The sequence below is a fragment of the Lemur catta genome, chromosome 17 (genome assembly GCF_020740605.2).
Source record: "Lemur catta isolate mLemCat1 chromosome 17, mLemCat1.pri, whole genome shotgun sequence".
Lineage (NCBI taxonomy): Eukaryota > Metazoa > Chordata > Mammalia > Primates > Lemuridae > Lemur > Lemur catta.
This window is the reverse complement of record NC_059144.1, coordinates 12072174-12303198: the sequence shown is the minus strand read 5'-3', so window position 1 is coordinate 12303198 and position 231025 is coordinate 12072174. Positions and strand designations below refer to the sequence as shown.

General features: G+C 40.9%; 1 protein-coding gene across 1 annotated transcript; it reads right to left on the bottom strand.

The window, feature by feature from the left end:
• Nucleotides 1-36847: 36847 nt before the first annotated feature.
• KIZ (kizuna centrosomal protein) lies at nucleotides 36848-146864 on the bottom strand. Its single transcript, XM_045528231.1, has 13 exons — nucleotides 146673-146864; nucleotides 140999-141061; nucleotides 137193-137355; nucleotides 130778-130870; nucleotides 112172-112811; nucleotides 111518-111833; nucleotides 75304-75397; nucleotides 67079-67244; nucleotides 66086-66151; nucleotides 52988-53092; nucleotides 50148-50244; nucleotides 39067-39110; nucleotides 36848-36997 (listed from the first exon to the last, which is right to left on the bottom strand). Exons 1-13 carry the CDS (start codon nucleotides 146747-146749, stop codon nucleotides 36891-36893), a joined length of 2031 nt encoding a protein of 676 aa, XP_045384187.1. The 5' UTR covers nucleotides 146750-146864; the 3' UTR covers nucleotides 36848-36890.
• Nucleotides 146865-231025: the final 84161 nt, after the last annotated feature.

Here is a 231025-nt window from a genome sequence, read left to right as displayed (position 1 = left end):
CACTTGTTAGTCCCACTTCCTAGTTTCTCCCGGTTTTGTGCCGTAGAATGTACCCGGACTATCAAACAGAGGATTTCAAAGTATTTTACAGGAACAACGGCTGGTTTGCATTAAAAACTCACTTGAAATATTTACCGAATGCAATCTAGCCTACATTTAGCATTCAATATAACCTTCTGGCTAAATTTAAGAGTATGAAATAATTGCTAATATTCTCCATTTACTGAGTGCTTATAATATGCTTGGGCGTTGACGAGGGGATTGTCTCATTTAATAATCACTTGAGCCTTCTGAGGGTACTGTTACCATTTTTGTGTAGTAGACTAGAGAGCCAAATTGTAGAGGGGTTAAATGGCTTATTCAGAAAGCTTGTGTTTCAGTTCAAGCAAAGATCATTTAATCTGTCCTTGTTTTAACATGATACTTTATCCTTTGTTTTCTGATGGTTTCAAATGCATTTTTTTTTCCAGCATATGAAAGAAGTCTGGAAGAGGAGGTATTTATGGCCATTTGCTCAAGCCTGGAAGTCTCTCTCCCTGGAATCCCCTCTTGGCTTGACAAATCACACTCAATCCTAAAGGCTCACCTCAAGAGGCCTCTATGAAAGTATTTCTCCCTGCTATCAGGCAGGCAATATTTATTGCCCCCTCCTCTGTGGTCTGATGACATTTGGTTTAAACTGCTGGTGTGCAAATTAGGGAAATAGTTATCCCATATTTTACTTAAGGATAGCCAAAACTATTCCAGAGTATTATGTCTATGGTGAAATTCCTGCTTTTACTTGGAAATTGCCACTCCCTCCTCATTAAGTATTTGGTTCCCTTGGAAAGTGCTGTGTTCTTACAGGAACATACACACTATAAGCAGGGGGTGCAAGGATAGGCCGCTGGCTGAGTTGAGCCATTCAGAATCCTTACCCAGCATTTTTTAACTTTGAGCAATAAGGAATGTAAGACTGCCCTTCCCAGATAGGTGAAAGCTGAAAGATAAGAATTAGGACTTGTTGCCAGACTGCAATGAGAGAAGCAAGTGTAAGTCCCTGGTTCTAGCTAAATCCCTCTCTTCCTGCAGTTTGATTGGAAGTCTGTCCTTTGATTCAATGAGCAAAAAAAATTTCCTTTTGCCCTAAACTGGCTTGGGCTAAATTTCTATCCCTTACAAAGGAAAGGGAGTCCCAACAAACCTGTAACAAAATTTGGGGAATGCACAGCTAACTTACCTGGGTGGTGAAATTGGTTTGCATAGAATAAGTACAAAAATTGGAGTTTTTGGCACTTAGAAAAGGGGAGGATGAAAGGTAGAGAGGAGAAGGAACTTGAAAGGTGGCAGTAGCATATAGACTAAGTATTGTGACACCTTCCCCAGCCCAGTGTGTCCAGTAAAGTCTGTTAAGACTCAGTCTTGATATGGATTTCTCTTGTAGAAATTGAAGAAGAGAATTAGTCTCATGTTGGGGTCACTGTGGTCTGGAATCATAGGGCTGAGCAATGTAACAGAACTCAAGAAGCAGAAGAGGTGAAGAGAGTTTATTAGTGTTGGAAATTAGCAGGAATATGAACCAGACTTTGGACTTCTGCAAGCTGAGAACTCAGGTTTTGAAACATTTTTGCCTAGATCTCAAGGGGCCAGAAGAAGGCTTTCAGCTGATATCTGGATTACAATGAAGAATGACATGAAAAATATACAATATATAGATACTAGATTGTCTGTAAATATTAATTCATTTTTAAGCCCCCTTAACATTGTAATTGTCATAGAAAAAAATCTTTGAATTTTTTTGCCTATAATTTTTTTGTCTCTGGATTATCAAGTGCTTCCTTTCTCTGTTATTTATCCTTACAAAGTTTATTGTGAATAACCTGATGTATTTATAATAGTAGTTGTGATGGTTAATTTTATGTGTCAACTTGACTGGGCCATGGAGTGCCCAGATATTTTGTCAAACATTCTACATGTTTCTGTGAGGGCATTTTTGGATGAGATTAACATTTTTAATCAGTAGAGTAAAGGAGATTGCCCTACATAATGTTGGTGGGCCTAATCTAATGAGATGAATGTCTGAATAGAACAAAAAGACCGATCCCCAACCAAGAGTGAATTCTCCAGCCCACTGCCTTTGGATTTTATCTGCCCTCCTGAGTCTTGAATCTGCTGGCCCACACTGAAGATTTGGATTTGCCAGTCTCTATATATGAGCCAAAATCCTTATAATAGATTTCTTTCTCTCTGTCTCTTTATATATACACATCCTGTTGATTCTATTTCTCTGGAGAACCCTGACAACTATAGATTCTGATACTAGGGGTGGTGTGGAATAGAATCTCAAGGATGAATTTTCTCAATTGGTTCTGGGGTTTCTGAAAATGACTCTCTAATATGATTAAAGAGATGAATGACTCTGTTTCCAGTAGTTAACAAAGCAGTAATAGTCCATGGCATGATCAGGTAATAGAAATACACAAAATATCACCATTAAATACTCCTAAGCAGACACTTTTAAAAAGCATATATGGTACTTTCTAACATATTTGTAAAACTAATGAGTATAATGAGATTGGCTGGTTGGTCCTAATGTTGCTGGACAAATTGGGAAAAGAAAAGGATGAACTCAGGGATTCCCAGCTCAAGTACAATATAAGGGGACCTGAAAGCTTCTGTCTGCCTTATCTCCTAGAACTACAGGGCTGAGGTTGCTGAAGATCAAACTCAGAATCTCATCCAGTAAGTGGGTGAATTATAACGCAAATTAAACTCTTGGCCTTGGAGGGTGTCTGCTCTTCAAGTGGGAGCACTGATTGGGAAAGAAGAGGATCACAAAAGTTGGAGTGGGGAAGTGTGGGAAGACCTTGATAGTACTGGGAATATTGAGCCCCTGAATTCTGATGAGTTTCTTTGCCAGTAGAAGCAGCCTCTCTGCCCCCAGTGGAAGTGGCCTCTCCGTTCCTGCCTAGGGGCTTAATCTTTCATTGCCTGAGCAATCAGTAATGACCTCTCCTGAGGCAGTTGCCTTGCAAGACAATGTTGATTCTCCTGAGGACCCATCCCCATCACTCCTCTTGATTTCTAGAACTATAACTAGACTCAAATCCTAGTAGTCCCTAAAGGTTAGGTAGAAAATGTGATCCATGAAGTGCACTATACTCCAAAAGAACTACTTGAGCTTTCCAATTTATACAGCCAGAAATCCAGGGAATATGTGTGAGAATAAATATTAAAAGTGTGAGATCAAGGTGGAAGAAACATAAAATTGGATCAGGCTGAATGTATTGATACGGGCCCATTGAGCAGAATTTCTGCATTTAATGTTGTTACTCAGGTAGTAAGGGCTGTAACTGGTTGGTTGGTTGGCTAACACATGGACCGAAAGGTAGGCCACAGTAAGTTAGAAACGACAGACCTACTTTGCTTTACTGTAGTGAAAGAGAAAATTCAGGCCTGGTTTACAGATAGTTCTGCATGATATGCAGGCACCATCTAAAAGAAGAGAGCTATAACACTAAAGCTCCTTTCTGGGATATCCCTGAAGGACAGTGGTGAAGGAAAAGCCTCCCAGTGGGCAAAACTTTGTGCAGTGTACCTGGTTATTCATTTGCACTGGAAGGAGAAATGGCTACATGTGTAATTATATACTGATTCATAGGCTGTGGCCAGTGGTTTGGCTGGATGGTCAGGGCCTTGGAAGGAACATAATTGGAAAATTGGCAAAAAGGAAGTCTGGGGAATAGGCATGTGGATAGACTTCTCTGAATGGGCGAAAAAGTAAACATTTGTGTCCCATGTCAATCCCACAAAAGGGTGACCTCAGCACAGGAGGATTTTAATAACTGGATAAGGTGACCCATTTTGTGGATAACAATTAACCTCTTTCCCTAGCCACACCTGTCATTGCCCAATAGTCTCGTTAACGAAGTGGCCATGGTGGCAGGGATAGAGGTTAAGCATGGACTCAGCAACATGGACTTCCACTCAGCAAGGCTGACCTGGCTGTAGCCACTGCTGAGTACCCAATCTGCCAATAGCAGAGACCAATGCTGAGCCCCCAGTATGGCACCATTCCCTGGAGTGATGAGCCAGCTACCTGATGGCAGGTTGATTACATTGAACTGCTTCCATCGTGAAAGAGGCATCTTTTTGTTCTTATGGAATAGACATTTTGGATATGGATTTGCCTTCTCTGCATGAAGTGCTTCTGCCGAACTACCAGCCATGAACTTACAGAATGCTTTATCCACCACCATCTATCCACTCTTGTGAGAGCTGTATTCCATACAGCATTGCTTCTAATAAAGGAACTCATTTCACAGCAACGAAGTATGGCAGTGGGTCCATGCTCATAGAATTTATTGGTCTTACCATGTTCCTTACCATCCTAAAGCAGCTGGCTCGATAGAACAGTGGAATGGCGTTTTGAAGACTCAGTTAAAATGCCAGCTAAGTGGTAATACCTTGCAAAGTTCTCTAGGAAGCTGTATATCTTCTGAATCAGAATCTGATATATGGTGTTTTCTCCTATAGCTGGGATTCACAGGTATAAAATCCTATGAGTAGAAACCACTTACTATTACCTCTAGTGTATATTTGACCCTCCAAACTTTGTGTTGAGTTCTCACTCTATCAGTTCTCATGAAAACTGATTGTTAAAAAAGAGTCTGGTACCTTCCTCCTCTCTCACCTCCTCTCTTGCCATGTGATCTTTGTACATGCCAGCTTCTCTTCCCCTTTATCATGAATGAAAACAGACTGAGGTCCTCACCAGAGGTAAACGCTGGTACCATGCTTCTTATACAGCCTGCAGAACCATAAGCCAAATAAACAACTTTAAAAAAAAATTACCCATCCTGAAGTATTACTATAGCAACACAAAAGGACTAAGATATCCACTAGTAAGATATCATAGACAAGCCATATATTTATTGTGTAAATTGAGGACCTGCAGGTTTGTCTTGTATAGTCTTAGGCCTATTAATGAGTTGCAAAGGGTATCTCCAAGAAGGGAGGGGGGCATGGTGAGGTATGTCTGACCTGCCTTCTCAAGGCTGGCAACTCAGTTTTAGAGTATCCCCTTGGCCAAAAGGGGGTCCATTCAGTTGGGGCTGGGGGAGCCTTAAAATTTTATTTTAGTTTGGGGGAGCCTTAAAATTTTATTTTAGTTAACATCTTTATGACATTGCCTTCCATTGAAGTTGAGGGATTTGCTGACATGGACTCAGTTCAAATCTAAAGGTTCATTGCTTTAGAACCAGAGAAACTCAGGGTCTAGTCCTGGGGTCTTGGGTGCGGTGGTTAATTTTATATGTCAATCTGGTTGGGCCATGGTACCCAGATATTTGTTCAAACATTATTCCAGATATTTCTGTGAAGGTGTTTTTTGGATGTTATTAACATTTAAATTGGTGGACTTTGAATAGATTACCCTCCATCATGTGGGTGACCTCATCTAATCAGTTGAAGGCCTTAGTAGAACAAAGACTGACCTCCCCTGAAGAAGAATGGATTCTGCCAGCAGATACTACTCTTCCCTAGGCCTCCAGCCTGCCCGGCCTACCACATCAGATTTTAGACTTACCAAGCCTCCATGATTGTGAGCCAATTTCTTAAAATAAATCTCTCTCTCACATTCTGTTGGTTTTGTTTCTCGGGAAACTGACTAATACATTGGCAAGATGCTCAACCTATCTAAGCTTCAGTTTCTTTATCTGTAAAATGGAGATCATAAGACTTCATAGGATTTCTGTGATGATTCCATGATACAATGCTCAGGGCACAATCCAAAACATGCTAAGCACCAGAAAGCATTAGCCATTGTATGGTTATCCGTTGTGTTCCACACTGTTTCCTTAAAGAGGGCTGCTGCCCACTCTCACCTTCCAGATCACTCCTTGACTCATCTGCACGTGGTATTATGTCTCACATTATTTCCTATTTCCTATGTGAACATTCTTTTGCCTCTAATACATCGGGAAAAGGTAGGCTTTGCTACAGTAACAAGTAATCCCTGAAATCTCATTAGCTTACTATGGGCGGTGTCAGGCTACTCTCCAGGGCTGTCTTCCCTGTGGTGACTCAGGGAGCCTGCTGCTTTCATGCTATGGTTCTGCCAGCTCAACACATGACCACCATGGTCACTACCAAAAGGGAAAACAGAGCAGGAGGGCTGTACAGGATGTTTTAAGGGCCAGACTTGGTGGTGGCTTATATTACTTCTACTCACATCCACTTGGCCCAAACCCAGTCACGTGGGTTTGGCCCCAGCCCAACTACAGAGGAGACTGGTAAAATACAGTCTTCCAGAGTGCTCAAGAATTGGAAAAGGAAATAGGATTGGTGAGCACATGGCATTGTTCTGCCACACTCCATTAGTTGCAAATCAAATAACTAAATATCGAGCTAAGATCCATAACCTTTGCTATGTATTTCGGGCACCATAAGCAAAATAAGTTATTGCCCTCAAAGAGCCCATCAGGAGCAAGAACAAGATATAATCACAAAATATGAAATATTAATAATTAAGTCGCTGTTTAACCAACAGTAAGTCTCCCACTGCAGCGTATCATTAAAATTCCAAGTGGATTGCATAGATAATAATTGCTACCGACATTTAGAAAAAGTAGAGATCTTTTTATCTAATGGAATCATCAAAGATGACAGGGAGGAAGTAGAATGACACTGAGTCCTGAATATTACTAAGATTTGGTTGGAAATAAAGAGGTGTGGAAGGAGACACTGTGAGTGCCTTGGAGGCAGGGATGTGTCTTTATTTATCTTGTGGTGGGTGTCTAGTAGATTCTCAATAAACATTTTTATTGAATTGAATTCTTACAGCATAGCTCTTAAAATGTGGTCCAGAGACCCTGGGTCTCAGAGACATTTAGGGTGTCCATGAGATCAAAACAATTTTCATAATAATATTAGGATGTTATTTACCCTTTTCAGTCTCATAAGTGTATAGTGAAATTTTTCAAAGCCTCAGTGGCATGAGATACCACAACAGCTTGAATCAGAAGCAGGTGTGACAATCCAATTGTTTGCTATCAAGCTATATATTGAAAAGATTTCCAAAAATGTAAAATAATGCCAGTCTGCTCACTAATTTTATTTTTGTTTGGGAAAATATAGTTTTTTTTCATTTCTATATACACAACTAAAATATAGTTATTTTTACAAAAATGTTACCTATGGTAGCATGTTATGAGTTTCTTATTGTTAAGTGAATCAATGAATTAGTATTTTAAATTTTCTCAGGTTTGTTATCTAACATAGTAAATATTGGTAGATATAATCTACTGAAACAAAAGCTCCTTGGAGTCCTCAATGATTTTTAAGAGTATAAAGGAGTCCTAAGACCAAAATATTTGAGAACCTCTGTCTTAGAACATAAAGCTAGAAAAGGAATCTACAAGTTTCTCCTCCTAGAACCCATCCAAAGCTAAATTTATAGGGTTTTTCAAATTTATAGGGTTTTGATATATTCAGATTTTGTCTCAAATGCTCCTTGTTTCCTAAAACAATCTGCAATCATTATCACCAAGTGTAATTCACAGGTACAAATGAGCATGACATTGGTGAGCAAATACACAAAACATGTTTGTTTATATGCAGTCCTATCCTCTTTGTGCTTCAGAACGTTGCTCAGAAACATTGGTACAGAAATGTAATACAGAAACGTAGATAATGTGAAGTATCCCAAAAATGGAAAAATAAGCACCACATGTACTCACCAGCAAATTGGTTTCCCTGATCATCACCTAAGTGCACAATTGGGAATAACACCAATTGGGTATCGGACAGAGGTGGGGGCTGGGGGGAAGGGATGGGTGTATACCTACTTGATGAGTGCGATACACACTGTCTGGGGAATGGACACGCTTGAAGTTCTGACTGGGGGGGATGGAGGGGAGGGGACGGGTGTATACCTACGTGATGAGTGCGATGAGCACTGTCTAGGGAATGGACACGCTTGAAGCTCAGACTCGGGGGATGGGGGGGCATGGGCAATATATATAACCTGAACTTTTGTACCCCCATAATGAGCTGAAAAAAAAAAAGAAAAGAAAGAAATGTAGATAATGGAAAGATGCATTTTTAAGGCCTCAATAAGTGTACATTGATAGAGTCAGAAAGCGTATTTAATTCTCAACTTTCTCAATCTATGCTCATTCCTTAAGTCAACAAAAAACATAATAATGAATAGTGTATCCCAAAGTATGTGAGAAAGAGGTTCTGTGGTCAAGTAACTTTGGGAACTCTGGGTTAAATTGAACTTAGCAGGCTGCATTTATGCAATCATCTTAGAGCGTTTTTGATCACCCCATTTCTAAATTTCTCAAACCATGAAAATCCTTTTTTTTTTTTTTTTGGCAAAGCATTTAGTGGGCCTTGCATCCCTCTGATACTGTGGGAGATGATGCAATAGGTGTATAAATATACACAAGCTGCTACTGACATGTTTAGCCACTTTGGCTGTATGTACCTAGGTTTCAGATAACAGGATGTGATGAAAACCATAAATCTAAATCCATACTTGCTATTACATGGATTTAGGTGACAAATCCCATGCTCTAAAACATAACCCCAAGTGATCAAAGCCTGCTAGAACACGATTCGCTTATAAAGCAGGTACAAGACATCCTAGATCCAGCACTATGAAAGGATCTTCCTACATTTCATTTTCTAATGTGACATTTGAGAAAATTCTGGCAGATTTCTGTTTAAGGCCACAGATTGTATTGTCTCTTAAAGGAAAAGACAGGAAGTTGACAGAAGCCATATGTTTCAAAGAGTTGAACAGTAATAATTCCCTCTAGGGGTATAAATGGAAGAAGCTGGATGGAAAAGACCTCGTTTAAAGGATAATAAAGCGTAAAGCACTCTGAGAAGTGTTGAAGGTAAGACCTCAACCCTACAAGCTGATAAGCAGGCCCAGACTTTTATTTATAGTGACATGAGTGACATTTATCTGCCTTGCACTAGAACCTGTAATCCGCATGTCAAGGTGTGTCTTAAATGGAGACCTGATTTCTGGTCAGAGTTGGCAGGCTTCGAATACAAATGTGACTGCCCTGGCTCAAGTTCCTGATTGGAAAAAAAAAAATCCTTGAGATGTGAAATCACCAGGTAACTATATCAACTCAATTTCAATTTGCCTCAGAGAGGACATTGCCTGAAGAGGGTCTTGGCTTTGTCATAGAAGTTATAATCTGTCAATTAAAGTAGGCATGGAATGAATTACAGAGGAGTTCACAAACCTCAACATCTCCCTACTTATTAATAGTTTCTCAGTACAATCATGATAGAATTGTAGATGTCGCTTCAGTACCCCAATTGTTAACCCAGTCCAGTTTTAGGAACTGAAAATCAAGATGAATCAAGGACAGCTAGCTATGGAAACTGCCTGGCTGCTATAGTTAAAGGACTAAGGGAGATCAGGGTGTAGTAAGTATTCTCTTAAGGAGCTTGTCTTCTAGATAATGAGATAAGGCATAAACACATTTAAAATTAAATAGCTATAAGCAATTCGAATAGCAGTTCAAAGGGGGAAGAAAGCCATAATTATTTACAAATAACAAAACTTACTAGAATAGTTCAAAAGAGGGAAAGAAGAAAAGGTTGCTGTGAGTGAGGAGTCAAGCAAGAATTTGGGGCCAGGCGCGGTGGCTCACGCCTGTAATCCTAGCCCTCTGGGAGGCTGAGGCGGGTGGATTGTTTGAGCTCAGGAGTTCGAGACCAGCCTGAGCAAGAGTGAGACCCCGTCTCTACTAAAAAATAGAAAGAAATGATCTGGCCAACTAAAATATACATATACAAAAAATTAGCCGGGCATGGTGGTGCATGCCTGTGGTCCCAGCTACTCGGGAGGCTGAGGCAGTAGGATCACCTGAGCCCAGGAGTTTGAGGTTGCTGTGAGCTAGGCTGACACCACGGCACTCACTCTAGCCTGGGCAACAAAGCGAGACTCTGTCTCAAAAAAAAAAAAAAGAAAGAATTTGGGAAGGCAGTGGGATTTGAAACCAGTCTTGATGGAAGAGGGAGATAAATAAGACTTTCATTATGTTGATATATCATTCATTAACTGCAGGCCCTGGTGGTCCCACTCTTCGGCCTCTCTCTGTCTCTTTCGCCCTCCCTCCCTCTCCTCTACTTATTGTCCACATGCTTCTTTGGACGCTTGATTCATTCTCCCATCCATTGTTCTTACATTCAGGGCCTTATGTCATAGATCTGCACCTCAGCTTCATCCTAGGCCATAAACACCTTAAGGGAGTCTCTTTTGTTTCCTCCTCTTTGCCTTGTGTAAAGCTGTGCCCAAATATAGTTCTCTTTTTTTAACCAATCAACTTTATTTTGGTATAATTTATATACATTGAATTGCATCTATATGGTTCAATGAGTTTTAACAAATGTATACACTTGGGCAACCACCATTACAATCAAGATGTAGAATTAATTTCATCACCCCAGAAAGGTCCCTTGTGTTCCTTTGAAGTGGAAACTCCTTCCCTGTCTCTGGCGTCAGGTAACCATTGATCTGGTTTTTGTCCCTACAGATTAGTATCTTAGAGTTTCAGACCACTTGTAGTCTTTTGTCTAGCTTCTTTTACTTTAGTATAATGTTTTTGAAATTCTTTCATGTTGTGTGCATCAGTTTTTTTTTTCATTGCTGTGTGGTATCTCATATAGATGTCCCGCAATTTGTTTACCCATTGATTCTTGATGCCTATTTGGGCTATTTCTAGTTTGAATAAAGCTGCAATGAACATTCATGTATAATACAAGTCTTTTTGTGGAAACACATGTTTATTTCTTTGGACCAAATACATAGGAATAAGGGTTGCATGGTAGGTGTATGTAAGAAACTACTGAACTGTTTTCCAAAGTACTTGTACTGTTTTATCTAAATATATGCTTATTGATTATAGGAATGTCCTCCATGAACATTACTGCCATTGTCAAAAACTGTGGAAGCCTCTCTTGGAATTCATGCTTGTGGGTCTAGCTTCCCTGGCTCGCTACCGTCTGCCCTGATTTTACTTTTCATGCTTTGCCTTCCACTGATCTGGTGAGGGCTTACTTCCCTCACTCACCGTTGAACTGCTTGCCTGTCCACACCTGAGCCATATGTAAGTGTCAGTGCTTCTGGGACTGCAGATGGACTTACGCTAGCCCAGCTCTTCTTTTTGCCTGACTGTGCACGTGTTCTATGATGTACAATTACCAGCCAAAAGCTCAGGTTAGGGCTTAACGGGATCAGGGTTAGGCACACCAGTGTAGATGTGTGACTCCCCACATTCTTAAGGCAAACTTCACAGACATTATTAATCTTGGAATTTTATTTGTCTCTAAGGAAAGCCATTCCAAACATGTTTTCTAGGATTTTAGTATCCTTTTTTTTGAAGGGAAGGGAGTACAGGGGACATTTTGTCTTCACAGATTCAGTCAACAAACATTTAGTGAGCATCTGCTTTAAGCAAAGCTTTGTGGGAGACACAAATATGTAGTTTTTCTCTGTAGGGTGGACAAGAGTCACTGCAGCAGTAAAAAAAAAAAAAAAAAGGAGGAAATTAGCAGAGGCTTTCAGAGAACCTAAAGTAACTGAGTGGACTGATGCGATTTTAACTGAAGCACAGACCGGAAAATTGGAATGTACTGTAGTTCATGACAATTACAAAGAGGAAGAAAAAAAAATGCAACCCACCCTGTCTCATCATTCATTCATTGCTTAAGTGAATAACTTGCATCATCCATTTGGGGATGATGAATTTGAATGAAGCCTGTGCCTATTAGGAGCACCGTCATATGCGAGATTTGGTTCCATAAGGTCTCCTGGGCTCAGCTTGTGGTTTCTTCAAGGTTTTTCCATGAGGAAGATGGAAACAAGGATAGGAGGGGGCATGGGGGAAAAGGCATTATGCATTTTTAAAATCATTAATAGCCAATTTTGCTTAGTAAGACAACGATATCAATTTGAAGGAGAAAATACCTTAGTAATTTAGTGTACAAAGTATGCAAGCATCGTTTCTCATTTCTTCTGTTTTTTTTTAATCCTGATTTGCACTGTTCTGCGAATCCCCATATTCTTTTCTGAAATGAATCTTCCACCTGGACTAGTGTGTTTCTTTGTCCGAACACATGTTTCTTAAATAGAGTCGTTCAAGAAACTTGAATAAGAACTAAAACATGGAATTGGACACTTGTGTTATGCAAAAATGAGTCATTATCTGGCATCTGGCTGGCAATGTGGAAGCTACTCATACTCCAGAATTTAGTACTGCACAATAGGACAATGCCTTAAATTAATTAGTGCTCTCAGAAATGTAACAAATGCAAGGATCAAAAAGCTTTTCTTCAAGTGAATGACAAGAACATGTTTCTATCTTTCTATCACGGAATCAGTTGTTTAAAGAAAACTGGCTTAGAAATCTCCACCTTTTATAGAGAGTACTTTAGCCTAGGATTAGGAAAAAAGGAGATATTATGACACCAGAAGACCAGGAAGATTTTTTTATGTGGCTGACCCCACCACCATAGGTAAATCAAATGACCTAAAACTCCGAAGAAAATGCATTTCCCTTCTGTCTAGTGCAAAGAGAACTCAGAAAGTGTGAGCCTTTCATTGTCCAATTCATAGAGTCAGTATCATTTCTGACATTTCATTTGTTTCTATCCAACAGCACTGCCAGGCTAGGAACACTCCTTTCCCAAAAGATGCTGCACTGGAGGGAGGAGGCAGCCCTTCTGCAGAGGGCTAAGAGCCTCGAGCTGTAGCTAGTGACCCAAGTCACGTGGCCTGGCTTCGAAACCTACTGCTGTGTGGCCACGAATGAGCCTGTCATCCCCTTTTGATCCCACTGCCCTCACTCAGAAACAAGGAGCTAAACCAAATCACCTCTAAAGACTCTTCTGGCTCTAATGGTTCAGGTTAGATGCTCTCTTCCTTGTCTGAATGGCTGTGACATTTCTGGTCTGCATTTAACACATTGATATAAACTGTCTGTCTGATCACCCCTCGTGTCAGCTGTGTGGACTCCACTTGTCTTCCCGGAGTCATTCAATTCATTTACTAACTTTCAACAAGTACTGACTGAGCAGCCTTGCGCCAGACTCAGTTGTAGGTGCTGGGTCTTCAGCACAACGTGCCTGCTGTCCTAGAGTTGACAGCCTTGTTGGGTGAGGGTGAGGGTGACGGAGAGAGACAGCAAATAAGTGGACGGGCCAGTCTGTCAGGCTGTGACAGGCTGTGATAGGTGCTATGAAGTGAACGAAAACAAGGCAAAGGGAGTGACCCTGGAGTGGGGACTCTAATTTCAGGCCAGGGAAGGCCATTTTTCCATTTCTTAAATGGAGGTATAACTGGTATACCATAAGATGCACAGTTCTTTAAGTGTTCAGTCACTGAGCTGTGCCAATTGTACAGACCTGCGTTGGTTCTAAAACATGTCTGACAGTTCTGTGACATTGTTCCCATCATTCTCACTGTTCCCATCCCTTCCCTTCAATGTGGAGTGGCCTTAGTGATTTGATTCCAATGCATGGACTGTGGCAGAAGGGACATGATGTGATTTCTGAGACTAGGTTGTATGAGGCAATACCGCTCCTGCCTGGCTCAATCTCTCTCTCCCTCCCCACCCCCCTTCCCTGTGCCTATCCTCAAAACCAATTCACCAAGCTGTGAGGAGGCCACGTGTAGGTGTTCTGGCCAACAGCCCCTGCTGAGGTCCCAGCTGATGAGTGAATAAGCCTTTGAATGATCCTAGCCCCAAGCTTTTAAGTTTTCTAGCTGAGGCCCTTGACATTACAGAACACACTGTCCCTACTGTGCCCTGTCCAAGTTCCTGTCCTGCCGAAATCTTGAGAGATAATAAATAGTTGTTTTGTGCAAGTAAGTTTGGGGGCAATTTGTTATGCAGCAATAGATAAGAGAAACAACATCCATGTAATTACTATTCAAAATATTGAACATTTTATCACCCCAGAAAGTTTCCCTGGGCCTCTTCCAAGCAATTCCTTCCACTGCTCAGAGACACCTGTTTCTTATTCTACTGGCATTAATTGTTTTTGCTTATTCAAGAGAGGGAAGGCCTTTTGGAAAAAATGCTTTTTGATTAGACACCTGAAGGGAGTAAAAAGTGATTCATCCATGCAAAGATCCGTGGGACCTAGGCAGAGGGAACATCCGATGAAAGGCCCCCGGACAGGGATGTGACCGGCGAGCCTGAGAAACAGCAGAGACTAACGTGGCCTGAATGCAGTGAGTAGGAGAGAGAAGCTGGGGGAGGGAGCAAGGGTCAGATTAGGTTGTCTTGACAACCACGGTGAGGAATGTAATTTTTATTCTGGATGAGAGGAGAAGCTACTGGAGAATTTTTAGAACTTATGTTTTAAAAGGAAGTCTCTGGAAGTTACGTGGGGAATTATGGGCTGGTAAAGGTGGAAACAGACTTGTGTGGTGAACTAAAGATGACCAAAAATTCTTTGCCACTGTTGCCATCGAAAGGTGGATTCTATTTCTCACTACTTGAATCTGGGCAGGTGCTGTGACTAGTTGACTAAAAGCATGAGACTCTCAAGGTTGTGATTTAAGAAATCTGCAGCTTCCCTTTCAGTACCTGGAATGCTCCTGCTCACAACCAGCCCCCATGCTCTGAGGAAGCCTAAGCAGTTACGTGGAGAGGTGAGGCCCAGGTAGAGGAAAACCAAGGTCCCTGGCTAACAGCTCTAGCTGAGTTCCCACTGGGTAGCCATCGCCAACTCCCAGCCAGGGAAATAATAAATAAACTGATGTAGCTTTAAGCCATTAAAATTTGGGACCATTACACAGAAATAGATAACTGAAACAACCTGTTAGGAGACTGTTATTCTGGGTGGGAGATAATGGTGGCTTGACCTAGGATAGTAGGAGTGGAGACAGTGAGGAGAAAGGTGACAGAATTTGTAATTGTGAAGTAAGAGAGAAAGAAAACACAAGGATGACACCAAGAATTTAGGCCCTTAGTACTTGAGGAGTAGAGTTGTCATTTACTAAGACAGGAAGAATAACAGAGGAACAGGTTTGGGGAGAAATCAAGGATTCAGATTTGAACATGCTAAGTCTGATATTCCAATTAGACTTCTAAATGGAGATGTTGACTAGGCAGGTGGATCTGCGAGTCTGAAATCCAAAGGAAGAATTTGGGCTGGAGACTTAATTGGGAAATCAGTAGCATATAAATGGTATTTAATGCTACAAATATGGACACAGTTACTTTAGGTTAGTGTTAAAAAGGAAGAGGAGTTCTGAGGACTGAGCCCCAAGATACTCAATATTTCAAACTCAAAAAGATGAGAAGAAATCTCAAAGGAGAATGAAAAGGAGCCACCAGTGAGATGGGAGGGAAGTTAAGAGCATGCCCTGTGAGGCCAAAGAATAACATGCTTCAAGAAGGGAGTAAACAATTCCATCCTATACAGCCAGTGCACTCCTTGAGTGCCAATGTGAAGGCCACTATTTATACCAATCATTTGATATTTGTTGAAACTTTTTTGTGGCTGAGTGTTCAACTGATATTTATTAATGTGTATTCTGTAGCAGAGAGGTACAGCATTCTATACATTGACATATATAGCATATATATTATATATGTAATACATATATCAGGTAAAGTCTGCTAATTGTGTTCATATCCTCTATATCTTTCATGGTTTCTTTGGTCTATTTGATCTATCCACTACTGAAAATCATGAGTTAAAATTACCCATCATAAGGCTAGGCACAGTGGCACACACCTATAGTGCCTGCTACTCTGGAGGCTGAGGTGGGAGACTCCCTTGAGCCTAGGACTACAAGTCCAGCCTGAACAACATAGCAAGACCCCATCTCTTACAAAAATGCCTACTATATTGATGATTTTGTGTATTTCTCTTTGTAGTTTTGTCAATTTTTTTCTTTATGAGTTTTGAAGCTTAGGAGCATTCAGTTTTAGAATTGCTATGTCTACAGGAAGTGACTCACTTTATCTTGAGACATTCTTTTTTGTCATAAAAATTTATTTTCTGTGACATTAATATAGCTATACTAGCTTTCTTTTGCTACTTGCCAGATATGTTAATATCATTTTTTATCCCTTTTCCTTAACCCATTCTGTATTCTGATTTCTGGTTTTGTTTTTGTTTTTGAGACAGAGTCTTGCTCTGTCACCCCTACTAGAGTGCAGTGGCATCATCAGAGCTCACTGCAACCTCAAACTCCTGGGCTCAAGAGATCCTCCTGCCTCAGCCTCCCAAGTAGCTGGGACTACAAGCATGTGCTACTACACCGGGCTAATTTTTTCCATTTTTGGTAGAGATGGGGTCTTGCTCTTGTTCAGGCTGGTCTCAAACTCCTGAGCTCAGGTGATCCTCCTGCCTTGGCCTCCCAGAGCGCTAGGATTACAGGCCTGTACCACCATACCCGGCGTAGTCTCATGTTTTTAATATGTTTCTTTCAAATGGAAAATGGCCATTTTTTTCTTTCTTCTTCTTCTTTTTTTGTATTCAGCCTGTTCCAGCTATCTCAGCCCAGATGCCACACAGGAGACTCAAGAAGTCATCTTAGACATCGAGCCCAGTCTAGCATTGAGGTAACTCCAACTGCAGCCACAGGTTATCACATGCAAGACCCCAGGCAAGCACCACTAAGTCCAGTCAACTCACAGAACTATGAGAAATACTAATAAATCATTGTTTCGAGCCATTAAGTTTTGGAGCAGTTTGTTAGAGGCCAATAAGTAATGTTTACCCAATGCCTGTACCATCATTGTATCTTCGAAGTAAATAACTTGATTTTACAGCCTCATAGCTGGAAGAAACTTCCCTTGAGTCTCACATGAGATTTTGGACTTCTGAGTTGATGCTGAAATGAGTTAATACTTTGGGAACTGTTGGGAAGGGATGATTGTATTTTGCAATATGAGAAGGACATGAGCTTTGAAGGGCCAGGGGCAGAATGCTATAGTTTGAATGTTTGTCCCCTCTAAATCTCATTTTGAAATTTGATGCCCAATGTTGGAGGTGGGGCCTAATGGGAGGTGTTTTTTCATGGGGTTAGATTCCTCATGAATAGATTAATGCCCTGGGGGAGGGTAGTGTGGGGGTTCCCTCTCTATTAGTTCCCATGAGAGCTGGTTGTTAAAAAGAGCCTGGTACCTTCCCTCTAGCTTGCTCGTGCTTCCTCTCTCAACATGTGATCTCTGCACACACCAGCTCCCCTTCACCTTCCCCCATGAGTGGAAGCAGCCTGAGACCCTCACCAGAAGCTGATGCTGGCACCATGCCTCTTGTACAGCCTGCAGAACTGTGAGCCAAGTAAACCTCTTTTTCTTTTTCTGTTTCTTTGTTTGTTTATTTAAGAGCTGGGTCTCTCTGTCACCCAGGCTGGGGTGCAGTGCTGTGATCATAGCTCACTGCAGCCTCAAACTTCTGGGCTCAAGCGCTCTCTCCAAGTAGCTGGGATTATAGGTATGAGCCACCACATCCAGCTAAACCTCTTTTTTTTTTATAAATTACCCAGCTTCAGATATTCCTTTATAGCAACACTGAATGGACTAAGACAGAGATATCATGCTCCTTTACTCCTGAATATCTGATTGCATTTTCTAAGAACAAAGAAATTCACTTACACACAACTCCTGTTCAATGATCAAAATCGGGAAAATTATTGACACAATGTCATTACTAAACATTCTATATTCAAATATTGCCCCTTTTCCCAGTAATATCCTCTATAGCAGTTTTTCCAGTCTAGGAGCCACCCAGGACCACACATGTACACTGAGTTGTTGTGACTCTTTAGCCTCCTTCACTCAGCGACTGTGCCTAATTCTTTCTTTGTCTTTCTTGACCTTAACATTTTTTAAAAGTACAGGTCAATTCTTTTATAGGATGTCCCTCAACATGAGCTTCTCTGATATTTTATTGTGACTAGTTTTAGATTGCATATTTTTGGGAGGAATATCACAGAAACAATGAGGCTCTCTTCTTAGTGCATTGTAGGTAGATGATGTCTCATCACCAGTGATGCTAACATTGATCTCTTGGTTAGGGTGGTGTCTGCAATGTTTTTCCACTGGAAAGTTACTGTTTTTCTCTTTGTAATTAATGAATAATTTGGGAGTGAATATTTTGAGAATATGTGACTATCCTGTTCTTAATCAAATGTTCATGCACTGGTTTTAGCATCCATTGATGATTCTTGCCTGACTCGATACCATGACAGTTGCAAAATGGTGATGTTTCTCACTCCGTCATTCCTTCTGCATTTATTAGTTAAATGTGGAAGAAGGGAAAGCTCTTCTTCACTGTAGAATGCCAACTAATAAGGTATAACTACTATATACAAATATACACATATATTATATATAATATACTAATAAGCTATATGTATACAAAGGCTGTCCAGAAAGTATCCAGCCATAATTTTCATAATTTTTCATATTACATGGCTGGATACTTTCCAGACAGCCCTAGTATATACTCTCTCTATATAGTAAACATTATACAAATAGTATAATGTCATTACTAATGTATACTAATATATAGACACACATGATGTATAATATATTAATAACGCATATGTACATAAACTTTATATAAATTATTCATTATTAGTTGGCATATATGTAAACACATAGTACATGTGCATGTAATAACCATGGACAGATGGATTCTTTCATTTATGGGTGATAATCCATTACTGTAATTATTTACTTTGATTTATTTTGGTGCTCAAATTGTCTCAAATTTGGTCAGTGAGAGCCCTTCAAGTTAGCTCCTGCATCCTTTTGATATGTTTCCAACAGTTTTAGAGTATGTCCTTTCTTTCTGACACAATAAGATGTTCCAGACTCATCTTGAACTTTCCCTGCCCCAGCACTGGAATCAGCCATTTCTCCAAGTCCTGGAAGTCTCTATGCTCAGAAATAAAATTAGTCCCTTTATAAAGTTCCCAAGTGCCCTGCCTGCTCCAGTGGGATATCCATTAAGCTCCCCATCTTGTTATAGTAAAATCTTTCCTTCAGCACTAACATTCCATATAAAATTAAACTTTAGCCGGGCGCGGTGGCTCACGCCTGTAATCCTAGCACTCTGGGAGGCTGAGGTGGGTGGATAGCTCGAGGTCAGGAGTTCGAGACCAGACTGAGCAAGAGCGAGACCCCGTCTCTACTAAAAATAGAATGAAATTATCTGGTCAACTAAAACCACATATATAAAAAATTAGCCGGGCGTGGTGGCGCGTGCCTGTAGACCCAGCTATTCGGGATTCTGAGGCAGGAGGATAGCTTAAGCCCAGGAGTCTGAGGTTGCTGTGAGCTAGGCTGACGCCACGGCACTCACTCTAGCCCGGGCAACAGAACGAGACTCTGTCTCAAAAAAAAAAAATTAAACTTTATCTCATTTAATTTTATTTTCTCTTAATTTTTTGTAATATAACACATTATAAAATGATTATCTATTATAAAGAGATATTTTTGGCCAGGCGTGATGGCTCACGCCTGTAATCGTAGCACTCTGGGAAACTGAGGTGGGAGGATTGCTTGAGGCCAGGAGTTTGAGGTTGCAGTGAGCTATGATGACACCACTGCACTGTGGCCTGGGCAACAAAGTGAGACAGTGTCTCTAAATAAATAAATATTATAAATGAGTGAATGAACTAATGACTTTTGATGTGTGCCATATGTTTAAACATCTTATGAAATTTAGAATAAAATATAATATGGTTTCCTACCTTTTGTTTTTGTGCAAAATGGATAATTACAGCCAAATTATGGGGTAAGTAATGTAGAGTACTGATTGGACTTGAAAATGCATTCCGAGGGTAAAACAACCAATTTGTAAGTGGACTTTGGAAGATAGGATATTTATAAGATGGGTTCAAAGGTAGTTGAATGAGTTGGTGAAGTTTAAATCCTCCTTTGCTCCTAAAATTCTTTTGCTTCTATTCAGCTATGATTACCTTTAATTGGAAACCAACTCAAAGCTCAACTCTCACAGTTGGTGTCAAGTGTCATTTAGGCACATGACTCAGCATTTGTATCCCTTTCCATGTTCTACCAGGAGTCAGTTCAGAAAATACTTGTCAAATGAACCCCAGAGAGAAAAGGGTTTCCTAACAAGTCATATGGTTTGGTGTTATAGTTTGCCCACATGTAAGGATGCGCTCAGAAAACAAGGTGAGGCGGGGTAATTACTTGAACTGTAGAGATACAAGGCAGTGGTTCTCCAAGTGTGGTCCCTGGAGCAGCAGCAACAGTATCTCCTGGGAATGTTTAAGAAATGTACACACTCTCAGGCCCCACCCCAAATTTTTGGATTTGAATTTCTGGGATGGGTTCCAGGAATCTAGGGTTTAACATGCCCTCCAGGGGATCCTTATGCCACTTAAGTTTGGGAACTGCTGCTCAAGGGTGGTGGGGTCAGTGCTGCACCCTCTAACAAGCCAGGTGGCGTCCCAGCAACCAGCCAGCCAGGGAACAGGAAAGGGAAGCTCCCTTACACTGTGGGGACGGGGGCTGTTTGCTGCCTCAGGTCTGGATAAACACTGCCAGGTGTTCAGATGAACCAGAACCTGCAGGAAAAAGCACCACGCGGAGAGTCCCCTACATTCACAGAAAAATCACAGTGGACAGTGAGAGCCAAGTTGTGTTGATATTTGCTGTCTCTGGTGGTTCCCCACTGGACACCTGATTCTGTTTTCAGAGCAGTCTTCTTGGGATGTTGATTTTCTCCTGGTTGAGTCTCATCCGACAGGTGAGGATGTGGGAAATTTAAAGCAAACAGCTGTGAGAAGCCCTGCAGAACATTCTCACGGGGAGAGGGTCAAGGGACAGGGGCATAGGGCTGGTGGGTAGGCGCCAAGGGAGGATGAACCTCTCCCCAACCTTGACCCACAGTGGGAATATGGCCACCTCAGGGTTTATGTTTCTAACCACTAGGATGGGGGAAAATGACCGTGATTCCAACCTGCCGCTATAATAAATTTGACATCTATTTTATTATTTATTTATTTGTTTGTTTTGAGATAGAGTCTCACTCTGTTGCCTGGGCTAGAGTGCCGTGGTGTCAGCCTAGCTCACAGCAACCTTGAACTCCTGGGCTCAAGCAATCCTACTGCCCCAGCCTCCCGAGTAGCTGGGACTACAGGCATGCGCCACCATGCCCGGCTAATTTTTTCTATATATTTTTAGTTGTCCAGATAATTTGTTTTTAGTTTTTAGTAGAGACAGTGTCTCGCTCTTGCTCAGGCTGATCTTGAACTCCTGACCTCGAGTGATCTTCCTGCCTCGGCCTCCCAGAGTGCTAGAATTACAGGCGTGAGCCACCGCGCCCGGGCTTGACATCTATTTTAAAATCTCAGAGCAAAGCTTTTGCTGCCCCAGAAAAGGGACTGGTTGTATTTAGCAGATGGATGCAAAGTTAGAAAGGAGGGGTCAGGAACAGTCATGGACGAGCCTCGTGAATGAGCCGTGCAAACAGGGACCCGCCGTGCTATTCTGGCTTCAGGGACAAACGTCATCTCCCATTTTCTGAAAAGAGAGGCTTGGAGTGAGTGACTCCCACCTTAGCCTCTTTAGGAAATTATAAAGCTGGGAGCTGTGACGAATGCTGTTGTGATCAGGGCAGCATGGGCAGCCTGAAGATCCACACGCTGCTTATATAATGATGGGCTCAGGCCAAGATGAGCCTTCAAGGGGAAAGTGCCGCGTCTCTTTTCTGCTCACTCCAGAGCAGGGCTTGAGAGTCCTACTGGGCTGAGAGGCTCTTCAAGGATCTCAAGTTTGCCCAGCAGAGATGATATTGACCTTCCGTTTTTAATCAATGGTTTGTCCCCTGAGGCCACGCAGAAGACCGAGACTGCAATCTGTCCTTTTGCCTTCTTTTCGCTCTCTCTCAAGTCCTTCCCCAGGTCTGGCAGCACTCTTTCCTTGGGAAGAAATCGGCAAACATTTGCATCTGACTCCCAAGGTCCTCGTTATAGCCAGTGGGGTCCTACAGCTTTCTGCTTTCTCACAGTTTCCTGGGGGAGAGAGTGGCGGGGCTGGGGGCGGGGAGCTGCATCTAAACCAAGGGTCATGGTCCCTTTCTCCACTCAGAGGACTTGCAGGAAGGGGCTCCCAGCCTCAAAGGATTAAGATCACTGGTCCATCTTTGAAAATCTTTGCAAACAGTTTCACATTTATTTCAATAAAATAATGACTCCCCTGCGTGATATAAAGGCAGTGTAAGCTCACTAGGAACCTTCAGCATCCTTCCGTGCAATGTCAATAAGAAGCTTGGGAATTTACTAGGCTCTGAAGGAGATAATGCCCGCACCAACATGAATTAGTGCGTGTATGTCTGGCTCTTCAAGTCAAAAAGAATTGGCTTAAATGCCATGACTAGCATTTCTAGGCTCCCATATCCTGGACTCCTCTCTGGCTCTGGAAGTGTCCCACCTCCTCAGCCACGAACAGGGGCAGGGAAGCCCTGGGTTTACTTACTTTCTCTCTTTTGATACCACACTGCAAAAACTTTTTTACTTTCCTCTTCTTTTCCCCCGTCCCCCGATCTCATTCTTTCTAAGTGCCCCCATCCAGAGTGATGCATCTCTACTCAGAAACGTACACTGAAGGAGCGAGATGATTCCATAGGGGAAATGCACAGCTTGGAATTACTACACAGAAAAATAAATGATCTATCAAGACATAAAGTAAAAACACTGATAAGGCCCATGAAGAAGCTGGTATGCCAAACAGCAAGTACGCTGGGTACTTATATATGAGCGGAAATGAAAATAATACATGTGAAAGCACTTTATAACCTAGAAGGGACCAGTTAGAATAGTGTTCAGCACAAACAAATGATGGCTCTTACTGAACCTCATAACCTGTGACTAAGTATTGCTCCCAATTCAGAGAGGAGCAAAGAGTCACCCAGGTAATAACCACACAGTGACTTCTAGCTATAATCTTTTCCTTCAGTGAAATGCCTTTCAAGAATTCTTCATGTCCATAAAAACCAAATGCAATGAGTAAGCCCTAAGTGGCTCCTTGAGTTAAAAACAATATACTATAAGAGAAGATTTATGTACAAATAGGGAAATTTGAATATGGACTGTATAGTGGATGGCATTATTGAATTCATGTTATCAGTCTTCAATGTGATAATAATGTTGTGACTGGGTAGGAGATGCTGGCTGGAGGATTTAGGCCAGCAGGAAAGAAAAAACCACAGAGGAAAGGAGACTGAAGGTATCAGAGGGCCCAGCTGGTCTGCTCAGGACTGTGCCCAGTGGATGGAAAACACTGTTTTGAGTATCTACTGCTGCATAATAGACTGGTCCAAAACACAAAGGCTTAAAACAAGAGCAATTGCTTACTTGCCCCTAGTCTGTACTTTGGGCAGGTGCTCATCTCTGCTTCATGTGGCATCACCTGTGGTGCTCAAAAGGTTGGGGGTGAAAGGAGTAACTTGCTGTGGGCTGGGTTCCTTGGCTCTCCTCCATATGTCCTCTCCATGTGGTTAGCTTGGGCTTCCTTACGGCATGGTGGTCTCAGAGTAGTTGGACTTCTTACATAACCACTGGCTTCCCCTGAAGTGCAAAAGTAGAAGCTGCCAGACCTTCACAGGGCTTAGACCTGGAACTGGCACTGTGTCAATTCTGCCAGGGGTCACAGGACTTATATGCCAGAAGGAGCAGAAGGAGAGGCTCATGGCCTGAGGTGTGTGTGTGGAGGGGCACTAAACAGACATTTTACCACACATAGGGTTGAGGAACTGTGGCCAGTGAAAATTTCCTGTAGGCCAGCAGCCACAGGAACAGGATCCTCAAGAGGAGATTGTATTTCAAAGTTCTTCGGCTCCTTGGCCATATCAAAGTGCCTCAGTTGAAAAGCAGTGATCAAACTACTCCATGAAAAAAGGGAAAACAGGAATTTCCTTATTGAAGGATTTCTCCAAGAATTTAAGAAGCTCATATGCATTGGGGGTATAATATTAATATAAAGCGTTTCCCAAACCTATCTGACTACAGTGCATAGTTTTATTTTTTAAAGACCGTCCTTTAGGACACTAAAACTGTAAAGACTCCAGTTTGGATTCTTATCCTCCAAGACATGGAGGATGAGTTTCTCATTGGATCATAGTCCTGGCTTTTCCGCTGTCTGTCCTCAGTGCCACTGTGACGCCTATTCACTAATCTCATAACGCACATTGGTAGTCTCTCTTCTCCCACAGCCTCCCAAGGGAATTTGCTGAGGTTCAATGTCATGACAGGGTCAGAATGTGAGTCTCAGGAGCCTAATGTGAGCTCTCTTGGTATGAGAAAATTCTAACTGCTCGCAGGTAAAAATGATAGGGTCACACACTTCCCTTAGCACACATGCACAGAATAACTGGATCCCCAGCTGTCCACTTGTGACTGCCTATAGGTCCTTTGAAATTCAGGTCAAAGGTTACCTACCACCTTATCGAAGCCTAACAGGACCCACTCACATGCAGTCTATCTAATCCTTTAAGTCCATTTCCAAGGAATAGCAAATAATGTGCTGTCAGCTAATATTTATAGGATACTTACTACGTGTAAGACGCTGTGTTAAGTACTGGTAGTCTAAGAGAGGCTTGTCCTGAACCTGACTGTTTAACCATTGCATGGTTTGGCTTCTCCAGGGATGTTCCTCTATTCATATTTAGCACATAGCATTGTGTGGCAAAGACTGCGAGTTTTCCACCCAAATTCACTTTCCTCTTCTTCCTGGGAATATGGCTGTCCAGCTGATGGTTGTTTCCCAACCTACCCTATGGCTTGGTGTGACCAAGTAGCTAGGTACTCACAAATGGAGTGTGAGAAATCCCACGGCACTCCTTAAAAGGACATTTTTCCTAGAACTTCTATTCTTTCCCTCCTGCAAATGCTTGCACCCACCTTGGCCATGTAGACCTGGATGATACACTGGGGATGATGGTAGAGGAAGAAAATGGAAGGGACCTGAGTTTCTGAACATGTGGAGCAGGGCCACCTGCCAAACTTCAGTCTGTTAATGAGAGTGAAATAAACTTCTGTATTCTCTAAGTCACTGTATTTGGGGGCCTATTGGTCACAGCAGCTGAGAGATCACCCTAAACAATTCACCTTGAGATGATCTGGTTTTTCCTGATGAGACAGAGGAGTCCTTGAGGGCAGGGACCATGCCAAACTCATCTCTCTGTACATCTGGCCTGCTATAGTGCCTGGGCATAGCAAGTACTCAGAATGAATGCTCCTGTTAAGCCAGTGATTGAATAAAGTGCTACTTCTTGTATTGTTGCAAAAATGCCTATGAGAACTGTTTGTGCTTTGAGACTGGATGCAGGAAAATCTGAAAAGGCAGAAAAACTGGTCCTGAGAAAGAGCTGGGACCAGAATGCAGGACTGACAGCATTCTCATGGGACTGGAGGGAGGATGCAATCTGATTTGGGTTGATTTCATACAGTGGCCATGAGTGTGTTTGGTAGTGCCAGGAAGGCCTGTCTGACTAGACCCTACGAATACCATTTAGTGAACTACCATGGTGATTAAACCACAGGATGCCGCAGAATGGCTTCTAGCTCTTTTCTCTGGCACATTCTCTCACTCGAGTAGCACCCAGCTTTAAATTTGGGAAGGCAGGAGACAGCAGTTGGGCTGTCCATCAGGGTCATCTGTTGTCATCTTTGAGCTGCCAGCAGGACAGCTGGGGAAGAGGAGGACCAAGTTGAATGGCAGAGTGTTTTACATCTAATGAGTTTGTGCACAATAATAGTACAATAAATAAGGCTCCAGGGGAACTCGGTTATCACTAGCATTCCAAAAGTGAGATACGGCCTTACCAGAAGCTCACAGAGCCATCTGTCACTAAATATTAGTTTTTGTGTCAATGGCTGGACTGGCCTGAGGAAATGGAAAACATCAGTGGATCAAGGCAAATGATAGACACCGTGTTGTTCACAAAGATTTAAAGGGAGCTGCCTTGAGGAGCCAGATATTTCCAGATGATTTTGAAATAAATATATAACATCACTACCAAAAGCAGTTAGACTTGAAATCTGGGCTGCTGAATGCTAAAGAGTCTTTCTTTTGGATGAGTTCAGTTTCTGTCACTTGGGGTAAGTTCTTGGGTAATATCATCCTTATCTGCTTGGATTTGGGGCTGGAATTATTGCAATCTTCTTTAATATGTTTTTGCCAGTTTGATCCATCAAAATCTGATTGTCACCAAAGCACTCTGCTGATGACACAGCAGACAGTGACAGGAATAGCAAAAGTGGACAAAAGCTTGAGAATTGGATAAAAGCTGTTAGGATTAGTAGTTGTTTGGTTTCTTCATTTTATTATTGAGGAAATGGAGGAAAAAGCTCACAAGCTGTCACAAATAGACAACTGGGGCCTGAATAAATCTCATCAATCAATAACACAAGTAAACACTGAGTGCATCAAGTCACATAGTAATGGGGGAAGTCAGGGAGGACACAGTGGCATGTTGACCATTTAAAAAGGATGCAAAATTAGAAAAACAATCCACTGAAATGAAAAGTTCAAGTATAGCCAAGTCCAAGTAGCAGCAAACACGGGAGATTTTATGGGCTTTATATGTCTGTGTAAGGTCCACAGCCAAGACTTGCTTTGGTGGGTTTTGCCTGGAGAAAGTACGATTTTTCAGTATTGATGGGAGACCCTGGATTGGCCTCTGTTGGGGAGTAACAGGGATAGGTCCCTACGGACAGGATTCAGTGAGGTAGATTTTAGTGGTTTAACTCACAGAATTCACCATTGGATTTGGTTTCCCCTGTTGAGAACAACCCTCAAATGTATTCCAGGAGTAGTACTGGTAGATATTTGCAGTGGATATGGTAGAATGGTACTAAAGCATCCATTCTAGCCCCTTCTCGTATATCTCGCTACACTGCAGAGCCTGGAAAGCTAAACACTACATTTTTTAGACTCCCTTGCAGCTAGAGTTCTGTTGTGATTTAGGTAGGTCCTACCAATCAGATGTGCTTGTAGGAGACTTGGAGAATGGGAAGCAGGCATGGCAGTGTTGCTGCTGCTGGGGCTCAAGCTTGCTCACGGTGGTGTCAGCAGAGGTCCCAGAGCATCGAGGCACAGCACCTGACATCCATTTTGCTGGGGGAGATGGTAGAAGGGTAGCTTCGTCCAGTAACTGGCAGCTCTAATGGGGATTTCTGATCATGGTGGTTTCCTGATTGTGACTGCTTTCTGAACACTGTAATATCCTGATTGTGGCAAATGGCATGTTTCTGGAGCTGGCAGCTGTAGAGTAGCTTCCCAGTTTGGCATGTGGTGTCCTCTTCGAACAAAAGGCAACAGATACTTTGATGTCCAGTTCTGTGATATGTAGCTACATCTGTTTTCTTTAGCCTTCTCAATGATTCTTGAAGCCATTAATGGTCTGTTGTGGTAGAGAGTCTTCAAAGACAGCCCCTGTCAATTGTTTCCCTTCTTGTGTACACATGTAACAACACCCATTAAGAGGTGGAGCCTGATTCCTCTTCCCTGGCAGGCCCCATGGACTTGCGTGAGCAGTGGAATGCAGCAGGAGTGACATTGTGGGGCTTTTGAGGCTAGGTCCTAAGAAGCATTGCAGCTTCTGCATGGGGCTCTTGGAATGCTCACTCTGCCATATAAGAACTCAACTGCCTTGAAACTGCCATGCTGGTGTGTTCCTCTTCACTGAACCTAATATCCATGACAATTGAATCTATTTTATGTACTGGCTGGGAAACTGGAGGAGACACATTACAAATATTTGCTCTATGGGCTCCCCTTCCTAAGAGCTCATGTTCCCTATTCATAATTGTGGCAGTGATCACATGAGTGTATCCATTTATCAAAACCGTATACTTAACATGGAAGCATTTTATTACATATAAATTATACCTCAATAAAGTTAACAAAGTTGTTAGCTATCTCTCTGGAAGCCAAGTCATGTGACAGGTCTGAAAGGTGGATGTGAGGTGACTTCTACAGATGTCTTTGATACCTGGCTTCATGGAGCCCAAACATTGTAAATTATCAGAGATCCTCAGGACAAAATCTTTCCAGCCAATATATCCATTGTAATACAATCATATACTGTAATCATTCAATGAATCCTTTGGTAATGAAGTCAATGTACAAATAAGTCTTTTCCCTTCAAAACAAAGAGAAAACCTTCTGTAATGCAGACTCAGCAGAGCTACATTTGAAAATGATGAGAACTCTTGTTTGTCCTATCTTGTTAACCAGGCCTTCCTAGTCATAAGTGATGAACTGGAGTTTTTGTCTACTCCAGTCTCAGTTTACTGCCTTGCCTGGTTTCTTTCCTTCCTCTGAGAATGTGTTCTCATATGCCCTCCTTGACTTCAGATGCCCAAGGAAGCCCCAGTCTCTTCTGGGGACCTTAACTATTTATACTTATTGATTCATTGCTTATATTTCATTTTAAGTTTCAGTCCAGGGGTTCGGCAGCTACTGTCAAATTTGCCAACCCAACCCACATTCCCTATGTCAACCCCTTTTATTTGCCTTCTTATGTCATAGAGATGAGAATGTGGAAAATGACCTTTTCTAGACTCCTTTGCAGCTATGCTGCAGGCATATGACCTAGAACCTCCCAATCAAACATCCCCCTGCACCACCTGGATGTAGAAGTGAACTACAGAATGATCCCTCTGTAGAACTGGGCCTTCCAGCAAGCACAGTGGCAGAGGGGTCAGGTTCCCCCAAGCAGGTTCCCTGCCACAAAGTCAAGGCAGACTTTGTGATATCACAGTTGGCAGGCAATGGACAGTAACCAGGCATTTTTCCTGGTTTCATTGTAGTGGCTGTACGCACATACAAGCCTAGTTAGCTGGTTCTCCTGGAGATTCTGTAGCTATCAAATATTCCTCGATAAATCCCTTTCTGCCTAATCTAAGCTAGGGTAGGCACTGTTGTCTACAAGTAAGGACTCTGACCATTACAAGTGATTACTGCAATCAGGCAATCGTATTTTAAGTGTTATCTCATTGTGAATTAAGAGACTTTTTTATTCAGTGAAAGGAATTTCAGGCATCAGGGACAAAGGAGTAGAAAAGATAGAAGGGTCAGTTCAGTCTAAGGAGTTTCTGCAATAATAACAGTTGTACTCATGAGGTCAGTTCTGCTAGATCTAATTTGATGCTTTTGGGTGAGAAGTGGAAAATGATTGGGACTGTATATGATCTCCTTTCACCAAGGAGATGGTGTTCCCCTCCCCCCACCTGCCAGTTTTTTTCCCTGTGAAGCATGGGTGTTTTTTTTTTTGTTTTTAAACAACCTGAAAACAAATGCATACTGGTATACTGTCTTCTTTTCTTTTCAGTTTTTGGTATTATCCCAGATTCCTACTTGCTAAAGTAAAATTATGACTTGCTACTCAAAATTCAACTATTTTAATTCATTTACTACCACATTTGGATTCCAAATAATCCCCTATTTAAGTATATTTTAAGTCTTATGTTCTTATGTGTTCAACATTTATTTATAGAAGTATTTTAAAATTATTTCAGTCCATTTGACAACAGTTCGTTAAATCATCCTCTCATTACATATTAATTATTTAATTGAACCTAAAATGTCATCAATTATAAAGTCCAATGTTATTTTATCTACCACTAAGAAGAAAAAAACAGCTTCACTTAATCTATGATATATTGCTTCTTTTTCACTTAGAATATTTGTTTTATATTTTTTGAAAGAGCTTTCAGACTTAAACATGGGTATAAAAGTCATTCCACAAAAAACCGAACATCTCAATTAAAAAATGGGCAAAAGACTCGAATAAACATTTCTTTACAGAAGATATACAAATGATCACTCAGCACATTAAAAGATGCTCAGCATCGCTAAGCATTAGGGAAATGCAAATCAAAACCACAATTAAATTTCACCTCATATCCATTAAGATGGATACTATTAATATTAGAAAAAAAGAAAATAACAATTATTGGTGAGTATATGGAGAAATTGAAATCTGTGCACTGTTGGTGGGAGTGTAAAATAGCACAGCCATGAGGGAAAACACAATGACAGTTTCTCAAAAAATTAAAAATAGAATGACCATATGATCCCACAATCTCACCTCTGGGTATATACCCAAAAGAATTGAAAGCAAGGTCTCAAAGAGATATCTGTACATGCGTGTTCATAGCAGCATTATTCACAATATCCAAAAGGCAGAAGCAACCCAAGGTGTTTATCCGTGGATACATGGATAAACAAAATGTGGTATGTACATGCAATGGAATATTCTTCAGCTTTAGAAAGGAAATTTTGACACATGCTACAATGTGGGTGAAACTTGAGGATGTTACGTTGAGTGAAAAAAGCCAAACAGAAGGAAAAAAATGTATGATTCTGCTTATGTGAGGTGTTTTGATTCCTAGAGATAGAAAGTTAGAATGTGGGCCAGGCACCATGGCTCACGTCTACAATCCCAGTGCTTTGTGAGGCCAGGGTGGGAGGATTGCTCAGGGCCAGGAGTTTGAGACCAGCCTGAGCAACGTAGCGAGACCCCATCTCTACAATAATAAAAAAAATTAGCTGGGCATGGTGGCTTGTGGCTGTAGTCCCAGCTACTTCAGAGGCTGAGGTGGGAGGATCACTTGAGCCCAAGGAGTTCAAGGTTACAGTGAGCTATGATTGTGTCACTGCACTCCAGCCTGGGCAACAGAACAAGACCCTATCTCTAAAAAAAATAAAAATAATAATAAAAAGACACTGCTGCTGACCCAGTTAAAAAAGAAACAAAGAAAGAATGTGGTTGCCAGAGACCAGAGGAAGAGTGGAATGGGGAGTTATTGTTTAATGGGTATAGAGTCTTGGTTTTACAAGATGAAAAGTTCTGGAGCTGGATGGTGGTGACAGCTGCACAACAATATGACTGTACTTAGTGCCACTGAACTGTATGCTTAGTAATGGTTAAGATGGTAAATTTTATGTTATATGCATTTTTACCACAATTTTTTTTTTCTTTTGAGACAGAATGTCACTCTGTCATCTGGGCTAGAGTGCAGTGGCACCAGCCTAAGCTCACAGCAACCTCAAACTCCTGGACTCAAGTGATCCTCCTGCCTCAGCCTCCTGAGTAGCTGGGACCACAGGTGCGCATCATGATGCCTGGCTAATTTTTTCCGTTTTTATTAGAGATGGGTCTCGCTCTTGTTCAGGCTTGTCTCAAACTCCTGAGCTCAAGTGATCCTCCTGCCTTGGCCTCCCAGAGTGCTAGGATTACAGGCGTGATCCACCATACCAGGCCAAAAAATTTTTTTAAAGAAAAAAATAATTTCATTCTTGTGCATATGTAAAAAAGAAAATACAGGCCAACTAAATAAATGAATGCATTTCCCAAACTCTTACACATAGAGAACACGCCTCTTCCAAATCACTTTTTGATTTCAAGTGGCTGATGTCACTGTTTTCCGCATGATGTCATCCTTGGTGCCGTGGAGCATATTGGCAACACAGCATTTCAGAGTGCTCCACTATTGTCTCCAGGACTTCCAACCAAGCAGCTGACTTTCTGCAATGACAACTATGCCGTGACTATTGTCTAGCTAACAAGACACATCCCAATTTCAGAGTTGTTAAAATACGAAGGAAAAAAGTGTGCCAGAAGCAATGAAATATGGCAATTTTTGTTCCTGACTTTTATTAGCTGGTGGGCTGAATGAGCCTAAATGAGACTGCTAAAACACAAATGCGCTCTCGAAATGGAACTCTCATCCCCTGTTTAAAATTCTTCAATGGCTTCCAAACATTCACCAACAGAATAAAGTCCAAATTCCTTAGTATCGATCTAAAACTCTTCGTAACCTGTTTCTTTTTAAAATTATGAACTATTTTAAACACACAAAAATATAGAGAACAACATAACAAATACCATGTAGCCACCACCCATATTTGACAAATATTTGGTAAATACTGACATTTTGCCATCTTTGCCTAGATTATATGTGTGTTGTATGTGGTGCTACTATAAGCATAAATAACACTGATAACTCTAGGTTTTCAAAAGAGTAAATTAGGATCCAACACAGGCCCCCACACTGTATTTAGTTGTCATGTCTCCATCTTCACCGATATGTGACTTTCTTCGTCTTGCTTTTCATGTTGACAGTTTTGAGGAACAATGGCTAGTGTTTTGTCAAATGTCCCTCAATTTAAGTTTACCTAATTTTTTTTTCATGAGTAGACTGTGGTTATGATTTTTCAGAAAGAACACTGCAGGTGAAGTGTCTTTCTCATCGCAGCGTATCAGGGGTACCTGTTACCCACACGAATTATCACTGGTGATGTTAACCTTCATCACTCAAAGTGTTGTGAGGCAGGTTTCTCCACTGTAACATTACTATTTTTCCCTTTCCTACTCTATTCTGTGGAAGCCAGTCACTGAATCCAGCCCGCACTAAAGGTGGGGAGAGGAAGGAAGAATTAAGTTCCACCCCCTGGGTCAGAGCGTTGGAGTCCAGTTTATGTGCCGTTTTCCAGATGAGCTTTATGCAGAGATGCTCCAGGAGCTGTGCCTGCCACCCTGAGACCCTAGTGGGCTTCCCAGTGGGTGGGGTTCCTGGGGGATTTCCCTGCCAACTGGCTCCCATTGTTCAGTTATATAAGGGTCTTCCCCACCCCCTGCCCCAAAGTTGGTACTTTCCCCCTACATTCTGCAACTGTTAGTAATTGTAACCACTTCATTTAGAAATAGTCCAACCACAGGTACTTGAGGTTCTCAACTGGGAAAAAATTTTTCTTTATTCAGGATCTAATTTGCTTTTTTTTTTTTTTTTTTTGTTTTGAGACAGAGTCTCACTTTGTTGCCCGGGCTAGAGTGAGTGCCGTGGCGTCAGCCTAGCTCACAGCAACCTCAAACTCCTGGGCTTAAGCGATCCTACTGCCTCAGCCTCCCGAGTAGCTGGGAGTACAGGCATGCGCCACCACGCCCAGCTAATTTTTTCTATATATATTTTTAGTTGTCCAGATAATTTATTTCTATTTTTAGTAGAGACGGGGTCTCGCTCAGGCTGGTCTCGAACTCCTGACCTCAAGCAATCCACCTGCCTCGGCCTCCCAGAGGGCTAGGATTACAGGCGTGAGCCACCTCGCCCGGCCTAATTTGCTTTTTTAAACAAATTTTCAAAGGTGTAATGTTTCTTCAATGAGCATTTGGGAAACCTTACAAGTCTCACTACTCCAAAATTAAATTATATGTGGCCTAATTAGAATATATCTAAATGGAAAAGTAGTATATTGGTCAGGATGGGCCAGAATTTTCCTATAGTAACAAATTCCCAATTCCAGTGACTTAAACACACATCAACAGGGGAAGTCTGTTCATCCTAGTCACTTAGGGGCCCAGGTTGATGGAGGCTTCATTTTGTCACATGCTTCCATAATTGCTCACCCAGGAAAAGAGTACATAGAGAATGAAACATGGTACTAAAGCTTTGACTAAAAGTGGCATAAATTACTTCTGTTCACATTCCATTGGCCAAAGTAAGTCATATTTTTACCTTTTTTTTTTATTTTTAGAGATGAGGTCTTGCTCTGTCACCCAGGCCTACAACTCCTGGGCTCAAGTGATCCTCCTGCCTCAGCCTCCCAAGTAGCTGGGACTCCAGGCATATACCATCACACCCGGATAATTTTTTTATTTTTTGTAGAGACAAGGTCTTGCTATGTTGCATAGGTTGGTCTCAAACTCCTGGGCTCAAGTGATCCTTCCACCTTGGCCTCCCAAAGTGCTGGGATTACAGGTGTGAGCCACCGCGCCTGGCCACATTTTTTCATTTAACTTCAATCCTTGCCAGGCACACTACTACCCCTTCCTTGTCTTTTTAGTGCCTATTGACAATTTAGTATCTATATTGCTCTTCACTTGGCTGCCTATCATATTTATATATCACTTAATTTTAATTTTTTTTTTTTTTTTTTAGAGATGGAGTCTCACTATGTTGCCCAGGCTGGTCTCAAACTCCTGGGCTCAATCGGTCCTCCTGCCTCAGCCTCTCAAGTTGCTGGGATTATGGATGTGAGTCACCACATTCAGCTCATGTATCATTTTTGACCAACTTTTCTAAAGTGAGAAGGTTTGATGAATAATGTCCCTTTTGACTCTAAAATTCTAAGACCTTGTGATCTCTAAAAGCTTTTCCAGTCCTAAAGTAGTTTGATTCTAAATCTTTCCACTGTGTGCTTCAGGCCATAATGTACTCCCTTATTTACCTGCAGAGTTGACTATTAGCGTCAACTCCAATTTTTAAATAATGGCTAGGGAAGAAGGAATATTGAAAAACAATGCTGGAGTACATAAAGCTAAAGAGTTTTAAAAACCAAAGAATAAAATAAAATATTTCTTATTAGAACAAACAAGCCAGAAAAATATAAATAATGCAAAAACAAAAATAAAACCACCCATAACATTCCTTGCCCCCCCCCATCAAGTAGACAAAACCATGGATTTCAGAATTGGATTTATTTTCCCATAGGAAACTTTCTAGAAGAGTGATTCCCACTGGGGTGCTTGCTAAAAATGCAGATTCCTAGTCGCTGTATCAGATCTGAACTGGTCTCCATGCTGGGTTAGCAAAGTGTCTGGGACATATTAGCTATTTTTATTATTAGCAGGTAGAACTATTAAACAAATTATACCTTTTAAAAAAGAAAGGAAGAAAAAGGAAACCCATGGCAGGATTTTTCCTAGTTGTCAAAGGCACTATCAAGGCAGGTGTAGCAGAAACTCAGGTGTGAAGGCTCATGTAAGGGTGGTGGTGATGAGAAGAGAGAGAGGAAGGGCCTTGGTAATTTGAGTGAAAAGAAAAAAGAGCACACGAGTGAGTCAAAGACAACACCAAGTTCTGGAGCCAGGGTGAGTGACAAGCAGGAAGTGATTAAAAAAATATATTCACAATGCTCTCTCAATCATTACAATTTCAGAGAATTGGAGGGCTCGAAGGAAGCCACAGTAGTCACAAGACCCACTAGGACCCCAGACTCCTGGGATACACAGCTAACATTTTTTTTTTTCTCTTTTGAGACAGGGTCTCATTCTGTTGCCTGGGCTGGAGTGCAGTGTTGTCATCATAGCTTACTGTAGCCTCTAACTCCTGGCCTCAAGTGATCCTCCTACCTCAGTCTCCTGGCTAAGGCACTATAGGCATTGAGTCACCACGCCTGGCTAATTTTTTCTATTTTTAGTAGAGATGGGTTCTTGCTCTTGCTCAGCCTGGTCTCAAACTTCTGACCTCAAGGGATCCTTCTGCCTTGGCCTCCCAGAGTGCTAGGATTACAGGTGTAAGCCACTGTGTCAGACCTACCATTCCTTTTTATTGAGCATTGATATTCTATTGTGTGGCTATTGTTTATCCACCACGTGATGGACATTTGGGTTGTTTCCATTTTTCGACTATTATGAATAATACCTCTATGAACATTCCTGTGCAAGTTTTTGTATAGATATGGTCTCATTTCTCTTGGAGTGGAATTGTTAGGCCATATGGTAACTCTATGTTTAACCTTTTGAGGAGCTGTTTTCCGAAGTTGCTACACCATTTCACACCCCTCTCCACAGCATATGAGATGATTTCTCCACGTGCTCCATGACACTTGTATTACGTGTTTTTGATTCTAGCCATCCTAGAGGGCATGAACTAGTGTCTCACTTGACTTTGATTTGCATTTCCCCGAACACTAATGATGCTAAGCATCTTTTCATGTGCTTATTGGTCATTTGTGTATCTTCTTTGGAGAAATATCTAGTCATATCCTTCACCCATTTTTAAATTGGGTTGTCTTTTTATTATTGAGTTGTAAGTGTTCCTTATATATTCTGGATACAAGTCCCTTTTTAAATATATATATATATATATATATATATATATATATATTTAGTAGAGACAGGGTCTCGCTCTTGCTCAAGACTGGCTGGTCTTGAACTCCTGACCTAAAGGGATCCTCCTGCCTCAGCCTCCCAGAGTGCTAGGATTACAGGTGTGAGCCACCGTGCCTGGCCTCTTTTTAAATATTTGATTTGCAAATATTTTCTCCCATTTTGTAGACTGTCTTTTCACTTTCTTGATGGTGTCTTTTGTAGCACAAAAGTTTTAATTTTTGTGAAGGCCAATCTATTTTTCTCTTGTTGTTAGTGCTTTTGCAGTCATATCTAAGAAATCATTGCCTAATCCAAGGTCATAAAGATTTACACCTATGTTTTCTTCTAAGAGTTTTATAGTTACAGCTCTTACATTTAGGTTCTTGATCCATTTTGAGTTAATTTTTGCATATAATGTGAGAACCAACTTCATTATTTTGCTATTCAGTTGTCCCAGCATCACTTGTTCAAAAGACTGTCCCCCATTGGTCTTGGCCACTTGTGGAAAATTATTTGACCATAAAAGTGAGGGTTTGTTTCTGGATTCTCAATTCTAGATTATATATATCGATTCCATTGATCTATTTGTCTGTCCAGTACTGTACTATTATACTGGAAACTTACTATAGCTTTTTAGTTAAGTTTCAAAATCAGGAAATATGAATATTCTGACTCTGTTATTTATTTTCCAAGATTGTTTTGGCTAATCTGGGTCTCCTGAATTTCCATATGAATTTTAGGATCAGCTTGTAAATTTCTACATAGAAATCAACTTTTGTTTTGACGGGGATTGCATTGATCACTTTGCTTCCTGATGACACTTAAAAATGAATATGCTAGGTTTATATTTATATCATGAAGTTTTACTTGAATAGCAATGTGGTCCCAAATTTTCCTATTAAACAATTAGAAAACTCAAAGGACATGTTTATTTTGAATATCACACATGAACACAGGGTTTCAGTTTGTTTAAAGACTTTATTTCCAACAGATGTTATAGTTTATGAATCATAAAAATCATCAAAATCATCGATGGATGTGTTAGGGTTTCTAGGACGCAAAGCAGCTTCAATTTCTGAGTTACTGTCATCAGACTCACCCCAGAAGGCTGGAAGACAAAACCAGACAGCCATCTAATATTTCTGCACTCTGATTAAGAGTTTAGAAAACAGCACAGCAGGACTACTGTTAACTGGAGCACGGGCCTGCAAAAGGCCTGCTAGGATGCTACATGATGTATCTGACCAGACACACCTGGAATGCATGTCAACAGTGTACAATGTATACAGTGTGTTGAAAACACGCAGGATACTTCCTTTCCCCTTCTGTTGTGCTCAACTCTTTGCTATACCATAGGGATTTCAAATCAGGGTTAACCCGGAAGCAAGGTGACCTGGGGTGTTCTAACAGGCCTGGCCCCCCTTCACCTCTGCTGCTCCTCCACTTCCTTTCCCTCCATTCTGTACAAGAGCAGAGAGGAGAAGGGAAAGGCATGGCAGGGGAATAAGCAGTGATGTTTAGCCTGAGACAAGACTTGGGTCCACATCCTTTATTTGGGAGGTGATCCCAGGAACCACGGGGGGAATGACGCAGGGAAGAGAGGAAGCCAATGAAGGGCATGTTGACCAGCAGGTGCTGGCAGTGGATGGGAGGCTCAGTCCTGCTGGGGACCCTTCTGAGAGACTGTAGCACTCTCCTCAGATCGTCCCAGTGAAGAGTGAGGAAGCCAGGTAACTGGTTCACCAATGCCCCTCTCTTGTTTGAGGGCTGTTCTCAGCCCAGGGCATCAGCTCCCTGGCCCTGTGGGCTGCCCTGTGGGGGCTGAGCACCACCCTGTGGGCAGAGGGAGTCCCCGGACACAGATACACAGCTGCCTGGTGTGAAAGGCTGCAGGCACAGCTGTGAACTGGAGCTGAGGGGACCTCCAGGTGGTCTGACGGGATGTGGAGGGGCACAGACAGCATCTACTACATTGAAAACTCCCCTGATCACACTGACATCCATGTGGCAGGACCTGCCAGCTCTGTGCTGGCTCCTTATACACGACTCCATTTAATCCTCGCACCAGCCTGGTAAGGTAAGTATTTCTGTCTCCATTTTACTGAGCAAACTGACGCTGGGAGAGGTTAAGGAACTGGCCACAATCTTGTGGGTGGTCAAGCTGGGAGTCCCACCCAGGTCATCTGACCCATGCTCTCCATCACAGTCCACTGGAGTTGGGGCTTAAAGAGATAGGAGCAGAGCGAGCCCTAGCTCAGCAGGGGACATGGCACAGTGTCATGGTGGAAAGACGGTTACATTCTCCCCATGTGCTGGGCATTGAAGGATGAATCAGAGCCCACTGGGCTAAGGGGAAGGGAAAGGAACTTCACACAGAAGGAATGGTGTGAGCACAGGTACAAGGCATAGGTATGGCGTATCTGGAGAAAGCTGACTGTGGCTAGACCCAAAGGAGGCAGATCCTGGGAGGAACAAGCTGGAAAGCAGACGGGGCCAGACCACAAATGGAGAAAGTTTAGGCTCTGTCCTGCAGGCAGTGGGGAGGTATTGGCAGTTGTTAAGCAGGAAGGTAAGAAGGGTAAATCAGGTTTTGGATGCTGGTGGCTAGGTGGACAAGTCAGGGGCTGGGAGGGTATGGATATGAGGAGGCCAGTTAGAGTTACTCCAAGAGCCCTGCCACGTCATAAGCAATGGAGACTTGTGGGGCACAGGCAGTGAGGGTGGGGAGAGAGGCAAGAAACCTTCCGTGGACTATACGGGTGTTGGCAATCAATGAGATGTGGTGACCAGGAACCCCTGCACATCACACTTGCAAATGAGACTGCTCTGCCACTGTGCTCCACAGCACCTGGGTGGCCCTGTCTTTGAAGAACTGTGCCCCAAGACCCCCTCAGACTCCAGCCCAGGGACAGCTGCGAGGGATCACAGACACGCCTCAGGCCTCACATGAGGGTGTAGAAAACGAATACATGTCACACACAACTTTTTCATTCAAACACAAAATGAAAATCTGGTGTCCTATGGCTTAAAAATCTACCTTTTGACATGATTTACTTTTTTTTTCAGTAAAAAAAGCTCCACTAAGGTATAATTTTCTAGGCTAAATATCTGTCAGTGTTCCCTTTAAATTTAGTGCCCACTTCCTTATTTGCCATGACTAAGAGTTATTTCTCTTACCTTTAGACTTTAAATGGGTCATCAGTTTCGTTTTGTTTTCATGCCTGTAAAATAAAGAAATAGCCTAAGTCCTGAAAAAAGACAACCAGACTAATATTTTTACAATGAGCACATTGAGGAAGAAGCATTGTTATTCACTGAAAGGCCAGAACTTTACATTTATTTCCCAGATTTTCTAAGCAAAAAGAAAATGTTGGGACCCACTATGCCTTGGTGGGAGGGTCACTGCTGCGAAGGCATCACCCCGCCCATATGTCCCCCTTGGTCCTGCCCCACCCCGGCTGTGCCGTGTGTGCCAGGGCCCATGTTCTTCCTGGAGGATGGTCATGTGGCGGCCGAGGCAGAGGACCCATTTCCCTGCAACAGTCCTTGGAAAACACTGACGTGTAAAGGTTTAGCACTTTTAGGCACGCGAAGAGCAAAATAACCTGAAGTAGGAAATTGACGATGTTAGAATTCTTGAATGCTGGTTTGGTTGACAAGGTTGGTGGCAGTGTGTAGGGAAATGGGGAGGACCATGGGAAGCATTGGAGGGTAACTTGGCAAGACCTAGGGGCTGATCAAGTTGGTGAGGAAGTTAAAATACTTACCTCAGTCGAGCCAATCGCAGCAATACTAACAGTTTAACAAAGGAGTTCAAAGTAGACGTGTGGTAGAGAAAAACACAAGTATCATGCACATCTGCGCTTAGGATTCTGTGTATCAAATACATAAACATGCTGGTGTCTGGAGCACCTAGTACCTAGTGACTTGTCGACTAAGGCCAATATGACAAGCAAACTGGCCCAATGGGACATGATTTCTCCATGTGCCTTTTCAGGAGCTGTTGCAATTTTAATGAATTTAAAAGTCCCCTCTGAGAGCATCATTTGAATTTTTTATTATACTTAGATTCTTTAAGGCTTGTACTGAATGGTCAAAGGAGATATTAGACAAGAAACCATGACCCTGCGCTGGGTGTTTTGCTTCACACCACGAGCCGCCACTGCTCTCCTCCTGGCCAGGCCCTGCTCCTCTGGATGCAGGCAACACTGTGAATTCATCTTTTCCTCCTCTCTGGGCCAAGTCTGGTTTAACCTATGACTTAAAAATCTGCCTTTTGCCTTAATTTACTTTTGTTTTTCTAGTAAACATAGCTCCACTAAGGTATAATTTTCTAAGCTAAATATCTGTCAGTGTTCCCTTTAAATTTAGTGCCTGTTTCCTTATTTGCCATGACCATGTAGTGCCCACGCCATTGCTCCATGAAGAGCAGAAGACCCCTACAGCCATCTGGAAGCTGACAGCCATGGTGCTGCCAGGAATGTGGGGAGCTGCCAGGAAGGTGAAACTACAAGAATCCATCTCACAGAAAGCGCACACACCTGTGCACACGTACAACAAATGCAGCTGTGGGCTGTACCTACTATTTCCCCACCTCCCATTCCTGAGGACATGGAGCTAGGTGCTGGAAGGGAGGCAGATTATAAAAATGCCGGTAGGGGTGCAAAGAGGGGCTGATTTGCCAGCCACGGGCAGAACAGATCACTGACAGCTGGGAGAACTGAGGCAGTGGGCAATGCTTCACACCTGAGCAAGCAAGGCGTGTCCTGGATGCTGCTGTGAAAGACAGAGAGGACTTCCCAGGCCTGGATGAGGGACAGGATGTGGTGGGTAGGGCATCAGGGATCCCCTGACACAGGAGAGCAAGGGTACAGAGTCAGGCAAGTTTAGGCCAGGTCTCCATGGCCCCAGGTCATGTCTCTGAGCTCCAGAAACATACAGTGCCCACCTGGTGGCTCCACTTGGCTCCTCCAAAGTGCCTCATGGTCAACACTCCCATCTATGACCAAACTCATCATCCTCCAGCATGGTCCTCTCTACCCTCAAAACCCAGCCCTTCCTCCTGTCTCAGCAAATGGCACCCCCAACCTACTAGTGCCTCCCAAACCCCTCTCCACTCCTTTGCCCTCCACACCTAGTCAGCCCCTAGGGTCCTGCCAAGTTACCCTCGAATACTTCCCGTGGCCCTCACCATTTTCTCTATGCACTGTCACCAACACTGGTCAACAAAACCAGCATCTCTTGTTGCATCCCTCCAACAGCCTCCTAACTGGTGACACCACACCCATCTTGTCCCCTTATGATCCATTTTCCACTAAGCAGCAAGAATGGGCTTTTCTTTTCTTTCTTTTTTTTTGAGAGACAGGGTCTCACTTTGTTGCCCAGGCCAGAGTACAGTGACATCATCATAGCTCACTGTAGCCTCCATGGAACTCCTGGGCTCAGGGACCCTCCTGCCTCAGCCTCTGGAGTAGCTGGGACTGCAGGTGTGAGCCACCACGCCTGCCAAGAGTGAGCTTTTCAAAGTGAAAATCTGATCACTTCACTTTCTTGCTTAAAACTCTTCAATGCCTTCCTTCCCACTGGTTTTGGCACAAAGAGCGAAATCTTCAACAGTGCCTCCAAGGCGGATGCCCCAGATGGTCGGTCCCCCGAGGCAGCCTTCCCCATTACCCACCCCCACCCCCCACCCTTAATGCCAAGTCCTCATCAAAGTTGCTGTTTCATACCCATTTGTGCAGCTAACTGATGTGCCCCCCCGCCCCTAGGCTGCAAGCTCCATGAGGGCAGTGACCATAACTGCTTCAGCATGCCTGGGTAGCTCAGTGCTTAGCACTTTACAGGGGCTCAGTTCATATGTGTAGAATGAACACGTGAACCTCACTAAGCACATGGCCCACCTTAAAGGCACTTGATCAATATTCAACAGTACAATATTTGATTTGCATGTTTCTACTTAGTATGTGACTTCAGAATCACATTGTTCAAGTTTCTTTAGCTTCTCTGCTGGCAAAGAAAAAAAATAAAAACCCAGAAAAGCCAAAGGAGGAAAAAAGAGACGGAAAAAGTCATGAATAATGCTGCAGACATGGCCATGTGAAAACCATCTATGCACACGAGGGTCAGTGGTCACTTAACTCATCAAAAGCAAGTCAACCAGCAACGCTGAGTCCCACTGCGGAGATGATCCACCGAGCATTTCGGGGACCCTCACTTGTGCACCGGGCATTCTAGGCAAAAATGAATTCCAGAAGCCGTGTCTCCACAAGGCCGCTTGAACTTGCTTTTTCTGTTTGTCCTGTGGTTACACAGTGTGGCTCTGAGAACACTTAAGCCACAGGAAGCCAGTAAATGTCCCAGTGAAACGTGAATTAATTGCGTAATGGTTGTTAATTGTCTGTTTTATTAGTTTTCTCACAAGAAACATGTCAGAACTAAGTGTGTATAGTCTACCCACTGAGAAGAGCAGAGCTTTCCAGTGTCTTCTACTTCCCCCTCACGACTAAGGGGCAATTAGTTTTCCTTTTGGGAACTCATCTCTGAAAGTCGATGTGACACTGCAATTCAAGGTTGATTTTTATTACACACGATTCTTAGGGCCAACATTTCTTTCTCTGGGTCATTACCAGTGTGTAAAGCTAAGGCAAGGCTGACAGGGAAAGTATGGGAACTTTCTCTGGAGTGCTGGATGTAGCCAACTTGTTTACTACAGTAAATAAAAGAAAAACAAAAATAAATTCATTTAAGAAAGCATAAGAAAGGAAAGTCAAAGTCATAGGCCATGGGATCTGGTCACCATGCTCCATGAAATGTGCTTGGAATCCAAGCGCCTAGTCTCTGAGTGTGTGGAAGTGATGTTTCTATCTGATAAGGCAGAGGGTGGCAAAGGTTTTCTGTAGAGAGCCACATAGTAAACCGTTCAGGCTTTGTGGGCCACAGGGCCCCCAACTCAACCCTGTGGCTGTAGCACAAAAACAGCCATAGACAATTTGCAAACTAATGTATGTGGCTGTATTTCAATTAAACTTCATTAATAGACACTGAAATTTGAATTTCATATAACTTTCAGGTGTCATGAAACATTATTCTTCTTTGACTTTTTTCTCCAACCATTTAAAAATGTAAAAACCACTCTTAGCTTGCAGGCTGTGGTCTGGGCTTGGCCCAAGAGCCATAACTTGCATGTTGTAAAAAACTGCCAACACGAGATGCCTGTGCAGCAAACCAAGGAGCCCGCTTTCCCCCTCCACGGTCTCTCGTGGGTAACTCTTGGGAGCCCCAGGCACAGACTTGGATTTTTTTCCCTAGAAGTTTACAATTAGATGGGAGGTCCTAATTCAAAATAAACCATTTTCAGGTAAGACATCATAGATAATTGAGTAAATTCAAATACAACCATGTTCCGCTGGTCTCATTATAATGGGACAATTATCTGCAGGTTTTTCCAGTAGGTTTGGTAATTTTTTCTCCCAGCTGTACTGTGAACACCAAGTACCCCATCAGAGAGATACTTAATTGTTACCATCTTGCTATATTGGCTTTATCACATATCTTCCCTCTGTCTATTCATTACGCCATCTTATTTTTGGATGCATTTTGGTAATTGCTTATAAATTCCCCTGCTATGGATAAAACATATTAGGATAATTCTAATCAAAGTCACTTTTGTTCTTGTCCTTGTTGAGCTTAAGAAGTTAAGGTCAGCCAGGACCTTAACAGAACAGGGCTTATCTAAGAGCAGCCATGGCACCGAGTAAACACCCTATATCTGTAATCACGATGACACAGTGCATTAACAAAAATAGCAAAAATTATGTGTGTTGGCTGCTCATTTTATAGGAGTAAGAGGTTAACACAGCTAGAAATGGTCTACATAGTCAACATAAATACAAAATTAGATGGCAAGGATTACTGTAAGCATTAAGTTTTGCTTTGTGGAGCCAGCAAGTAGAGAAAAAAAAATAAGACAAAGACTATCTAAGACTAAGAAACCCACTATTAAGTTAGGGCAGAGAATTTACGGATTATCAACCCAGAGCCTTCACTGTATGGGTAGCTGAGCCCAGAGAGGCTGAGAGATGTGTCCTAAGACACACAGAGCCAGCTGGTGGTGGTGGAGAAGTGCAATAACCGAATGCACACATTGCAAACACCCGTCTCCACAGGGCCTCCTGAGAAGCGGTGAAACGCCAGAGCAGGGAGAACCATGTCGCAGTGTGTGACTGGTTGTGTGAGCGGCTTTCAGGAGCTGAGATAGTGTCAGCTCTGGGGCCAGACAGACTCGGCTCCCAGTGCTGAGCTCTGCTCACTGTGTAGTCCTGGGCAACTTCCCTTCCCTTCTGAGCACCAGTTTTCTTGTCTGTAAAATAAGAAATTGTAATGCCTTCCTGGCAGTGTTCTGATAAATTGAGAGATAATCCCGTGTGGGAGCCGCACACTCAGCCTTCAGTAAGTGCTGGTGCTACGCTGTCACCGCATTTGGGTGAACAAAAGCATGTGCTTGGCTTGGTGATGTGCAGCCCTGGGTTCTCAGCGGAGGTGGTGAGTACTCAGGCAAGGGGCAAGGAATGGTGAGGTTTGGAAACAGACTGACAGGAGACAGGATGGAGATGCATGCAGTTTCGTTCTTGAGGGGCATGATGGGCTGGGGCACTCAGGACGGGGACGAGACAAGGAAACTGCCTCAGCCAGGCCTTCCACAGGCAGGGGCAGAGCAGCTAGTCTGCAGTTCGTTCACTTATTTGTTTGTCCATCTACCCACCTGCCCATCAGCCATCCTCCCAGCAAATACAATAATAAATTAACGGTGACACCATGCATCAGGCTCCGTGTTAGGACTGTGGCAGAGAACAAGACAGAACTCAATCTCTGTCCTTGCGGTGCTCACGTCCTAGTGGGGGAGGCTAACAGCAAAACAGTAACTGTGACACAGGCCAGAAAGGGCAACTGAGGGGTTGGCTGAGAATTGATGGCAGCGAAACTGGATGCTCCAGGCCCCCCAAAATGTACCAAGAACCGCCATGCCCCTGTCAGGGTCAGGGCCATAAGCCAGACGCTCTTCTATCAGCAGATAAGATGGCCATCAGGAAAGGACCCCAATAAGGCTCTCTGTAAGTATGTGCACCCAGGTTCTGCCCCCTGAAACTGTAAATGCAGAGTCCATGAGCAGAGAGGTCACAATCAAAGTGGATTGCCAGAGTCCCCTTGAAAATGTGAGTCAACACACACATACACACACTCGTGCAGCTGAAGTATGTGATGCCATACAGCGGTGAGGACGCTTGTGCAACTGACTTTTATAAAGAGGAACACTGGAGTGAACAGGGGAGCTTTATATATTGATGTTCACTCACTCAGTAAGTTCCACGGTTATCTAGCACGGGTGACTGAGAAACTGCCCAACCCAACGAGGAGCTCACACTGGGTGGAGTGCAGGTACCAGCAAGCGGCTCCCACCCCTGCACTACAGGTGATAACAGAAATAGCCACGGGTGCCACAGGGTGTGCTGTGCGTGTCCTGTACAGCCAGGACCTCTGCTTAGGAAACTTTCAGAAGCGTGAGTTAAGCCTTGAAACATCTAAAAGGCATCAACCGGCCAGGTGTGGTGGCTCACACCTGTAATCACAGCACTGTGGGAGGATCACTTTAGGCCAGGAGTTTGAGACCAGCCTGGGCAATATAGAGAGATCCTGTCTCTACAAAATAAAAATAATTAGCCAGGCATGGTGGTGTGTGCCTGTGGTCCTAGCTACTTGGGAGGCTGAGGTGGGAGGATTACTTTAGCCCAAGAGTTTGAGGTTACAGTGAGCTATGATTGCACCATTGCACTTCAGCCTGGGTGACAGAGCAAGGCTCTGTCTCAAAAAGAAATAAAATAAAATAAATAAAATAAAATAAAATAAATAAAAGGTATCAACCAAGTGAAAGAGTGGGGCAGGGCATTCCAGCAAAAGAGCAGGAATAAAGCCAGGGACATGAAATAGTATGTTGTTATGAGGGTGTGACACACAGCCTAGTGCTGTTAAGAATGTTCATGATATAGCAAAATTGCACTGTACCCCATGAATAGATACAAATAAAAAATAAATGCATCAAAAACAATTGTTCACGAGCAGGAAGGCATGGGGGAGCCGGCTGGCAAGGGTGGGCAGGCCAGCCATGCTTAAGGGGATGCTGGCAAGCAGGGCCCCTTGAGAGATTTGTAGCAGCAGAGGTAGGTATTGGATATTCATTCCTGGCCCTAAGTGGGGAGGAATTTGGAGAACAGAGTGGGTGATGTCCTAATATTTGTAACACACTGACTTTCAACTTCATGGTCAATATCAGTTTTTTTTTTTTTAAAGAAAATTATCCACAGCCCATTACCAAACATACCCAAGTTATTGTGACTTTGAGGCGATGTCTGTGGAGTTTGGCAGTGAACTCTGAGGGCCCTGCCAAGAGCAGTCTATGGTGTCCAGGATAACAAGGAATGGCTCCCAGCAGGAAGTGTTCTTGCAGTTCTAAGGTCTTATTATAAGGCTGAAAATAACTACTTTTATTAAAAGACATGGTCTCTAGATTGTGAATTCTAAAATTTTTAATGATTCTGACTGCTAGCTGAAATCAGTCTTAAAATTTCTCAAGTAGCATCATCAGCCAGAATTTTCCTCAAAACACACGTTTCTGAAAAATAGAAGGCAAAAAAAAAAAAAAAAAAAAAGGCAGAAAGAAAAAACTCCCAATGACCGTGCCAACAAATCTCTGTAAATACTGTTTTAAAGGCCCACCAGGCTGAGACGCTTTTAATTTGACAAAGTCTGAGCGCCCCCTGATGGTTAATCAGGGGTCCTACAACAGATACCATTTTTAGCTGCTTGGGGTCAACTTGTTAACTTTGTCCCTCCAAATAATCAAGCAAGTGATCGTCCTTATGTGCTCTGTGCAGAAAAAGCAAACTATGTGGGCTTATGAAAAGAAATATGGAATATTTAGGAAGCTGCTAATTCAGTAGAATTTAAGGAGAATGTAGTTTTGCCAAGCCAATGACAAAGAAGGGTACTTTTGAGAACCTAAAGGACTTTCAGGAAAAATTCATTTTTATTTCACTGGACTATTGGTTCCTTGTGATCTTTATGTTACCCCAGGGAAAATGGCACAGTGATCAGGCAAGAAGAGACAATGCCATGGCCCCCATTAGAGACTCAGCTGCAGGCTGGCGCCTTCCACTGGCTACTCATGTCACTGCAGGGCTGGCATGGAATGCCACCCACGGTGGCCCTGCCAGGGTGCAGTGGCTGGGTGACTTCTGCTACCTTTACCCCAGGCAATTATGTTGCAAGCACATACCCTTTTCTTTTGGCTAAACATTATCTCGATCCAACCAGTAAACTGAATTTACAAGGCAGGAACCAGTAAGCTTAAGTTACAAGGCAGGCTGTTAAAATATACTCTCCATTGAATAAATGGATCCGGGAGAGTGAAAACCGCTTCCTAGGGAAGGTAAAGCAAGACAATGTCTGCAGAGGAGAGGAAGCTCTGGCATGCACCCCTGAACAAAAGGGAACAAGTGGTCTTTACTAGGAGAACGGCTTCCTATTAGGACTCACTCCTTCGTACATTATGCCTTTCATCCCCACTCAACCACAAAATGATTTTGCTGAAGCAAATACAATGGTAGAAAAAGATTTACACTGAAAGAATCTTTAATAATAAACTGTTGCCGATCTGCCTACTTGCCCGTGATTTATAATACAATAAACATCGGATTCTATTACGGCTCATGCACTGAAGCTGCTGCTCTGAAAAACGGAATATGAAAGCACCCGGACCCCACCACCATCACCATGAAATGAGCATGTATAAATGTGCTAAGAGTATCTCTTTGCATCTTTTATAGCTTGTGTGTATTAATCTGTAACGCTTATTAAGAAAGTCATTGCTATGCAAAGCAGCACCCAATCCCTTTCTCTGGCTTTTCAACAGGAGTGCACTGTTTAGCCAATAGGACGGACCCTCTGGCCCTCATTCTGCATTCATCACAGGCAACATTTGCACAATGTATCTCTCAAAGGCGGCTGAAAAGAAGGCCTTAATACTCATGTAAACAACTGCAAACCAATTACTTAATGAATCAGGCCCACACATAATGAGGTGCAGACAAAGAGCTATAAATGCATTTTTGCACCCAAGCCGCTGCTTTAAAGTAAAATCCCTCAGCTGTAGTTTGGGCTTAACTAGCACATCATAATTATTGTCTCTAGGACATCAGAGGAAGCCTTTTTTTTTTTTTAAGGTCCAGCGGGTCTTTTTTTTTTTTTTTTTTTTTTTTTGAGGTTGCTCATCAGCTCACTGACAAAATAGAGCAAAGAAGAATTTTTAAAAGTGCTACAGCAGCACTGCACTGTTATGTTTATTCTCAAGTACTGGGTTTCGAGACCACTTGTAAAAGCAATAAAGCACAAGGAGTGACTGCAGTAAGTGGGATCCTTAAATGTAAGCCTCTAAGAAATTTCAGTGAATCCAGGCACAAATAGCAAAACCGGAGCTCTCCAAAGCCCAGGGTGGCATATTAACAACACCAAACCCAGCACAAGAACCAAACCGCGACAAACAGCACACCAAACCCACGCACTCGACGCCCAGACCTTTACGTCACTGGATTATTATCAAGTGTCTAGAACTAAGGGTTCCTTGAAGACCTTTTTGTGGTGGTGTTTTTCTTTTTAAAGGGGGCAATGAGATTACTTGTAACTTATTAGGAAATTAATTTTATGCAGAAACAATAGTAATAACAAAAGGCCTCTGTATCGATTTTGAAGGGGAAAAAAGTTTAGTAAAATATCAATATTTAGTGAAATATAGAAATATTTCACAAAATGTGAAATTACCAGGCTGAGAAATGTTCTACAAAATCCAATTGCTTTCTGAATGCATTTAAAAATTGCCCAAAAGAATATACACAAAGAAAGTTTAAGAAGAATTGGGGTTTTTAGTGCCTCTAAAATATAATGGAGACAAACACTTCTAACAATCTTTAAAAACTAAAGGGATGTATTATTAAGCCAGACAGTAACATTAAACCCTGAAAACTATCCGTAGAATTTACTGTCCTTTAAAATTTCTTTTAGTGTACCTAGAACTTGAATTTATAATATAATCATAAAAATATAATACTTTACCACTCTTCCTGTCCCACTTATCTCCCACTTCCTTAAAAAATACAGATGAAAACCCAGGCATTAAAGACAATAGTTTTTGATAATTAAATGAGTATTTCCCTAAAATCGAACTTTTCAAGTTTCTAAAAGCAAGAATTTTAGAAAATCAATCTCAGTTTAATATATTCCAGGACCCATAATGTTTTTACAAAATATAAATGAAAATAGAATTTTTTCATTTTAAAAATGAAAAGTTTTGGATCAAATTATTTTATCTTATGGGACATTATGTGCTACATTAGAAGTGCAAATTTCCTCTTTCAAAATTTCATCGGGGTAAGTAGTTAATCCACATGTAATGCAATCGGTCTAAAGGACACCTTTTAATGAGCAATGCAATTATGAAAAGAAACTTGCTATACTGTTTTAAATGATATTTAGCCCAAAGCCAAAGGGTAGATATTTCATCAGATGATTGCTTATACTCCCATCTATAAATTCTTTCTAAGTGATCTAAAGCCACTGCATGATTAGTATTTTATGTTAATGACAAATTCAACACACTTATCATTGCTCAAGCAACTTACAAGAAGTGCTACAGTGTAACAAATGTGAAAAGATAAAATATGTTCTTTATGGAAAATAAAGCATCAGAAAAGGAAAGAATAATCTAGCCTAAATACTTGGTAAAAAAGAGGAATATAAAAATGAATATCCAGCAATAGCTTGTTTATATATCAGCCATCTCAGAAAGAAGAAACATGCCACTTTATTTCTTTTAAGGCCTTATGTTTTCTCTCTGCCCTTTTTCTGACAACCTCCATTGTGTGGTCTCTAAGCAGTCCTACTGAGAGCAGCTGTAGACGCTAATTTGTGGTTCACTGAGGTGTCAATTGAGTCTTAAACCAAGGAAACAACAGCTGCAAAACAATACTTGGCTCTGGTGCAAATATTTTCAAAGGTAGACTAAAGTTTCAACTGTTATTTTAGATAAACAAAAACCCAAACCATAACCCTCCAAGTCACAAAACAAAATAATATGCAGCCAGAGTTTATTCATCATGTAGTGACATTTCTCATCTTGTTGCTGTTATTCAGAAAGGCTTTCATGACTTTACCTTGACAAAGGACTTCCTTCCCTAGATAAAAAACTAGCTTCCGAAGTGATTTTGTTAGTTGTCTTTGTCTTCAAGGTACTGCTGCCAAAATTCAAACCTGTAATGAGCACAAACACGGAGAGTGTGTGTTAGATGCCATGCAACAACGAAACAAAATGAAGAAGTGGCCTCATAATAACTTTGGTGAAACAAATGCCAACACAGGAAGATGCTGTTCAAGCCCCAGAAGGCAAGGGCGCTTCTGAGGCAAGGAGCAAAATGTTGGTAGAATTCTGAAAGGAGTGTGTGTGGGGGGGGGGGGGGCAGTGTTCCTGTGATACTGAAACAGAAGCCCCAAAAAGTAAAAAATAAAATCACCCAAAGAGCTCAATTTTAAATCCCAAGATGCACATGTAAACACATAAGTCTCTATTATGGCACAAAGCACAGGATAATTCTCATTGTTATGATGCATCAGCAACAAGCCAGGTCTCAGAAATACCCGACACCCTGGATGACAGTTATACACCCTACTCACCCTTAAGCCTCTCTTCCAAATCCTCTATTTTTCATTCCACAGAGGACAATGAATGTCTATCGAAAACCACCACGGCTACTCTTTAACCAGCCTACAAAGGTTGAGGAGGATGCACAATCCACCTCTTTCCCTGAACTGGACTATCCCCACAATGCGCCCACCTGCAGGGGAATCCCTGAATCCCTGATCTCTGCCTCCTGGGAGTTCTCAGTCTTGGATGTTTCTGCTATAGGTCTGCTTCTCAACTGTCAGTCACCCGAGATCACAGATCGTGCATGGGCATCTTTGCAAAAGGCATCCGCTGACTTTCTAACCTGTAACTTGCCTGCCTGAATGTAACCTCTGCAGCAAAGTGAGTCTCTTAACAATGTATCCACATTCAGCCCGAAGAGGGTTTCAACATGCTTAACAGGACATGGTCTTTTAAGACTTGAAAACTATGGTTCAAGGTTTAAGTGGCTTTCCTTAGTGACAGGTCTAGAAACAGAGACCTAAAATAGCTCACTCTGAAAGTAACTGAAACATGCACTACTTCTTTGCTAGTTAGGTTTGGGGGTGGCTCGTTGAGTTGAGTGCACATCCCCACCATTACCTGTAACAACGCTGTGAAGTTTCCCTCCGCTCTCCCAACCCACTTTCTGCTTCTCTTTGGAGCTCCAAGAAGTCCCCAGGATCAGAGAGAGAATAGGGGTGAAAAGGCAATGCATGGCCAAAGGTAAAAGGAATCCCAGGGGCAGTATCTAACTATAATCACAGCAAACACCAGCAGAAGCACTTCTGTGATTCTAATGCCAGAAAACCTGGAATCTTACAAAGCACACAGTGTAATTTTGCATATGGAGTGAAGTAATTGAACCTAGGGGTTCTTGACTATACAACCCACAGGTGTTATTTCCCTTACAAGTAAATTAATAAAAATGCATTAATTATTAGTATATTAATAGTTCCATAATTTTTTATACACATCCAAGGGACTACAACTTATGTCAAATTTACTCATCCTTTGCACTTGTCCAATTAACTATCCAAAATATACTTACCAAAAACAGATTTGTAGAGTTGCCTTCCAAACTATATGTGTCTGCTAACCAGCTATCATATTCCGAGGAAGGCATCAGTCCCCTGGGGCCTCATGTGTAAAAGGACAGGGAGGGATAAATACCTTCTAAGATCCCTCTGCATTCTAAGTCTGACTCAAATGCTGAAGAAGGTGATGAAAAGCAAATAGTTAAGAGTTTGCAAGCTATATCTATCCAAAGTGATGATGCCTTCCATCCGGACAGAGACTCTGTTTTATTCCCGCATACACTACAATGTCTTATGTTTGCAGAGTTCAAGTAACCACTACTACCACCATGGCTGGCTCTTCCCAGGGGCTTTTTGCTACCAGGCACTATGCTGTATATTTAACGTGCAGTAGCTCACCAAATCCCTCAAAACAATCAGAATAACTGAATTCTGCAACAACCGACCCTACTACTAATTTTATCTAGGAAATAGCTCTCCAAACAGAGATAGCTAAGTATGATGCACCGTAAGTATGTCCCTAGAAAAATGTCTGTCTGAAGAAGACATCTTTGAGGCAACTGGGAAATCTGAATATGGACTGAGAATTATATAATATTTAAAAATCATTGTTCATTCTGATAGGTAAAATTATGGCATGGTGGTTATGTAAAAATAAGAAAGCCATTAACGTGTATTTCCTTCTATATTAATCCATTTTACTTTCACAAAGGGGGTTGAGGTGACTTATAGCTTAAAAAATGGTATAAGAAAGGAAAACCACAGAAAATAATAAATGCACAAGATAGTATAAAAACACAAAGAAAATTACAATTAAAACAAAACTTTAAATTGAAGGAACTATAATTAAGCTTAAAATGTAGCTTTCCTTGGATTTATAGTCTTTTCATTAAAAGAACTCAAAATCTCCCAGCATTCTGGTGAGGGAAGGCAGCCCAGCACAACACTGCCCTTTGGATGATTAGGAAGCTGGGAGACTGGGGAAGAGAGGGAATTTGGGGCACCTCCTGTGGTGGTTAGTGACAAGCTACTTTCATGACATGTCAGACAGAATCCAAGGGCCTGTAAGGGCCTTCGCCATGCTGGGGCAGCATGTACCCAGGATAAAGGGCTCTTCCAAACATCCATTCGCTAAGGATGAGAAAGTACTCACTTATTCTGACCTGGTGACAGCTTGTCACAAAGCAAATTCCAGAAACCTTCAAGGAATGAATGACTCCCCTTCCCTGAACACAGCACTGGCTGCTGCCCTTGGCCCCTGGACACTGGCTTTGAATGTGACTCTGCCCTTACTCACCTGACAATTGTGATACAGAAGCACTGGCCTTTTGAAATTTGTCTTCAGTTACATTTGTATTATCCTGAAGGGTAGACTTCTTCAGCAACTGGTAGGCTTTTGTTTCTATAGATTTAAAAAAAAGCACAGAAATACTGAATTTTCTATGGCCCAGAGCAAAGTTGCTTAAATTCTGAGATTAACACTTTTCAAATGCATGCAAATTATTTTTTTGAAATTCTGAAAACAAACAAAATATAATTTAGCTGAACCCACGTTTCAAGATTGAAAGACAAGCTGCATGAGTTTGTTTGAAGTGGCTGAATTCCAGTCATTATTTTGAGTGTGTCTGTGGATAGGTTTAACATCATAGCAAAATAGTTTCTCTTCCCTCTAGGCCTTACAGAAGCAGCTACAGGAATGAACCAGAAGAGACAGCACTAACTTCCTAGGTGGTCAGGTCCCTCAGGTGCTTCCTGACCTGGCTCTTGGGCTCTCCCACTCAAGTGTGGGGGCTCTGGGAGAGGGCCGGGGGTGTGGGGAGGTCAGGAGGGGCAGGGGTAGCAGGATGAGCTCAGAGTCCCACAGCGGAGGAAAGCTCACCAAGGCTTGCTATGGGGGAGGAGAGAGTGGATCTGCAGGGAGCAGCAGCAGCCTGGACTTGGCCTGTGTTCACAGGCTGCCCTCGGCCATGCAGGGCTTTTAGCAGCATTTGCAGTAAGCTAAATTGGGGAAGACTGTTGGGAAAAACAGCAAACAAAATTTACACAAAGAACCCAACTGACACAACCTTCCTCATCACTTTAAGTCTTGAGGGAGGGCACCTGGATAAAATGGCAGATAGGAAATTAGAGTTTTAGCATAGACGTAACAAAACAGCATCCATGTCCACATTTCCAATGTGGCAACAAAAGGATTCCTGCTGTCAGTGCCAGCAATTGGCACTGGCAATCACATGCATTCCTGCTTTTGTTGGCTCAGTTTAAGAACTTAACCACGAGCCCCTTATTACTGGTTTAAAACTACCATCACACTGAAAAATAAAAATATAACATATCTTGCTCTACTGAAAACCAATCAAGATAAAAATGAGTATTTAAAATGAGCATCATACTTTGGAATATTAAATACTATATAACTAAAATATGTACAGATCAGGGATTCTTAACTCAGAAGATAATAAATTCTAAGGCAGTCCTTTTTAACATTGTTGGGTTGTGAAATCAGTTTGGAATACTGAAACTAGTATTTTGAAAAATGTAATAAATACCAGATGCAGTGCATGCAGAAGGGAAAGTACTGTTTCCTGTAATGTGCAGGTATGTGTGTGTATGAGTATGACCTGGGGTAGAAAGTGTTTCCTGGTGAGGTTGGTCCCATTGTCCCAGGATGGCTCCAACAGGATGGCGTCGTAACACCTTCCAGCTAATCCTAACGTCTGTGTTACCTCACATGTGATGTAAGGTAATTTTGGGAGAAGGAAGATATTAATAAAATCAAAGACAGTGTCTGAACTATAAAGAATCACTATCAAAAAGGTGAAAATGCCCTGCTTTTATTATATAAAAATCACCCAGGCCAGGCGCGGTGGCTCACGCCTGTAATCCTAACACTCTGGGAAGCCGAGGTGGGAGGATTGCTTGAGCTCAGGAATTCAAGACCAGTGTGAGCAAGAGTGAGACTCCATCTTTATTAAAAATAGAAAAATTAGTCAGGAGTGGTGGTGCATGCTTGTAGTACCAGCCACTTGAGAGGCTGAGGCAGGAGGATCGCTTGAGTCCAGGAGTTTGAGGTTGCTGTGAGCTAAGCTGACGCCACAGCACTCGTCCAGGTAACAGAGTAAGACTCTGCCTCAAAAAATAAATAAATAAAAATAAAAATGAGCCAAAAAGTTTTTCAGCTTTTAGGATACAAGTCCAGATCTTCATGAAACTTATTTGGCCAAGGAAAAGATAGCAAAGACAGAAACTTAAAAAGAAAAAAGAAAAGGAGCAGCTTCTTGATTAAACAAAGGCTCCCGACTGCTGGAGGCTGGAGCTGTGTTCGCAGGTCCTCTTGTCGATTATCTTAAGGAAAATCATTTAGCTCCAGTGAGATGGCTCTCCTGCTTCTCAGAAGCTAGGAGAACATGTGTCATTGACGTTCAAGAGAGGACTTCTGTGAGAAACATTGAGCTAGTAGTCCTGAGGTAATTTTAGATTTGTGGGGATTAAGCATTCTGCCCAAATACAAGACACTACTGATATTATTGCTGGTCTGAGTCTACTAGCAAGGGAGGAAATTACCAATGTGAAGTGAATTCACTTTTAGCAACAAGGGACCATTTTAATACTCTGAAAATGATAAGCCCTTTCCACGTTCTGCACACTGGTCTCCTTCCTTTCCTTCTTGATGAACGTGGGCTCTATAATTGGGCTTTCCCTTCAAGACTCCGAGTCTGCTGTCAGCTGATCAACAGTCTTGGAGATGGCTCACTCTTCTGCCCCACTCAACCAGAGCCCAATCCCTTTCCATCCATGCTCCTCACTGGTGTTTCATACTCAAATCTCTGCAGCCCTTCTCCAAGCAGAGTCACTGAAGCCCACTGGGCAAGTTTTATCTGGGAATCAGCTGCCCTGGCCTCAGTAATGAAGGGCTGGCAAAATCAGGCTGAGGACTGCTGGGCACATTGCCTACCCCCAACCTCAGTGCGTACCTCCTTCAATGGTTTAAGGGCAAAGTGAAGTTTAAAAGGTACAAGGATTAAGTGCATTCACTTGGAGAACAGACACTAACTGAGGCAGGACCAGAGACATTGAACCAGCTGGAGAGGATGGCGCTGCCAGCACTGCTGCCATCTGACGGCAGGACGCCTGTACTGAGGATCATGTGCAGCAGAACTGGAGTTGTTCTCCCCGGGGCATGTATCATCCCCTTGCTTTAGTCAGAACTGCTGCACAGAACAACATATGAAGGACTGGGAGATGATCTACATAGGAAAAACAAAATTAATAAGATTTAGTTAAAAAAAACCTAGGGGAGATTGAAGGATATACAGCCTGCATAGAAACAAGGCTGGAGAAAGGAAGGAGGGTTCAAGGACATAGACACTGCACGTAGACTGGACAAGGTGGGGACTGTGAATGCAGATGCCTCTGGGGCCAAGTAGGTACCACAAATAAGTGACTCTCACCAGTGGGAACTGTGGCCAGCCCTGTGGCAAGCTAGAAAGCACATGCCCTGTCCATAGGGGACAGCTGTTCCTTCGCTACAGCCAATTGCTACCGGATGGGAAAGTGGGCCTGCTCTTGCAAGACTTCTGCCTTTTCTTTCTTTCTTCTTCTTTAAATAAAACACTGCACAGGCCAAACAGAACATATCTGTAACCTTGAAACTAGACAGTAGGTGAGCAATTTTTTGTGTTCCCTGAAAGTGGTACAAGAACACGTAGGGAAAACCTGCAGCCCGAGGATATAAGCTAGATGTTAGGGAAAGATTTCTCTTTGAAAAGCTTGAAACCCTGGAATATGTTACCCAAGGAGGCTGCGACAGGTATATGAAGATTGTTAAGTAGCTGTCTGTATCATCAAATGGACTAGGTTTCAGACTCTTTAGAGGCAATAGAGTACTTTTTGCTAGGAGTTCTCAAACAATTTAGGCATCCTCCTTAAACAGCCTAGAAGACTTGACCAGGATGCCAATTTCATGAAGCAAAAGGGTAAATCTACGGATGTTTGTGGCAACTCAAGCTCAAGTTTTTTTAGAAAGAAGACAGTGAAGAATCAAGGGGTTAAAAGCTACACTGTGCTGCCTTGCAAATTCAAAGTTATTATGAATGAAAAAACAAAGGAACAAAAGTAACAAATCTAGAAGTTCAAGTTAGCCTGCTATAAATGATGAAGGAACAAGGTTCACATATTTCCAAGGGGAAAAGAATTTACTTTTCTCAACTGCAAGTAAACTCTAAGTCTGGAAATTTGAGAACTGGGTGGTCAGTTAAGGCTTCGCTTTCTATGATAGCCTGACTTAATACTCGGGGAAACACTTCCTCCCATTGGTAAAGTTAAACTCTCTGAAAATATTGAGTAGTGAAAATGAATAGATAAAACAAACATTTCTAAAGAATAATTTTCAGCTGGAATGTTCTGGTATACACAGAAACAAATACACATGCACGCTGAAGCTTTCAGTTCTGAATTTCTCAAACATCTATTATATACTCAAACCTGTGTCAAGATTTAGTTTAAAAAGTAGAAAATATTGCAGTTTAAAACATAAAACAAGGCAAGGGGTTCCATCCCATGCAGTATCCAGCTCCAGGAGGTTAAAATCTATCCTGCCTATTAATTCCAGACTGATGATGTAATGAGATAAATATACTTTTCTCTACTTTGTTACATAAGCTGCCTGAACCCAATCATCTATCTTCCTGCAAAGTGCTAAAGGATCAGTGAGACTGTTTTTTTTCTTTTTGATATGCATTTTCTGTCTAGAAAATAGAAACAGCTAGAAAAAGAAAGTGAAAACATGCTGAATAAAGGGAGGTAGGAGAGAGATGATGTTGAAGAGAGGAGAATGAAAAAGCCTCAACTTCTTATCTTTTATTCTCTTTTATATGCAAATGTACACCTGCTATAATACTTCTAAATCTACAAATAAAAAGAAAAAGAAAATATCTGATGAACAAGTGCTTTTAACAACCCATTACAAGAGCCAGATAAACACGTGGTTCACCAGCCTCTAAGGAGTGTCTCAGAGGCAGGGAATCTGCCCATTGCTTTTGCAGAAATCTTTAATGAAAAGAAGAGTTGGGCCCAGAAAAGGAAACACAAAGGGAGATGCAAACAATACTATCACTACAGCTAGGAGAAACCGACCTTGAACCGACAAAGAACTGGGTATCTTCGAGTATGGAAGGATAATTACTATTCCTATATGAAGTGTGCAGAAATTTAAAAAAATGAATTTGAAAAATATTTTCTGTCCACTGAGTTTCCCAGCACCATTACTTTTCATGTATCTCAACACCCATTGGAGTTTTTTTCACATTATATAGATGTGTTGCTGACATTGCAAACTCATTTTTGAAAAATAAAATAAAAATTGTGAGGTATATTTCTTAAATTAATTGATAAGATATATATTATCACTGAAAATCCAGAAATCATTTGCCCAATAATCTGCTTAAATAAAAATGAGAAAATAGGATGTGGGTGCTTTTGCAATTCTGAAAATACAAAAAAGTCATCTATAAAGAGGCAGTAAGTCTATGCAAATATGAGATATACAAGTTTGGATGCGTAACCAGAAGCTCTTTTCATGTTCAGACTTTCTGCAATAAACTCCACCCCACCAGTAGACATAGGCCTGTAAATCCACGGTCAAGGTTGCCCTCCGCAATCTCAGGAAGAGGGCTGACGCATCAGAAGAGACACGAGCCACCTGGGACTGCTTAAGAAAATACAGATTTACATTATAGTCTTAATTTCTGTGGGGCAGCTCAACAATGAAAGGCTTGTAACTGACCTTTAACAAATGTTTCCAAAATGAAATGAAACAGTTTGCTGGTATTACTTCCTACATAAATTTATAACCACAATGCTTGTCACTTAACAGCGTTCAATCTTGGGAGGTAAATTTTCAATTCTCAAACTCATGGAAACTTTGACTTTTCAAAGCTTAAGCAATCTTGATCAGAAAGCTGTATTTTATTGGTATAATTAAATAGTTTTTTAAAAAACAGTATTTTTAGCAATTTTAACTCAATTATTTATATAATGAGAGGAATCAGGAATAATGTCTTAGTCCGGACACAGTGGCTCACACCTGTAATCCTAGCACTATGGGAGGCCAAGGTAGGAAGATTGCTTGAGCTCAGGAGTTCGAGACCAGCCTGAGCAACAGTGAGACCCCATCTCCACAAAAAACAGAAAAATTAGGTGAGTGTGGTGGTGTCCCAGGTACTTGGGAGGCTGAGAGGCAGGAGGATCGCTTGAGCCCAGGAGTTTGAGGTTACAGTGAGCTATGATAACGCCACTGCACTCTAGCCAGGGTGACAGAGTGAGACTCTGTCTCAAAAAAAAAAGAAGAAAAAGAAAGAAAAAGAAAAAGAAAGAAAGAATGTCTTCATCATCAAGTAGTAGTAGGACTATATAGTAGGACCAGGAATAATTACTGTATAAGATGCTAAAAATGTAAAATATGAAAAAAGTCCTGCTCACCCCTGTAGTAGTCTGAATAATGTTACTGTGTCTGCCTCTCCCACCACTATTTGGAAATAGGTTCTTTGCAGATGCGTTAGTTAAATCTCTCAAGATGAAATCATTTTGCATCTACCGTGGCCCTAAATCCAATGGCTGGTATCCTGACAAGGAGAAGGGTACACACAGAGATGCAGAAAAGCAGGCAATGTGAAGATGGAGGCAGAGACCACAGTGATGCTACCACATGCCAGGAGCCACCAGAGGCTGGAAAAGGCAAGGAAGGATTCTCCCCTAGAGCCTTCAGAGGAAGTACAACCCTGGTGACACCTTGATTTCAGACTTCTAGCACCCAGAACTGTGAGAGAATAAACCTCTGTTGTTTTATGATACTTTGTTACAATAGCCCTAGAAAAATAATACAATCTTGACTACCAATTTGATTAAAGTATCTAAAGGCTGACCTCTTCTTTCTCTCAATTTGAGTTTCCAGTGTAAAATAAGGTGCTATACACCATGATCTACAAGCGCTCTTTTAGCTTTGAGACCCCTGTTCTGTAGTTCTCAAGCCTAAGAAGTCACCTGCATGTGTTATAAAATAGTTATCCCTGGGTCCCACCCTCCCAGAGGTTCTGATATAATTGATCAAGTCTGTGGCTGGGGCATGGATATGTTTTAAAACTGCACATGAGATTCTTCCATACATACCCCTGGAGAATTCCTCTCAGCCCTCCAATGAAGAGCGCCTTTTCCAGAAAGGTGCCTTTTATTCTTTCATGGCCACATTAAATAAATACCCCCACCACCCCCCCGTAACATAATGAGGAATACTTTGCTACTGCAAGCAGCAGGCTGCAGGCTGCAGGCCCCATGGGTTAAGCCCCAGCAGGCTGGCCCCTGCCACAAAGACAGGGCAATGTGGACCGCAACGGACAATCCAACAGCATATGGTGGTTCCTTTGGTTTTGCACAAGTTGGAGGTTCCCTGTCCCAGGCTCAGCAGGTAACATGTCCTTACTGATTATTGTCAGGAAGGCCCTTCCAGAACAGGACAGGTGAAGCATGTTCCTAGTAAAGTCTCAGTACTGGAGGTGTTATGACACTATATTTTGGTGGCCCAAAGTTGTCACGGCAGTTCTTTCTCCCAGCATAAATCTTGTCCCCAATGACAACCTAGCCACTGTATGTTTCTAGCCCTTTTCCAATTTGACGTAAAACTCAAACAATATTTTGGGAAGCACTGCCCAGAACTCCAAGTGGCACCCTCCACATCTTTGCTGACCTCCTGGAAAAGATTTTAAATGGACGTTTTAGTATGACCTTGAATATTTCAGCTTGCCAAAGAGTATCAGTGAGGAATGGCACAGTCAGGCAACCACTTTCAACACAGCTTGACCAAGAGAATTGGTGTCAAAAGAATGAGAGGCTGAATGGACATTCTTAGAGGCTTAATCCTCTTGAGATAAAAGCTGAGAGCCCTTTTCACATGGAGCTTAAGGAGACTAGTTTTGCCAGGATGGGCACGTGGGGTGGGAAAAGTATTGGTGGAGTGAATGACTGAAAGAGATAGTATTCTGGCCTGAATCAATAAGCATTTAAGGAAATCCCTTAATATTCCCATTTTTATTCATTCGTTTGACAAATTAAGTGCCCACCGTGTGCCAGATACTGTGTGAGGTGCTGGATTTTTATGATATTTAGCACAAGCTGCCCCATTTGCTAGAACTAAAGCTCACTTAATGCTGAAAGGTAAATTTAGTGTGAAAACAAATAAAATTGCCAATGTGGGGAATTTCATTTTGGGGATATGTGTTCAAAGGGAGACTTTCTCTCACAATCTAGATAAGCATCACTTTCCTCCTGGCCTAAGTGTTTCAGGGAAACACTGACCTGAATAGTCTATTTAAACATGGTCTCAGCGGCCTAAGTATGCTCTGGCTTGCTCCACTTTATAAAGGCCAAACCTTTTGGTACAATCCACACTCGGAAATCCTTGCAAGCTACCCACCTCTCCAGGCCTTGCCCAATAGAAAGGAAAAGTATGGCTTTGTTCATCATTGTTCTCAAAATCATCCTAGCAAAGTTCATCTCTTGTTATGATATACATTAATGTTTAATTGACCCAGACATCCTGATGCAGCTGACTTTCTGATAAAATAAAAGAGGCAGTGGTGGAATAGAAAAAGTTCAGGACTTAAATCCTGACGTTTGTGTTCAATTTAAGATCCAACTCATGAGCTACATGGCCTTGAGCAGGATACCACCTTTCTAATTTTCTGTTTGACCATTATATAATGAGTTACTAATATTTACCCTAAAGAACTGTTGTGAAGCTTAGAGATGATAGGGCTTAGTGAGGGAAGGGATCTGGTATTTTGAAGACCCTGGCATTCCAGTATTCAGCCCAAGTAAAGGTGTAATATACATGTAAACTATATACTACTCATTATACACAGAAAACCACATATTCATAGATATCAAAACTAATGTTTGATTTCTAACTGGGTTCTCTTTAGTGAGAACTAGACTAATAAAAGGGGTAGATTGTGTTAACAACAACAGATCATACAGGCTGTGAAATACTTACTCTGTTTGTGTGTGTAGGGGTATAGGTACGTGAGGGTTTCTATGTAAATCTTAGCATAGAAAACTCACACACTCCATAATGATGATTAACAAAGCAGATGCCTTCAAAGTGAGGGCAAACTCTTTTAGGGGGGAGCCCTCAGCCAAGAAGAACTTTGTTTTGAGATGATAAGCAAATGAGAAAGGGAAATAAAGATATGAGACTGTTAGCACATTTGATTCCATTAGCACAGAGTGAGAATCACAGTCTCTTAGCATTAGAAGCAATGTCAGGGGTCCCAGAAACAAGAATTCCTTCCACTGTGCCCCTATAAGAGAGTCATAGTTCCCACCATGGTTCAAGCACACATCACAGAATCTCACACCTGGAAGACACTGAACTTGGTTTCGCTGAAATGAAGAGCTAGAAAGTTCTTTTGTTACTGAGCTACACTCTATAATTAAGCTCGATAAAGGTTCTGCCTTGTACCGGCAGCCCCACAAATATTTAAAGAGATATTGTGCCCTTCTCGGGTAAAACATCCCCAGGACGCTCATCATTCTGAAAATGGTGTAACTTTAGAGCTCCCATCCCCAGCTTCCTGTGCCTGCCTGGATTTCACTTCAGCCTCTTTCTCTACTACATCTCTTCTGAAATGGCTGTAAAGCAAATAAAGACACACACAAGGACCCCACACTGAAGAACACTTCTGGACTGCTGGAAGTTACTACTGTAACCTTCTGGTCAATTCCAGGAACAGCTTTAACAAGTAGTTTTCAATCATAACATGTGGGTATAGTTACAGTAAAGTAACCCAAAGTCTCATTATAAAACAATCTCATTGACAAGGGAGCTTTCCATAAAATGGAACTACAGGAAAATGTTGAAGATAATTTTAGTGTATTGAGAAAACTGGTTCCCCCATTAGATTCATTGTTTTAAAAACCATTCCACACATATGGGTGTATATTTTCCAAAGCATGTTCCACAGAACATTAATTCTGTTGGTTGTTAATAGGAAGTATTCCATTTTCAAATAGATAAATTATTTGAAGCTCTAGGTTTGCACTTTTAACAATTCCTTTACTGAAAGTCTTCTAAAAGTTTTCAATATGCTCTTGTGTATTATGCAAACTGCAGAGGGACAGAGAAGAATCACCCAGGGTTTGGCCACAAAATATGTATTCGTTGAAGTATTTTCTGGGTGGAGCATTGCCCAGAACACATTTTGGGAAATGCTGCATCAGCACATCAACATGCGTGAGGCAGCACATCAGCCACCTGGTGATCAGGTGCCCTGCGCTGTCTTCCACCGTGAGCACGTGAGGGTCACTGAGGGTATATAGGCACTCACAGGCAGAGATGTCTGGGCCTTGACCAATCAGTCCCCAGGAGCCACTTTATCACCTGTTTGAGATTATTCTCTAAGGGTGTCCTACAGGACTAACTTGAAGTTCCAAATGTATCATGAAACTCTCTTCAAGATTCCTTTTTGATAAGATAAGCAAATCATCAGTTCTGGGTTGTTGTGTTCTCAAGTGGCAATTCCTTGCGGAAGCTAACTTAGTGGTACTGTGGGGAGCACGGTCTCTGGGGAATCCCAGCAGCACCGTGATTGTTGGGTGGGTCTTGGTCCCAACTAGCTCTTGCAACTCAAGGAAGGTGAGCAGCTGCCAAAGTAACAGGCTGGAGATGTCCAGACTCTATTCTGGGTGCTTGTCACAGAATGACTCTGTGACACTGCATTCCCGCTTCCCCTGCTTCTTTTCCCCTTTGAGTTTGCTTTGTGAGGTTCCTTATAACTAGACATCACTGGCTTGGAAATGTAAAGGATTGTGGGGGCCAGCACATAAGACCAATAACACTATTAATGTTCACATGAATATTACAATTATACATTGCAGATAATATGTATTGAGCAACTAGTATCTGCTTAGGACTTTTTACCCACATGATTTCTTTTAGTTTTTTATTTTTTATTTTTTTTCACCCACATGATTTCACTTAAACTTTAGGACAACCCTGTCAGGTAGTACATCTGCCTTCTCAGTCCAGAGGCTCAGTAGGGATAGAGAAACAGAGCAAGGAGTGAAAGAGCTGACACTGATGGCTGTTTCCAAAGCCCCGGCTCAACTACTACATCTCCTCAAACCCTAGGGGACAGCCTCTGGAATATTCCTTTTCTTTGGAATATTCTAGAAAGAATGCAGCCTATACAAACACAACCAGCACACACCTACGCAAACAGGAAACCCCAACAGAACTATTATAAAGGGGCAAGCAGACGTTATCTAAACTATAAACTTGCCTTACTCTACTACAAGCCAAATCTCCAAATAATTATGCCAAAGATGCAAACATTTAATAAAGGGATGATGGTCAAGAACTTAGAGATCAAAGTATCTGCAATGACAGGCACAGCAACAGTATCCAGTGGAGCCAAGGTTAGAAGGCCATGAGGCCCTCAAGCATGAACTTCATGGGAGGTCTGTGGGTGGGGAGCAGTGGAGGGCAAGAGAGAGTGTGCTGGTAAGAACACAACAGCAATGCTCCTACAACATATGTGACTTTGCTAAGTTTTTTTCATATCTACTGAGGTTTTTTTTTTATGTCTAATATTTTGGCATACGACAGGTACAAAGCATTTTTTTTTAAACTATTCAACTATTGGTCCAGTAGGAAGTTGCTGGAATTATGATTTCTTTTAAAATCTTAATGGCAAATAGCCCTGATTACTTCTAACACATTGTACTTCTTTCTGCATGAAGAAATATTTGAAACCCCAGTATTTCTCTTATAATGAAAGTCTATGAGAAAATAACATTTGCGTTAATTTTGGGGAGAGTCAGCTACTCCCAGCAAGGGATGAATGGAAAGAATACTGAACAGAGAATAAGCAACTAGGTCATTTCCTGGTTTCTCCTCAATAAACCTTCATAATTTTAACAGAAATAAATTCAGGGGCCATTGGATACTTCTGCATTCTTAATGGCTACAAATACACAGTTTGATAGAAGAAACAGGACCTAGTGTTTGATAGATTAGTAGGGTGACATAGTTTACAATAATCTATTGTATATTTCAAAATATTTAATAGCTATAAGAGAATAATTCAAATGTTTCTAGCATTAATAAAAGATAAATATTTAAGGTGATGGATAGCCCAGTCACACTAATTTGATCTTTACAAAATATGTGATTGTATTAAATTATCATACGTACCCTGATAATATAATTATTATTACATATCAATAAAAAAATTAATTTAAAGAAAGTAAATGCAGGGAAAAAGCACCCAAATGACTTCTTGGTTATCTGCAGTTTGGAGTCATCTATATTTCCATTAATAAAAATAATCAACAGGGGACCATACCAGTGTCTTCTCAAAATGAAGAATAAAAACAAAATATACTTATTACTGGGAAAAAATGTTCAAAAGAAAAGAAAACCTCTGCATTTTGGAGTGAAATATTATCTGATGTGATAATATATACAATAATTGCTGTACTATAAACTCCTGTTTCTAGGACTTCATCCCAGAAACATGAGTTTAAAAAATTAATCATTGTGCCATGAATTGCATTGCCGTAACAGCAAGCCATTCTTTTCTGCTTATAAACAACAACAAAACTACCACATATGCAGATGCATGCCTCAGTACCTCGGTGCAATGGTGTATTTACTTGTATAAATATTTAAAGCCAAACCTTTGAATTTATAATGAAGTAGTACACCACTTTACAAAATAAGGTACTAGTAAATTTAGGTATATGACAAATAGAACTCTGTTCAACATACTAATTGCTTCTGTTGCTATTTTAAAACTAAAAAAAAAATGGTATCATTGAGATTCCATTTAAACAAGCTTAATCCATGTGCACAAATCTTAATATGTCTTGACGAAGCCTGATTGGTAATGTTTTTAAATTATCAGGCTTTGTAACTGGGGCACAAACAGGCCTCCTGTTTGGCACTTTTTTCCCCTGCTCTTATTTTAATGATGCACATTCAATTACTAAAGAAAAGAATAAAATCAGAAATATCCACAGTTTGCCATATAATGACTGGGCATTCTCCATGGAGATGGACATTTTTCACAGATAGAGGTGCTGAAAGGGTACATGATGGAGGATGCTTACAGGTGTGAATGTGTAACACAATGATGAAGAATTCAATAGATATGGTTATTTTCCACCTTAGTTTATGTTAACATAAGCATGTATGTTCTGTTTTTATGATTAATCTCCTGATCCAGCATGTAGTAGTTGAATACACTTGCTCTTAGCGGGGTCCACAAACCACTGACCTAGAATGTTCTGATTATATAATAAGGCTGAATCCTTGTTTGAAACTCTTAGGCAACCATAGCTTTACCTGTGATTGGGATCTTTGCTGTCACGCTTTCTTCCTTGCTCTCATCTCCACAGCCGTTTGAAACTTCTAAAAATTCAACACATAATAATAAAAATGTTATTTCAAAGTTAAGGAACGCTCATTCAGGTTGCTTGATTCCAGAAAAAAAGAAGAAAAGAAAAAACAAAGTTAAGGAACAGATCTTTGAGTTTTTAACTGTCATTGCTTTTATTTTCATTGCTTTCCCACCTTATTTTTTGGCTTAGTTTATTTCTTGTCTGAAATAATATTGTTCCTAAAAGGAAACCTTTTCTAAAATTAAGCTATCTCTATGTTGCTTTCATGCAAAATAATTTAGCCTGACATCTATCAAATTTGGGTGGGACTTAAAACCAGTGAGCCTCAAATCCTGCACTGACTTCTAAATACTTGCTGAGCTACTCATAGCTGTTCTGGAAATACCATTAAAGCAGTTTACTGGCATGTCTTAGCAGTAATGCTAAAATAATCACAATGTCTGCGTTCTAAAAATTGGTTATTAAATTTTGAGGGCATAAATTCATTGATTCTTAATCATCTGTTTGGACTTTGATACGGTTCTATTATAGTTAAAAGGCATATTTAAAATTATAAGTAAATTCTATTAAATGTAATAAAAAAACTTCACAGTACTTTATGGAATCATTTTAATAGAATCATCTTCATCTTTGTGGGATGAAAATTATCTACTGCCAGGTGATTACTTTTGTTAAGATTTCATAACTTAGAAACACTTATTTTGTTAGAAATTCAATATAACTACAGACCTACAATTAGGTCTCCCATTCCTACTGTACTGACAGAGAACATATATATTAATTAGAAGGCTGTATAAAACAAATAACATATTATGTATATTAAAATCAAAGGTATTCTCTAGTCAGTGTTATTTTATAGGTATACCTTGAGAAAGAGGATGTCGCATTGACTCTGAATGCCTTTTTGCTGTGGAAAGACCCTTTTGACAATAGTTACCTTGTTCCCTTGTACGAACACTGTTGAGCCATAGAGCGGGTTTTGCTTCCTTTATTTCACTATTGTCATTGAGAATAGACGGCAGGCTGCAAGATGATTCATTACTGTGAATAGACGACCTATCTTCACACTCTTCAGTAAGGGCTTTTTTCAATAATGCTGTTGCCTACAGTGTTTCAAAGAGAGCACAAAGAAATCAAAACAAACTGTAGCCATATTTCCCTTGGTCTCAAAGACCCAGCCTTCAAATGTAATTTTAGGTTAAGCTTTATGTGATTTAATTTGCTTCCTAATATTTAACTGAAATCAAAATGCTGTCAAGATAAAATAACATCTGGTTATTTTCCAGCATAATTTAATTATTTCCAACAATTTACCCTGACAATAATATATTTTTTGAGGACTGAATCGTTTGCAATGCACAAGTGTTGTTCTCCTGCGAAGTATGTATATGAGATGTGGCCACCTCTGTTAATCTGCTCTGATTTATCCTCCCTTCGATATATATAAAAGTCAGAGCCCCACATCTCCTTTCTGAAGGAAAAATTAACTCTTTCATTGCATGAATCCTGTTTTCCAGGCATGTAAGACAGTTGGTTTGGACTGAGAAAGAGATCTACAAAAATGTGACCTTACATTATCCCCATCCTCCTGGAAATGATCCCTGAACTTCCCTCAGATGGGAAGACTGCAGAAAAATTTGTGGCCGAGGAAGATGCATTGAGCAAGAAGATAACTTTTCTTAACCTAAATCCTAATCTTCAATCAAGGATAAAGATGGACTGCATTTTGCCTTTCAGTCTGCTGGGGAGCTGGGGAAATTCACACCCCACATTGCCTATTTTTTCCCAAAGGGCACTAGATTGTCTTACCTATATTACCTCATGTGTCCTGGGCAAGGAGGAGGACACAGATTTTTATTGCAGCCAACTTGAGAGGTGGAGAAAAAGTGGCAGTTCACAGGACCTGGATTAGTAGTCGTGACTCTTAATTTTGAGGTCAGCACTTTTCACTCCCAAAATAAAAATAAGCTAGTAACAAGAGTTAAACTTTTAGTAGACAACCTTTGCTCACACCTTTCTTCTGACAGAGTATACGTTTCTCTTTCACATCCTACTAAGAAGCAGAGATTTGCCCAGGTAGTTGGAGAGGAAACCTTGGTGGTGGTGATGACCTTTTACTGCTATGTGACAATGACAGTAAAACAGGGCAGTGTCCAACCCAACCTGTGGGAGATGAACATGAGATTTTACAAATTAATATGAAGAGAAGAACTGGACAAAGCCTCACAGGTCATCTTTAGTCTAAGAGCACAGTGGTGACAATGTAACTACCCAGTGAACAAGAGGGGAAAGAATAACCTGTTCTAATGGGGAAGAAGTGAAGAAGCTGGGACAGCGAGAATCACTGAAGCACTGCATGGAAGATCTAGCCTTGTACATTTGGCTTTGGCACTGACATCCCTGCAGGGTTCTTGCCCTTTGCCCTTTGCCCTCTTCCCTCCCTAGGACTGGCTGGCCTTCTGGACCCATGGCCTATCCTAGGAGATGGAACAGCTGATTTGGGGGGATTTAAGGAATTCTAGTCTCCTTGGCCAAAGAACTTGGTGTCCAGTTAGGTGTGTAGCCAGGACCTTTCTGTGGTCCAGTTCTATGACCAGGGGCTTTTCTCTAAACCAGTCCCTGGATTTTACTACAGTTGTGATAAAGTCTCTGTTGGGATGACCTGCTCAGTACCCATTTCCGCAGACTGGGGTTCTGGCATAGAGTCCTACCCTCAGAGCTGAGGCCATGGTTGGTTCTTGTCACTGGCCACCACACTGCTCCCATGCATTGGTATCACACTGTTGCCTAACCACCGCACTGCACCTGCTTCTGGAATTTGGTCAGGAAAAGTGGGTTGAAATGTAAACACCACCTCCTTGAACTGCTATCTCTCAACTGTCATTGTGTTCTCTGGACTGTTCTGGGGTGTTTCTACCTATCCTGACCTGGCCTGTCTGTACTCAATAATCCTGGATGTATGAAAAGCATTTTAAATTATGAACCAAAAGAATTGGCTCAAATCCCTGTACTGAAAGCTATAATCTTCTTTTTCTGAGATTTACAATACTGCATACCTTCTGAAAGCACTTCAAGTATGTATATCTACATTATAGTACCTTATGCAATAGCTATAACTAATAATTTCTTGACATGATCTCCCAATAGCCACTGTCTTAACACACATTTTAAAAATAAAATTATTAAAGAATAAAGTTTTCTACACTTTTTACTATAGAATTTGCAGACATGGAAAGAGCCATAGGTTTTTAGCAATTTAAAATAATCAACTTTATCATTCCTTTCCTCCCCTGAACGCTGGGACTGTTTTAGAATGCCAATGACTCACTAACTTCTCACTAGTCCCGCAATGATGACACAATTGATCTCACTGTTTTGCCCTTTCATATCTGACTCTCTTTTGCTTTAGCTGGGTTCCAACTGGGCTTCAAAAGTACACCGAATAAAATGTAATAATAATATTGAAAACTGAGGAGGATGAGAGCCTGCAGCGTCTAAGGTCATGGAGGACTAGAAGCCCCCATGGGCTCATGTGGCCCACAGGTGGGCCAGGGTGGAGGGGCTGCAGCGCCTGTGGACTGACCTCACCCTCCCCCCACCAGCCTCACCTCGAATGCTCCCTTCAGTGACCTTTGCACATTTGAGCTGCCCCTGCACCTGTCACCTGGACTCCAGCCTCAGCTGTCGGTGGGACTTTCTGTCACCCCAGACTGTCTGCCACACATCAAATGTTCCTCTTTACCACCACCACAACAAAGTTGTATATAAAGATGTTTCAATAAAGCATAGTTTAATAAATTGCACTTGAAGAAAAAATAATACTGTAAACGCTTTGTCTGCTTGATAAGAATACCCCCACTGTCACCAATTCTGTGCTGGCCCCTCTTTTCCAAGGTGAGGCAGGTAATGTGGTGAGCACACCGAACACCAGTTTAATTTGCTTCATATACAGATGCTCCTTGACTTACAATGGGGCTACTTCCCAATAAACCCATTGTAAGTTAAAAATATTCTAAGTTGAAAATGCATTCAATACACCTAACCTACTGAATATCATAGCTTAGCCTAGGCAAACTGAAACTGCTCAGGACACTTGTATTAGCTTACAGTTGGGCAAAATCATCTAACACAAAGTGTATTTCATAATAAAGTGTTGAATACCTCATGTAACTTATTGAATAGTGTACTTAAAGTGAAAAACAGAATGACTGTATGGGTACTCGAAATATGGTTTCTTCACCATCATAAAGCCAAAAAATCATAAGTTGAACCATCCTAAGTTGGGGACCATCTGTATTTTATCCCATTTTTCTCCACTACTCAATTCTCACCTCCAGGGTTTCTTACTTTTTTTTTAAAATAGAAATGTTTATAAAAGGACTCATCTTTTAATATAATTCTATAGATAATTTCTCAAAGGTGAGTATTTTGTGGATGGTCAAATTACAACATGAGAATGGTTGTCTTGACTCTACTGAACCACGGAGACAAGAGAGAGAGCAGCAGACCTTCCCAATGAGTCACCTGTGAAGAAATCCACACTGTCAAATTCTTATCCCTAACAAGCAGGGGAAAATGATGAACAGGGAAAGTCAGCCTCAGACAGGGACTGGTCCTAGATTTCTAGCCAAAAACAACTTCTGCAGAGTCAGGAAAAAACTGTGTAACACATTCTGAAGATGTACTGTTTGCAGATGTCCCAGAAAGGTGTATTTCCAGGGAAACCCCCAATGTGAAGGAGCTTGCAGCCTGAGACTAACAACACTAACCTATACCTGCAACGAGATAAAAGCCCAGAGAAGAGTTAATAGGTTGCCTCATACATCTCATGCTGGGGCTGATGGGCTCCGCAAATTTGAGCTTATTCTCTGAAAATGTCACCAACAATTTTACCATGAGCCTTCTGATAGTGCTTATGAATGGACTATGCATGGGATTTAACTTATCTGTTACTAATAAAGGCTCTCTTTGAATTATATACATTTATATATAACCCAGGAGGGAAAACTAGAGATCCTTTCACTGTTCTCAGCAGTCTGAAGCCTAAGTCAATACCAACAAACTAGTCCCTCACTTTTCAACCTTCCCAGGAGCCAGGAGAAAGAGCTTAACAATTAAATGCCAGGGGACACACTATTTGCAGAATGACTGATGTTGATAACTTCATATTTCAGATCTTATAGCACAGAAATCATTCTATGAATTACACTTAGTACTATTCTCAATTCTATTAGAATTTTCCTCAAAGTTCAGATTAAATGTGAATCCTACGATGTCTAGAACCCTAAGAGTCATCTAGGCTAACTCTTGATTTATATCCAGAAACTCATCAATTGTTTTATTCAAATGCATAAATATGTAGATGAAGATATTAATGGAAAAAACAGGCCGGGCGCCGTGGCTCACGCCTGTAATCCTAGCCCTCTGGGAGGCTGAGGCAGGTGGATCACTCGAGGTCAGGAGTTCGAGACCAGCCTGAGCGAGACCCCGTCTCTACTAAAAATAGAAATAAATTATCTGGACAACTAAAAGTATATATAGAAAAAATTAGCCGGGTATGGTGGCGCATGCCTGTAGTCCCAGCTACTCGGGAGGCTGAGGCAGTAGGATCACTTAAGCCCAAGAGTTTGAGGTTGCTGTGAGCTAGGCTGACGCCATGGCACTCACTCTAGCCTGGGCAACAAAGTGAGACTCTGTCTCAAAAAAAAAAAAGAAAAAAGAAAAAACATTGTGCCCACAACACCATTAAGAAAAACAAAAGGCAAAAATCAAACTGCTAAAAATATTGCAACAAAATGTACAAATTTATATAAAAAGAGTTCTTGCAAGTCAATAAGAAAAAATGTTACTAACCTAATAAAAAAATGAGCAAAGAACATGAACCAGGAAATTATAAAAGAAGAAATACAAATGGCTAACAAATAGGAAGGGAAAAAGTTTGACCTCAGTTGTAATAAAAAGGTCAAATGAACAATGAAAAAAAATTGGATGTCATTTTCACCTCTCAAATTGGTAACAAAAAAAAGTTGATAGTATCTAGTTTCAAAAAGAACTCAGAGAGATGATATTTTCATCCATTACTGGTAACTCATATGACCCTTCCAGGGTGAGATTTGGTGATGCATAGCAAAAGCCTGAAAGATGTGCACACCTTTTGACCTAATAATTCTACATGTAGAAATTCATTCTAACGAAATATCATGGATATCTGTAAAAATTGAATTGCACAGATGTTCTTTGAAACATTTTTACTAGAGGAAAAATTAGAAACAACTTAAATGTTCAACAACAGACAACTGGTAAAGTGGACAAGATGCTGAAGAATATGAAATGGTACAAAAGGAAGGTTATATATACACATAACACAACTCATGTTTGTCCATATATTAAATATTAAAAACCATACACACCACAATGTTAATAGGGTTATGTATAAATGATAATGGCTAGGTTTTTTTGGTTTGTTTATCTTAACATTCCAAGGTTTTTTCCTATTTGTTTTTAAAACATGCTAGCTCTAAAGGAATCTAATTTCTGCTATGGCTGGTACAAATACAAAGAGAAGTGAATGCAAAAGCATTTGATAAAATTAAGTTCCCTTCTATATATAAACAAGTGCTACTAATACAGACACAGAAAATCAAGAGCATTAAAAAACACCATGGATATAGACAGTGGGTGACATTTTCCCCTAATGCACAGGTTTAACAGACTCTCCCTCAAGAATCTTCCTTTTGGACAGAAGTAATTTTTTAGTGTTTAAAGAGAAATGCAAGCATTATAACTCAAGTTATATCTAAGTTAAAGGAGAAGAAGGGATTTTATCTATGTAGTAGTAAATAAAAGAAATGGGAAAATATTCATATGAGCCAGCAAATAAATATTCACAAGAACAAGAAAATAGTCCATCATTTAGGGAAAGAATCTTCCTGGTGAATAAAATTGGTGTGTGTATGGTGGGGACAGGACCTGACCTACTCTATGAGTGTCACCAGCAAGTTGCTCTGCTGTGACAAAGTTCTCCTCGGTAGAAACAGATATCACTTGGGAGAAAAGGAATATTAAAGCACTCTGTATTTTAATGAAGCACCCAACTCATTTTTTTTCACATAAAGTAATTACAAATTTTTCTGATTTTAAAAGCATGCAGCTCAATTATGTAATTGCCTAATAGGCTATGCAGGAGCTGCAGACCTTATCTGGTCTCAAGGGGACATAATTTGAGTTTCTGTGGCTTTCATGATGTATTTACTCAAGAGAAGGGATTGACTCCAGCTGACAGCACAGGGATCCACAGGTAAACATCATTTACATGTGGCTGTTTAATTAGCCATTTACCCAAGAGATCAAAGTAAATATTTCTGAGCTTCATTAGACTCTTAACCAAGTAATTTCTAGTACAGCTTTCTTAAATTTTGAAAATCACTTACTTTTAAGATTTTATCTTATAAGAGAGATATTTAACCCAAAGTATTTACTAAATGTGTGTACTGTTTCAATACACAGAAAAAACTCAAAGACACTTTATTTTGCTAATTGTAAAAGGATGACAGGTAGACCAAAACAGTTTTAGGACCCACAAAAGCATTTTGTCTTGAAGTTCACAAAGCTTGCCTTACCTGTGTCATTCTGGTACCACTGTTCTTTGGGGCTGTGTATTTCTTCAGTTACAACCTAACCATTTGAGAAACTGCCTGTTTATTTCCATTTTAAGGATAGATTTTGTCATTAATTTTATTGGTAATTTTTATGATTGTCACTAAAATGAGATCACGATGATTTAAAAACAAACAAAGACCTACTGGGGGAGGCAAAATATCATTTAATTCAATAGTTATTAGTTAGACAGGCCCCTCACCCTGATTATTTGAAAAATTATGAGTGGATTGGTTGCTTGGGACTTGGAACACATTTTCTAATATAAACAGTATGTTTTTTTAAAAAAAATATTAGATAGCAAAGGGCAGCCAACCAACACTTATTTCATCCTTGACATGGCTGAGATGTGCTGTACTTGCAGTGAACAAGCATGGCAATGGACATACTCTAAACCTGGCCTTCTGGTTCCTCCCCTCGTGTTTTCCTTGGGAATTTGCTCGAACTCTTTCCATTTGCTGTTCAGCATCTTCAAACTCACTCTCAGCAACAGCTCCTAAATCAGGCCACACCAGGGCTCCCTCCTCCACCTTCTCGGTCCCAAACCAAAAATGAAATTTCCTTAGTTGCTGCAGAAATCCTATCTTAGCCCAGCTCAAAAAGCTCCAGGGGCTTTCCAAAATCTACTAAACTAAACTAAACACTATCTCTCTAGTCCAGGGCCAGACCTGCACAACACGGCCCTCAACTACCTCTTGGGGTTTCCTTCTCACCATCCCCAGCCTAGAGCCCACACTTCAGCCACAAGGACAGCTCCATTGCCTGAATATGTGTTGGGTTTCTGGTGCATTCTTTGGCTCAAAATAGTCCTTCCTTGTTATCCCTGTCCCCCTCCTCCATTCTTACCCTGTCAAAAAGCCTGTCTGTCTTTTAACGGTCACACACCCCTGTACTCACACACCCCTGTACTCCCTCCAACATGAAGTCTGCCCTTATTGCTTCTCCAGGTGGCTTGGCTCCCTCTCCTGAAGGCCTATGTTCTTTGCCATTGTCTTACTGCATGCATCCCCCTATGGCATACCCCAGAAGGATAGGGCCATAGCTTATTTATCTCTTTCTCTCCAATGGATCTGGGCTGGTATCTGTGTACAGTAAGGGATCAATATATATTTGCTGAATTGACATGAATGACTGTACAGTATTTTTAAAGTGTATGGAGTGGAGACAGAAAACCAGAATATTAAAAAATGCTTCTAAACTCCTTGGAAAATGTTGTGGTAGATGTTTAGGTCCTAGATGCTACCTCTAGGACTTACATCGACATTATGTCAGGAGTTGAGATTCCTACACAAAACATTATACAAAAGGCCTCACAAACTAACCAACCACTTAACTACTTTTCTAATCATTATTTTTTTCAAATATTTTAAATCATTCTTAAGAGCATAACTATTTCTACAAATGAATAACTTACACGTCTTGAAACTTTTTTTTTTTTTAATTACTAACCTTGCCCTCTGGTCCATGTTTTTGACTGAGACAACTTCAGACAGCTTAGCTACCTACCTCTTCTTTGAGAGAATTATCCTTTTTTTCTGAGGTGGCGACACGCTGACTCAAGTGTTCCCTCATTAAGTCTGAGTCTGGTGCTTGTTCAAATCTGTAACACAGAAACAGGAGATACTATGGGTTTGTAGTACTGAGTTATTTATAAAAGACTGCCACATTAAAAAAAATTTTTTATTTATTTACTTATTTATTTTGAGACAGGGTCTTTCTCTGCTACCCAGGCTGGAGTGCAGTGGTATAATCATAGCTTTGGAGCCTCAAACTCCTGGACTCAAGTGATTCTCCTGCCTTAGCCTCCCAAGTAGCTGGGACTACAGGTACCCACCACTATACTCAGCTAAGTTTTTTTCCTATTTTTTGTAGAGATGGGATCTTTATGTTGCCTAGATTGGTCTCAAACTCCTGGCCCCAAGTGATCCTCCTGCCTGGGCCTCCCAAAGTATAGGAATTATAGGTGTGAGCCACCATGCCCAGCCATTTCCCACATTTTTAAAGGCCTCAATCAAGTTAGTAGAAAGTTTATCCAGAAAAGTCTAGAACTTAACATATTGTGGACTAAGAGAATTTTGAATGCAAGTATCTTTTTTTTTAACTTTAAAAAAATTTTGGTTAGGATTTCATTGCTAAGCGAGCATGCTCACTTCTGCTGCACACAGAGCTGCCTGGGGAGCAGCAAAATCCGGGTGCCCAGGGCCAGTCCTACAGACTCCAGCGAGATTGGTCTGGGGTGTGGCCTGGCCAGTGGCATTTTTTAAGGCTCACGGAGTTATTCTAAAGTGCAGCCATGGTTTTGGATCATTGCATGGATAGTCAGTCTCCTAAATGTGGTTAAGAGAAATGGACCACATTTTCATTTCAACAATAGTTTTTTTATTTTACTTCTACTATGGTCTATTTACAAACAAACAAAAAAATTAAGACATTGTTAGGAAAGAGTTAAAAAGTAAGCCTATATTGCTGCCCAGACTGCAGTAGTTATATACTAAAAGAAACCAGGGTTCTTTAACAAAATGCCCTTTTCCAGGTCTTGAGCAAGAAATGTATAAGCCTGGAACATCTTGTTGCACCAGAAAGTAAGGAAGCTTTCAAAGACTACTGAGTGGTAAAAGGACTTGGGGAAGGGGGTATCCTGAAGGAGCTCTCACTGGTCAAAGATGGGACAATTGAGCACCAAAAGGAAAAATAACTGCAATGGGCTGAAACACAGCAAATACCTAAAAATCTACAAGTTCACTTAAAAATAATTAAAATTTTAAAAAATAATAAAAACCTTTGGATTCATCCTTGAAAAGGAAGTAAATCCTGTCACATGCTACAACATAGATGAATTTTGAGGACGTTATGCTAACTGAAAAAAGCCTGTCACAAAAGGACAAATACTGTCTGATTCCACTTACATGAAGTACCTATTGTCAAATTCATAGAGACAGAAAGCAGAATGGTGGTTGCCAGGGCCTGAAGGGAAGCAGAAATGGGGAATTGTTTAATGGGCATAGCCAGGGCTTCAGTTTTATAAGATAAAAAATTCTGGAGATCTGTTGAACCACAAAGTGAATATGTTTAACACTACTGAACTGTACAGTTCTAAATGGTTAAGACAGTTAATTTTATCTTATTTATTTATTTTACCACAATTAAGACAAAGTAAAAAAATAAAAAACCTTCAAGGGCTGCTAAAGAAACAATTCAATATTCTGCAAATTGGTAAATAAAGGGACAGAATCAAGTATTTATCCTGTTTTTGTGGTCAAAAAATGCATTTCAGAGTTACTGAGTAGTTGATGAGGGAAGGTTTTTCCAATAAATGGAGAAGAAATGAGCAAATTAGAAAAGTCATCATTTTGTAAGTCCAAATTAATGAATGTATCTAGGAAATGATCATCATTCTGTGAAAACTGCATAATGGTAAACTTTTACACTGGAGTCATCAATCTTCCAACATTTGAACCCACAGAGCAGTCTTAATATCACTAACAATGGGAAAACTAGCATTATGTGCTGTTTGAGGGTATGTAATAAGAAGTACCTGCACCACCTATGACAGCTTCCAGCAAAAATAACTGGCCTGGAACGTAATCACATATTTAGATCTCACCACCAGTTTACAGGTAATAAAGGGGAGAGAGGAAGTGGTTAAACAATACCATGAGGCTACAACCAGCCAAATTGAGCATGTGAATTCTCCAGGACAAATGACCCAATTCCTTTAACAAATCAGTGGTATGAGAAAACAGAGAAACGGAATATTATAAAATTAAGAGAGACTTAAGAGACATAACCAATTGTTATATGTAGACCTTATTTGGATCCTTCAAATGAAACAAAGGAAGAAAGACATTTCTTGAGATAATCAGGGCAAACTGACAAGGACTAGGTATAAGATAAATTAAAAATTTTGTTGATTTTTGTTAAATGGAATATATTAAATCCTTAGATGTAAGAGATAAAATTATTTGTGAGCAAAATGATATGCTGTTTGTTTTAAACTACTCAAGAAAAAAAGAGTGACTGAGGGAAAGAGATAAAACAAACAATACTGGCAGAATGTGGGCAGTTGGATCTGAGTACATGGGGTTTCAAATGTTTAAAAAATTTCAAAGTGAAAAGTTAAAAAAAGTATACTAATGTCTGCAACTTACTTTTACATGCATAAAAATAAGAGATGGATGGATGATGGACGGAGGGACTGATCAGCAGACAACTATGGAAATGCAATAGAATGTTAATGGTAAAATCTGGGTGGTGGCATATGGATGTTCACTACATGGTTCCTTTTACTTTTCTGTATATTTGAAAATTTTCATAACAAACTGTTTGGGAAAACAAGTCAGCCTAGGTACAATTCAGAACCTTCTTTAATAAATCTTAATTGTTATAACTTTTGCCTGACCTAACCTTAGTTTTTCCCAAGACTTGAATAAAGTGGGACAAGTCATTGGAATCCTTTAACTTATTTAAAAGCTTCCAAGAATAATTCTAAGGCTTCTGACCAGTTTGACAGAAAGATCCTTCAACAACTTGCCTTTCTTGATTACTGCTGTACCTCAATGATATCATAAAACCACCCAATTTTTTTGTTCTGACCTTTGCATCTCTATTCGGTTTCTCAATAGATTTCTTTACTGGGAAAATGCACTGGCCAGTCATCAGTAAATTCTAGCCCATTCAGCAGGTATAATTCTTATGATAAGTAACTCAGTTGTGTTTCTGGCTTGAAAATTTAAGTAGGATGAATTAAATTAGCTAAATAGTTGGGTAAATCAAATTATCAGAGAACTGTTCCCCTGGTGACTATTATGCACGATTTTCTGTAGAGGCAAAGCCAAGGTGAGACTCTGTTTATTAACACATCAGCCAACTGCAACTATCTTTTGGGTCCTGGCAGGAAAGAACTAGCTAAGGTTTCCTATAATTATTATACTAATTTCCCACAAAAGGACAAAACTGATTAACTGACTTGCACAAGGTCAAATAGCAAATGAGCTGTTGAAGGAGGCACAGCATCTAGGATTTGTGACTTCTAAAGAGCTAAGCCAACCCTTAAAGTACAAAATCAAACTTTCTTGAAGGTTTCTCGCAAGAGTCATGGCTGTCCTTGAATGGAGTCTTGCCCATGGATCTACATAAACATATCATTATCAGAAAACCTGAAAAGTGGTACAAAGGATTAAAAATTTTTTTCTCTTTTATCTACTTCGCATTGGAAAATTTATAACATTGATGCCACACAGAAAAAACAAAGTTTGATGTCAGTTAATTTATGTACTCCTTTAATTAAAAAGGTAATAAAAGAATATACTTTATATTGTCTATAATTAATTTCATATGCTTGAAATGGCTTCCAGTCAGAAAACTGCAATTTAAACAAATGTGTCAGCTTTCCTAACTTTAAATACAAATTAATAAACACCCTGAATTTTACTCTGAACATGGGCAGAATAAAATAGAGACTTTTACATACTGTAATCCAAACAATATAAAGCTGACTTAATTTTTCAGCACGAGTTTGAGAACACAATTGAGTAATCTGAATATAGCCACTAATAAGAGATGACTAGTTGTACTTATTTTTTTCATATAAAACTATTAAGTAATCATTTTTATGTTAAAATGTTTTCCAGAATAATGAACAAAATTTTTAATCACTTATGCTAAATGACATGAATCATATTTTAATAATTCATAACCATATAAAATAATTTGGTCCTCCACCTTTCATATGAAGGTCTTTGAACACTTAATTTTTGGCATAACATAAATCAACGATGACAGGAGTGGTTTTGTTCTTTTATTTTCCCCTGAAGATGCTTCATTTTGTGAGCAGGAATTCAGAACTCTTGATATTATCTCTAGAGTATGCTATGGGGCAGGTGTCCCATTTTATAGATCAGATTAAAAAAATAGATGTGACTGCCATGGCTTGGTCAGAGGCATAGGCAGGGCTGCTGCCACACCAAACATGGCTCTGTTTAGCAGGCTTTAAGGATTTCATAACCTGTTAGAGCCTTTCTACCCTGCCTGGCTTAGAATTCTAAGTAATGACATCAAAGTCATTACTATTAAAGAATATGAGTAGATAATTCTCTCCAAATCAGTGTTTCTGGAATGATTTATCAGATTGGCGAGGTGACTGCTTGGGTCCAGGGCAAGATCACACAGCAGACAGGAATATTTCACTTAGAGGAGTTCCCAGCAAAAACTCCTAGGTGTTGAGGGGCGAGGCAGGTAGCCAGAGCAAGGAGGGTAGTGGGGAGCCTGGTGATTAAAATCCGCTAGAAACAATCAGGTCTTTAAAGACCTGATCACTTGTCTCTAAAAGACTGCAAACACTTGGCACTGTTTCCAAGGCTAGCGAGTAAAGCAGTGACAATCAGTGTGCATTCGACAGCAACCCCAGTCACAACATACATGACAATTCCAACTGTAACAATGTGACACTGATAGTACAAAACCTTCCTGACAACTTTATCTGGCTTTAAAATATGATTGTGTTAAAGAAACAGTCTTGAAGCCTCTAGATATTAATTTTAAAATTTATGTTGGTCATAAAGAAGGATCATTTCTTATGGAAGGCTGATTTACATATAACTGTAGATCAATAGTCATGCAAAACATAATCTTTCATAATGGAAATGCACTATTATGAATGTTGAGAAACTCTAACAATGCTTACTCTAGTAGATGCAGACAACATAGCTTATTACCCATAATCACAATTTGGCAGCCTATGTTAAGAGAGTCACACAATGAATCATTTAGTCTAACAAGCCAGTATGCACAGAAAACTATAAATGCATACATGCTTTCCATGCCACATATCACATCTGTGGTTTATGCTAAATAGCATATAAATACATATAAAAGGCAGTGAGAAAGAAACAGAAAATTGGTTAAAGAGCCTTGCAACACGTAATCACCAAACGACCTATAGAGCTCAGGAAGACTCCTCCCAAGCCAGCTTTTTCTACCACCTTGTAAAGGAGTATTTTAAGACTGTGGTTTTTATCTTGCATAATAAAAAACATGAAAGAGAGTTTTCTTGCATTGCCCTTTACTGCCTTAGGTTGAAAAGCTACTGACTGGGAAGGTCATTTCCAGCATTTTCCATAGCTGGAGATCACTACTGCAGAAGGTAACATAAAACGGAACCACTTAATCTGGTGAAGTTTTCTTGTGACAAAGTCCATTTAAAAACTATTGTCCTGATTTCTACCCATCCCTTGACCTTGATGGAATCCAGTATGTACTAGATTTAGGCTGAATTCTACTCTAAAGAAAATGTTATGCTCCTTATTTATATCATTAACAAAAGACAGCCTAAGGGCACATGAAATGTCGGGAAGAGGGCCTGAAATGTAAGCTAAGGAGACCCAAAGTCACCCGCTCAGCCTGACAAGGTCCTCTCAGATGGGCTTTCACTGCCACGTATCTACTGACCACTCCTGATGTATTTTAATAAGAGGATTGCAACTTTGTGATCCTTTTGATTTTGAAGCATTTGGGAACAAGAATGGCCATCCCACCACAAGAGCAATTTCATACCAGTAATACCTAACTTGCTTTTGATTGTTGCGGCCCCCAGGTAAGTGTCTTGGGAGCTGGTTGAAGGACAGCTGCTCTGCAAGCTTCAAGGTCTTCTTTTAGAATGTCACTGTGATTACAGAGCCTATAAAATAAAACAGGTGCTGCAGGAGGTGCTTATTTAAGCACAGACCGTCAGCTTCTAGAATCTATGGTGGTTCCTTGTGGTTTACTGAAATATATCTGTAATATAATCTAGACATTAAAATGCAGCAACTATACTCTCTCGACAAAGATAAAATGGGGCAGTTTGAAAAACTTGTTTGTGTGTATGTAGCAGTTTTAAATCTATCAGAGGAAGTAACTTTTAACCCTTTGTAGACTTTAATGATGTTCAAATCCACAGCTGGGCAATCTCATTCCACATTCCACCTGACTGATAGGTATGCTAGATAATCTTAACAGCAGAAAAGGCTAATTTTATATTGTCAATCATAACACAGTTAGATCTCTACAATTCATATGAAATTTACTTAAATCGTCACTGCTAAGAAATTGAAAACTTCTGGCCTAAGTATAGGTTATGTCCCTTATTTCTGAATGTAGAAAAATGACTATTATTTTTCCATTCAGATCCCATTGCATTAAAATTTTCTTTATTCTTAGTAAGAACAGGAAGGCAGAAAAAGAGGGATTTATTCCTCATTATCTATTTCTAGTCTATTGAGTAAGTGGTAGAGTCTAACACTTTGGCCACTGTTTTAGGTTAGGTCTGTCATTGTATTACAGTATCCTCCAAACAGATTGGTTAGTTACTACTTTTTAAAAAATGTCTATTTTAGGGAAACATGATTCTAAAAGCTATGGAAGAAAATATCAAAGACAAAACATTGCTTCTATTTTAAAGGAGCTGATCACATTTGAAGTTGGGAATATTCAACACATATCTCAAAAACAACAAGGAAGATTTACAAAGCAACTTATAAAGCAACATGTTAATTTGCAAAGTATTACTAATTTGCAATTAGACTACAGTTGGTTAAATTACTGGACCTATTTGATGGCCATGTACCTGATATCACAAGGCTGAAGGAGACGTGGTCTGTCTACTAGAGGCTGAGTGACAAGTGCAGGCTCAGGCCCACCCCTACTCTGAAACAGATCTTTATGCTGGGAAGGAAATATTAATGGTCCCACTAGATTCAAGTGCTATTCTTGAAGTGCTTACTCTTATCCACACTGTTGGTGCTCCAGCTTGGTGCCAAGTCCCAAGCTTCTGTCTGAACTGTAACCCTGGATTCTTAGTCCTTGTGGGCCAGACCCAGTGTTGGGTCTTCACTCCTGATCTCCGCTGCCCCAAACCTTCCTGACTCCATGCCTATCTGACTTATAGTATCTATGAATACTAGGCATTTGTTGCCTAAGCAAAATCTGGATCCTAATTCTTCCTGGAAGCCTTTATCTTGTGGCCACTCAATTCCCAGAATAACACCCTCCCTTAAGAGGTCCCACCAGTGGTGAGCCAGTCTCAGAGCAGTAAAAGGCGGCATCTAATCAATGGTAGGATGTACAGGACAGGTCAGCAGACGGTCAGGAATGATGAAGCAGTAAAGAGACAAAGAGATCACTGGGGTCCCAGGGGTTTGACTAAGGAGGAGGAACTTCAGGCAGGTTTTGGGGGGTGGGGGAAAATGACATTTAAAGCTGAAGAATGGCACAGGCAAAGGTGATAGGGAACGGCAGGGTAAGAGGGGTGTGTAGACCAGCAAGGGAGACAAGTCTGGCTGGATGGGGGTCGCTGCTAGTGATGACAGGATAATAACTGGGAATCATATTACTATGAAACTTTGGAAAGAATGGAGCAATAAACCCATAGATTTCTAAGCCATCGCTGGTTTCTTGAAAGCAGTGTTTTCGAGAAGGTTAGCCTGGCAGTTCCTGCAAAGGAGTTGGTGAAGAGAGAGACCTGAGGCCCTGAGACCAGCCAGGAGACTGACCTTGTGCTCTAGGGGGCAGAGGAAGAGCAGGGGAGGAAGAAACAATCCCTCACCACTCAGCTGGGAGGCACTCAAGTGCCTACAGGGAAGGTAACCGAGACCTTCCCTGGCTGCTGGTGGGGTAGGGCTGCAAAACAGCTCGGGCCAGTCTCCCTCAGTTCCCACTGTGGAATATGTGTCCCAGTCAGGCTAGACCGTCCCAGTTTTTAAGAAATGCTGGCAATTCACAATTGCAAATTTTATTTTTATGTGACAACTCCCAATTTTTAAACTGTGGTGACTAATTCAAAAGAGGATTACACACTGCACTGGACAGACAGAACCCATCTGCAGCCTACAGCTGGGCTTCAGGCCACTAGCTTGTGATCTCCAACTCAGACCGCCTTTAGTCTCACTTTCCGAACCACATTGTAAGCCCAGAGCAAGGACCATGGCTTAATGATTCTGTACCTCCTCTAAAATGCCAGTACTGTGCAACAGTGAAAACTGGCTGACACTCGATAATGCCAGTAGGGTGCGGGTTGGGAGTGTTGTAGTGGAAGCAGCCTGCCTCCTCCATGGGGAGGCATATTTTATCTCTGCCATCCTCAAGAATGGTAATAAGAGAAGGCAGACTTACTTTTAGTGATCTGATTACTGTTTTAAAATTCTCTACAGAAAATGTACCCTCTTATTACCTGCATCTGCATTCCCCCTACACCCCTGCACTATCGCTATGGCATGCCAGTGCTCAGTAACACTTGAATGTCCAGCCAGGACAAATGCCAGGTAACCTTTGTGCTTTGCCAAGCTGATCAATCCAAATGTCAGGCTTACTTAGACTAGCTCATCTCATCTCCTCTAGATGCTTCCCCAACTACCCCACTGATAGGGATCTTTCTTATCCTTGAATTCCTTTGGCACAACACAAAGGACAGCCTACCTTGTACTGTTCTGTAGTTACGCCATGTCTGTCTAGTCTTCTCAACAAGACCAAAAGCTTGGTGAGAAAAGCAACTGAACTTCTGAATTTTCATTTTACTTTAAATTTCTCACCGCTCTCCTCACAATGCTGAACACATAATTTAATGATACTATGCGCTGAATGATAGGCCAAGATTTAAATCCAGATAACAAATTCATATGACATAGCTATTTTCACAGTATTTTTTTATGGTGGTTGTTATACCTGTCCAGGACGTCCTATACCTTTGGCATTGGGTGATCAATGAGATGGTCACAAGCACTGTCTGCATAGTTTATCATCTACTCCAGAATAACTCCCAACTTTCTCTTGCTAAAGGATGAGCTGGTCTGTGCTGAGGATTTCTAACGGTACCCTTCCCACACGATATCAGACTTTAGTTTATAAAATACTCATCAGTTCTTTTGCTGAAAATAATTTTACTAAAGAATTCAAACACTGTATGGAGTTAAATATTAAAGACTGTGTTATAAAAATACTGTAATTATTTTAGAACTCAAGACCTCAATTTCTTTCATCTTTTTTTTTTTATACTTTTTTTTTTTTTTTGAGACAGAGTCTTATTCTGTTCCATGGGTGGGCGAGTGCCGTGGCATCAGGCTAGCTCCCAGCAACCTCAAACTCCTGGGCTCAAGCGATCGTCTTGCCTCAGCCTCCCGAGTAGCTGGGACTACAGGTGCACACCATGACACCCAGCTAATTTTTCTATTTTTAGTAGAGACAGGGTCTTACTCTTGCTCTGGTCTTGAACTCCAGACCTCAAGGGATCCTCCCACCTAGGCCTCCCTGAATGTTAGGATTACAGGCCTGAGCCACCACACCCAGCCCTTTTTTTAAATACTTTTTTTAAAAAAGTATTTTTTTTTTTTGCTTACTCAGTTATCTATTCTTTCATCTTCTATGTATATTTCTACCAAAATAATTCCTGCTGTAAGGGCAGTGACCTGAGGAACCTGTGTCCAGTCTTTCCTGGGAATGTGTGGACCAGCCTGGTACCAACACACTAGCCCTACCACCACCCTGTTATTTGTCAGGTCTGTAAAGTAGTCAAACCTGTCAAATGACAAGTAACCCCTAGAAACATTAATGGCACTTTAAAGAGGATTTTTTTTGTTTGTGTTTTTTACCCAACAACAGTTAAAGCATATAATAAATTTTAAAAATTTTTGGCCAAATTTAAAATAATTGCTTTCTGGCTTCATTTTCATCTTTCAGTCACACAGATTTTAGGAGATAATTTATAAGAAAACAACTCCACTCCAGGCTATTATGAACACCCAAATTAAAGTACAGCTTTTTTTAAAAGTAAGGAAGAGAGAAAAGGAGCTATGCTTTTTCTTTTAGTATTGTAAACTGAGAATTACTTCTTAGCAAAAACAACCTCGTATGAGGGCTACAGGAAATAAACTTCTTTTCCTTAACCGTACCAGATAACTTTTACATATTCCTGGGAGTCTTAACTTTTTGGGGGACTAAATGTATATTTCAGTTGTAGCATAACAGGCTTGACTTGCAGGTTTTATTTTCTCTAGGGAACAGCCATCTCAAAATGGTGTGGTGATCACTTATCAGAAACTGATACCCCAAAATATGGCACTTTGAAATGTTGGACTGACAAAGCAGCCTCAAGGTCTCTCTGGCCTTCCCTCTACCTCACCCCTAAACCTCTGTCTCTCCCAAAGCACAGGATGTACTTCTCTGAAGTTCCCTTATCTGCCTAAAGTCTGGACCTGTCAAAGAAGAAAACAATTCCCTCTGGTTCCTTCCCTGATTTTCACTAACTTAACTTATACTGCAGGAAGAAAGACTGAAGTCTGTCAACACACATGGAGAGACTTTTGTCACAAACAATAGTCTGCTCTGCAGGCCCAAAAGACTTTGCCCTAGGCCACTGTATGTTCTCCAAGTCCATTCATTTTCCCCTAAAAATCATTTACTATCTGCAATTCCCCTGTGCTATATATGTTAAAAATAAATTTTGTTTGTCTTTTCTCCTATTAATCTATCTTTCCTCAGTTGATTTTTCAGCAAATCTTCAGAGGGCAAAGGGAAGTTTTCCCTTCGTCTCTACACTTACAATTTACATAATATGATGTTACTTTAAAAATGTTTTAGAAAATATTTTTACTGTATTTTTAATGAGACTGACGAATCACAGAACACTGTAATTGGTCACATCCAGAACAAAGTTTTAGAGAAGGAAATGGTATTTCAAAATGAGCAACAACAAAAGGCACCGTTTGGAGAGGTGGTCCACAAGTGATGAACGTGTAATTTAGGAATAACTCATACCCATAAAAGTGAGAAAGTGGCAAGGTGACCAATCTTTGTTTCCGATTCCAGTGCCACAGAAAAAATGGCTGGGAAACTCAGCTTGCACCTGCTCATGCGTTTGGCCCTACCTTCCTTCCTGGTCTTGCTCCTTGGAGCCCTGGCTTCCCTTACTCCTATCCCCGTGTTCTCCCCACATCCCAGTCCTGCCCCCCAGCAGAAGCTAGGGTTGGTCTCAACAAGAAGGGAAGGTTTGGAGGTGGAAAAAAAAACTAGAATATTCTTCAAATGGGAGCTCCAGTTTTCTCACACAAAATTCCTTTTACTTGTAGCAGTCTGTGGCGTGTGCTCTCTCTCTCTCTCTCTCTCTGTTTTTTGATAAATGAAAAAAACAAAGAAACAAGACAAACTTTTTGGTCAAACTCATATACTAAAAATTTTTTTGCAAGTGCAAATCAACTAAGCTAAGTTCTTTTCTGAATGCTTTTTCCCCTTTGTTCTCTTTTGGCACATGTACACAGACACATAGAATCAAAATGAGCAAGCTTCCTTATTTCATATTAATTTTTAAATCATAATGATTTCTTTAGTCTCTGTGAGGTTGAACTAACAGATCTAGTCACTGTCTCAAAATTATTGAAAGTAAAAAAGAAAAAAAAATCTAGTTGTGGTTGCTTTCTTGGAACCCCAAAGAGTGCCTTGGCCCACCTCCCCTAGAATGCCCCGCCATTGTGCTTTACCCCCAGAGGTTCAAAACAACAAGATGCTGTTATTATTTCCTGGGGAGCCCCTGAAATACCCTTCAGTCCAATGCATTCAATTCCCTTAACATTTCTTAAAAGGGTGATATTTATTCATAAACAGTTGTGTCTACCTTCTTTTTGCCTGGCTTGCTAATTATATGGAAAACTTGTAGACTGAAGAGTCCTTTCAAATGATATTTACCATCCTGACCACTCTCAGCAACCAATATAATTCTTTTTACTCCACATATAATAAATATCACTAATTTCAGTGGCTGGCATAGTGCCTGGTAGGGATACTTAATAAATATTTGTTGAATAAATGAACAAATGCTTTATGATAGAAAAACTGGTAGAATTAATTGGTGATGAGGTGGTCATTAAAATGCCCCAAACTTTCTGTTTCCATTCCAACCTCTGTCAATTTCCATCCATTTAATACAGTGTAATACCCTCTCTCTCTTCCCCCACATTCCTGACCAGCTAGTTTCCCTCCCTGTCCCTCACCCCTACCCCAGGCTCACTATCTTATAATTAGAACTCACTCAGGCCAAGCTGGGCATCTGAAACTCTGACATGTAGTTCCAGCTTTACACTAGTGAAAAGACAATTTCATCTATTGTCTATAGGTAGGGCAATTCTGAACATAAAAAGGCTTTGATCTTTAAACTAAGAACATATAGTCTGGAGAGAAAAGATTACTTTTAAAACTATCACTTTATCAAGTTCTGGTCTGGTATTTTACATTTAATTCCCAAGGAAATTTGCTGATTAAAATCAACATTTAAAATCCTCCTAAGACCCATGAAGGTTCTTGCTTCTACGTACCAAACAGAATGCATCTACGTACCAAACACTTAAGGACCACAACTGCTACAAAATATAACTAATGAACCAAAGCAGACTGTTGTTGACAGTCAAAATCAGTTATCCTGAAGCAATTTAGCACCTTCACCAATAAGAGAAAAACTTCTAGTGACTCTCCCACCCACAGGTACATAAATAGTACTGAGAACCACAGAGAGGTCTGTAGAAGCTCTACCTCCATAAGGATGCAAATTAAGATTTAAACAGTGTAACAATGGGCTAGAGCTAATCCTTTTACAGAGGTGTAAATGGCTATTCAGAACTGAATTCCGGGCTGCTAGCTTTTGTTAAGTAGCATTACAGACAAATTTCACCCAAGAGCAATGCCCAGACACCAACTCTGAGGACTACTGATGTATTTAATAAAGCCAGTGCAATTTGATATCAAATTTCCTGGCCATAAATCCAAGCATGTAATTATAAAACACATCAAGAATTAGTGTCCTGGGAAAATAAACTGGAAGCGACTATCTCAAGCCGGACATCCAATGGCTGGAACAGCTGTCTGTGAGGCCACAGTGAAGTTTGTATATGGGGTTTTGTTTACCACACAAAAGTTGTAGAAAGGACAAACACATACATAGTTAAACAGTATTTTTCTTTTAAAGGGCTGTCTTACAAAACCTATGTTTTGGTGGCTACCTCAGTCTCCATTGTGCAGCCCCCTGGGTGGTCCCTTCCAGGGGGCCACTTGAAGGGAGCACAATGCCAAAAAGGAGGGAAGGAGGGGACAGCGACACAAAGGGCAACAGAGCGAGGCAGGCTGCGGACCAGGGGTCAGCAAACAACGCTCCTTCTCTTTACTCAGGGAACAAGGGCTCCTTCTCTTTACCTGGAAACAGTGTGATTAAGCTGACAGCTTGAATTATGGGCTACATTTTGTAGGGTACCGTCCGTCTGCACTAAGGTCCTCTTTATTGTAGCCCAGCCTGCACAAGCAAAATCCCTGCCTTCCCTCTTCCTCCCCCCGCCCCCGCCCCCTGACTTTGCCCTCCAAACAGACCTCATCATTCTGTTCCACTTTAATTCTCAGAACTAACCCCTCCCGTACCACTTTTTTTTTTTTAAGTTTCTTAATGAGGAGCTAGCAGGCCTGGGAGAATTTATAATAGGTGTTTCCCTCTACCTTTAAACAGAGATAACCAGCCTGAACCCATCACTCATTTTTAGCAGTCAAGAATCATTAGTGATGGCTGCGGACGTCTTTTTTGAAATGAGTAAGTGTTCTCAGTCCACTCTCTCTGATAACTCTATGGATCTCAAACTTAACACATAGGTTGACAAAAATCCTCCTGACTGGATGGTTGAAGATGGGAAAAATTTACTCTTGCTTCCCTCAGTTTCTTTTAAACCAGCACTGATAGAGGGATGTAGTCTTTAGGGTGCTGGCTGAGCTCTCCAATCTGAGATGTATAAATGGATCTCTAGGACTTACAGAGCCAGTCACCTAATGTGACCTTGCTTTAAAAAAAGAATGTGGAGGGTGTAGGGCGGAAAGCGGCTGATCCCTTTCCTCCCCATCTAAGAGTCATGGCCGACACCCTCAACAGGTTAATGAGAGAAAAGCATAATGAATTTATTTAGACATAGTTTTCCATGATGTGGGAGCCTTTAGATTGAACACTCAAAGACACAGGGAAAACTACCCATTTTTATGCTTAGGTTCAGTGAAGAACGGACAGCCACATAGAACTGTGACTGGACTAAAAGGGTATGACCTAATGCTAATAGATTGAATGGGGAGACTCAGCAAGGCCTGTCCACATTCTTCTCGGCCTCTCTGTGCAACATTCCTTCCTCCCTGGTATAGGGCAAGATCCTTTCTGGAATGGCGGGTCTTATGACCTGCAATCAAACAAGACAGTTTAGAGAATTTCTCTATGGCCAGTTCTTATACAGAAATGCAGAGGAAAGTTAGACTAATATGTTTAGGTTTTATGGCTGCCTTTGGGGAAAAGGGATTCTGTTTCATGCCCTGCTTAGGAAAGAGGAATTCTAGTTTCAACGGCTTGCCTCAGGGAAGAATGAGGTTGAAAGACAGGAGGGCAGGAGAAGATCAGAGAGAAACTTTAATTCTGAGGTCTCCACTTTGGGACATCATTTTCTGAGCCCCAACAATGGTCTTATTATCATACAATTTATGCCTTCCCCAAACTTAATACAATCAAGCCCTGTATTATGGAAAAGTTTTAAAATACTATGAACATATTAATTTTTTATTTATTAGATATTACTATAATCAATTCTATAATTAAACTCTAAAGGGTGCTTATGGTAAAAAGGCACCCAATATTGTCAATAAAGAATTACTGCTGGGCTTAATGGCTGATATAGGATCATAAAACAAAACATCAGACTTTGCTGTGTTGTTAACATGTCTGTCTCTCTCTGTACAAACACACACATATATGTGGGTATGTAACAGAGGAGACAAGGGGACTCAGACTGGGCTGGTAAGGGTTATACTACGTGAGCATATCCAGGGAGAAGGGAAAACAGAGGGCATGACAGGATGGTGGACAGGCTTACTGAGGGCTCAGGCAACATTCAGATCCTGAAATAAGTTGCCGTGTCACTTCTCCAGGATAAGTGAGACTCCACAGAGGGCGATTAAGGCTCATGAATGGGAATGGGGTCCAGTGCAGAGTCATCCTCCACTGACCAGGTGCTCAGATGAGGAGGACAGTTTCCTTCCTGGGCTCTGACTCTGTTCCAGGTCTACCTCCATGATAACATTGAAATAGGAGTAGCAATACCCTGGGAAGGCTGAATGCTTGGTTATTAACATTTGCCCCCTGTTGTATGTACAGGTCCACGGCCGGTTAGGAACAGGGTTGCACAGCAGGAGGTGAGTGCAGGGTGAGCAAGCAAAGCTTCATCTGTACTTACAGCTGCTCCTCATCACTTGCATCACCACCTGAGCACCATCCTTCTTCCCTGGTCCCTGGAAAAACTGTCTTCTATAAAATCAGTCCCTAATGCCAAAAAGGTTGGGGACCGCTGCTTTAGAGGATCAATACAGGTTGAGTATCCCTTATCCAAAATGCTGCTTGGGGCCAGAAGAGTTTTGGGATTCTAATTTTTTTGGATTTTGGAATATGAGCATCCCAAATTCAAAAACCCAAAATCTGAAATGCTCCAATCAGCATTTCTTTTGAGGGTCACGTTGGCACTCAGAAAGTTTCAGGTTTTGGAGCATTTTGGATTTTTACATTTGGGATGCTTAACCTGTAGTGTATCAAATTGAAGAAGCTGAATCAATTTATTATTCAAATGCTCATTCAACTACGAAGCTAAGCATAAGCCAAAGACAAAAAGAAGAAATAAGAAACAACAAACAAGAAAGTGAATAAGAACAAATTATCATTATGAATGAATAAATGGATTAATTGTAGAAGGAGAGTAGGCAGGATGCCAGCAAGAAAACAACAAAAGCTAACTGGCTCTCCTAGGTAGACCCTGGGAACCAGGTGAAAAGCCTTCTCATGTCAGTGTCAAGAGTTCAGGGGATGTCAGATAAGTGTATCCCAATTCTGGGTAGGTACACTTTTCAAAACAATAGAAACCAATTCCAAGTGTGTTTACGATTACAGATGAAATAATGCTCCTGCAACAACCATGCCCAGTACACATCCACGTGATGTGTAACACAGCGGACCATCAGTCCCATGGAACAATACTGGAAATTCTGTTAGGGTTTCAGTTGTCCTGGAAAGCAGTGCTTTTCAATGTTTAAGGTGGCAGAACACCTGAAATTCACAGAACTTTTTGCCATGAAGTATTTTATATATTCCATTCAGACAATGAATGTATGTACACAATACAACAGTCAAACCACGAGCACATTTGCCCACGATTAAAAAAATCTGTGAAAGCTAACAAGATCAGCTGTTTTCACACTTTTCATTATTTTTCATTTGGTACTCTCATTCATTTTATTTTCCTCTAGTAGACAAGCTACAGCAGGTACCAAAGTTTTAGTAAAACAATTTTCAGAAAATTCTCAAAATCACAAAGATTCATTTTCCTATGAACTTGGAAAAGACTACTTAACTGTAGAATAATTCTACTGAAATATATCTGAGAATCACTGCAGTAAACAAACCCAAATCTAGCATTGTTTTCAGCAGATTCACACACATTTCAAGTCCATCAAAATGACAAGCAAATGAAAATAAATTTACTCTGACAAAGGAAAATGGTCAGAAAAAAAGTCAGAAAACTAGCTGAAAGCCATAAAAGATGGGATTCCGAATTACTCCTCACATGTCACTTGTAGGTTAAGGTAATACTCTAAGTCTCCCAACCCAAACTCAAAATAGTGAGATTCAGTAGAAAAGTATAGAAAACATACTAAGGTCTCCCTTTTTGCTTAACTTTTGAGTGTCAGATTGTTTTATTCGCTTGGCCTATCTGCACACCTGTCCCCCTCACTCAAGGGAAGTTTTCCCACTCAGTCATCAAGCTTGAATGTTCTTCAAATCATACTTTAAAATGAATTTGATTTTTCCAGAAGCCAGTCACCAGTAGCTCAAAGACTGTTTTTCACAGGTGAGAACTATGCGTTAAAGAGCATTAAAGGGAAGATATGCCATGAGGAACTGAAGCAGGAGGAATAAAATGAACAACAAAAGGGAGCAGTGAAGGCAGGGATGCAGAGGATGTTTGGGGATTTGCCGACTGGCAACAAGGAACAGATTCCAATTTGTTCTGATAAACCACACTCCCCTATCCTAACCCATACACCTTGGGTGGAGCTGAAGGTGAAGCATGGAGTCCAGGTATAAGCTAATGGTACTCTCCCCTTGCTACAGTCATTATGCAGGGGGTTAGCACATGATATGGTCAGAACCAGTGAGAGATTTTGATTCAGCAAGCCAGGACAAAGGCCTCTAGCTGCTGGGCCCAAGAACTGAGCCAAGCCAGAGGGAATGGAGCCAATGGAAAGAGAGGAGTCAGGGCCCACTGGCACCAACTGAGCCCCAGGGAAGCTAGCCTGAAGACTGTCCACCTCTGGGCTACACTGACATGCGCCACTAAAGTCCCCTTTGACTTAAATCAGTTTAAATTGGATCCTCCGTTACTTACAACAGAAAGAGTCCTAATGGATTCAAAGAGAAAATAAATTTTAAAAAGAGGTGACATGGTCAATAATATCCAGTAATTTACTGCTTCAGTATCAGTTTTATTTTTATTGTAAGCATGTTAAGCCTTTGACTATAAAATATAAAATACTTTGTACAGATGAAGAATATTTACTGTATATGTAAAAAAGAATGGTCATTAAAAGCATCCCCATAATAGAAAATTTCCAAGGCCATCCATGAAAGCTATGGAGCTAGCCATGCAACCAAAGGTGCCCTTGCCTCCACAAGGCAAACACCAGAGAGCTGTAGTACATGGTTTTTAAGCTTTGGCATTCAGGAGATTTAAAAAAAAAAAAAACAGCTTTATCGAGATATAATTCACATATACAAGTCACCAATTTGAAGTGTACACTTCAATGCAACCATCACACAACCTAATTTTAGAACATTTCCAAAAGACAGTTTGAGGGCTTGTTTTACTTTGATTTTTTTTTTTCTGCTTATAAAGGTAATACTTACTCATCATAGAAAACTTGTATGTGGCATTCTCATTTTAAGCCACCAGGGTCACAGGTCAAAAATCTTGCTAGGGTAGAGTCTGCCTCTAGACCCGGGTCCTTTGGCTGTTCCCTGCATCTACAAACTCTTCTTTTGACCAAATCCAGCAACACTGTGGTTGCCTAGTTATATGTCCATCTCCCTTCTTCCTTCTTGTGGAATTCCAATTTTGTTCAGTAATCAAACTCTCCCTCATGTGATTCTGGGGAGATAACCCCTTGTCTGATTCTGGAGTAGATCATGATTAGTCTAAGCCAGGGGTGACCAAATTCAGCCACAGTCTGTTTTTGTAAGCCCTTGAACTAAGATTTAAAGAGAGAAAGAAGGTAGGGCATGGGGAAGAAGAGAGAAGCCTAAAATATTTACTATTTGGCCTTTTATAGAAAAGGTTTTCCTACTCTAAGCTAATTAAAATAACTCCTGCAAATAATTAGCTTAGGAATGGACCTATGACCAAATTTTAGTCAATGAGATGTAGGGGAGTCTAAAGAAGACTTTCCTTGCTCCTAACAGAGACCTAAGAAGAGAGGGTCTTTTTTATCTTTGGAAGATGTACTGTCTAGATGAGGCCGTTGGCACTTATATTAGTCTGCCTGAGGGCACTAAAACAAAATACCATAGACTAGGTGGCTTAAAAAACCAAAATTTATGTCTCACAGTTTTGGAGCCTGGGAAGTTTAGGACCAAGGTGCTGGCCCACATGGTTCCTGGTGAGGGCTCACTTCCTGGCTTGCAAACAGCCACCTTCTCAGTGTCCTCACATAGTGGGAGAGAGGAAGAGATCTCTTGTGTCTCTTCTTCTAAGGGCATTTAATTCCATCATGAGGGTCCCACCCTCACGACCTCATCTAACCTGAATTACCTCCCAAAGGTTCCATCTCCAAATACCATCACACTGTAAGTTAAGGCTTAAATATATGCATTTGGGGGGGAGAGACACAAACATTCAGTTCATAATAGCATCGTTATTGCTAATTTGCTCCTGGCCTCAGGAAGATGTCCATATTGAGGATGTCAAAACAGGGAAATGGAAAGGATCTGGGTCTTAGATGAAAAAAGTGGAGGGAAGTACCAACCAATCCAGGGCCTACTCTACTTCTGGACTCCAGAAATGAGATATAACAACAAATGTGCTTCAGGCAATAAGTATTCCTGTTATTTGTACCCAACAGCATCCTGATACATCAAGAAAATTAATACTTAAATGTTCAACAAGGCCCAAAAACTAAGTCTGAAAAAAGAACTCTGAGGCTGGGTGCAGTGGCTCATGCCTGTAATCCTAGTACTTTGGGAGGCCGAGACAGGAGGATCGCTTGAGGACAGGAATTCAAGACCACCCTGGGCAACAAAGAGACATCCCATCTCTACAGAAGATAAAAAAATTATCCAGGTGTAGTGGTGCATACCTGTAGTCCCAGCTACTTGGGAGGCTGAGGCGGGATGATCACTTGAGCCCAGGAGTTTGAGGTTGCAGTGAGCTATGATGATGCCACTGCACTCTAGCTGGGGCAACACAGTGAGATCATGTCTCAAACAAGAAAAAGAAAAAAGAGAAAAGAACTCTGTTTGATGGCTTTTCTGTAATTCCAATGTATGTTTCACTGCAAAGAATTTAAAGAGGTTTCTTAAAACAACAAATGTGCATCCTGCCCTGTCCCCCTCTCCGCCTAACATGTTTTCTCTTTGTCTTTTTTAAAAATATGAGCTAACAGCAACATCCTTGCCCTTGGTGTAGCAGGGCCAGGATGAAGCAGAACCAGGTGGCGGCTTATGTGCTAGGACTGAAGAGATGAGGAAAAGACCCGTGCAGACCCTGAATGTATCCCCTTGGCCTGTAGTGATGCTATACACTGACATGTGAGCCACTCCTTTGGTTGCAGTAACCAACAGTTCCCAGACATGGGCCATGCTGGCTTGTCTCCAGGCCTTTGGTCATACTGCAGCCCTCCCCCAAAATCTAGAATGGCTAATCTTCAAACAGCCAAACCAACCATCACGGCTACTCTGGTTATCTACTGTTGTGTAACAAAATAACCCAAATTCAGTGGTATAAATCAACAACTTTTTATTATGCTCCTGGTTTCTGTGGGCCAGGAATTTGGACATGGGCAGGGGAGTATGAGGGGTAGAGTACCTTAACATTCCATTGGGAGATCTACCTAAAATGTTATAATTTACTTTTATATGAAATAGTGAGAGGAATTATAGGAAAACAGTTACATAGTCATCATTGTCATCATCTTTTTTTAAATCTCCCTGAATTTCCTTATTAACACATTAACTGCCATGTGAGTTGTATTTAACTCATGGTAGTTTTGAGCCTGGGGCCTTGTGAAGCATATGTAACTCACACATCTCTTTACCTTGGTGGCCTCTTGAACTATTTTTCAAGTTGCATATAACTCACGCACAGAAAACAATAAAAAAATAACAAATTTTTCATTAAATTAGAAAGGACTGTTTTGTTTTCAAAGTTTTTATTCCATTTTTGTAATAAAACACTGTGGCCCCACAGTGTTTCTTTCTAGTGTGACAATGTGTTTTTTAAAAAAAGAAGAAGAAGAGTGCCACTAGGAGAACAAACCAAAACTCATGGATTTTTCATGAGTTTAAAAATTAAGTTACAACAGACAGCAATACAATATTAGCAGAAGACTTCAATATCCCACTTTCAATAATGGATAGAAAAACCAGACAGAAAATCAACAAATAATGAACTTGAACAATGAGACAGACCAAATGGACCTAACAGACATATACAGAATCTTCCATCCAACAGCAACAGAATATACATTCTTTTTAAGCACTCACAGAACATTCTCCAGAATAGACCATATGTTAGGTGACAAAACAAGTCTTAACAAATTTAAAAAGACTGAAATCATACCAAGTATCTTTTCTGACCAAATGGAGTGAAATTAGAAATCAATAGCAAAAGGAAAACTGAAAAATTCACAAACATGGAAATTAAACAACACACTTTTGAATAACCAATGGATCACAAAAGAAATCAAAAGGGAAGGAAATTAGAAAATATCTTTTTTTTTTTTTTGAAAGGGTAAGTAAAGAGGCTTTATTGGAGCACTCCTAGGTGAGGGTAATGGGTCCCGAGAGAGGGGGGCACAGGTGAGGTTCTTGGGTCCTGGGGGAGAGAGAGAGACCCGAGAAGTTGCCTAGAAAATATCTTTACACAAATGAAAATAAAAATACAAGCAATCTTAAGCAAAAAGAACAAATTGTGAGGCATCAATTTACCAAACTTCAAGCTATACTATAAGGCTATAGTAACTAAAACAGCATGGTACTAGCACAAGAACAGAGACATAGACTAATGGAACAGAACTGAGAACCCAGATATAAAACCATCCTCATATAGCCATCTAATCTTTGACAAAGCAGACAAAAATATACACTGGGGAAAAGAATCCTCATTCAATAAATGGTTTTGGGAAAACTGGATAGCCACATGTAGAAGACTGAAACAGGATCCACACCTTTCACCTCTCACAAAAATCAACTCATGGTGGATAACAGACTTAAACCTAAGGCATGAAACTAAGAATTCTAGAAGAAAATGTTGGAAAAACTCTTATAGACATTGGCCAAGGCAAAGAATTTATGAAGAAGACTCCAAAGGCAATCATAGAAACAACAAAAATAAATAAAAGGGACCTGATCAAATTAAAAAGCTTCTGCATAGCCAAGGAAACTATCATGAGAGCAAACAGACAACCTAAGAATGGGAGAAAATATTCGCATGTTACACATCCGATAAAGGGCCGATAACTAGAATCTATATAGAACTCAGGAAAATCAGTAAGAAAAACTCAAACAACCCTATCAAAAAGTGGACAAAGGACATGAACAGAAACTTTTCAAAAGAAGATAGACTAATGGCTAACAAACATATGAAAAAATGCTCAACAACTCTAATCATCAGGGAAATGCAAATCAAAACCACAATGAGATACCACGTATCCCCAGTGAGAATGGCCTTTATGAAAAAGTCCCAAAACAATAAATGTTGACATGGATGCGGAAAGATAGGAACACTCATACACTGCTGGTGGGACTGTAAACTAGTATAACCTCTGTGGAAAGCAATATGGAGATACCTTAAACAGATACAAGTAGACCTACCATTTGATCCAGTAATCCCATTACTGGGCATCTACTCAAAAGAACAAAAGACATTCTATAAAAAAGACATCTGCACTCAAATGTTTATAGCAGCACAATTCACAATTGCAAAGATGTGGAAACAACCCAAGTGCCCATCAATACATGAGTAGATTAATAAAATGTGGTATGTGTATACCATGGAGTTCTACTCAGCCACAAAAAACAATGGTGATATAGCACCTCTTGTATTATTCTGGATAGAGCTGGAACCCATTCTACTAAGTGAAGTATCCCAAGAATGGAAAAACAAGCACTACATATACTCACCATCAAATTGGTATTAACTGATCAACACTTAAGTGCACGTATAGTAATAACATTCACTGGGTGTTGGGCAAGTGGTGGTGGGGGAGGAGGGGATGGGTATATACACATAATGGGTGCAGTGTGCACCATCTGGGGGATTCACATGCTTGAAGCTCTGACTTGGGTGGGGCAAGGGCAATACATGTAACCTAAACATTTGTACCCCTGTAATATACTGAAATTTAAAAAATTAAAAAAATAAATTAATTAAAAAATTAAAAAAAACACAAAAATACAACATATCAAAACTTATGCGATGCACTAAAAGCAGTACTAAGAGGGATGTTTACAGCAATAAACATTTGCATTAAAAAAGAAGAAAAGCTCAAATCAACCAACCTAACTTTATACCTCAAAGAAACATAAAAAAAAACTAAGGGCAAAGTTAGAAGACAGAGGAAATAATAAAGATTATGGCACAAATAAATGAAATAGAAAATATAAAAACAATAGCAAAAAAATCAATAAAACTAAAAGCTGGTTTTTTGAAAAAATAAAATTGACAATTAAAATAGCCCATTAACCATTAACTAGACTACCCAAGAAAAAAGAGAGAAAGCTCAAGTAAATAAAATCAGAAGTGAAAGAGAAAATATTGCAACTGATACTACAAAATTTAAGGTATTATAAGAAATTATGAATAATTATACACTAACAAACTAGAAGAAATAAACAAATTCCTAAAAACATACAAACTACCAAGACTGAATCATGAAGAAACAGAAAGTCTGAACAGACCTAAATCTAGTAAGAAGATTGAATCCATAATCAAAACCCTTTCATCAAAGAAAAGCCTAGGACCAGATTCCTTCACTGGTAAATTCTATGAAACATTTAAAGAAGAATTAATACCAATCCTTTTCAAACTACTCAAAAAAATTGAAGAGGGAAGAATATTTCCAAAGTCACTTTACTAGGCTAGCAATTACCCTGATGCAAAAGCCAGAGAAAGATACCAAAAAAAAAAAAAAAAGACAACTACAGGCCAATATCCCTAATTAGTATAGATGCAAAACTTGTCAACAGAATACTAACAAACCTAATTCAACAGCACATTAAAAGAATCATACCCCATGACCAAATGAGATTTATCTCTGGATGCAAGGACGAATCAACATACAAAAATCAATTAATGTGATACCTCATTAACAGAATGAAGGATAAAAATCACATGACCATCTCAATAGACACAGAAAAAACGTTTGACAAAATGCAACACCCTTTCATGATAAAGACTCTCAATAAACTAGAAATAGAAGGAAATTACCTTGACATAATAAAGGTCATATATGGAAACTTCACAGCTTATATTATACTCAATGGTGAAAAACTGAAAGCTTTTCCTTTGAGATCAGTAATAAAGTAAGAAAGTCCACTCTTGCCACTTCTATTCACTACAGTAATGAAAGTCCTAGTCAGAGTAAGTAGAGAATAAAAAGAACTAAAAGCCATCTAAATCAGAAGTAAAATTGTCCCTGTTTGCAGATGACATGGTCCTATACATAGAAAACTCTGAACACTCCAGGAGAAAAAAACTGTTAGAACTAATAAATGAATTCAGTAAAGTTGTAGCATATAAAATTAACATACACAAAATCAGTTGTGTTTCTGTACACTAAAAACAAACTATCTGAATAGGAAATTAGAAAAATAATCCTATTTATAATAACACCAAAAAGAAAAAAATGCTAAGAAATAAACTTAATTAAGGAAGTAAAGACTTGTACGCTTAAAACTATCAAACATTGATGAAAGAAATTAAAGAAGACACAAGCAAATGGGAAGACATCCATGTTTACAGATTAGAAGATTTAATATTAATAAAATGTCCATACTACCCAAAGTGATCTCCAGATTCAATGAAATCCCTATCAAAATCTCACTGGTATTTTTTTCTAAAAGAGAAAAACAATACTAAAATTCACATGGAACCACAAAAACCCCCTAATAGCCAAAATGATCTTGAGAAAAAAGAACAAGGATGCAGGCATCATACTTCCTGATTTCAAAATATATTACAAAGCTACAGTAACAAAAACAGTACCATAAAGAGGGATATAATGACAAATGGAACAGAATAGAGAGCCCAGAAATCACTCTATGAATATACATGCACCTGATTTATGACAAGGGTGAGAATAATACACAACAGAGAAAAGATAGTCTCTTTAACAAATGGTGTTGGGAAATCTGGAAATCCACATGTAAAAGAATAAAGCTGGACCCTTATCTTACACCATGTAATAAAATCAACTTGAAATGAATTAAAGATTTAAATGTAATACCAGAAAATATCAAACTCCTAGAAGAAAAGAGAAAAAGCTTCATGACTGTGGTCTTGGCAATGATTTCATAGATATAATACCAAAAGCACAGGCAACAAAAGTAAAAACAGACAAGTGGAACTATGTCAAGCTAAAAAACTTCTTCACAGCAAAGGAAAAAATTAAGAGAGTGAAAAGGCAACCTACTGAATGGAAGAAAATATTTGCAAACCATATTACATAAGAGTTTAATTACTAAAATATATAAGGAACTCATTCAACTCAAGAGCAAAAAAGCCCCTAATAACTCAATTAAAAGATGGGCTAAGACTTGAATAGATATTTCTCCAATGTCTCCCTAAAACATAGAAATGGCCAACAAGTATATGAAAAGATGCTCAATGTCCCTAATCATCAGGAAAATGCAAATCAAAACCACAACGAGATATCATTTCATACCTGTTAGGATGGCTATTATCAAGAAGAACAAAAGATAGTAAGTGTTGGCAAAGAGGTGGAGAAACTGGAACTCTTGAACACTGTTGATAGGAATGAAAAATGATACAGATGCTGTGGAAAACAATACAGAGATTTCCCTAAAAATTAAAAATAAAACTACCATATGATCTAACAACCCCACTTCTAGCTATTTACCCAAAAGAATTGAAATTATATTTCAAAGAGATATTACCACTATGATGTTTATTGTAGCAATAGCCAAGATGTGGAAACAACCTAAATGTTCATCAGTGGATGAATGGATAAAGAAAATATCTTTATGATATATACATAAACGATGGAATATTATTCTGTCTTTAAAAGGAAGGAAATTCTTACACATGCTATAACACAGATGAACTCTGAAGACATTACGCCAAGTGAAATAAACTAGACATAGAAGTTTTTGCTTACGTATCTTCAAGCTCACTGATTCATTTCTCTACCATGTCCAATCTACTGATAAGCCCATTGCAGTCTTTCTTCATTTCTGTTACAGTGTTTTTTACTTCTAGCATTTCCTTTTGATTCTTTATTACAGTTTCCATCTTTCTGCTTACATTACCCATCTGTTTTTGCAGATTATCCTCTTTTCCATTAGAGCCCTAGCTTACTAATCACAGTTATTTTAAATTCACAGTCTGAGAAATCCAACATATGCCATATGAAAGTCTGGTTCTAATGCTTTCTCTAATGTGATTTTTGCCTTCTAGTATGCCTTGTAAATTATTTGTTGAAAATGAATATGAGGTACTTGGTAAATAGCCCTTTATAGTGAACAGGGTGAGGTTTTATGTTCATCTGGCTAGAAGTGAGGTGGTTTTTACTGTTTATTGTGGCTATAAATGTAGGTATCAGAAGCTAAAATTTCTTTGGGTGCCCTTGTTTTTGTCTCCCTGTTATCTTTGGGTTTCCCTAGAGATGACTTCTTAACTAAGGTCTGAGCCATACGGTTCATTCAGTGTATCTCCCTATTGATGTGGTGATAAGGTATGAGGGAGAGGAAACATTCTATAGTCCTAGGATTAGGTCTCAATCTTTTAGTGACCTGTGCTTGTGGGCTGTGACTTTTACAAGTGCTTTTCAGTCCCAACTCAGTCCTTTGCTCCATGTCATCCATGTTCTTCTGAGGGAGGCCAGCAGCCCATGGTGAGATGGCTGGCAAAAGCTAGGGAATTGAGTTCATTCAGGTCGGCCCATGGAGATTTTTTTAACATCTATACAGACACCAAGTGACAATTGACTGTGATTACTGCCCACCTTGCTGACAATCAGGTCTCAGGACTACTGCATTCTTAGAAACCTAGCTTGGACTTTTGAAAATTTAAATCAAAATAAGGATAGGGAAGTCTTAGATTTTTCAGAACAAAATAAGTAACCTAACAAGAGAGGCACAGGCGATACTGGGGAATGAAGTGCCAAGCAGAAAACAAACGGGATACCCTGATGGCCACATCTAATAGCACTGGGTTATTTTTCCAGAAGTATAATGCACAACCTTACTTTGGGAACAAAGGCCAGAATCTATGTAGTGGCAAGAAAAGGATTGGGGCTACCTGTGTTGAGGGGGTAGGGGTCATGTCCAGAAAAAACAAGTGACTGTGCTGATGTAAACAAACATGAAAGCCTAACAGCATCTGAAGCAATGCTGAATTTTTAAATAGGCTTCCAGTTCCTCATAAAGTGACCTTAGGGTAAATTCTAAAAGAATACAGTTAGAACCCATTGTTCCAGGCATATGATCTCCAGCAGAAAGTCTTTCTCAGATGCAATAACTTCTTTCCTATATTTTAACTTTGAAGAGGAGCTAAATTAAAATCACTGGATGGGATTCAATCTATGTGATCACATTTTTATGACCTTGAGAAACCAAGGCTTTCATCTGACTTAGTTTAAAAGGCAGCATTACATTCTGTTTTCAGTCACACCCCAGAGGAAGAGAGAACAACGCAACTTTGCAAGTAGTTTGTTCAAGCCTGAAGAAAGACACATAGCACTTTATTGGCCTATTTGAGGCTAGAAGGCCAAAAATCAATATAGATGGAGGGAAAGGTCAAATTGCCACTGCTTAGTTTTCTGTTTGCTTTTTCTAATTAAAGAATCTAATTTGCTTCTTGAGCTTCCTTTTTAACCTTATGAAATATTATCCGCTAGCTTTCTAGAGTTACTGGGAGACAGCACAGGGGACCAGTTAACAACACCGACTCTGGACCCAGGGGGCCAGTTCAAAGTGCACTGAGCCACTTTATGACTTGGAACAAGTTATTTAACTCTCTGTACCTCAGTTTCCTCATCTGTAAAATGGTGATGATAACAGGATTAAATGATTATAAATAAAGTTCTTACAACAGTGCCTGGCATGGAGTCAGTACTATCGAAGGCTATATCACCATTATGATTGTGATTTGGGAGGTAGAACACAGAAATTAAGAGCATGAGTTCTGGCACCAGGCTGTCAGTTGGACCCTAGCTGCATCTCTGACCAGACTGGTGACCTGGGAAGGTTATTTAATCTTTCTAACCTCTAATTGAAACATTCTATTTGGCATCTACAGAACAACTCTTCCTGGTTCTCCTCATTCTTTCTTGAAGCTTCTTCTTAGACTCCTTTACTGATTCTTTCTGATTTTCCTGAGCCTGAAGGTGGAGTCAAGCCTTAGACTGTTTTCCTATTTATGTTCACTCCCTAGCAATCTTCTCAGAGCTTACGGCTTAAACATACATTTATACGCCGATAATTTGCAAATTTATTTCTCCAGCCCTGACGTTTTTCTGAATTCCAGATTCATAAAATCCATTTGTCTACTCAACATCTCCACTTGAATATCAAAAAGGCATTTCAAATGTAACATATCCAAAACTCCCATCTTGATATTCTTTCCCTCAAACATGTGCTTCCTATATGCTCCTTATCTCAGTAAATGAGTCAACGGCTACACTCCTAGTTACTGTGCCTCCAAACCTTGGAGTCACCCTTCTGCCCCCTTTCTCTTATAACCCACATCCAGTAATGAACCCTCCTGGTTCTTCTTAAAGATATATCCAGAATCTGACCATTTTTCACCACCCCACTGCTGCCACCTCTCCCCCGGATCACTGCGATATTCTTCAAACAAGTCTCCTTGCTCCCACCCTTTCTCCCAGTTTATTTTTCATTAAACAGCAAGAGTGATTCTCCATTTCCCTTGAAGTACAATCCAAAGTTCTTCCTACACCTTACACGACCCTTCAGGATGTGGCCCACTGATACTTCTCAATCCATCTCCTCCCTCCTCCCTGTCACCTCTTCTGATCCGGCTGCACTGGCCTCTTCGCTGTTGCAAAAACACCAAGTGTGCTCCCAATACATGGCCTCTGTACTGTGGCTCCCTCTGCCTGGTATGCTCTTTCTCCAGATATATCCCATTCCTCTCCCAGATGTGGAAGAAGAGAGAAGAAATATAAACTGAGAAATAAATAAATATGCCAGGGTAAAAAGTAAGATGACAGAAAACAGAGCAGGTTAAGTGAATAGGAGAGGGCATGATTTAACATGGCTTACCCACTCACTTACTTCAGGTGTCTACTCAGTACTGTCTTACTGGAGAGACCTTCCCTGACTATCTTATATTAAATTGCACCCATGCCTTCTTTATCAACTTAACCTGCTTATTCTTCGTCATAACACTTTTCACACAGATGGCTTATCCATTTTTGTTTCCTTCCTGCCCTCCACAGGAAGGAAACATAAGTGCCATAAGAGCAAGAACAGTGCCTGGCACAGAGTAGGCATGGAATATTTAATGTTAAAAGAATATATTCTTTTTCTAGTTATCTTTAGAATTATAACAAACTACCCTAAAACTTAGTAGCTTAAAACAAGAACCAATTTATTTTATCTCCTGCTTTTGTGGATTAGGAAATCAGGCAGAGATTGGCTGGATGATTCTTCTGGTTCATATATTACTGAGAGAGGTCATATGGTGATATCTAACTGTGGATGGACTTGTCTGTACAGTCCTAGAGGCTTCACTTACAGATATGGCACTTTGGTGGGGACAACTGGAAGGACAAGGCTCAGCTGAGACTAGCGACTAGAGCACCTACAAGTCATTTCTTCAGCACAGCAGGCTCAGCATGGTTAGACTTCCTACATGGTGGCTCATGGTTCCAAGAGTGAGGGTTCCAGCACGCAAGGTAGAAACTGCATAGCCTTTTTAAACTCAATTTTAGAAGTCATACAGCATCAATTCCACCATGCTCTATTTGGCTGAAGCAGTCACAGCCCACCCAGATTCAAAGGAAAAGGACAGAGACCCCATCTTTTGATAAAAGAAATATTGAAGAATTTGCAGTCATATTTAATTTAAATTGCCACAACCTCATAACTCACAGAACAGAGCCTTAGGCCCAGTAGATGTTCAGGAAATTTTGGTTGAATGAAAATGAAATTACTGAATGGGATTTTCAATTAGGGTACTGTGACTAGAAGGGAGAATAATTTGATTCTTTTTTTTAAGATTAGTGAAGTACAGTAGTGAGAAGGGGGAAAGAGTAGAACAAGCAGTTTGATCTGTAACTGACTTTAGTTTGATTCTTTAATACAGGGGCTTAGAAAGAATAATTAATTTTAAATTGTCTATGTTTTCAATACAAAAAATAGTAAACATCAAACTCAATACAGAATGCCTGTGGTGATTTTACCAGTAGAATGGACATAGTTAAGGAAAGTATCAGTCAGTTTGAAGATATGTCAATATAAATCTCCAAAGCTGAAGTGTAAAGAGAAAGAAGAATGAAAAAATTGGAACAGAATATCCAAGAACTGTGAGACAATTACAAAAGGCATAAATACATGTAATGGGAAAACCAGAAGAAGAAGAAGACAGAAAGAAAAAATGAAAAGAGTAGAAGAAATATTTGAAGTAATAATAGCTGAGAAATTTCCCAAATTAATGACAGATCCCAAACCACTGATCCAGGAAGCTCAGAGAATACCAAGCAGGATAAGTACCCAAAAATCTAAACCTAGGAATATCATTAAAGTCCTTAATGTGAATGTCCCTAGCAAAGGAGTATCAAAGTACAAAGACACAAACTGGTAGAACTGTAAGGAGAAATAGATACATTCATTATAGTTGGAGACTTGAACACACCTCTGACAGTTCCAGGAGGCAGACTGTAAAGGCATAGTCAAACTGAATAGCACCATCAGTCAACTAGATCTAATTGACACTTTTAAAACTTCATCTAACAACAATAAAATACACATTCTTCTCAAACTCAAATGAAACATTCACCACGACAGACCACATTCTGGACCATAAAACACACTTCAACAAATTTAAAAGGATAAACTCACAGAAAGTTTGCTTTCAGAGCAAACACAATACAAAATACCATAGACGAGGTGGCTTAAACAAACAAAATTTATTTCTCACAGTTATGGAGGCTGGCAGTCCAAGATCAAGGTGCCAGCCACTTCAGTTCCTGGTGAGGCCTGCAAGTGGCTGCTTTCTTGTTGTGCCCTCACATGGTGGAGGAAAGAGAATTCTGGTGTCCCTTCCTCCTCTTACAAGGGCATGAGCCCTGTTGGATTAGGGCCTCACTTTTATGACCTCATTTAATCTTTATCACCTGAATTGTGTTTTGGAAGGCAAGGGGGCACAAATATTCAGTTGATAATACCAGGCTAGCCAAAAAAAAAAAAGACAAACATCAGAACATATAAATATGGTAGAGTCTATGAACTCTATGCCCCAAAATTTGATAATTCAGACAAATGAACCAACTCCTTAAAGGACACAATCTACCAAAACTCACACAAGAAGGAACAGATAATCTGAATAGGCCTATATCTATTAAAGAAATTGAATCACTATTTAACCTTCCCAAACCAGGCCCAGACGGGTTCAAATTCTATCAAATATTTAAGAAAAAATTATACCAATTCTCTATAGTCACTTCCAGAAAACAGAAGCAGAGGGAACACTTCCTAACTCATTCCATAAAGCCAGCATTACCTAACACCAAAACCAGATAGACATTACAAGAAAGAAAACTACTGATCAGTCTCTCATGAACAAAGAGTCAAAAGTCCTTAACAAAATATTAGCAAATTGAATCCAATAATGTATATAAAAATTATATGCCATGATCAAGTGAGATTTATCTAAATACACAAGGCTGATTCAGCATTTGAAAATTAATAAATGTAATCTATCAAAACAACAAGCTAAGGAAGAAAAACCATATGATCATATCATTAAGTACAGAAAAAACGTGACAGAATCCAACACCTGTTCATTATAAAAAGTCAGCAAAATAGAAATAGAGGGGAACTTCCTCAACTTGATAAAGAACATCTATTAATACAAAAAACCTATAGCTAATATCATACCTAATGGTGAGGAACAAAATCCTTTCCCCATAAAATTGAGAACAAGACAAGGATGTCCCCTGTCACCACTCCTATTCAACATTGTACTGTAAATCATAGCTAATGCAATAAGACAAGAAAAGGAAATAAAAGGCATACAGCTTGAGAACAAAGAAATAAAACTTTGTTCACAGAGGATAATATGTTTTTATATGTAGAAAATCCCAAAGAATTGATCTAAAAACTCTTGGACCTCAGAAGCAATTACAGCAAGGTTGCAGGATATAAGGTCACTTGTTTTCCTATATACCAGCAATAAACAATTGGAATTTGAAATTAAAAGCACAATACCTTTTACATTAGCACCTCCCAAAAAATTTAAGAATAAATCAACAATATATGTACAAGAGCCACATGAAGAAAATGATACAACTCTGATGATGAAAGAAATCAAAGAAGATCTAAATAAATAAAGAAATATTTCACATTCATGGATAGCAAGACTCAATATTGTTAAGATGTCAGTTCTTTCCAATTTGATCTGTGGATTCAATACAATCCCAATCAAAATCCCAGAAAGTTAAACTTTTTTGGATATTAAAAAACCGATTCTAAAGTTTATATGAAAGGCAAAAGATCCAGAGGAGTCAACAAATTTAATTCAAATTTAGTTCTGAATTAAAACAAAATCAGAGGACTGACACTACATGACTTTAAGACTTGCTATAAAGCTACAGTAATCAAGAGTTTGTAGTTTTGGCCAGGCGAGGTGGCTCACGCCTGTAATCCTAGCACTCTGGGAGGCCGAGGCAGGTGGATCGCTTGAGGTCAGGAGTTCGAGACCAGCCTGAGCATGAGCGAGACCCCGTCTCTACTAAAAATAGAAAGAAGTTATATGAACATCTAAAAATATATATAGAAAAAAATTAGCCGGGCATGGTGGCACATGCCTGTAGTCCCAGCTACTCGGGAGGCTGAGGCAGAAGGATTGCTTGAGCCCAGGAGTTTGAGATTGCCGTGAGCTACGCTGACGCCACGGCACTCTGGCCAGGGTGACAGAGCAAGACTCTGTCTAAAAAAAAAAAAGAGAAAAAGAGTTTGTAGTTTTGGTGAAAGAATAGACAAATAGATCAATGGAACAAAACAGTGAACCTGGAAATAGACTCACACAAATATAGTTAACTGATCTTTTACAAAGGAGCAAAGATAATTCAATGGAGAAAAGATAGTCTTTTCATGAAATGGTACTGGAAAAAAAGGAAATCTACATGTAAAAAAAAAAATGGGAATCTAGACACTGACCTTACACCATTCACCAAAATTAAATCAAAATGAATCATAGATCAAAATGCAAAACTATATATAAAACCTCTGGAAGATAACATACGAGAAAATCCAGGTGACCTTGGGTTTGGTGATAAGTTTTTAAGATACAACACCAAAAGCATAATCAATGAAAGGAAAAATTTTTAAGTCTGACTTTATTAAAATTAAAAATTTCTGCTCTGTGAAAGACACTGTTAGGAGAAGGAAAAGACAAGCCACAGATTAGGAGAAAATATTTACAAATATAAAGCTGCATTAAAAAATTAAAAAAAAAAAAGCAACATCAAAAATGACACTTGGCTTTACTTTTCTCCTTACATGGGAACTATTCAGCATACTCTACTTCTCTTTTCACCTTCACTGGTAGGAAATTGAAGACCAAGTTTTATGTTCAAGCACAACTCAGCTGGCACAAAGATTTTCTAAAACATAATAGCTACTATCATCATTGTTCTCATCTTTATCATCAAATCAGAGATTCTAGATTCCTGTTCATATCCTATTTATGTGTCTTCCTTTGTCCCACCTCTTCATCTTTGTTAACTAAAATTCATTGAAGTGATTTTTCTCCAGGTCCCCAACAGACTCTAAAATAAACTGAGATACTGAACTTTTGAGGTTATAGTGTTAGCTCTATAAATATGATGCTACAGTCTCAGACTAATACTTAACCCTTAGAGCAAAAAGGAAGAGCTCATGCTAAACAGTAAATTAAGAGAATGTGGGGCCTCAAAAGCAGTGGAGATGTCAGCAAGTTAACCAGCATCATTTAAAACCACCTTCAACCTACTCCTTGGAGAGTACTTTTACCACAGAAAATCAACAGGCTCAAATTTGAAAACACAGACACAGAAACAACCATTGCTGACTGATCTTTTCATTCTGGGGGCATTTTACTAAGAGAAATACTCAAAAATTCTCCAAATGCCCATATTTTCCAATAAATATTGGAAAACTACATCCCAAAATTCCAACATTCTTGACTTCTAGAGAAATGTTAAGCAGTAATTCTATATACATATGCAACTTTTTTCCCCTCAGAAAAAGACTGAGTCCTGGGTAAGTACACTAGTTCCCCAGTTAGCCTACTGAAGTACTAACTTGTCCAATGTGCTATAAAAATAAGCCCATAAACACAAAATTAGAGGTAGATACATTCTATGTCTGGTAATACAATTTCTGATGACATAATAATGTAATATGTGTTACCTATACCTCTTTAATGAGAGAAGTATCATTACTAGAAAAATCCATTTGCTTGCCTTTCTGATCAGTCAGATTTCCCATTGACAGGAACCATGTTGGTTCTTCCATCCATAGTGCAAGTACTTTGTACTAGGACATGCTCTTAATAAGTATTTCCTGAGCATCCGTTTGGACACAGACCGTAAATTAAACTTTTCACCATAAATAAATAATTAATGGTAAGAGGCAATCTGTTAGAAGGTATAAGGGTGCTCTAAAACAAAACATGTGCCCTTATATATAAGAATGCCCACTTGGCTTTTCACTGCTACCAGGACTGTTGGGACAAAATATGGCCAGCATTACTGTGTAACTGGAAGTTTGGCGGGGGGGGGGGGGGGGGGGGTGGCGGTCAGGAAAACAGGGTGTATGTAGGGTTCTGCCCTAGTGGCCTATGTGGCCCTACTATGCCCTTGGCCTTAGTTTCCTCATTTGTAAAAGGTGAGAGCTACCTTAGGTTTTTTACTTAGGTTTCTTCTGTCCCTAAAAGAGATTTGATGCTATTAGTGCTACTTTTTATCACAGACTCAGTTTTCAACAGTTAACAAGTTTTCTACACAATAAATACATAAAAAATTTCTACAAAGTTTCCTTCCACTTAGTATCTCCAATCAATAGTAAAAAAGTATGTAAGAGCTTTTATGAGTTAGGTAAGTGCTCAAAATGTAGAACCCTGATATTCCTATTTAACATTAGAGATTCCAACGTTCTCCTATTTACATTCAGTAAAGGAAATCTGGTTTAGATATAAAATTAGAAGGACTTATTAACTCATTTAATCAGATGGCAAAAATGACACTATGGGAAGGAATATAAGGATTAAGCAAATTAATTAGATATAAACTTCTTAGTCTTAAAAGCTGAATTACTAGTAAGTTTAACAATTTGTCACCTTCTACGGTACCAAAACTTCAAAACAGATTTATTTTCTAAAAGGTTGGAGAGCAGGGGCTGTGGGAAATGACTTATAAATTAACCAAGGATTGTCTGGATATAATTATAAACTGCCAATCACCATGATTCAATGATATTCAGACTTTTCTTTTCTGAGACGAGGGTCTCACTCTGTCAACCAGCCTAGAGAGCAGTGGCATCATCATAGCTTACTGCAACCTCAAATTCCTGGGCTCAAGCAATTCTCCTGCCCCAGCCTCCTGAGTAGCTGGGACTACAGGCATGCACTACCACACCTGGCTAATTTTTCTACTTTTTGTAGAGATGGGGGTCTCGCTCTTGCTCAGGCTGGTTTTGAACTCCTGGTCTCAAGAGATCCTCCCACTTCAGCCTCCCAAAGTGCTAGATTACAGGTTTGAGCCACCACGCCTGGCCAATATTCAGACTTTTAAAGCTATTTTGTTAAAGACAGACAAACAGAAAGAAAATTAGGTCTTATCTAAAAGACTACTTACGAGACTTAAGGAACTTACACAATAATAGCTGAGTTTTCAATAACACATTTCCAGTGAAAGTCTCTTAAAATGTCTACAATTAAAACAACAGTAAACAAAAAATTGAATGGCTTACTCTCTTGTTGGTGAGTTAGTGGAGGATTCCTTTTCTGAAATAGCAGAGCTTAGGGTTTTCAAAATACAATTATTTTTTCCAGTGGATAAGGCATCTCTTTCTTGCTCAGTGTGGATTAATTTTAAGGCCTCCATTCCATCTTCTCCCTCCATTTTGTCACCTGGATTTGGCTGCGGTTCTGGACTCTTTAAAATCAGATCATCTTCACTTATAGAAACTGTGAGGTCATTGCTGCTGCATGAACTTTCCTCCTCCTCCTCTTCCTGCATTTCTCTGAAGGGTTTTTGTGAATTTGGGTCCTCATGAGCAAGATGATCTGTAAGAGAGGATATGAATAGATTACCAATTGCTAGGAGGTAACACAGAGCAGAATTACTCATCAGTTAAAAATGTGTACAAACAATTACAGTATTTAAAAACTTGAAAATATTTTAAATTATCACAGTAGGTTTTAAAATCAGCAAATTCACATGCAAAAATATTTCTACATACATATTTCAGAACTCATTAGAATGGAATTTGTTGGCAAAGTCACTATATTTTTTTTGACAGAGATAAAATTAGAGAGAATATAATCCTTATATAAGACCACTACCACCCAGAAAAACTAAATATCAACAAAAACCAGCAAACAAACTCAGCCTCTCATCCCACCTGAGACACCTTCCCCAGCAGAATACTTCTCTTGAGACCACTTATTTTCAGATGCACAGTATTCTGAAACTGATATCGCAGAGACTGGCAGGCTGGCTCTTTCTTCCTCGACTTCAATATGTTTCTGTGTCAGTATTTCTCCCTCTGATCCCTCTGATCTGCAGGAACTGTCACACTTTAAATCAGTGGTTCTGTTCTCAGGACTTAATCTTTCCCATAACGGGGAATGGAGTTCAGCAGACTTTTTGCCTTCAGATAAATTACTCTTGCCGTGACGTGTGTTGCTGCCTATCTCCAAGCAATGAGTTTGTTCCTCCTCAGACAATACACCGGCTGTGACTGGCGTTTTCTCACCAATCTGAAGAGATGTCTTTCCATTTATTTTGTCAGACTTATTTAAGCACTGTGTGTCACTACTAGTTTGTACTACACAGCTGTCTGTCACATTACTGCTCTGGGCTGTCTGTTGGTGTGAATGTGGGTCAGGAATTGAAAAGTTCTTTGTGGGTTGGGGAGATTTCTGCTCTGTACTGAAATCTCCAATGCTTGAGACAGCTGACATTTGGCGGCCCATAAAGATTGTTGCTGGTTGATACAATCCTCTTGACATGGCTGTTCCTGAGTCCGCCTGCACTGCAACCTGCAACACCAAAAGAGATGTGAGTTACACATCTTATGTATGAACAACTAGGTTTTTTCAGAAATAAAAGGAGGTAAAGGAAGCATGACTACTGAAGTCAACACCTACAATGTTTTATAAAACTCAAGGCTTCCTACATAATGAGTGAGCAAAAAACAGTACAGTTAATACTATTTAATTTTATAACAGTGATATTTGATAAAACAAATATAATGAAGCAATTAAAGAATGTACATTTTTGAAAAAAGAAATGCATGTTTCACATAACATCATCAGGAATGTAAAATGATAACCCAAAGAAGGGAGAAAATATTTGTAAATGATATATCTGATAAAGGTCTAGTATCCAGAATATCTATAGAAGTCATACAACTAAGCAATAAAAAGACAACCCAATTAAAAATAGGAAAAGGATTTGATATACAAATGGCCAATAAACACATAAAATGATGCTTAATATCATTGCTCATCAGGGAAATGTAATTCAAAAGCACAATAAGATACCACTTTATCTCCTATGATGGCTGTCTTAGTCCATTCAGACTGCTGTAACAAAATACCATACACCGGGTAGCTTATAAATAACAGAAATTTGTTTCTCACAGTTCTGGAGGCTAGGAAGTCTAAGATCAAGGCACTAGCAGATTTGTGGTCTGGTAAAGGCCTGCTTTCTCATGGGTGGTACCCTGTCGATGTGTCCTCACATGGTAGAAGGGTCAAACTCACTCCCTCAAGCCTCTTGTACAAGGGCACTAATCCCATTCATGAGGGCTCTACCCCATGATCTAATCAACTCCCAAAGGCCCCCACCTCTTAATGCTATCACCTTAGGGGTTAGAGATTCAATATATGAATTTTGGGGGGACACAAATATTCAGACCATAGCAATGGCTATAAAAAGGTGTTTTAATTTAGGATCTTTAAGATAGAAAGCAACCCTCTAATAATTAGGCAAGAAACAGATGGAAATAAAGATTTTTAGGACTTACAGGTCCTGGGGGCCACATGGCATGCCTGAAGGCCACACACATGGAACAGAGGTCAGGGAGTGCAGCAAGGAGAGAGAAAATGACCTGTACCTTCACATGGTAGAAAGGGGGGTGGGGAAGAAGAAAAGGAAAGGAAAGGAAAAGAACGAAAGGAAAAAGGAAAGGAAAGGAAAGGAAAGGAGGAAGGAAGAAAGAAAAACTGACCCATGGTCCAATACCTTTATTGGGTCCAAGGTGTTATTCAAACAGGTTTCCATAGGAAGCCCAGGAAGTTGGAATTGGTGGGTCTAACGCAAGCAGGCACGAGTTTTAGAAGGTCACCAGTGACTGAGAGGTGGTCGTTGTAGCACATCTGCATAGTCCATGCAGGGTGTGAGGGTCAGCAGGGCCAGTGAAGCAGGCTGCGTCTAGCTGTCCCACAGGGAAGTGGTCACCAGGGACCAGGTATGTAGGACAGATACTTATATCAACCACATTGAGGAAGTAGAGGTGGGGAGGGGGAGTGGAACTGTAAACTGTGCCAAGGGTGACTTAGCCCTGCTTCTGGTATGAGCAAGTCCAATTTATATTTAAAATGGATGCTGCTACAACATAAAATCGCAAGAATTCACTACAAAGGGCAATAACAAATGTTGTCAAGGATGTGGAGACATTAGAAACACCATATATTGCTGCTGGGAATGTAAAATGGTATAGTCACTTTAAAAACCAGTTTGGCAGTTCCTGAAAAAGTTAAATACAGAGTTATCATATGATTCAGCAATCCCATACCTAGGCATATACTCAAGAGAAGTGTAAATATTATATCCACGCAAAGTCTTGTACAAGAATGTTCACAGCAATGCCAAAAAGTGGAAACAACTCAAATATCTATCATCCAGTGACTACAAATTTTGTCACATTTTGTCACAAAATGGAATATTACTCAGTCATGAAAAGGAATGAAGTACTAATACCTATTACAGCATGGATGAATTTTGAAAACATTATGCTAAATGAAAGAAGGCAGTCACAAAAGACCACATATTTTAGGATTCCATTCGTAGGAAATGTCTAGAATAGGCAATTTTTTAGAGACAGAAAGTATATAAATGTTTGCCTAAGGCTAGGGGCTGGATGGCAGGGTGGGAAAACTGAGGGGTGGAAGGAGTTGGTGGAGACAGGAAACGATTGCTAAAGGGTGTAGGGTTTATTTTTAAGCAATGAAAATATTCTCAAATTAACTGTGATGATTGCTGCACAACTCTGTGAATATAATGAAAACCATAAAATTGTCACACATAAAAAAGAACAAATGAACAAAAAAATCTTTACAAAATAAATTAAGTTACATGGCTAATTTAAGATTAGATAAAGTACATCTGTGCCCATAGAGGGGGAAAGGAAGGGGTATGAAGATCCAGTAGGATAAAAAAGAATAGAGGAAAAAGGAAATTTTCCCTCTCTGATCCTTTAGTCCTCCAGCTGTTCTCCCCAGAGATAGTAACTCTGATAAATTTCTTGCAGAAAAGATCTACATAGACTAGTAAGTATTTGTGTGTATACAGGGTGGCAGACTGTGCTTTCTAAGCTTAACAGAACATTATCCTATTCTATAGATGTACCATAATTTATTTAACCAGTCTGTTATCAAGGGACATTGGTTTGTTTCCCACCATCTACCACTCCAAACCACACCGCAGTAAGTTTTTTTTGTTTTTGAGACAGAGTCTTGCTCTGTTGCCCAGGCTAGAGTGTCATGGCGTCAGCATCGCTCACAGCAACCTCAAACTCCTGGGCTCAAGCAATCCTCCTCCTGCCTCAGTCTCTCAAGTAGCTGGGACTATGGTACAGGCATGTGCCACCACATCCGGTTAATTTTTTTTTTTTTTATTTTTAGTTGCCTGGCTAATTTCTTTCTATTTTTAGCAGAGACGGGGGTCTCACTCTTGCTGAGGCTGGTCTCGAACTCCTGACCTCAAGCGACCCTCCTGCCTTGGCCTCCCAGAGTGCTAGAATTACAGGCGTGAGCCACCACACCTGGCCCGTAGTGATGATTCTTGATTGTTTATCTCTCGGAACACAGGTGAGTATATTAGTAGGAAATCTTACTGGAACTGAAATTGTTGGGTTAAGCCTGCCTTATAGGATACTGTCATTTTGCCATCCAAAGAGGCCATTATGTCATTTTTGAGAATTTTCCATTATACCATATGGTTTAAGTAGCAATATGAATATGTGTTCGTAAATAGTATTAGTGATACAATAGGTCTTCTTTCCTTTTGTAATCAAAAGCTGATTTAATAACAAAGACAAATTTTAAAACAGGCAAAACCCAGCTATTACCACTACCCTAATCTAGCAACTACTATCATTTTTTCTGCTCTAAAAATAAAATTTAAAAAAGCTGCTTAAATAGATGGTTCCAAGGGATGAGTTACTGTGGACTGTGTGGAACTGTGGCTGGCTGAGTGCTGAGGCCTCAGAGTGCATGTGCAATAGTGGTCATTTGGTGAAGACTTGAGGCAAATCAGTGATCAGACTTGTAAGTATAGGACGCCTTTGATTTTTCACTTTCAAGATCATCTTAGAAAGTGTTAATGAACCAATACCAGAGCAATTGCTAACCCAGCACAGGGAGGACACAGCAGTCCTAAGCACCTCCCTCTTTTTTGATCTGCTAAAGACCAAGACACAAAGCAAAAAAGTAGGCACACCTCAGAAATAAGAAAGTCACCTAGGGAGGACCAAAGGAAGTGCCCAGGAGTTACTCCTTTCAACCAGTAATTCTCAAACATCTCTGACCCCTAAGAGAGACAAAACTGAGCAAAGAATCCAGAGAGCAAAGAGCTGGAGAGAAACAACAATTAAAATGGTAAACTGTACAATCAAGAAAAGTAGCACAGAATCATGATTTAACTTAAGAGTAAATGCTTCCAGAACCACAGACAGTGAAAACAATGACCAATTCAAGAAATGACACTGTTAACAGACGTTTACTTCTTAAAAGAGAATTTACAACTCTCTGTGATAGCAAGCAGTTATCAAGTTGCTCTGTAATTTTGCCAAGCATTGTCAGGCTTCTTGGAATACCTCTGGGTCCTCAACAAACTCAAGCAATACATAATTTAATGAGAATATTACATTTTAGTGGCCTGCAATAGATCAGGAATAACGAAAATGTGGTCCTTAGTTATGCGTAAAAACGAAAGCCTACGGGCTGGGGCATTATTCACTCATCAGGACCAAAAGCGGCAACTTGCATTTGAGGATTTGCTGAAACCCAACAGGAAGTTTTTCCTGCTACATATATTTCTAGTTGCTGCTGGGTTTATTTTTAGGGACTGGTGACTTTTTATTTTGATATAATTTTAAACTTACAGAAAAGTTACAATAATCACACAAAACATTCCTCTGATACTCTTTAAATGGATTTACCAATTATTTACATTTTGCCCCATTTGTTTTATCATTCTCCGTCTACATATATATGTTTGTATAGATATCTGTGTATGTATATTTATATATATATATATATACATACTATTTTTTTCTGAATCATGTGAGAGTAAATCAAGATACCCTGCCTCTCTACCAGTAAATACTTCAGTGTATATTTCCAAAGCTCAGGGACATTCTCTTTCATGAACAAAGTTCATGATCAAAATTAGGAAACTTAACATTGATATAATCTTATTGTTTATTCCACAGTCCATATTCAAATTTTGTTACTTGGCCCAATAATGTCCTTTATAGCTAGCTACCTTTGTTCTAGCTTCAGGATCCAATCTAGAGTCATGTATCTTGAGTCTCTATTAATCTGGAGCAGATCCTCAGACTATGTCATTCCTGACCATGACATTTTTAAGAATATAGCCTGGATACTTTGCAGACTGTCTCTCAAAGTATGTTTGACTAATGTTTCCTTATGATTACATTTAGGTTATACATTTTTGGCAGGAAGCCACAGAAGAATGTTTCTAGTTTTTAAGTAACAAGAATAATACTTTGATAAAGTAAGTTTACTCAGGAGGGGATTAGTTCCCAATCTTCCCACTATCAAACAAAATACAAAAAATACACTCGTGTCACATAGTGACAGGGATACACTCTGCGAAATGCGTCATCAGGCAATTGTGTCATTATGTGAATGCCACAGAGTGCACTTACACAAACCTAGATGGTACAGCCTTCTACACACCTAGACTATATGGTACAGTCCAAGGGTGGGGAACTTGTGCCTTCTAAGTCCTTAATTGTGGCCTTTTGACTGAATCCAAATTTTACAGAACAAATCCTTTTATTTTTATTAATACAGTTTTCTTCATCTTTTACATTTTTATTTTATTTTCAAAATGAACATATTTAAAATACCAAAGAATAAAGTAAGTTTCAACGATATAATCCTCCCAGATTGACTGGCACAATTAGAACATCAGTAAGGCATAAGGGCTAAATTGACGGCTGCTATGATCATGATTTAGTTCTATCTTCCCCTGCCTGACTTGGCACCACTGCCACATGAGGCTGGTTGGTGACAGTTTATGGGGATTCAGTATGCCAGTCTGTCATCAGCTTTTGACAACAGTGCACTGTGTTTCTGTTTGAAGTGGAATTTGTGAATAGTTTTAGACAGTATTTTTAAATTCTGTCTGCTTAACAGCCCATCATGTCAAAGAAGACCAACAGAATGCTGAGAAAGAAAACAGATTTTTTAATGAGGATTGGGAATTGCAATATTATCTTGTTTCTGCTAAAGATAAGATGATTTGCTTGCTTTGTGATACTGCAATATCAACATTAAAGAAATTCAGTGTTCATCAGCATTATAACACTCATAAGGATCACAAATATTTTAAATTAGACGGAGAGGTGTGAAAGGCTGTACTATAGAAGGAGAACCATAACTGACTAGCAGCATGAATTAGCCTTCAACTTAACAGAACAACTTCATGCAATAGTTCAAAAGGAAAATGTATATTATTCAATCACTTTGGATGAATCAACTGATATTACTGACTTGGTACAGGTTTTATACCTCATTCAGGTCATAACAGAAGATTTTCTTTGCTATGAAGAGTTACTTGCTTTGCGCACTCTTGTGAACAGAACATGAGGAATAGATATCTTCAACAATTTTCAAGATAAATGTAGTGAAGTTAGACTGAATTTGGTAAATTTAGTAAGTGTATGTACAGATGGTGTACCTTCCATGTCAGGAAAACATGAAGGGTATACTGCACAGATAAAAAAAAAGTATTAACAGATCTAGATGCTCTCATTTCTTTTCATTACATCTTACATCAGCAAAATCTCTGTGCTAAAGCTATTAATACTATTTTAAGTGACACTTTGCAACAAATTATAAGAATTGTTAACTATATTCATGCAAATGCAACAAGACATTGTCAGTTTTGTAACATGCTAAAGTTGAAGGATGAAGTATTCAGTGTGGATTTGCCATATCAATCTAAACTGCGCTGGCTATCACAGGGACAGGTGTTAACCAAAATTTTATTAATGTCTCTGCAAGAACAGATGGTTAAATTTCATGAAGAACAGAATCAGCAATGTGAATTATTGAAAGAAGATTTCTACAGGAATGCAGCATTTCTGTGTGATAGCATGTCAAATCAAAATGACTTGGATATTTCTTTGCAAGGTAAAACTAAGTCTAAATATGATACAGACTTATATCATATAAAAAAAATCCAAGAATTTCAAAAAAAGCTAACTTTTTTCAAAACACTTCTTCAAAAGGAAATTTTGGATGAACATTTTCCCCAGTTAGCAAAGGTCATTGATGAGCAGGATGATATATGTGAATGATTTGAAGAATATGCAGCTATTATAGACCTATTAATTAGAGTATACAATGAAAGGTTCACTGACTTTGAGAATCATGACATCATACTCAAATCAGCATTTCAGCTTCACCTATTTGATATCACCAAGGTATCTAAAGAACTACAGATGGAATTGATTGAGCTCTTAGTAGATGACATTTTAAAGTCATTGTTTGATGCTAAGAAAGATCCAATTGAAATATGGAAAATACAGTAGAATAACCACACCTTTGGCAATATGTCCCCCAAATGCTTTCTTGCTTTTCAGTCACATATTGCTGCGAATCTACATTCTCCTACCTAACCCAAATCACGATGTCCTAAGGTCACAAATGACTGATACCTATCTAGAGGATCAACTGAAACTGCGGACCTCCATGCTGCAACCAAATATCCAAATGCTTTCCAACAAAAAGCAGACAGAACAAAGTCATTAAAAGGTTAGTCAACTTTAAAATTAACAAATAGTTTTCATTTTTTGAAATTATTAAATATATGGTAGTTAGATTTTTACAAAATAGTATACATTTTTAAGTATATCTAATTGAAGTTTCTTGAAGGCAGCCTTACTTGATTACAGCTAAATTAATGCGATCTTGCAACATGAAAATGTCCCCCACCCCTGGTATAGTCTATTGCTGTTAAGACTACAATCTTGTACAGCACATTACTGTACTGAATACTGTGAGTAACTGTAACACAATAGTAAGTAGCTATGTATCTAAACATAGAAAAGATATAGTAAAAATATGGTGTAAAACATAAAAGATGATACACTTGTATAGGGTACTTAACCATGAATGGAGGTTGCAGGACTAGAAGTTGCTCTGGGTGAGTGAGTGGTAAGTGAATATGAAGGCCCAGGACACTACTGTACACTACTGCAGACTTTATAAACTTTATACACTTAGGCTACACTAAATTTATTTAAAAATTTTTTCTTTCTTCAATAATAAATTAAACTTAGCTTACCGTAATGTTTTTCCTTTATAAACTTTTAAATTATTTTTAAACGTTTGACTCTTTTATAATAACACTTAGCTTAAAACACAAACACATCGTACAGCTTTACAAATGTATTTTCTTTACTTATACCCTTTTTTATAAGCTTTTTTCTATTTAAACTTTAAAATCTTTTTTTTTTACTTTTTAAACTTTTTTGTTAAAAACTAAGATGCAAACACACACATGAGCCTAGGCCTACCCAGGATCAGGATCATCAATGTCAATGTCTTCTGCCTCCACATCTTGTCACACTGGAAGGTCTTCAGAGGCAGTAACACACATGGAGCTGTCATCTCCTGTGACAATAATACTTTCTTCTAGAATATGTCCTGAAGGACCTTCCTGAAGCTGTTTTACAGTTAACTTTTTTTTATATAAATAGAAGGAGTACACTCTAAAATAACAATAAAATTATAGTATAGCAAATATACAAACCAGTAACATATTTATTATCATTATCAAGTATTATGCACTATACATAATTGTATGTGCTATACTTTTATACAACTGGCAGTGCAGTAGCTTTGCTTATGACAGCATCGCCACAAACACAAGTAATGTGTTATGCTATGATGTTATGGTATCACTAAGAGATAGGAATTTTTGAGCTCCATTATAATCTTATGGGACCACTGTTGTATATGTGGTATGCTGTCCACAGAAATGTTGTTATGTGGCATATGACTATAACTAAATATTCTCTCAAAAGCTTGGCTTCTTAAAAAAACAAAAAAACAAGACTGACAACTATGTAATATCAAGTTATACTTATTACAATAAATATATATGTATTTTTTTTTCTTTGAGACAGTCTCTGTTGCCTGGGCTATAGTGCAGTGGCATCATCATAGCTCACTGCAACCTCAAACTCCTGGGCTCAAGCGATCCCCCTGCTTCAGTCTCCCGAGTAGCTGGGACTACAGGTGCACATCACCACACCCAGCTAATTTTTCTAGTTTTTGTAGAGACAGGGTCTCATTTTTGCTCAGGCTGATCTCAAACTCCTGGCCTCAAGCAATCCTCCCACCTCAGCCTTCCAAAGTGCTAGGATTACAGACATGAGCCACTGTGCCCAGCCCCATTACACTCAATTTTTCAAAATTAAAATTACAATACTCAATCTTGTGTTGGGTCCTGGAATGGAAAAAGGATATTAATGGAAAAACTGGTAAAATGAATAAAATCTTGAGTTTAGTTAATAGTAACGTATCTGTGTTGGTTTCTCAGATTTGACAAGTGTAGCGTGGTAACATGATATGTTAACAATGGTGGAAACTGGGTGAGGGATGCAAGGGAATTCTTTTTACTATCTCTGCAACTTTCCTCCAAATCTAAAATTATTCTAAAATAAAAGTTTATTAAAAAAATGAAAACCCCCAGTACTGAGGAAAGTTAGGTGAAATAGAAGTTCTCACTTACATTGTTGGTAGCAGAATAAATGGGCAGAATCCTTTTGGAAAAGAATATGGCACAAAAAGTCCTAAACATATTTGTTGCCTTTTATTCAGTAATTCTACATGGAAATCCATCTTAAGGAAATAACAGGGAAAAAAAGCTATGTGGACAAACAAGTCCATTTATAGCATTACTTAAATCATGAAAAGTTGGAAGCAACCTGTACAACTATAAAATAGGGCAAGATTATGAAGTCATAAAAATGACGCAAATGAAGACTATCTCATAATAAGGAAAATGCTTAGATATGGCAAATTAAAAAATTATATACTCAGCATTACCTATATAACGATAAATTTAAACAGGAAAAAAATTCACTTAAAGATTTGTATAGGATTATGTCAGGAATACAAACATCATTGTTCCCATCTTTTCTTTTTTCCAATTTGACAAATTCAACCTTATTTAAGCTTTTAAAAACAGTTTTATTGAGATATTATCCAGATGCCATAAAATTCATCCTTTTAAAGTATACAACTCAGTTGTTTTTAGTATATTCATCACCCCAGAAAGAAACTCCATAGCTTTTAGCAATAACTCCCTATGCTCCCTGACCACTAATATACATTCTAAAAATTTGTCTACTCTGGACATTTTATATAAATGGAATCATATAATATGTTGTCTTTTTTAACCAATTTCTTTCATTTAGCATAATGTTTTCCAGGTTTATCCATGTTGTAGTATGTATTAGTATTTCATTCCTTTTCATGGCTGAATAACACTCTGTTCTAGGGATATGCCATATTTTGTTTATCCATTCATCAGATGAACATTTGAGTTGTTTCATTCATAGCTATTATGAATAATGATGCTATGGACATTTGTGTACAAGATTTTATATGGACATATATCTCCATTTCTCTTGGGATATATACCTATGAATGAAATTGTTGGGTCAAATGATAATTATATGTTTAACTTTTTCAGGAACTGCCAAACTGTTTTCCAAAGCGGTTGTACCATTTTGCATTCCCATAGACAATTATTTAAACTTTTATAACAAACAGTGTATGAGAAACTTGCAAAACTTAACTGCTGCTCGCTATAAGGTAATGCTACATTTGAATTAGCTCAATGTTTGCACAGTAAAATACTGGCTCCAGGAAAATACAAGTTGAGCTTCTGTAGGTTGGCAGCTTTCCCATTTGCTGAGAGATCAGGCCCTAACACAGGTGTCTCTTTTCTTTTTAAAAAGAATCTGTCATTTTGTTGGCTTAGCAACAGGAAATAGGGTGTACTTTAATCTTAAATTCTGAACATTATTATGTGTCTTCTCAAAGCAGTTTCTGAGCCAGGGAAGCTGAAAAGAGAATGCCATGTTTCACATTATTGTTGACACAGGAATATTACAAATTCAAAAGTTTTTGAGAGACAGGTGTTACTGCCAAAAGAAGCAGCATGTATCAGTATTTAAGGATCTGATATAATGACCAACTTTTCCACACCTTCCTATTACTTTCTGCAGTTGAGTGCTAGAGATAAATCTGTAATCCAAGATTTTAGTTCAGTTCTTACTTTTCCTGTCATAGTTATCCATCTGCAGTCTTAAAAAAATGTTGGAAGTTGGGGAAAGCAAATGAACATCATTGAAAATATTTACTGTGAGCAGAAGGTAACTTTTTAAATCAGGAATTCATCCTTACTGGGGGAAAGAGGAGGACCAGACAAGGAGATATCAGCAAGTTTAGAATTATTGTAATGATGTCTTAATCATCTTGAACTATAGTATTCAAAGCAAGTAGATCTTGACTGATATTGGACTTTGAAAAAAATATATTTATGTTATACTTCATGTTTGGCAAAATACTAAGGAAATCTTTGTTTTTTTCTTAATATTTTTTTCACAGACAAGAGAATGAGAAGTGAGAGCATGTTGTATGCAACCCTCTGCAACTTGCTTTTCTCAATTAACGATATACCCTGGAAAGCCCCAGATCATGAGGAATACACTCAATTTTGCACGATATATGCCAGATTATGAGGCTGCTCCCTCTTCCCTAGTTCAACCATCCCTCTACACTGGTCATTCTGATTGCTTCCATGTTTTTGCTACTAAAAATAATGCTGCTATGGACAGACTATATTTTTGCAATTTTGAACCAAAGCTTTTATTTCTAGGGGACAGATAACCAAAAGTGGGACTGTGGGGACAAAGCATACGTGTATACTAATTGTGATAGTCATTGCCAGATTCCTTTCCAAGAAAGTTCTAGGCACTAACACTTTTTTTTTTCAAGCTGCATAAAGAATATCTTTTTCTAATAATATAGTATTTCATGGAATATAAGCACATGAAATTTGGAAAGCCTCCTAAAAAACAAGAAATCAATATTTGTTCTCCTGTGGAGCTTTTGTAATCCTTTGTACAAAAGAAACAGTGAAAAGAAACAGTGTTTTCCACAAAATTTATCTTCCCCTTGTTAAAATGACTTATGTTTCTTTTCCCCTTCCCATTCACGGTCTCCCTCTTCCCCATCACTCCACTGCAAGAGATGCATGCACCTGTGTTTATGAATACACTTTTCTAACTTATAAGAGCCTGTGTCACATAACACACTTGTCACATAATTCCACTGCAGAGGAGAGCAAAGGAAGATAGCTGGCTAGCCAAATGTCCCCACAAAAGTTTTAAAAATGTTGTTTTTCTTTGTTTCTTGACTATGAGAGAGAACCTAAATCCCTTAAAGAAAGGCCCTCTCCCATTATTTTTCTAAGTAAATCTTTCCTTCCAGTACCTGAAAAGCAGGCTGATGTATTTATTTATTAGTTAAGACTCTGAACCAGTCTGCTAGGATCTGAATCCTAGTTCCGCCACTTACCAGTTGTGTGACCGAGGGGCAAGTTATTTAACTTTTTTGAGGCCCCATTTTCTAATCAGTAATATGGATATAACAATAGTTCTTATTTTGTAAGGTTGTTGTAACAAATCTGTATGTGTGTGTTCTTATATGAATATATATATAAAGTCCTTAGAACAGTGCCTGAAAGACCAACGTGTTAGCTATTAACTCAAGCCACACTCCCCACTGGCCACTTGGAAGGTATCCCCAAAAGGAAACAGGATGTGGAAAGTCCAAACTTCATCTGCCTTCTAACTCCACCTGGAATGGAATGTATGCCTCACTCAGAAAACAGCTCTCCCCTCTTCCTCCTCTCGGGTCAGCAGGGCATGGTCACTCACAGGTGCAGAGGGGAAGGGCCTGGGCCTCTCCTGTAGAAGCTCATGGTCTGTGAGCTGGGAGAGAAGAATATTTTCTACCCTCTCCTGAAAAAAAAAGGTCTACAAATCTAGTCTTATGGCCATGACTATTTATGTCATGAAGGTAAATTTCTAATTGTTTTCTGAATAGAAACATGTATAAATAAGAAGCAATTTAATATAAAAGAGGCCCTACTGAACACAGATAGACTATCTTTTGACTTGTCATAGCTCTAAGTCAAATACAGCCACAACTCTGAGGATGGCAGAGCTGAGGGTCACCATCTTGGTGAAGGCAACTGCTCAGAGCCCCACTCTAGGGAGACTTTTGTTTTGTTTATAGTTCAGCAGAGATTCAAGGAGGCTGCTGGAGAAGGCGGCACCATGGCTAGTAAGGGTAAGAAATCAGGCTTATACAGATAACAGGTAGTCACCCAACCCTCTCCCTCCTTGAGCTGTGGTTCTTTCCCTGAGCAGGTGTGAGAGAACCAGGCCCATATCCCTGGGCCCTCCCACTCCCAGTACACGTCCTGTGTCCTCCTGAAAGCACCTGTGCCTCTTGGCCTGCACGTTTCTCTCCACTGATGTGCAGTACCAGAAGAGGAGCCAGGCACGACACGCAGTCAGTGGCTGAGCTGGAGGGGAAACACCCCTTTTTCCTACGCCTTCGGTGAAATACTCCTGAGCCATATTGTACAACATACTCCCAGCAGTAACTCACTCAATCGCACACTCTTACAAACTACTTTCTCTTCCCCCCATCACTTTCCTCCCTCTCCTATCTGTCCTTCCTGGGACCACTTCCCAAATAAAGTATTTATACTCAAACCCTTGTTTTAGGATCTGCTTCCAGGAGATTCCAACCTAAGTCACTTGCTGTTTAAATGGGGACATTTCAGCATAGTTTTAGGACTCCTTTCCCTCTTGCTGCAGTATTTATTTCAGTCAGGTTTCCCTTTCACAAGATCTTTCCCTTTCATTCCTTGGGGATGATCCAGGCCCTAAAGCCTTAGTCTTATGAATACTGCTCATATCCTGGAAGCAGCAGTCTGTCCCATCAGGAATGGAAGAACCCTTCCCACCATCTAACACTGGGGGGTCATCTTCTCTGTCTGGTGCCTCTCCTACAGTGGAGCTGCTCCTGGTCGCAGCTCAGCCATCTCTCCTGACCCACTCAAATCCATGGCTAAAGCCACTGCACGGCTTATCCCTGCACACCAGGCACAGCTGTCTCCTGTGGCTGTGCAGGCTTTCTGCCTTCAAGTTCTTCTTCAGTAGAGCTGTAAGGTATTTCTTCTGCCCCACAAAGCCAACTGAAACAGATGCTCCTTTTATTGCAAACGTGAGCAGCTTAGAGGTAGGCACTCTGCTTGCTATGGCTCACCTGATTCAGCTGAAATATTATAGCACCAAGAAAGACCATTTCACTCCTTCCCAAGGTTAGGTAAAAACACAGCACTCAAAGCTGTTTTTATTTCACCAGGAATTTCTCCTAATTTTTGAACAGCATTTATGCATACTACCTTAGAAGGTAGTGTAACAAGGTGATTAATAGCATGGATGCTGAAGCCAGATAGTCTGGGTTTGAATTTTGGCTCTGCCTAATCCTAGCTGTGTAGTATTGGGCACTTAACTAACTTTTCTGAGCCTCACTATAAAGTGGGGCCAACAACTGGGTCTCCTTCCAGAGTTGTTGAGAAGATTAAATGAGTTGATGCATATAAAGTGTTAACGCAGCACCTGGCACAGAGCAAGAGTGCAGTGATCACTACCCACCACTACTATTAGTAATAGGAGTGGGAGTAACAACCTGCATAACCATTCTCCACGTGACTCTTGTAGGGAGGATTATAACACTGGAAGTGACACTCTCCAACCAGCCTTTAGCCCTGGGATGAAATGTTCTGGTCCTCCACAGTTCTCCAGCCGTGATAGACTGTAATCATTTCATTTCTACTGCTAGTAGAATATATTTCACAGCACAATAATTCAAAAAAACTTGAAAACCCCATTCCAAAATTTATACTATCATTCGCAAATGCCATCGCCATCTCCCTAGAGTACAAACGTTTTGATGTGTTTTTATGTATATTCTGTAATTACTGCTCATATCAAAAAAATTGAGCAACCAGAAGAACATGCCTAGAGACAAAAAGAGTTTATCCCAAAATAAAAAATGACAATAGGCTGGACATGGCGACTCATGCCTGTAATCTAGCACTCTGGGAGGCTGAGGCAGGAGGATTTGCTGGAGGTCAGGAGTTCGAGACCAGCCTCAGCAAGAGTAAGACCCCCATCTCTACCAAAAATAGAAAAAATTAGCCAGTCCTCATGGCGTGCATCTGCAGTCCCAGCTACTCAGGAGGCTGAGGCAGGAGAATCACTTGAGCCCAGGAGTTTGAGGCTGCAGTGAACTATGATGACGCCACTGCACTCTACCCAGGGTGACAGAATGAGGCCCTGTTTCAAGAAAAAAAAAAAGACAATATATAATAGAGGGGAAGAATTATTATAGTAAAATTTGTGAGGATTCAAATGGGGCCTAAACTTTGTCTTTTTACTATATCAATTTTTGTTCAGTTTATTAAGTAAATTAATAGTGGAAACAAGCTTGAGGGATGAATAGACTTAATCCTTTTAAGAGAATACGTGATTCTAAAGAGCAGCCACTGGATGCATGCAAACAATGGATGTCATATACCAAAACTGAGCCAGGAGTTTTACATTTTAAAAAGGGACACTCACTACTTGATGACTTTTCTTGGCATCCAAGTTACTGCTTGTGGTTGAAAGTTGTGCAATCACTTTTTAAAAATATCTTTTTATAATTCAGAATCATTGCCAATTTGATAGATCCTATTCCCTTCATTAGTATTTTCCAAGTCAATAGCCACCCCCGATATAGGCCCTCAGCTAATTCTCCCTGTCTGAACTGACCTTGATTTCCTCAACTCCACTTACTCCTTCCCCAGGTTCATCTTGTACAGCCTTGCCAGCCTCATCTTCCTACAACTGCATACCTGTGGTAACTGCTCTGCTCACATGTCCTTCCTTCTTCTGCTTAAACACACACCCACACACATATGCACACGTGATAATTCGAGGAGGAAATCTCAGTTTTTGAGCATGGTACCATAATTTCAGGTATCACATCCCATGATGTACCTTTCTGAACTCATTTTCTACCACTTCCCTATGAGAATTTTAGACTTCAGCCGGACTAGACAACTACCCACTGGGCTTTTCTGCTCCTGCTCCTTCATTTATAACATCTCCTACCCCTACAATGTCCACCATATCCCCACGAACATCTGCCCATCCTTCAACACCAGCTCACATACCACCTCCTCCACCAAGGCTTGGGTTACTAATTTCAGAGGAAGTAGTACTTTCTTTCTTCTGTAGCTCATGCCTGTCCCATGTAAGTAGCACTTATCACACACTAGCCTGTGCCTCAGAAAGAACATTGCTTGGTAAGAAGCACCTTGACGGCAAGAACTGTGGCATTCATAGAGGGGTCCACTGTGGCTTCTCAAACAGAACAGTTGCTCGACAACTATTTACTAAATTCAACCAGTGAGACTATACTGTGCATTAGGAAAGTCCCTGGAGACCAATGGCTCTGGGCATGGAGACTGCCCAAAAAAGAGAAACTCAGATTTCCACTAAAAAATAAAACATCATTCATATAATAAGAAATTATTCAGGAATTAGAATGTAGTAAGGATTAACTAATCACGATTTTGCTGAAATATATTTACCTTTTAATTGATCAAATATCAATGGAAAATTGGAAAAGGCAAGATATAAATTTCTCAGAATGTTACCTTATTGAATCTTACATAGTGAACAGTTAAAGCTTTTGAGGAGATGACATTTTTTGGTATAAAGGAAAAGACTTCTCCTCTAATTATTATATGTAGCATTTTAAGGGGTCATCGACTATCTCTTGCCCTAATTTTAAATATGACTTAAAAGGAGACTCCATAACAATATGTAAGCAATCAGTGGAGCAAATAGAGAAAAAAAAGTCTCCCATTTTACTTAAGTACCATTGACACTGCCGTACTAAGAATGCGTCTATTAGGAATGGCATAGAAAGAACAAACCAACCTATAGATTAAAAACTCATCAATTATTTCATGACCAAATGTCAAACAGAAAAACTGCCTAAATGGTTTAGAAGTCTATCACATCGTACCACATTTGGCCTACATCGAATGGCATATACATCATTTATCATTAAAGGCCTTTTTATATAGGTCAAGGTTGCTGGGTGTTTCGTATCTTACAGTTTAAAGAATGCTCTAAATTCTAGGTTTTTTAACTTTTTAATCTATGGGGAAAGAAAACTAAAACTTCCTATAAACTCAGATTAATGCCTGCTAATGCACAGAAGAAAGAAAAACTAAAACCTTCCCCCTACTATAAAAACAAAATAGTGTGGCCTCTGTTTCTTTTCTGATAAGAGTCTTAAATACCAAACAGTTAACTGCATAATAACATTTACTGGCAGCCAGGCAGCCTGCTTAGCAGATATATAAAGCAGGTAAAAGGAGAAAAAGTTAATTTCTTGGCTGAATGATTCCATCGGTAGCTATAGGGCAAACCTGAAAGTCTTTTAGTAAAGTAGCAGTTGATTCTTCTATCAATCTGTAGCACACATACTCTTCCAAGGAAAGCATTAAATATGAAAATCATATCCCGTTATCATCTGTTTCCAGCTTTCAGCCCAGTAAGCTTTTCTTAATGAATGCTGCAGCCTAAGGAACAAGCACGCTGTTGGCTTTTCTGAATAATGGAGTGATGCTACCATTTTTGCTTATTACAATATCGACTGGCTGAGGGGGTTTCACACATAGTCACAAGTGACTACTCTTGCCAGCATGCTCCAAGTTATTACAAGATGTTTTTAGACATTTCATCTAAAAGAGCTTTACTGCTTTTAGTGAAGAAAACATCTATGGTCTTGAACAGAATCATTTATATGGAGATAGGCAGGAGGATTAGAAGCCTGCATTACAGCAGATACATAGCAGAATTTATTTAAGTATTCCTTGCCGATCTTTTTGTCTATTGCTTAGATATGCAATCTTTTCTTTCCACTTTCTCTTTGAAAAGGTTAAAATGTACAAAATCACATATACAAAGGAAAGAATCAAAATGCCACATTTGGTTACTTTTCATTTAAAACATTTCTCAAACTAAGAAAAAAGCATCTACAAAGCATGTTTTACAGAAACACAATTTTACCTACTAACACCACTAAGGTTTTCTTTGGAGTTCATCTCTTAACCCCAAAGTGATGCCTTTCAGCAAATTTAATTAAATTAGATACTAAAGCAATATTCTATCAGCAAAAATCTTTAAATAATCATTTAAGGTTTAATCAAAAAGACCTTTGTAATAAGATAATCTTATTTAAAACAATATCTTAAAATATGAACACTCCAGAAATCTAATAGAAAGTTTATCATTTTAACTTATTACCTTTTCTCTGTCTTCATCTTTCAGTTCACTTTTTATTCCCAGGCTATCTTTTGAAGGTAAGTACATCTTCTTAGTTTGAGTCTCATATTCAATCTAAATATAAACAAAGTTTGATTTTGTGATGAATATTATTACAACTAGCTCCTGTCTATATCTTGCAGTCTTTACAACATAAAATTAACAGTGAAGTAGAAAGGAAAAGCCGATGTTGTCAAGAAATTCGATTTATATAGAAAATAGACAAGTTTACAAATAACACATATCCAAAGTTGAATTCTATAAAATCCTATAAATTTTTAAATAAAATAAGGCTTGATGGACTTTTACTTAGTCTTTCATCAATTTAGAGAATAAAACCTTAAGAGATATATACATAATAACGGCTTGACATTTCATTACACTATCATGAAAATCCAGTTACTTTATTATGAAAATAACACATTAGACAGTGTTTCCCTTGAAAAGTTTTGTCCCAAAGGGAAAAAAAAAATCAACCCTACTGATTTCCTATCTATCTTATATCTACATAATATCATGGTCCTGATAGTCATGGCAATTGAGTATATTATTTGCTAGATCATCACCTTAAAACAAATTCCATTTTCTATGAATAAAAATACACTATAGACATCAATGATGAGTACCATACGAATCAAGTTTGCTGTGGCACTAATAAGTATATAAAGATGTTTGCATCGTTACCACACTATAATTGGTGAAAGTGATTCAATCATAAAATGGCTTTTTCTTAAAAGGTATAAAAAAGCACTTTGATTAAGTACATTAGTAATTAAAGCCTTAAAAAAGTCACTGATTGTGGTCCATCAAAGATAAGTATCAGAACATTTTCTAAATTAGGCAGTTATGAATTGCAATTAGAAACACACCTATTAGATAATGAAATCAGAAAGCTGTTTCTTTAGTTCTCAGTCTGAACATAAAATAGGCCTGAGCTTTGTTTTGACACACAAAAACTAAACAGGCAATAATAACCAAAACTGATTTGTTTCTCTCAAAATATTTTAAAAGGTCTTATTTGCTGTCCTATTTTTAATAACAGGTAAAGATTTTTTTTCTCTAGCAGAATGCTATTAACATGATAGATGGCAGTAATGATCTAAATGGATACCTAATTAAGTAAAAATTTTACTGATAAAAATGATAAAATAATAAACTAAGAAAAGATAAAGAAATAAGACAATCATGAAGATAAAATTTACATTTCTCTATTCTATATCTACTCCTTTGAACTTAAAGATGTTAAATTTTTAACCCCAAGAGCTTTAAACAGGAATACTTGATAGATTCTCGGGGAAAGTATCTTTAAAAATGGATGGGGGATAGTTTACAATATAAACATATAATTACAGGTTAGTTAAAAATTCTTTTTTCCTGTGACTACAAATGTTTTCTTATGCTCTTTGAGATCAGTGGGCATTGTACTTTATTTCCTCATTATGGGATCATTTCAGAGCCACGCCTTCCAAAGGTAGAGCACTTTCTTATGGAAACATGAGAGTTTTATTCGATTCATTTTGCTGAAGGAAAAAGGAAGTGATAACTACATAAAGGTTTCCTAAAGAACAGTAAGAAAAGTATCTTCAAGAGCTCAATTTAGATTGTTCTCAATACACTTGAAAAATTTAATGAACTGTACTCTTTTTATAAATTAATGATGCAAATAGAAACTGAACAATGTACTTTGAAATCAGGGAGATACTATGATAAATTGATTATTGATACAAACTGTAACTTTGCATTCCCTAGGACAATGCATTTCCTTCTATCTAAAAATGTTTTGTTTTCTTCTTTTGCCTTTTATTTTTACATAAAACACTTGGTTATTATCCATCAAATCCACCTCCTGAACACTGTGGAACAGGAGTTTTCCACAGTGCTCCGTGGGGTCTACTCGTGCCACAGTAACCTCTCCTGCTCTGAAACCCCTCTAAGGATAATCCCCTTATCCTCCCCCTTTCGCCCCTGGGAAACCTGCTTTTAGAAACCAAAGAACATGAAATTAATCCGTCAGGGAACTTGTTCTGTCTGTTACTATATTGCTTCATGGCACTGGCTTGATGCTGCCCACCTAAATTTAGGAGGACCTTCCCATTCACTTCCTCACTAAGCACAAGCAATTTATTTCAGCTAAGGTACTGGAATCTGTTAACAATGATCTGGGGTCATGGGAAGAGGAGACGGAGGTTCTGGCAGATGTTTCAGGTCTCTGGGATGTCTCTCCATGCTCACAACACATCCCATTTTCCATTATGCTTCCTCCTTCTGTGTTCACACATTCACCCTGTCAATTTTCCCTCCATCACATTGCCTGAAAGTGCCACCACTACCTTTTTTTCCACAGGCTTCCTTTTTTCATTCATCTTCAGGATTGCACAGTTAATTCTCAAGTTACAGAATAAATGAATAATTGAACTGAATAGACACTGAAGATCGGCTGGCCCTGCCTCCTCAAACTAGAGTTGAGGAAATGGGTACAGAGAGTTACATACATTGGCTGATTTGATTCTCGGGTAAATATGAGAGATGGCCCCAGATTCACAGTCTTTTTTGTTTTCTCTTCCCCATTTTTTCCCAATATATGTGCTTCCTCTCAGATGGTGAACTTTTACCAAAAGATATGAGGAACATTTATTCATTCAACTAATACATATTAATAAGCAAGACACTCTGGTTGATAAAAAATGGAATTTGCTACAGACTTTGTCCTCCAGCGGCATGAAGGCTGTGCCCTGCCCACAGTGTCTGTCACAATGTCTAGTAGGAATAAAACAAGAGCTCAAAAGATTTGTTCTCAAATTTTATCCCCTTGGGCACATATAACCTAATGACTGCATTTTCAAAGAGAATCACATCTTTAAATAATGACATTGTATCTTCAGAATGCCTCTGCTATTAAACGCAAATGCCTCCTGGGAGAGTATAACATAGGGTATAATCAATACCACATTAGTTCTCACATACATGTTCATGGTCCATAAGAGAAAGAGACAAAAAATATGGAAGAATGAATTTTCAGTCAAACGGGAAGTTTCAATGCTAACTGAGTGCTTGCACTCAAGGAGGGGTGGTCTCAATGCTTACTGAGTGCTTGTTATGTGCCACATTCTGGGTCAGATACTGAGAGCACTGAAGTAAGGAGCTCACAGTGAAGTGGGAAAACAGACGCGAAAACAATTACAATACCATGAAGGAAGTGCTTACTGAGATAATTATGACACAGACCTAAGGCAGGGCAGAGGGAGAAAGGCCTTCTAATTGAAGGTAGTATGAGATAATGTGGTGCTTTCAAGGAAATGCAAATTGTTCAGCACGTTTAAAGTACTGTGGGTGCACGTGAGTGTGAGTGTGTGTGTGTGACACAGCGCATGTGGGCAGAAGATAAAGATGTAGAGAGACAGTGGGAAGATATAGGGGTGGAGGAATTAGAGAATCTGGAGGAGATGGGTGGGGAGATTTAAGGGTAGGGAGAGACAGGAACAGGGAGGGGAGCAATAGGAGGGAGAGATGGGGATAGAGGGAGAAGGTGGAGGGGGACAGATCAGGAAGAGATGGGGAGAGAATGTGCACATGGCTGTATTTGTGTGTGTGTGTGTGACAAAGAGAGAGAGAATCTGCCCTTCCCTGCATCAGGGGAGTCACAGGCTGAGGCTGGGCAGTGGTGTGAAAGAGACCAGTGTCTGGGCTTTGTCCTGAAAAGCATGGGCCTACACTCTGCACTTCAGGCCAAGGAGAGATGTAACCCAATGATGACTCTCACCCAGCACAAGGACCCTCCCTGAATGCCTTGACACACCAGCCCCACGCCTAGCTCTGCTGCCATGAGGAGGCTAAAGCAGATGCTTGCAATGCTCTACACATGTCTTTAGGACCTTTCTGGATGTTCCTAAGTTCTAGTGTCCAGGGCTCTATACTTAAGGCTTTTCAGAAGCCTGGGGAGGCTGCTCTGCCCACAGGAGCACACGGTTAAGTCCCTACCACCTGCACCCTCACCTATCAGTGCTCAATCAGTGCTGCTCAGGAGCTGCTGTATACATATCCCAAATACTTCAAACTACTTGCCAGAGACTCCTATAGAATTAGGCTCCAGTGGCTGACTGTGGCAGTTGTCTTAATAATACACCCTATGCCCTCCCCTCCCCTCCCATCTAGCCTACTGATGTTCCTACATCCCAAAAAACCACTTATAGTTGGATCCTCATCTCAGGAGTCTGCTCTGGGGAGAATCCAACTTGACACAAGGACAATGGGCACCTGAGGAAAACTGTTCTAAGTTAGGACCAACTGGGGCCCTCTCTGCAAAAGCAGCTAATGCAAGGAGTAGGGGGGCAGAATGAGGGAGAGAAGGAACCCAATCCTCACAGCACTAATACTAATATTTACATTCTTGAGCTGAGTTTATTCTGCCTCTTTATCCAACTGACAAGTAGCAATATAGATGCAACACTGTATTTTCAAAACTACATAATAAATCAAAATCCTTAAAAGCCCTAAAATTATTATAGGCCCCCAAATAAAGTATTATGAGTCATAAAATAAGCTGAGAGTGTTTTCAGCATTTAGCTCGTTTTAAAAGATTTTAATATTATATAATAAGGTGGGCCCAGCCCACCTCTACAAAGAAGGAGAGATTCACTTGGTATAATTTGGGCAAAATTCCCACTTTCCCACACTGTTTCACTTTGTTTCACTTTCTGGAATTCTACCCCATTTTGAAGTTCATTTGCATTAATTGTACTCCGCTGGAGCAGAAATACCCCTGGCATTTTGGGGTGTGTGGGCAATGCACTAGACTTGCTCTTAGACTTAATGCAAGGTCAGTCAACAAAGGAGATCTGGTACCTGAATGGGCAGCACTAAGAGGAGACAGGTGATTCTGGCATACCTAAGGCCACCATTAGACACTGGCACAAAAGGGAGAAGCAGAAAGAAATGGAAAACACCAGAGACAACCATCCCCCACGCTGAACCTCGGCTTCCCGCACACCCTGCTGAGGTAAGTGGGATCACTGGTTGGGTTTCTGACATCGCTGTCTGGGTTTGTGGGCACAGAACAAGCACTGGCTTTGGACTTACAGTGACTGCCATAGTACAGTTCTCCATGGAACTCATATCCTTTCCCACTATAGCTACAGGATCTGCTCTTTTATGTCATCAGCAGAATTTTCTTAAAAAGGCATTCTGTAGCCAAAATTCAAAAAATGAACATCTACATAATTTTTGAGTCATGTTTATAGAGAAGGGTTTTCATATTCCTAGTTTGTTATTCTTTTCTTTAACATGGTCCCCTAAGCTGATATTTTCTAGTAGCTCATCATACAAGTTTTTTTTTAACATAGCCTGTTACATACAACTAATGCTCTCAATATAAAAATATTTACAAAAGATGATTCTTCCTTTCAAACTCTTTCCTCCCATATTTGGTTATAATAAGAAATCAATAATTAAATAAAGTCTCAATATGAAAATAAGAGGGCATTTTCTATTATTTTCTTTATTCTATTGGGAAGGCAAAATTCTCTACTTTGTCCATCACTTTAGTTTTCTCCATGAAATCTTTGAAAAGTGGTTAACAATGTTGACAATGACAGCTTTTTGTGGACTTGAAGCATTTTACTTGAATACTAAGAAAAATTGGGAGTGCTGAAACTTGCTATTGCTTGAGCATATCAAACCTCAGATCTTGGTCTCTAAATATCCTTCACCATTAAAAGGAACTATAGCTTCTTGGATAAAAGGCTAATTACATGACTGAGCAGTTGCTTTGGGTCACACAGTCCAGGAGCATGAATGCAAACTCCTCAGGGACAGTTTTACCCCTCACTGCTATCCCAATGCACTGCTTGACCAAAGAGAGGAGCCCATACCACAGAAAAAGAATCTTTTAAAGAGGGAAGCAGTTTCTAGAGTGAACCCTAATGCTGCTCAAATTCAATCATTCAGCCAACAAATACCATGTGTCAGACACTGTGCCAGGCAATGGTGCGTGATTTTGCCTGTGTTACAGATATTCCATTAAGTATGGATCTTAGAAAACGCAATTTCAAATGCTCTGATCAAATTTAGCCATACGGTAATTCACAGAGAAAGATGATACTTAATCTTATGTATGAACAACTAAACATTAGTGACTATCATTGATCTGATCAATGAACTTACTGCTCATTATTTCCAATTTTAGCAAAAAAAGTTTAAAAATAAAACATAAGCCAGACATAGTAGCATGCACCTACAGTCCCAGCTACTTGAAAGGCTGAGGCAGGAGGACTGCTTGAGCCTAGGAGTTCAAGTTTAGCCTGGGCAACATAATGAGACCCCATCTCAAAAAAAAAAAAAACAAAAAAAACACCAAACTAACAAAAAATAAAATAAAATATAATACAGAACAAGATATCACCTTCAGTTTTTGAAGCTTCTCTGTATTTGTGGTAAATTGTCCAACATGAGCTTGGAAACGCTCAAATTGCTTTAAATATTCTTGGTTTCGAATATGAGCCTTCTTTTTGGATTCACATATTTCCTCTAGGTATTTCTTTAGTTTCACATATTTCAGCTTAACTCTAGAAAAATAAAAGATTTTTAAACAATGGAATTAGACTTTGACAAAGCTAAAGAGAAGGATCTTCTTTAAAAAAAAACTGTTAATGAGACAATGCAGTCTAATATATTTTACCCAAAGCACTGAAACCCAAAGGACAGAATGTATACACATTTTTAGAATGAGAAAATTAATGTAGTATCACTGAGGTATCACGCTGGTTACCTCTAGGCATAATTCCTGAGAAATGTATACAAAGCCACATAACATTCATACAGTAAAGATTTATATGGATTTATTTCTCACAATTAAATGTGACTTCAAGAACAGTGTCTACGTGGCCATGTTCAGACAAATAGCCCATCAACATTCTTATATATGACAATTTCAAAACTACTTGCTCATATGGAAATTGAATCAAACTATAAATCACAAGCCATAAAAATTAAGAAAGTTTAAAATTTAAAGTACCAAAAAAGCTCTCATTGAGATTATGCAAAAATTATTTGTTAAACAGGACAGTAACTCTACTCAAACTGTTAAACACCTTTAGAGACTCTTATCCAAAGAGCAATATCAAATAACATACTGGATAGTTAAAGTTGTACAGACTACTCTTCTCACGGTACCAACACTACTAATTCTAAGTCTTTCTTTACAAGTATTTAAATTATAAAACAGTACCTGTTACGCAGTATTTCTATTGTTGACTCAATAAATTGTTCAACATTCTTTCATCAAGCAAAAATAGGTTTAAAAAAACCCACAAAAATATTCACCCTCAAAACACAGATTTGCAAAGATGCTGGAGATGTGCAAAACTGCTCAACAACGGGCTTTAAACTTCTAACCCAACAATTTTCAAGGAAGTCTTTATCTTGTTAATAATGCTTTGTCCAGGGTTGGCTGTCTCCATTTTTCTTTCTTTCTTTCTTTTTTTTTTTTTGAGACAGAGTCTCGCTTTGTTGCCTGGGCTAGAGTGAGTGTCGTGGCATCAGCCTAGCTCACAGCAACCTCAAACTCCTGGGCTTAACCCATTTTTCTTTCTGAACAAAAAACTTAAGACTGGTTTTACTGCTGTCCATGTCTGCATTTTTGACACAGGCGATAATAATGGAGGTAGAACCTAACATACCGTCTTTTACACTCAGGCACTTAATAAAGCTGCTTGTGATGTCCTATGTCTACCTGGAATAGGTACAACAGTTACCATGCCTTCTCCATTCAAATTCTAGTCCCATTCCTGCCACCACATTAACCTTCAAAGCTGACCACACAAGTAAGTCATTCATCTATCCATACAATCATTCATATATTCAGCACTCTGAATATGAAAGCCTTTCACCTGAGGTCAACAGTGAAAACAAACAATTAAATAAATACAATGTGATGAATGCTATGAGAGAAACTAAAAAGAACTTCTACACACTAGGCAATTTGACCTAGTTGAAGGGGTTAGGGAGGCCTTCCCAGTGGAAATAATTTTTTAGCTGAGACCTGAAAGATGAATAAGAGTTAACCAAAATTGGGGAAAGCAAGAATGAAAGATGTGGGAAAAATACTCCAGACTGGGGAAACAGCATGTCAGAAAACTCAAAAGGCAATAAATAGACCAACAATATTGATAAAAATAGTAATAAGTAATAATTGACTCTTACTCTAGGTCAGATACTGCTTTAAGGATCTGTATGTATTAACTCATGGAGTTCTTATAATTATCCTTATTCCCACTTGACAGATGAAGAAACGGAGGCACAGAATTTTGAAGTAATTGCCCCAAAGTCACAGGAATAGGAGTGGTGAGGCTCAGAGTGAACTGAGGCACCTGACAACAGAGTCTACATGCTTATATCATCCTACAAAAGATTTTGTCATGCTTAGGAAACCAAAGTGTCAGTCAGTGTAGAATTTTAGGGCGAGGCTGAGCTGAAAAGAGACAGTGATGATGAAAATTAAACAGGGAGCAGAAGATGAAGAGTCTGGTGGGCCACTGTATCAGACACTTCTTGTGCCACCTTACATCCTCCTGGCCCTTTTTTTCTACCAGCCATAGCTGCAGCAACCTGCTGTATGTGGTGAACGTGAACTCTGAGAACATCTGCTGCTGCCTGAGCTGCACTTGGTGTCTTGCTTTCTCAGGGCTGCTCTTCTCAGTTTGCAGCACGGAAAGCCTGGATGTGAGAAGCAGTTAACTCCCAGTGGGGCTGCCTCTACTCCTTCTGGGGGTCAGAAGCCAGCAGGAATACAGCTCCGTCTTCCTTCACTTACATGGACACTTGTGTGGAGCAGAAGGGTAGTCTACACGGCTCCTCTGAAGGCTCTTCTGCAGGTCTGCAGGGATCGAGCCCCAGGTGCCCACAGCAGTGAATAACTCCTATTTCATTCTTCCCAGCCCTTAAATAAACCACCACCTACATACAGGCCCCATCTCAGACTCTGCCTCCTCGGGGATACCAGGTTAAGGCAGCCATGTTAGACAGTTTGGAATGTATGCTACAGGCAGTCTGAGAGAGGCTATTTTTGGCAAATCATATTCTCTGTGTTCCAGGAAACAACAAGAGGCTGAGAGAGAACAAACTCAGCAAACTTGGTAAAGGTACCCATTCTTCTCTCACACTCACCCCTCCCACCAGCACTATGCCAGGAAGCTGTCCAAGAATAAGGTGCATGAGAATACTATACCCTGTCCTCTGCCCCTTTACCCATGGGCTACAAAAATATTAATAGCAGCTGCCATGGATACTCTCCGACTTGGGCCCACTCTGGATGCCATGGAATCCACAATGCTACTATTTCTTCCAGAGACAAAACAAGCTATTTCCTACCTCTTTCAGAGCTTCAATAGACTATGTCTGTCTTGACTGGAAACTTTGGAAGTACCCTAAATTTTAAAACCAAAGAATAATTTTGAAGATGAGGAAATAAATGGACCTAATAGGTGATTTGGTTTTAAAGTCTTCTTCGCCTCTCTCTTTTCTGGATGAGAGCTTTACATTTCTCACTCATAGTGTAACATGGATAAATCACAAATTTAATGCTATCAAAGCCAGAAATTCTTCATATGAATAACATTTAAAGGTAATACCATATATTTGGCTTAAGGATAAAGTTCAGTTTTTATAAAATAGAAATTAAGACATTAAAAGTCTGCTCTTAATAGCAGGGTAAGTAACCTAAAAAGGATAACATGTACTATATATTATCCACTGCTTACATATAATAATTTTAACAGTCATTTCCATCTATCCATGAAAAAAATGAGGCACCAGCTAACCCTGCCTACAGAAATTTGTTGAAAGGTCAGCTATAGTAATTATGACTTGTCACACTAGCTCAATGTGTTCAAATTGTGACCAAAAAGATAAGACTATAATGTGTCTTATTTTAAGATATTTAAGCAAAACAGATTATTGAAATAACACAAATATCAAATAATGAAAATAAGATAATTTCAATCTTGTACTAATTTTAACCAAATTTATTCTTTGATAGTGATTACATTAAATGGCAGGTTTTTTTTTTTTTTACTTCAAAGTGTTACACACTAAAAATAACAGAATGGTAAAAGTATTCCAACAATGGTATTTATGATATAATATTTGGGTTAAATTTTTGTTTAATATATGGAAATTGGCTTGAAAACTGTCACCATTGTCATCTTTTACCTGTATGTATCAGACTGATGATATTCATAAAGCTTCTGTTCCAGGTCCAATCTCTTCTTTTCACTATAATACAGAAAGAAAACATTTTATAAGTAATTACATTAATATGTAATAGGCAGTTTTATTTAGACCATGCCCTCCTTCAAAATCATGCCTTTGTGAGAATGCTTTCTGGTCTCTCTAAGGAGCAGAAAATGCCAAATGCATTTGAAACAAAGACACAAAAATACTTACCTGTCACCAGGGAACCCTAAAAAACAAAACAGACACCAATATGAGGCAAAAGAATCTTTTCCCAAAGTAAATGGGAAATGCAATAGGAAAAGGCTGGGAAGCAGGTTCATTCAATCAGAGAGTGTTTCTTGAGGGCCTGTCATGAGCCAGGCACTGTTCTAGGCCTAGAGACTAATCTAGTGAACAAGCCAGCCAAGACTCCTGCTCTCAGACAGTGACATTCTCAGTGGAAGGACAGACAATAAACAAGCATATAAAATGTAATATGGCCAAATTTCTCTGGGTCACTGACATTTGAGCATTGGGGGTCCCACTAGGTGTGGACACAATGCTTCCACAGATTCATCTTGGATTAAAGACTGGTAGCTTGCTCTGCTCCCAACCAAACAAGCCTAGACATAGCCAAGTGGGTAAGAAGGGACCTCTAAAAAGTAAACCTGGCCTCACTTACATTTGATGAAGACCAGCTCTCCTAACACTATCACTTCAAATATGGGGTAATTTGTTTTTATGACTTTACAGTGTTGCCATAATTTGTCACTGACTACGGTTTCCCTGAAGCTACTACCAGTAAAGACTTACTTAACCTGTGAAATTCAGGTGAGTGCTGGCAGTGAGCTAGAGGAGAAAGCCTTTCTTATCCCACACCCAGCCTTGCCAGAGGTAGGGAACACTGGGCAGCAGAGGCGGTGGCCACAGCCAAAGCCAAAGGGCTGTGGGGTAAACATGCCGAATGGGAAGTCATTCCATCTCAAGAGGAGTCCTTGGGAGGTTTAGCCACGGAGGGTTCCATCTGACCACCACCATTTGCTTCAATCCCACCTAACTGAAAGCCAAATTGCTAATCTAAGTTAATATTAAGCAAAGTATGAAAAAGAAACCACAGAATATCCAAGAGAAGAATACTAAACAAAAAACTGTGAAACAAAGATAAGACTTCAACAGAAGGTGATCTCAGGCTGGCCTCTGAGGGAAAAAGGCTGGCCTCACATTCCATGTTTCTGTTATTAGTTTCTGTCTTCCTTCAGATAACTTTTTAAAAATTATTCCAAAAGTTACTGTTAGCTACATTATAAGTTAAGTAAGTTTTCTTTCCTTAGCATAATGTTAAATGGAAACTATCATTTAACCAAAATACTTGTAATGGAAAAATGGGGTCCAAAATCCAAATACAGAACCTGCTTGGGGAACATGACCTATTCCTTAGTGGGGTTATGTCTGTGTTAAAAATGAAAAAAATTATAAACATACACATTTTTAACCAATACTGTCACATAGATCTTTACTTTATCATTAATAAGACTGAACTTAGAAGTGAAGAAAATATGGTATAATTGCTTCCAGGTTAGAAACTTTAATTAGTTACTTTTTTCAATCGCTTCTCGGCCTTTTGCTAAGATCAAGTGTGTAGTTACTTTTTCCCCTTCTAAGGTTTAATGACCAATTGGGTAACTAGTTCATCAAGAATGAATGACTAGATAGTGTGGGCAATTTGTCATTAAATTATGAGGACAGAAAGACCTTTAACTATGACCCTGTACTCCAATGTAATGTTTCACTTCTGTGGTATTCCTGACAACAAAGCAAGACTGGAGTTTGGGCATGAGGAACCATCAGACGGACTCAGCTTGAGGGTCACCCTCTAGAATGAAAGCTGTACCATGAAATTGTCAGGAACATTAAAGACCAGGAAAGACTGAGGAATTGTTCTAAGCCAGGCAAGACTGAAGAGACATAGCAACCAAATGCAACCTGAGTTCCAGATGACACCTTGGACCAGAAAGAAAAAAAGACATTGATAAGACAGTTGGAGAAATCTGATGGGGGTCTGTGCACTGATATATCAAGGTTGAATTCTGGACAGGGAGGGGTTGTATGGTGATATGTACAAGAACATCCTTTTTTTTTTTTTTTAAATACACACTGGAGGTTTTGGGGAGTGATGGGGCATCATATCTGTAGCTCTTGAATGGTTCAGGAAAAACTAATGATTTTAGATAGACAGAAAGGGAGAATGGAAGTATAATATGAATACAATGTTAAGAGTTGAGGAATCTGGGTGAAAGGAGTATTGGAGGTCACTGTCCTGCATTTGCAACTTTTCTACAAGCTGGAACTTAATTTAAAATAATTTTTAAAATTCTTCTATGATCTCCAATGAAAAATGACCACAGTCTCTTTGGAAGTCCATCACCTCCAAGCAGCAAGTTCTTTTTAGTAATGAATGTAAAACATCTTTGTTCCTGTTCTGTCTTTGGTAGATGCAGACATCTGTTGCTCATACTTCTCTATTATGACGCTTTATACACTGAAATAACCACAGTCAAACACCTCTTGGCCTTCTCTTCCAGGAAAATGGTGCTAATCTTGTTAACTCTCCATCACAGGCCCATTTCCTAATTCTCATCCATGTTACAGCGCCTCTGAATACTAAGTCCTGCATAACTTTTAAATTTAAGACTTAAAACCAAATATTTACCCCCAATGAAAAGCCAGGGAAAGGCTTATTGCAAGGAATCACCTCGCAATTCCTACAGGTCTCTGTTTCAGAATCCCAGAAATGCCCAGCTCAGTCACCTGCACCTTTCAAAGTTTTACACCATTAAGTGGTCCTTATGTGACTGAATTTTCTCCTTTTAAGCCAATTATTTTTCTGTTTTTGACTCAATACCACACTTCTCTACCATCTTCAGCTTTATCCAACTAATATCACAGTGTCAATTTCTGGACTATTATGATATCTCACCCTGAATCAATATTGGCATTGAAAAAACTGGGCCTTGTTAATGGCCCTTTTAAAGGGATGTTTTTATATAATTGTAAGAGTCAATTCCACTTACATGTTTCTACCATACATGTAGGCACTTTACACACTGTAACAAGTCACTCCGTTAACTTTCACCACAAAGCATAGAAAATCCTGTATTCACATAGGAAAACATTCAGACTATAAAATTACATCTATGTGTGATTACAGGTAAGATGACTTAGGTTAGAAATACACCAGTTACAAGGGAAAGGCCCAGATATTTGACCAGCTAATATTGCAGTGACTACTTCTAAAAAGGCTGAGAAATAGTGAGTTTTTTAAAAATCTCCCACTTTCCAGAAGTTGTAAATTGATAAAGCAGCTGTGACTACTTGGGGTTGCAACCTCTGAAATGACTCTGGAATTTTAGGAGACAGTGTCCTGTGGTCACTGGGATTATTTTTGTTTTGTTTTGTTTTTTTAGAAAGGTATATCCAAACATTCAAATTGGATACAGACAATAATATTCCTTACACATTGCTTAGCAAAACTGTAGCTTTCAATTTTTTTACCTTAAGGCCCATTACTCTAGTAGAGAGAAAAAAAAAAATTTGTGGCCTTACTTTACATATTAGCCAAGCTGCCTCATTTCTGGTGAAAAATCAGAGAGCCCAAACAACCTGCCCAAGGTCACTTAACTGTTCATGGACTAGAAAAATCCAGGTTTCCATGTTCCTACTGCAGCTTTCTCTGTAGCTAAAGTTATTTGCCTCTATAATTGTGTGTAATACGCATTAATTAGAGTTAGTTATGGATTCTTAAAATGAAAAATGAATATACACAGCAACAGATTTGTACTGACTTAAAAAGAAAACAAATCTCCAAATGCAGAACCATGAATAGGCTATAAAATTTGACTTGAATTCCTTATATAATTTCAACAGCCTCACCTTGTTTAATAATTAAAGCAATAAGTGTTAATCATAAAGTGTGTAATCATTACACAGTTATTGTACCATAAGGACTATAAACAGCCAGGTGTTCCTAGCACAGGAAGAAAAAGTGATAACTCACAATTAACCTGGTTCAAAAAGAATGTCATTTAAACCAGAAACATTTTAAAATCAGGACTTGGGCAAAGAGACACTAATAACTAAAGGCCTGGAGTAACTAAGCCAGTCTTCTACCTCAACAAAAACTGAGCCAAAAGCATTTTAAGTATACTGAAACACAGAGCAATGTCTTGTCTTTTTAATTATCATGTATTTGCAGACACTGAATAAGATCTTGAAAACATCACATGATTCACTTTCCTGTTTGACTGGAAAGTGGTCATTATTTAGTGACAAAGTGTGGCTATTGGATTCTATATTAGACATTCAGAACTCCTAGACACTAGCTGAGTTGACTTTGGGATTTCTTCCAATCAACAAAGATTTATCAAGTACCTCCTTCACCACAGATACTCTATTTCGAGCTAAAGATCCAGTTATAATAGATATGGTTTCTGCCCTCCATAAATGGCAAGTCACTTAAGCCATCATCTAGAGTGCTGTAAGAATGCTGAGGGTCACAAAAGTTAGGGAATGGGTTGGAACAGAAAAGGCTCTGCATGAAGTGATTTTTATTTAAAGTTGGAGATGAAGAAGTCACTGACATAGTGAGTGTTGGTATGTCAGAAAGAAAACAGAATGTAGAAAAGGAGTAAGAGGTAAAATATGGTGAGGACAATTAAGGAAGCCTGTTGTAGGTACTCTATAAATATTTGACAAAAATTAAATCTAACTAAGATTAATGTAATTCCTTTTCAAAATTACTTCTGCCTTTACCTTCCATGTAATTATTGTTATCATTTTAGAATTGTCACACATACACACAGCACTCCTGTTCACTAGAATGATTTTGTAACTTTTAACAGTCATTAAACGTTTTGTTTATCAAGGGATCCAAAAATCTATTTCCTTTCTTGTCAACTAATGAGATTTCCAACTCCAATTAATTTATTATAGCTGCTAAATAAGAGGTCCAACAACTTATCTTTCATGTGAATTGCTTTATAATTTTCTTTTTTTATACACTCTTAGATCTAGCTGCTTTCAGTGGTTCCCATCTTTCATATCTTAATCAAAAGCATCATGAACCCTCTGGAAGTTGGACTTCTGTCGCTGGAAATCTAGCCAGCCCCCGCTTCCCAAAAAAGTCTCCTGCATTTAAATAGGGCATATGTTTGACAAACACACACACACTCTCTCCCGCTTGCGTTCTAAGACCTGTCATCATTGACGCAGTGCAGCTGTCAAGGCAGGATGACAATTTGAAGAGAGAGTGGGGAGGGGAGGTGTAGAAAGGGACTAGAGAAATTCACAGGCTTGATGGAGAGTGACAGGCAGGAGAACTAGCACTTTCACTTCTGAGCAAATTCAGTGACGCGGCCTCATCCTCCAACTGGAGAACGGGCTTTAGTTGCTGTTGGGGGCAGGGGTCTCACCTCTCTCCACGCCCACCCCCAACACAGGGGGCATCTCTAGCAAACTTTGTCCTCTAGGCCCCACCGGGAGCTTGGAGGGCGTCCCGGGAGGGCAGTGGCCCCAGGCGGACCACAGGCAGGGAGAGTAGGAGGGAACAGGGGGCAGGGCCCCAAAAGGCCCTTCGCTCCGGCCGACTCCCCGCCCCCTCCCCTGGTGGTCGTACCAGTCCCGCAGCCCGGCCTGGAGGTGGCCCAGCCTCTCGTAGTAGTCGGGGCTCGACAAGGAAGGGGTCCGGCGCATGCTGCAGCCTCTAACGCCGCAGCCCTCCGCACCGCCTCAGAGCACAGGTTGGGCCAGGGTTGTCCTAGGAGACGGCCCCACCATGCACCGCGGGTAAACACACGCCCGGCCTCCTGCAGGGGGCGTGGCGGAGGCGGGGCGCCGTGGCGGAGGCGGGGCGCCAGCCGTGCAGGGGGTGGGACCTAGCAGGTTGTCATTGGTGGGAGGGTCGTAGGCGGGGCGCCGTGGATGAGGGGACAGAACACCTCGGAGGGGGCGGGCAGAGGCCACTTGCAAGTGGCGGGGCAGGAGACCTTGAGCGCTCGGTGTCTTTGCCTCTTTTCCTGCACACCGACGTTTCCTTTCCCCTCCTCCTTCAGAATTCGCACAAACTGCATTGATTTTACAAGGGGCGTTCTGTCTTTCCCTCCTGCCTCCCTCGCTTCCTTCTTTCCCTCCCTCCTTTCTTGGGAGGATTTGCTCAGTGCCAGGAACCGTGCTAAGCTTGTTCTCCTACCAGCACTCAAAAACAACACAAAACACCACAAAAAAGACAAAACCCCAAATACTAAATAGCTGTGCTCTGCCCTGGCGGTAGAACAACCCCGTACTTGAAAATCCATGCGGAACCTAAGGATGTGTTTAATGCTCCAGGTGCCATTACTGTTGGCACAGAGGGAAAAATTTTGCGAAGCAGCTATTTGTGCAGAGGTAGGTAGAATGGACAATGCTACAAACGTATTGTAGAATCCTCTAGCAGGAACTCTGGAGCCAGACTGCCTGGGCTGAAATGCCCTCCTGCACTGCACACGTGTGTGACCATGTGCAAGTCACCCTCTTGAAGCCTAGGTTTCCTCATGTGTAAAATGAAGGCTGTTAACACGGGATTAGTTTAGGATTAGGTTAGTTAATATGTGTTAGTGTTTAGAAGAGGGCCCAGCACATAGAAAACATCTGTTTTTATCACCATCATCATCAACAACATGGGGTAAAGGTTTCCTAAAGGAAGTCAACCATATTCTAAAACCCACAGGGCAGGAAAAAAATAAAAACAAAAACAAAACTATGGAGTTTCTTTAGTCTTTTATTTGTCACTTCTTTTGGTTTCTTTTCTAAGTCATTAATTTCACTTATTATATGCAAGGTGTTGCAAACTGAAATTGGCCATGAGTAAGAGAGATGGAACATTTAAAGGTCAACAATATAAAATTATGAGACTCAGCCTTTTATTCACATTTGCCAGGTCCAGGACAAGAGTACGAATGGAGGCCCCCATACTATCTGCTTAAATATTAGTAAGTTATAACTCAAGGTAAGCTGTAGATAAAATGTGTGCTCTCCTCCCTACCTTGACCAATGTGCCTTTCGTAAGAACCTGGAAAGCCAGAGTGGAATTTAGTTCTATGACTCCTTCCCTAGTCCACCCTCTTATTTCCCACCCCAGGCTCAGTCTTGCACTGGGAGAACCCTCATATTCAGGCATGGATGTGTGTGCCCTGCCTCTTCCCCTCCCACTCCAGCCCACATGTCTAGCTCTTTCCACATCCCCACTTCACCCTCCTCTTGGCCTAATAGTGAGCATACCAGCGATGGCCACCTTTGGAGGAAAGACCCAGGAAAGAGGTCTTTGAAGGCATTGGAAAGCCTTCAAAGCCCAGAATGTCAGGGTGTGGGGTATCTGGGAAGAATTCTAGAAGGATGGGGATGTGTGTGAGCTCCAGGTGGGCATGTCTTCTGCCCATGGGGCCTTCTTACCTTTTGTGGAGTGGCATGGCCACAGAAGGGCCAAACCAGGCCCTATAAAATACAGAAGCCAGGACAGGGGCCCTCTTGCCATGGTCTAAGGGTAGCAGTGATATAACTTTTATTTGGTTGTTATATCAAATCATTATATCAAATTGATTCAGTGGTAGTATAGAAAGGTTTATTTTATTGATTTTAGCGTAACCGATATTCTACTAGAATCCTCGTCAAAAAAAACCCAAAAAAGAAAAAAACCCGCATTTCAATTTTTAGGATATTTAATTTAGGCCCACCTCTACCCAGATTAGTTTTATTAAGGGAAAAAAATTCACAAACAATATAACTAATTATTTTCAGCAAATTGCACAGAGTAAGCAGATGAAGCAGTCATTTAGTATCCCAAATTTTTATTAGGCCAATTTAGAAGAGTCTAAAATTAAATGTAATTAAACATTAAATAGATAATTCAAAATAATTATAATTTGCATTCTGTGGTTGATTCATTAATGACATATGACAAATCTAGATGTAGGACTTGTTTATTAAAAATAACACATAGCAAACCAAAAGGATATTTCTAGAGTATTTATGCTAAAATTATGCATTTTAAATGGTGACAGTCTTTTAGTAAATACAGAATTCTTTACTCAGAATATTTAATTTGCTGGAACACTCTCTTTTAATATTTTTCTTCAATCTCTTTATATTAGCAGAGATGATTTCTGTAAGCAGCCCTGCTTTTAGCTTACTGGACCATGGGTCACTGAGTCTTTCTAGATAGTCAAGGCTTCCTGTAAGTTCCAGAATTATAGGAGGCCTTAGCTGGAAGTTAGAGGGAGTCTAGCCTCACCCCCTTATTTTACAAAGGAGGAAAAAGTTTCACAGCAGTTAAAGGGCTTGGCCAGGTCACACAGTTGGTAATCTCTATAATATTAATGAGTCTAGTTCAAAATATAGGCCCCTAATAATAGCCCCAGTAAGCAAATAGCAAGGGAAGCTAGTGTCTCAACACAGTAATTGTATTCGTCTTAGGGTGAACCATATGAAATTGCTGTTTTTGTAGCTCAAAAACAGTTGAGTTAATGAATGGAAAATTGATTTGGGTAAATATGTTGAAATTAGAATTTTACATTTTAAAATATAAACACTATGTAATTTTCTATTAAATTATATATATCTGAGACAACAACTGCTTGGATATTGTATTAGTTTGCTAGAGCTGCCATAACAAAGTACCACAAACTGGCTGGCTTCAACAAGAGGATTTATTGTGTCACAGTTCTGAGGCATAGAGGTTCAAAAATCAAGGCATCTGCAGGTAGTTCCTTCTGAGGGCTGCGAGAAAAAAATCTGCTCCGTACATCTCTCATAGCTTCTGATAATTTGCAGGCAATGTTTGGTGTGACTTGTCTTGTGGACACATCACCCTTACCTCTGCCTTGATGTTCATATAGCATTCTCTCTGTGTATGTCTCCAAATTTCCTCTTTTTATAAGGGCATCTATCATATTGGATTTGGGGCCCACCCTCTTCCAGTATGAGCTCATCTTAACTAATTACATCTGCAACAACGCTCTTTCCAAATAAGGTCACATTATGAGGTACTGGGAATTAGGACTTCAATGTATGTATTTTGGGGGACACAATTCAACTCACAATAGATGTGAACATGGGTAAATATTTCCTTTTGCAATCACTATGCAGAAATATTAGACATTGTATCCTATGCCATTAGACAATTTGATTTGGAAGTACACATGAATCAAATGTAGGAGGGAGGAGAAAGGCTGTGAGGTCACATGTATGTGAATGTGTAACCCCTCCCACCATTGAACATTTACACCAGTGTGAGCATTTATTGCCTCATTTAAACCCATAATAGTCCTTTAAGGTCACCACAAATTTAAGCAACTTGCCCAAAATCACATAGTCAGTGTGTTCTTTTCAAACAGATAGTAGTGGTAGAATTTGAACATAGGCCTGTTCCAATTCCAAAGTCCATCCTTTTATGGCCTTGAAACTCAGCATTCGACAGCTACTGATAATTTTTTATCTTCCTTGTACAAGACATATAAAATATATACTATGCAACCTATAAGGGTTTTTACATTTACATGGTTCATTGTTTGGGGGATAGTATGCATTCACCTAGAATGCATTTTTCTACATGCTGTTATACAGCATGATATGTTCACCATTCTGTTTAGTTTTCCTCCTTGGCACTCAGAAAGACTACATTTACATCCTTTTACATCCTTTCTAGAAGTTAGGTGGGTCTACATCACCAATCTGATCCATGAAATGTGAGAAGAAGTGATGTAGCCACTTCCAGGCCTGGTCTCAAAACATCTTGCACAATCTTCCCCAGTTTTCATTAGTTGGCCAGTTATATGCAAAGGATCCAGTGGAAAACTCTGAGGCCCTAGAAGAAGAGTGAATCACTACAAAGATCACAGGACAATGACCTGAGCAAGAAATAAATCTTTGCTATGTGGAGCCACTAATATTTTGAGGTTCTTTTAACAGCTGGCATTGCTTATCCTGACTAATACATAAACATTCCATGCACAAATCAGACAAATACATCAACATATATTTCCCCAAAATTCTCAGTGAGGATTTAAGTGACTATCCAGATGGTAAGGGGGACTGCAAACCTGGAACCATAAGATTAAGAGTCAATGTCCAAGGAAAGAATCCTAGATAATGAAGGCAAGGCTATAGAGAACCATCTAGAGCAGCTCTGTCCAATGGGACTTTCTGCAATGATGGAATGTTCCATTCTGCACTATGCAATATGGTAACCACTAGCCACATGTGGCCATTGAGCAATTGAATGTGGCTAGTGCAACTGAGGAATTGAATTTTTAACTTATTTTAATTTTAATAATTAAAATTTAAAATTTAAGAGGCCACATGTAGCTAGTAGCTAACGTGTTAGAGTAGGGAAGCACAGTAGGGAAAGAGGGGGAACGCTTGTCACCAGGAAGTGAAAAGGCAGGAGCTAGAAAGTGAGATGCCACTCTGGATGGGAGCTGATGGTGGTCAAGAGGAGAGGTGTGATGGTGAATTTTATGTGTTGTCTTGGCTAGGCCATGGGGGCTAGTTGCTTGATCAAACACTAGTCTAGATGTTGCTGTAATGATGTTTTCTGAATGTGTGTAATGTTCAAATCAGTAGACTTTGAGTGAAGCAGATTATCCTCTATAACGTTTGTGGGCCTCATCCAGTCATTTGAAGTCCTTAGGAGCCAATTTCTAAACATCTTTCTCTTTATACACATATGCACACACACACACACACACACACACACACACACACACACACACACACACGCCCCCTACTGGTTCTGTTTCTCTGAAGAACCCTCACAAATACAGAAAGACATGAGGTTACTAAGAGCATTTTGCTTAAAGACAATTATAATAGTTAATTTAAAACAATAAGTATTGGGTGCAGATTCCAATAAATAAAATTAAATCAGATTTCCTCATTTTATTTTATATCATATAAACCAACAACTAACATATGGGTCTCTAAAATATCCAAGTTTTATGAAAGCTAAATAACAGCCAAAAAATAGAATAATAGGGTAGAATAATAAATGCCTCCAGCTAGAGACTCACTACTTAAATAAGACGGGCTCATGCTGTCTCACAGCTCTTGTATGCTTATGATTTTCTCTGATGGCCTTGAATTTGTGCTTCCATGAGGTCTCCAGGATTATCCCTTTATAAACAAAGAAGAGTCCTTAGAGATGACAGACTTGAAGCACCAAATCCTTGTACCCTTTTTCCTCCCTGCAGGACTGAACCAAGGCTTGGTGTGCCAAGCAGGGGCCGCTCGGAAGCCCTGCAGCCCTGAAGCCGTGGGTGCATGTGCAGCAGGCTGTAGGTACTGACGTCACACAGGAACAATTTTTGAATGCCAAGATTCTCTTCAAATATCATTTGGTGGATTTCATAATTGTTTGCCACTTGGATGCACTTCTCATCAGGGTTCAACAAGTACTCCTAACTACAAGGGCTGGAAACAAAGGGATGCTGTAGGCCTGTTCTTACAATTCGCAGTCAGGTTAAAACCAAAGGGTTTTGCATAATAAATACCATTTATTTGACAGCTATGTATTTATGTTTACAAGGTAACAGGGCACCAGGTGTAGAATATTCCACTTCTTATTGTCTGCAATTACCCACAGTCTTTGTAGAAATGTCGGCTTCATTCATTACTAGGGACCCTCGATGGTGAAGGCCACACAGAACACCCTCCATATACTTGATCAACAAACGCTTGCTGTTACATCCTTGAGAAGGTGTTGAATACAGGGATTTAGGATTTTGGCTCAGGTACCCCCTCTGCATGGTATACTACCTCTTCCTCTCACAAGCTATGTGACCTTGGGCAAATTACTTACCCTTGCTGTGCCTAAATTCCTTACCTGTAAAATGGTGATAGTAACAGTGCCTTCTTCTCAGGGTTGCTGAGCAAATTAAATGTGATCTGTGTGATGCACCTGGTAGTTAGCCCTCAATCAACACAAGCTAGCATTGTTTCTGCCGGGGGCAAGAAGAATATCCCTTTGCGAGATGCAGAGAGTCATCAAAGATAAGGGCCCCTCTCAAAAGCATTTCCTGAGGTTCCTCTCTATCCTTCTCTATCAACCCTGCTGACCCTGCACTCACCTGCCCTCTCAGGGTCAGGTTCTTGTCACCTAAACTCATTGCTGGTGACTCAGAAGCTCACGTGAATGAATCTCAGAAGTTGCCATTCTGTTGGGAACCTCAATCCAGAATTTGGTTTCACTTCTTTTGTGTCAATCCTGACAGTTGGAGAGATCCCAGCCCATCAACCCTGAGGGATAGAAATCAACCACCCAAGGGCAGCACTATGTTGTCTAAAAATCATGTGCTTCAGAATCAGTAGAACTGAGTTCAAATCCTGACTCTGCCTCCTATCAGCCGTGTGGCTTTGAGCACATCTCTTAACATCTTGAATACCTTATTTTGCTCATTTCTAAAATGAAGGTAATGATATTTTTATTACCAAGTTATTATGAGGAGTAAATAAGGTAACATTTAAGATGTTCTTAGCACAGAACTGGCCCATAGAAAATACTCAATGACCAAATGGTTCCAATTTCTCCCTGAAAACAAGGAACCATTTCTAATTTCCTAGGACTTCTAAATGTAACCAGAGAGGAATGGCAACTTGTGTGTGTTCACATGCTCATGTATGCCAATAAACATCATCCAGTAGCGAGTGGGATAGAGCCTTACCTTGTGCCTAGCTTTTTACACACATTATCTCCATTTTCCAGATGAGGAATTTAGAGCACATCAGGGTTAAGCAACCCAACCAAGGCCACACAGTTTGTAAAAGGAGGAGTGGCCTTATAACCCACACGATGTGGCACCAGAGCCAAAATTCTCAACCGCGATATCCTACTGCTTCTCACAGTGGGGAGTGTTTGTTGGAGCAGGGAAGCTGAGGCATGAGAGGCTGTGTCATGTCCAAGCTGGGTCACTGCCACTGGAGTGACAGTCGGGGTAGGTAGAACTGTGGAGGTGTTATGAAGGCATTGCTTCTCCCCAGTGGTAGGTGTTTTGGGGTTGGATCACTTTGGAATCTTTTTGTTACTTTGATAATGCATTGTGAGTATTTCAAAGCCATGTTGCAATACCACACTTGATTATAGGCCTTCTGGAGGGAGGAAGACCACCATATATTTCTTTGGTATTCCTCAGTCCAGTTCTGGGACAAGAACCCAGGCCAGAAGACCACCCAAAAATACTGCGTGATGGTCAGGATGCTCAGCATGATGGTAGCAGTAAGAAGTTATTTTTTAAAATTGTGATATAGTTCACATATGATAAAAGTCACCCTTTTAATGAGTACAATTCAGTGGCTTTTAGTATATTCCCAAAGTTGTGTAACCATCACCACTATTAATTCAAGAACATTTCATCACTCCAAAGAGAAACTCCATACCCATTAATAGTCATTCCCCATTCCCCTGTGCCCCTAGCCCCTGGCTACCACTAATCTATTTTCAGTCTCTATGGACTTGCCTATTCTGGAAATTGCATATAAATAGAATGATATAATATGTGGCTTTGTATCCAAAGAAGCCATTATATTTAATGCAATAAAGTGGTCTGTATAGAAACCAGCTTCCACAGTGGCCCCTGTGTTAATTTGCTAGGTCTGCCATAAAAGAGTACCACAAACTGGGTAGCTTAAACAACAGAAATTTATTTTCTCATGGTTCTGGAGGCTAGAAGTCCAAGTTCAAGGTGTCAGCAGGATTGATTTCTTCTGAGGCTTCTGTCCTTGGCTTGCAGATAGCAGTCTTCTCCCTATGTCTTCACATGGTCTTCCCTCTGTGTGCCTGTGTCCTAATCTCCTCTTATAAGGACACTGTCATATTGGATTAGGGCCCACCCTAATGACCTCATTTCAACTTAATTATCACTGTAGAGATCCTATCTCCAAATATAGTCACACTCTGAGGTACTGGGGATTAGGATTTCAACATATGAATTTTAAGGGCATACAACTCAGCCCCTAACAGCCCCCCAATGTTCCTTTCCCCTGGAATCCATGCCTTTGTGTAGTGCCTTCCCACATTATACCAGTGCCAACTTCTGTAATGATATGTGACTTCTAAGGATGGCTCACTTGGTGGTACATCAGCCGCCAGATTGTGAGGACACCTGAGCAGTCCTGAGGGAAGGGCCATTGGGAGAGTAACTGAGGCTTCCTGCTAACAGCCAATACCAACTTACCAGCCATGTGACTGCATGGAAGTGGACCCCCCAGCCCTAACTTTCAGATGGCTACAGCGTTAGCCAACTTCTGACTGCACCGTCACAATGGACCTCAAGAGAGAAGGGACCAGCCAAGCTGCTCTTGAATTCTGACCCATAGAAACCATGAGATAATAAATGAGCATTGGTTTTTTAAGCCATAAGTTTGGGGATGATTTGTTATGTGTCATTAGATAACTGATATGGTTCAGTTGAAAAAAATCAATAATTATTGTATACCCACTCTCTTTCAGCCATAGAATCATCTGTGGGAATCATCTTCTTCAAGCCTCACTAGGGCTCTGCAAAATATGTGTTAGTCTCCCTGTTTCATTGAGGCTCAGGAGGTTAAGGAATTTGCTGATGGTTTAAATCTAGCTTAGTCTTTCTCCAAGGTCTTTGTGCTTTCTACTATATCATTGGGTCCCTATTATAGGATGCCACCACCCAGGATTGGTGGGTGTTGAGTATGCAGTTAACTACTTCCTATCACCTAGCAGCAACAAGAGTGACCCAAAATCTGTCTCATACTTATCTTAGAATTTTACTTTGGAAAAGTTGCCATTTTGCATTCAATTTTTCATTCTCTCTTTTGCTCACATTTCTTTCCCTTGTGTGTGTGTGTATATGTGTTTTAATGTCTTTAAACAAAAATGACTTATTATTTCTCATGAAGTTGTGGGTTGGCCAGACTCACTTGGATGACCTGGGTTACATATGAAGCACATTCAACTAAGAGGCTGGGACATCCATTACGCCTTCACTCTTTTATCTGGACCTCGATATAGCTATTGTCTGGGCCTTTCTTTACACATGGTTCTGCATCATTCAGTAGTCTAGCCTCTTTCCATGGTGGCTGGCTTCCAAGAGAGCTCTCGTCTATTTCTTCGTTATTATTTTTGAAACAATCATCATGCAAAATTCAATTGTGAAAAAGATAACAGTGGAAAAATATCCCTCTCATTGCTGCCACCAGGCCTTCAGTTTCCTTTTCCAGAGGCAATCAGTTACCAATTTCTTATGTGGCCTTCCTGAGTTATAAGAGGCATATATTTATATCTATGTCTATATGTATATGTATATCTCTACATTTCTATATGTAGCTATTATATCATTCAAAATATAAATGGTAGCATTCTTTACACGTTGTTTGCATCTTGTGTTTTTTGCTTAACATATCTTGGAGATCTTTCTTTATCTGTATATGGAAAGCTATAGATCTACCTGAGGCTCATGCAATCTCCTGCCTCAGCCTCCCAAGTAGGTAGGACTACAGGCATATGCCACCAGGCCTGGCTAATTTTTCTTACTTTTTGTAGAGATGGGGTCTCTCTATGTTGTCCAGCTGGTTTCAAACTCCTGGCCTCTAGTGATCCTCCTGCCTTGGCCTCCCAAAGTGCTGGGATTATAGATGAGAGCCACCACATCCAGCCTACCTCATTCTTTTTTACAGCTATATAGAGTTTCATTTTATGGATATTACATGAAGCAATTTGTCTACTCAGTCTTCTTTTGATGAGCATGTTTTTATTTCATATACTGTGATATTGACAGTGGTGGCATTTAATGCAATAAATTCTATTTAATTCTTTAAATTCAACTTCAAAATGTCACAGAGGTAGGAAGCTTTCTGGTACAATACAGCACCGCCCCACTGTAGCACCACTGATGAGTCATTTGTCAAATGTGTACATGTGCTGTGGTCCAACAAATGCTGCTGATCAATACTTCTGGGATTTTTAAAGCTTGCATCGTTAAGTCATGCTTATAGATGCATGTTTACAGATGTGCTCCAGTGCTATAACCTCCTCCCCCTAGTTGCCATGAGATTTTTTAAAAATCCCATATCATTACAACTTTATTATATTAAAGAAATTATCCCCACTTAACTGCAGCGACCTTCACCTCAGTCCCCCCTTCAATCATTAGCTGCTTGAACCCACTTAGAGTCAGATCTGTAATTCCTAATACCAGTCTTAGGAGACTAGTGTGGCATGTAGGGTCAGTACTGCACTGTTAGTGTTCAGTTGTATACGGCTGGATATTTTGTTGTTATTATTATTGCTTGAAGCATATTACTCCCACATCTGGTAAGACTAAAGAATGCTGTAATATACTGCCTTCATCAAAAGGGAACGGTTCAACTCTCCATGTCCAAGATTTAGGTTGAAGAATTCAGTGGCTCACTCAGAAGCTGGAAGGTAGAGAGCATTAAGCATGAGTAGGAGGTCTCATCCTGAGCCTAAGTCTTGGGCCAGTTGGTTGCCAGTGACATTAGCACTCCGGTGCCTTCAAGAGCAGACATATACTTGATTTTCTGGCATTTGTTGTTATAAGATTGAGAGCAATGCTCTTTCTAGCTCTCTTTATCCCCAAGCAGTAACTGAAGTTGATGGAATGAATTTTAAATAGAAAGTATGATTAATTTAGTAAGCAAATAAGTGCATAAATCCTGACCCCATGGTTATATTTTATCACAGAATATCATTGATAATATTAAATGTGTCCAAGACCATTCATGAGATATTTTCTCTCCTATTAATCTGTTGTCTGCATTTTTCTACCCTGCTCACTAACACACAAAGAGATAGGTATCAAAACTCAACACACACAGTGTGTTTCCCCTTTAAAAGTAGAGGGGATGAAATGATTCAGTGGTCTAGAAGTGACTACTTGAAATGAAATGAGAGCCTCAGGCCAACTGATATGAAAAGGTGAGTAGAGCAACTAAGATAGCAATAAGTCAAAGTTCTCTATCACTTCCCCATTTTCAACATTCCATGGGATTCCTTCTCCAACATTCTGTACATTGCTTCCCTTTCTTAAGCTTCTTTGAATATTTCAGAACTGAATTTCTATATAGGAATAAATTTCTAATGAACATGTTGAAAATTGTGACATCATCATCTCTGAGCAATAAAAGGACAGAAAGGGAAAGAGTTATCTGCAATGGGAGTGGAAAAGAAATACAAAGGTCAGTGTCATTGTGTTTCACAAAATCATCGATAAAAGCTCCCTCATATAAAACCACAGAAATATTTTAAGGTTTATTTAAGCAACTTTATAGAAAAAGCAGAATAAATCCTTTTTCACCTTAACCTACCAATTATTAATATTTAATTAATTCTATAACTTCTTCAGGTCCTACAATTTTTATAATTTAATAATTGGTCCACATTATCTTATTTAATTTTTTATTCATTATTTCACATTTTGCTTGCCTTGATACATTAATAAAATATGCATTATCAATTTGATGACAGCAAAATGGTCCATTTCATTAAGGAGTCTTGGGAATTTGAGAACAAGAAAGTTTGAAAAGACCTAAAATGTCAATCTAGGACAAGATACTCACTATAGAGATGATGAAAATGAGGCACAGAGAAGCAGAGTATAGTAGACAATGTCACTTCCCGTTCTGATTATTCCCATTATCTATTGCTGCATGATAACAATTTTTTATTACTTTTTATGGTTTACTGGGCTCAGCTGGGTGGTTCTTAGCTTGGGTCCGTTATCAGCCAGAGTTCTCCAGAGAAATAGAACTAATTAAAAATATATATTTTGTATATGTGTGTGTACTATATATATGTAATTTTAAAAGGGAGTTGGCTCTCTCTCTCTCTCTCTCTCTCTCTCTCTCCCCATATATATACATATTATTTATTTATTTAAAGGAGTTGGCTCATGTTATTACACGGGTTGGCAAATCTGAAATCTGTAGGACAGACTGGCAGGCTGGAAATTCAGGCAGGAGTTGATGCTTAAGTCTTGAAGCAGAATTTCCTCTCTAGGAAACTTCAGTTTTTGCTTTTAAGGCCTTCAACTGATTGGATAAAGCCCACCCACATTATCAAGGATCATCTCCTTTACTTAAAGTCAACTGATTTTAGATGTTAACTACATCTATAAATTGCCTTCACAGTAACACCTAGATTAGTGTTTCATTAAATAATTGGGTATTATAGTGTAGTCAAATTGACACATAAAACTAACCATTGCAGGATCCCTCCTGTGGTTACTGTCAGATAGGGGCTGAGCCACAACTTCTGAAGGCTCCACTGAGCTGGACCTCCACAATGACTCACTCCCATGGTGGCTGCTCACTCCATGCTGGTGGATGATGCTGGCAGTCAGCTGTGACCTCAGTCGGGACTGTTGAATTGCATGCCTATTGGATCCCTTTCCAGATGGCTTGAAATTCTCTCAGCATGGTGTCTGGGTTCTGAGAGGGCATGTCCCAAAGAGTTAGCATTCCAGGAAACAGGAAATGAAAGCTGCTTGGGCACTTAAGGCCTATAACTAGAGTTAGTACAAAGTCATTTTCACTGTGTTCTATTGTTCGCAACAGTCACAGGCCCTCTCACATTCAAAGGGTGGAGAAATAGGTCCTACCTCTTGATGGGAGAGTAGTAAGGCCACATTACAAAAGAGCGTGTGGACTGGGAGGTACAGATGTGGCCATTTTTGGAAAATGCAATGGTACTCACCATTTATTTCCATGCACACTGGCCCACCACCCAACTGCCAGCACCTGGGACTCTGCCTAAGGGCTTTCTTTGGGCAGAGTCTGCTCTGCTTCCTGTAGGGCAAGTCCACAGCATGGACAATTAATGCTCACCCCCAGCAGTCCAAAACCAAGGCCTGACAAGAGTTGGATACTACAATTCCCTTGCCCCTCAAGTGGTTGTCTAACACTGCCTCCCGGAGTTTCTCTAGCAGTATTAAGTTTCACTTGCATAAAATGGTAACTTGCTTGATAATTCACTATGCATTGCTGCCTTCCCTTCCCTGTTTCTTTGCCCTACTCTCCCTACTATATTGCTCCCTGAGATCACCTCTGAAAAATCTACTAGCAGTCACCTTTGGCTCAGGGCTGGCTTCTGAGGAACCCAACTCATGTTAGAGAGAAACTTATCCAAGTTCATAGAGCTGTAACTAAGGGCTGAGCTGACCCCCAGGCAAGAGTACTTTCCACATTTATTACAACCTTTAGAGAGGTTCAGAAAATTAAAGTGTTTAACTTTATTGAGTGATGGAGGAGGCCTTACAAAAAAGAACAAATTAGAAGTTCATATGTTAGGTATCTGAAGTAGATGTTGCTGGGAAAGAGCACTGGCCTAGGAGTCAAGAAATGTGGGTTCTCGCTTTTGCTCTGAGTCATGAGCAAGTTCCATAACTTTCCCAAGCCTCAGTAGGGGAGATTATAGTCTCATCCTGTACTCAGACCTCCAGCATTCCAGTGAGAGTCAAATGGGGTGACGTGTGCAAAAGAAGTGTGATGAAGAAAATAGGCAAATGAGTGGAAGGAAGTAATTTCCCCGATTTTTGGTGGCTCCATTCAACAAACCTTTATGTTTTACATTTGTTTTGAAAGCTTCTCATCTAGTCTTGGTCCTCATTCTACATTTCAGAAGTAGACAATTGCGAGGTCCACCAACCCGTGTTGTCTGGATAATTCAGGTTATGTCCAAAGTCTCTAGTTTTAAAACAAAGCCTTCAGCTATGACTTTTTAGCAGGCAGTTGCCAATGGCCCACTTTAACTAGAAAGAGCTCCTGGGGTAAAAGCGGTCTTTCAGTCCCTGACAACAAATGTCCCTGTCATTGTAAAACATACGTAGGCATGAACTGACTGGATAAAGATAGTCAAGATATTTTTCTCCACTGGCTTATGAAAAAAAATCACATTATATTATAGCTTTTCCTGCCTCTGTACTAGCTTCTTTAGGATTTATGAATTTCACCTTGCACTGTGTGTGTTGAGTTTTGATACCTATCTCTTTGTGTGTTAGTGAGCAGGGTAGAAAAATGCAGACAACAGATTAATAGGAGAGAAAATATCTCATGAATGGTCTTGGACACATTTAATATTATCAATGATATTCTGTGATAAAATATAACCATGGGGTCAGGATTTATGCACTTATTTGCTTACTAAATTAATCATACTTTCTGGTAGAAAAGTTATACTCAATTTAGCTGCTAAGGATTTTATACATGCCCTGAGTTGATATGTGTTTTTATTTTATATGTTAGAAAGAGAAAACAACTTGATTTGATCTGCTGTTTGTTTAGAAATCTTGACTTGCCCACTTAGTGAAATTCATAGCAGTTTCCTGTAGGAATTGGTCTTCTTTTGATACATACTACCTTTGGTTTATGCTAAGGTGGGAAGAGACTTAATTTGGGCACTACATTTTTTCCAGAGACTAATGTCAAACTTGATATTTAAAAACATTTGTTGGTTGACAGATTTCATATCTACAACACTCCTTCCAGAGGCGGAAGATGCTTTCCCTCTTGTTTATTGTTCGACTGTCCTGTTATAACCCAAATGCTGAGAACTAATTACTCACCTTTGTGCCACTAAGACAACTTTTTATGAGCACTTGCTTCTTCTGTTGCATGGAATGAAATCATAAGAACTTTCATTTAGTTGGTTTATTCATTTGAAAAGATCCCTCTAATACCGAAAGAAGAAAAAAAAAAAACACCCTAGAAAATAAACCAGCTTCCAAGCACTTTAGAGTGAAACGTTTGGGTTATTTTTTAAAAGAAAACCCCAAATTAATAACGTAATTTTAAAATTCTTTATTTTTCTTTCTTCACATTTATAGTATGTGAAACGCAACAGAGTCCTTTTGGGTTAGGGAAAAGTTATCCTTTGAAATGACTTCAGTGATCTGGCTCCATCTGTATTTCAAACATTAACTTCATACTGCCCACAGTGGGTAATGAAGATGCACAGATTCGGGTCAAATTCACCCTCCTGAAAAACTGCAAATTAAGATGCTGTTGATTATACGCCCTCGGCTGTCTTAATCATCAGGATCAAAATCCAAATACTAAGGAAAGGGGCCCGGGAAGAATGCATTTGGGCTTCTGACAAACCCTCGTGCAAACTCTGAAGCCCAGCCTGTGCTTTTCCAAATCTTTTTCTAGGCAAGAGGCCCCCATCAGCCCCCGTGGGGCTCGCGGTGTTTCTCAAGAGTGGTTAGACATTCCCCCCACCCTCAAACCAGACACACCCCGACCCCCGCGAACGGTTCTGGGCTGTCAAAACATGAGGCGGCGTGTTCGGTCCCAATAACTCGCGTGATGATTAACGAGAGGCTTGATAATTTAATATCGCGTGTGATTAAATTATAAGGCGTGGGGGAGGGGAGCGCTGCGCTCTCCCGGCCGCCGGGGCCGACGCCGACCAGCCGGCGGGTCTGGGCTGCGCGCGAAGCCGCGCTCCTCTGCACAGCGCCCGGCGAGGCTCGGCGAGCGGCGAGTCCGCGCCTTCCCAAGGTCAGCGGGTCTGGGAAAGGAAGGGCGGCGGGGTTGTGGGTGGGGGACGGGGTAGCTTGCCGAGGGGAGGAGAGGTGTGGGCACCGGACAGCTTGGCTCTGAACCGACGAGCGGGGAGAGCCGCCGGCTTTTCCCCCAGCAAAGGCGCGGAGGGAGCTTTGGAAGATCTGTTTTACAAATCCCCTTCTCTCCGGCTCAGGGGCTTAGAGAGTTCCTGGGATCCTAAAACCCCGGGGAAGAGGAGGCGCCGGGCAGGGCCCACTGGGTAGCCTCCTGGCCTCCCCACTCCCTGCCCCCCGACTTTGAGAGGGTTTCCCTGCAGGCGGGGCCGAGGTGGCGGTCGGGTTGGGCTACCCGAAGCCACTTCTCTTCCCCAGCCCGCAGACCCCGGCCCTGTCTAGTGCCTGGCGGGGTTCACGTCAGCCCAGGGTTCAGGCATGTCCAGAGGAAGAGAGGGTGTATAAAGCCTGCGAGAGCCCAAAGCTGCGGGAAGACGGAGAAACGCCTGCAAAACTCTAGGCGCAGTCTCCGGGGTTTCCAGCTTCGCTCCTTGGGGAGGGGGCGCGGGAATCGGATCTAAACTGAGGTTACAGAGGGACTCCTAGCTGTCACTCTTCTCCTGAAGGGGCTGAGTAGAGACTCGGGCGTGGCCACCCCTTCCCCTGGGAGAACTGGGAACGCAGGGCTCCCGCCCGGTAAAGGGGCTGGCCGCCCTCACACGGTCCCCGCCGCCAGGCGCAGTTCCGCCCTGAGCGAGGTAGGTGGCTGCTTTTGCTGCTGTGCAGAGCGCCGGGACTCCACGGGGGACAGCAGCCTCAGAGGGGGACCCCGAGAGGCCACTTGCGGGTCACAGGGAGCATCGCCTCTTATTTCATGACCGCATCGGAGGACTGAACATTTGGCCAGGGGAGGGCAGGCCCTTGAGGGGAAGGGATGTCCCCAGAAGACCCTAGGAAAGAGTACCCCCACGGTTTGTTCAGATCCGAAGCGGGAGGGTGAAAATTAAAGCGCCACGACTAGGACTTCAGAGGGCCCTGCGTCCAGGCCGTGCCCCGGGCCTGGGGGGAGAATCTCTGCTAGCTGGATTTTCAGCCGGTAGATGACATCCAGAAGGAGATGCCGCGGGCTGTGCCCGCCTTCCTTCTGCCTAACAGGCCCGAGAGTGCCAGGAACGGGCCCGGTGTCTGGTGCCTTGGGCTCCAGATGCAGCGACCGAACCTCCCTAGAGAAAGAGCTGGAAGCTTCCTAGGCTGAGCTCCTTGCATATGCAGGAATGAATATTTCTTCCCCAGCTTCTCCAGATATTTGGAAGTAGCTCCAAGGAAAGGGGAATATCATGAACCACCAAATGGGGTTGTAAACAGAGGTTACGGTATGGGAATACATACATGCATGTATATGTGTATGTGTGTGTGTATATATAATATATATAATATACTCCCCAAACACCCACACAGAATATAAAAACAAAGCCTGCCTAGCTAGAGCAGAAAAAAGCCACAAGTTGGTTCTAGGAGGCTCTGCCTGGAATGCCCCAAATTGACAGAGGAGGTAGGTTTTGACTACCATTCCAGAATATTGAGAACATCAAAACCCTTCTTAGGAAAAGAAAAAGGGAGGAGGGGAAAGGGAGTACGGAGTGGGGAGGAAAGTGCCGGGGAAGCCGCGTCGCGTCCTTGGCCTGCTGCGGCTGAAAAGCTAGCTGCACCACTATCCTGCCGATGCACCCCCTCTGACACCCCCTCTGCCCTAGCCCTCAGGCTCTAAAGAGGAGGCCACGCCCCTCAAGGTGCGTTAGTAATAGTTAAAGAGGGTTTATGGGCAAGGCTGTTGCTTGCGGTCGTCTCTGCAGCCAGGAATAATTTTGAAGAGAGACAAAATTATTTGATGCTCTTCACGGCTATCATCCATGTGCGCGCTGGCGCTCGACCCCTGGGTACTGACACGCCCGAAGGCCGAAACGCATGTTCCAGCGTGTCGCTTTTGTCTCTGGCATTAAAATTATTCCTTAAATTTGCTCCTCGTCCGTGCTTCTCTAAGACACAAGCTGACCCCCTGTATCTGGTTCCACCAACAATAGTGGCAGGGCCCATGGAGGACAATTTAAAAACTCAGGGCCAACCCTTTCCTCCCAAAGGCACCACATATTACAGCGTAAATAGCGTGCGCCTGGCGGGGACAATATCTTTCCCAGGAATTAAATTTGGGGTTCCGGAAGCCGAACTGGAAAGGTGCTAGGCAGAAGTGTGTCCTTGGAAGAAAGGACGCAGCGTCTCGGTATTAACGTGGGGTGAGGAGGGAGGGATGAGGGGCGCCTGGGCTTTCCTTCTCAGATTTCCTTCCCAGATTATCGTCAATCTGCTGTCCGACTAGACTATGCCAGGACGGTGATTCTCAAAGTTGCGAAAGGAGGAAGAGTTAGGTTTATTCTCCTATCCACAAGATCACTCAAGTCTAATGATTTCGGACACCTGCAAGATGACGTCGCAATCAGCGGCGCGTTGGGTGGCATTGTTCGTTCGACGTGCCTGGACGCGAGCCGAGCTGCCTTTTTCTGCCTCCCGAGCGCGAGATGGCGCGCATTGATTTCACCCCTCGCTCCCCGCCTCGCCGCCGAACACCATTTAGGCCAAGATCGGGCATAATGGGAAACACCATCAGCAGACAATTACCCTTTCAGAGGATTCACTTCTCCTCACAGACACTGTTATTTGAGAAATAGGATCATTTGATTTCATATTGCACTAAATAACACCCAGCCGGTTCAAATTGCCAGCTTCTTAAAAACCGCCCATTGGAATAAATTGCAGCGGCCTCTTTTGCCTTTCAGGGCGATATGATGGGCACTGGGGAGAACTTGTAAAAATAACTACAAAGCCAGTCCTGAGCGGTCGCTATTGGTGGGAACAGCTCTGCCGCCCCGCAGGCAAAGGCATCCAGCTACCCGGTTCCCTGCCACCGCCCCCTCTGCCCGCCAACTTTGAGATGGTTCAATCACTTGGCTTTGGAATGGAAATGCACAGCCACAGCCACCTCGAGGAAGCGCTTCTAGCCAAAGGCGCTAGTGTTGAGTGGAAAGATGGGCGGGTGCTCGAGACACCGATTTCCGTGTGTCCTGCCACATCGCCTGCGGGGCTGGCGCACTAGGCGACCGCCGAGGGTCCGGGGCTCTGCGGCAGGGGCGTGCGTCCTTCAGGTTCGGGGGTCTAGGGTTCCTAGTGCCGAGTGTGCGGGGCCGCGCGGGTCCAGCCGCCGCGCCCTACATACCCAAGCGCCCTCCTAGTCTGCTGGTCGTGGCGTCCCTCCCAGCTCTTAGCACCGGCGCCAAGCGGAGAGCCGTGGCTTCCGGGCTCCGGCTAAGGGCAGGAGAAGTCGAGAAGAAGAGAGGGGAGAGGGGTGAACGGTGAGCAGCGAGCTGGAGTTGGCTGCACATCCACCACCGGAGACATTTCAGAAAGAATTAAGCTTTTTGAAGTTGGCCATGAGCTGTGGTTAATTGACACAGTTCAACTGAGTGGCAATTGTTCAGCCCGATGGGGGCGATCCACCCTCCCCCTTTTTTTTTTTAATAAAATAAGGTTCGACTCCTTGGTTCTTGGTTCTTTTGTGCCAAGGGGCAAGGTGTATTTGAGACAGCCAGGGCTTTGGGGCTTTTGTCCGTTGCAGTCGTTATTACATTTGTGCGAATGAACTTAAGGAAGGCCGGGTTAGATTCTCTCTCTCTCTCTCCTAGATAAACTGAAGGCAGGATCCGGACGCTCACCCGTGCACCCCTATTCGGGGCGTGAGCTGGAAAGACCCTTTTAGTGGGTCGCGAGACCTGGAGCAAGTTAGTCTGAGCCTTTGGGGACAGGAGCCTTTCCCCTTCCTTGGCACTAGGAGGAGCCAGGGAGCAGGGGGTCGTGGGTGTGCGCCCAGAGGGAAGGTTCCAGACACGTCGAGAATGAGAAACTTAAGTTGCCTTCCCTGGGGTGGGCGCAGGCTTTAGCTCCGGGGTCAGGTCGAGGGTTGCGGGGAAGGTGTGGATGCCCGTTTCAGACGGGCTGATGGGGAGCGGGCGGCCTCGGCATGCCCTCATTCTCCATTTGGCCTTGTTCTGCGGACCCTGAGCCGCGCCGCTCCTTCGGGTTACACCAGATCACTCTTCTTCCCAGCAAATAAAAGCCCCAGCCACGAGGCCCGAGTGTGCCCAAACCAAAACCTGGGCCGCGGGCCTTCCGCGCTGCCCAACTTCCCACGCCGCCAGATGTGGCCCTGCATAACCAGATCCAAGGATTCAAAGCAGGCCTGGGGCTGCCCAACCGAACCCAGGGAGAGCCCCGGAGCCTGCTCCATCCTGGTCCCCACTCCAGGGTCGTCGTCCCCTCACCGCGCGCCGCTCCTACCCCCCCCGGGTGCCCCTGCTAGCCTCCAGCCCCCTGCCCGCTGTCAGGGCGCTCCCTTCCAACTCCCCAACTCCTCCCCGTGAGGGCCCAGCGGAAGGCCCCTTTCTGGCCAAACTGCAAGCCCAAAGGCGGCGGCTTTTCCAGGAGGCAGGGCCAGGGCGGTTAAATTCGGAGGAGCGGAAAAACACATCTTGCTCGGCTCCAAAATTCGCTGACTGTGCGAACCGAATTGCAGAGCTACCAGTGCAACCGCCGCGCCGACCGCGTTGGGACTCTAACGTGGGGCCGGAGCCCTAGGGCCGGCCGAGGCTGCGGCGGCAGCGGACTGCGCCCCTGGGGGCACGGAAGAGGACTCCAGGGACAGCGTGGGTGGCCCTTTCCCTCCGCACGCGTCTCTTTCCCTCTCTTTTGGGGCCAGCGCTGGGGCAGCGCGTTACATTGAGGTCGACCTCCAGCAAAGGGTGGGGGAGTCTTGTGTCCGCCTCCTTCTGGCCTGGGAGCCCTAGGTGAGGGCAGTAAGAGCCAGTTGTCCCGGCTCCCGTCGGCTCTGGCCTCGGGCTTTGGCGGTGGCTAGCAGGTCAGCCCTTGCCCAGTCTTCCTGCCCCCAAGCCCGATCACGTCCTGGTGCCGGCCCCCGCGCTCCCCTCCCTCGCCCGCGCTCCCTCCACGTCGCCGCGTTTACCAGCGCGTTTTGTTCCCCGGTCGGATTCCGGGCCGAGGGGCTGTAACCGTGCTCTCCTCCGACGGACGCTAATCAAGTAATTTCCCCATCCCAGCCCCATCAAATTGCTCTTTAGCTGTTGAACCGCGGAGTTTTGCTCGCCTTTTCACATGCTAATCACGCCCATTCAGCGGCTCTCGGTGGGGCTGTTTGTCGCGGGATAAATCTTCTTGTTTGCCCGCTGCATGATTAATTGATATTGTTGTCTGGCTTTTGTGGGGACCGCGAGGAGCTGAAAGGCGGCGCGTCGTGGCTGCGCCGCGGGCCGCTGGCGACACCATAGGGCTCCCGAGGTCCTAGCGAGGTCGGGCCCAGGCTGATGACATTATGCGCCCGATTTGGTTCTCCTTATTAGAAAGATGATGAAAGACTTGGAGACTCCAGTCTTACAACCCACCACCGGAGCGCAGAAACCGCACAGCGTTTAAGCGACAAGTGCAGACAAAGCCTGGGTACTTGCTCAATTCAGGGAACACAGTGTCACTTCTCCACGCAGGAGACAAATAAATCTTATTTCGGGCCACCCGGGATTTCAGTGGGGATGAACAAGAGCGCGGAGCGTAGCGGTTTGGAGGTTGAAAAGACTTAAACACCCTTAGAAGATAAATAAACCGAAGCCGGAACTCCGAGACCCTGTAGGCAGCGGTCAAGGAAAGTCGCAAAGGCGTTTCTATGCCAGACCCCGAGCGTTTGGCGCAGTGCTTAGACCGAATCCCCGGCCACTGTGAAGCCGGTGCTAACACCTAGCTCGCGCGATCACTGAGGCCAGCGTCCGCCTACAAGCTAATGTTTTATTTGTCATCACTAGTCCCAGCCCGTTGCTATATTTTCCTGCTGGCCGCAGGTGTACGGTCAAACCAACAAATTCCTCCGCCCCCTGCGCCCCTTCCGCCTTCTCCCCTGCGCCCTGGGGTTTTATCCTCCACGGACATCCCTAAAAATTTGGACATTCAATTAAATAATTCCAGTTACGCAGTGCTTCTACCGCCTGCTTATTGCAAATATTTCCTTTTTCAGGTTCTTAAAAAAAAAAAGCAAAGAGAAGAAAAGAAAGTGTCGCCTTCGCTTTCACTGCGCGCGGGGTAATTGATAGGCGCCATCGGAGGTCAAAATTTGCATAAGAATTAAGAGCAGTAAATTAATTTAATATTCCGTGCACATCTCCAATTATTCCTAGAGACCTTTGTCTTCGCGGCTGCCAGAGAGGGGATTCAGCTGCTCTTCAGCCAAACAACATCTGTGCGGTTAATAATTTGATAAACAGCTCATACAAATAGTTTCTGAATTATCTGGCACCCCAATGACTATTCAGTTTGGAAGCGTTTTGGCAGGGTCTCCCGGAGTCCTCCGAGGGCCTCAGGCGCCCGGCGAGACAAATGTCTTCTTATCTTTTAAACATCAGCAGACGACAATGTGTAAAATAAGTCATTATTATTAAGTAATAACTCCAATCCTTAAAAAAATACACACACAACAAAAGTACCGCCTGGGTCATCAGAGTGTCAGCAGGTCGTCTATTAGACACCCCCAGAGATCAAAAAAACACTGGGAGTGGGGCTGAATGGAGGGCAACCTGAAAGGGGAAGGGAAGACTGGGGTGTTGGGGAGGGACTGCATAGCGGAAGGGAGGCTGTTTTTTCTTTTTTAAAGGTCCTGGGTTGAAATTGAGTGACCGGACTTGTGCGTGGAAATATCTGCAAGGAAGGTTCACGTTTGTTACGGGAAGGGAACCAAGGTAGGTGGGCTACAGCAGACGAGCTGCCCACTGTGCCGCTTCTTGTATCTTTCACTTTTCTCCTCACAGGCAAGTATTATTTATTCCAAAAATAAATTCATAAAAAAAGAAAGTAGGGGTGCATTATTTTGGCAGGGTATAGTCCTTACATCGTTTGTCCCTATCCTCCTCCTGACCACTATCCCTCCTTCCTACCTTCACCCCCAGCAAATGCATCCTCATCCTGACAGTGCAAAGCACAGGCTTATATGGGAAGACATGTGGAGAGAGCACACATCCTCCCACAGTTGGCCCAAACTGGGAAGGAGGTCCTTGTAAAATGAAGCATCCTGTTGTTAAAACGGGCCCAGATTTAAACACTTACCTCTTGCTATCCCTGTTTGTGATTCTGCTCGTTTATCTTTCTGCCACCTATAGCAGAGCTTGTTCCTGATATAATGTCTAGAAAGGAACCATTTGATCTTGAACGAGACTCAGACCGCTCTAATTCTTACAACCTGCACATTGCAGCTGTTTACTATGAGCCTGTGTTTACCCTGGAATTGTCCTGCACCAACTCCAATATAACAGGATGTTTGACAAGGATCTTTATCTGTCTATACATTCTCACATGTTGGATGCCTACACCTCAGCCATTCAATATTCTACTTTCTATTTCCTATACTGCTGACAATCTAAGTACTTGAAGCCACTGAAAACTACCTAGAAGTTCTGAGTAGTGTCAAAGCAGTAATATGCTAGAGCTTTGTCCTGGTACTCTAATGAGCCCCGAGTAGCACTGGGCTTTAAATACAGGCAAACCCTTCAGACTACAGGTTTAAATATACAACTTTACAATGAATACACTGCTTGCCTGGGCTCAATGGAAGAATTACTTTTCCCGAAAACAAGTCATTGTGTCACGAGAATACCACAATGGTATTTCTACCAGGCACATTCATTTCTATTTTTAACATTTTCTTCTTGCATTTCATTAGATTTTTTCCCATAGAACTATAGACACCACTGGACCTCGCAGGCTTTTATACCCATAAAGTCATCTCTGTTATTTATGATTGGTGGTTTCTGTCTGCATCCTGTTATTAATTTCTGACTTTGATTCAGACTTCTCTAGTCAGTGGAGTGATTTGAAAACATTTCTTTTCTTAAATGGAACATTATCAATTCTTTTGGGAACCATTTTAATTTTAAACACCAGCATATTCAGTTTCTTAATCTGCAGCACTGGTGTTACTCATTTTTATGCACACAGCCCCATCCCCTTTGGTGGTAGTTCATTTATGCGTGATATTTATCTTCTTTACATTTGCTTGACTATTTTTCAAAGCAGTATATGGGCAGAAAATGGCTATTAAATGAGAAGGCAAGGAACTCTGATTATATTTTTTACCATATAAGTAAAGCCACATAACATGGAAATTTTGAGAATTTTTTAATTTTACTAATGAGCTCTCTCCAGAAAAGCCGTCTGGATACCATTAAAGTTGATGAGTTTGGAAAGATTATCCTGATAAATGCTTGGCTTTTTGGTGATTAGACACATATTTTCAACATAGACTACTAATGGAGACTGAGGTTTGCATTTGGAGGGAGGTTTGTTCAGCATAACTGGAAATTGTTGGGAGAAAAAGTCCCGAGTACCATCTTACTGTGTGGAGTTTGAATCAGAGGTAGCTGCTACTCATGTTCACTTGCACCAAAAATACTAGAAATAGGCCAGGCACAGTGGCTCATGCCTGTAATCCTAGCACTTTGGGAGGCGGAGGAAGGAGGATTGCTTGTGACCAGGAGTTCGAGACCAGCCTGAGCAAGAGCAAGACTGTGTTTCTACAAAAAACAGAAAAAATTAGCCGGGTGTGGTGGTGCATGCCTGTAGTCGTAGCTCCCCGGGAGGCTGAGGCAGGAGGATCGCTTGAGCCCAGGAGTTTGAGGTTGCAGTGAGCTATGATGACGCCACTGCATCTAGCTGGTTGATAGAGCGAGACCCTGTGTCCTAAATAAATAAATAGTAATGGGTAATGTTCAATAACACAAACCTTGGTAATTTCCAACCCAACTGCAAAAGATATATATTTTCTATCTTGGGAAAAGTTAAAGAATGGCCAAGGCAGAATAATGATTTAAAAATTGAGTACAATCTCTATTGAGGATAAAAGATTTGTTTAAACAATTTTGAGATATAAGAACAATGCAGAGCTATTAAACAAATTCTTCCAATAAACAAATTCTTCCAATTAATTTGCTTTCACTGCCCTTTAAACAACAACAACAAAAAAGACAATTTTTACATATATGGGCAGCTTAAACTGAAATCTAGTCGAAAACTGAATTTGAAAAATACATGTTAGCATATAAAAGTTCGGAATAGGATCCACTTAGATAAACCTATCTGCTCTCATTTTCTTCTATTTTAATATGTAAATGAGCTGTGCTGGGTGAGCTTAACCTTCTAGCATCACCATCCATGATACTGGGTTCAAAAAGAAACAGCTTTGTCTGTCTGTGGATAATTGGAAGCCATAGAAACAAGTTCAGGTTCTTCAGAGATGACTGTAAAAAGTCTGATCTCCATGGATGTCAGCCAGCCCGCTGGTTCTCTCCTCTCCCTCTCCAGGCCAAGATTCCAATCAGATAGGTTGAGCTTCACATAACTTCAGGGATGCTCTTTACATAGCTGTGGATTATCTGGTTTGTATGTTTTTTTTTGTTGTTGTTGTTGTTGTTGTTGTTTGAGATAGAATCACTCTGTTGCCTGGGCTAGAGTGCAGTGGCATCCATCATAGCTCAGTGCAACCTCAAACTCCTGGGCTCAAGTGATTCTCCTACCTCCCAAATAGCTGGGACTACAGGCCAGCATGCCCAGCTAACTTTTCTATTTTTGGTAGAGATGGGGTCTCACTCTTGCTCAGGCTGGTCTCAAACTCTTGGCCTCAAGCTATCCTCCTGCCTGGGTGGTATGTGTGGTTTTTAAAGCATTGCTCTGGTGTTTGGCAATAGAGTTCCTTGGAGAAGGGGTGCAGTTTTTTAAAAATCTGTACCATGGGGGCAACGTGGGCTAGGAGTGACCTGTCTGGCTCTGCTTAAAAGGGAGAGTCATGGGCAATGGTGATCATGGACCACCTATGCTATTTACTTTGGCCAGAAAGTCCAATCCAGCATTCTTGTGTAGACTGAACCTGCGAGAGGCTCCAAGGGCTTATTTCCTGTGCTGCTTCTGTGATAAGAGGAGATGTACCCTGCAGAATATCAGACTCTTCAACGTGACATTGGAGACCTGCTGTAGTCTGGCTGGAATCAAAGTGAGAACAGTAGGAAAAAAATAGTAGGCAGAAAGGCTTATAGTTCTACTTGTCCACTAACTTGGGTAACCACCTAATCTACCTGTGTCAGAGACACAGTTCTGCCATCTCTTACCAATTTATTCTCTTCTTGCTGGGCACGTGGCTGCCCAGCTGAACTACATTTCCCAGCCTCCCTTGCAGCTACACGTGGTCCTGTGACCAAGGTTTCACCAGTGATGCACAAGCAGAAATGATGTAATTGCCATCTCATACTTGCACCTTCCCATTTCTTCTTGCTGGCTGGGAAAGATGCTAATGGGAGCCATATCCTGAGGATGGCAAAGCTTTGCCAATGGCCTGGGGTCCCAAGATGACTTACTGGAGCAGAGTCTGCCCTCCCACCCTAGACTCTTCTATGGAGAGAAATAAATTCTTATTTTGTTTCAAAAGCTGCATATTTTGGTTCATTTTGTTACAGCACCCACTCAAAATAATCTATGTCCTGGCTTTATTTTTCTTAACTGTAAAATGAGAGTATCTTAGTTTGGATTTCTCCAAAAGCAAGTAATTTATTATTGGAAGGTGATCTCAGGAAACATCAGGAGGGGAATGATGGTGAGAGACAGAGAAGGGTAGGTAGCCATTAAAGTGCATCATAAAGCAGGTTACCACTGTGGGCAACTGGAGAATTTAATTCTACTGAGGGAACTCTGGGAAATGGCATGGAACACCTGCCTTACATTGAGTCCATTGAGCTGGGATAGTTATACACCAGCTCTCGGTCATTGGGTGAGGGTTACTGTTTGTGGGCATTATTTTCCCAGCACTTCTGGCCTATTGCATAAGCAGAGTGAGCTTAGAGGGCCAAAAAGATGCTCCCAGGCAATGAAACATTGGTGGTTGGACGTTGAGCTGGTACACTCTGAAGTATGAAGCAAGGAGCTACTAACAGGACACTGATAGCATCTACTACAGAGGGCATTGGATGGATCATTTTGAAGATCTGCTTCCTGCATTTAAGTTGTTTGGGCCCAATTTATCAATCTATATTCTTCTAATTGCTAATGTGAAATGCCTGATTAGCCAGATTGGTTTACTCAATTCAGAGCTCCCCAAATACCATATGCATTCATTCTCATGTCTTTAATGCTGTCTTTTCATGTGGAGAGCAGTTCATTGGTCTTGTTCACCCCTTTATCCCTATTCTATCACTTACCTATTGCTGCTTAACCAACCACCGCAAAACTTAGTGACTTAAAACATGACAATTAATTTTTTTTCCACAATTCTGTGGGTCAGGAATTCCAGCAGGACTTCCTGCTTCTCCACGGAGGGTCAGCTGGGATTATTTATGTAAAAGTCCAAGATCCCCTCTCATCTCCCAGGGCCTGTCTTCATGGCCTCTAATCATTCCATAGACTGGCCTGGACTTCTCTGTAACATGGCAGCTGGGCTTCAAAAGGGAGGCAGTGGAAGCTGCTAGTCCTTTTAAGGATGTTACTCCCGTCTCATTCTGTTGGTCAAAGCAAGCCACGCCCTCAGGCTGGATTTAAGGGGAGGGGAAATAGGTTCCTCCTTTGGGTGGGAAGAGTTACACGGAATGGGTGGAGCCGAGGGTGGCCATATTTGATACCCGTAGCATGGCTGCCCACCCCTCTTTCCACTTATCCCCACTCCCAAGGCATACTCCTATCCTGCTTCACACAGGAAGCCTTTCCTACCGTGCTAGTCCATGGGAGTCCTTCACACTACTTCCCCTAGCTGCTAGGGCACCTGATATCATACAAGCTTGTCATTTTGTCTTTAATCATTTACCGTGTTGTGACGATTTTTGTTGCTGCTTATTGTTGGCTCTTTGAGGGCAGGAAATGCAAGTTAGAGCTCCAAGAACACTATGTACAGTTTGGAGCACATGGTGGACTCTCAATGTGTATCTGTGCAAATCCAAAGGGAAGACAGAGAAGCAAGGGCTAGGTGGAGAGTGACCAGCATGCATGTGCCCTTGGGTTAAGATGAGATCAGTAGGGCTCATTTCTAGTAGATTTATCTAGAGTCATCAACCGCTTATTCTGAAAATCAAATAATTCTGAAATCCTCCCAGGCTAAGTGAGGCTTAGTTGACATAAACATATATGTGTGGGAATAGCCATATTTGTGACTGCAATGGGTCACCCAGTGGGCTTCCCCTTCCCAAATCCCCACCCCGACATGATACACTGTTCCCTTGTATCAAGCAGTGCCCTCTTTTATAATGCAAGTACTACCTGCTGGAGATGGAATGGGAAGGAGAGGGTGTAGACTTGAATCTCTGGTGTCTTAGTGCAAATTAACTGATGAGAGCAGTATTTTTCTTTCTCACAGAAGAAACTGGGGCAGCATGAATGTGCTAGAAGAGTAGAAGCCGCTGATGCTGAAGGAAGGAGAATGAGGAGGCCAGGTCTCTAAGGACAAGTGGCCTCCCTTCATTTCAGCCAGGTCAGTGATCCAGGAAACATTCTAAATGATGTGTTATCCTGGGCATTAGGAAGTGGCCAACATTCTCAAGGAGAGCAGAGAAAAACAAACATGAGAAGGAGAAGATTCCAGAACCTATGACACATTTGTGCATGTTTGCAGTCAGTGGATGGATATTCCTCAAGTCTTTGGAAAACAGTCTCTTATATTGTGACTGGACCGTTAGTCATTAGGTTTCCAAAGGCAGAGTGAATTCCACAGGACATGAATTAAGTATTGTTGCTTTGTGGTAGAATAACTAAAGGAAGATCACCAGACAATTGGGATAAGTATAAGAACCAAAGACTGATAAGACTTTCTCAGATGCCCCTACTGACTAGTGGGGGTGCATCTACAACTCCCTGAATACATTTTCCCTGCAGTGCCCAGCACTTTTTTTTAATTAAAATTCCTGAATGGCTCTTTTGGATCAAAACTTCCTTTATTATATCAGTCAAAGAAGGCTTGCTTCAGCCCAGCTCATGGCCCAGGATATCAGATGTGTAAAAGGTGATGGTTTCGACACACTCATTATCACAACCTGGCAACTCTTTCTGCCTTGATGATAAAGGTGCTTTACAGGGTCCTTGGGAATTTGTAATGGATGCTGGCTCTAGAAGAGACAGACTAGAGCATGGGCTCTACCATGGGTCACACCTGAGTTTAAATTCTGCCTCTGTCACTAACCGTGTGACCTTGAGCACACTGAAAATCTAGATGTGTGAGAAGATTTTCTTATCCATAAAGTGGGAATGGCAATACCTAAGTTATAGGGTTGTTGTAGTAAGTAAATAAATGTATGCTAATTTTTAGAAAGTTCCCTGGCACAAAGTTGTATTTAATAAATGACTTTTAAAACAAGGTTTTTTTGGTTGGTTAGTTACCATCTTATCATTTCATCACATCCCTGTGCTTGCAGACTGTGTGTATGCATTTTCCATTAACCATCAGAAAATATATGTAGGCACCTGTGACTTCTAAAAATAGGGAAGAAATCCAGAAGATCTGGGATTACTAGCCATCCTGTTAATTGAAGAGAATATTTTGGTGCCAACTGGGGGGATTCCTAAAGAAGATAAGGCATTAAAGCTACAACAGAGAGGATTTCTCTTTTATGGTTGAAATATCAGATGAGCTGGTTACAAAAATTGGCAGAAGCTCCTGGATGGAATGTTCTCTTCTATCTAGAACATTCAACCCTAAATTGCCCATTGCCTGAGCATCCCCACTGCTACATCATCACATTCTCTTATAAGTTTGTAAAGAAGCACCTTGCCTTTTGGATGACCCCTATTTATTAAGAGTCACCCTTTTTGTCATTCTATGAATTCCAACCACATTGAGACTTGCTCCTCAGACAGGAATGTTGATAAGCAGTCCCTCTTGTTCCATCTTTATCCCTTGATCAAATTTCTGCATGTGCAATTGCGTCCTTCCAATCATCTTCCTGTTTTCTAAAGGCTATTTGTTGGTTGATGATACTACAGAATTTGCAGTGTTTCTAAACAGTTGGTGGAGTAGACATCTCTCCATTGATTATTTAATTAAGTTGAAGCACCCTGAGGAGGGGATCTTTATTTAGCCTTTTCAGTTAGTCATTTGTCAGAAAGCCAGGACTCAGGGATTTTAGAAAGAACTAAAAGAACTTGGTATCTTTACAAAATCCCTCTCCAAAAATTGGAAAGAGAAAAAAATACCTGGAAAAATTTAATGTAAAGGAAAATAAATACCAAACAAATCTGGGAAATTGCTGGAAATCAATGTGCTTACAGATGTCACTGTTATAGCCTTATCAGCTTTATTGCCTGCTCCTCAAGAGGAAGCCAATACACTGAGACAGCAGGAGTTACAGCAGAGAAAGAGTTTAATATTGCAGGTACCATGGGAGAAGACAGGAGGAAGTACTCAAATCTGTCTTCCTGAGAATTTGGGAGAGAGGGTTTTTAAAGATAGTTTGGCGAGCAAAGGGCTAGGCAACTGAGTGTGCTGATTGGCTGGGTTTTGGGTAGAACCATAGCATAAGGGTGTAGAAATCGTCTTCTTGTGCTGAGTCAGTTCCTGGGTGAGGGTCACAAGACCAGTTGAGTCAGTGTCTTGATATGGGCCACTGGTTTGGGTGGGTCAGCCGGTCCACTGGAATGCAGGGCCTGAAAGATATCTCAAAAGCTAGCCTTAAGTTTCACAAGAGTGATGTTTACCTATGGAAGTAATTAAGAAAGTTAAGAATGTTTATGACCTTTAGCTATGTGACTCCTGAGTAGCAATTATAGGGGACAATGGCTGGTTATATACATATTTTAACTACGTGGATACATTTGCAGAGTTCAGGACCCTACCATAGTTCCCACCTTGTGGCCCTTTATTAATTTTATAAAGGGTGGTTTCATAACCTTTCTGAAAGTAGTTAGATTCTTGAGTTGCATTTCACTCAGTGTAACACGTGCCCATTTGCCAAGGACGTATACTTCCTAGAAAAGTAAAGGCAGGTTTCTTGGCATCTGCTTTGCTACATCTCGAGCAAGAAAACTCATTAAAGGGCCATTCTTGATGGCAATCAGAAATGTAAATGAAATGGCCCCATTTTTAGTATTCAGTTGAGATGGCATAAATGTTTGGCAGGGTCATTAAACCTTCTCCAAGCAATATTCATAAAAATCAACAGAAGTTGTCGGTTCTCAACATCATTAAACTTATGTCTGTGGTCACCATTGGAGAAAAATGGAAGTCAAGTTTGCATTGCAGAATGCACTCTGTGCAAAACTATGGGTTTATCTCCACTTTTGGGGGGCAGTGGGTTTGCACAATCTCTTTACTGAGTTTTTAATCAAGTTGCTATTCCACTCTTTCTTTTATGGAGCTATAGAAGTGTCTGTAATGAAAGATTAAAATGGTCCTGTGCAGTGGTTTGCAGTGGCTATGCCCAAATAAAATATGACAGCTCTCTCGTAGGGCCTATATGTAAGCAGAGGGAGCCGATAACAAGCTGCATTATGCTCTCTGCCGTGCATACTGATTGCAAATTGTGTGGGTTATCCTGGATGCCATAAAAAAAAAAAAAAAGGTGTTTGTGTGTATGTGTGTCAAAGAGAGAGAGGAAGAGAGAGAATTTCTTTCCCCTAAATGATTATGAACCTCATGCATAACAAGCAACGAAACATTGATGCTAAGATTTCCTGTAGCAGAGGTATCACGTGCGCACGCGCGCATGCAAACACACACACACACACACACACACACACACATATTTGCACACTGACAGGCTAATGGCTACTTTCCCAAAGAGTGGTTAGAAAGAAGTAGTAAATGGGACTGTGTTGATGCCAGGAGAAGACCCGGGCAAAGATCAAGATACCCAGCAACATATCGGATAACACATAATTGGCGGGTCACAGCCAAATGAGTGTAGTCATGCATCTCCGGGCAGGCCTTTGCCGGCGATAAAGACACTTGTAAACAATTCAGTCCCAGAACATGGCAATAATATGTTGATCCGGCGTGTAATGAGGTGTTCCTGGAATCAATAAGCAGTCATGGAGAGCAGGGAGCAAGGGCAGCCGCTGTCTTTTTGATGACCTTTCCTCACCACCGAGGACCTCATCTCCCCTGAAGAGGACTTTTCTCATTTTGCAGCAAGCTCCGAGTGTCAGAACTTCCATTCGCAGCCGGCAAATGAACAGCCAGGCCCTGCATGCTAATGAAGTCCAGGCTATTTTGCACCTTTTCATCCGCACATTATGCTCTTGACTCTGGAGAAGGTGGGAATTAGGCCGGACCCCGGTGTCAGACTGCCTGATGGCTCGGCTCCGGAAAACTGGTAATTGAAGCTGATGACTGATGCGAGGGAGGCCTGAATTTGGAAATAAACAGTTTCAAGCACTGCATGTCATTTCTAGAGAGACTGCTGAGAGAATGGAAATGAGCTCCGTTTCTTGAATCTAATGCAGTTTCTCAGCAGGAAAAACACCGTCTTTTAGACAACAATGCCAGTCATTAAGATTTAAATGTTCTGGCGATAATAGAAGAACTGGCCTTCCTGTTCACAAACAGCACTTATGTAAATGTCTTTCAACACCCAGATCTTCATTTAATCCACGCCCAAGAAGATAACTGTGTCAGAAAGCGGAACCAAATGCAATTCGGAGTCTATAAATATCGTTCATAAGGAGAGAGAGGGAAACAGTAAAATTGTTTGCCAACATATCACATAGCATTGCCTGTCAGCGCTGGAGAAAACAGCCCTGAAACAATGGGAGGATATTCAGAAGTCTACATAAAAACACCCGAAGCCGCATTTTTACTGGTTATTTTTGCATTGCTGTATTTCATCCCAAATAATATACCACCCTTTTAATGTGGAAATGGTGTGAATATTGCCTACCGTGTATGCAGAGCCTAAATTTGGACAGTGAATGCTCATGTTTAATGTTGCAGTAGAAGCCCAAATCTGGACCTCCTCACTTGGAATCTCTTAAAAGAAGCTCTTTTATTGAGTATTTAAATTTTCTCTGAACATAACTAGATTGTCACGAAATTGCAGACCAAACACGGCAAATTATTTTAGTCCTGTCTCCCCAGTCTGCTGAGATGAATTGGACACTGTTTGCTGTATGCAAAAACAAGGACTAATAACCCAAACATAGGCTTTTGCATTTTAAGAGGCTTTAAAAATCATTTTTACTAGACATCCCTCCAGCCCAGTTCTTCCTGTGCAGGTGAAATACCTTCAGGGAAAAAATTACGAGCCCAGCGAAGAGGAGCACAAGGCCACTGTTATTTATCATGGCAGGCTGGGAGTGATTCATGAATAACCATCGGTTTGCTCTTTTCTCACTTCCCTTTCCTACCAGAAGTGAGGTTTTGATATTTCAGGCCTTTTTCAATTTAATGGTGACATACAGGATTCTCACAGGCAGTCTCTGGTTTGTTAGAGACATCAAGGATATCAGCACAACTTGAGAGAAACCGAAGACGGCCTGGGTGTTATTGTCACTTCAGTTTAAAGGTAGCAAGCCTATCTCACAAAGGATCAACACTGAATTATTTCAAAAATATAGATAAGTAATGCATTTCTAATAGCATACTTGTGGATACTAGATAGATCAATGAATATTCAGCAATCCTTTGCGTGAAATATATGAAACTCGACAAGAAAAAGGTTAAATTTTAAACACACACACACACACAGGCACACCTACTCCTCAGTATGACAATGTCGCTCCATTCTGACATGATTCTTGTGTCTCACAGAGTCTCACATGGCCTAATGGCTAAAAAAGGAGAAACTGGGGTGACTGAAATCTGAAAATGATAACCACAAGGCTCTCTGTGCATGGGTTACACAAACACTAGGAATTCAATATTCATGTAGCGATTTCTTCCATGTTCAGAGCAGCATTACTTTTTTTTGGAAAGCTTTTATGTGTATTTTGCCATTGGACTCTCATCACAGGCATATGGCACAAAGATCTATTTTATTAAGATGTGAAGAAAGGGAAACTGAAACGATGTGATTTTTCTAAGGTCAACAGCAAATAAAATAGTAAAGGCACAGAACTTTCTGCTTGTAAACATTTGCTATGTTGTTCTTTTCTATAAATCCACACTTCCCTGTATAGATACTATCAATAAAGAAAGTGATAGAGTGTTAGGCTATTTCTACTTTTACCTTTCATAAGCACTACCTCTTCCATTGCTGTCATGGGGTTGAAGTTATTCTTATTTGGCAACATGTCTTGCAACTCCAATTGCCCTGAGAAGAATAGCCAGTCTGTACTGGCCACAGATGATGCCTTCCATAGTAATAGAGTCCGTTTTGTGTGGAGAGTGTTACCTGGATAAGAAGGAATGACTCAGCATAGTGTAAGGGTCAAGAACATGGGCTTGGCTTTGGTTCAAATACTGACTCCATCACTGTATCAGTAATAACAGAAAAGCAAGAGTGAGTTTGCTCATGTAACGAGAATTCCTGGGTGCTGTAGCTCATGCCTGTAATCCTAGCACTCTGGCAGACCAAGATGGCAGGATGGCTTGAGCTCAGGAGTTCAAGACTTGCCTGAGCAAGGGTGAGACCCCGTCTATACAAAAAGTAGAAAAATTAGCCAGGAACATTCCTGTAGTCCAAGCTACTTGGAAGGCTGAGGCAGGTGGATTGCTTAAGCTCAGGAGCTTGAGGTTTCAGTGAGCTATGATGACACTATTGCCCGCTAGCAGGGGTGACAGAGTGAGACTCTGTCTCCAAAAAAAAAAAAGAAAGAAAGAAAGGAAGAAAGGAAACAAGAAGAACTCCAGAAGCAGATAGTCTAGGGTGGAAGAGAACTGGCCCCATGATGCTGTCAATGGGCCAGGTTCCTTCTGTCCTTCTACTCTGCCTTTTTTAGAATCTCAATTCCATCTCAAGTTTGCCTCAGCGTCCTCTTATGGCTGTTGTAGTTCCAGTCATCTCATCTGAAGGAGAAGGAAGAAAAGGGGGGAAGGCCAGCCACTCCCTTCAAGGAACTTTGTGAGAAACAGCTACACCCTCAACTCCTGGCTGTTACTCTTTGGTAAGAACTTAATCCTATGGCTATTTCTACCCACGGGGGAGCTGGGAAGTGCAGATTTGAAGCTGGACACGCTGATTGCACCACTGTCTGGATTCTTGTACTGAAGAAAAGGAGAAAAGATACTGTGTAATTAGTTGGCAGGAAGAGTTAACTGTCACATTTACTAGATGTGTGAATCTAAGCCAGTTACCTAACTTCTAAGCCTTAGTTTACTCATCTGTCACCTGGAAAGAAAATTCTCACTACCGCACTAGGCATGGGCTGTAAAGGTAAAATGAAATAGTTCATGTAGAGTGCCCGTCACAGTTCCTGGTCCATAAATGTTAAGGTATGGTAACCTAAGATCTGAGGCATCAAAATACACTCAGCCTTTCTGGAGACTGAGGAAATAAAAACTAAAACACCAACAGGACATCATTTTTCTCTCCCTTCCAACTGACAAAAATTAAAGTGAATATTAATGTATAATGTTGGCAAGATCATGGGGAAATGGGCACTCCCATAAACTACTAGTGAGATGTAACTGGGATGATGTTTTTGGAGGGCAATTTGGCTACAATCCTTCTCCTTGGAATTCACTCTAGGTAAATTTTTGACAATTTATAAAAAGACCTGTCTAGCAATGGTCATTGAAGCACTGTTTGTAATAGAGAAAAAAAGCCCTGAGCATATTCAAAATGGGAATATTTAATTGAACTGTGGAATATCCATGCCATCGCTCTCTATGCAGCTGATTAGAAGAAGGAAGGTCTGTTGGCATGCAGTAAAAAGGAATAGGGAAGAGAAGAAATGCCAAGACACGTTACATGAAAACAAGTTGCAGAATGACGTGGAGGGTATGATGTCACCTTTTAAACTCATACTCCATGCTGCCTCTAAATCACTTTCTCTTGCTCCATACATAGACATAGTGTGGGTACGTATGCATATATAGGTACATATAAATATAAATATGTATATGTAGATAGATAGATACTTGTAACTGTATAGCTAGTGGTCTGGAAAGGTATGTACCAAATAAATTATAATCATCTCTGGGACTTGGAGAAGGGGAATGTCAAAGGAACTAAAATTCTTTTGGCTTTGTAATGATTTACCTAAATGATTTTTTAAATGTACATTGTTATTACAATATTTTTGGGAGGCAATTCTCTATAGGTCTTGTGTTTCTGTATGTCTTGTGAGCAAAGGCACTGGCAGCTTTTGTTTCTGACTCTCTCTTCAAGGATGTTCATATAATGAACAGCCTTGGAAGACAGAGAGAGGGTCTTCCTCTGAGGAGGGAGTAGATTTGTTTGCTGTCCAGTGTAATAAATATAATGTCTCCCTCTGGGACAATGTTTGAGCAGGATTTGCTTGTGGTTCCTTTAAAAGATTGGGGTTTCCTAAGCTAGGATTTCTCAGCTCTGATGCAAGTTCACTGTGTGTGCAGCAGCCACCAGGGCTGACATCCCTGTCACCCCTGTGGTTCTTGAAGGTCAAAGGAAATGAATGTAAACATGAAGCTCAGAATTCCTGTGAATAATGAAGTCCTTTGTCTCTGACCCAGGAGTCTTGTATCTTCTATCAGCTTCCATGAAATTATGGCAGGCTAAAATTCCAGATTCTTCACAGTTCTCATAACTATAATGTAAATTTTTATGCGTACACATACAAAAAGTATATCACTGATGAATCTTTGCAAAGTGGACTCACACATGTAACCAGTACCAGATCAAGAAAAATAATATTATCAGCAACACAGAAGCCTCCCGATATCCCCTTCGGTCAATACCCTCTCAAAGGTAACCACATTCCCATCTAATAATATGGATTAGTTTTGCTAATTTTTGAACTTTACAATATGTACTCTTTTGTGTTTGGATTTTTTTTTATGTAACAATATATTTATAAGATTCATTCATATTATTACATGTAGTTTTAGTTCATCATAAGCATTGCTGTATAGTATTCCATTGTGTCAATGACAATTTATGTATATAGTCTATTGATGGACATTTGTATTATTTCTAGTTTTTACTATGTAATTATTTTTGTAAGAATATATTAATATATTATTGTGTGATTTTTGTTATGGAATTTTCAAACATGGATGCAAATAAGAAGAATGAAAAATTAACCCCTAGACACTCATGGCCCAGCTTCAAGTATCAATTTGTGACATTTTGTTATAATTAAATTACCATTACAATTTAATAATATTCAAAAAAGAATAGGCTGCCTTTATTCTCCCCTGAATTACTTTCAAGATGAAAGTATCTTGTTCTCTTCCCTCTCTTGAAATCTCTATGATGAAAGAATAACACCAACTCACTCTTGCGGTGATCTTATCCCGTCTCGTAGCTTTAAATTCCATCTGTATCTGGTTGATGATATCCAGGTTTATTTCTCTAGCTGAAACCCATCTAATGAGCTTGACATCTCTGCTTGGATGTCATTTTGGATCTGGTTCCTCAGTAGCAGACCTTAGATGAGGGTTTGTGCACAATGAGCTATAAGGAGCCACTCTTAAAAGAAACTAGTACGGGGATGGGCAAAGCAGGACCAGACAGGGAAGGTGAGGAAACCAAGCAGGGTGTGATATCAGGCAAAGTTCCAAGAGGGTGGCTTCCACCTGATCCCACTACAGATCCCAGGGCTGCTCACACTACAAACTTGGTAGTTGGTCCCGATGCAAGCAATGGGAGCTGGGCTGTTCTATTCCTACACTCATCTGTCAGCGTCCAAGTGCTGCTCTGGGTGAACATAAACTCCCAGGCACCTCTAGCTTGGCAGCAGAGCACCAGCAGTCTGCTACAGAGCCTAGTAGACATCTCAAACTTAACATGTCCAAAACTTCTGGACTCTTCCCTCCTCCCCTGCTCATCTTCAAACTTGATCCTTTCACTTACACAAAATACCTTGGAAATATCCACGACCCCTTTCTATTACACCCTTGTCAATACATTAGGGAGTCATGTTTAGCTTTACCTTTAGATTGTATCCAGAATCTTCTCATCACCTCCACTACTACCTCTCTGGTTTGAAGCCACCATCATCTCTTCCTTGAATTACTCCCAAAGGCTCTATTAGTTCATCTCCAGGCTTCTACTGGGAAGCCTACCCCCGACTCCCCACCCCGCATCAATCTCTTCTCAACAAATCAGTGAGAAAAGTCCTTTCTAAATGGAGGTAATCATATTAGTCTGATCTCCACCTTTCAAAGGCTCTCCATTTCCCTCAGAGTGAAAGTCAAGATCCTTACACAAAGGCCTTCAAGGCCATTCACAGTCTGCCCCCTCCCCTCCACCCCTCCCCTCCATCCCTCCACCACACCACCCTTCCCTCTTGACCTCCTCTCCTACTATACTCTCTGTTAGATACACTGGTCACCTTGCTGTCCCTTGAACACACCAGGTTTGAGCCTACCTTAGGACCTTTGCACTGGCTGTTCCCTCTGTTTGGTATACTATTCTCCCAGACAATTACATAGCTCCCTCCATGCCTCCTCCAAGTCATCTTCTCAAAGAGGTCTACCTGGACAACCATTTTAAAATTACACTCATTCTCCATCCCCCCGTGCTTCTCATCTCTCTTTCCTGTGCTCTTTGCTCACAGTGCACCCTACCATTTCCTTTATTGTTTACTATCTTTCTCCTCCCACTAGAATGGAAACTCCATGAGGGTGGGAATTCTTGTGAGTTTAGTTCACTGATATATATATCAAGCTTTTGGAATATTTGGGACACATGGTCTATGTTTACCAATTATTTACTGAATGAATGACCTTCTGAAATCTCAAAGGGACATGCTTAAATTCATAGTCCAGCAGTCTTTTAAGTTGTACTCTGCAGAGACCAGTGATTGTATTAAATATAGACTGTCTCCAGGGAGGGGCAGACAGCTCCCATCAGCTAAGGTCTGTTTCCTGGGAGGGACTCAAAAGTGAGTCCTCAGGAGGCAAAATGACATCCAACCATGCAGTGAGTGCCTCAGCCCTGAAGTGGGAATCTGGGTGGTGTCACAGCATCTACTCCAGTGGCCTTTATGTCTCTCACGTCTACTTGCTGCATGTAAATTCACCCCTTCAGGATTCTTATTGTTTTATTCCTGGGGAAACTTGCAAGAGGAAGGTTAGTGGGATGAACCATAGCTCCCAGTGGTACAGCTGTCTTGGGACTCATCTTTTTCCTCCTCCACTGTCCAGTCTGGATTTCCCTCAGTCCCAGCCAGAACCTCTCCTGGTCTAGGTGGCTTCCTTGTTGGGGTGACCCAGATGTTCATCTCTGAGCCTCTGGTCTCCATATCCTTCTCTGACTGTGGCTGCCTATTCACCATCAAAACTGGGCAGGGGAGTACCCAGAGGCGCTCAACGGGTCACCTGGATGCCACACGCATTCCTCCCTGCCCCCATATGTACTAGCAGCTCTGCCCTTTCCTAACGTTCAGAGTCAATTAGTCCTTTCCAAGGTGGTGACTCCTCTCCTTGCTTGCTCCTCTCTTGGCATGAGAAGCCCAGTGTTGACATTCACAGCCTAAAGTTTAATGATACGCTTGCATCCTCTGGTGGAATTGCTCTTCCTCTGGGAACCAGATGTATAAAACCACAGAAAGTACTAAATAGAATTGGAGAGACAGGAAGCACAGATTTCCAAATAAATCACTGGATGTGATGGAATGGGGTTACTTCTATGTTCAGCCCTTGGTTCCCAGACTCATTTATTTCATCTACCATATAACAGTCATTGATTTAGGGTGTGTGTCATGTTGTGGGGGTCAGAGCCCCACCCTTGAAAGATATTATCTCTCAGCATTTTTCCTGTGCCTTCAGCAGGTAATTTGCTGTTTCAGGCTGGCAGCTTCTTCTTGGTGTTGAACAAAGTAGGACTAGTAGACTCCAAGGACATGCAACCATTGCTGCACCACCTTTGCTATAAAGTGGGCTTAATTTTGTGTTGTTATAACAGAATACCTGAGACTGGGTAATTTATAAAGGAAAGAGGTTTATTTAGCTCACAATTCTGGAGGCCAGGAGGTCCAAGATGGGGCAGCTATGTCTGGTCAGCTTCTGGGGAGGGCCACATGCTGCATCATGACATGGCAGAAAAGCAGAAGAGCAAGCATGTGTGTGCAAAGAGGGAAAAACACAAGAGGCAACCTCGCTTTTAACAACCCACTCTCGTGGTAACTAATCCATTCCCACAAAAGGGAAAACTTACTCCTGAGAGACTGCATTAATCCCTTCGTCAGGGCGGATCCCTTATGACTCAATCTTAAAGGTCTGTTAAAGGTCTCACCATCTCTCAGCACCATTACTTGGGGACCAAGTCTCAACATGAGTTGTGGTGGGGACGAACCATATTCAAACCAAAGCAGGGACCTTTCTGTCCAATGGAACATAATGTGGGATCTTGTGGATCAAATACTCCGTAAGCCCTTTAAGTGTGGTGCTGACTGAGGCTCCTAGGGCAAGACAAGCAGTCTCATGCTTGGAATATACATTGGCTCCAGTCAAGATGAATAGCCCCTCCTTCCAGGGGGGAAGGTGTCCAATATAATCAACCTGTTACCAAGTAAATGCTTGATCTCCTTGAGGGATGTTAAAGAATAGGACCACTGGTCCCTGTGGTGGGCATGTTGGACATTTAGCAGCAGCATTGGCCTTGGGGAGTGAGAGCCCAAGCTGGGGGCCCATGCATGGCCCTCACACGTGCCATCATGACCATTCTTTTCATACACTTATTTTGCCCACACAGGGGTGGCCGATGATAGGGGATGGCTGATGTTAACTGGCCAAATTACTTTGTCTATCTGGTTTTTTACTGTCTTTTCTGTGGTGAGTGCTTTTAACATGAGATATGAAAATCTTTACATTTCATACCGGCTTCAGTATGTCCATTCACATGCCTTTATCTCATAGTTTCTTGTTCCTCCTCTTCTAATCTTGCTCCTTCCAGGCCCCTGATCGGCCATCTAAGTCATTTGCAAGTGCCTGTGAGTTTTAATATATTTTTTCCCTGGGCCACTTCTCTTTACCACACAGAGTGGACAATCGTGCATTGCCCCAAGACTCTGCCTGTTGGGAGGGATTTCCCACAACACTGACTTTTAGGGCCACCCGTTAGTAGGGCTGTAATGCAACTACTGTCCATTTTCTGCTTCCTCCCAGCTATTGAGCCAATGCATCTGTGAGCTTAGGCTGGTGTTTTTCGTTCTCTGTCAGCCAGGCCCACTTATGTGGTTCAGGTGTTAACCCACCTATGTGGTTCAGGTGTTAACTCAGGGTGAGGAGCTGGTGATGGATGGCATGAGAATTTGGGCCACATGCTCATGTAATTATCTGCCCCCTCTGGACCTTCTCATGCTCCATCCTGGATCTACCATTTCCATCTCACAAAGGATCACTATTGGGCCTGCCCCATCTTATGACTTTGTGTGTCCGATAGAACTCAGCTCATGATGGGCTATTCTGGCCACAGACTCACTTGATGTTTCATTGTCAGGTACTCAAGCTTTACCTGAGCCCAGAAACCCACCAGGAGGAGTCCCCTAGCCCCAATTTGTTTATTGTAGTATAATACACAAAACATAAAATTTACTGTCTTAACCATTTTAAAGTGTATAGTTCAGTGTTATTAAGTACATTCATATTGTTGCACAACCATCACCACCATCCATCTACAGAATTCTTTTCACCTTGCAAAGTTGAAACTGTATGCCTATAAACAATAACTCCCCATTCTTCTCTCCCCACTAGCCCACGGCAACCACCACTGTACTTTCTGTCTCTATGAATTTGAGGTACCTCATAGAAGTGTAATCATACAATATTTGCCTTTTTGTGACTGGTTTATTTCACTTAGCTTAATGTCCTCAAGATTCTTTGATGTTTTTGTACTACGTATCAGAATTTCTTCCTTTCTAAGGTTGAATAACAATTCCATTGTATGTATGTCTCAGTCTGTTTTGTGCTGCTGTAACAACATAACTGAGACTGGGTAATTTACAAACAATACAAGTTTACTTGTCTCACAGTTCTGGAGACTGGGAAGTCCAAGATTGAGGGGTCACATCTGGTGAGGACCTTCTCGCTGCATCACAACAAGGGGGAAGGCATCATCACATTGCAAGAGAGCATACACGTGAAAGGAACAAGTCAGGGCCAAACTCACTTTTATAACAAACCCACTCTCACATAATGAAACTCCTGTGATAACAACATTAACCCATTCATGAAGGCAGAGCCCTCATGACTTAATCATCTCTTAAAGGTTCCACTTCTCAACACTGTTGCATTGGGAATTAAAGTTTCCAACATATGAAATTTGGGGGACACATTCAACCATAAAAGTGTATAATATAAACCAAATTTTGAGGAGCAGGTTTTTCAAAATGGTATAAAACTCTCTACTGCTGATGGGATGGATTCATTCTAGAACTCTAGGGTCTACATTGTGATTCTACTGGAATTTGAGATAAATGCCACTAAGCTTTTCCCACCACTGGTATTACAAGGTCTGTCGGATTGTATGACCCAAGTGCAGGCTTGATTGCTGCAGAATCTGTTCCTGCTCTGGTCCCCTTTCAAAGCTGGCAGCGTTTTGCATTACTTGGTAAGTGGGTTGGAGAAACATTTCCAAGTGTGGAATATTTTCCCACCATAACCTGAATAGGCTTACCAGACACTGTGTGAGAGACAATAATTTGTTCTTTTCTTTAGAGAGGATGTCCCAGCATACCTCAGACCCTAAGAACTTCAGTTATGTGTAGGTTCTTAAATCTTCCCATTCTTTGGAACACGTGTTTTTACCATTTCTTGCTCATTTGCTCCTATTAATATAACGTCATGGATATGGGGGCCAATGTGATGGTCTGTAGGATGTCGAATCAGTCAAGGTTTCTATGGACTATAGAGTACTTGGTCTATAGGTCTAAGGGAGGAAGAGTTTACCGAGCCCTGGGGCAAGGCTGCAAATATAGAGGGTTGTTTATCTCAGGTGGATACAAACTGCTTCTGGTCCTCATTCCTGAAGAGTATGGAAAAGAATACATTCTCCAAACCAATGGCTGTATGCCATGTACTTGGAGCATGTTAATCTATGTAGCAAAGGTCCCACATCTAGCACAGCGACTTCAACTGCAGCTATGACTTGGTCACATTTGCACTTTGTCCACTGTCATCCTCCAGCATCTGTCTTGTGTTTGTAGTGCCAGATTGGTGAATGAAATGAAGATATGAAGACAATCTCTCCTTCCTTTAGGTCTTTAAGGGTGATAATAATTTCTGCCATTTCTTTGAAAATATAATATTATTTCTGATAATATAATATCCCCCTTGACTAGGGGCAGAGGGGCCTGTTTCCAAGGTTTTCGCTGGGCCTTCTCTGCTATGACACCTCACACTCCATAGACAGAGGTACTAATATGGTGATTGTACAAACTACCAAATATGTCCTTTCTATACATCAGATAAGTCCATAGATCCAGTGAATCCACTGGGAGCTTGGGCCAGGACTCTTATGCCTGGCTACCTCAGTCAATAGGGATTTAGGATAAGGCTTTTGTTCCCAGTGTATCTATCTTAGTCTGTTTGTACTGCTGTAATTTATAAAGAGAAGAGATTTATTTTCTCACAGTTCTAGAGGCTGAGAAGTCCAAGATCAAGGCACCAGTAGAGTCCACGTCTGGTGAGGGCTGCTCTCTGCTTCCAAGAAGGCACCTTCTTGCTATGTCCTCACATGGCACAAGAGATGGAAAGGCCAGGCAGCTCCCTGAAGCCTCTCTTATAAGGGCATTAATATCATTCATGAGGGTGGAGTCCTCATGATTTTTTCACATCCCCCGAAGCTCCACTTCTTAATGACACCACAATGGGGATTAAGTTTCAACATGAATTTTGGAGAGACACAAATATTCAAACCATAACAGTATCACTCAACATAATGTTTTTGAGATTAAGAGTGAATGCTAGCCAGGCATGGTGGCATGTTACAAGTAGCTGTAGTCCCATCTACTCTGGAGGCTGAGACGGAAGGATCACTTGAGCTCAGGAGTTTGAGATCAGCTTGGGCAACACAGTGAGAATCTGTCTCTAAAAAATGAAAAAATAAAGAAAAAGAAAAGAGTGAATGCTATGATGTGCTGCCCAGATCTCCCTTTTAAGACTGAGCCATTCATTTCTCAGCTGTTGGGAGTTCCCAGCTGAGTTCCTCCCTAGGTCTTTAGCTGAAAACAGCAGTCATGCTCAAAGTATATCACTGTGGTTTTTAGTTACTTTTCCCTGATGAATAATTGCATTGAGCTCCTATTCATATGTTTATTATCCACTGGAATGTTTTCTTTTGAAAGTACCTTTTCAAGTCTTTTGTCCATTTTAAGAATTGGGGCTGGGCACGATGGCTCATGCCTGTAATCCTAGCATTTTGGGAGGCTGAGGTGGGATGATTGCTTGAGGCCAGGAGTTTGAGACCAGCCTGAGCAAGAGCAAGACTCCATCTCTACCAAAAATAGAAAAATAAGCCAGGCAGGATGGTGCATGCGTGTAGTCCAGCTAGTTGGGAGGCTGAGGCAGGAGGATTGGTTGAGCTTAGGAGTTTGAGGTTTCAGTGAGCTATGATGACACCACTGCACTCTAGTCCAGTGGACAGAGTGAGAGACCTTATCTCACCAAAAAAAAAAAAAAAAAAAATTGGGTTGTTTGACTTTCTCTTCTTGATTTATGAGAGTTCTTTGTAAATTCTGTATGTGAGTCCTTTGTTAGATACATAGGTATTTTCTCCTGGTGTGTGGCTTGCCTTTTTACTTTTTTTGTCTTTCTTTTTTTTTTTTTTTTTTTTTTTGAGGCAGAGTCTTGCTGTATTGCCCAGGCTGGCCTCTAACTTCAGGCTGCCATGGCAGTAGATCCTCCTGCTTTAGACTCCTGAATGGCTGGGATTACAGGTGTGCACTATTGGGCCCAGCTACTCGTGTTTTTTAATAGATGAAAGTTTTATGTTTTCTTAAAGTCAATTTATCTGTTTTTTCTTTTATGGTCTAGTTTTGTGCTTTGTTTAATAAATCTTTCCCTACTCCAAGTTCATTAAGATAGTCTTCTATCTTTTGGAACTTTCACATTTAGGTCTATGATCCATCCTGAGTTATTTTTTGTGAATGGTATGAGGTAGAAGGTCAAGCTTAATTTTTCAAATACAGATTTCAAAGTGTTCCATACTATTAATATTTATTGAAAATATTTTCCTTTCCCCTTTGAGTTGTTTTGGCATCTTTGTTGAAAATTAACTGACTATATTTGTGGGTCTATTTTTCAACTCTATTCTATTATTTTGATCTATTTGTATGTCTTTGCACCAATACTACACTTTCCTAATTAATGTAGCTTTATAGTAAGTCTGGAAATCTGATAGTAGTATAAGTCCTCCTGACTTTTTTTTCCTCATATTGCATAATTGTTTTTGCTAATCTAGGGCCTTTGCATTTCCACCTACATTACAAAATCAACTTCCTGATTTCTTGCTGGGTTTTGATTAGAATTACATTGAATCAATAGATCAGTTTGGGGTGAATTGCCGTCTTTACATTATTGAGTCTGCCACTCCATGAAAATGGTATATTTCTCCATTTATTCACATCTTTAGTTTTTCTCAGCAATATTTCATAGTAGTGTAAATGTCTTGCACATATTTTGTTACATTAATTCCTAGGTATTTGATGATTTTGATGCTATTGTAAGCGACATTTAGTAATTTATTTCCAACTGTTTGTTGCTGGTATGCAGAAATATAATTAATTTTGCTTATTGACCTTGTATTCAACAGCTACATTCTATTCACTCAGTTCTAGAAGATTATAGACATCTTTGGATTTTTTAACATATACAATCATGTTATTTGTGAATGAAGACAAATATATGTCTTTTGCTCAGTGTTGATTCTTTTGCTTCTTGAGTTTGCCTCTTCTATTTTATGGTATTTATTTTTCTTAAACGCTTAGTGCTTTTTGAAATGTCTTCTGTTTATTTTCCAAGTTTCCTATCTGTAAGTCCTATATGTTTTAAAGTAGTGTGTCTCCAGTACTTCATGGGTGAGATGCAGAAATCTAGAACAACTCCCTAGTTTTTGGCTTACGTAATGGAGTGAGAGTTATTCACCAAAATACCAAATGTAGAGTGAGAGCATGTCAGAGGGGAAAAGATGGAGACTTGGGATTTGGACACACTGAATTTGAGGTGTCTATACTATTATATCAACTGTACATGTTCGCCAGGCTATTGGTAGAGAACTGGTACTTTGGAGAGGACAGACTGGTTTGTTAGCCATCAGCATAGATGAGGGGTTAGATACATGGGATGACATTACCCATGAAGAGTGAATAGAATGAAAGCACGAAAGGAGAGAGGGTAGAGTCCTGAGGAACACTCTTGAAATGTACCCATTGGATTTGCTAATTAGGAAGTTGTTCAAGAGAGCAGCAGATTGAGTGAAGTTATGAGTCTTTTGCAGGTTGCAGGGGAAGCATGGTAGGATGGAAAGGAGAAAAGAAAGAGAATGAGTGTTTTGGATGGGAGTTGGGTAGGGGGTGGGGATTTCGAGGCAAATGACAGCAGGTGAGAAGCAAATGGGAGATATAAATGCAGACTGGAGATTATTCTCTCTCAAATGAAGAGATGGTCTGAAAATAATACTTGCATATAGGTTAAGAAAATCAAAAAATGCAGAAGGGCTTACAATAAAAAGCAAAATATCTTTAGTAACTTTAAACATTTTTGATTTTCTACCTTCCAGTAGTTGCCTCCATAAGTCTAATCAATATAGCCTCCCTAGTTCTTGATTTTTTCCTTTCCATATTTTCTACTGAACTTGTTATACTAGATGAGTACTTGGTTTATGTACACCCTTTCTCATCTTCCCCTCCCAAGTTTTGGTAGGTAGATCTTTTGTGAGTCTGCTGGTCATCTTTACCAACCTTTCTTTCCCTTCTATTTTCTAATGTAAGCCACTCTGCCATGTATTGTTGCTACTACATATACAGAGAAACTTTTGCTTTATGTATATAAGATCAGACACTAATATGTCACATTTCTGGCTATAAATATTTTTTCCCCTTTTGTATCTGAATGCATTTGTCATCTTTGATTCAATCTGCATCACTTCAATTAAAGGACAAAAAAAAAAAAAAAAAGCCCACATGGGAATCCTTGTGTGTGTGAAATGGATGCCTCATCAAATATTAACCGTACACACATACATACACACACACTCACACAAAACCAAATTCAACACCTGAGTCTTCCTTTTATCCAAGTAATAAGGGTGAGAGACTCTTTGAAATCCTCTGTGGATTCCATGTAAATGACCAAGACAGTTAGGTAGCAAATGATCTTCAAAGTAGGCCACCTTCCAACAAATGTTTGCATTGATTTCATTATTTCTAAAGGCTGATTGATGCCAGAAAGAACAAAGAGATAAGCGAAAAACCATCTCTTTGATTGTTCCTCTCATCCTGTATTTTACAGTAAGGATAGAACATTGGACCAATGCTCTGGTCATTTAGGGAATTTTAGACATTTCCTTCTAGGGGCTAAGAGGGGCTGGTGGGTGAGGAAGGGCAAACAGCATCAGGGGCTCAGGTGCTGTTTGTTAGTTGTTCTTGATGACATTTGGGGATTAAGCCACTTGAGAAAGGGCTAGAGACAACCAGCCAGTTATTCTGACTTAATATCAAACCATTTTTTGTTTGAAGTTTTAACCTTTAATTCTTTATTTCTTTCTTTATTTTTTTTAAACAGGGTCTTGTTTCTCACTCAGTCACCCAGGCTAGAATGTGATGGTGTCATCATAGCTCATTGCAACCTCAAACCCCTGGGCTTGAGTGAGCCTCCTGCCTCAGCCTCTGGAGTAGCTGGGACTACAGGTGCAAGTCAATGTGCCAGGTATTATCTTAATTTTAGTGTAAAGAACACAAAAGAACCTGAAACTTTAATCATTTTGGCAAAAGGAATTTATATCTTAGTTTATCTACTGATTCAAATTTGACGAGCAATGGGGTACTGGAAAATCAAAGCTTAAGTCTAACCCAATGCTGTTCAATGGAAATATAGCACAAACCAGAAATATCATTTTAAATTTTCTAGTAGCCACATTATACAAAAGAAAACAGGTAAAATTAATTTTAATAATATATTTAATTTAGCCCAGTATATTCAAAATATTTTCCTTTCAACACATAATCAATATAAAAGTTATTAATGAGATATTTTACTTTTTTTCATTCTAAGTTTTTGAATTCCAGTGTGTATTTTACACTTTTAGCATATCTCAATTCAGATACTAAATTTATAATGGTTGAAATGAAATGTATCCCTACCAAAATAATAAAGTTGTCCTCAAAAGAGAAACATGTTTATACTTCTTTATTTTTAAAATTTAAATTAATTAAAATGAAAAAATAATTAAAAATTCAGTTCCTCAGTCTCACTGGTCACATATCAAGTGTTTAATAGTCGCATGTGGCTGTTGGCTACCATTTTGGAGAGTGTAGCTCTCACCAAAGGACACCCTTAAGATTTTCATGCAGTCTAAGCCTGTTGCTAGTCTTCTAGCAAGAACTTCTTGGGTTAGAGTATTTATAGTTTGTGACCATCCTGGCTGTTATAGGCTGAGTTATATCCTCCCAAAATTCATATGTTGAAGCCCTAATCTCCAGTACATCAGAGTGTGATTGTTTTTAGAAATAGGCCCTTTAAAGAGGTAATTAAGGTGACATAAAGTCACCTGGGTGAGCCCTAATCCTAATCTTATAAGGACCAGTGTCCTTATGAGAAGAGGAAATACACGAAGAGATACCAGGGATGCCCTTGTACAGATAAAAGACCATGTGAAGACAGCAAGGAGGCAGCCGTCTGCAAGTCAAGGAGAGAGGCCTGAGGAGAAGCTAAATCTGCCTCTGACTTCAAGCCTGAAGACTGTGAGAAATAAAATTCTGTCATTTAAGGCACCTAATCTGTGGTACTTTGTTATGGCAGCACAAGCAAGCTAATGCAGTGGCCCAATATATAGAGGGATAAATAAAACTCAGATGAAGCTCTTTACCATTTCAGAGGTGTTCCTCCTATTTAGTCACCAGCTTTATATTCAAGTGTCCCACAGATTCTTAAAGCTTGGCTCTCTGAAAACCAATTTAAGGAAAATACAAGTCCACGGGGTTGTTTTTTCCTTAACTGGCCACGTGTGCAAGTTCTTTATTGGCTGGTTGGCCAAGACGTTGCGTGTGTTTTCCATTTGGAAGGTGGAGAGTGAATGAGTCACACCTGAAAACCACAAACAGGGCTCTGAGGTTCAAAATGAAGAGTCTCTGCCCATCAAGCAGAGCCTCTTGCCTTTGTCCATCACAGACACTGAGACTCTTCACGATCGGCAAAGTTCGTTAATAACGTTTGTGTCTATGCTAATACAATCAGAAAATTATGCAGACCATCTATTTCTTCCCAGAGAGAACAGGGTGATCAGCCATTAGTGATTCACACTGATGAGCCTCCACTAATTGCACAGAATGTAATTAGTGATTATATAATATTTGAGCTCTTGCAACTGTCATTAATGTCCACGATTCACCAGAGATGGGCCCTGCTGAATGGAGTATGATTGCTGCATGCTAAATCTAGTTAATCCGAGATATGTTAATCAGCAAGGATGCACTTTAGGCAGTGGTTAAAAGCATTGGTGACCTCAGGAAAAAAACCCTGCCATCCACCAAAGTCTGAATCGTGTACAATAGGGATCCCTTTCAAAGGGGACATTTAATAATTAAATGGCCTGGAAAACTTGAGGGCAAAGTTATTGGATGGTTTTAATACATTTAGATTTTTCTGTAACAGATATGGTGATCAAAATCTTGTATTGGTGCTGGCATTAATTTATGATACATTTGACTACTGACTCAGGGTGTATGATATGTTAAAAGTATGATAGTTTTGTCATATGGCTAAGGAGAACTGGATTAAGAAATAGTTCTAAGAGAGAAGGTGACTATTCATACTTGTCCAGAGCCCTATTAGAGCACAGTTTTGGAGGTTCATTTTATGGAACAAAGTTTTAGATGCAATCACATTATAAGCTATTCTGCTTCCTGTAATGAATACAAGTTGAGTTCTAAAATGGATTCACATGATAATACATTTCACCATGTTCTGGGTCACTGTAGATCTTCAAGACACGTGTAGGAAATGCTATGGATGCCCCATCCTGTGTACCCTCTCTCATTGAGGGTACAAGGGACAGCTACAGGGGATAGTTTCCTATATCCTGTGTACTTCTAACCCCAAACATCTTTATCTTTCTGCTTTTATTCCTGAGAATTCTTCGGAACCTCATGAGGTTGGTCAACCCACTTGTAGGGCAACCTGCAAGTGTGAAGTGTTCAACATCTCTGGGGTGAGCTTCAACCAAAGGTGAATGGGAGTTGGTGGATAAATACGGCAGCTCCTCCTTCCCGTGGTGGGATGATTCTCAGGGAGTGGTCCACACAGTTTCTCAGAGGTTCCCATTTGCCCATGTGGTCACTGCTCACAATGGCTGTCTTGACTGGTTTTCTCTCTTTTCCTTCTCACTTCCTGACTCCCTCTCTTGTGTTTCCTGGAGTCATGTCCCAAACAAACTACCTGTACCCAAGCCCTTGCCTCAGGGTCTATTTTGGGGGGAACTCAACTGAAACAACCATTCCTTCTTACCTTCCATCCTACCCAGTCCCTGTTGCCCTAAGAGAATGTAACCAATTGTCACAACTCCCAGTAGCCTCTTAATATGTGTGGCAAGCCTGAGTAGTTCTCTCCTAGATATGTAGTTTTTACCAGTGAATTTATGTGAATTAAAAATCTTTTACACCAACCATAATTTGTGTTTTAAGTGACAGTACATATAAACGGCTGTTTCCAACGTGGAATTTGTGCAGGTTTACAAATTTCCAAGGCCTGAGTAATTTAATAGGGTCCAGTTTTTCATAAAATAATATGGTGGTCGTAGCCCCCAAGGAAAATAGCAGCTTGTGATTTATGTGATTTCCTCCTGTTTATGTATTTTATATAAATAATAAATACACTGGCATCTTCGCTTCGTAAGGTGCTTTCTAGTAGTTTTTTAAGCAGCTCAAAGTCCTTCAGGTGTTGTTTGCCAGACACTGAGAAATGTTCTGCTAAATAATAATAATGACAGGAACTTGTGTTGCCACTTACTCTGTGCCAGGCGCTGTGTGATAGGCTTTCTGCTACGAGAACTATTAATAGCATCATCCCTACTTACAGACGAGGAAAATGTAGCTTAAGAACGTTAAGTGATGGCTTGCCTAAGGTCATATGACCTGTATGTGATGAAGACAAGAGTCTGTGTAGAGGCACCTTGCTTTAAAGCCTATCATTGTTTTGGGGCTGAAAATGGAATGGATTAGAAAGGTTGCCCTGTGTTCCTCCTGATTCTCTTTCATTGGCGTGCACTGTGTTAAGATCCAGAACACTGCAGCAGTCAAGGTCCTGTCTGCCTGGGCATTATGCACGTTGGCTCCCCAAGGCCAGTGCCTGCATCTCTTTGTCCACAGGCTGCCCTTAGGGCTCTTCAACTTTGATGGTCATTGGAAGTGTCTTAGGGCATCCCTCTGCAATACCAGAATGGAGCAGCTATATACACATTGCAGCATGCTTGCCCTGGTCTGGACACGTGGAAGAGGGACTTACACTGACCCCAGAGCCCCCCGTTGGACTGAAGCAAAGTCACCTTCCCAAGTGGTCTACTTGACACTGCACCTGGCTTGGCCTCCTTCCTGGTTCCACTTCCCATTCTCCCACCAGTTTTTCCTGGCATTGGATCCTAGTGAGCTACATTCACATGAAACCTCATCTCAGGGACTGCTTTTGGAGAACCTAGCCTAAGACAGAACCTATGAAAGGGTCTATCGATTTTTGGAGTTAAAGGCACTCAGAAAGGTAAATCTGCAAGATGAGCTTCAATTGAGAAGAACAAAGTTATTCACTTATACGATTGGAATATAATTGGTAACAACTTGCATGTCTCCCAGTAATGGATTAACTGAACAAATTATTGCACATTCACACATGGAATAACATACAGCCATAAAAGAGAATGGCACAATCATGGCTCACTGAAGCCTCAAACTCCTGGTCTCGGGTGATGTTCAGCCTCCTGCAGGCATGCCACCATGCCCAGATAATTTTTTAAAATTTTTTGTAGAGACAGGGTCTTGCTATGTTGCCTAGGTTGGTCTCAAACTCCAGGCTTCAAGTGATCTTCTCACCTTGGACTCCCAAAATGCTGGGATTACAGTTGTGAGCCACCACGCCCAGCCTAAATAAGAGTTTTCAAACCCAAATCCAGTTCTTTGAAAAGATTGGTAATATAGACCCACCTCTGACCTTGGCAAATAAAGAATGACAAAGAGCAAATAACTACAGACACACCAGGAATTTAAATAAAGTAAGAGAATATTATCATATATGTATGCTAACCAATTAAAAACCTTAGAGAAATGACTAAATTCCTATAAAAAATATGACCACCCAAAATTGATGTAAGGAGAAAGAGATAACTTGAAAGACTAATAAATATCTAATAAGATAGGCTGAAGACTTCTTTTTTCTGACACTTCACATGCCTAGATGGTTAAGGTGAATTCTAAAAAAAAATTTCAAGGAGCATCTAGTTTCTCTATAATATTATACAAATTGTTCCAGAGACTAGCAGAAAGAATAAAAGCTACCTGATCCACATCATGCATCACTTTGGCTCTAAGACTTGATTGAGGACAATACAAAGAAAGATCATAGGCCCATTTCACTTATGAACATAGATGTAGGAATCCTAAATAAAATATCAGTTAACTGAATTCAACAGTATATAAAAATATTTTGGGATCAAGTAGGATTTATCCCAGGAAAGTAAAGATGGTGCATGTATCATAATAATAAAATAGAGAAACTCATAAGATTTTAGTTGATGCAGAAAAAGCAATTTCTTTCTATAATCTTTTTTTTCTTTTCTGAGACAGTCTTGCTCTGTTGCCTGGTCTAGAGTGCCGTGGTATCAGCCTAGCTCACAGTAACTTCACACTCCTGGGCTCAAGCGATCCACCTGCGTCAGCCTCCCAAGTAGCTGGGACTACAGGCCTGTGCCACCATGCCAGCTAATTTTTCTATTTTTTGTAGAGATGGAGTCTCGCTCCCTGCTCAGGCTGGTCTCAAACTCCTGACCTCAAGCAGTCCTCCCGCCTTGGCCTCTCACAGTGCTAGGATTACAGGCATGAGCCATGGTGCCCGGCCCAGAAAAAGCATTTGATAAGGTTCAATACCTATTTATGATAAATTTAGCCAATTGAGAACAGAAGGAAACTTCTTTCAGCTGATATAAGTTTTATATGCAAAGTTATAGCAATCATTATACTTAATGGAACATTTAAACTCATTTCCTTTAACATAAAGACATCGTTGAGAGAGTAAACTGGGGGATTAGACCAGAGGATGCCAGGTACAATTAATGCAATAATGTCATAATAAATACATAGGGATTAATCTACCAAATGCTTAAGACCAATGTTACATGCTGAGATTCTCATTCTTTTTTTGGAGCCTCCCAGAAAGCTGGAAGTCAAGTCTAAATAGAAGAATGGAAGACTCACTCCATTCCTGGAAATCTGAGCAACCCAAAAAGAAAAACCCAGTGATGCCTATATTGAAGATTTGTCAACAAAGAACCCACCCAGATCACCTGGAAGTGAGGCTGAAGGGCTACAAGCTCCACATCAAAACACCAAGGAAATACAAGGCACAGTGAAAAGGTCTAACTGTGTGAATTTGGAGTCCCAGAGGGGAGAGGGAGGGAATGGGATAGAGGCAATATTTGAAGAGATTGTGGCTGAGAACATTCCAAAGCTGATAAATGATATCAAGCCTCAGGTTGAAGAAGCACTATGAACCCAGACAGGCTGAACACAAAGAAACCATACCTGGGAATGTCATGCTAAAACTGATAAAAATTGAAGACCAAGAGAAAATCTTAAAAATAGCTAGGGAGGGTGGTGGTGATAGTGTATTAACAATATCGTTCCATAGTTTCTGTTGAAAAATTACAAACTTAATTGTTGCTCCTTTGAACATAAACCACTGAAAGGAAATAGCTGCCAATAATTCATGACAAACAAAAATATCCTTAACAATGAACATAAAAAGACAATGTTTCCAGGCAAAGTAAAACTAGGGGGATTTTTTTTTTTTGTCAAAAGAAACATACTAGAAAAAAAAATTGAAGGCAGAAGGAAAATTATCCCGAAGAAAAGCACAGAAATGCAAGCAAAAATAAAGAGCAGGGTAAGATATTCGTGTAAAAAAATCTAAATTAGTGGTTCTCAGCTGAAGTCAGTTTTGCCTCCTGGGGAATGTTGGCACTGTGTGGAGACATTTTTGGTGGTCACAAGCTGGGGTGGTGGTGGGGTGCTACTGGCATCTAATGGGTAGAGAGCTGGGGCGCTACCAAGCATCTTACAATACCTAGGGCAGACCATACCCAAAGAAGCACCTAACCTAAAATGTCAGTAGTGCCAAGGTTGAGAAACAATGATCTAAATTAACATTGAATGTATAAATAAACAAAAATAATACTGTCTTATGGGGTTAAAATACGTAATTAAAATAAGAGTCAATAATAGCATAAAAAGTCAGAGAGAATAAATGGAGTTGGTGTTCTAAAATTTTGTAATTGTCTGAAAATGGTACAATATTAATTTATAATAGATCCTCATAAATCAAGGTGTATGTTGTAATCTCTAGGTCAACAACTAAAAGAATCATGAAAGAATATGTAACTTAAAGAGGGCAAAAATGGAATAATAAAGAAACTTGTTTAATCCAAAAGAAGACAAGGAAAAGGGAATAAACAAAAGGCAGGACACATAAAAAACAAATATTAATACAATGAACTTAACCCCAAATATACTACTGTATACATTAAATACAAACAGACTAAATGTTTTAATTGCATGTTGCATTAAAAATTCAATGCTGTGCTGCTTAAATAAGACATAGCTTTAATATTAGGACACAGAAAGTTTGAAAATAAAAGTCTGGAAAAAATATATCATGCAGGCACTAACAAAAAGGGAGCTATGTCAATATCAGACAAAATAGACTTTAACAAAGTGGAATTACTAGAGAAAAAGGGAGAACATTCCATAATGATAAAATGTTTAACCCAACAGGAAGACATAAAATCCTAAATTTGTATACAGTTAATAACACAGCTTCAAAATATACAAAGCAATAGAAATGTATGAAACTATAATCCAAGTTATAAATTTTTTAAAACTCCTCTCAGTAAAATTCTAGATTTGGACAACAAGATTAACCAACATGACCTAAATAGCATATCTAGAATACATCAAACAAGGACGGGAGATAGACTTATTTTTCCAGTGTACTTATATGAAACATTTACCAAAAAATGACTATATGCTGGGTGATAAATCAAGTTGTACTTCAAACCACTAAAAACATAGGGAGTACGTTCTCTGAGTTCAGTGGAATTGATAATTAAAAACCAATACCGAAAGATAACTAGGAAAAATCTCTGTTGGAAATTAAGCAATGTTCTTCTAAATAACCCATGGGTTAAAAAAGAAATCACAATGGATTTTGGAAAATATTATGAACTGAATAACAGTGAAATATGGCATATAAAACTCATGAGAGGTAACTAAAGCTGTTCTTAGAAGAAAATTTGTAGCTCCTGATGCATACATTATAAAAGACAAGTTATGATGTAACTATCACTCTCACAAAGTTAGGAAAAAACCATTAAGTTAAACCTAAATAAAATAGAAAGAAGGACATAAGAAGGATAACATCGAAATGAAGTACATAGAAAACATATAACAGAGAAAATCAACCCAGGAAAAATTTAGCTCAATGAAAAAAATTAGTAAAATTATTAAGCTTTCTGCAAGAGAAAGCCACAACTTACTATTACAATGACAATTACAAATTACAATGAAAAAGAAGACATCACTACAGATCTTTTATATTTTAGAAAGATCATAAGAGGATGTTTTGAACAGCTGATGCCAGTAAGTTTGAAATTTAGATGAAGTGTACAAATTCCTTGAAAAACACAACTTACCAAACATGAAGGACACACGAATAAGTAGAAAATCTGAATAGCCATCCTAGATTTATTAAAGAAATTGAACTTGTAATTGAAAAACCTTAACATTAAACTTACATCAACTCTTTCAGAGAAAAAAGCAAAACACTTCCCAATTTGTTTTATGACACCAGAATAATCTCAATATAAAAATTTCACAAGAGGAAGGGAAAATAATAGCACAATATCTATTATGGATATTGATGAAAGATCCCAAATTATTAGCAATTTAAGTTCTGCAATATATATAAAAATGATAATCAAGATTAAATTGGGTTGATTCCAGGAATTCAAACTTAGTTGAATATTTGAAAATCAATTGTTGTCATTCATCACATTAACAAAAATAAATAAAAAAAAATAAAATGGGCTGGGCACGGTGGCTCACGCCTGTAATCCTAGCACTCTGGGAGGCCAAGGCGGGAGGATTGCTTGAGCTCAGGAGTTGGAGAGCAGCCTGAGCAAGAGTGAGACCCCATCTCTATTAAAAGTGGAAAAAGTTAGCCAGGCATGTGACATGTGCCTGTAGTCCCAACTACTTGAGAGGCTGAGGCAGGAGGATCACCTGAACTCAGGAGTTTGAGGTTGTAGTGGGCTATGATGATGCCACTGCACTCTGCCCAAGGTGCTAGAATAAGACCCTGTATCAAAAAAAAAAAAATATATATATATATATAATGATTATCTTAATGAAAGCAAAACAAAAAGTAGCATTGAGTTAAGTTCATAACTAAAGAACTCACAGCATACTAGGAGTACAGGGAATGCAGCAGGGCAGGTCCCTGGATGACCTTGGCAGACCCAGCTCTTTCTTCTCTTGCGTGAAATTTGTGGGCGGAATGTACCAAGAATTCAACATCTTGAGATAAGGAGGAAATGTCCAGAACACTTTAGGCTATGCTCTCATTTCTCCTAGAGCAGAATGTTCTGCAATCCTTGTGCTCAGTGAGTCTAGTGGTGTCCAGGGTATATAAACTCAGGGCAAAATTCTTTGGGGTCCTTCAGTTGGTGTGGTACATGGGACATACACAGAAGAGACTCCATCTATTTGGGCAGCTTTCCTGAGCCTTGGGGAACTGGCTGGCCATGGATCCTATGCTTATGTTTATTTCTGCTGCCTGTGAGTAATAAAGGTGCTCTGCCCAACTTGTGTGAGTGTTCTGTCTCACCAGATGCATGCAATCAGGAGAGAATCTTAGCAGAGAACTTCCCTAATAATATGTGTCTGTATAAGCCCTACAGACAACATCACAGTTAACGGTGAATTATTAATAGATTTCCCTCTGTGAACGAGAAAGAAAGAAGGATGCCGCTAGCACCTCATTTATTCAACATCATACTGATGGATCTGGCCAGTGCAAATTAGGAAGAAAAAGAAAACGTACAGTTTACAGCCATAACACCCTGGCAGTGCCTGATCCCATCTGATCTCTGAAGCTAAGCAGAGCCTGGTTAGTACTTAGATGGGAGAAAAGCTATGAATGTTGGGAAAGAATAGAGGAAGAAATAAAAAAAGAAGAAATAAAACAGATGACATATCTGGTGCATAGAAAAGTTAAAGCAATCTATAGATAAATAGGATAAATGAATGGGCTAAGCAAGACTGCAGAATACAATGACAGCATGGCAAAATCAGTTTAATTTCTACATATTAGCAATAATGGAACATTAAACATTTTAAAACAATGCTATTTCCAATAGTATTAAAAGTTAAATATTGGCTGGGCGCGGTGGCTCACGCCTGTAATCCTAGCACTCTGGGAGGCCGAGGCGGGTGGATTGCTCGAGGTCAGGAGTTTGAGACCAGCCTCAGCAAGAGCAAGACCCTGTCTCTACTAAAAATAGAAAGAAATTATCTGGCCAACTAAAAAATATATATAGAAAAAATTAGCTGGGCATGGTGGCACATGCCTGTAGTCCCAGCTACTCGGGAGGCTGAGGCAGTAGGATCGCTTGAGCCCAGGAGTTTGAGGTTGCTGTGAGCTAAGCTGATGCCATGGCACTCTAGCCTCAGCAAGAGTGAGACTCTGTCTCAAAAAAAAAAAAAGAAAGAAAAAGAAAAAGAAAAGATAGGGGTGTACAATAAAATAGATCCAAAATACACAATAATCAAATGAAATGTATGGGCTTTATTTGTTTCCATATTTAAAGAAACAACTAGAAATTTGAATACTACATGGTTATTTGATGATATTATGGAATAATTGATTTTTGTGAGTGACACAGTAAATTTGAAAGTCAGATTCTAAGTTCAATTTATTTAAATTCATGTTTCTAATCTCTCAAAAATAAGTTGCCACACAAAGTTTTATATATCCAAGTGGAAGAAGTGCATCAATGGCTGGGCTAAGTCATAAAACACACCTGCAATCACATCCTTCAATTTTCAAGAATTTGTATTGAAATTTGGCTAAGTAAACTTTATTCTCCTTGATATCAATCTTGCAAAATGATTGAAAAGTGTTGCATTTTTGTATTTTGAAAATCTTCTCAGAACGAAGAAAAATCCTGTGTTTAGAAGATTTTATAACAAGTTAAAAATTCTGTTTGTGAGAGTGCAAATATGGGAGCTTTGGGTAATAAATATACTTGCGTGACGATGGAAGCATTTCCAAACACAAACTTTTAAAAACACTTCATTATAGCATGTGTTTCTTTATAAAAGCAGTTACTTTTTTACTTCTTGACAAGTAAAGGGCACTTTCCTTCTTTTTTACCCTAAAGTAACAGATAACGTGTTTGTTTATTTATTTGAAAAATATGTGTGAGGTCACATACTGGTGACACTACTTGTTATCACAGAAAAGCCCAGAAAGCTGGAACCCTTTTAGTTTCCCTGTTCTTTTAGGTAAACTGTCCAAAGGAGAGCCTGTGTGGTCCGAAGAATTTCTATGGTCATTCCCACACTCATTACAAAATATGATAAAGATTGAATCATATTTAGCAAGTCTTGTTTTTCTAAATTTAACCCCATGGGTGACATTTTATTGCAGTTTGCTTTTTTCCTTCAACATCTTGCCACACTACTTGCTAAAAATGGTGCAGTAAATGTATTTTATGTGTTATGCTTTCTTTGTTAACTTTCCTGTAATTCTTTCTTTAAAAAAAAAAAAAATTCAGCCATTCCACCACTAGTGATTACACTTACAGATTTCCAAACATTTTTTCAGTCATTTACTATTGAGAATATAATGGCTTAGTGGCTCATAAAAACTGGCCCTTGGTGTACTTCATTATTGAAATTGCATCTAGCAAACACCACAAAGCAAGGCATGTTGGAAGTATCTGTACTTTCATTCAATTCTTTGGCAAACCTCTGTAAAGCATAATTTTTTCTAATGTGTGTATCTTTAAATCTTCAGCATTGTTTGCTACGCATTTCCAACAGTGTTGCTAATAAAAAAAGGCATTTTAACTTGCCGCCCTATTGTTCTGTCTCTATTATTACAGCCATTTTTACTGTGGCATGAAGAAAAGGGTTTACCCAATGGTAGGTAGCCTTTTTTGTTTTTCTTTATTTAAAAACTTCAATATTTTTCAGTAAACTGTGTGAAACTTTGATAAAATACTGGATCGAGTCTCTTCACAACTTTAAACATTGCTGAAAAATCTTGTAGGCATTTGTTTCTACACATCAAATGCTTACTCTATGCATGTCTTGGTTGTCACCGGGACTTTGTATTACCTCCAGCTAACATACGTGTAGAATTCATTTTCAATGACAATGGCTATGTATGCTTATTACAAGTAGTCTTCTTTGTAAGGTCAATATTTTTGGCTGACTTCTTCTCATACTAATGAGATCATTATAATTTTTACCTTGTAATGAGGCTAATGGGAGGTAATGGAATGGAAGGAAGAGTTCTACCATTTTTTTTTCTTCCTTTGTGCTTGTGGTATTAGGATTATTTTCAATCCATGATTTCTTGGCTAGAATATTTTAGAGCCACTTTTCCAAATTGGGAGAGTTAATTTAGTTAAAGCTGGATTTATATATAATCAGGACATTCATTTAATGGGGCTCACAAAAGCCACCAAGTGAGTGTGCCACTCTCAACAATTTGGAGTGGTGGAATTTCCACGTTCCCTTGGAGGAACCTTAGGTACCAATAATGCAAGACTCTGACACACAGACCCAGGAAGTTACCAGTGTTAATCAGTATAAAATATTTCAATAAAGCTTAAGCAGTTTTCACCATTTTTTATATAAAAACTTACAAGTAGAAGTCCCAGTATCTTCTTTCTTACCCAATGGATTGTCATGCGCACCCCATTTGGAGACCCTGGCTTAAGGTTGTGTGTGTGTGTGTGTGTGTATCTGTGTAGCAACAGAAGTTAATATTTATGGACTACCTTCCAGTGTCAAGCACTGTGTTGTGTGAGTTCCTCAATAATATAAAAACAGGTCACATCTATTTATTATGGGTATCACCAGGCTAAGCCCTTTGCACACATACCTTGCAGCAACCCTATGAGTTAGGTATCATTACTTACCTGTTGCATAAGGTGAGAGAGGCTAGATAGTTCCTTGGTTCATCTAGAGAATTGCTCTGGGGGAAAGTCAATACCTGGAAACACACAAGCTTGCTCACACCTCAGAACCCAGCCTAAACATCGCCCCTTTTGGTCCTTCTGATTTTTAACTATTAAAATTCTTTTGGTTTTTAACTACTACTTTTTAAAAATAATGGGCCTCTATGTACAATATGAAATCTCTCACCTGTGTCCAAGTTTGGTAACCTCAAGGGGGCAGGAGCCCAGCTGTCTTTAGCATAGTTATGTCATTAGTGTTTAATACAGCGTGTGGCAGAGTAGTCATGCAAATCTTTCTTGAATGAATGAATTGAAAGTTTTGCTTCTGGAGAATAGTAAACATAAAAGCCTATCTAAAATATATATTAATTTTTTATCTTTTACTGTGTCTATTTTATAGGAATCCTTTAAAATGTTTGTCAATTAAAAAAAGTTTGTGTGATTTTGAAAATGATAGTATCCTTCTTTATATTTTACAAATTTTACTTTATGTTGTCTTGAGGGAGGCTTTCTTTCATAACTTTGCAACTTCCAAACAGGTGATTACAATACCAACTGAAGTACCAGGCTTCCTGGAAAATTAAATCTCAGTTTTAAGATGTATATTAGTTGTATAGACATGAGCAAACAGTTGGTTAACTATTGAGAATTCTGAATATTTTCCTAAGGGTTTTCATTTAGGTTTTTTTGTTTGTTTGTTTTTTCGGGTTTTTTTGAGACAGGGTCTTGCTCTGTTGCCTGGGCTAGATGCAGTGGCACCATTATACCTCACCGCAACCTCAAACTCCTGGGCTCAAGTGATCTTCCTGCCTCAGACTCCTTAGTAGCTGGAACTACAAGTGTGCACCACCACACCCAGCTAATTTTTCTATTTTTTATAGAGGTGGGGTCTTGCTATATAGCCCTGGCTGGTTTTAAATTCCTGGCCTCAAGTGAGCCTCCTGCCTCGGCCTCCTAAAAGCACAGGGATTACAGGCGTGAGCCACCATACTCAGCCTCATTTAGTGTTTTAAATGGACCTTTCAGTGTGTTTATGAAAGGCTTTGCAAAAATATCCCCAACTTTTTCTGAAATGTGGCTCAGCTTATTTTTCTTTCCTCACTCTAAAATGCAACATCATGGGACTGCAAACTAGTACAACCTCAAAGTATGGAGATACCGCAAAGAACTAAAAGTACACCTACCATTTGATCCAGCAATCCCACTAGGTATTTACCCAAAGGAAAACAAGTCATTTTATCAAAAACACACCTGCACTCAAATGTTTATAGCAGCACAGTTCACAATCACAAAGATGTGGAATCAACCCAAGTGCCAATCAATACATGAGTGGATTAATAAAATGTGTTATATGTATACCATGGAGCAGTACTCAGCCATAAAAAAAATGGTGAACTAATACCTTTTGTAACAACCTGGATGGAACTAGAGGCCATTCTTCTAAGCAAAGTATCGCAAGAATGGAAAAACAAACACCACATATACTCACTGTGAAATTGGAACTAATTGATCAACACCCATGTGCACATATGGTAGTAAAACTCAACAGAAACCAAGCAGGTGGGAGGGAGCAGGAAGGGACAGGTAAATTTACACCTGACAGGTACAGTGCATGCTACCTTGGTGATGGGCACACTTATAACTTGGACTCAAATTGCACCAAAGCAAATCATGTTATCAAAACATTTGTAGCCCCGTAATATTCTGAAAAAAAGATACAACTTCATTGGCTCGTTCCTAGAGATTTTCTACCAGTCGGCCTGAGAGACTGTTAATTTCAGCAACATATCATGCTTGTTTACCAAATTGAGTTGGCTTAACTGATTGAAACTCACTCAAGAAATATTACATATACTAAAAGTTTTTAAGGGGTTCCTTTCAAAATGAGTTGAGACCCCAAGGATTACTTTGTGGCATGCCTGTGCTCTAGTTCTTTGAGTTGTCCTTGTCTTCTGAAAAAGAGATCCTGTACGAAGCCACCCAGTGAATCACGGAGGGCTCCCTGACAAGAGCCCTCCAGCTGCAGTACCTATTTGTTTTTAAATTAGATGGATCTCTGGGGAGATTTTTCTCTCAGCTGGCTTAGATTTATACTACATATGAGCTATAGCTAAATCTAAAACCGTGACTTCGCTGAGAACAAGCAGAAAAAAAAAAACTCTTTGTGGTGTAGCATCTTCAAGAATGGAGGAATGTCCATACAACATGGGAACGAATGTGTTAAAATCTGTCAGACTGGATTAAGGGTTTCCTAGCCAGGGAGCTCTGCCAGCAAGAATCTTTCCTTTGTCTCAGCATGCCCCCAGCTGGCAGCAGGAGCTCACAATTTGCTTTCAAATATCTTGGCCTGGCCATAGGATCTGGTGTTTAAAAGGAAAAGGGGTACATGAAGATTTCCCCAGCCTGCAACACTCTGGGCAAATAATAGTCTTTGCGGGGTGATCTTTAGCTGTCGCAACACGCGAGGATTAGCTATTCAAATAAAGTTCCTTCTCTGTTTGAGAACAAGCAATTCATTCAAGCACAGCTGATCTGCTCCAGGCCGTAGTCTTTTGCATTTTTGCATCAACATTTTCCCACTCTCTCCATCCCTCCCCCAATCTCTGGGTTGAGAGAGGAAGGAACATAAATTATGATCCCGGTCCCAGGGCTGCTCTGTCATAATCTGAATGGTAGCCTACCCTGAAGGGGACCTGCAGGCAATCCACCCTCCCAGCCCCTACCCCACCCTCTCACCTCCCACCCCCGCCACCCCCCCCATTCAGCTTCCTGCATCTCTGTCTGAGGGTGTTGTCTGGGACTGTGCTCATCCAAGGAACAGACCAGAAGTGCCAGGGTGTTAACACCCCAGGAGTGACCCTCAATCAGTGAGAGGTGGGAATTAGTGGAAAAAAATCCCAGCGTCCTCACATCTCAGAGGGACAATTTCTCACAGCCTCTCAGAGGGTTCTGGGGGATTGGGCCGTGGGTAGCCTTGGCAGTAACCCACTCACTAATGCACACTGGGTTCCCTCCTGCCTGGCTTCCATCACTTCCTCACAGGGCTTCCTGGGATCAGCTCCCAAACAAACCACCTGAACACAAATCCTTATCTCAGGCCCTGCTTCGTGGGGAACCCATACTAAAGTGGGCAGCCAGTATCACTGGTGGGAGATGTAAGTGGGGAAGAAAGATAGCCTTGTCTGTTGCACCTACCCAGGGCTCGGGGTTTTTGCAACTTCCCTCTTTGTTTTAATTTGGTTCGTGTCTCTTGTTGACAAGCAGGACAGTCTCTGGCAGGCTCCTAAATGTATGCACATGGTGCCCACTCATGAGATTGACCAGTGGAGGCTGAAATCCAGCCCTGCCAGGCTCATCCTTTTCCCGGAGGACCCTGCCTCCCAGAGATAACCACCTCCAAGGAGCTTGTTGACCAAAAAGTCATGGAAAAACATTGTGGGAGCAAGGTCTCTTCTCACTACGCCGACACAAGAAGAGTTGCAATTACAGATGTGTGCTTGATGTTGATTACATTGATTTGTATAAACTCATTCAAATGTTATTAAAAATAAATAATAAATATAAGCTACTGTGCAGTTTTTACTAAAACTAAACTTACATGTAGCACTTATGTATTTCACCTTCAGACATAGATTCAAGAGAAAACATTGGATGTGTCTACAAAAAATATAAGATGTTAAGATTCATACTTTGCCATTTCAAAACTTACTATTAATACAAAGTAACAGTAATCAAAACACTGTAGTATTGGCACAAAGGCAGATATATAGATGAATGAATGGAATAGAATTGAGAGTCCAGATATAAAGTCATGTGTCCACGGTCAACAAGGGTAGCAAGACCATTCAGTGGGGAAGAATAGTCTCTTCAACAAATGGTACAGGGACAATTAGATAACCATATTCATAAGGCTGAAATTAGACCTTATCTCACACAATATACAAAAATTAACTCAAAATGGACCAAAGACCTAAATGTGAGAGCTAAAACTATAAAACTCTTAGAAGAAATATGACACCAAAAGCACAAACAACAGAAGAAAAAATAGATAAATTAACCTTCATCAAAATTAAAAACTTTTATCCCTTAGAGAAACACTCTCATGAAAGTAAAAAGACACCCCGTGGAAGGAGAAAATAATTGCAAATTATATATCTGATAAAGAGCTTGTATTTAGAATATACAAACAATACCTACAACCCAACAATAAAAAGACAAACAACTCAATTAAATAACAGGCAAAGGATCTGCACAGACATTTCTCTAAAGAAGCCATATGGATGCCCAATAAACACACGGAAAGATAGCTGTCAGGGAAATGTGAATGAGAGACACAGTGAGATACTACTTTACACCCACTATGATATCACCCACAAATGATAGTGTTGGTGAGGATGTGGAAAAATAGGAACCCGCATACACTGCTGGTGGAAATGGAAAATGATGCCTCCACTTTGGAAAACAGTCTGGCAGTTCCTGAGAAGTTAACATAGAATTACCATAAGACCAGCAATTATACTTCTAGCTATATACGCAAGAGAAATGAAAATGTGTACCTATGTTTACACAAAAACTTGTACCCAAATGTTCATAGAAGCATTATTCATAATAGCCCCATACTGGAAATAACCCACATGTCCATTAACTGATGAGTAACTAAACAAAATGTGGTATATCCATGCAACAGAGCATTATTTGGCCATAAAAAAGAATGAAGTATTGATACATACCACAACATACATGGGTCTTGACAAAATCAGGCTAGTAAAATAACCCAGACATGAAAGACCACATACTGTACATAATTCTCTTTACATGAAATGTCCAGAATAGGCAAATCCATAGAGATGAAAAGTAGATTAGTTGTTACGTAGGGATGGTGGGGTGAAAGGTGTGGAGGAAGAGGATGGTGATAGCTAAACAGTACAAGTTTTCTTTTTCAGATGACAAAAATGTTCTAAAGTTGACTGTGGTGATGGTTGTACATATCTAACCATTGAATTTGTACACTTTATTTATTTTTTTATTTCAGGATTCTACCGGGGTACAAATGTTTTGGTTACATGGATTGATTTTATACTGCTTGAGTCAAAGTTAAAAGTGTGCCCATCACCCAGAGAGTGTGCATTGTACCCGCTAGGTGTGATTTCACCCATTCCCTCCTCCCCCCACCCCCTGCTTGATTTCTGTTGAGTTTTACTTCCATCTGTGCACATGAGTGCTCATCGGTTAGTTCCAATTTAATAGTGAGTACATGTGTTTGTTTTTCCATTCTTATGATACTTCACTTAGGAGAATGGTCTCCAGTTCCATCCAGATTGTGACAAAAGGTATTAATTCATTATTTTTTAATGGCTGAGTAGCACTCCATGGTATACATATACAATATTTTGTTAATCTACTCATGAATTGATGGGCATTTTGGTTGATTCCACAGCTTTGTGATTGTGAGTTGTGCTGCAATAAACATTTGAGTGCAGGTGTCTTTTTGATAAAATGACTTTTTTTTTCTTTTGGGTAAATACCCAGGGATGGGATTACTGGATCAAATGGTAGTTCTACTTTTAGTGCTTTGAGGAAACTCCATATTATTTTCCATAGAATTGAACTAGTTTGCAGTCCCACCAACATTGTATAAGTGTTCCTATCTCTCTGCATCCACATCAACATTGATTGTGTCGGGACTTTTTGATAAAAGCCATTCTCACTGGGGTTAGGTGATATCTGATTGTGGTTTTGATTTGCATTTCCCTGAGGATTAGTGATGTTGAACATTTTTTCATATGTTTCTTGGCCATTAGTCTTTCTTCTTTTGAAAATCTGTTCATGTCTTTTGCTCAGTAATTGTATGGCATGTGAACCGTATCTCAATAAGGCTGTTAAAAAAAGAGAACACGCCTAACAGCTTTATTTGTAATAGACACATATTGGAAACAAGCTAAATGCTCATCAACAGTACAATAGATAAATATTAATAAATTGTGCCGTATCGTTCAATGGGCTTTTACAGTGATAAGAAAGAACGAATGATTGTCACCTGGCATGGCATGGATGAACCTCCCATGTAGTCTAAAGGGAGGAGAGAGCCACTCACATAAAGGTACATAGTGCACGAGCCCATGGATATGAATGTAGCAGGTGTTCTGGTTTCGAATCATCCAGCCCTTTTCCACTTTTAGGATTGAAGCACTTGTTGCCCCAAGGGCCTGGAGTCTCCCTTCTGCTGTTGTCCTGGCTCAAAAGAGCCACCTTGCTCAAGATCACAGCCCATTCTGGGAGACAGTCCACATTCAAAGATCGGTCAGTGTAGGGTAAAAAGTCTGCCCCTTGCTCCAATGTGGGGCCACTCTGCAGGGCCATCCCAGTCTGGAGGTTCCTGTGGGATCACCCAAAGCCTTGGGACTGCATCCCATTCCAGCTTCTCCCTCCTCCATTCACACTCTCACAGGTGTGCTCTTAATACCAAGAGCACGTCCTAAAAAATTTCCAACATGCGAATCCCTCTGCTTTAGCCTCTGCCTCCTGGGTGAATTGACCTGTAACAATGAAGCTCAAGATCAAGTAAAACTAATTGATGATGGCATTCAGAATAGTAATTCCCTTGGGACAAGGGGTCAGAGGGGTGTGTGGTTATTGTCTGGATCCGGACACCACGCCCCTTCCTCTTTGCCCCTCACAGGGCTGCCCAGCCTGGTCTGTCCATCACCTGCTCTGAGCTGCAGCGGAGTAGGCAACACCCTTTACATCCCCAGGCTGGGTGGGCCTGAGCACCCACTCACACTGCAGATGGCTCTGATGGCCCCGAGCCGTGAGTCTGTGAAGCACTGCTCCAAAGGCGATTTGCTCATTTGTAAAACGAAGGAGTCAAACACAATGACTTCTTTTGATGTAGCTTTATTGTTTTTTGCAAAAAAAATTATATACTTGTTATGAAAAAAGCTAACTGTACAGAAAAGCGTAATGAGGAGAATAAAGACTCTTGCCTCCCAGAGATGACTACTGTCAGCAGTTTGGTAAATATCCTTCCTGACACTTCTCTACGTGGATTGCATACCTCCTGTGCCCTCCTCACAGCCCCTCGGCCCACCTTTTTTCTACTCCAGCTGTTGCCACAGCCACCAGCTGTGCAGGTAGGTGTACCGCCAGCTCCCCTGCCTACCTCTTGCTCTCTGTCCCAGACACCCCTGCCACTGCAGGATGGAGCACCCATGGCCATCCTGGAGCAGGTGCTCACTGGACACGGAAGGGAGTGAACACCCCATGGAGCAGCTCTTGGCCAATGGGGCCTGGATCTGTTGGATAAAAATGCTCAAGTGGATGATTCTGAGGCTGTCTACACAGCCCCCCAGAGAGTCCCAAACAGGCCTGCACCGAGATGTTCACTGTATGATTGTCCCCGGGCTGGCTTTTTCTCTTTTCTTGTCTCTTTCTTCTCCAACCCCAGCCCTCTGCTCTTGTTCCTGTGATCACTTTCCAAAATAAACTGCCCACACGCAAGCCCTCATCTCAGCCTGATCTGGGGACCGGGGCACCACATACAATAAGACTGCATGTGTGTCTAAACAAATTCATAGATCGATAAATGTAAAATAAAGCGACTATGCTAGTCACACCATTCCATAGCCTGAATTTACATTTTCTATACCAGTAGATATATATACATCTCTATATCCTGATTCCTGCAATCCGTATAGTACTTTATTGAGGTACGTACTGTGCTTTAGCTAACTTATTAGCTGGTTTCTAGGTTTTTGCCCTCTCACCCAGGATTCCACCCTGGAATGAGAATGAGGAGGATAATTTCTAAAGCATAGTCTAGCAGGAACTAACCAGCCTGTGCAGAGCAGGCTTCAAAAATGCCACTCTGGTAGCTGGAAATGTTATTTTTACCTCCCCAGTTAATGCTGTGCAAAGCTACGATCCTTCTGGGGTCTGGCTTCAGCCCGATGGGTGGGGAGCTCTGGAGTGTGAACTGCACTGTGGAGTTTCTGTCCCTTGGGGCACAGAAGGACCCTGTAACATATAGTCACTGCAGTCTGGCTGCCCATGGGACAGGCTCACCACCTCCTGGGTGAGGGCAATTCTCCAGAAAGGGGGGCAGCTGAGATCTGTGAGCAGCTGGGAGCCAGTGCGCGGCCTGGCAGAGGGGCTCTGGGCGGGGCACTGGGCGCGCACTGTCACCCTGTACGGGAATGACATGGCGCGTTGTTTCTACAACATGTGGATTGCCAATTTGCAACTCACACCTTTGTTACATACTCAATTGGGCTGCCTTGCTCCTTCCATTTCCAAATGCTCTGAAGATGTATTAGAATAAATTTCAATTAAGTGACAGCAAAATCTGTCCTTACCGACGGAATGCACCATTAGGCATATCACGTAACTAATAGTCCTTAACGAGCCACAGTCTCTCAAAGCTCCATAAAAACCAGTTCCCAAGGTCACACGAGGTCCCGGGGGACTCCCTTACTTCCCCGGACTGTGGCAATTTGTCTCACTTCCCAGGTCCCTCGGGCGGCTGCCCCAGCGAGTGTCTTCCGGTCCCACAACGTGCCTGTTGTGCCGCCTTCGTTCCCCTCTGCTCACTGCTGCCCTCTAGTGGGTCCTCCGGTGGACATCAACATAGTTGCCCCACGGGCTCTCCAGGGCGGCTCTAACCTGGTACCCTGAGCATCCCACTCTCTTGCCTCAGTTTCCCTCCCACGTCATGCACCAGAGCTCGTTTGCGCCATTGTGAGTGAGCGTGAAGAGAGACTTGTCAGAGCAGTCTGTTCTCGGTTATCCTGGTTGAGGAGCAGCAGCTGTTGAGAGAAACCATTGCAAACCCTCCTGATACCACATCCTTGCCTTTCTGAGGTGACTGCGCAGCAGGAGGAGCAGCAGTGCTGACCTCGTTAGGTTGACATGAGGCTTCAGGGAGCTGACGCGTGCAAGATGCCCAGAAGGGGCACCTGGTTTGCAGTACGGACTTAATAAATGTGTGTCATTATTGGTGTAAGATCACCCAACCACTACACCTTCCCACCTCTTATCAAGTTTCTTGGTAAAAACTGATTTTTTTTCCCATTTCCTGTGTTTATATTGAATTAGAAGTGTTTGACTTGACAAAGGCAGTCCTGATGAGTGCTGGAATGAGTCTATCTTGGTGCTGATACCAGCAGGTAATAGGAGGCAGGGCAGGATGCAGCTGAACTTACCGCAGGCAGCGTGGGTTTTAGAGCTGGTTAGAACTGGGCTGGGATTCTAGCCAACTCCCATAGTCTCAGTTATTTCACTGGTAAAATTGGAAAGCAATATGTCCATCCTATGCTCATTACGGGGTTTTAATGAGGAGGTAGAGCCTAGTGGTCGAGAGTGTAGCAGGTTCTAGAGCCATTCTGCCTGGCATAGAATCCCAGTCTTCCATCACATATCAGCTGTATAACTCGTGGGCGAGTTCTTTACCCTCTCTGTGCCTCAGTTTTTTACAACTATAAAATGGAATAATGGTGACATTTACTTTGTAGCAGATTAAGTGAGTTAACATCTATGCTTGGCTCATGGTAAGTGTTTAAAAACATGAAGCTTTTTGAGAGTTATTATATAATTATATTATGATTACTGTAAATATTAATCTGCAAATATTATCACTTAATTATTAGGATAAAAATGAAGATGACAATTATATAGTAATGACACATTTTTATAAGAGTTTAATTTAGTATAATATAAAATATTAGTTGTTTTATATTTTTACCCCAAATTTGAAATAATGCAAGTCTCCATGAAATAAAAATTAATCTAGAATTGTGTCATTTCAAAGCTGACAGGTTGAGGGAATTGTATACTGGTTTATGCTGTTGCCACATGGCTGGTAATCAGAAATACTCACCTCCTTCCTTGGGATTAATGTTGAATTATGCAGGCTTTGCATTATGCAATTTCTTCAGAAACAATACCCTTTGCATAAAGTGCCACGACCTTGCATATAAAAAGCCCTTGAAGGCTGTCTGACATGGAGGAAGCACTCCATGAATCGCAATTACCATGAAGGTGTAGTCTTTAGGAAGGTACCAAGCACATAACTCAAGTTCCCACGAGCTTGCTTGGTTGAGTTCTCTCCCACCTACCACAGTGACTCTCTAGGAATGGAATCTACCCTGATATTACTACTCCTCTTGGAGGTTGCTTCTATGCAAGCCTCTCATCTGAGTTGCACTGTTTCTGTGTTTTTGCTGTGAGTACAGCTCACTTCTCTGACCACGTTCTAAGTGCTGTGACATCGGGATGTGCCTTTTCTCTTGCATTTGTTACATTGTCTAATACAGATCTGGGCATACAGTTAATATGTAATGCATACTTACTGACTTAAATATTTTTCAGACTATGGAGCAACAAAGGGGAAAGGCTGTATGTGACAAGATTACTCATTCAGGACACATGCATTATTTGTCAATTCATGTGGATGTTCATGTGTGCACCTTCCAGGTGCCTAATAAATCTGAATGAGTGAGGATGGTTTATTTCCTTTCCTAATCTAGACTCAGATGGGGCACAGCCGTGTTCTCCACTTTCAGCATCTTATCAGACGGCTTCACAGGAGCTGAAGCAACAGTTGAAGAGCTGGGGTCTCAGTTGACCCCACTGCCCTTCAGCCTGGTTCCCCATTATCCTAGTCTGTGTTTCCTCAGGAGCAGACCCTGAGATGAGAGTTTGTGGACCAGGGCTTAGGAGGAGGAGGAGAAGAGAGGCAGGGGAGGGAGGGCAGCCCACGGACAGTGTGTTATCAAGTCAGGGGCCACTGTGAGCTCCTGAGAGATGGTGCAGGACATGCATCAGAATTTTTCCTTCTGAGAGGTAAGAATAGGGCTACTTTTCCAGAAATTTCCATTGTCATTAATTAAGGGCTTACTCAGAGAAAATAACTCCCTAGTACTTCTTGCCTGCCCCTCACTGGCCATGTGGGCTGAGCCAGGAAAGCCCCCAAGGCAAGAAAGTGACAGTGGCTTTCAGTCAGAAGTTGACAGCTGGTATAGAAATGATGAATGCCAAGGGGATGCAGACAGAGCATGATAACATCTGCTCTGTTGGTTAAGGAGAAGAACGTGTGTATAGAAATATACTAATCATACTCAGGCTCTTAGGATGTAGTGTTCTGGTTATGTATTGCTGTTCAACATCATGCCAAAACTTACTGGCTTAATCTCCAACTACTGTTTTATTACCACTCATGGTTTCTGTGGGTCAGGAGTTCAGGAAGGCTTTGCTGGGCAATTTTTTCATGTAGCTGCCATCATTTTTCATGTAGCTGCCATGGAGCTGGCGCAGCAGATGGGGATGGCCAGGAATCTCTTTTTCTCTCCATGTAGTCTGTCTGCACGGGCTTGTTTGGGCTTCCTCACAACATGGTGGCCCCTGGGTCACTGAGCTGCTAACATGGTGGCTGATGTCTATAAGAGCAGATATTCCAGTTCTCACTGAAAACTGCATTACTTTTTTTTTTTTTTTTTTTGCCTTGGAAGTCACTTCTGCTAGACTCTGTTGGTTATGGGTGAGTCACAAGACAGTCTAGATTCAAGGGCAGGTGACATTCCCACTTGTTGACAGGGAAGTGGCAAGGTTCTAGAAGATAATAGTGAAGTCAATTTTGGAAAATACAATCTGCCTGTGTGTGTGCACAGGCATGTGCATGTGTGTGTGTGTGTGTGTGTGTGTGTGTGTATTAGGAAGTGATACCTTCTTTCAATACCCAAGAAATCAATGGCATCCACAGAACAGCAAATGAGTGTGGGTCGGCACAAATACCTTGATTAATAAAATATACAGAAATGTACAAGTTGTGTAACTGTCTGAGGCTGTCTCCCCATAGCCACTGGCAAGAGCTTTCTCTGGAGTTGTTATAATTCTCAGCCAGTGAAAGTGTGTGTGTGTGTGTGTGTGTGTGTGTGTGTGTGTGCATGCGTGCATGCATGAGCCCATGTGCATGCTTGTGGGTTCTTAGATGAGAGTATTGGCTAATGATTATCAGCAACTGCGGAAATGAAGGAAATAAGCAACACAATGAAAACTCTAATTGCTTGGCAACAGTGTTTAGGCCTCATTAGGTAGATTTGTAACAGCTTCAAGAGAAATAAACTCCTGTGTCAATAGATAACAAGCCAAGAAATAGGTTATTTCCTTTTTGAAAGGTATGAAAGCCTCCCATTGCCTGATATATTTGCTTAGTAGATTATTTTCTGTCATCTCAACTAATTGAATTTTATCCCTTGCTCTTAAAAATGCTTTCCTTCAAAGTAAGGTTACAAAGTTCAGAAAAGTCATGTTTGAAAGGCAGAAATCAACCTTATCTAGACAAAGTGCTCCAGGGGGAAATAAAAATCCCCAAGCCTTTAGAAGATCACCTTTTTCCCATACCCTTGGGTGAATTGGCATTCAAATAATATTTTATAGGCTATACCTTTGTAATATAGTACCCAATTTAAATTTTGAAATGAAAACTGAAAATTATTTATGATATCATCTATATTCTTTCTACGGGAATGCCACCACAGCTTTCATTGTTGAAAATTTTTTATTTTAGCTAAAGTGGGTGAGAATTGGAATTTCAGTTTGGTTCCCATACAAATTTGGCTTGCAGTGTACCTGGGAGTGGCATGCTATCCATCTGTCTATGACGTATTTCAAGCCTGTCCTTGTTCTTTGTAAACCCTTGAATCTTTCCAGATTATGCAGAACACACGCACACAACAACAACAACAACACACACACCCCTCCACACGGTCAGATAAAATGTGGTACATAAATAAGTTCTCCTTTTTCTTTTAAATGCTAAAAGGTGGACCAAATCAGTATAGCAAAAACACTCACAATGTCTCACATCTGGATTTCCAAGACTTAAATGTCTGTGACCGCACTGTTTATCACTTCACTTCTTAACTGGTGACTTTTAAATCCTCTTTTAGGAAAAAGGAATATTTAATAGTCTCCCTGTCTGCCTTGAATATGTCCTCTAGTTTGTTTCCCTTGAGGCCCCTTTGCCCCAGCCCCTCAGGAGTTTAGAACCCCTGACGAGAGAAGCAAGCAGACATTAGTCCTTTGGGAAGTCTCCAGCATGGACTTGACTCTTGGGTGCCAAATAATGTCTCACACTTAGCGGGGGGTCTGACCTTCTCCTGTCTTACCTGTGAACACCTGGAAGGGTCTAGGAAAAGAAGAATATTCTACCTTCAGTGGTCATAATTCAAGCCCTTGGCCAGAACAATTTTCTCTGGATGATGCCCCTGTGAGAAGGAGAACTGGTTGTCAAATTTGAAGCCTGGACCACCCTATGGAGACGTATATGGCGGAGCAAACACTGTCTGTGCCCACCATGTCCCGTTGCCCTCATTATTTTTGTACAAACTGTTCAAGGCAGGCAGGGAGACTATTAATAAATAGCCAGGCCTCTCCCAAATACAGCCAACATGGTAAGGAGAGCCAAGGCTTTTTGGTCTTTGTGGGGAGTCCTGGCTATGTTGCTTTCCATTCTTCTCTCCCTAATGCACTTTGGTCCTCTCTTTCCATGGGTTCCCTGGCCTGCTGGGTGGCTGGCCAGCGCGGGAAGTATTGCAAAGTCCTGGTTTGCTGTGAGGAACCAGTGTTGGGCTGGGCCATGTTCTCTAACCCAGTAAGTGCACCAGAGCTTTGGGCCCCACACATTGGCAGCTCAACCACAACCAACAGAATGAGGGGCATGCTGTTGGCCTTCTGGCTGGAACAGGACAAGAGGACCACACAAATAAACATGTCTCAGTTAGTGTCTTGGAAACTGACCAATCATGGTGGATGTGAAGGTTAATTATATGCATCAATTTGACTGGGTCACAGGATGCCCAGATATCTGGTTAAGCATTATTTCTGGAGATGTTTTTGAGGGTGTTTATGGAAGAGATTAGGATTTGACTTGGTGGGCTGAGAAAAGCAGACAGCCCTCCCCAGTGTGGGTGGGCATCCTCCAATCCATTGAGGGCCTAGGAAGACGAAAGTTAGGAGGAAAGCCGAATTTGCTCTCTGCCTGATTGCTTGTGCCGAGACATCAATCTTCTCTTGCTCTTGGTGCTCCTGGTTCTTGGGCCTTCAGACTGACTGGACTCTATACTACCTGCTCTCTGGCTCTCAGGTATTTGAACTACACCTCTGGCTTTCTTGGGCCTCCACCTTATAGGTGGCAGATTTTAGGACTTCTCAGCCTCCATAATTGCATGAGCCAATATCTTATAATAAATCTCATTTCTGTCTATCTATCTATCTTTCATCTATCTAAATATAATCTATTGATCCTGTTTCTCTGAAAAGCCATGACTAATTCAATGGGGGCCCTCTTTTTGTGGGGAGCTGGGAAGGTATAGAGCCAGGAGGTAGTGGGGATGAGAAATCCCCATCTCCAGATGTTGTGAATTTAAATCCAGTAATTCTCTCTCCTAACATCACTCGCATTTTTAAGCTTCTATCAAAGGAATTTCAGGCATCACTGTGGTGGGGAGGAGGAATTGGGGCCCACTGATAGAAGCTTCCCCTCCATCCTGGGTCCTGGAGGTATAACCCCAGCTTGCATCAATAAAGGCCCAACGTCAATAGAGGCCCATTTAGTGATTTACAAAGCTGTGGCTGAAGTAACTGCCTGGAGCATCAGCCTGGAAGTGCCTGGGAGGGTGGACAGATTAGCTCCCCTTATCTCAGCATCAGCTCAGGCGGGAGCTGAATTGAAGGTCAATACCTTGGATTCTCCTGCTGTAAGCAGGTGTCTAGAGAGTATAGATTTTCTGCTATGTAAGCGCGACTCTCCCCTTATTGTTGGCCCGCATCAGGCCAACTTCAAACCCGTCAAAACATATTATGGAGCAGCCAGCCTTGAACAAAACCCTACACGCGGTGCCTCTGGAATTTAGGGCTGATATCGTGCAGCTTTCTTTCTCCTCCTCCCAGCCCTCATCCCCTGTCCCTTCATTTCATGATGACAACACTCCTGACAGGCAGCAGCACAGCAAAGATGCCACACTCTAGAAAAATGCACACAATTTTTTATTCATCCATTGCTATAGCTGTTCTGGAAAATAATGGGTGGTGGGTGAGCCACCACCGCCTGGGGACCCACCACATAGAGAGTACCTTTAAGCACATTGGTATGCATAAAGCCAGGGTGGTGGTTAATTTTATGTGTCAACATAACTAGGCCACTGGGTTGGGGTGTGGGGGGTCAGATATCTGGTCAAACATTATTCTGGGTGTTTTGGGATGTGATTAACATTTCAGTGGTAGACTGAGTGTAGCAGATTACTCTCCCTAAAGTGGATGGGCCTCATTCAATCAGTTGAAAGCCTGAATGGAACAAAAAGTCTGCCCTTCCTTGAGTAAGACAGAATTCCGCCTGCCTGGTGGCCTTCAAACAGAAACACTGGCTTTTATCCTGCCTTTGGTCTCAAACGGAAACGTTGGCTCTTCCTGGGTCTGGAGCCTGCCAGCCTTGGGACTGGAATTGCACCATCAGCTCTGCTCGTCCTCAGGCCTGTGGACTTGGGCTGTGGCTCAACCTGTCAGCTCTCCTGGCTGTCTGGCTGGCATACTCAGAGCTTGGGACTTGCCAGTCTCCATGATCATATGAGTCAATTTCTTATAATAAATTTCTTACGTGTGTATATATTCATCACATATATACATATTCATCATATGTATATTCATTGCTATTGGTTCTGTTTCTGTGGGGAAGCCCGACTGATACCACTAGTACAACAAAACAGGCATCGAGCTCTTTCAGTGTTTTCCTTCGGTTGTCCTTCGGTCATTCACCTGCTAACTTACTGACTCACTCAACAATCGTTCACTAAGCTTTATGACCTGGCAGACATGGCTGGGTGCTGGAGGGACAACAGGTAACAAGACTGAGTTTCTGCCTTCACAGAATTTAGAGTTTCTCTCTGTCCGTTCGCAGTTGCCACATACGCTGCACAGCTCTCAGCCACAAAACCTGATGCGCACAACAATAAGCCCTTCATTTAGCTCATGTGCTTGTGGGTTGTCCGGGGCTGTGTGGCTCTGCTGGTCGTGGCTGGGCTGGATCACGTACGTATGCGGAAGTTGGTTCAGTTAGACTGGCCTGGCTGGCAGCTTGGATCAGTTACGTTTGGCTGTTGTAACAAAATACCACAGACTGGGTGGTTTAAACAACAGGAATTTATTTCTCACAGCTCTGGAGGCCGGGAAGTTCAAGATCAAGATGTCAGCTGATTTGGTCCCCAGTGAGGGCTCTGTCTTCCTGGCTTGCAGATGGCTGCCTTCTTGCTGTGTCCTCGCAGAGAGGAGAGAAAGAGAGAGCTCTGTTCTCTTCCCCCTTAAGAACACGAATCCCATCGTGGGCTCTACCTTTAGGACATCATTTAAACCTAATTACCTCGAAAGGCCCCACCTCCAAATACCTTCACACTGGGGCTTGGGGCTTCAACATTTACATTTTGGGGATGCACAAATTAGTCCGTAACATGGGTCTACTTCCCGATATGGATCTGACTGGGCTTGGCTGTTCCCTGAGGTTCAGGCCTGGGCCTCCTCCTCACGTGTCCATCTGGAGCTCCGACTGAAGGGGCAGTGGCCACCCGGGGGAGTGTTTCTTATGATGGCCAAGGGTCATGCCCGATCATCAAGACCTTCCAAGCCTTCAGTCATGTCCCCTCTGCTCACAGTCCACTCACCAGAGCCAGTCACATGGCCAAACCTAACGTGACCAGGGTGGAGAATGTGCTCTGTCTCTCTGTTGGGCAGCAAAGTCACATGGTGAAGGGAAGGGTGAAGAGTCAGGGGCCCCAGTGCAGCCTACCACACCCTGGCCACTGGTGTTACCTCTCAGAGGGCCCCCAAGGTCCAGGCACAAACTTTGGCCAGAAGAGGCTGAGCATTAGCAAGTGGCTGGCTTGAGGGGTAGGGGTGGCTGGTGTCAGAGCCAGGGGTCTGCTGGTGAGAGTGGCTCTCAGGAGTCAGGAGGGAGCCCCATAGGAGAAAGGCGGTGGTGGATGGAAAACAGATGGTCCTTAAGTTGGGGGCAAAACTGAACTCATCTAAGGACACAGGAAATTATTTGAGCTGTCATGTGCATGCACACACGTGCCTGTGCTCCGTGCATCTGCCTGCATGAGGGGGACGGATTGAGAGGGACATCTCATAATTTCTAGTTTGGAAAATAATTTATGAAGAAGAAAATGATAAAGATAAGTCAGTTTCTTTCCATCATGGTAATGTATCATAATGTTTTTTTAAAAATGTACCTGACTGTGTCCTACCTATAGAGTTTCTGACTTAGCAGTGCAGGGGGAGTCCTTAAATTGTATATAGTTAGGTTAAAAATATTTATATATCCTATTCTAAAACTATTGCTTATGTATCTATATGGAAAAGCTAAAAGTTAAAAATCAGCAATCAACATTTATGCTATTGTGATTATATGATTCCTTGGTGTTCACCAAAGTGCTAAACACGGATAGCAGATTTCTTTCTCTGTGTCACCAGAGCCACTCAAGGTAGATGCTTTCTTGCTTCAAGGTGAAGCTGTAGGCTGGCGGGCGTGGGGGACCCTCTGGTTTCCATACCGACCTTAGGCCAGTGGTTCTCACCTCTGGCTGGACATCAGGGTCACCTGGGGAGTTTTTAAAAATCCCAACACCCAGGTTGCACCTGAGACCAATTAAATCAGAATCTCTCGGGGTGGAATCCAGGCACTTTTGCTCCTCAAAACTTTCTGGACATTCCACTTCGCCTCCAGGGTTGAGAACCACGGCTTTATTCCTCCACTGTTTAGTTTACTCCTTGTCCCCGCCCCTGCCAGGCCTGCAGGGTCCCACCTGCAGCTCTCCTAACCCTCTTCCACCCTTTATTGTCTTGAAATGTGCTGAATCCTCATTCACTGCTGATGCCCCCTCCACCCCATTTGTTTTGTTGTTTCTGGGTTTTATTTAAAAATATCCATGACTGCAATTTTAGCAGGAGCTCAAAAGGGTTGGAGACACAAAATGTGTGCTCAACTTATCATCCCGAGCTGCAAAAGCTCAAGATATTAAAAAATATTTTTAATGGGCTTTTTAAAAAACATATCTACCCGATGGTGACTCACAGCCATGAGCACACTCATGTGCGTTAGTGAGCGACAGATACACCAGGTTTCCTGAGAGATTTGTTGATGGTTTGTGATGATATCCTCCTGTCGGGTAATGTGGTTAGGTAATCAGAAGGTGCTGAAGTAGGAGGAATACGGCCTTGGAATCACATAGTTGTGGGTAAATCATCTAACTTTTCCAAGGCTCAATTTCATTATACATAATAAAGGAATAATTATACTTGCCTCTCGGGGCAGTTATGAGAATTTAATTATAGCTCCCATACGGAAGCTCCTGGTACAGTGCCTGGCACAGGTCACTTTCCTTCCTACTTCACAACTGCCCCTGGGATAGTATAAGGGGACTCAAACTTCCTGCCTAAATCAAATGACTCCCGATTTTATTCTACGATAATGTCAGGTGTGCCAAAGCGGGAAACTGTCTGCATTTTTCAAAGGAATTTAATAGGCATGTGAGAACGTAGGAAGAAATTGTTATGTCTTCATGGGCAGAGCCCAAAAGTCCCTCTCCCATTTGGATGTATACTCGGAAAAGAGCTAATTTTGTTAGCAATTTGATTTCTTTCCTTCACAGGCAAACCTGAGCAGATGCTTCTATCTTCTTGGTCCTCTCAGGCATACATTGCTCCTGCATTGTTTGGTTTTCCAGCAATTCTGAAAATATTCTCTCTCCCATCCCACATCATTATAAAGAAAATTCCCAAAGCCAACTTCAGGGTATTTCTAACTGACATCCATAATTTCATGAGGACCCAGCTGTTGTCCTGGGTGATACATCAGCAAGAGAAAAGCTTCACAGGAGAAAAAAATGGTGAAAGATGACAACCTTGGCAAGTTGACATTCTTTTAGCTGCGTAGACAGGGACAGTGGAGCAGGAGGGGGCATACTCAGGCAGTCCAAACTCCACTTTACTTGTCTTAGTCATGGGCCTTCCTCTTTTTGCTACTCAGTAGCACTGTGTGGTGCCCCAAAGCCTTTGCAGGAACAGATGTGGATTTGAATAGGTGAGCCCCTGGGCTGCTTATGGGCTGTGTACACAGCTACATGGGGACTACGGCACAGGGCTGGGCACGTAGTGTGGTTTAGTGCCCAGTGCCACTGTGCTACTGAGTGGGGTCTGAGTAGAAAGGGACAGGGAAGCACAGGTCAGATAATTTTCCTCCATATGCATTGCTGGCGAAATGGTTGAGGGAGTAGAGGATGCTTGACAGCCAACATGAGTTATGGGGGTTGCCTGTTGGTTTTGGAAGCTGGTGTAAACTCTGTGTTTAAGAAGATGGGGTTCATGACCAGCCTGAGCAAGAGTGAGACCCCATCTCTACAAAAATAGAAAAATTAGCCGGGTGCACACCTGTAGTCTCAGCTACCTGGGAGGCTGAGGCAGGCGGATCATTTAAGGCCAGGAATTTGAGGTTGCTGTGAGTTATGATGGCACCACTGTATTCTGGCTTGGGCAACAGAGTGAGACCCTGTGTCAAGAAAAAAAAAAAAAAGAAGAAGAAGATGGAGGCACAAAGTCTTGTGTCTAATTAATGACACCATGGGCTTTCTTATACACAGCCTCATTTTGTCCTCAAACATGCCCATGGAGCCAGGATGGCAGGTGCCATCTGTATTGGTCCCAGATTTTAGTGGCACCAATGGCAGCTGATCTTCCCCTTGAAAAATGAAGAGCAGCTCGAGGACTGGAACCCTCATGTCGGGATCCACTACAACATACAGAAAAGTTAATCTGGCACATTTAGTGAAACGTATCATCATCCCTGGGCAGGGTGTGGATTAGGCCCCGGGACAAATCAGGGGAATGACTTTCTGTTTTCTTTCTGAGTGACGTTAGAGGTAGTGGTGTAAGGATCAAAGAAAGGAGTAGAGCAGTGAGCAATGCATCAGCCTTGTGTCTCTCAGTGCCAGGATCATAATCTGAGGGTCCTTGGTGTCTGCCCTTTCTTCCAGGAGCACCTATGACCAGGTGTTTCTGGAGCTTGGGCTCAAAAGTTCACCCTCCTCCAGGTACGGAGGATATTGGACCCACAGGGTAGACCTGAGCTTCAGCCTGGGTAGTCAATGGCAGCCATCTGTCCTGGAGATGACCCTGCTCATGGAGGCATGAAGGCAGTTGGGACTAAAAGCTAATGGGTGGCCAACTCATGGAAGAGTTTGTCAGGAAGGGCAGAGGGGATGTGTGTGGTGGTGACGCCTTCCTATTCAGACCAACTTTAAATAGCAGAGAAAGCTGAGTGTTGTGAATTATGGGGAGACTTTCACCAGTGTTCACACTTACTTCCCTGCATGTCTTGAAACACAATCAATTAAAAAATTAATTTTAGCAAACAGTTATCTATCTGAGAACAGATAAGGGCCACAGCAAGTCACTCCCTATCTAGTATGAGTTAGTTTAAGTTTAACCAGCTTGTTTTCCTAGAGCCTCTCAGAAACCCAGTAAGGGAACAGGGGTTTTGTTATGGCCTGAACTACCAGCAGGATCAGAGGTTATGTGTTGAGGGCTTCAGGACATGCCAGGACTGGGCTGGGTGGGTGGATGGCTGTTGACACCCCAAGCCGAGATTGATCAAGAGGTTGAGTGACTGTCATCACGTGTGTATATGGTAAATGTGTGTGTGTGCTTGCTTGTGTGTGTGAGGGTGGGGCTGATGGTCGTGGAAGTACCAGGGATGGGGGTATAGAAGGAAGAGGCAAAAGTGAGAAGACCTTTTGTGGGTGTGGTGGCTCATGCCTGTAATCCCAGCACTTTTGGAGGCTGAGGTTGGAGGATCACTTGAGGCCAGGAGTTTGAAACCAGCCTGGGCAAGATAGCGAGACTCCATCTCTACAAAGAAAAATTTTAAATCCATCTACCATATACAAAAGAGCATTCTAGGTCTTGTAGGGTAGTGATTTTAAGTTAAAGGATTTTTTCTTTTTGGTATGAAAATATGTTGTGGGTAACCCCTACATAATAATTCTTCTTTTACTACTTCTTGACTGAAAAACAATATAATGACAAAATGCACGTCTGGCCTAGGCCCACAAGGTTAGCAACATTCTATTGTGGTGGGGGTAGGGGAGTAACAAAGATTAATTAATGCAGATGTTGTAATAATTGTAATAGGCAACATTTCTCAAATATTTACTGTGTTCCAGGTCTGCTGCTAATTACTTCATAGGGACTATCTCATTTAATCATCACAGTAACCTCCTGAATGATACCAAGGTATCCTTCTTATGCCTATTTGCAGAGGAGGAAACTAGGCTCAGAGATAAGTAACTTCCCCATGTTTTTGCAGTGAGGCAGAGACTGCTATGTGATTGCTAAAACCCAGCTTTTGTTCCTCCTAAGCCTCTAGCTAGGACATAATTTCTGGTTGTCCTTGCAGTGAGGTGTGGCCATGTGACCGAGTTCTGACCAATAGAGTGTGTGCAGAAGTGGCCCTGGAACCCCCTCACCGTCCTCTGTACTCTCCTCCCCCATCTGGCAGCCGAGTGCAGAGGGCCCAGCAGCACCGTCTGAGTCCTGGATAGGGTGGAGCGGTAAGATGGAAGGAAACTGAATTCCTAAATGATCATGTGGAAAGCACCTCCTGATAAGAAGCATCCACTTTGGATTTTGTGTGAGCAAGAAACCAACTTTTATTGTGCTCAGATGCTGAGATGCGAGGCTTTGTTTATAACAGCTGCTGGAATGACACACCTGACCTATTCGAATAGACTGCAAGCAGTTGAGCCAAGATTCACACGGGCAGAGTCTGCGAGCTGAACTACTGTGCCATACTACACAGAGACAGTGACGGTACAAGAAAGAAGTGACAAAACTCTTAAATCATATCCCCATTCTTGGCACTCTTAAGAGATTGGCTCATCCCTCTATTTTGGTCTTTGAAAGAATGATTAGTTGCAGACATGAGCAGATACAGGAATGGGAGAGGATGGCATAGGGAATTTGGAAAGGCAAGTTGGGTGCACACGGGGTGGAGGGGTGGTGCTGAGGTGAGTCACGTGGTCAGGAAAGGTGAAAGGAAGGTGCATGCTGGGGCGAGTTGCAGCTCAGCTGGACACCTAGTGGGCCGTGGGGTGGGAAGGTTTCTTTGTTTGTTTTCTAAATAGTTTCCATTCTTTATTGAGATTCCCCATTTGTTTCCAATTACATTTTTCTTTTTAACCTTTGAACACATTTGCAACAGGTGCTTTGAAGTCCTTGTCTGCTAATTCCCACAATGCTATCATCTCTGGGTCTCTTTCTATTGACTCACATTCCTTCTGCTTATGGGTCACATTTTCCCAATTTCTCACATATTGATAATTTTTTGATTGTATGCTCTTGAGTTCTGGATTTTGTTGAGCACTGGATGTTGTCCTGACACGTAGTTAATTTCCTTGAAGATTGGTTTGATCCCTTGGAAGCCGATTTTTAAGCTTTGTTGGGGTGGGTCTAGAGTAGCTTTTACTTTAGAGCTAGTTTAGTCCTATTCCCAAGGTGTGGCTTCTAGGGTCTTAATGCAATGCTTGGGATAGTCAGTGACATCTCTCCACTCTGGCTATTAGAACTCCAGTGTCTCCCCATCCTCTGCAAACTCAGAAACTCCATCCAGTGCACAGATCCCCAGAGATCACTCTCTCTCTCCCAGGCTCTGTGTGGATTCTGCTTTGCACAGGTGCAGCTTAGTATTTGGTGTAAGGCTCAAGGGGATCTCTATGCAGATGCCTGGAGCTCTTTCTCTGCAAAGCTGGATTCTCTTCAGTTTCCTGGCCTCATGCTCTCGCCATCCCAGCAGACCCACACTCTCATCTTAGACTCCTCACCTTGGTGAGGTCAGTGTGGTCTGTTTGGTCTCCCTCTTTCTATACTATGGTCTGGAAAGTGCCTCCAGGTAGACAGCCTGGGCAGCCATGGGTCTCACCTGGTGTGTTTCCTTCCCTTCCCTCCGTGTCACAGTCTTGTGCCTCCTTCCCATGTTCTGCCCAGTTCATGGTGGTTTACAGTGGGAGGGCCGGTCTGGGACGCGGAATGCCATCAAGATGGGAAGCAGAAGTTATCTTCCTGTTGTTCTGATGCTCTTGGATTTGGAAAGAGTCAGTTGCCTCTTCTATCCTCTTCATCCTCACTCTGTGTCTGCGTTGCAAGCAGGCTGGAGGGCACTCCATGGAGGTCCTGAGAAGAAACCTCCTGTGCGGTGGGTGGGATCCGGACCTCAGGGGCAATGTGTGTATGATAAAGAGGTTGTGCCTTGCTGCCGGGGTTGGTGGCTCAAGCCCCTCCACTTGGCAGCTGCCCTTTCCTTCTTTTCTTTTCTTTTAAACAGGGGAGTAGGAAGGAGCCAGGAGGAGTAGGAGAAGGTCCAGAGCAGGAGATGTGGGGACCAGACTCTGTTCCATCATTTATAAGCTGTGGGACGTTGGACCAGCATTTGGACTGTCTGGACTTTCATCTCCTCATGAGTAAAATAGGAGGGATGGTCATTGTGATGTACGACGCCAGTG

Coding starts and splice junctions, on each gene's coding strand:
- KIZ (XM_045528231.1), bottom strand. CDS start 146,749: ATGCGCCGGACCCCTTCCTTGTCGAGCCCCGACTACTACGAGAGGCTG. Junction 67,245..75,303: donor ATAATTCTCTCAAAGAAGAG/GTAGGTAGCTAA, acceptor GAAACACTGTAG/GCAACAGCATTATTGAAAAA. Junction 36,998..39,066: donor GACCCATTTAAAGTCTAAAG/GTAAGAGAAATA, acceptor TTTGTCTTCCAG/CCTTCTGGGGTGAGTCTGAT.